A 288,358-nucleotide genomic window follows, 5' to 3' on the forward strand; every position below is an offset into this window, starting at 1 on the left:
ACATTCATATCTGGAAGCTGGTGGACAGAAACCGGTAGATATTTGTGGGTTAAAACTGGGGCACTGATGTAAATGAACGGAGAGTGAAAGATGAGTGAATATGTCCATCGGCATTCCTCACGGATGCTGGTTGGCATATGCTTGCGTGTATGAAAGGGAGGCTTCAAATGCAGGTAAGGCAAATGGTATGTGTAAATGTGGTATGTGATAGGGAACTGGTGGACATTCATGAATAGATGAAACTCAAGTTGCCAGGCTGAAATTAGTGGAAATGCATGTTTTTCTAAATGCATCTACCTGTAGTGGTCATTCTTTTTCTTCAAAGACAGTGGAAATATCTGAATTTATGGTCTCTCTCTCTCTCTCTCTCTCTCTCTCTCTCACACACACACACACACACACTGCATGAGTATATATGAAGGGGGAGCTGTAAATATTTTTAATAATAAACAAATTACTGTTGAGGTGCCTCCACAACTGTCAGGCCTAGGAAGGTTCTGCTGATGCCTCCCCAGTTGTTGCTATTAGCAGCAGACTGCCTCTGATGTCACAAATGGACATGGCAGTTGAGGGGAAAGCCAGTTATTAGTTTAACATGCTTTTATACTACTGTTTGACTTGTTTCATGTAGAATTAAAAAAAACGGATTTTGTCATTGAGAATCCCCAACCCCCATCCAAAACAAACTTCATAGGCTCCCTAGGGTTTGAAAAGTTCTGTTTTAGTTGAAATATTTCTGCTGGGTCTAGTAAGGTGTCTATGATCAGTCAATGCATATTAATAAAAATAATTTATTTTATTAATAAAAATAATTTATAAACAGCTTAATATCATTAAAATAATAATTATTAATAATAATAATAATTTATTATTTATACCCCGCCCATCTGGCTGAGTTTCCCCAGTCACTCTGGGCGGCTCCCAATCAAGTGTTAAAAACAGTACAGTGTTACATATTAAAAACTTCCCTGAACAGGGCTGCCTTAAGATGTCTTCTGAATGTCAGGTAGTTGTTTATCTCTTTGACAGCTGATGGGAGGGTGTTCCACAGGGTGGGCGCCACTACTGAGAAGGCCCTCTGTTTGGTTCCCTGTAGCCTCACTTCTCGCAATGAGGGAACAGCCAGAAGGCCCTCGGCGCTGGATCTCAGTGTCCGGGCTGAACGATGGGGGTGGAGAAGCTCCTTCAGGTATATAGGACCAAGGCCATTTAGGGCTTTAAAGGTCAGCACCAACACTTTGAATCGTGCTCAGAGACATACTGGGAGCCAATGCAGATCTCTCAGAACCGGTGTTATGTGGTCCCGGCGGCCACTTCCAGTCGCCTGTCTACCTGCCGCATTCTGGATTAGTTGCAGTTTCCAGGTCACCTTCAAAGGTAGCCCCACGTAGAGCGCGTTGCAGTAGTCCAAGCGGGAGATAACTAGAGCATGCACCACTCTGGCGAGACAGTCCGCGGGCAGGTAGGGTCTTAGCCTGCGTACCAGGTGGAGCTGGTAGACAGCTGCCCTGGACACAGAGTTAACCTGTGCCTCCATGGACAGCTGTGAGTCCAAAATGACTCCCAGGCTGCACACCTGGTTCTTCAGGGGCACAGTTACCCCATTCAGGACCAGGGAATCCCCCACACCCACACCCACACGCTCCCTGTCCCCCAGAAACAGTACTTCTGTCTTGTCAGGATTCAACCTCAATCTGTTAGCCACCATCCATCCTCCAACCACCTCCAGGCACTCACACAGGACCTTCACCGCCTTCACTGGTTCTGATTTAAAGGAGAGGTAGAGCTGGGTGTCATCTGCATACTGATGAACACCCAGTCCAAACCCCCTGATGATCTCTCCCAGCGGCTTCATATAGATATTAAAAAGCATGGGGGAGAGGACGGAACCCTGAGGCACCCCACAAGTGAGAGCCCAGGGGTCTGAACACTCATCCCCACCACCACTTTCTGGACACGGCCCAGGAGAAAGGAGTAGAACCACCATATAACAGTGCCCCCAGCTCCCAGCGCCTCTAGACAGTCCAGAAGGATGTTATGGTCGATGGTGTCAAAGGCCGCTGAGAGATCCAGCAGAACTAGGAAACAGTTCTCACCTTTCCCCTAGCCCGCCGGAGATCATCAACCAGCAACAAAAATTCAACATGAAACCAGTCAAACAGTAGTATAAAAGCATGTGAAATGAGGGCAGGATATATTGTCTTCCATCTCAGGTAGTGAAACATCTTGGACAGGCCCTGAATGCAACAAACTGGGATCAACATTTTCTGGATTCCTAGTAATAATGAGTTAATGAATGGGATCAATACCTAAGAAAAAGGCTGTTCAAAGTTTCCTTCCAGAAATAACAAAGAAAAGTTTGAAACTTCCCCAAGCACTTCATTAATTAATGCTAGCTTTGCATAATTGTGTTATGTAATCAGGAACTCTGTACAGTGGTGCCTCGCAAGACGAAATTAATTCGTTCCGCAATTCTCTTCGTCTTGCGGTTTTTTCGTCTTGCGATGCACGGTTTCCCATAGGAATGCATTGAAAATCAATTAATGCGTTCCTAGGGAAACCACCTTCAGACCAGGTCCGGGGACAGTCTGTCCCCGGACCTCTTCTGAAGGCTGGGGGGGGGGGACGACAGGCGAGCGGCATTTTAAAATCGCTCCGGACAGCGGAGGACTTCTCCGCTGTCCGGGGCGATTTAAAAGCCCCTGGGAAGGCAGGCAGGGGGGACAAAGACTTTCGCCCCCTGCCCGCCTTCAGAAGGTGTTCCCGCCCCCCGCCCCACTTCGGAACAGCTTTCCGAAGTGGGGCGGATGGGGCAGGTGTCCCGCCCCCCCCCCGCCCCACTTCGGAACAGCTTTCCGAAGTGGGGCGGCGGGGCCAGGTGTCCCCGCCCCCCGCCCCACTTCGGAACAGCTTTCCGAAGTGGGGCGGCGGGGCCAGGTGTCCCCGCCCCCCGCCCCACTTCGGAACAGCTTTCCGAAGTGGGGCGGCGGGGGCGGGTGTCCCCGCCTGCCCGCCCCACTTCGGAACAGCTTTCCGAAGTGGGGCGGCGGGGCCGGGTGTCCCCGCCACCCGCCCCACTTCGGAACAGCTTTCCGAAGTGGGGCGGCGGGGGCGGGTGTCCCCGCCTGCCCGCCCCACTTCGGAACAGCTTTCCGAAGTGGGGCGGCGGGGGCGGGTGTCCCCGCCTGCCCGCCCCACTTCGGAACAGCTTTCCGAAGTGGGGCGGCGGGGGCGGGTGTCCCCGCCTGCCCGCCCCACTTCGGAACAGCTTTCCGAAGTGGGGCGGCGGGGCCGGGTGTCCCCGCCCCCCGCCCCACTTCGGAACAGCTTTCCGAAGTGGGGCGGTGGGGCCGGGTGTCCCCGCCCCCCCCGCCCCACTTCGGAACAGCTTTCCGAAGTGGGGCGGCGGGGCCGGGTGTCCCCGCCCCCCGCCCCACTTCGGAACAGCTTTCCGAAGTGGGGCGGCGGGGGCAGGTGTTCCCCCGAGCGCTTTTAAATGCGGGCGGCTGGGAGGGAATCCCTTGGCCCCCCGCTGGACTTCCCGAAGCTCTTTTGAAGTCCGGCGGGGGTCCAAGGGATTCCTTCCCAGCCGCCCACGTTTAAAAGCACTCCGGGGAAAGCAGCGCACTTCGCTGCTTTGCCCGGAATGCTTTTAAATGCGGGCGGCTGGGAGGGAATCCCTTGGCCCCCCGCTGGACTTCCCGAAGCTCTTTTGAAGTCCGGCGGGGGTCCAAGGGATTCCTTCCCAGCGGATCTCTCTGCCAGCAGCGGCTGCTCTGCCGCTGCTGGCGGAGACTTGCCGGCATCCCGAAGCCTGTGCGCAGCGCGCCCAGGCTTCGCGGATCTCTCTGCCAGCAGCGGCAGCTCTGCCGCTGCTGGCGGAGACTTGCCGGCATCCCGAAGCCTGTGCGCAGCGCGCCCAGGCTTCGCGGATCTCTCTGCCAGCAGCGGCAGCTCTGCCGCTGCTGGCGGAGACTTGCCGGCATCCCGAAGCCTGTGTGCAGCGCGCCCAGGCTTCGCGGATCTCTCTGCCAGCAGCGGCAGCTCTGCCGCTGCTGGCGGAGACTTGCCGGCATCCCGAAGCCTGTGCGCAGCGCGCCCAGGCTTCGCGGATCTCTCTGCCAGCAGCGGCAGCTCTGCCGCTGCTGGCGGAGACTTGCCGGCATCCCGAAGCCTGTGCGCAGCGCGCCCAGGCTTCGCGGATCTCTCTGCCAGCAGCGGCAGCTCTGCCGCTGCTGGCGGAGACTTGCCGGCATCCCGAAGCCTGTGCGCAGCGCGCCCAGGCTTCGCGGATCTCTCTGCCAGCAGCGGCAGCTCTGCCGCTGCTGGCGGAGACTTGCCGGCATCCCGAAGCCTGTGCGCAGCGCGCCCAGGCTTCGCGGATCTCTCTGCCAGCAGCGGCAGCTCTGCCGCTGCTGGCGGAGACTTGCCGGCATCCCGAAGCCTGTGCGCAGCGCGCCCAGGCTTCGCGGATCTCTCTGCCAGCAGCGGCAGCTCTGCCGCTGCTGGCGGAGACCTGCCGGCATCCCGAAGCCTGTGCGCAGCGCGCCCAGGCTTCGCGGATCTCTCTGCCAGCAGCGGCAGCTCTGCCGCTGCTGGCGGAGACCTGCCGGCATCCCGAAGCCTGTGCGCAGCGCGCCCAGGCTTCGCGGATCTCTCTGCCAGCAGCGGCAGCTCTGCCGCTGCTGGCGGAGACCTGCCGGCATCCCGAAGCCTGTGCGCAGCGGATCTCTCCTGCCTTCAAAAGCCGTCCGGGATAGCAGGAAGCGCTTCCCTGCTATCCCGGACTGCTTTTAAAATGCTGGCCCTGGGGAGCAAAGCCTTTTGGTCCCCGCCAGCCTTCCTGGACCTCTTCTGAAGGCCGGAGGGGGGGGAAAGGCTTTGCTCCCCACCGCTAGCATTTAAAAGAGGTCCCCGGAGATTTCCCTATGGGCTTTCGTCTTGCGAAGCAAGCCCATAGGGGAATTCGTCTTGCGAGGCAAATCGCGGACGAAAAAACCTTTCGTCTAGCGAGTTTTTTGTCTTGCGAGGCATTCGTCTTGCGGGGCACTACTGTATATTTTCATTAATCTCTTCTCAGGGATCTTCAGTGCCCTGCTGAACTGCAGACCATTCTCACCAGGAGGAGCTGATGGTTCTGCACAAGTTTAAAACTTTATGCTTCAATTAAATACAGGGTGCACACAGCATCTGGAATCCCAGTTCCTCTGAGGAGAAGGAAACACTTTTCAAAGATTACCTGTCAGGATTTAACACTTTAAAAGACATCTGAAGGCAGCCTTGTTTAGGGAAGTTTTTTAATATTTAATGCTGTATTGTTTTTAACACTTGATTGGGAGCTGCCCGGAGTGGCTGGGGAAACTCAGCCAGATGGGCGGGGTATAAATAATTATTATTATTATTATTATTATTATTATTATTATTATTATACTGAACAAACTGACTCAGATTAAGATGTTTCTATTTTCAGGTAGGATTCAATCATATACCAGCAAATTCATCGTCTAACCTCCCCACAAAAAGATCAGTTAGAGACCCACACTTCTAGAGCTACAGTTTCCAGGATTGCCTAGTGTTATGTATTGGGTTTAACACTTTTTATGTTACAAGGCGCGTTCTAACCAATCGTATACGCACTGGTAGACAAACGTTCTAATGGCAAGTAAGCGCATGCACTTTCAACTGTCAACCGTCAACGGTCAGTTCATGTTGGGGCTTTTATTGAGTAGTCCTGTGAGTTCGGCTTTTGTTTTCCTATGAGTGGGCCACTGTCACTGACAACATTGAATAAACATAGTTGAGGAACATATACTGCCTTGGTCTTCTGACTTTTTCCGAACATTTAACGAAGAGGACATAATTATTAAAGGAGTTAATATAACTGTGGTGTAGACAAAAGCCCTTAAAAACTACCATATGCTGCTCTCACGGCCCCACCTGTGAGATATATTTAAAGCAGCATCATGACACTTTACACAGTCATAGTGAAATAGAGTTGCGTGGTGATTTCATGCTCTTTATTGCAGCTCGTGAAACAGTGAATGAATTTTCCCCCAAACCTCTGGCTTTATATACATTATTTACACAATGGGTCCCGTCTGATTGGCTGATTCTGCTTCTCTCCTGGAGCCCGATTGGGTTGCTACTGCAGGCCAATCAGTTGTTGCAATCTAGGATCCTACTGGCCTAATAGGCTGATTAACTTCCTGCTGGGGCCTGATTGGGCTGCATAACACCTGGTTTCTTCCAAAGCATCCTGGGAACTGTAGTTTGTTAAGAATGCTAAGTGCTGTTTCCCCCTCACAAAGCTACAATTTACGGAGTGGTTTAACATCCAATCCCTCTTACAGAAAACCATGGTAATTGTAGCTCTTTGAAGGGAAATAAGGTTCTCCTAACAACACTTAACAAACTATAGTTGGTTAACTCTTAATGTGACACTTAACAAACAATAGTTCCCAGGATTCCTTGAGGCATAGCTGTCAACTTTTCCCTTTTCTTGCGAGGAATTCTATTCGGAATAAGGGAATTTCCCTTAAAAAAAGGGAAACATTGACAGCTATGCCTTGAGGAAAGTGGGCTACTTTAAACGTAGAATGCAGATGGGGCCTGACTCTTTCTATCCACTTAATGAAAGGACAGTGACAGTATTGTGACGCGTTATCTAGAGCAGGCAGTTCCAAATGCAGGCACTGCCTTATACAAAATCCAGTTGGCTCCTCAACTTCAGTATTGTCTACACTTGGGAAGAGCTGTCGCTCAATGGCAGATCGCCTGCTTTTCATGCAAAAGATCCCAGATTCAGTGCCCAGTGTCTCCAGGTAGGGCTGCAAGAGATCTCAATCAATATCCCAGATACTGCCAGTCATTTTAGACAGTGCTGAACTCAATACACCAATGAAATGACTAAGTGTAAGGCAGTTTCCTATGTTCCAGTGTGCACTGACAAACAATCTTTCTCCGTCCTACCTGGTGATTCCAGGGGCTGATTCTGGGACCTTCTGTGTGCATAGGATGCTCTCCACCACAAAGCTGCGCTCCTTCCCTGTATCAGCTTGACTCTGGACTAATGTGTAGATTAATAGATATTGAAGCTGCCCGTTGATCAGAAAATGGGAGCCAGTTTTACAGCTGCAGCTTGGACAGAGTTGATCCGAAGGAGGTAAGTAGCCAATGGGACATAGTTGTATTTTAACCTGTATTTTAAATTGCCCCCCTTATGTTTTTATTGTAAATTTACTGGTGTTAGCTGCCCTGAGCCCAGCTCTGGCCCAGGAGGGCGGGGTATAAATAATAATAATAATAATAATAATAATAATAATAATAATAATAATAATAATAATTACAACTGTAGATTTGGTTATCGCTGCTTCCCTCTGTCCCTTCCTTCATTCTCTCTCTGGCTATTTTAGCCTAAGACTTCCTTCAACCACGTCTAATGATTTTCAAACCTCCTCTTTTAATCTTACATTTATTGCCCTGTTACTTTTAATAGTCAATAACTTATAATCCCTTCTCATAAGTATTTTCTGTAATATTTCATATCGTTCTCCTTACAGAACTTCTTGTAGTCCTACAAGCGTAGTAAGTTGAGTACAATTGTCTTTCAAATTAAAGGGAGATGGGAAAGGTTTCTCTTAATATTTTATTCTGTTGCTCTTAAATATTATCTACGCATAGTAAATTCCTGCACTCTGCTAGGAGGGTCAAAACAGCCCAAAAATTGCAGTTGCTTGCAAAAGCCTAAACCAGCTACTTGAAACTGCTGATGCTAGCTACAGGTCAGAAGGTCGCTTCCTGCCCAGCCAGAAACTGCTGTTAACTAGAAAAACCACTAGCAAGATGTTTCCTGTTTTACTTCTGCTTAGTAATGCAAGAAGAAAACCACTAGCAAGATGTTTCCTGCTTTACTTCTGCTTTTAAGTAATGCAAGATAGGAAGAGATACGAAGGAAATGCTTAACTAGCAAAAGAAGACACGTGTACAAGGAGGTGGGAGGGAGTGCTTGGCTTAGCAGAAAGACAGGAATGATTTAGCAAGCAATATTTTGTGTTTAGCAAGCAATATTTGCTAGTCGATTGGGGAAGTCCGGCGGGTATAAGAAAGTCTGTTGAAGTGACTTGCTTTACAGCCAGAATATTTTTAGGAATTATCCAGTTGGCTGTCTCTGAGTACAGACCTTGACTCTGTGCTCAGATCTCAATAAACTCTTTTTCTCCAAAGAAGATTTCCTGGTACTTTTGTTCCCTCCGAGGTCCAAGGGAACTGCGTGGCTAATGGATCCCTAGGTAAATAAGGCTTCATCTCTCTGGGGGCTCGTCCGGGATCAGCCCCCTTCCCAAATACGGACCGGAGGGCCAGGCTCAACCAAGGTGAACAGCTCCAATCGGCGTTCGCATTTCCAGTGCACACCCTGCCAGTTTGTAGGGGGAGATTGCCACACCGTCCTGGAGCAGAGACATCTGGTTGAGGGAGAATAAGAAGACAGAACGGCGCCGAGGGGACAGGTCCGCAGCGGAGAAAGGTAAGCCCGAAGGAAAGGGCTAGGGGCCCGAGGGAAAGGGCTAGGGGCCCGAGGGAAAGGGCCAGAGGTCTGATCAGCCTCACCTGGTAGTTGGCAGTAGGGTGCCCGGCAGTAAGAATGCCACCAGGAAAGGAATTGGTAAGGTTTGGGAAAGGGAATGGGGCAGAGGGAATTAAGTGTTTTGTTGGCATGTTGTGTGTCAGATACTCTAGTGGATGAATTGTTGAATGAGGGCTAAGGCTTAGTGTCCCCTTGGCCGAGCGATTGTAGGATTGTGCATTTTCTGACAAACTGTAGCATGTGGAGTGTGAAAGAATTTTGAAACCCAGTTAGGAGGAGAGTATCTGAAAAAATAGGATTTGGAGCAAGCCAATGTATTCCTCTGGAATGCTTTTTAAATAACTGGAAAACAGCCACGAAGAGTGATGATTTGGGGATTCAAATTGAGAAACGGAGACTCAAAACTTTATGTGAGGTGGACTTGCCAACCCAGGGAACTGTGTGGCTTTGATTTGCAATTAATCAACCCCCTGTGGCAAATCAACCCCCTGTGGCAAAATATATTAAATGTCCACCCAGACCAGATCCCCTATATCTCTACATGGAAGACCAATGTAAAAAAAAAAAAAAGAATCTACCATGGCTAAAGTCTTGCTGTGACAGCAACACACAGAACAGGATTTGTACAGTGAAGCCTCTGGTGTTAGAAGACCCAGAAGATGAGGAGAGGGGAGTGATTAAGCCACCACCTTACACTCCACCAACAGCCCCCTCCAACCCCCCCCCCAGGCCAAAATCAAAAAGCACAGGGAGGTGCTGGTGTAGGGGGAGGAGGACCTGCGAAGGAAGATAGTGAGACGGAAAAAGAGGAAGATGAGGAAGATAACGAAGAGTTTAGGAAAACACTAGATGATATGAATCAAGGAAAGAAAATGTGGACAGAAAGACAGAAAAAGAGACTAAAAGGAGTTTGTAAAGCCATTTGAGGAAAAAGTTGGATGTAAGCCCCTTGTTAGTTGAGACAGCAGAATACTGCACCCCTGAAAAGAGGAAGAGATGGCAACGTAAGTGGGGACAGGCGGCGAAGAGAGTTATGTCTCACAGACAGTATGAGAAAACCAGGAAGGATCAGGCAGCTGGAGAAATGCCCCTTCAGAGGGTTTTATGATCCACCAGCCCCTGTCCCAGCTGGACAAGCGGAGGCATGGTCCAGCATATACCCTTTTCAAGTGCAGATGTTTGTAATTGAAGAAATCAGAACCCCTCTTTTGAGGAGAATCCAGCAAAGATTGTAAAATTGTTTGAAGGGATTTTTTTAAAACCTATAATCCCACTTATGATGATGAACAATATCCCCTGGACTCACTACTAACTACAGAAGCATTGCTTGGCCCCTGCATGAGTCAACTAGGGGAATAGAGAAGGATCCTTTTATATGGGGCAGGGAACAGCAGCAGGCTTTTCAGGATCTCAAAGTGACATTACCACAAGCCCCAGTGCTTGGCATCCAAACCCCGAGAAGCTTTTTACCCTGTTCACAGATGAAGACCAGGGGGGTAGCCAAGGGAGTCTCATGCCAGAAACTGGAAAATTGGCAGCAACCTGTCGCATACTTGTCAGAGAAGCTAACCCCAACAGAACAGAGGTTGCCCCCCCCCCCGTATGAGAGTGATTGTGGCAGTGGCCACCCTACTCAAAAAGGCAGATAAATTCACGTTTGGACAGGACACCAGCTGTGTAACTCCAAGAGGAAGTGCCAGATGCTGTTATTACATTCACGCCTGAAGTTTCAGGTTGCCACAGCCCTTAACCTAGCTACCTTATTACAGGTAGGAGAAGGTGAACAAGGGAGCTGCCCACTCAGTCTTACCTGTGCCTGTAACAAAACCCACAAACCAAGTGGTTAATATAATTAGAGCCACAGGTAAATCGCAAAAGGCCCCGTTTTTGCAGTCTGTTACCTGCTGCCTAGGTGGCCAAGTAGTCCAGCACAATTTTTTTTGTATATACCAGAGTGTCCCATTCTTTATTGGGCCGAGACTTGTTAACAAAATTACAAGCCCAGATTTCCTTCCAACCAATGAGGGAAGTAATGATGACAACTGGACCAGCAGGAGAGTTTTCTTTAGAAGTGCCCCTGAGAGACCATTGATGATGGTAAAAGAAGAGGAGGGAATCCTCCCTGTTAGCCTGCTTCATGATGTTGACCCTGGACTATGGGTGGAAGATAAAAACCAATACCCATCCCACGACAGGCAGCTGAAGGGGTGTGGGTGCATTTGAAGCGATTGCTTCAACATGGAATCTTGAAACAATGCCAATCACAGTGAAACACCCCACTGTTGCCAGTGAAGAAGGAAGATGGTGGGTACTGCATATAGGCCCCAAAGTTCTGGAAAATAGGAAAGGAAGAACAGGACTTTGAAAAACCATTGACCCAAGAAACAGGGTCTAATTGGGAGTTCATGTTGCCCTTGGCTTTGCTTAGAGTTTGTAGCCTCCCATTGAAACGTATTCGCTTGTCACCCTTTTGAAATGATGTTTGGGAGACCGGTTCCTTATGTGTGCATGCTTTCACCTATCCCTGCTCAAGATGTGGAATTGAACAATTATGTACAGTCTCTCTCTCGAGATTCTCTCTCTCAACCCAGGCCCGAACTCCTTGCGTGACCAGTTTGAGCCAAGTGACGAGGTGTGGATAAGACTGGTCCCAGGCACCACTGCAACCGTGCTGGAAGGGCCCATCTGCTCTCCACACCCACAGCTGTAAAGATCGCTGGCACCACCCCTTGGGTCCACCACATTCAAGTGGAGAAAGCTGCTTCAGATTGGACTGTGTCTCAGCATCCTGAAGATCCCCTCCAGTGACGACTGCCTTGCTGATATCACTCCAGAGGCTGATATCTCTACGCACGGTGAATAATTGGATGGGAGGGGCGCCCACAGGCAGCGCCCCCAACGTAGACATTTGTTCTCCAGCCAGTTTAGAGGCACCACCAGAACTTTTGATATTGGTACCAGAACTCACTCCAGACGATGTGGAACCACGTTACACCCTTGATGAACAGCAGTGGACCAGCCAAGAAGGAACAACGCTCCAGGAAGGACCAGACAGCCGTGTTTTTGTGCCCCAACATCTGGCCAGCACAATTGTAAAGAATTACCACGAGTCCACCCATTTGGGAGGCCCAGCTGCTAAAGCACATCTTGGGAGAATATTCTACCTCAACTAACAGCTGCTATAACTAACTGCTGCTATATCCCAAAATGTGCCCTGTGCGCCAACCAAGAGACTGAGAACTATCACCCTTTGAACTTCTATATGGCAGGCCAACCCCTTTCGTCCGAGGCATCCCCGCCGGTTTGGGGCAGATGGGAGATCACATCACCCAAGAACAAGTGCAATCCCTGTGTTTGTTGTGTGTGTTTGCTTCCTTTCCAGGTATTCCCTCGAGCGTACACCTGCAGTCCCGCGGCAGTCTCGCTGAGCCGGTTCACCAGTTCCTCTGAGTGACAGTGTCTGGCGACCCCCTCATCCCCAACTGCAGTGAAAGTAGTCGAGGTGATCCCCTGGGTACATCACACGCATCTGAAGAAGGGTGTCTGGACTTGCAAGAGAAATCCTGCTGACCCTCTGAAGTTGATCATCACCTTGTGTCTGACGCTACCAGGAAAAAGCGTTAGGCCACGGGCAACGCGATCCTGCGACTAATCATCACAAGGACAGTTACAAAGACTTTCTCTTTTCTCTCTTATTTTCTTTATTGACTTGCTCTATGTCTTATTGCCCTGACCCTACCGAACCATACCGCCCTTATTGGCCTGCTGACCTCTGCTACGACTGGTTCGTCTTGCCGGTGGTAAGAGATGGCGTGCTCCTTGGCTATTGGAAACTGGGGTTTGATGAGATTACCGTATTGAGACACCCCACTGCCCCGTTGTGGCTCCTCTCCCACACCACTGACCAGCACGCGTGGACAGTGCTCTTACGGGAAGCTGCAGAGACAATCGAAATCTATCTAGTTCTGTACCGCTCTTGCTGTTGTGGGAGGGTAGTCAACTGTTATCCGGAAGGTAGAGCACTGTACCAACCTCATTTGATAGAACAGGTCCTACTCTTAACCCAGGTCATAGATGGGACGGAACCTATCTTAATGCAAGTATTGCAGGGGTGGGAGCCTTAGCCAGGTGTGCATTGAAATTACTAAACAAGTGCCAGTAAGAATTGCCACCCCAGGATTTCAGCTTCCATATGCTCTGGTCACTGGGGAGGCAGCACGAGAGTTCAATCCACCCAACAGGGTTAGTAGAAAAATTGACCCACATAGTGGGAGCATCAGCTCACCGGTGGGCTCTCATCCTTGAGGATGAGATCCTTGAGGCACAAATATCAGTGGGCTCTTCAACAATGAGCACACCCCCTGAATATTGGTGGGAGGAACCATGGAGATATTGAGTTTGGTGGGTAGGAGTGATATGTACCGCTCTTGTCATATGGATGCTCTCGTATTTCTGTTGGCATGAACGGTATCGTATTTGTGGAAAGAATAGGCCCAATAATGCTTCTATTGCTTTTCTGCTTCTGTATACCCTGCGTAATGCAATGCCTGCAACATATGATGGGAAAGATGATGTCTCGCATGATGGGACCTCGCGTGATTGCTGTAATGAGAGAATATAGACCCCTACCCCAGAACGAATCTAAGTAATAGATTGTTCAAAAGAAGAGGACGGAGTAAAGGGAGATGGGAAAGGTTTCTCTTAATATTTTATTCTGTTGCTCTTAAATATTATCTACGCATAGTAAATTCCTGCACTCTGCTAGGAGGGTCAAAACAGCCCAAAAATTGCAGTTGCTTGCAAAAGCCTAAACCAGCTACTTGAAACTGCTGATGCTAGCTACAGGTCAGAAGGTCGCTTCCTGCCCAGCCAGAAACTGCTGTTAACTAGAAAAACCACTAGCAAGATGTTTCCTGTTTTACTTCTGCTTAGTAATGCAAGAAGAAAACCACTAGCAAGATGTTTCCTGCTTTACTTCTGCTTTTAAGTAATGCAAGATAGGAAGAGATACGAAGGAAATGCTTAACTAGCAAAAGAAGACACGTGTACAAGGAGGTGGGAGGGAGTGCTTGGCTTAGCAGAAAGACAGGAATGATTTAGCAAGCAATATTTTGTGTTTAGCAAGCAATATTTGCTAGTCGATTGGGGAAGTCCGGCGGGTATAAGAAAGTCTGTTGAAGTGACTTGCTTTACAGCCAGAATATTTTTAGGAATTATCCAGTTGGCTGTCTCTGAGTACAGACCTTGACTCTGTGCTCAGATCTCAATAAACTCTTTTTCTCCAAAGAAGATTTCCTGGTACTTTTGTTCCCTCCGAGGTCCAAGGGAACTGCGTGGCTAATGGATCCCTAGGTAAATAAGGCTTCAAAATAACTCACATATTTACTCCAATCTTTCAAGAATTTCTGGCCCCGCTAGTTTCGAATTCTTCCAATCATCTTGTCCAATTCTGCATAGTCCATTAATTTCATCTGCCATTCCGCTTTCGTCACTAATTCTTCTTGCTTCCATTTCTGTGCCAATAATACTCTTGCTGCAGTTGTCGCATATAAAAACAATTTTTTATCTTGTCTATTAATATCAGTACCTACAATACCAAGTAGAAATGCTTCCCTGCTTGAAGATTTTGAATGACCAGGCTGGTGAACAGTTTCTACCAGCGATTGCTGTTCTTTGTCTTAATAGATCCAGTCAATACAAACTCTCATACAGAGAGATTGCTGCTCTGGATTAGTCACAGCATCCATTATATTCAGGGACTTTAGACTCTCGAGTGCTGGGAACTCATTTATGAGAATATAATGGCTCTTGATAGAGCAATTCATCTAATGGTTTGGGTTCATCTTCTGTGGAAATACCGAACAAGCTTCTTTTTTGTTGAAATGCTTCTGTTTGTGTGCAATATGTGATTCTGCTAAACCATAAAAAGTGTTGCTTCTTTCTAGGGTTGTTTTGGCAGCTGTGGAACAAGCTTGCTGAAGGAACAAATCCCATCATGGCCTGTTGTTCTTGCTGATCAGGGGCAGGGACTGGCTGTGCTAAGGGCATTTCCAGTCAGGAACCCCATAGCACAGCAGATCCCACCCAGGTTAGCTACCACCACCAATCAGCTGATTGGTGCTGACAGCATGCCTTGGTTCCAAATGAGCAATTGGGAGACAAGCATGCGAGGTCTGATTTGGCCCACAGGCAGATGGTTCCTAACTCCTGGTATAGGAGCAGTGCCTGCACCAATTTTGACAACCCCACTTAAAGAAGGCAAGATCATGGACTAAAAGTTAAACAATTATGAAAATAGTTAGATGAGACTCAAGAGTATACACCACCAGCCAATATACCAAGCTTATTTTTACACACAATTTTATTCCCCACTTGGGTAGTCCCACTTTGGTAGTTCCTGTGTAGAGCTTTCTTCATTAAAGAAAAAAGCATGCTGATTTAGATTCCTGCAGTGCAATGCATCAGCCTCAAATCTCTGAAGTTCCAGACCATCAACCCAGGCAGGGGAGTTATTATTATGAAGAAGAAAGTCTGCTCCAGTTGTTTTATTGAATTGGAAACATAAGAAGAGGATTCCCTTTCTGCATCTGATAAGTCTGCTCTATTGCAAAGTATTATTGGTGAACAATGGCCATTGTGGGCTGGCAGAGAAACAAAAGCTTTCCTTCATGTCTGGCTTGCTGCGGGGAGCCAATTCTTTGTCTGCCTTTTATCAGGACAAAATTTTGACTTGAAAGAAAGTTCTGTTTGTGAAGAATTGCATCTCTGCCCACCACAACCCCCCAAGAATATTCAAGCTATTAAAAGAGCAGGAATGATTGAGATGCAGGGACATGGCTTTGTGCTCTGCCGTCCCAGGGTGGCAAAAGTTTTTAAAATACGTTTTGACATGAGGACAACTTGACCTTGCTATAGTGGATTAAGAGCAGGTTTCTCAGAAATACAGTCGTACTTTGGAAGTCGAACAGAATTTGTTCCGGAAGTCTGTTTGACTTCCGAAACATTTGGAAACCGAAGGAAGCTCCTGCAGCCAATCGGAAGCCGAGGAAGCCCCATCAGACGTTTGGCTTCCAAAAATAGTTCGCAAACCAGAGCAGTCACTTCCAGGTTTGTGGCGTTCGGGAGCCAAAATGTTCAAGAACTACGCTGTTCAAAAACCAAGGTACGAGTGTATCAGAAATGTCTCTTGCCTGTGTTTCTAATCAACCTGGTCCCTCCAGATGTTTTGAACTAGAATCCCATTTCCTGGCTTTTCTTGGTTTTTTAAACCACAGTTTCCTGTGACATCCACACTGGGAGACTGTGGTTTAAGTGCTCCATACGAACCAGGGTTGCAGACCAGGATCTGGGCAGCTCCTTCAAGCGTTGCCCTCATCAGACTCAATCTTCTCTCTAGAAAAAAGAGGCATTAGGGGCTAATGTTAAAGAAAGACCACTTTCCTAGGGTGATGCTACCAGTGGTGTAGCCTACCTTCGCTTGGTGCAAAACCCAGATGTGAGTCACATACCAAAAATACTAACTTTGGGACAGGGAACCTGTGGCCCTCCATATGTTGCTGGACTACATCTCCCATCATCCCTCATCCTTGGCTATGCTGGCTGGGGCTGATGGGAGTTGGCATACTCCAGTACACTTTTAGAATGTGTGTGTTCGTTCTACTGTCATCTTTCTACTGTAGAGTCTTCTCTTCTATAGAATGTTTTTGTTTTTCTCCCCAATTGCTTATGGTGCTGCTGCCATTCTGGGAACCAGAGATAAAAATGAGGCAAGGTTAAGGCAGACAACATGGATAGGTTGCCTTAGAAACCCTTCTTTATAACAATATCCCTTCATGGAAGCAAGACACCAAGGTGACAGGCTCCTTGCGAATATTCCTCTGCTCTGTGACCAATGGATTTTCACCCAATCTCATAGCTCATTCATTTATCAAAAAACCACTGTAGATTTCCCAAAGGACTTTTTCACTAGGGCTTGGAATTGTGATCTGACGAGCCTTCTTGTGTGCCTCGATCAGAAATCTCTGCGCAAAGAACTTGGGATGAGCTCTCATCAATGTGTATGTTGCAGTGCATATGTCCTATATAAATATTTGTTAGCTTTGCAGATGTGAGTGCTGAAGCCGTTTAAAATCTACGGATAAAGCATTGTCGTCACCCTGTCCAAGCAGAGGATACCAGTGCACAAGTTGGAAATCATGAGCCTAGAGGCAGTGGGGGAGAAATTTGGATTTTATGCAGACCTCCCTCATGCACACTTCTGGTATCAATACATTGAAACGAAATGCAGATAAGCTTGACAATTTGCACTTCTCTGGATTTCAGGATGCAGTTCTCCTACCAAAGAAATACACTGGAAAATGTGTACATTAGAGGGTGAAATGTGTACAAGAAGGTAAGGTGAAAGTATATATTAGAGAAAATTGTGTGCAAAAATGCATGCGTTAGGGGAAATGGCATATAAAAATGTGTATATTCGGAGAAATGTTCACACACACAAAAAGTGTACAATTTTTTTCTTCAGACCTTTTAGGAGAAACCTGAAACTGATGCAGAAATGGAGTGAACTTCACTTAAGGGGTGGAATCACTACTGAATGTGAAGGATCCGTGGTGGATTCGTTCATTTATTTTTATTTGTTTATTTGTATCATTAATAGAGAAGCTTTTTCCCAAGGCTGACTGCAGTGCAGGAGGAACTTTTACTGTAAGAAGGTGGGTAGCTGCTTGTTTATTATTACAATTCTTTATATTCCCCTTTCAAGATACAGAGCCTTCCAAGGCAACATGCAGTTCGCACAATGTGTAGTTAGGCCCTAACCTGGGTGTTGTTGGTGTAACATGGAAACACCTAAAGAAAATCTTTCAGAAGAGGAATAGGATTGTTTCATATGGTACTGGGATGCAAGGTGTTCTTGTCGTTTAGTCGTGTCCGACTCTTCGTGACCCCATGGACCAGAGCACGCCAGGCACTCCTGTCTTCCACTGCCTCCTGCAGTTTGGTCAGACTCATGTTTGTAGCTTCGAGAACACTGTCCAACCATCTCGTCCTCTGTCGTCCCCTTCTCCTTGTGCCTCAATCTTTCCCAACATCAGGGTCTTTCCCAGGGAGTCTTCTCTTCTCATGAGGTGGGATGCAAGTTAAGTTTATATAATACAATATCTCTTTCCATCTTATATAGATGACATCCCCTTTTCCATTTTGCCTTCCTGTTCTGTTGACTTTCCTTTACATCCTTTACATTCTTAATTCATATTACATTACATTGTGCATTGACAAAATGTTACCTTTTTTATTAAAATTAAAATAAAAAATATTTAGTGATATGGAGATATGATAATGGGATGTGATGGGAGACTGGTTGTTTCAAAACCAGGGAATGTGACTCAAACCCTCTGATGGAAGCTGAAGCTTAAATTTTGCCTGTCAGAGTGTGCAAAGAGTTGAATAACTGAGGTATGGATTTAGTCCCGAAGCATCAGAATAGTGGAGGTAAGGCACAACTGCTTGAAATATCATTTTCTGTGAGTGTCTTCCAGGGGAAAGCCTGACTGTTAAAGCAGTCAGTATTTTGCAGGAGGGATTAAAATACATACTGGAACTCTGGACTTGTGCAATCAAAGTGGATGAAAATGCTCCCTTGTCCTAAGTGTAAGAAAACCACTTTAAGGGGGAAAACGATTCTTTTGCTGTTTGGAAAGTGACAGGGAAATGCAGTGAAAAGTGTGGAATGCAGCATGTCATATAACCACACTGTAAACAAATCAGAACAAATGCTAAATAAAGACTAAACAATCTAAAACATCATGTAAGCTCTGGTCACATCCACACCATATATGTTAAAGCACTCTTTGGTTTAATATCCATGGCTTTCCCCTAAAGAATATTGGGAATTGTAGTTTGTTAAGGGTGCTGCCGTCACATGATGGTTAAAATGGCAGAAGTGCTTTAAATGGTCTGGATGTAACCTGAGTTCAAGCAAACCTGTGATGGCCTGGGAATCAGATTCAGAGGCTGAACCTGAGGATTCCCAGCCTGCACAGGAGTCACCGCCTTCAGGGCCGGCTGAGCCGGGGCTGTGGCTTGAACCTGAAGGGCCCTCACCTGTACCGGATCCTCAGGAGCAGTCACTAGCTGAATCTGTTCTGGCTCCGGAGATGATCGAGGACCCATTGCCTGCAGGTGCTCCACTCTCAGCCCTGTCAGGGGAAGGTGAGGTTGCCTCTGGGTCCAGTAAACCCTCTAGCCTCTCCTGAACTGCAGAGGCTCAGGGCAGAGAGGTGGAGGGAACTAAGTTCTCGCAGGAGGAGTGCTTGCCTCCAGGCCAGGAGAGGCGAGTCACCTGTGGACCGGGGCCACCCTATGCCTCAGAGGAGATAAAAGCCAGCCAGCCCAGTCTCAGGTTGCAGGAGCAACATTGTTGGTAATCTGTTCCTGCCGGCACCCTGTCCTGCTCTTCTGCCAGAGTTCCTGACCTCACCCGACTCCTTGCCTTGGACCCCGCTTCAGCCTTGACGGACAGCCCCCATACACACCCTCGACCTCGGACTGGACTCGGACCTCGCCGCACAGTAACCCCCCGGGACCAGCACAAAATCAGGGTGAATGCCAAATCAGCAGACCACCTGGAGGAGCCACGTAATGGCCTCTCATTTCCAGTAGGGGCTCCCGCAGCACAAATTATGAGGCTACTTAGGAATAGCAGCTGTCTTGGGCAAGATCTACCTTTTACCAAGGAGGCGTTATTTTATAGCTTCTCTATACTCTGTTGCAGCTGGTATTTCTGGCCTGGAATCTCTTCAAGGCATTAACCATGGAATCTTATCCTTGTCATATCATCTCACAGCAATCAGATGTGTCAGTGGGTTGGAGAGTCTCCCATGTTCCTTTACCAGCCACTGCGGTTCATATCTTCCGCCTGAAGTCTTCTCTCCAGTCATGGAAGGCTGAAAGTACATGAACCCGCTTTTTATACTCTTGAATGAGGCAGCTGGGTGTCTCTGCCGCCCCTTCTTTGCTTATACAGCACTTACTCAAAAGCCCTTGACTAAAATTGCTACATTGCTTTCCTTTCAAGTGCTCCTCTTGCTTGAAGTTAACCTATAGCCAACCTTGAGCTGGCCTGACAAGATTTATTGATCATTCCTGTTGGTTTAAAATCTGCTCAAGTTACTCCAGCTACAAACTGGCGTACACAGAAATGCATTTATTTATTTCATCTATATCCCCCCCCCCCATGTTCCTCCAAGATTTTGGACAGAGTTGTTCCGCCTGGCCTTTGGCTTGAAGTCAATTTGATTCCCTCCCCCTCTTTCTTTTTCCTTTCTCCTCCTGTGATGAGGCTGCATTTTAATGTTTTAATGTTGTGTTTTAATCTTGCTTTTTAAGTTGCATTTCAATCAACTTGTTTTTTATTGGTTGTTAGCCGCCCTGAGCCTGGTCTTGGCTGGGGAGGGCGGGGTATAAATATTTATTATTATTATTATTATTATTATTATTATTATTATTATTATTATATCATCATCATCATTATTATCATCAATGGGAATCAGATAATCATTCCCTCTATTTCCTATGTTCAGTTTGCAGGTTCCGTTGGTTATGTAGCCAAAACAACCAAACACACACACACACACACACACACACACACGCTATAGGGAGGCCTGAGGAAAACCCCAAGCTAGAAGAAATACAAAATAACAACTTTAGCGATTCCGCGCCCCAGACTTGCAATCCCCTGAGGACTGATCATGTTCACTTGCTGTTGAGGCCCGCCCCCCCCCCCCCCGAAAACTGAAGAGGAGACTAGAATAGAGTGGTGGAATTCTGAACAAGGGAGCATACCACACTGCAACACTTTGTTGCAGGTCTGCCTTGTTGTGAGATACGACGGGATGGTTAAACCCTCCTGCTGATGGAGGCTGATGGAGGGCCTCTGCAGAGAGCAGAGAATACAGCCAATTTGGATTTTGGCTCTGCAGCCTAGGAAACCCTAGATCTCAGCCTTCCTTCAATAAGCTGCTGGCATTCTACCTGCACAATTGTTACTGTAGGTGCTTTATTGATCGCTTGAGTTTTCTTTAGGTCAAGGAAAGGAGGGGCAGGGTAGGATGCCCTGACCCTCCTTGCCCTGCTGCCAAACTTGCCTTGATGCTTGGTCCGCTGGGGCTCCTTGTAGCGAATGGAGTGGGCTCCACTCGCTAGGATGCTCCACATTTTTATGCCTGGCTAGCTACTGCAACGAGGACAGGAGGTGTGGTTCAAATCCAGCCATCCCCCTGGGAACAGGGAGTGGACAATGGGTGTTGATTAAATGGGGAGTGGACAATAGCAGCTGAGTCAAGTAGCGGTTGGTTCCTTAGGGCACGGTTTCCCAAACTCGGGTCTCCAGCTGTTCTTAGGTTACAGCTCCCACCATCCCTAGCTAGCAAGACCCAGTAGTCAGGGACAATGGGAATTGTAGTCCAAGAACAGCTGGAAGAGACCCAAGTTTGCGAAACCCTGTCTTAGCGGATAGACCTTCCAACCTTCCTTCTTTGTGGTCCAGTTCGCACACTATCAGTAATATTACTGAAAAGGACTGACTAGATCTTACTTTATTTTTGTTTTATGTACTGGCAACAACACAATTTTTAACGTTCCAGTTACCCTGCAGGTACTTTGCACTCTACCTTCCATACTAGGCTAGATTTTAGCTGGTTTTAATCTATACTGGCAGCTGGAACTTTTAGCTGAATCTTTTTTCCGGCAACGACAGCCTAACCTTTATAACTGAGGGGGAAAGAGCGTGTGGGGTGGGTGTGCTTTTAAAGAAGGCTAAACTTGCCCTCCCCTGCTAGGGTAGCACTGAACAGTAGCTTTCCTACAGACTTCCAACCCCTAGAATATAGTTTTTACATAATTTTGCTTCAAGCACACAGTGACCTTACTATGCCCTAATTTACCTGACCTTTTAAAATAATTAAATAAATAAATAAATGTGCCTTTCTTACCCTCTCCTCATACATTTGTTTTACCTCACATTTACACTTTCTCAGCTGGGGCCAAGGCACTTTGTCACCATGAAACAGAGCTCACACATTCTGACTTAAGTTCTCACTAGTATGTTATTATTTGCAATTTATATAACAACCTGACACACAAATCAGTTGAACCCCAGATCTCTTGGGACATGATTCCACCTTATTGATTTCGACGGGAGAGATTTTATTATGTATTCAAACAGTCCTATTGAAAGCTACGGTACTGAAAACGACTTAACTTTGACGGGGCTGCACCTAGATTTGTGGCTTGCGGTTTCTGTGGAACAAGACTAGTTAACATTTAACTTAAAATGCATAATATCAGAGATGTACCATTTCTAAAAGCCACCGATCTAAAAATTTACAGTGGGTAACGTGAGCAAAAGAAAACATTTTATTATTGCACATAATCCAGCAGAACAACTGATGAAAACTCCTGGACGATATTATACAAATTGCCATACACTTTTTTATTTTTTAAAAAAACTTGTGATTAAGGTGTGTTGTTGGTGATGACAACATTTTCCGTTTTTGTAAGACCTGAAAAATTAAACAACAGACACCTACTTTTGAAGGCATGCAAACTTGAGGTAAACCTGTTCTTGCTCGCACTGAGAAACGAAAAACCAAGCAGGCTTGTGCATACATTTGTTCTGATCCATCGGTTCTTTGAGGACGCCAGCACTATGCTGCACACATGCAGCTCCCCTACCAACAAGACCCTTCCACTCGCTTTAAAAGAGAGGGCAGCTTATGAATGCATGTACACAGAGTCCCTTCCAATGAAGCAAATGAAAAGTCTCCATCATTTGTGCACCTGAGCTCACACGGGGCTCTGGATTTGAGGCATGATGTTTGTGCATTTTAAAAGTTTGTCACGCTCAAGCTCATCTTTGGAACAACGAGGGCTAGGAAATTGCCATTTTAAAAACACGGAAGGCTGGGGGTCTCGGGACTCTAGAAAGATACGGCAGGGAATATGAAAGTGCTTGGGAGCTACATTATCAAACATAACCCGTTTGTGCTCTACTGAATTGCTTATCATTACTTCTTGGAGGTAGTCCTGTGGCTACCTGTATGTAAACACAGCAGTTACTACAGGTTGTAGGGACCAAGGGATAACTATGTTTGCACAAGCCCTCCGGATCTACATACAACACATATGGTTAGGATCCAAAGAACTACCCAACCAGTTCTGTACACTAAACTGCAGTCATGACGTGCTGAATGGCAAACGGCACATGAGAGTGATGAGTTTCAAAAGCAGCTTGGGATTTGGCATGGAGTTTCAGGTGTTCAAATGAATTAAAAAACAAACAACCCCCACAGTGGATACACACAAGCTTTTGGGCACGTCTAAAGAAGCCCTCTCGATCCCAGTTCATATATTTATATATGTCACGTAAAGCAAATCTACCTACTTTCCCCATCACATTGTAAGGAACAAAGCACAAGAATGAGACAGCAGAACATCATATTTGTATGAAGCGGGGTTTATGAGGTGGGGGTAGGGTTGGCAACAATCTCTGCCTTTTTCAAAAGGACCAGATTTTGTGCTTCATGATAAATAAAGGCCACTGAGGTCTCTCAAAGAAAATAACATACATAGTTATAAAGCAGTTTGCATACTGAAATTGGACATCTGGCGGCTAGGGAGCCAGGAAACAGGCTGTCACATTTCAAAAGCAAATAACAGCCTATTTGTTACAAACACCTTTAGAAGAGAAAAAGTAATCATAAAACCCAAGGCTGGCTAAATTGTTATCACCCCATGTTCTGCGGATGTTCCTCAAACATGGCTAAGCATTTTGCTGAAGCCTCTTCCAACACATGGGCTGCTGGGCAGAGATAATGTATCCCTCTTCCTCCAATTTACAATATAATTTGATTAAAGTAGAAAAAGCAAGTGGGAAAGGCACAAAATGTCATCACTCCTGCTTCCCAATTTCATTTTCAGCGACTTATGAATTCTAAGTAATCTGATCTGAAAAAAATACTACCCTGGTGTCTACCTGCTGCCTGTCTATGGCACCATATTTATAAGGCTTTCACTGCTTGGCAACTGGAGCCTTCTTTTTAAACCCAACATTTTTCAAGTTCCTTTTTCCCACTTTCTCATTTTAACCAGCTTCTGCTGCACCAAGGAGTGTCAGCAAACATACAACTTCACAGTCAGTTTTAAATAAGGCACATTTTAAAGCTTTTGAAATTGAATCAAAGTCTATGCTTTGGGAGAGGAGGAAAAACATTCAAACACATTTAGGGCTGATTCATGCATTACATTTTTTAGGGTTCTGCATATGCCAGGTCATATGTGCATCTGAATACCCAGAGAAAAACATAATGTACAAAGTGAATCTCACGGCTGATCTAACTTCTGGGGAATAGGCAACTTCCAACGACAAGAATATGCTGACAAGGCACTGACTTCATCTACCAGTACTTTGCGAACCACATTCAAAATGTAGCCCTTAGTGAGGTTTCTTAAACTCTAAAAAAGATTCACTCTATCTAATTCCTACTTGGCAGAACTGCAGAGGATCCACTTCTAGGGACTGCTTATAAGACTACATTTAAGCATCCTTACACTGAAATCCATAGATGTTTTTTTCATTTTTCCCACTGTGGATTCACTTGGATCCTAGTGTGGATCCACTATTCAAGGAAATGGCTTTTGCCTGCTCTAAAATCTGGACTTCTACACAGATTTTTTTCACAGTTATGCAGCAACGGGGAGCATAGCCTAACCTTTCCTAACGCTGGATTCATAACAATCTTGGTTTGGGTGGGAGAAGTTAAATCAACAGCTATAACAATTATTCCTGGCTGCTACATAGCTTAGAAACATGGTGTTCTTCAGCAGATTTATAACGACGAGTCTTCCAGTGAAGCCTGGAATTTTCGTGGTGGAATTTGAAGGAGAGACTGCCTTGTTTGTGTGTCCACAATTACAGATGAATCCTTGTTTCTTCAAACTGCAGTACAACAGTATCAGCACAGTTGTGAAACTTTAAGGCAATTCTCATTCACAACAAAAGGAAGAATGAGGAGGGGGATGCAACAGTCAAGGTTTCTTCCTGCTGGGCAGAAGAGATCGTCTATAGTTGGGGGCCTAGGCTAACAAGCTCTTCAGAAGCCTTCTATGGAAGTTCATGACCACAATGCCAACACTGGGTTCTAAGCTCCTCCCTCTTTAGATGGTTCTGAATGGATGGTGTTATACCTCTGGAAAGGCATAGATGTCAGCAGAAACTTCTGTAAGAATAGAAATCAGCGAGAAAGAAAACAGGGAGTAGCAATAGTAACAGAAAATATAATTATTGGTTTAAGTTAATGTTTAAGATGTCACACTCCAAAAAGCTTTTAACAAGAGGGGTCAGGATAAAGGAATTATTTAACAAGGAATTAGAGGCCTTCACCCAGCAAATGTCATGGCTGAATTATTGCAATTCATTTTATGTAGGGTTGCACTTGAAAATGAAGCCACAGCTAGAATGCAGCCACTGGCTATTGAGCAGAACAACAAAATGGGATCATGGAACACCAATCCTGAAAGTGCTTCACTGACTGCCTGTAAGCTACCTGGCCCAATTCATGGTCCTAATGCTAGTATTTAAAGTCCGAGATGGTTTGGGTCTCATGTATTTACAGGAGTTTGTGTATATGAGTGTGGTACTGTAAGGAAGCTTTTGCAGCTTCTTGTTATTTTTTTATTCAAGGTCTGAGACACGTGTGTGTGTGTGTGTGTGTGTGTGTGTGTGTGTGAGAGAGAGAGAGAGAGAGAGGGGGGGGGGACATGGAGAGAGGGTAGATAGATATCCTGTTGTGACCCTGTATGCAAATTTTCTTGGGACCAACCCCTCATTGAACTGCTTCTAAATAAACATGCACAGAACTGGATGCTCTCCTCTTCTTCACAAAACAGGAAACAATAGTTGTGCATTGATGTGTAGCCAGATAACCAAGTTGTCCTTTTACAAAAAGGTTCTAAAGTGAAGTCTTCATTTCCCAGAATGTCAAAACAATAGGGCACTCTGAGCCATTTCATTTGTCCCCCTTACCTTGTCTTAGCATCTCATCATGTCAGAAAATGGACAAATAAGATGGAGAGGCCAACGTTCAATAGGATGACCATGCAAATGATGATTGTGTTAGGTCCCTAAGGAAAAAACAACAAGAAGAGTATAATGTTATCTACTGTGATTTAGAAGACACAGATGAAAAACTTCCTCATTTGTAAAAGCAAAAATAGTTCTGTCAAGGGCTTTTATGCATTACAGCCGCCACTGTCAGAAGCAATTCGTAGAGCAGTGGTGGGAACCTGTGTCTCGCCAGACATGGTTGGATTACAACTCCCATAATCCTTGTCCACTGACCATGCTGGCTGAAGCTGATGGGAGCTTCACAGGTTAGCCACCCTTGTCCTGCAGTAAGTACTAATGAAATCAATAGGGTTAGGGTTATTTGCTTTCATTCCATCATCACCGCACCTAAACATTTGTGCAGGTCAGTCTCATGCCATCATATTTGGGGTAATGTTCATTTTGATGCCTGGAGCAAGCTGTGCTAAATCTTCATTTTGGGAGAAGCTACACATGTTGCATACCTGCCTTTCCTGCAGCTGTTAAAGGCACTGGAGCCCTGTGCACGGAAAAGATGGTAACCAAATTTGTCTTCTGCAAATATACCACCTGAGTCATTTTTCTAGACTGTAGAGTGACAGCAGGAATGTTAACCCCTTTTGTGCTGGCTCTGCTCCTGTGAATTCAGCATTAGCCTGTTTTTTTAAAAAGCAGGTGAATGCTGCACTCATATGAACTTCGGGGGAAATCACTTCTAAGTATACAGGCAGAAATTCAGGCTGGAAGATGTTTTCTCCACCATGGATATAGCCATACCTGTTCAATTTCTGCATCTCAGACACAAAAGCACGGCTAAAAGAAAAAGTGGGGAATTCTAACCCGGCACTCCAATACACCAGCTGCTCTCAACCTGATGCCTTCCAGATATTGTTGGACTCCAACTCTAAACAGCCCCAGCCAGCAAGCCCAATAGTTAGGGATGGTTGGAACTGTAACATCTGGAGGGCACCAGGCTGGGAAGTTTGCAATATAACTTTATTGGGAGCACCCAGCAGGGCTTACTTCCAAGTAACCATGCATTGGATTGGGCTGTTTGGGATAAATAGCTCTGTTCTTGAAGGTAATATTTGCTGGCTTCTCTATCAGAATGATGTATTATCACTATATGAAATGATTAATTGCACTGATGAGGTGTGATTGTGAATAGAATCATGTGCATTTTTTATTCAGAAGCAAGTTCCAAGATGCTCACTTACTCTTCTGTGGGGGTGAATAGGTTTGCTGCCTTGGAGCGCTCTGCCTACCATTCGATCTGCCTATTGCTACCCCTGAGTTCACCAATCATCAGCTACCCTCTGTACTACCAGCCCCAATGAGCACCAGCTGCCATTGATGCCAACCCTGTTCTACAATCCAGGAACACTCCCCCTAGCAGTAAGTCAACAAAGTTAACATTTTCAACAAACCACGCCATGCATTTTAACTTGGCTGTGGTACTGGAAATACAGATAGCACATAATATATTGAGTGATTTTCTCTCTGTGTGTGTGTGTGTGGGGAGAGAGAGAGAGAGAGAGAGAGAGAGAGAGAGAGAGAGAATGAATCTTCTGAACCACAGAGCAAACTTTACAGCTAGAAGATTGCTCTAGCTATTTTTTATTTTTATTGTTTGGCAGGAGGTAGAAAAGGGATAGGTGATATACACACACAAAAACACCCCAAACTGTTACACCTGAGTAAATCCTATCTGCATCTGGTAGTATTTATTGACCTGACTTAAAAATGTCAATTCATAGTACTTTACAGCCCCATCTGATGGAATGGAACACATAACAATTCACAGTACTGCAGTTTTGAAAATAAGTTTTCACATCTAGACAGTAGTCCAGATCAGGTGCACGCATGTTGTGCACTTATGTACCCACCTCGGTTTTTGTACATGAAAGCAATGTGGCACAAATGACAGCAGGGAAGCAAACAATAAATTGAAAAGGAGATTCAGATGATTATTTGCTTCTTTCCCTCCCCTATCCAGCCCCCAATGGAAAAAAAAAACACTCCCCTCTCCTTTATAAAGACCATGTAGCAGCACCTCTTCATGCTCTTCCACCTCTTTCGTTGCTGCCTCTGGCGAAGCAACTTTCTTCACCACAGCCTTGGGGTCAGTTTTGGCCACCACCTTCGTTTCAGTTTTCCGTTCAGGCTTGCCTTCAGCTGCAGCTTCGGCTTTCTCTTCTGCTTTGGGTTCTGGTGGCGGGTGTTGCTTGAGATCCTGTTTAGGTTCTGCTCTGAGTGCTTTTTTTTCTTCGTGAGCTGCTTCATGCTGAGAGACAGGTGTACCTCCCCTCTTTTGCGGCTCCAGTTTGTGCTCAATGGCCTTCACATCAGCTTTGGGCTCTGGGGAACTTGGCTTGGCAGGCAACTTGGAGTCAGGGAATGATTCTTCCTCAAAGTCCACTGGGGGAGTAACCGGGGAGGTCCTCACAGCATAGCTGTGATAGCCCTGAAATAATGCAACGTCGCCTTCCTGATGTATCCTCTGAAGGGGTTTGATCTCCATCTGGTCAGCAGCAACCCTCACATGGCTAGGGTGGCTGGGGCTCCGGGAAGCAGGCCTACTGCCACCTGCTGCCTTCTCTGCAGGTGCTAGCAAAGCTTTGGAAGGTGTGTTGGGCCTACTTCCCGTGCCGCTGCCATCCTTCCCATGATCTCCATTCCAGCTCCCAGGGCTTTTCTGAGAACCTTGCTTCGCTCGTTTGGCCTCAGGTGGTGTTCCAGCTGGTGAAGGTGTTCGAGCGGGACTTTCTTTGGGCTTGGTGGAATCTTGCTCCTCAACCTGAGGGCTCTCTGGAGGTGGTGGTGGAGGTGGCTGTTCCACAGGTGGTGGCTCTTCAGTATTCTCTACATTCTCTTCGTTCTCCATGAGCTCCTGGAGCAGTCGCCTCTTCAAGTATTCAGGACCTAGAAAAGGCAAGGAGAGGTTTTTGAACATCGCCAAGAGACAGTCAAACAGCATGAAATTCCAGTGGAATTAGGAAGCACAAGGCAGAAACAAAACCACAGGGGAAGGACCAAGGTTGCTTTATCACAGTCCCATCACCTCATGGAGGGAAGAGAAGATAATCAGTTAAGGAAAAAGAAAGGGCCAGTTCATCAGTAACCCCATAGCTGTGCTGAATAGTGGGGAAAAGGAGGCAGACCTTGCGAGCAGGAAGCTTTTAATTAACAGTGAAGTAGTACTTAAAAGCCTTAGTAATGCTTTGTTGCTGGTCAGGCAGGTGCTACATTCACATTTTATCCGAAACTAGGTCTAATAAACAATGGAGAACAACACAGAAAACACTAGAATGCAACAATTTGGCAATGACATTGATTGAAGGGGCAACTCCAGAAAAAAGGACTAGTGTGGAAGCAACCTACAATACAAGATCACATTATGAACACCAAGGCAATCTTGGGAATAGATTTTGGAACTTGCACATAAATGATATAAATTCAACCCTAACTCAGCACTAGTGGAGCTATCACAGCACTAGATACAGCACTTTGTATGCCTTAGTATATACCTTCTGACTGTTACCCATCTGGTAATAAAAGCAGATCATTTTCAGAATGTAAGTGCATTGTGATTAATATGGATTTATCATTTGATTTGACGCCTTGATTTCAAGTTGCATTCTTTTTCTTCAAAGATGAACAATGGTCTCTCTAAAACTTTAATTATTATTTGGTTTGAGGCCAAACTATTAATTACTGATGGGAGATCTGTGATTTTGATCTCCCAATGTTATATTTTTGTTAATGAAATGTAGCTGAGGGAAGGCTGCCAGGTTCCCCACAGCCATGGCGGAGAAGGGTGTGAGTTAACCCTTCCTCTCATAACAGTTCTCTGATTTAAATAGCCCCCCTTTCACAGTCTGCTACTAGATTGGGAAACTGTCACAGAGACAGAAATGGGTGAATCTGTCAATTTCTATTTTTCCCAGTTTCTCAACTTTTCTGATCTTCAGTTCTCCACAGTTCCACATTAGTTTGCACATTTATTTTATTGAAAGTCTTCATGAAAATTCATCAGCAAATTTCTCCTAATAAACACATCTTTGTATGCAATTCTGCAGCATGTACACATTTTCCAAACAATATGAGAACAGAAACAGACATCCTTCTAAATTCACATTTATCTTTTCAATGCAAGTAATATGTACAAAAATTGCATATACTAGGGTAAAGTATGCATACAAATGCATGTACTAGTGAAGGTAACATACACAAATGCATTGTATTATAAGAAACTGCTTGCTGAAATGTGTCCGTTAGTCAACACATGCATACAAACATATGTTTATTGGGGAAAATTGCACTTAAATGCTTGAGAACTTTTATGACCATTTTTTTAAAGTTGCTGCATAAAATTAAGACTGGAAAAATGAACAATGTGAGAACCAACACTGACAGATCCCTGCCTCTACTCCCAACAGCATACTGAGGAAAAGCAACGGTTCTGAAGCCCATAAAACATTTTGATTGGCCAAATCTTTGTACATCTACCTGTACAATGATATATTTCACTGAAGAGGGCTGGTTGAGAGAAGTGCAGCGGTTTGTCTTTGGTGTGAAGAGAGCTGTCAGATGTGTGCATTGCTCACTAATAAGGTCAGCCACCCATGACACTAAGATCCTACTGAACACACTTGAGCAGTTGACCCGCCTCCATTAAACAAGGTGACTTCTGGATTCACATTTCATTCTGTCCTCATCTGACTGGGTTGTGTCATCGTCTCCTAGCAGCACTGCCATCGGCTGCATTATTGTTTACATATTGGTAAGCCTTAGCTCAGTGCAGAAACTAAACAGCAAATCTCCCCCCACGCCCCCGTCTCTCAAACGAACGTGCTTATGAACCGAAACAGAGCAACCGGCCTTAATTAGGTCCCAAATACTTGCGGGCAAAACTGAGCCAGGAAGCTCCTAGTCTACATAAAGGTCAGAGCACTGTCACACACAACACTTAAACCAGTCGACAATGCCAATGTAAAATATGCAACGGCTGCAGTGCTAATTTGATTTCTTTCTCACAATCTGTCCTGTGTTGACAGTATTTACACATGGCACATCGCCTCAGAGAGGGTCAAAGGCACATTTTAGTATGTTGTGCAAAAGCTGAATTTGGGGTTATAGTGGAATATAATCTTTACACTTCATATAGTTTCCAGCTATATCCAGGACTGAGAAGTACCTCACATAATATAGAATGGAATGGAATGGAATTCTGCATCCAGGCAATTTAAATTATGCTTGAAGAAAATAAGTATTCTGTAACCCAGAAGTGGGGAACCTTTTTTGGGGGGGGGCACATTCCAGTAAGCGGAATAACCAAAGCAAAAATGGGCTGGGCTGCCCTTTTTATCTCTCTCTTTATGCTCCCCCTATCCTCGTTTTTCTGTCCTTGCCACCTGCATGAAATTAGTTCAAGGGCTACATAAATTTATGCTGACTGCTACATGAATGAATATGGGGAAGCATAATTAGCAGGAGGAATACTTTCCCCTCTAGAATTTCACTTCCATTGCAGTAGTGAAATTAACACAGGGAAAAGTTTCAAAATCAGTCGGGAAGACTTCATCACTAGTTACCTGCAAAACTTCAGTCCATATGGCAAGTTCTTCTTGACCCATCTTGAAAATGTCCTCCCCTATCTTATTTTGCTGGTTGGTTAAGAAGATAGCTATACTCATGCAATGTATGAACGGATTGCTTTTAGACACAGACTGTGCATGGACAAATATAATGATACTTGGAATACATTTAGAGAAATTGTAATGACTTGTATACTCACTGGAATAATAGTGGTACTTATTTATCTATATATCATATTGTATTGCAGTCTCAAAGTGGAATATAATCTTTACACTTCATATAGTTTCCAGCTATATCCAGGACTGAGAAGTACCTCACATAATATCCCTTTCTTCCACCCCCACCCCCAATTCTTTCTCTTTATTTGTTCACTGGAAAAAAAATCAATAAAAAGGACAGCTATATGTACATATCTGAGAGAGAAACAGTGCCATTGAACACAAGGGACTGACATTTGATTTGCATAGATTAAACACTGGTCGTTTCTGTGCACTCAGAAGTAAGTCGGCTGTGTTCAGAGGGTTTCCTGCCTCTCTAGTTAGTGGGTTTAACATTGGGGGTAACTTCCTGCATGGAGTTACCCCCAATGAATGCAGCAGGACTTACTTTCTAGCAAACATATACCATATTTTTCGCACCATAGGGCGCACCGGACCATAGGGCGCACCCAGTTTTTAGGGGGGGAAATCAAGAAAAAAAATATTCCCCCCCAGCCCCAAAGAGCAGCGTACAGGCTGCGCACAACCTCTCCCTGCCTGAGGGGTTGCGCGCGGCTATGGCACAAGCCAAGGCAGTGAGCAGGATGGATCCCGCTCGCTGTTTTGGCTTCCTCTTTAGCCCCGTGCAGCCTCTCCTTGCCGGAGGGGTTGCGCGCAGCTATGGAGGAAGCCAAGGCAGCCAGCGGGATGGATCCCGCTCGCTGTTTTGGCTTCCCCTTTAGCCCCGTGCAGCCTCTCCCTCCCGGGAGAGGCTGCGTGGGGCTAAAGAATCCATAGCTCCGTGCAGCCTCTCCTTGCCGGAGGGGTTGCGCGCAGCTATGGAGGAAGCCAAGGCAGCCAGCGGGATGGATCCCGCTCGCTGTTTTGGCTTCCCCTTTAGCCCCATGCAGCCTCTCCCTCCCGGGAGAGGCTGCGTGGGGCTAAAGAATCCATAGCTCCGTGCAGCCTCTCCTTGCCGGAGGGGTTGCGCGCAGCTATGGAGGAAGCCAAGGCAGCCAGCGGGATGGATCCCGCTCGCTGTTTTGGCTTCCCCTTTAGCCCCATGCAGCCTCTCCCTCCCGGGAGAGGCTGCGTGGGGCTAAAGAATCCATAGCTCCGTGCAGCCTCTCCTTGCTGGAGGGGTTGCGCGCAGCTATGGAGGAAGCCAAGGCAGCCAGCGGGATGGATCCCGCTCGCTGTTTTGGCTTCCCCTTTAGCCCCGTGCAGCCTTTCCTTGCTGGGAGATGCTGCGCAGGGCTTTCCTGGCTTTCCTGGGAGGTGGGGGGATTCCCTCACCTCTCCCAAAAGCCCGCAGAAGCCGCGCAACCCCTTTAAAGAGATTGCGGCTTCTCCTGGTTTTCCTGGGAAGTGGGGGAATTCCCCCACCTCCCGCAAAACCGGCAGAAGCCGCGCACACTTTAAAATGGCTGCATGGCTTCTCCTGGCTTTCCTGGGAGGTGGGGGAATTCCCTCACCTCTCGCAAAAGCCCGCAGAAGCCGCGCAACCCCTTTAAAGAGATCGCGGCTTCTCCTGGCTTTTCTTGGAGGTGGGAGAAGGGACTGATGCGGCCAGTCAGTCCCTTCTCCCTCCTGTGGAAAAGCCCGCAAGAGCGCACAGAGCTTGTGTGCGGCTCTTGGGGGCTTTTCCCGCCTGCCTCACCCCCTGCATTCGCTCCATAGGACGCACACACATTTTCCCTTGCATTTTAGGAGGGAAAAAGTGCGTCCTATGGTGCGAAAAATACGGTATAAGATTGAATTGTAATTGTATTTGATATAGTACTCTGGTGGGAACACTTAACAATTATTTGACTGGAAGCTGTGCACCCCGCCTCTCCAGCACGGAAGATCATGTGCCACACCACTGAAGGGGTTTTTACAGGAAGAACAATGACCAGGACAGCTTCCAGACCAGTTGTTCACTGGGGATTCATGTTGATATGTTTGCACAAAGACCTATGAGACGCTCTTGGAGGATAGATGGCCACAAGATTGAGCAGGTTTCAAATACCTGGGGGTAGTTTTTCACTCTACCGGCAGTAGGAAAGCCCATGGGGAACATGTTGCTGAAAACAAGTAGTGGCCACTATATACCTGCAGCACTCAAATGGGCGGGGTATAAATAAATTATTATTATTATTATTATTATTATTATTATTATTATTATTATTATTTGAAGCCAAACCAATAGCACAACTTCTCTATGGTGCCCAGGTGGGCCCCTTCTCTAATTTTGGCCCCCTAGAACTTGTACAATCCAAATTCCTAAGATCAGCCCTTCAAGTCCCAAAATGTGTCTCTAATGCCACTCTGAGACTAGAGACAGGTTTCATAAAAGTGGAGGCTAGAGTGTGGGTGACCATATTCAACTACTGGCTCAGACGATCTTTATTTCCCCTTGGGTCTTGCACCACTAACTATGAACAGTAATTTTCAATACACATGGAAACAAGACTGTGGTAACTAAAATCTCAACCTTCTACTCAGCAAGGGATACGAACAGGCCAAAGCTCTCATAAAACAATGTGTTACAGATACTGAGCTCTAGTTGGATCTAGCCAGGACCCCAACTTTTATTGCCAATAAATCTTCCAGGTACTCTGCCTCTCCTATGGCATATCTAGATAAACTTGAAGTCCCTAAGCACCCGAGGGCCTTTACCTTGGCTTGATGTCATACCCTCCCCTTGGCTGTTCTTGAAGGCTGATTGCTTATCTGGAGAGGCAATACTCCTGTGACTCTGGACAAACAGAAACAATAGAGCATGTGCTTCTCCAGTGTCTTTACTATAGAGAGATTCGTACTAGCCTCATCTAGCCATCACTGCATAAGTACCCAGGGCGCACAGGACAATTCTATACCTCCCTGCTGCTTTCAGATACCAATCCTGCTACAACATACAACATTGCCAGATTCTGCACAGCAGCATTTTTGTTCGACGGATTATAACCTGTGCCACAAATTAAATACAATGAGCACTCATATTAGAGTGCTCTGTAGACCGATTGCTATAGTCTTATATATATAGTGGTACCTCCGGTTGCGCATGGGATCCATTCTGGAGCTCCAGTCGGATCCCATGGTGTGCGTATCCAGATGTGCCGCTTCCGTGCATGCGGCGAAACCCAGAAAAATACTTCTGGGTTTGCTGCGCATGTATCCCGAAGAATACGTAACCAGAGGTGAACATAAGTAGAGGTACAACTGTACTAACCTTTCACGCTCTTTCATTCTTGTCTAATGTTCCTAACACTTCCTTTGGACTTTCTTAGCTTCTTTTGGATTCTTATAGACTTTTATGTATATATTCTGTTTTCACTCCTTTTAGTTCGTTTGTTTTTTATAAAAAGTGGGGGTCCCCGTCCCCCCCGATTTTAAATGATTGTACCCCTCCTGCCTTTGACCATAAACAAGATTTGGGGGGAGGGGAAATGTTTGCCCAAAGTTTGCCAAAAGGTTCTATGATGTCATCGTGAACACTGAACCTGACATGCTTGTATGGAGGTTATACAACATAGCTAGCTAGTGGTTGTCATCCCAGTTTTCAGTGCAATTTTCTGCTATTTTTCTTATCAGACTTTCTTAGTTTAGAAAATTGACAGGGCGACTGCGCTAGAAAGTGCAGGATAATGGTCAATTTATGTCTGGAATTGCCTGAGGACTGATGTGTGTGGCTATTACTTCTCAGGAAGGCTACATGTATCCCTATAGATTATATACCATATAATGCAGATAAATCATCCAAACAAACCATGAGCAGTAAGTAAGCAAAGAACAAACCTTGGCTGCAGCTCATGGCTTGTTTGGAGCAAGAGAAACCATGAGCTTAGAAATGTAACTCTAAGACAAACCATGGCTCGGCTCCCAGTACAGTAGCTGCAATTTCCTCCCTGTGCGTCAGCACACCTTTCTCGTTCACAGTAAGTCGTAGATTGGCTTAGCGATTGGGCCAAACCCAAGTACCATTTTATAATGAGTAGGTCAAGAAAATGGACCTATTTCACTAATTATCCAAACTGTTTACAAATCCGTGCGATTCTACTGTAGAGCAAGAAAGCGGGGTGGGGAAACCCTGCTATTTAAAACATAGCTGAACGCATACATTTAATCTCCTGTAATGATGTCAGCTGAATGATTAATGAGAACTCCAACCAAACTCATGTCATATTTGCATTTGCTTTTTATGATGGCAGCAGGAAACAGAATGACTTTCCGCCTCCATAAGCCAATTTTGAAACAGCGTCTGGGAATCTTGTTCCAGTAATGAGTTCAAATATCTGAAATTCAAGGGAGCAACTCCTGCCCGACGTGTTCGGTCAGGGATTAGATAAAGGTACATCTCCTATGCCTGTGTGAGATTGGTTTGCATTTCCAATAATGACTACGGCAAGCTGCTTTCACTGACTGATCAGCAAGGATAATTTTAACTGGTGAATGAATATGAGAAAACCCAAACTGTCCCCCAGATGTCCCAGGAATAAAAAAGAGCAGTGTCCATCAAGTACATTAGTGGCTGTGAATCTAGGCCATGTGACACCTACCCACTGCTTGTAATCCTGAAGGATTCTGCTGAAGCTGAAAGGAATATTTTCTGGCAGACAGATATATCTGGCACAGCCTGTGCTATGTGAGGAGAGGCCACTGAGGGCCAACTGGTGCAAGCAAAATCTATTAGTAAAACTTGCCCTGTGCTTTGCTGCTGTCTGTCCACAGGTAGGGATTGACATATCAGTCTGCATCCAGTCTATATCACTTTTGTATGTGCTCATTCATAAATCAGTTTTGTCCTGTTCCCACGTCAATCTTCATTTTTTAAAAAAATCAAAATTAATATTTATAGAAAACTTACGCTTGGGATGCCAGAAATGGGATGAGGCATTTCTACCCTAGATGTGGGGTGAAGAAATACTGTTTTAAAATCAAAATATAACTATCTCCCTGACACCTCTCGTCTAGTTCCACAACTTTCAGCTGGGCTCCTGTAACAGAAGAGAACTCAGATGTACCTGTGGGGTCAGACTGCAGGTAAAATAACTCAGCATTTCTCACTTCCTTGCCCCTCTTCCGCTTCAAACAGGCACCCACACAGCTCCTGCTTTATACAGGGTTGGAGCAGACCCACATTTAGACAGATCTACTGCTGTCAAATTTAGTTTATGGAGCTGGTCTAGACATTTCCTCTCCTCCTTTTGCACACCACCATAATCTGTTCTGGATGGTCCTTCAACCCCCCAGAAAATATTTTCTTCTCTTTTTTTAAAAAATAAATTTTTATTATTTTTCTCCTTAAACAATATTTTTGACAATACAATAACAAACATAAAAACTTTCTGCTCTGCCAAGCATATGACTTCTCTCCCTCTCTTCAGTAGGTTTTCCGCTTTCAAGTCCTATCGCGCACTTTAGCTCTTTAACTTCTATTGTACACATTGTAGGATTTATTTCAATCCTGCTAGTGTCTTCAAGTTTTTGCAATTATTATTCAAATATCCAATAAATTTACTCCAATCCCTTTGAAATTTTTGATCGTCCTGGTCCCAAATCCTGCAGATCAGTGGCCAAGTCTGCAAAGTCCATCATCTTCGCCTGCCACTCTGCAATCATTGGTAACTCCTGTAATTTCCACTTTGGGGCCATTAAATGTTCTTGCTGCTACTGTGGTGTACATAAATAGTCTTTGGTCTATCTTTGCAATTTCCTCTCCCATCAAACCTAGCAAGAATGCTTCCGGTTTTTTGGGAAAGGTATATCTAAACCAGTGTTTCCCAACCGGTGTTCCGCGGCACACTAGTGTGCCGTGAGACACCGGCTGGTGTGCCGTGGGAGGAAGGCGGGCGAGTCGGGCGGTGAGAGGCGGCGGCGGCGGCGAGGATCCGCGTCGAGCCGGGGGCGGCTCCGCGGTGGTGGTGCCGAGCGGCGGGGCAGCGCGCGCAAAAGGGAGGAGCGCGAGACAGCGGAGGAGGAGGAGGCCGGCATGTCCGGGCAGCAGCAGCAACAACAGCAGCAGCAACTCCCGCCGCCGCCCCCTCCTCCACCCGCTATCGCCGCCGCCGCCTCAGCTGCCCTCGCTCTGCTGCCTCCTCCCACCCCGGCAAGGGGGAGGGAAAAAACTTTCGCTTTTGTGCGTCCCTCCCGGCGTGACGCTGCGCGCTGACGTCACGGGGCGGGGCTTTAATGGTGGTGTGCCGCGAGATTTTTTTCCGGCTAACAGGTGTGCCGTTGCCCAAAAACGTTTGGGAAACACTGATCTAAACATCTTTTTTAATTCATTGTAGATCAATTCCCAGAATGTTTTTACTTTGTCACATGTCCACCACATATGGTAAAAATCTCTATCTGATTCTTTACATTTCCAGCATGTTTTATCTCTCATCCTATACATTTTCGCTAACTTTACTGGTGTCAAATACCATCTATACATCATCTTCATTACATTTACTTTTAATGCCATACAAGCTGTAAATTTCAATTTTTCATTCCACACTTTTGTCCAAGAATCAAACTCAATATTATGCCCAAAATCTATTGCCCATTTTATCATCACTTCTTTGACTTCCTCATTTTTAGTATACCATTCTAACAACAAATTGTGTATCTTTACCTCTGCTTGCCAACAGATCGACTTGAAATATTGATTTTTTATTTTCAAAGCCACCCAGAAAATATTTTCAGGCTGCATAGTGGGCTGGAGGGAACAGGAGAAAAAAAAGGAAGTTCCATTGTGTGCACAGAAATAGGTACATGTGTGGAGCAGAACTGGATACAGCACTAGGGTTTAAAAGGGAATTGGACAAATTCATGGCGGAAAGGTCTATCAATTGCTATTAGCCATGACAGTTCAATGGAACCACTATAGAGGAAGTACACTTTGCATTAGGGCAAAGAATGAGGGATATTTTTTGTCTTCATCCCCTGCTTGTCAGCTTCCTAGGAGGATCTATCTACTTGGGGAGCAGGATACTGAGCTAATGGACCTCTGGACTAATCCATCAAAGGTCTTCTTGTGTGCTTATGGTCTTAAAGCTTTGATAAAGGGACAAAAGCAGACCAAATCTCACTGGTTGTGTTTTTTTTAAAAAAATCCAGTTAACAGACTTAAGGTATAGAGTACTATACACTAATGAAGAAATGGGGAACCTGTGGCCTTCCAGATGCTGTTGGACTATAAACCCCATCATCCCAGATCATTACCCACACTGACTGGAGCTGATGGGAACTGGAGTCTAAGAATATCTGGAGGTCCATATGTTCTCCACTAATGGAAACCATGAGCACCTGCGCCTCACTATAGCATGTACAAATACAGCATTCATGTGGTTAAAACAAAGGGTTACATAAAATACGAGGGGTTCCTGTAGTATATTAGCATATAGTTGCTATTTCAGAAATGTGAGAATCATCCTTTAGGCTGGATTCCTACGCAACTGAATTCAGTGGAACCCACTCCTGAGAAATTATACATAGGATTGAGTTGCAAATCTGTTCAATCATTCTGACAAAGCAATGGTATAAATTGGATGCTAATATCTGTTCTATACCAAAGGGGCTCAAGAGGAAGAGAACTGTAAAACATTTATTTTAGCCCTCCTGCCCTGCCTGCAGGCTCCCGTCAATCATAAAAAGACCCATTCAGGGCCATTTATTTCTGGCTGCAAGGAGGCTATTTGGAAGCTATTTCACCAGTTGCTCAAGCTCCTCAAAATAGCACTCAGCAGCAGACTGACCATTCGTAGTCTCTTGACTCTCTGTTTGTGACATCTTCGTCTAAATAAATCACACAAATACCACCACACTGATACAAATACAAATCAGTGGGCTTTGGTATATTATTATACCACTAAGGCTACTTTTTATGGCCTCCACCGATTTCTATGAAATCCTCCTATTGCCTCAGAATACATATTTTTAATGAGTATTTTCCCTCTGATTAATCAACTGAAGTCTTGTTAGGTTGCAATCCTGTGCACACTTCCCTGTGAGAAAGGCCTATACACACTTATCTGAGAGTGAGCCCCACTGATCTCAATGGGACTTAGTTCTGAGGACTTAGTTCTGTATAGAACTGCATGCTAAATCAAGTAAAGATTACAATTACCGGTATATATATCTGTATGTGTGTCTGTATACACATACATACATACACACACATGCCAATGTAACATTCAGAACTAGGGGTTAACCTTAAAGTGCTAAGCGGTTAACCTTAAATTCATCTGCTAATAATGTAAGTTGAAACTTGCTTGCGCTTAGCTTGCACACATTCAGCTTTATGCACTTGGTAAAAAAAAATTAAACAAAAACAGGGGCAGACATCTAGGAAAAAAGATTTTGGCAATCCCACCTACCATTGAACTCAATGTGTTTTGACTGTACAGTGATACCTTGGTTTACAACCATAATCCGTTCCAGAGGTCCGGCTGTAAACGAAAACAGGTTGTAACCCAAGGTGCACTTTCACCAATGGGGCCTCCCCCCCAAAAAAATGGGTTGTAATCCAAAAAAAATGGGTTGTAATCCAAAAAAAGGGGCACGCACTTCCGGGTTTGATGTGGCTGTAATCCAAAATGGTTGCAAACCAAGGTACCACTGTACACAATTTTGGCTTTACACACTATCCCTGGAACATAACCACCATGTAAGATAAGAGTTGCCGGTATGTAGTTCTCTGATTAAATACTATTCTTGGCTGTGAAATCATGAGAAGTATAGAATTATGACATATGACATGGGCCAATTGAATGGTTTTCCTCACTCAATGCCTATGCCTATGCAATGTTTCAAGTCATTTGACAGCAAAGCTACTTGGTTCAGCACCCCCTCTCCAACTCATGCATGCTGTGTTTTAAATGCCCTCCACTCAAACACTTCATAGGACTTCAGCTTATGGGTTGTGCCATAGTAATGTCAACTTTGGCTTTAGGCTTTACTCTGCTTAGTACCTCACCACTGCTGAAAGTCAGCAAATCAAAGCTGGGCTGATTTCATTTCCTACCTGGCTGATAGAAATCCGGAGATAGTTCCCTGGCCATCGACCTGGCTAAAGTGGATTCATTGTTAGCTGCCACTGCTGCTTGCTCAGCTCCTTCTGACTTGGCTTTGGCATGGGCAGTCCTGTGGAGAGAACATCCATCATGGCAATTAGTATTTCCATTTGTTGGCAAGGCTGTCTTAGGCTGAGTTCCTCAGCCATTTATTCCAAGGTGGCTCTTCTGATGCGAATAGGACTCTTCCTTAATAAGTGGTTTCATAATGACAGCCTTGCATGATTGCTCAGTTCCTTAATATAGATGACCTTGCTTTGTAATTAATTGTTTTAAAACATAAAATAAAAGGAGTAAGGAAGAATGAAAAATACATATTGTCATGATACATATTTTACTAGCTTGTTGATTAGTAGATCCAGCTTTTGTATTTATATTTATGTTGCAGTGTTGTTAGCAAAGTATAGAATTCAACATTTTCTTCTGTTTTATTACACCAGTACATCATAAAATAAACTCCACTTCTCCATTAGCTGGTTAATAATTTGTCTCCCTTCCTGTACTCTACTATATTGGGCAGCTTGACCATATGGACCTCCTCCCATATCTTCATTATCCAGTCCTGCAGTGTTGGAGAATTTACTTTTCTCCTACAGTGATTAATGACCATATGGGCAGCAGTCAATAAATGTGCAATCGTTGATCTACCTTGTGGGAAAACAAAAACTTTTACATATCTCAAAAGCACAGATTTCCTGGTAAGTTATATACTGTTATACTCTCGGTTTCCACTAATACAGTTACCTTGCTTATTGTCCATAAAGCAAAAATAAGCTCCAAGTTCCTACAATTTCTTATTCGTCTTATTTTGAAATTTTGATCCCTAAAAGATTTATGACCCCTATATATAGTCTGCTTGCAGTAGCAGGTTGCTTGAAAAACCAACGAAGTCAAAAGAACATAGGGAGAACCCAGCTAGATCAGGCCCATGTAGTACAACTTCCTGTTCTCACAGTGGCCAACTAGATGCCTGTGGGAAGCATGCAAGCAAGGCCTGAGCCCAACACCACTCTCCCCTTCTGCAGTTTCCAGCAACCACTATTCAGAAGCTGTGGAGGCAAAACATAGCCATAATGCCTAATAGTCACTGATAGTCTTATCCTTCATGAATTTGCCTAATCCTCTTTTAAATCAAAAAGTTTAGGGACGCAGGTGGCGCTGTGGGTTAAGTCTAGGACTTGCCAATCAGAAGGTCGGTGGTTCAAATCCCCGCGACGGGGTGAACTCCCATTGCTCGGTCCCTGCTCCTGCCCACCTAGCAGTTCGAAAGCACATCAAAGTGCAAGTAGATAAACAGGTGCCACTCCAGCAGGAAGGTAAACGGCGTTTCCGTGCGCTGCTCTGGTTCGCCAGAAGCGGCTTAGTCATGCTGGCCACATGACCCGGAAGCTGTACGCCAGCTCCCTCGGCCAATAAAGCAAGATGAGCGCCGCAACCCCAGAGTAGGTCACAACTGGACCTAATGGTCAGGGGTCCCTTTACCTTTACCTTTTAAATCAAAACTCCCAGACTCTTTTTATTATGAAGATTACAGATTTATTCTGTTCACATTAAGCAATCATCATTGAGAAAACCAATTTTACCAGGACCAAGAAAATTGTTGTCACTGACAAAATTAAATTCAGTCCTGCCCCTGCCCCGTTACTTTGGTGATGTATGTTATCTGCTATTGCTATTGTGGATAAAGTATGACGTTTGTGCAACAGTCATGGGCATCTACTGAAGATACCGTTTCTGCACAACCAGATTTTTTGCTCAGTAATTGCAGTGTTGCAGCCTTGCAGATCTAGCACATTTCCTCTGCTCTCAAAATACTGCTGGTGGAAGAAGCACATATGATAACATATGGCCGTCAGAGTTGTGAGAAAACACGGTAGCTCCACAACAAAAGTGCTACCTTGAAAGGAGGCATTTGGGTGCAGCATACGAGTAACAACTGTGTGACTGTTGTACTGCAAAGTGTTAGTCTGAGAAGGCTTTTTAGGAAGGAAGCAGAGATGATCTTGCACAATTCTTCTCCATAAAATAAAAAAATTCCTTCCAGTAGCACCTTAGAGACCAACTAAGTTTGTTATTGGTATGAGCTTTCGTGTGCAAGGAATTTTTTTATTTTGTTTCGACTACAGCTACCTACCTATATCTGGTTCTTCCCCATGCAAGGTATGCCAAGGAAAACTAATAAAACATACTTCTTTATTTTCTTTTTGATACTTTTTATTTTAGTTTTCACAATATAAACAATAACAAAGATGCAGCAAGAAACAAAGCACAAAGTCAAGAAATGCAGCACAGAGCATGAAGACTGTTTCAATCTGCAGAATGAAGAGTGTCCAGCAGTTGGACCAGCCAGAAGATCCTATATGCTGTAAGAAGGCTCTTGTTGTCCATCTTAGCCACGCAAGCAATAAAACAATACCATTCTGCTGTAAATGTGTCTGTGTTCTTTCCCCCCTCTTGCCATCCTCAGTTTATGGGTAAGTTTCTCATTCGAGGCAATCTGCCGTATCAATTGATACAGAGTTCTGGGAGAAGACCCCTCCATGTCCTTTCAATAACAGTATCCAACATCAGGTCCCACAGTGGCCAAGCAAATAAACCTGGGAAATTGAGAAACAGGGCATGACCCTTCTCTCTGCTGTTCCCCAGCATCTGGTACTTAGAGACATGCTGCCCCTGAACCTTGAAAGAGCATGTGTGTGTGTGTGTGTGTAAAGGGACCCCTGACCATTAGGTCCAGTCGTGGCCGACTCTGGGGTTGCGGCACACATCTCGCTTTACTGGCCAAGGGAGCCGGCGTAGAGCTTCCGGGTCATGTGGCCAGCATGACTAAGCCGCTTCTGGCGAACCAGAGCAGCACACGGAAACACTGTTTACCTTCCCGCCGGAGCGGTACCTATTTATCTACTTGCACTTTGACGTGCTTTCAAACTGCTAGGTTGGCAGGAGCAGGGACCGAGCAACAGGAGCTCACCCCATTGCGAGGATTCGAACCGCCGACCTTCTGATCGGCAAGTCCTAGGCCCTGTGGTTTAACCCACAGCGCCACCCGTGTCTCTCATACACACACACACACACACACACACACACACACACCATGGCTATTAGCAATTGATAACCTTCTCCTCCATGAATTTGTCTAATCCCCTTCTAAAGCCATCTAACCAAGTGCCCTTCACCATATCTTGTGGCAGCAAATAATCCTTAAGTCGGGGTAGCCAACAAGTTGCCCTTCAGACGTTGTTGCCACTCCCATCATCCCTGACCACTAGTTATGCTGGCCGGGGCTGACCGAACTGGAGCCCAACAGTATCTTAAGGGCACCACATTGGCTACGTCTGCCATAGGTTAACTATGTGCTGTATGAAGAAGTGAATCTTTCAAAGGCACTTAAGTATCTACATCCCAATGAAACATTTCAAGAATCTCGCATGAGTCACTTAGTGTGTACACAGCACTCTCTGCCCTCCCTCCAGCAATGCTATTTAGATAACCCACAGGACATTCTGTTTCTTGATGCACAAATCCCACCACGCTTCAACCTCCTTTGTATTGAAAGCACGATTCTTCCTATTAACTCATCCAGAGAGATCCCTATCCTTTGAGGGCTGTTCTGTGGGGGAATGTTTTTTGGCACCCTGCATCCTGTTAAGCAGCTCTCTGGCTCCACGGCCATTTGGAGACATTTGGCCGAGGAGGTAGAAATCTGCAGTTTTAAGCCCTGACAGCTCACAGAAGGCCCCCAAGAAGCTGTAAACAGGCACAGCATCTCCTTTTTTGGTAGCATATAATCAGTGTGATTAATTCCACTGTAATCTGCGGGAGGCCCAATGGCATATTTATGTCTTATTGTGCCTAAAGAACTGATGTTGGAAGCAAAATGTCCAGAATATGCAGCACAAGGTAAAATCAATCTTTAACCAGATCTTTAACCACAAAAGCTCTAACTCTCCAGAGGAACTCACTGAGAAGAGGCGCAGCGTGAAAAACCCAATCAAAGCAGCTAATGGGCAAGGAGTGACTGGGAAGAGATGTAGGATTAATGTCCCTCCATTAATGCACTTGATGTGTGTCTGTTTATGGAGAATTAGGAACATAAGGAAGTTGCCTTATATCAAGTCCAAATATTGGTATGTCTAATGCAGTATTATCTAGTCCAACTGGCAGAGGCTCTCTGGGTTTCAAGACAGGAGTTTTTCCCTGGGCCAATCTAAAAATGTTGAGGATTGAACCTAGGACCTTTCGTATACAAGCATGTGCTCTACCACTGAGCTATGACCTTTCCCTCATTTCAAAGGAACGGTGCTGAAATCTGTATCCTTCAACACGAAAATATGAGCATAGAAAATTGTGGAAGTTGCCAATATATAAGTTGCTGGCTCACCCATTAACTTGTGCCTGTATATAGCCCTGGGGACAATTATTTATGTTTGCAATACAAGACACTATCCTCAGTGTAATGTAGAAAATGACTTATTGTGATTAATGGTAGCAATATAGGGATACATCAAACAATTCAATATTCTTCCTCCAGTAGTCTTCACAAGCAGCAACATTCCAATAGCACCTACTATCATCGACTCTATTCTTCAACAAAAAGATGAGGCTCTGCTATGGTGGAAAAACTTATTTTCCTTTTATTCGAAACCTCTCCTGTCACAGCTATGTAATGTGGCTACCTCAATGGAAGTTCAAATATCAGCTAACATCTTTCTCCACTGACAGCTATAAGCTCAGCCCTCCTCAGTCATTCGTGACTCCAGAAAAATGAGATCAAAGGAACAACTTGGCAATAACATCAGACAACCCCTCATCATGCTAATCTTCAGGCGTCTCCATGCACAAGGGTCTTCCCTCAAAGGCTGCTGTCTAGAACTTTAGCATGATTGCATCAGCCCATCTTAAGCAGTACCTTCCTTTTAAGCACAAAAAACACCAACAAAGCCAGGAATGAATGAAGAAGTTAACCAGAGCTGGTCCTCCTAAGATAAACACACCTGAAATACTTGTTTGTGTTCATACAAGGAATGAGTAGTGATGGGAGCAAACAGCTTTGTAATAAATTGGGTGGGTAAACTGAAACTTGAATTGGTATGAGATCAAAATGCTGTTTATCTCTTCTTATGTGATGGACCCACACTTGCCCTTGTCCTGTGCTTTCAAAGCTAAGGAAGCAGAGGCTTGACAACCATATGTCAGGAGTGCTCTGATGGTGTTTCCTGCTTGGCAGGGGGTTGGACTCGATGGCCCTTGTGGTCTCTTCCAACTCTATGATTCTATGATTCTATGAACTGAGAAGTTTTTTGTTTGCCCCACTGCTTTCCCTGGGAAACCTGCCCCTTATCGCTGAATCAGAACAAACGTCAATCCACGGAAAACCTGATGGATGTTTGCTCCAATTCAGCTGTAAAGAGTGGGTTTTCCCAGGTGAAAACAGTGGGACAAGAGAAGTGTGAATGAGACCTCTATGAATGGTTTGGGGGCAGCTGGTAGGATGGCCACATAGGCAAAATTTAGGAATAATCACTATACTTTCAACAGAAATATATTACATTTCACCGTAGTGACTACGGCACCTCCAAACTGTCACTATTTTGCAGGAGGGATTCAAGAGCATGGCAAACATTTAGGTTTGCACAGTTAAAGGTGGATTAAAGTGCTCTGCTGCCCCAGCACAACAAGTTGACATAAGAAACAACAACAGACTTATGTGGTTAGGAAAGTGACAGGGAAATCCACTGAAAAGTCTGGGATGAACAAGTGATCAATGGGAAGATATATAGACGCCTTGTGCAAGCAAGTCATGATAAACGCAAAATGAATAAAATAAAAAAGTTCCTTCCAGTAGCACCTTAAAGACCAACTAAGTTAGTTCTTGGTATGAGCTTTCGTGTGCATGCACACTTCTTCAGATACACTGAAACAGAAGTTGCCAGATCCTTCTATATAGTGAGAAGGTGGGGAGGGGTATTACTCATCTGAAGATGTGTGCATGCACACGAAAGCTCATACCAAGAACTAACTTAGTTGGTCTTTAAGGTGCTACTGGAAGGAACTTTTTTATTTTGACTATGGCAGACCAACACGGCTACCTATCTGTAACTGCAAAATGAACAGTCATTGTTGTATAATTTCCCTGTAAACCAAATCATAACAAAAGCTCAACAAAGGCAGCACAATAGTCTAGCCACTATAACAGCTTTCTGGAAGCAAATCAGAATAAATGCTGAATAACCATGTCACGTGGAGAAACCCTAGGTAGACTGGCGTGCCTGCTCAGTCTCCAGTCCCGATGCTAACTGTTGATGGGCAAACTTCAAAGTGCCTGATCTCTATTCTTACGGCTCTTAAAAGAACCTGTTTGGACTTGAACTGGACAACCTTTCAAATATAGGACTGTCTTCTGTAAAATAAGACTCATGGCCACCCTTGCAGGAAGTGAAGGACACTACATTCAGTATGACTGCAATGGGAATTCAAGCCAACAAGGCATTGGCATCTTGCAGGAATGCGAGTCATGCATTTCAATCTCCATTGCTGGTGGCCGCTTACACATTGCCAAAAAAGAAAAAGAAAATGCATCACCAAGGGAGAGACAAATGAGGATGGGCAACGTCATGGCCCCTCCTGCTCCCCCTGCTTCTTAGGGATATTTATTTTTAAACCAGGCTTGGATTGGACAGCCTTTCAGTGTCATGCCATGAAATTTACAACAGTAGGTACCATCATAGATCAAACCAGTAACAGAGAAAGGGGCAGGCAGCCTAGGAGGCAGGGGTGAGATGAAGGGTCAGGGTGGCAACCATGTGCCAGATGCACTGAGAGGAGGGAGGTGTGGGGAAAGGCATGAGGCTATGATGAGTCTCTAGATATAGGAATGACAGCCTTCACATTCCCTCACAGTCCTGCCTATTCCAGATAACTGGGTCAGGCTTCACAGGCAGAGCTCACCTTTCCCTGAATGAAAATGGAGGGCCACACTTCACAGTAAGCCAGGGGATGAACTGCATTTCTATTAAGAGAGACTTGGACAAATGGGCCCCAGGCCAATACTGAGAAAAAGTAACACTCAGTGTTCTGAGATCTGATACCTAAACACATACTTAACAAGAGCATCTATTTACCTGTTGAGTGATTCTGTCTATCCTTCCTTCATGGACCCTGGCAGTCTTTCACAGGTCACACAGATCATTTTGAATCCCCCCCCCCCCATTAGAAACCTACGGTCGCTATTTTCTTATCATTTAATAAAGAGGCAGGTTCTGAACAGTGAATCTGTTTTAAGAACGACTGCCCAAGGATCAACACCTAGGATCGCTCAGATAATTAACACATGATCAAATGCTCCAGTTTAGCTGAGGCACTGCACTTTAACATAATTAAACTAAACATAAATCAAGCCCTACAAGGACATCAATATCTTCTTGGCATGAAACCCCTACTTAGATCATTAATTGTGGAAGAGATTGAATGATTGATGTCCCTTTGGAGCGTCCTGATCTGAGATGCAGTAGGCAACATACTCCTGCACGCGGTTGAGTTGGCAAGGAAGATTACAACCTTAACTAGGTTTCTTAAGAGGCATCTGAACTCTAACCATATGCTTAAAACAATAGTGAATTATCAAAAAGAAGACAAATGAGAATGGGGGACGGTTGAATTATGGCTTTCTATGTGAATAGAAAGAAGAAAAAGAAACTCACAGACTACACATATACCTAATGAAAAAAACAATATTCTTTCACATATAGAAGGTTATATCCACAGTGCAGCAGAACCCAGGTTGCAGGCTGCAATGGGAAAATGTTGCAGGATGCAGGGGGCAGGGAGTGAAGGAGGAAGATGTGGTGAGGCCAATGAAGATAACCTTTTCCCCAAGCCACTATTTTGCCTTTGGTTCTGCCCTCAAGCCACTCTTTCTACCTGACTTCAGTTGGTGGGCCTTGGTTGTCTTGTTAAAAGCAAAGTAGACCTCATACGTCTCAATTCTGCCCACTGCTAGCTAGGGATAGGCAAATCCATCAGTTTTGTTTTCTCTCTGTTTCTCATTTCCCCACTCTTAAATTAAGATCTCTACATCTCCATATTGTTTTGCTTAAAAAAATGTCTTCATGAAAATTCAGCAGCATTTAGTACAAATTTCTCCTAACCTCTGTATGTAACTTTGTCTAATATACAAAGCAATTTCCCCTTATATAATGGGTTTCTGTATGCTATTTTTACTAATGGTAGGGCCAGATTCAACTAACAAGTCCTGCTAATAGAAGCACCACACAATGGGGCTTTCCCTTCCCCACACCTTCAAATTGGCTAGGGGTTGCGGGGAGAACATACAGAACAATGTGTGGGGCCAGTTGAGGGAGATTCTTCCATCTAGCAAGCTGAAATGCTTGTTCTGATAGAATGATTGCCATACCACTACACTGAATTCCTCCCCACCCCATCCATTTCATGCATGCTTTCCACATTACTTTTCAGGAAAACTGCAGTGCAAAAAGTGTGCATTTCCAAGGATGGCTGTGTTTTGGTTTGCACACATTGTTTCAGGAAGTGTGGATTAAAGGTAAAGGTGCCCCTGCCCGTACGGGCCAGTCTTGACAGACTCTAGGGTTGTGCGCTCATCTCACTCTATAGGCAGGGAGCCAGCGCTGTCCGCAGACACTTCTGGGTCACGTGGCCAGTGTGACAAGCTGCATCTGGTGAGCCAGTGCAGCACACGGAACGCCGTTTACCTTCCTGCTGGTAAGCGGTCCCTATTTATCTACTTGCACCCGGGGGTGCTTTCGAACTGCTAGGTTGGCAGGCGCTGGGACCGAACAACGGGAGCGCACCCCGCCGCGGGGATTCGAACCGCCGACCATGCGATCGGCAAGTCCTGCGTCCCCGAAGTGTGGATTAGGTAGATGATGATGATGATGATAACAACAACAACAACAAATTATTTATACCCCATCTGGCTGAGTTTCCCCAGCCACTCTGGGCGGCTCCCAATCAAGTATTAAAAACAATACAGCGTTAAATATTAAAAACTTCCCTGAACAGGGCTGCCTTCAGATGTCTTCTAAAAATAGGACAGCTACTTATTTCCTTCACATCTGAAGGGAGGGTGTTCCACAGGGTGGGCGGCACTACCGAGAAGGCCCTCTGTCTGGTTCCCTGTAACCTTACTTCTCACAATGAGGGAACCGCCAGAAGGCCCTCAGCGCTGGATCTCAGTGTCCGGGCTGAACAATGGGGGTGGAGATGCTCCTTCAGGTATACAGGACCAAAGCCGTTTAGGGGTTTAAAGGTCAGCACCAACACTTTGAATTGTGCTCGGAAACGTGAATTATAGATTCACCTATAAATGCAAACAATCAATTTTCTCCCACATTCCTACTGATGGCCTAGAGATAATCATGAAAAAACTGGCTGCTGGTGGCTGGCTAGTATCTGTGCTCTCTGCATCACCGCTGTGTGGAAAAGAGAGAGCCTGAATGAAGGGGAAAGAAAGATTTTATCTCCATTTTCAATCTCTGCAACTGGTCCTATTATACATGGAAGTATCAGAGCAAACACCCTGCACAGGAACCATATCTAACATGGCGGGGGATGATGATTGTCTGACACCCTACTCCATCTCCTGCATAACAAATTGAACTCTAGCTACAAAACTCAGTTGTAGTATGTATAGCAGACATGTCCAAAGTTCGTTTCGGGGGGCCTAATCCGGCCCCTGGGGATTTTCCTGGGGTAAAATCCTAAAAAAAACCTCAACAGCTTAAATCCTAAAAAAGGATCAACAACTTTGGTCGGCCCTTTGGTTGACCATCACGGCCCTTCACTTCTTCAAATCTGGCCCTCTTTGAAAAAAGTTTGGACACCCCTGATGTATGGTATAGAGTCTATATGTATGGAGGAAGATGTGTATCAGAAGCATACCCCCAAATGTCCTGATTTAATCAGGACATCCCGAATTGACAGAAGCTGCCCCAGCTTCTGATCCCAATCCGGGATCCCTGGTTTTTCAGATGCAGCATGGAGAGGGGCGACCTTCCCAGAGGCCATGCCACATCTTGTGAGGCTGCAGAGCAGGAGGCAGGAGGCAGAAGACAGCAAAGATAAGAGAGAGGGGGAAAGGAGGGGACAAGCGAGAAGGTTGCGGCAGTGCGCAGGCAGGTGAGGAAGGGGTCAACGACGGGGATGGTGGGGGTGCACTGAGTTTTTGTCACAAAAAGTTGGAGGATATGCAGAACAACATTACTAATACGTATGTAGGCTTGTCACGGGGCTAAGTTCTATCATTTGTGGCTTGAATTCAGATAATGGGTCACAATTTGTTTTAATTAGCTATCCAATGCCAGGATGTTTCTCTCATCACCTACACATCCTTTGTGAATAGATGCTGTTAAATGTAATTGTCACTGTCTGTACTGTCTGCATTTCATTGCCCTCTGACCTTTCTATTTACAAATTCTCTCCACAACACCAGCAACTCAAGGAAACACATCTGATGACTCTTATACCATACTGTATTTGTTAGAATTTAAGGGTTGCACAAGCATCATTATAGGCTTTCCTACAATAGATGAATAGGGCTTCCCTTCTGGGAAAGTCATGGAGGTGGGCTCCCTATTCGCAATGGGTACTGAGACTGGCTCTGTCTTCTCTTCCTCCCTTGACAAGAGTGGAAGCCAGTGTAGCTGTGACAACTGGCCAACAAACGTGTCCCCCTTGGATTGTTTATGGGATTTTCTGCATCCAGGTTTCATTAGACTGTAAATGAGATTTGGATTAGCAGAGTCCTGCAAATGTTACTTGGAAAACATCTAAGAGCTCTGCACAGTGAACAGATGCCAGGCTGAATCTGCAGCCCAGCCCAGCAGAATACTGAAACTCTTATCAATGTAAGATTAAAAGCTGGAATCCACAAATGTCGGTCCTGGGCAATGTTCAGTGTTCCTGTGCTTTCTGTATGGCAGAAGAGCAATGACTCAGCCCTGAGATAATGTTTGCCTTCAGAGGCACTTGGAAGCAGTATGACTACTTATGGCTAACAAGTGCCTCCAAAATCCAATACAAAGTCAGCAGTGAGCCCCTACCTCTCACTTTGTGTGTATTTGTGTGCATGTGTGTATACATGTCACAAATGCAGTTTAAGATTGCCACTGGTAGTAGGCTGGTGAACACATTTGCAGACCCTTGATTAAAAGATCATGAATGACCCTTGAAAATTTGCATTCTGGGATCCCACACCTACCAGACCCATCTGTTATATACCTTCCTTTGCTTAAAATCAGAAACACAAATTCGGTTTAGGAGTTGGCCTGAACATGCAAAGCGTAAAACAGGTGAAGGGGCATACATGCAATCCCTGGCCCCAATGTTCCTGGGCATGACAGTTGCTGTCTAAACCTCTGCATGAGTAGCACAAAGGTTTGAAGAAGTTTCTCAAAAGCATCTGGCTGTCACTGTGAGAAACAGAATCCTGGAGGTGATGTGAAAAACTTCTGCCTGAGACACCTCGTGTCCATCTTTTTGCAACCAAGGGCACATTTGCAAACCAAAGAAATGTCCATGGGGATGACAAACACTCTGCAACCAAGCACATACCATAATGTACTCTCTGCTGGCTACAACAGAATGCCTCTTTCAAGCCTAATTTCAGTAGGGGACAAACAGGCATCTTTGCAGCCACCTGACAAGGCATGGGAAAAATTCAGCGAGCTGGACAAATATTCTGACCTGATGTTACATTTGTTCATAGACTCATGAGCGTGCATGTATGCGGCTGGCATGCAGCAGATTGGGATTGTTTTCTTGCAAGCATGTAGTTTAATGCGAAACAACTCTAACAAATTTAAGATTGACAATTAAAAGTACTTTTATCAAAACTAAAATGCTGACTTTGCTAACTGCTAATCCACCCATCACTACATTTTGCATTAACATTTTAGCATATGTAGATTTTATTAAGTCAATATTAGTTTCTGCTTCACTGCCTGTCGGGGAATGTTTTGAGTAGGCAAACTAAGGCCCAGGGGCCAGATCTGGCCCAATCGCCTTCTAAATCCGGCCCGCGGACAGTCCGGAAATCAGTGTGTTTTTACATGAGTATAATGTGTCCTTTTACTTAAAATGCATCTCTGGGTTATTTGTGGGGCATAGGAATTCGTTCATTCCCCCCCCCCCCAAAAAAATAGCCCTGCCCACCACATGGTCAGAGGGACGGTGGACCGGCCCCCTGATGAAAAAGGTTTGCTGACCCCTGGTTTTGAGCATTAATTTCCAGAATGCTGGAAGTGCATCAGCTGAGACATCAATTTTAATTCCACAGCTAACACAATATAAACCAATCAACAATGACCATGCATGACTCTGTTTTGTCAGCATAGTTTGGGCTTCATCCAATTTAGACTGTAAATTCCTCACATCAGGGTCATTGTTTATGATGCCCTGGAACCAGACACACCTATCCAAGGATGTTATGACTGAGGGCACTTTCAGACCTCACTTTTACCCCAGTGATATGGCAAAGGAAAACAGCTCATCGTGTTCCTATGATGTCATCTGTTTATTCCTGGCACTTGTTTGGGCATTCTTTTGATCTGGTGCTAACATGGTCACAGCTTTAGTCCAAGGACATTTCTACACACACTTGAATTCCTGAATGCTATCCCAGAATGCACCCAGGACAGCCACAATTTATGCATTTTCTCTTTGGGGCTATTTCATGTCATACTTGGGAGGGTATGGAGAGGAGAATTCGGGACACTCAAAAGTGTCCTATATATATATCATCTTGTCTAAAAAACAGGGATCTACAAAGTATGTTCTTGGGAATCCAGGAATTCCTACGAAGCTTATTGGAGGGTCCTCAATAAGAAGATTAGCAATGGCACACAAGCTTCCGTGACAGGCAGCTTATCGCCTTTACTTATCTTCTGCTGCAACTACATGAGGGAACATTAGGCACATTCTTGGGCAAGCTCTAGGTTTGAGTGGGCAGCAAGGCCCAACTGACCTGGCTGGCACTGGGCATGACCTGAGAGCCTATCCTAGCATGGTCAGCAACATGCAGGGGCTCAATGGCAGGTCCAGAGGGGTTCCTCTGTATATAGCGACTGATATGGGAAAATTCCTTGGAAGGGAGTAAGTTTGAAATCCACAGAGCTGGGAGAAACTGTCTCCCACCCTACTGCCTCTTTCTGGCCAACCGTTTTCTCTCAGTTAGGAATGGTCGTCGGGGTTCACTGAGCTCCAACGAGGTCAGCACTGCCTTAGCCTTCATGATTACTTGGTGAATTTTTTAAATGCTGAAACATTATCCTCAGCCCTAAATAGCTCAAGGCCATTTGCATCCTTCCTTGAAGGATATCGCCCCATGGAACAATCATAGGACTGAGACAGTCTGCCACTGTCTCCATGATAATGTATCTTTACCTAAAAGTCCCACTCTAGCACACACACAAAAATTATAATAAAAAACACTTTAAGTCTGCAATCTTAAACGTGCATACTATGGAATTAGCCACATTGCACATCATGAAACTTATGCAACCACATTAGAACCCCCTCATTCCCATGACAGATCTTCACAGGTGGCGCGTTTTTGAGATGGCAAAGTACCGGTATTCAACTTCACGGTCCTCTACCTGCATTCTGAAGCTGTACATTTTCAAGAGGATCATACCCCATGCTTCTCCCAGTCATATATAGCTGCTCTTAGACTTGCAAACTGCATTTATAGTTCTGCAGTCTCCAAACGTCATGCACAACAAAGATACAAGTAGGCTGCTACGTACAACCTCTTGAGATATAAAGATATGTGAATTATTGAACATCAGTAATTTAAGAAATTTGGCTGATTCAGTTCCAAAAGCAGATCTGAACCTGACTGCAGTAGATCTAGATAATCAGCCCCAGCCAAGAACATCTGTAGTTGCTCCACTGTTGCTGTTATTTTCTTGTTTAAGAGAGACAATAAAGGTTTATTGCAGGCATAGGCAAACTCTGGCCCTCCAGATTTTTGGGACTACAATTCCCATCATCCTTAGCTAACAGGACCAGTGGTCAGGGATGATGGAAATTGTAGTCCCAAACATCTGGAGGGCCAGAGTTTGCCTATGCCTGGTTTATTGTCTAGCTTTTAAGCCTCTAATGACAGTCACAGCACTAGATCACCAGAGTGCACAGACATCAGTGATTAAGGTATTTTAAAACATCACAAATTGACACTATGTAATTTTAAAATTATCTATTACACGTGCATACTCAGAGGTATGTCCCTTTGAGTTCAATGGAATTTATAGAATCACAGAATTGTAGAGTGGGAAGGGACCTAGAGGGTTATCAAGTCCAACACCTTGCAATGCAGGAATCTCAGCTAAAGCATCCATGGCAGATGGCCACCCAACCTCTGCTTATGCACAGGTAAATTGCACAGATTTACAGCAGGTAGAGGTGTTTCAGCCCAGTATGTTGTATAATGATATACTCATTCTACCTCAACTTTCAATCCGAAAATATTCCCAATGAAGTAACAAAATAATGAAGTATTCAAATCATAAAAAATGCAATTAAAATGACCCAACTTATGCAATTTAAAGCATAAATAAAGCACAAAACCTTTGTCAGGAAGTTCCACTGAGAAGGCGCAACTACTGAAAAGGTCTTCCTGACTTTCAAAAATCTTCCGAGCATCATGGCACTTAAAAGGCCCCATCCAGTTATTTACAAACATAGGGAGCTTCATATAAGTGTTGCTCTGTTCCTGGTCAGTGGGTTCTTCCTATCTATTTCTTCCAATTATAAAGGAAAAGTCCTCCCGTTAGTAAGAAAAAGCAAGCATGAGTAAGCAAGATTAATTCACAAAGCCAATGTAATTCTATTGAAACTATCCTGTTTTTGTTTCAACATTGTCACATTTCTTAGCCTTTAAAAAGTCACACTTTAAAAAGTCAAATATATACTTTTTTCTCCTTTATTTTGTCCTTTTAAAAAAGTGCCCTTTCTTTCTTCGAGTTCCTATTTACTTCTACTAAAATAAGCTGCTGTTTAACTTCCAGGAAGACACAACTTTTCGGTGGTTCAGCCAGTACATTTCTCAGCCACAGGAGATTCTCTCTTTGCTGTCTTGCAGCTGTGAGCTTCTAAATGATCCCTACCATAAATAACCAGGTATGTATGTATCTGACAGGTGCTGAGGTTTGTAGAGCAAAAGAACTCACCGGCAGCGAACACACACCATAAAGGTAGATAGGAAGCTGGAGAGATTTCCTCTTTTAATGACATAGAATAAAAAGGCCCTGCTGAGTACAAGCAGAAGCATCACAAGATCCAAACCTTGCTATATCTTCTGGGCAAAGCAAAAGATTTTGACATCCTCCTGCACCAGCATAATTTTCAACCAAGCCAACTTTTCAACCTTCATAGTGGCTGTGAAAAATGAAAATCTGGCTCAACTGAGAATTGAACTGGTCAAGAAACATGTCGACATCTTTCCCTTAGCAAGTTTTGTCTTTTTAGATGATGACAGGTCTTGTTTAACTGACATGGGATTTCGAGGCAGGCAAATTGTTGTACCCTGCCATGGGACCTGCTGGTGAAGGGCAGATAATAAATTTAAGGATAAGAATAAGAATGAGCCTTTTGCCTTTTAATGCTTTCAATCCAAAGGCATTAGTGAATAAAGCCTGGAGAAAAAAGGGGCAAGCCCTGCTGTTACCACTTGCTAGAGAATATATTTTCAAATAAGTGGATGTATTATTGACCTGCTCCTGTTATGTACAATGCACACTTAATGACTTTCTGTTTGCAGTGCAAACCACTCCTTCCAGTTTTCATAGTGTCTGGGGAAGCACCTGGCAAAATAAAAAAAATCTACTGTAGGATGCATCCTGACTGTTATAGGTACATATTGGATAATGCCTGTGACATCACTGATGAGCTACTGATATAAGCAGTAAAATGCTTAATTAAAAACTGAAGTGGAGCTTCCTGTAAATAAACTGCAAATATGGGAAGAGCAGAGGAGGAGGAAAACAGCTGGTTTTTCCTTATGTGGGCTGCACCACCTATACTCAAGTTTGCAATTCCCCACCCCATCCCTTCTTTTATGGAAATAAAATGCACAGAGTGTCAGCACAGGTTAGCATTACACATGCCTTGAATTAGCAAATATCGATCCCTTTGTAGATTAACCTTCCAGCTCATATCAGATTGGTGAATTTTCTTAAGGAAAGAAAACTATCCCTTTACTTTTTTCTTGCATGCTCTGGACCAGGTAGGTTCTCATACCATATAGTAGAAACAATAAAGGGTTACGTTGCACTATAAAAACAAACAGGCTTATTGTGCCATAAACTACTGTAGGCTACAACCTGATGTGGCCTGGAAATCTGGTGGGTGGTATGGTGAGTTTACTATCTAATTGCTGTGAATGAGTCTGCGGTTTGGACAAAGGAGTGTTAACAATCAAACGATGGATTACTGTTCCTTAATTATTAATGGATGTCCTTATATAAGAGCTAATGGGTAGAGTGCTCATGTATTCTACTTGCAGAGGGCAGCCCTCAGTTTAAAGGTGGGCTATCCACTTTGGTTTAAAAGTAAAGAACTATCAGAAGGGATAACTTTGAGGGAGGTGTAGCCGCTGGAATCCCCTTTTCTACCCAACTACTAAAGGTGAAAGAGGTCCTTGTCCTCTTTTTCATCTGCTACAGAGTGTGTTCCCAACTCACAGCCAGAAGTGAAAATCTTACGTAGCTGCAGACAGTATTATTCCTGGTTGCATGGGCCAACAATTACACTATTTGTAATCCCCTCTTCAGCTCAAGGGAAACATTATCAGATTTGCTAATGAATTCTAACTCAGCCTGTTCACGTTCTAACCTCACTCTATGAACTCTTTTTGTTTAAGTTCAGTGACTCTAAGGTCAGCTGTAGAATCCATAATAAAATAAGTTATTTATTCCCTTCCACTTTCTTCCCTACTGCTGCCTTCATGGAAGCAGTTGGCTGCCAACCCGTGGCTCTCAGCAACACACAAACAAGCCACTATCCCCTATACTCAGACAGCCACACCCACCGCTAGACGGGAAAGGAAAGGGCTTGGATGATTTGGCAAACCATGGTGTTGTTGGCACAAGCCATCATAAGCGAATTGCTGCTGCTTAACAGGTTGCCATAGCAAAGGAATAGACACAGTGGTCAAAGCTGAGATTCTGGCTGGGAGCCACCAATTAGTAGGTTCATGCTATGGGAAGTGAGAAAATGTCATGAATCCAAGAAGCACAACTGTCCCGACTCCCAAGCGGCACCATTCCAATCACACTTTAAAAACTGGGTAGGATAGCCGTCTGTCCTTTACTTGAAGAAAGGCTCTTTTTGAAAGGCTATCCTACCCAAATCCAGATAAAGGACCCTAAGAAAGGTGAGCAGGTGCTTTGAAGTTGCCCATCAGCAGTTAGCACCTCAATAGCAGACTGAGCAGGCGCAAAGGTCACCTGATCACAGGCTTCTCCACTCTGGTGGGATGTACTGTGGCTGCGCACAGACATTTTATTCTAGAATCAATGGAGACTGAGTATTTGGGGTTTTTTCTACATAGTTCACACAAAATCTAGATTCATTCATTCATTCATTTTTGCCCCTGAAAAGCACTTCTGAGAAACTGGTTTCATTCTGAATGTAAGATCTTTGTTAAAGATTTGTTCTGCTTTACCGCTCAATGTGTCTCGTTCAAAACAGATGAAACAGATGTATGCAGTTGCAGCAATGGGAGGGGGCGTGTAGCCACACTTACTCAATGAGGTTATGGGTGGGCATATAACAAGACTGCATTCACCACTTCCTTCTTCATTCACCTGGGGCATGTGCAGGGAGGAGAAGGCATCGGTAACCAGTTTTCGAAACTCCCATTGTTCTAGGTGCATTTTGCAACAGGGAATTTCATTAGTGCAAGCAGTTTCTGAGCTCTGGGCACAGTACTGCGCCTAGGATTTCATATTAAAACTGCAGTGGAAGGAAAGGAGGATATTTTTCTGCCTCCCCACTTCCAGCTACTCTCTGAAGACTGGAAAAGAGACCCTCTTAATAATAATTACTGGGGTGGTCAGGAGAAGGACTTGTATTCTTGTTATAAAAAAAGTGTGCCTAGACATTCTGTTGTTGCAGCCATAAACCTAGGTTTAAGGTGCCATTTACAGTGGTGCCTCGCAAGACGAAATTAATTCGTTCCGCGAGTTTTGTCGTCTTGCGAAGCACGGTGTCAGGAAAGTTTTGGAAAAGCTTCAAAAATCACCAAAGTCTTTAAAAACCTCAAAAAAGGCTACCACACCGCGTTCTATGAGTTGCTCCTTGAAATCAAGTCGCAACTGTATTAACGGTGTTAAGAAAAAGGAAACAAACTTGCAAGACGTTTCCGTCTTGTGAAGCAAGCCCATAGGGGAAAGCGTCTTGCAAAGCAACTCAAAAAACCAAAAACCCTTTCGTCTAGCGAGTTTTTTGTCTTGCGAGGCATTCGTCTTGCGAGGTACCACTGTAGTTCCTAGCCTTCATATCTCAGTTCCTAACACGGTAGGTAACCTAATCAAGGGGAGGGTTTTCAAATAATGACACCCATCCTTGTGAACACCAGGATCAAGAGTCAATCTAGGCTGCAAGCAGCATGTTGACTATGTGCAGGAATAATTGGAGATTGAAAAACACAACCTTTTTGGCTATAAATAGATTGGTGTGTGTACAGCCTGTATTTTTGTTTGAATTACTGTTTATTTTTTTTTTGCAAATCACAACCCGAGATGGAAATATAATGAAGCAAACTTAAGGACTGAAAAAATGAGATACTGAGAGAAACCGAAATTGATAGATCTGCCCACCCCTGATTTCCATATACAGTGGTACCTCAGGTTAAGTACTTAATTCATTCCAGAGGTCCGTTCTTAACCTGAAACTGTTCTTAACCGGAAGCACCACTTTAGCTAATGGGGCCTCCTGCTGCCGCCGCGCCACTGGAGCATGATTTCTGTTCTCATCCTGAAGCAAAGTTCTTAACCCGAGGTACTATTTCTGGGTTAGCGGAGTCTGTAACCTGAAGCGTATGTAACCTGAAGGGTATGTAACCCAAGGTACTACTGTATGACTTACCCCTCTCATATAAAATGAGAGATTGACATACTAGGTTCTGCAGACCTGCATTTAGAGATGCACAACAAGGACCATTTGTAATGCTTGCCTCAAACACTGCAAACATGATGTCTTCAGTGTCGTAGTGTCATTTTCTGGTAGTTTGATGCATATTAAGGTCTGTAGTGGCAATTGTGAGCATTAGCACAACAAACTCCATGCTCTCTTGCAATGGTATAACTCTGCTGCATTTAAAAACCAGTTTCAAGCTCGTTTAACTGCCATATGTTCAAACTAAGAAACATTGGCACCCTCCCCAAAGCATATTTCCCATGAACTTTGGGGGAGGAAGTCAACTGTTGTCAAGCCAGTTTGAAACTGGTTTACATGCGTATTGAGGATGGACCCATACAGTTGCCTAAAGCTGCAGGAGTCCGGAAGGAGCCAAGGGAATAAGTGGCTCAGAGACAGAGTTCTAGTTGCACAGGTGGTGAAACATCATCTAGCAGGCAGCTGGAAGGAAACAAAATCCGCTCCATCTAAATCCCTCCATATGATGTTCACCCACCATGGCCAAAAGGCAACTTCTCATCTTAACCCTCTGGTATAACAAGCTACAGAAACATCCCTGTAACACGTACACATCTAACTCAAAGAATACAAGTTCAGGGTTATTGCTGCTTTACCAGATTGGGTAACTTTATTAAATAACAAAGGGGCTTCTAAGGAGCTCAAAACAGCATACATTATTCTTCCTGCACTCCATTTATCCTCATGACAACACTGTGAGGTACAGTCGGTTGCATATAGTGAACATCTTAAGTGTGTATAGTATTCTCACTTACCAAAGAGTAAGTCCAATGCTTTTTCTTCTGGGGGTATGCAGGGGTACGCATACCCCTAAACATTTTGTGAATCTTTGTACTTTTGTCCATTTACTGTATTTATTTCCCCCGATTTAAACTATAAAATGGTGACTTTCTTGAGTCAAAATGAGAGTTCCCCTAAACATATTTTTTTAGGGGGAAAAACACTGAGAAAATGGGACTTGCTTCTGATTGGGCATAGGACTGCATCCTTACAGCACACTCAATGCCCCATGAATCACCACGTTCCAGGCAAGTTAACATGACCAAACAAGACCAATAAGCAAACCTCAGATGTCATGCTGTTTAAATGAAATATGCAAATACAGCTTGATTTCTAGAAATGTGGCTTTGGAATTTTGCAATATCTAATGTCACATCTAGTTTGCCCTTAACTTCTCCTGAAACATGAGCATTGATCCCAAAGTGCAATGTAAGAACTATTTCCAGTTTTAATGATTAATTTTTACTGTATTTGCACATTTTTCTTTTTCCCTGTTTAAAGTAACAAGAGCTAAGGAGGGCAGGATAACTTGTATTTGTAAACAGTTGTATAGAAAAAGGCTCTTGTTACTGAGAAAGGGGGTGAACCCCCCCCCCACAAAAATAGCTGTACAAAGAGTTCCAGGTACACTAAAATCATGGAGAAATGGTTGTAAACTCCTTTGTAAAAATTGCTTGGAGAAACTTTCATTCTGCAGCTCATCAAAGCTGAGTGAAATGTAGTTAGCCCAACAGGATATGTATTTGATTGTTTTAAGATTTCTTGGGTGTTTTGTGAAAAAGGCATATCTACCATAACATCTTCTCCTACTCAACAATTAAAGATAAAAAGAACTCTCTCCCTGCATGTGTGTGTGTGTCTCCTTCCCACCCTTTCTGTTTAAAATGAAACTCCAAAAAGGAGACATTTCTGTGAGCCACCTTAGATCAGAGTATGGCCATATTTGGTGGGTCCTGGGGCTCACAAAATTAAGAACAATCTCCTTCTTATTGATGGTCACAGTCCCTCAGAGGTAAACTGTCAGGAGCAACATGCCAGCAGTGGATTGGGTCAGCCAATAGGGACAGAGTTTTCTGCTTGGCCATCCTTTCTCTGTGCCACCTCTCTCTTACACTTACACACACAACACAAAAGAAGAAGCCATTCCTAAGGCAGTGATCTCGAGAGCAAGAGTGGACTCATAGTGTCCAGACCCTGTCCACCACTGACTTACAGAATGTCATCCAATAAGTTACTGGTTCAAATCTCAGCTCAACTATGAACTCTATCTGGCAGGGGTTGCCAATCTGTGGCCCTCCAGATGTTGGTGGACTACAACTTCCTGGCCATTAGCCATACTGGCTGGGGTTGACGGGAGTTGGAGTCCAACAACATCTGGAAGGCCAACAGTTCCTCTCCCCTGCTCTATGGCCATAAGTAAGCCACCATCTCTCAACCTTAGTATCCTCCCCCATATATAAAGATACCAATCTTGCCTCTCTTGCAAGGGTTATTGTGATAGTGTATGTGAGGCAATCGGAACAATGAAGCACTGTAAAAAAGAAAAATATTAAGCATTATGTAAATGCTCAGATTTGTGTTGTCTTCTTATTTGACAAGAAACTATTGTTGTCAAGGATGGGTAAACAAGGGACAAACAAGAGACTCCAGGATAAGAGATGACCAGGGTAGAGACAAAGAAGAGAAAAGCAGCTGAGCTACACATTCTGGCCCAGAAGTACTGCCTCCACTGTCCCACAGCCAGCAAGGCTGACCTTAACTGAGAAAGTGACATTTACATCCATTCAGAAATACAACAGACTGGAAAAATGGGATCAAGAGGCGAGCATCTGCAAACTTCCTGCCAGGACATGTCACATGGGAAAAATAACGGCTGTTCTAATCTCATTAAGAAATCCAGTGGTCCCTGGGGAAACTATTTTTCTTACTGAGCTACTGACCACTAGTATTTCCAGGCAGAGTTGGAAAAGACTCCTGTCCAAAACCCTCAAGTAGATAATACCGAGCTACGTGGACCAGTGGTCTGACTTGGTATAAGGTACATAACTTTCTATGTTCACACACAGTCATATAATTTTGTCAACCCTTGACCTTTGTTCATTTCAGTGATTAAATTGCATGGGGCTAGAAGTCCGTGCCAGTTCCATGAAGATGCTTTATCCCTGACTTTTCCGAAAAGGAAGGGCTTCCAAAACACACTCTCTTGTCCCAAGAGACACAAAGCGTATGATAGGTAGAGATCCACAGAAACTAGCAGATGCATTTCAGGGTAGTGTGCATGTGTAAGAACTTATTTGTGTCCCCCATTCACTTTTGCTCGCATGCACCCATTCACACTACTCACATGGGATACTCATACATACTCCAGTCACATACGCCATTTGCGGAAGCTGGGCTAGGACTTGAGCTGAGCACCATCTCACATCCTGTCCCTTTTCACTGGGAGAAAGATTCAGACAGGAGCATTTTCTGGCTGGCTATTAAGCCCAGCTATGATTTTTTGACCTTTGTCTATTGCACACCACTTTAGCAAGTACAGTGTGCCTCACAATCCTTCCTCACACCTCCTGCTCTAATGTGGGTAGTGACAACAGAGAGTTTGAGAGGCTGGCATTCATAGAAAAGCTTCCATTAGAAAGAGACTTAAGGATATATGCAGAGTATGCCGCTAGCCTCAGGCACAGAAACTGAAGCACAAAAGAATGAATGGCACAGGGCTGGCACAGTTCTTGTACAGCTAGGGTATTTTTTCCTGTCTGCTGGACTTGCAGAGAGGCAATGAGGTGAGCAACCAGCTGCTAGGAGTAAGGGGATCATCAATACGGAGGAAAGGCAAATAAAAGAACAGGGAAGGCAGCATATATCTATAGGTATAATCCTGCCACTCTATGGTTTGTTGCCCTGCTCTCGAAAGTTAGGAAGGAGCTAAGCAGGGGCTGCTCATGTCACATGCAGCAACAGACAGCTCTTACACAGGCTAATTTGCCTTATTGCGCTTTGTGGCCAGCATCATGTGTGAGAATGACCAGTGTACACCTTTAAAAACTACAAAGTAAAAGGGGGGGAGACCCCGCTATGTACAGACATATTGGCAATGCAGAGAGGGAAATGTGTGCAGAATGAGCATAAAACTACAGCAAAGTGTCCAATTCCAGAATTAATTTTGGAAATGCTCCAAGTCAAACTGGAATTTAGGAATGGAATGCTACGCGGAATGGAATTCCAGCAGAATAAATGAATGGAATGATGGAGCTCTGCTTCTCCCTAGAACTCCATGGTGCACTGAGGAACAAGTCACACAGACTCTTTCTGCTCAGACTTGTGCCGTGCAGATTGCACCTGTCCCTGCCAACTAGTGGGGATCAGTGTAGGCTGAAGCATTCTGCACACGCCTGCCTACACAGAGAGCCCTATGGATGAGCCCCATGAAGACATCAAAAGTGGAGCGCACATTCCATGGGTCTCATATCACCACTGGCCCAGAATAAGAAAGCTGGTGCAGACAAAGCCTAAAAGGCATTCCTCTGGCTGCCGTATTTCTCCCCTTGCTAAAATAGTCCCTTTGAAAGCTCCATGACAAGAGTAGAACTATTGGATATGGGCGTGGTTTGTAAGAACGTGAATTGTCAAAAACCCTGGCCCTGAATCAGTTCTAGTTGAGCCCAGCTGCTCATGGCCTATAGTGGCAACAGGCACCCTTGTCTACATGAAAATCCACTCAACTGGACCTGGAAAATCCACTCAACTGGAGCATCATGACACGGATGTCAATGGACACCTGGGTCAGTAGTGTGTTTAGAAGAAAGCTTCCAAACACACATCTTCAAAACGAGTTTGGAATGGCTATTTAAAGCAGCAGTAGGAAACGTTAGGCCCATAGGCTAAATGTAGTCCCCCCCAGACTCTTCTACTTGTCCCTTGGGAGGGACTCCCTAGGCCACACACCCTCATCAGGCCACACTGCCCCTCAACAGCTCTGCATCTACCTTGAGTGTTTTTGCCTTGCTAGAATTTGTCCTGGAATTCTTATAGCGCTTTTTGTTTGCTTGGGCAGAGGACAGAAAGGAGCTTGCAAGTCTATGTGAAAACTAACCTACTGTACAAAGATTTTTAAAATCACATCCATTGCTCTAGCCACTTTTGCCTAGTTACTTTTGCCTCTGGCTCCATCCCACTGGTACTTGGCAACCCAGAAGGGAATGTGGCACTCAGATGAAGGGGGGGGGGGTTCCCCACGGCTGGTTTAAGGGATGCCTTAATCTATACCAAAAAACCAAACGTATTTCTGCTTCAGGAAAATCCAAACTGTGCAATCATAAGGCGGCCTATAAATTTGTATAGATACCATTGATTTGCATAATTTATTCAGAGTGCAATATTCAGCTTTTCTTATGAATTAGCATTTATTGGAAAGGAACAGGAGGGGAAAGGGCAGGCAAGGAAAAGCAAGAGAAGGGAAGGACAGCAGAGGCAGAACCTTTATTAAGAACTTCCATTTTTAAATTCCCAACCATTAGCCCCCAGAATTAATAAAATTCCAACTTGTTGTTTGCAACAAGCAGTAGAAATTTCCTTTTCCAGGAGAAAAAGACGAAGCAAAGACAAGCACAAATTTCTTAGGTAGCTGAATGTATTGTTATGTTATTCTAGGAGCACAGCACAGAATCTACACAAAGCCATTAGTACTTTAGTACTTTGGAAACATAGGACTAAAATCCACCTGAACAGGTTTCTGCTTAGTGGATAAGCATGTAGGCTCTTGGTTGTTGCATTCTCCTGTCGGTTAGGTAAACTACTGCAATGCATACCCTTATTTAGTCAGGGCCTTCTCTGCTGACTCCAGCACTTTCAACACGTCATTTACACCATGCTCCACCAGTGTCCCCCAAGGAGACTCTCATTCCTGCCTATGTAATGTAGATTTGAAATGCTGAGCACACTGGAGATATAAGTTAACATTGCTTAAGAGCATGATTGGTCAGGAGAGCAAAGGAAAGTGATACGAGGGAGGGCTGCAGTTCAAGTCTCAGCAGATGAGCGGCTCTGTTATTTTAAGGGCGGGTGCAGCGTGTCTCATGGAGACAGGCAACACCAACGGACGGAAAAGCTGGCTAGGATTTAAAACTTGATCCTTTTAAACAACTTGCTTCAAACAGACAAAAAGCAAGCATACAAACTGGGCAGCAGAAGTCTGGTGTCCGTAGACATGTTTTTATATTATACCTCACTTTTTTCCTGAAGGACAGAAAATGGTAGAGAGAAAGGCTGCAAGATGATTGATAACGGGCAGTGAAAGAGAGTCCGCTTTGCATGCAGAAGGTCACAGGTTCAATCCCCAGCATCTTCAAGTAAGGCTGAGAAAACCTTGGTTTGAAAACTTGAAGAGCTGCTGCCAGTCACAGGTAGATGGTAATGAGCTAGAATGCAGTGGAAGCTGGCCCAACAGGGCAAATTGCACACTGCGGGTGGCGCTGTGGTCTAAACCACAGAGCCTAGGGCTTGCCGATCAGAAGGTCGGCAGTTTGAATCCCCATCATGGGGTGAGCTCCTGTTGCTCGGTCCCTACTCCTGCCCACCTAGCAGTTCGAAAGCACGTCAAAGTGCAAGTAGATAAATAGGTACCACTCCGGCAGGAAGGTAAAAGGTGTTTCTGTGCGCTGCTCTGGTTCGCCAGAAGTGGCTTAGTCATGCTGGCCACATGACCTAGAAGCTGTCTGCGGACAAATGCCAGCTCCCTCGGCCTATATTGCAAGATGAGTGCGGCAACCCCAAACTCATCCGCGACTGGACCTAATGGTCAGGAGTACCTTTACTTTTACCACCAACCAGATGTGCCCTCAGTCAGCCCCCACCTGCCTGCTTTCTTACTTACAACCAGTAAGTTGGAGTGGCATTGACTGTCAGGTGGCAGTGTGGTCTAAACCACTGAGGCTCTTGGTTTTGCCGATTGGAAGGTCAGCAATTCGAATCCCCATGACGGAGTGAGCTCCCGTTGCTCTGTCCCAGCTCCTGCCAACCTAGCAGTTCAAAAGCACACCAGTACAAATAGATAAATAGGTACCACTGTGGTGGGAAGGTAAACGGCTTTTCTGTGTGCTCTGGTTTCCATCACGGTATTCCGTCATGCCAGAAGAGGTTCAGTCATGCTGGCCACATGACCCAGAAAGCTGTCTGTGGACAAACGCCGGCTCCCTCGGCCTGAAAGCGAGTTGAACGCCACAACCCCATAGTCACCTTTGACTGGACTTAACCGTCCAGGGGTCCTTTACCTTTACCTTTCAATAATAATATCCAGAGCAGCCCATTTGGCTACATACTACACAAACATGCTAAAGCAGGTTAGGGAACCCTGGCCCTCCAGATGTTGCTGCACTATGAGTCCCATCATCCCTAGCCATTGACCATGCTTGATGGGGTTGATGGGAGTTGCAGTTCAGCAACACATGGAAGGCCAAATATTCCTCACACCTGAGTTTAAATCATCAGGGAAAGTCTGGCTCTCTGTCCCATCCTTTGCTGATGCCAGGTTGTTGAGGATGCCAGTTAAAAGCTAGTCTATCCTGCAGAACTCTTTTCCAAATGAGGCCTGTCTGGGCTGGTCTCTATTTTTTAGGAAGCAGGAGTTGATGATGATTATTATTATTTTATTTACCGTAAATCTAGTTAGCTGCTAAGAATTTATACCAGTCTTGTAAATAAGCCCACAAAATATACTAGCCTGCATAAATGTTGCTAGCCTGCTGGAGGCTGGCAGAGAATCAAACTGCTCTGACTGTCCTGCAGCAGCCTACTGTTTTTCTATGCTGGGCACGAGGAAGAGAACTTCCATTCTCCAGCAGCCCACTTTTTTTCTCCTCTGGAAGCATTCACCTGATTCTACATGGAATTCCACGCACTCACCTTGTCACCTATGGCTTGTCACCTGTAGCTACTACTGAATTCAAGGCTGATTTACACTGCTTTTCGTTTGCTCGTCTTAACTTTGTGGTATCGCTTTTGATTGACTCCAACTAATTTATTGCGCAATGTCTTGGGGCAAGTTGTTTAGTTTGTTGTGATAATCTAAAATAAAAGCAAATAAACAGAACATTTGGCTACATTTCTCAAGGGAAATATGCCTGGTCTCAAAACTCAAGGGCTAATTCACAAGAGAGTGAGATGAGCAGGGACTGCTAGCATGGAAATTGCAAGCCTTCTTTCCAAGTGTCTCAAGCAGCTGCATTTGTGCAACACACAAGGAGGAGGAAAATGGCTCTACGTGTCTATTTCCCCTTGCTCAAAAGTTTCCTTAATAGGAAATTATGTCCAAGCAGCGCTAAGGGAGGGATGGAGTGCCCCCGCTCCACCAGGAGTGCATTCCAATCTCTGATGTAAACCACCAGAGTTCCCCCTTTGATTTGAAGTGTAAATAGTGTATAATAAAAAGATCCTTTTATAAACTGCTGAGCATTTGTGCAGCAGTTCAACAGCTCCAACACCATTATTTATAGCCTTGCAACATTTTATATGCATGACTTTTCCAGCATGCTGTGGAAGAGACCACAAGCAAAGAATCGGCAAAATCAGACAGCATCTCCTGTGCTAATATGGATGTAGATCATCATATCCCACGGCTACAGATTCTTTAAAAATTACCTAAACCATTCTTGCCCATGTTAATCAGAGCCCAGGCCTATTCCAAACATAGATGAAGCAGAGATGAGGGCTCAATTTTAAGAGTTAAAGGGTCAAAAGGATAAGGAAGCTGAATGCACACACACATTGGGGTGAGGAGTGTGCGTCTGTGTGCCAACTCAACAGTGCTTCATTTGGTTTTGGTTGCTAATGTCGATATTATTTTGTGGACTAGGAGTGCTGTACTGCTTTGTGAATCTTATAATATGATTTTTGTTGTGTTTTTGCTGTTTAGCTTATTTTTTAGTTATTTAGTTAATTGTGTTTTATAGAATGTGACTATTTTACTGATGATTTGTAATTGTTTCACTGATGATTTGTTAATTAATTATTATATAGGATTTATGTTGTCGTAGTGATGTTCCATTACATTATTGTTTATTTATTATTTCTGAGCTGCTTTGTGATTCATGTGAATGGAAAAATGGCATAGAAACATAATAAATGAAAATAGCAATTCTGTCAGTTCTGGTTTCTCTCAGTTTATTATTCTTCCAGTCTCCAGTTCTCCACATTTCCCCATCAGTTTGCAATTAGAAAAAAAATTCAGAAAACCTGCATGAAAATTCACCAGAGAATTTTTCCTACAATATACATTTTTATGCAATGTTCCTTAACATACACATTTTGGCAAAGCAATTTCCCAAATGTAATATATTTTAATGTTATTTTCACTAACCTATGCATTTCAGTACACAGTTTACCCTAGTACAGGGGTCTGCAACCTTTAAGACAAAAAGAGCCACTTGGACCCATTTCCGAAGAAAAAAAAACTGGCAGCCGCAAAACTCGTCATTATAAAAATAACTTTTTTGTCAATTTTTTATTATTTCTTTGTTTGACCCCTCAGAATTACTCCTCCTCATAGAAATAAACGTTAAATTAGCAAGTTACCTTTTTGTGTGTGTGTGTTCTTCACTCCCCTTCAAAACAGTGACCAGCGTACATGCCCCCCTTCAATGCAGTGACCAGCGTACATGCCCCTTACAATGTAGCGGGCGGGCGGGCGGGAAGGTGACGTCGGGACGGTGCGTGACTAATGCACACACCGCCCCCATGCGACGTCACAGCCAGTACAGCACCCGCCACAGTGGGGAGTGTCGGGGCGCACAATGCACCTCCTCCCCTCGCTAGTATCCGCCCCGGAGCCGCGACAAAGGTGTAAAAGAGCCACATGCGGCTCCGGAGCCGCGGGTTGCCGACCCCTGCCCTAGTATATGCTTTTTTGTACACAATACTTTGCCAGAGAACTGCCCTGCAAACTGCTGAGATGTGCAAATTTTGAAATATGGCTGTGTTTCAGTTTGCATATTATTTTGGAAATTGTGAATTAGATAGATTCGCCTTGAAGAGAATCTGAATACAATTTCTCAACCACCCCAAAGGTAAAGGTAAAGGGACCCCTGACCGTTAGGTCCAGTCACGGACGACTCTGGGGTTGCAGTGCTCATCTCGCTTTACTGGCCAAGGGAGCCGGCGTACAGTTTCCGGGTCATGTGGCCAGCATGACTAAGATACTTCTGATGAACCAGAGCAGCGCACAGAAACGCCATTTACCTTCCCGCCGGAGTGGTACCTATTTATCTACTTGTACTTTGGCATGCTTTCGAACTGCTAGGTGGGCAGAAGCTGGGACCGAACAACGGGAGCTCACCCCGTCATGGGGATTCGAACCGCCAACCTTCTGATCAGCAAGCCCTAGTCTCTCCTGTCCCTTCAACCACCCCTACCCACATTTTAACTCTCCTGTAGACCAGATACAGGCAACTCCCCACTTACATGGGGTTTAAGTTCTGAGCCCCCATGTGCATAAGTGAAATTGTGAAAGGTGGGGAGCAACCTCTAAACACTCTTTAAACACCCTCTCTTTCACTTCTGTTCAGTCCATATCAACAATACCGTATCCAAAAATATCCACAACTGGAATTGAACCTCTGAGGCTGGAGGACATGTGGGAAAACCGCAACTGCAGCTGTGCTACCCTACACATCAACTTCTAGATAGGGAGGCTGAGCAGGCTAAACAAAGTCCTGCTGCACCTCCGGTCTCTTCGGGGTTTCCTTCACCCTCACTGAAGTCCTCTTCAGGCTCCAGGAGGGGAGGGGCTCCACACAAGCCACAAGCACTCTCCAGCTCTCTTCCGCCACTTCTGGATATGAATGGAATTATTTACATATTTCCCAGCACCGCACATATGCACAGTCGCGCAAAAGTCAAATACATGGGGGGGGGCGCTTGTACATGTTTTCTTCCCCCTGGTTGGAAGGGGAAGGAGTTCAGGCTACAAAAGAGGCAAACCATAGAAAGTGTGAGGGTGTCCTGAAATTCCTGCATTGCGCAGGGTTTGACTAGATCAGTGATATTCAAAACGGTGGTCCACAGACCATGGCTACTTAACCCAGCCTAGGTTGGGTAGGATGCTTCAGAGTCCAAACATTGTACCAGTCACTGGCACATTGAGGAGGGGGAGATTTGTTGGCCCACTCCATCAGATAGTTTGGGAAGAACAGGACTAGATAACCTACAAGAGCTTCTCCAACTCCATGTTGGTTGTGAATGGTGCACTCCTATTTTTTAGGACATAGAAAAACCGCATTTTCTTTCCCATGTATTTTACTAAGAAAAGTGCAATTTAATGCACACATGTCATTCACAACAATGTAAGATATGTTTGCTTTGTACTTGCATGGGTAACTAGAGCCAAAAACAAACATCAAAGTAAGATGAAGCCCTTACCCCAGACTATAATTCCTCATTTATGCTTCATGGGAATATTAGTGCCTTTGGCAGAAAAGAACCTGCAATGACCTTTTCTGTGGCAAGATCTATTACCTTGGAGATGTGCTACCCTTCATTTAACACCTTGCCAAGATGCATAAATTTCTACTAGGCAAATCTGGTGGGTGGCCGTGATTTATTTCTATACCACCAGCAGTGTGCATAGTATTTTACATGCCAAATAACACCATAAACCTATGTATCTATTATCAGTGTTCACAGCACTTTACAGGTAACATTACTGTGTGATTCTACACATGTCTACACAAAATTAAGTCCTACTGAGTTCAATGAGTTCTTACTCTAAAGTAAGTGGGTATAGGATTTCATCCTAAAGAGCACAGTCAACCGGGAAATTATCTTGCCCAACCCCCACTGAAATCAAAGGGAGCATTGCAATAGTGTGGTAGTGCTCTCATGTAGCTCCTTAATTTTAATGGGGATTATTTCTCATTGGCCAGAAATGAGCAGTGTGTCAATGCATGCTTCCACTTTGCTGTTTTCCCAGCTATGAGCTGGAGCCACAGACCATAAACGTTGGCTTACCATGTTGCCCAGATCCAGGATTGTGGGATGTTTCTCACTAAACAAACCATGATCAGATGCTAAGAATAAACAGACTCTTGGGCTGGGGTGTTTGTGGTGTTTTGTTACGGGGGTTGCTATTGTTGTTTTTAGATCTTGTGGTTTATGTGGAAATTATCCAGTTTGGTTGAGCATTTTTAATGCTGTATTTATTGTTTATGACTACTTTCGTTATGGATGATGGAAGCCCACCAATATAAAAGAAAAGTTAAGTACTGACTCAGGGCCCAAAATACCTTGATTTCATTACTGCACATTAAAACATCAATTGTGTGTGTGTGGTGGGTGGATGCTCTAAATCTAATACCAAGGGAATGAAATATGAATCTGCTTTAGCCCACTGGTCCACTTAGGTTGTACGGCCTCCTACTCGGGCTTGCAGTAGTTATCCAGCCCATGACACCTTTAGATCCAGTGTCACGTTCCTCCTCAGTCATGTTGAATAGGAACTTTTTTCCTAAGTCTACTTTGTTGTGTGTAAGTGTATCCCAACCCCAACCCCTGCGAGAGGTGATGGCAGTTAAGATGAGACAGATTAAAACACTGAAAATTCTACTGTTAATTTTAAAAAGTCCTATTCACACAAATGGTGCCTTTCCCTGCCTTAAGACTGGAGACAAAGCAGGCATGATGTACCTTTTGCTCATGGGCCAAACTTGGCCCAGCAGGGGTCCTAATTAATCTTGCAAGGTTTTCCCAAGTCACAATAACTTGCCCCCTATGACATCAGATGTAGGGCAGGTTAAAGACACAGCTGCAAAGGAACGATCCAAGGTAGATAACCTGGCTAGATATAATGCTAGTGCCGCCTGTCCCATCAGGATGGTGCTGACACGGGAACCAAGGTCTGCCTAAAATGCACAACTTCTATTATCACATATTGGCAGATCTCACCAAATGCATCATTCCCAAAACGATTGCTCCTTGATGATACACAATTCTTGATCTATATGTAATCAACCATATCAGTCATGAGACATATCTAAAATCAATCACACCAAACAGATTGTTCTTTGTTATCCTTCTTAAGTTCCTCACCCATCAATGTGTAGTGGACATGTCAGAATATAGTAGGTTTTATCTCATGGATGTAATTGACTATGTTGCTCCATTTATCAGAATTTTAAACCTGCCCAGAAATAGAATTTTCCAGAAATTGAGGTTTGTTTTAATGTACATCTTATTTGTACACAAGTATATTTAATAGATACAAAATGGATTTATCTTTCCTCATCCATCATTGTGCAGTGGATATGTCAAATGACAGTAAGTTTCATGTCCTAGCAGTAATTAACTATGTTATTTAGTTTCTCGGAACTTTAGATTTCCTCATCTGCCCAAAACTAGACTTTGCCAGAAATGGAGATTTATTTTAATGTACATCTTATCTACAAATATTTCTTAAACAAAAGACGGGGAACCTGTGGCCTTCTAAATGTTCCTAGACTACATCTCCCACCATCCCTGATTATGGGCTATGCTGCTAGGGGTGATGGGGAATTGGAATCCAACAACATCTGGAGGGCCAAAGGTTGCCCATCCGTGTCTTAAGCATCAATTGCGAACACTTATTCAATTAAAAATGAAACTTTGGATGATTCCTTCTACTTTCACATAGTAAACGTCAAGCCTCAGGCTCTTACCTAGAAGCTGCAATCTCAGATTTCTGTCTGGCGATGGCTGCTGCCCTCTGAGCCCCTTCCAGGCTCCTGTCCACCTTCTGCCTTATCTTGGCACTTTTCAGAGGTATCACCCTCTTCTTCATGCCTTTGATCAGGACGTTCATTCGGTATTTCCCTTCTTCCTTCTTACCATCAGGCAAAGTGGTGCAACCGTATCCATGCCGTACATTATCCAGCCATTCACCCTCATACTTCAGGCCACTTGATCTCTCACTCACGCCAAACCCAGAGCGCTTGTCATTCTTCCACTCACCCATATAGGACTCTGTCGTGGTGGCATCAATATCAGCGTCAAAAGGCGGGAAGTCCTCTCCCTCAGCTCCTTCTCCTAGGCTAGCTGTGGAGGTGGCATCGCTACCAGTGGAGCTCATCCCGCTCTCACTCTTGAGAAAGCTGAGTCGGCTCCTTTGGCTGGCCAAGGAAGTCTTAGAGTCGGATTTCTTCAACTTCCCAAACAAGGAACTCCGCCTGAAGAGCCCTCCCTTCTTCAGCTTGCCCGCATCAGCATCCGCGTACAGGCTGAGAGCAAAGCCACCACGGGTGATCGTAGGTGTCATGGGAAAGTTCTCCAGGTTTGCTGACGGGGAGTCATGTTGCAACAGGGTGCCATTGCTGTGCTCACTACGGAGGGAAGTAAGGGAGGTCCTTAGAGGGTTGCGGACTACAGCTGCTATGCCATATGGGACGCTCTGCCGGACACCATAACCATGGCGCATTCCATTGGTGAACTGGCCTTGGTATGTACCTACAATCAAGAGCAATAGTGAAGTTAGTTACACCACATTTCCTGAAGAACACGGTTGAAATCATGGTTATTCAGGCAGCAATAGCCTTCCCAAAATCACCCACAAAATGGCCCCTTATGTTGGCTGAGCAGGAAATGAACTGTGTGCTCATTTCCCATTCAACAAATAAATTTTCCCTCCACCATGAGTCCAAAACTAGCATCTGTACACTGCCTCTGTGGCTGGAGATATTCTCTGGTGGCATGAGGGAACTACCCAGAGATGTTACTCACCATGGGCAGTTTTGCAAGTTTCAGGAGAGGCTGGATATGGGTGCTGCAAACCCCTGCTATTTTTTTGCCGGAATAGGGCATCTGAATAGTTGCTCTCCAATCCTGGGCTCCTCTCTTTTTAGACAACCAGAAGGATGTTGTCAGCATACGATGGAAATGAAGGTGCCAGGCGTGCTTATGTAGGGAGGGAATTTCACAGCTTAGGAGCTGCCACAGAGAATGCCCTCTCCCAGACTGCCAACCCCCAAACTTCTGTGGGTAGAAGAACTACTAAGAGGAGCACCATTGCTAAGCTGAACAATCAAGAGCAGGGGTCGGGCAAGGTTTACCTCGCCTGGGCTGGTTCACTCCTGCGGAGATTGCTCAGGGGGCCAGATTGTGTCTGCACAGACGTGATTTTTGGCTTCTGCATCTGCGCAGACGCCATTTTCGGTGCCGCGCAAGTGAGTCCCCGCTCCGTGCTGGTTTAGCCCAGCACGCGGGGACTCGCCAAGCGGCCGGCTCAGTTCAGGGGTGGCTCATGGGCCGTTTAAATGACCCCTGTGTGCCACTTGTTGTCGACCCCTGCTCAAGAGTCTGAAGGGGAAGAGGCAGTCTTTCAGATATTTGGGGGCAAAGTCATTCAGATACTTTGGGGTTAACATTTCTCTGGAAGGAATCAATAGTGTTTTACCAGATTAGGGACAATCAGAGCATACATTATTGTACAAATGAAATTAGAACTAAACTGGAATGCAATATGCAATTGTGAAGGATAAAGACTAACAGAAAGAGATGTGTGTCATTCATGAGTGTATTTGTTGTTCATGCCCAACATTTCAAGGAGGGATACCAACAAGCCAGAGGGAAAGGGTGGATGTGAAGGAGGAAAAAAGGAACCCTGAACAACTTTTTGTTGCAAGTTTGTGTATTCCTAATACCAAACTAATTGAAATACAGCAAAAGCTCCCTCGCTGGAGCCAAGTTGAACGCTTCCCCAGAAGGAAGCTAGTTTCTTCCCACCAATTGCCTCAGAACATTAATTTCCCTCACAGCAGAGTTTCTCTCTCCCTTGATTGTCGTCCTTTTGTTGATGTGGTTACCTCAGTAACTAACAACCTACCCAAAGAAACCCACTTTGGCTCAATCCATCACTCGCTATTAGGAGCCTCACCCCCCAAATTTGTAAACCACCAGCTCTGCAACCAACCACCCAAATCCCCATTCAGCTAGAGTATCCTGGGACGAAACATGCTGGAGAAATACAAATATTTATTACCAGTATAAAAGAATTAGCTCCCCCAAGGATTTGCTTTCTCACAGGCAAATGGCCATGGGGTATTTTTATAGCCACAGACTGCCAGCGATTTGTGTCATGTTAGCAAAGCACAATAATCCTTGGGGAAGCTAAGAAGCCAAAGGACAAGAAAGAGCCCAGAAAGAAAGGCACGAAAACATAAAATGGTCACCTAAGGTTAAATAGCTCTGGATGGGAAAAGACACTTGCTCAGTGGCAGAGCACACACTTTGAGAGTCCCGGCCTTAAGCCCTGCTATCTGCATTTAAAAGCATCTCTGAGGAAATCCTTTCCTTGTGAAAGCCTTTTGGTAGACAAGGCCGAGCCAAGAGGAACACGGGCCTAAGTCAGCTTCTTCGAACCTTAATTCCTGCTGGCTGTTGAACTGTGTTTCAGCTCTAAATCAATCCCTGGAAAGAATGGAGATGTGAGAGAAACCTTCCTTGTCTGTTTGTGTGCTGGCAATTTTAATGGCAGTGTGGTGTAGTGGTTAAGGTGAAGGACCTAGGAGACCCAGTTTCTAATCCTCGCTCCTAACCATGGAGCTCACTGGGGAGGTGACCTTGGGCCAGTCACAGTCTCTCAGCCTGACCTACTCGGCAACACAGCCAGATGGGCAGGGTATAAATAATAAAATTATTAGTATCAATACTATCAGAATCAGTGTTTAGGTGAAACTATTGACAAAGGAAAGGGTAGGACACTGATTCAAATGAGGAAAGTATATTCATTTTTAAACAACAATTTGTAATGATTTGTGAACAAATTCACAAGTGAACCCCTGAGAAAAGCCCAACAAGCAACTTCCGGAAGCTTCATTCCTCCAGCCTTAGGACCTAAGGAATATTGAAGAGGGTTGAATCGCAGAATGCCAAGAGTGTTAGCTGCGGGTTTTCTTCTCTTAAAAAAGGGAAATCAAGGGGGACATTTCAGTAGAGTGGGAAAGGGAAACTATATTTTTCCTTTCCTAAGCTTCTCAAACACTCCAGTGTCCCACATATCGCTAAAAGGCTGAGATTATGAGCTAGCTATCAGACTGTGACTACACAAATTTACCTTGGATTAAGCACCATTGAATTCAATGCAGCTAACTTTTGCATAGGCATGTATAGGATGGTGTTGTTAATCTGAGCCGTGTGTGTGTGTGTGTGTGTGTGTGTGTGTGTGTGTGTGTGTTTTAAAAAATGAAACCAGTGTGGTGTGGTGTAGTGATTTCAATGCCCGACAAGAACCTAGGAGATCAGGGTTCGAATCCCCACTCAGCCATGAAGCTGACTGGGTGACATTAGGCCAGTCACTCACTCTCAGCCTAGCCTACCCCCACAGGCTTGTTGTGCGGATAAAATGGGGAGGAGGAGACCTATGTATACTACCTTGAGGAGAAAAGCTGGGGTATAAATGTAACAAATAAATAAACAAATCATAAAGTTATGAAAACGTTCCCACAGGAATTCCTACACTCCCTCAGTTGTGATATGTTATAGTATCTCCTTCTCCTGTCACAAATGTAAAATTTCTCCCCGATACAGGTGTCTTTGGGGACTGATTTCTTTAGTATAAGCACTAGAATTTCTTTCTTTTTCATTCCCATGAGAACCGCTTCAAAATAGCAGCAGAGATCTCCAAGGGTGAAATATTTAACTGTCAACTTAATGAATCACTTTACCATTAGAAAATTCCCAAGTGTCCTAGAGAAGCATCCCAGAGATCACTTGAAGAAAGCTTGTGGGGAGCGTGGGGACAAGCAAAGCGAGTAAACAAGGAGTTGGAAAAACTTCCTAATTAGAAGAACGACCAAACCCTCGCACCATTATAAATTTAAGCACTGTACATCTGATGTCAGGAAATATCCCATGGAAGAGAATGAATGGGGGAAACTGGGAATCAGACATGTCAGAAGCTCCCTTATATCATCAGATTATTGGTGTATGCAGGGCCAGATTTAGGTTTGATGAGGCCCTAAGCTACTGAAGGTAATGGGGCTCTTTATATGTCCAGCTGTCCTTTGTCAACAACAAATTGTAGCTGTTTTTTGTGTTGAATATATGCTATATGGTAATTTATGGAACTAATAGGTATCTAAAGCCATTTGTACATATTGTCATGCAACCAGTCCATGCAGACTGTAGGCACCCTATATATAGAAATGAGCAAACCAGTGATATTTTAGGGAGGAGGCTAGCAGGCGGGGCCCATTACTTACATCATAGGAGCCTACACAACACAAAACACTGTTGCTGTATGTACCGTATTTTTTGCACCATAACACTCACTTTTTTCCTCCTAGAAAGTAAGGGGAAATGTCTGTGCATGTTATGGAGGGAATGCCTACGGGTGGCATGCCTACGGATTTTCCTCCTCTAAAAACTACGTGCGTGTTATGGTCGGGTGCGTGTTATAGAGCGAAAAATACGGTAGGTTTTATTTTATTTTAATCATATTTTAGAAATGTACATCGTTGTTGTTTTTCCTTTAATTTTTTGGGAGGCCCCCAAGAGAGCGGGGCCCTAAGCTATAGCTTGTTTAGCTTATACATAAATCAGGCACTGGGTGTATCTGAGGTATGGAGAGCCTTTGGCTCTCCAAGCATTACTGAACTGCAACACCCATCATCCCTAGCCATTGGTCATGCTTGGTGAAGTGGGTGGGAGTTGTAGTTTGGGAACATCCGGAGGGCAAAAGTCACCCCTAACCTGGTAAATGCTGGTTGTGTTTGCACGTAGCACTAAGCTAGCCAGAAAGCACATGAGCTAAATGCTGGCAACTGAAGCCCTCCCACTTTGCAAGCAGGGAAACCACAAAGTGGCTGGCTTGGCATGATATGCGAACCTGGGGTTGTGGTTTCCTCTGCCCTAACAAAACCACCATCACTAAACCAACCACAAACCATGGCTTCAAAGTAGCTTAACAATCATTGCTTGTTAGGGCAAAAGAAACTACGATTCCTGCTTGTGCAGAGTATAATTTAATAATCTTCTGGTGTTATGTGCCAGCCAATACAGTCAGCGGCTGATAGCATCTCTCCTGGGTTTCAGACTGGGATCTCTGCCCCCCCCCCAACCTGGGCATGCTTGGATTGAACCTGGGAATTTTTATCTTCAGCTCAGAATCAGACAGTTCTGATTTAATGGTGCTGTGGGTTAAACCACAGAGCCTAGGACTTGCTGATCAGAAGGTCAGCGGTTCAAATCCCCATGATGGGGTGAGCTCCCATTGCTCGGTCCCTGCTCCTGCCAATCTAGCAGTTTGAAAGCACGTCAAAGTGCAAGTAGATAAATAGGTACTGCTTCGGCGGGAAGGTAAACAGCATTTCCATGCGCTGCTCTGGTTCGCCAGAAGTGACTTAGTCATGCTGACCACATGACCAGGAAGCTGTACACCGGCTCCCTCGGCCAATAAAGCGAGATGAGCGCCCCAACCCCAGAGTCGGCCATGACTGGACCTAACGGTCAGGGGTCCCTTTACCTTTTAACTCTCCTCACAATACAGGTTTAGAAGCAGCTGTGTCTAAGAGATTGGTTTATGGCAGCTCTGCAGGGTAATTCACACTGAACACTGAGTGGTTTTCAGAAGTATTAGCCCCTATCGCAGCTTGGTCTGAAACCGAGAGAATGTCTTACAACAAAGTTTTTATCCTCCCTTTGCAGGCTGGGCTGAGTATAATATACAAGAACTCTAAGGTGTTGTTCACTGCCATAATCCTATTGCAGGTTTCAAGGCTGTGTTGAGAAAGAGCAGCTTATGATAGCCCTACTATGTAGTACAGTGGTACCTCGGGTTACATACGCTTCAGATTACATACGCTTCAGGTTACAGACTCCGCTAACCCAGAAATAGTGCTTCAGGCTAAGAACTTTGCTTCAGGATGAGAACAGAAATCGTGTTCCGGTGGCGCAGCGGCAGCAGGAGGCCCCATCAGCTAAAGTGGTGCTTCAGGTTAAGAACAGTTTCAGGTTAAGTACGGACCTCCGGAACAAATTAAGTACTTAACCCAAGGTACCACTGTACATTGTTAATACTGAGCTCAGGGGAGGAGCTAATTCAGACTCAAAGTTAAAAATTATTGAGACATCTCAGGCTGCAACTAAGGTAAATCTACTTAAAACTCTACCCTCAGACCTCCCCCAGACCAAATCAAGCACTCAGTTGCATGCAGAATCCTCACACTCCATTGACTTGCATGCAGACATGCAACTAGTTGACATTTTAAATGTCCAAAAACTGAAAGTAAAACAAAACAAATTTTGCACATGAAGTAAGACTCCAAGTAGAAGCAGGGACTTCTCTCTTAGGTGCCAACCACTCACACTTCCAGTTCAGGTAACACACACACCGGGAATAAGCTATAACATTTTGCAGCATTCTACTCGTTATTTTCAGGTTCTGCGCAGGGATGCTGAGGCTGAGAGATAGTGGCTTCCCTAAGGCCACGTAGTGGGTTTGCAGCCGAGATGAGATGTGAAGCAAAGATGTCCTTGTTCAGTCCCTTAGCCACTATGCAATACTTATTAATAGCACTCATTGGACGGTATACCTATCATAATACTGCTTGCTACCAAAGACACCCATTAAAGATCTTATTAGTATTTTGAGGGAGAAAATAGCCGTGCAATTAAATTCCACCGCTTCTTCCCTGGCTTCTCCTATTGAAGGAGCTGGCATGAGCCATATGAGCACCTGCAAAATCTCAATGCCAAATCTACCCCCACTGGTTTTAGTGCTGGTTGAAGCCATCAATCACCATGGAAGCTAGTTTACAAAGCAGTTCAAAAGACATCTGGAAGAAATGGTCTCCTATAAAAGAAAGATAACTCACAGAACAAAATTACAAGTGTGTGAAGACAGAAAACATTCAAAAGCCTGTAAATGGCCCACAAAAAAAAAATATTACTATTATTATTCTGCAAGCTCAATTTTATTTGGTTATTTTATGCAAGTTAAGTAATTAAACATAAAAAATAGCCACCTCCACCTACTGGACAAGAGCACAAAAATGAAGTACAGCAATCATTATGGTAGACTAGAAAAGGAAATATTCAACCACTGTAAGAAATATGCAGCCACTGCAGCTTCACCATTCAATCTCCTTGGAGTTCTGCAAATTCCAAACAGCTTTGTGGATGGACTCGCTTTCTGAAATCCCAGTAATGCAGCACATTATTATCTCAAAAACAAACATATGCACATATTGACGGTGTTTGAGCAAAGAGAACTTGCCAGACCTCAACTCCAGAACTGATTTTGAATGGCTGGAACATGAGAGTAAGGCAGCACCCTCTGGGCATGTACAAAGTGCATTTTCCCCTGCCACTAAGTAACCCTTGCTAACACACATCTCTAGGAACAGGAACAAAAGTTGTCATTCTGAAACCTACAGCTTCAGACCCATTTGTGCTGCTCCCAACAATTGACGTGGTTTGCTTGACACCCTGATGAACTGCTTATATTGCCATATAAAATTCCTCACTCTTAAATTAAAGGAAGTTCAGTTTTGGTTTGCATTTAAACTTTGAAACGGGTAGTGCTGTATATGAGGAGCATGTTTGCACCATGACAAAAGACCCAGGTAACCTCTCTATATTTTGTTTTAATCTGTTGTATCTGCACATTTTTATTGTATTGCTCTTATTTTTGTCATTCTGGCAAAAGGGGGCATATAGCAGATTTTTTAATAGATAACAGCCACACATAATTGTGTGTACAGAGCCAAACAATGTTTATCTGGGAATGGTACAAACATTATCCTCCTCCTCCCTCCAACAGAAATCTTTGCCAAACAATCCCCTTGTTGTAATTCCTTAAGTTTCTGCCTGATGTAAAATATCTGTATTCATTGCATACAGCCCTAAGATGCAAGTACAGTGGTACCTCGAGTTACATACGCTTCAGGTTACATACACTTCAGGTTACAGACTCCGCTAACCTAGTAATAGTGCTTCAGGTTAAGAACTTTGCTTCAGGATGAGAACAGAAATTGTGCTCCGGCGGCGCGGCAGCAGCAGGAGGCCCCATTACCTAAAGTGGTGCTTCAGGTTAAGAACAGTTTCAGGTTAAGAACGGACCTCTGGAACAAATTAAGTACTTAACCCGAGGTACCACTGTACTTCTGTTCCAGGAGGGGGAAGGCTGGAAGAAAATGCATATCTGTTGCTCCACCCACTTTTGCCTCTGGTCCCACCCACCACTGGAATGTGGCCCCTAGAAAGTTCACCAGGAGACAAAGTGGCCCTTGAGGGGGGAAAGTTTTGCCACCCCAGTCTAGAGACCAGGTGCTTGGGGGCCTGTAAATCCTAAACAACCGCACTAGCTCCAGCTGCCCCTGGATTCTTGATGTCTTGCCATTCAGATGCCGCACCCTGTTGGCTCCTCCTGTCTATCTATAGAGGATATGCCATCAGGAGCTAAGGAACTCTGGGACTTGTAGTTCTCGAGAGATCATATTGCATAGGGTAGGGAGGCCCACTTCTGTCTGTGAGTCCTAGAACTTTCTGTTCTGGAGGAGGGCATGGGCTTGCAGCACATTGATATTGCTTGCTATTCTAACACTGCTTCTGATTGGCTCCAGCCAATCTCACAAGGTATAGGCATCTTGTACAGGTACAGAGAAATAAAACCGCATCCTCAAACATGATTTGCAATTCAGTTGCCAGTTTTTGCTGCATGGTTATGGGCTTGGGGCCTGCAAACATAGACTGGTGAGCCCACATAAACTGTTCCTCCAGCCCCGTCTGCTCGGGCCCTGCTAGCGTGACCAAGAAACAAAACCAAGAGCAGGATAGGAACACAGCTAGGACTTGGCTTGATTCCCAGAACAGAAACATCAGCAACTGGGAACAGTCTTAGCCCTTCCCCCAATGGTACCCCTAAATGCATACTTCGGGTAAAAGTGAATGTCTTCCATTCAGTCCCATAGGAAAGTTAAGCTCTCCGCTTAGGGAGAGCAAGGCAAGGAGAGCAAAACCCAACCTCCACTTCTGACATGGCATGACCCAGTCTTTGCAAAGGACACTCATGCAGGAAGTGCAATGTTATCTCCAACCCACAGCAGCATATAAGCCCTCCATTCACATCACAATCCATCAGTACGGCAGGCATTTTGCTTGTCCACAATATAGGAGAGCTACACAGGCCCACCACAGCATATGGCATATCTAATACAATGCAACCACGTAGATTCACATACATGAAATCAAACAGGACCTAAGATTTCAGATGAACTTGCACAGGGGGGAAAAACACATTAGCAATAACAGCATCTTATCACCTGCTGCTGAACATTTTCTCCCTTTTTGTCACCAATTGCTGAGCATTTGTTCAACAAGAGTTCTCCCCCCACAGCTGCTCCCTCCCTCCCTCCCTCCCTCCCTCCATGCTTGCCCTGAAAAAATGAGGTTGCTAAACAGAAAGGACAAATTGGGCTGAACGAAGATCTTGAGTCATTACAACAGTCGATAAATCCCCATCGGATTATGTATTAAAAGTACTAATAGTTGTCTAATTAGGCCACAGTCTGCTTTAGAATGGCCAAACATATCTCCATTAGTCTCAGATTTATCTATTTCTTTTCAGGAACCACCATGTTAAGGAAGGTATTTAAGCTCTTAAGTTTGCACCAGCTTTTCCTAAAGGGAAAACTGAACTACTGTTCTAAAAAGTAATTTCTGAGCCACCTATACAATGTCTGAAAGAGGAATGTCCCTAGACCAGGGTAAACTCTGTGTCTGGTTATAAGTGCACACACATGTACTTTTGCTGCCGGCCTTTCCCTAGGCATCTGGTTGGCCACTATGAGAACAGGTTACTGGACTAGGCGGGCCACTGGCCTGGTCCAGCAGACTTTTCTCACAATCATAGACAACCATCAGGTTTGGAATCCAGTAAGTTGCCTTTCTGCAAGCAGTACTATCTCAACAGCACCTTCTACCTCCTCTGCCATGGGCAGAAGTTGCCGACCACTTCTGGATGCATTCGGTGTTGCACACTAGATGGCCAACCGAGCGGCAAGATCTGGCGCATGCTGTGGAATGACCACACATCCAGTGAACAACTGGCTGGCACACAACTCGCACTGCAGAAGAATCCAAGCAATGGTCCCATTGTGACGTCAACCTCTGAGCACTAAGGAGCGCCACTGGGAATGGGCTATTTTTGACCTGAAGCCTTTTTTCTTTAAGCACGTAGCTAGCATGGTTCATTCAGCAGCTACATTAGCAGAACGGCAAGTGCGCCCACTAATGTCTATGCACCTAGGAGCCCTTGTGCACAAACAGGCATGCTGGGCTGAGATTTTGTATAAAGTGTGCATTGCTGGAAAGATGAGGACAGGGCCTTAATCTCACCTGTCCAGCATCAGTTGAGGGATCAGAACTGAATTCTTTGCCCGCTGAAGGAGCCACAGCCATTAGCTCACTTATCACATTCCCTGGTTCCCAGGACCCTGCCCTGCCCTGCCTTCCACCCTGCAGCCCAGAGAGAAAACAACCCACTGGCTAGTGACTTCCTTCCACCCAGGCTTACCTCCATCAGCATAGGTCTCGGTGCCATAACCGTCCTGCAGCCCGTTATTCCAGGTGCCTTCGTATTTTGCCCCGCTGCTGACGTTCTGCCTGACCCCATACCTTCCTTTGAAGCCGTGTGTCCATTCGCCCTTGTAAAGCCACCGCCCTTTGGTCTCGATCCCTAAGCCATGCCTCTTGCCTTGAGACCAGTAGCCCTCGTAGGTGTTGCCGCTGGGCCAGGTGTAGACTCCCACCACTTCGAAGCCGTAGTTCCAGGAGCCCGAGTATTCGCCCTGGCCCTTGGGCCCGGTGCAGATGCCGTGCCCGTGCGCTTTGCCTCCTTCCCAGCCCCCGCAGTAGGCCCCTCCATCGTCAAAGTCAAACCTGCCACCGCTCATGCTGTCAAGCCAGGGGTCTGTGCTCTTCTCTGGCTCGTTCTCTCCTTCCTATTTGGCCAGATCACTTCTCCATTAGTGGAAGCGGCAGGTGGTGGTGCATAGCCAAGCTATGCTGGGGGGCCACCTTTGGGGTCAGGCGTGGCGTCCTCGCCCAGGAAGGTGCAACTAGGGAAGAGGCTGCTAGGAGGTGGAAAGCAAGCTGTTCCTAGGCTCAGAAAAGCTGCACCAACTTCAGGGACCCCCAACTCTCTGGCTTGGCAACTCTAGCCTGTCAGGTATGGAGGCATGGAAGGAAATATCTCCCAACCGGCCTTGGAGGTAGTAGAGGAGGCTAAACTCCTGCTCAGCTGCAAGGCGCGGGCCTCCCCATCCCGTGCGCTCTCTACAAGCGCCCTGATGGGCAAGAGGCAAGCCTTTGCAAGACCTTAGTTGCAAGGTAACCTTTCTCTGCTTACACCATCCTCGCAGCCTCTTCTAAACGCCGGCAGCATCCGGCCCCTTTATGAGCCAAGAAGGGTAAAGATCCTTGGTGAACCTTCCCCGGCCGCCGCCGCCGCCGCGACCCCCTCCCCTATGGCGCGCTTTGCGCCCTCGCCTCTTCCGCCCTCCCGGGGCTCCTGCGACCCCCGCGGCTAGTTGCGCGGGCGGTGCCAGGCTCTTCTTCAAAGCCCCATTGGACAGGCGAGCCTCTCCGGCTCTCCTCCCGCAGCCTCCTTCCTTCTACCCTCCTCCAGGAAGAAAGGTCACAGCTGCCCTAACAAGGCCATCGGATCCCTGGAGCTGCTCCGAAAATAAACCCACGTAGCCCTGCCCACTTTGCAGGACCCTTTTATGGAGGACAGAGACACCCACCGCCGCCACCCCCTTTCGGGCTGGGATGAAAACGAGAGAGAGAGAGACGGAGCAAGTGTCCTATTTAAAAATAGCACCCTGGGAAAAGGAGGGAGGCGCGGGCGAGAGCTCTGCCAGGTCGTTTGCTCCGAACTTTGCAACGGGCATGGGAGGAACTTCTGCTAGTTACGGAGCAAGGAAAAGGAAAGGGAGTGAGCGGGCGAGAATGAATGGGAGAGACCATGAATGAAGGTGCTAAAGGCACGAGGCGAGGCGAAAGGGGAGGGGACAGGATCGCGGCTTCAGGTGGGATTCTGCCTATAGATGCAGTGCATGTTAGGCCCCACCCTTTTCTGCAGCTAATTAGGGGGCGCTATTAGTGTGGTATCTATATCAGCCACCCAATAACGCAGGTTTCTCAATTTAAATTGGTAAAATATAACATTTAGACTATAACACTTTTTTTAAAAAAAAACACCCTCCTGTTTGGTAGGCTGCACACATATTCGCGGCCCTTGCCAGCCACAAATTGGCTTGCTATATCAAGTAAGCCAGACCTTGTTACAGCTTGTGAGAGCTTTCAAAATTCTCTTATTTTTTATTATTAATAATATTAATATTAACTTGCTTCTGGAGACTAATTAGTGGACCAGCATAATTACTTGCCAGACAGGCATAGGTTTCTTTAGAATCCCAGTGTTTGAGATTATTATATACAGGGTTGTCCATTAAAAGAATTGCATGTGAAATGTGTAAACCAATAGACTTTTGTCAGGTTTTGTCGCTGGAGGAAGTCTCTCCTCCCAGTGTGGCTGGCCTTCCTTCCTTGCTTGTTGACCTTCTTTGTGTTATAGAGCATGGCAAGGTATAGTTTTAAAGTGTTTATTATTAAACAGATGGTCTTGGTGTGTGTGCATGTAACATGCCCTTGCAGTTTTCTACTCCAACGTTGTGGCAGTTTTTACATTGGAGACCCAAGTTTGGGAAACACTGATCTACCACAATGTAAAGGGGTCCCCAATGTGTTCACAGGCAGCATAGCCACCGCATATATAGCCTTTGGCACCTGTCCCTCCCATTTTGTATTTCCATTGTTGTTGTGCAGGTTGCCTGCTTTTTGTCTGTTTTGGGGTGTGGGGTTTGGATCTATTTTAGGGGGCTCTGATAGCATTTCCTGTTTTTCTAGTGAAATGGTTATTTTGTGGTGCCCACAGGTTTAATTTCCAGAAGTGCCTCTAGGGCTAAAAACGTTGGGGAGCTCTGCCCTGCCGTGTTTTAGGATGGGAGTCTTTGCCAGCCTTACCTGAAGATTCCCCATTTTGAAGGCTGAGGTCTTTTGTGTGTAAAATACGGGCTTACATCTGAGCTACAAATTTACCTTATTCCAATGAAGTGCATAGTGAAATGACAAACTCTTCCTTTATTTTAACAGAACTAAACTATTGCAAACTATTTAGGCAAAGTCTTGTGTTTTATTATTCAGGAGCAAACATTAACTTGGTACTCTCAAATTACTGGTACCTGCACTGAGGCTACACTCCTAATCCCATTTACCCTGGAGCAAGTCTCACTGAATTCAATAGGACTTACCTTGGAGTATTTGTGGTTCGAGTTGCACAACTAACCAGCAAGTGCTTGTGATAAAAATTCAAGAACACAGGGAGCAGATGTTGAAAATATCATTCCTCACTTTCCTGTAGAGGACAGGCAGTGATTTCTTGACAGCAGCCCATTCTTACATCACATGAAACCATGGTTTATTCAAATAATGCTTTTTGGTTGAACAAACCATGCTCAAAGGCAAAGGACATTCTACATTCAATGTAATTATGGTTTTGTCATACTCTGCCCTCCTTATTTCCTACCCTCGTCTGTCTTTTGTGGTGCCAAATTGCTATCATTGCCTCACCTGCAAGAGAAGATGTGAAGATTCTCAGTGATCTCCATCAGCACCTGTCATGGAACAGCAGGTATCTTCATCCCTTCACCCGAGAAAGAAGCACCCATACCATTTTGCAGCTTGTAGGTGTTTAACCTTTTTATTCTATTCCCCTAGTCTGCAACCACACACACACCGACAATAGGCTGTTAGTGTGAATGTTATGCTTTACATTTAGTGAACATTATCTATGCTGGTGTCACCTGTGTCTCTGCTGGCAGGGAGTTTGAAAGGCCGTTTCAGTAATGAATGTTTTAGGAGTTTAAGGATGTTAATTGTAATGACTGTCAGGAATGGAACTTAATTTTGGAACCCTCCCACCCCTTACTCAACACCTGCTCAAATTTAAGGGAGGAACGCTCTTAAAAATCAATCATTTTTCCAGGATCCTGTTACCAGGCAGTTAGCAGCGACATCAGCTTTGGGGAAAAGATTAGAAAGAGGAGCTGAGTGCCAAGAGGAGCTTCATTTTTCATCATTCTTGTCTAATGTCACTGTTGCTTGGCTAGTAGTTTGAGAGCAAAAATTTTAACCACAGTAAATGAGGTACCCACACCAAGTCATTGTTCAGGTTAGTAAACCAATAACATGAACGAGCCATAGTTAAACAAACCATAGTTAAGGCACTGTACTGGGCTCAGATGCAATGCTAAGCCATGGCTTGTTAACTTAAGTTTTATTTAAACCATGGTTAATAGGGATGTATGAACTTCCAATTTTCACGAATTACAAAGATCTAGATTAAGAAATTTAAGTTCTTTGCCTGCGTTTATATTGGTAGTAACTTCAGTATAATGTATGTAGCTTTGGGGGTTGTTTTTTGCTTTACAATCACAGGTTGAACTTCCTTAAGTTGCCAGTGAGTGAGCTGAAATGGCTGGAGAAATAAAATATTTTTTTAAAAAATATGGTCCATTTGCTACAGAAAGCCAACAAGTTATAACTCCACATCTTTCTGGATGCATTCAGTATTTCATGGACCACATCATCATCAGGGCTTTTTTTCAGCTGGAACAAAGTTCCGGCACCTCTTTTGTGTGTTCCAGCACCTCTGTAGTGTTGCGGTGTCATTTCTTTATGTTGGAGGTGGTGTGCAGCACAGCTTTGGCTAGTTGCTCCCCCCCCCCACAAAAAAAGCTCAGGTTTGGGGGGGCCGTCTCCTGGTTGGGATCTGGGGAAACGCCTTTTTCAGTGGCTGCACCCACAGGCTCTGGAATAACCTCAAAAGGAAAGCTTGTGTTGCCCCTCATTAATGGCTTTTCACTACACACAATAATACCTTTGCTTTTAAAGAGAACTTTTGAGTCTTAAATGATTTTAAAATTCTGCTGAAAATGTTATGGTTCTAAGGGATGCTTCAGTGTTGTTTTTTTGCTTTGTATGCTTAACTTTTCTAGTTATTATATATTTTACTTATTACCCACCTTGAGGCTTTGAGGATAGATGCAATAGAAACATTTTATTTAATTCTTTTAAAAGCCAGAAACTGGCACTCACCATCAACACGCCAACTATTCATGAATATGTGCTTTGCTAATAAGCGGGAAGCTCCAAGTCTCATTTCAATTAAGTTCTATTCTATTCGACACAGGCAATTTAAGGCTGCTGCAGGAGAAAGGAAAGGGCACTCTAGTCCTGCTGCCTGCCCCATCCCCAAAGTCTCTCATCAACTCCATCTACATCCTACTCCCTTGTGCTTGTTTTCTTCCCATGTAAGAGATATTAGTACTGTGAAAACACTGCTTAATTATTACTGCTAAATAAATCCACTGGCTATAAGTAGCACTTCCATATGCACTTAAGACTAAAGAGGGAAGCACTACGGTCTCTCTCAAAACAGTCTATATTCCAAGAAAGAACTGAAGTGAATGAGAGGGGGGGGGGAGATCAAGGGCAAGCACAGCAAACTCAGTTAAGCTTTCAACTCCTTCAGCCACACCTGTCTCTTATTATGCAGAAGATCAACACTGAAAGGCAAAATGTGTGCTATTTCCTGAGCACATTACAGGGAACAGGTGCTCATTATACAGAAACAAAGACAAATACAGAGCTAATCTGTGTAACTTCTGACACATTATGCAGCCATTACAATTGTTAAGTGTCAGAAATTTCCAAATTAACTCAGTGCCCAGGTTTTGTGCCTTAATATTCACACAAGCACACACATCTTAATAAAAAAATATTTAGCACTGTGCAATAGAAATGCATACTAATTTACATACATACAAAATAGAGCATGCCCTAAACATTTTATAAATCGCCATGCTTGGAAATATAAATTGCAATAATCCACAACTCTCACAGCCTCAGTAAGGTGAACATTCATCTGGCAGGGTTATTTTAAAGACATCTCTTTTTAAGCACAAAATCTCTGGATTTTGTGTCTAGTGAATGCTCTTGATTGGTATTTCTGCAAGTTCTCAGTACAAGCTGGAGAAGGACCAAACACAATTTACAAAGCAGGAAAAGCTACAAGCTTCCTCTGACCGTAAAGGCAATGCAAAACACTGGCTAAATTTAAGGTATACAAGCAGAAGCACATCTCAGAGCAGCTTATTTCCTGGAGGTTTTTGGGTCCCTGCTTCCCTGACAGAGTAGGCTGCCTCCATAGCGCAGGGAGGTTAGTTGGCAAGGGACAAGATGTCTCAGAGCATATGCTATGAGAATATATCATGAAATCTTTGTTCATTGCCACCCAATATGCAAGAAGCTGGGTATATTGCCAACATGGCTTTTAGCTTTGCATACTTGTTTGGTTGAAAACTGCTTTCACACATTGCAAATGGCAAGAAAGCCAAACCAAAGGAACTTGCAAATAAAAATAAAATGGCAAAAGCCTTCAGTCCTAGTTCATACTGCCTGAAGGCAGTTTCCTTAGTCCAAGTCTGCCATTATTGCTTTTTTAAGAGAATCCAACTTGCATCTTATTTACATAATTACATCATTGGTCCCCTGCACCAACTCATAAGAACTCAACATTTTAGACATAGTTCTGTGAGTTGTTTTTATTAAAAAAAATATGAACACCCAGGGGCTGACCACCTTGATGCCAAGTGGGATGGTTTATGAAGTGGAGTTCCTTAGTTGACGTGCAAGTACAGCACAGGCTGCATCAAATCAAAGTTATGAAACAAGGCTGACATCTAGCGGCCAAATACAGTAGTGCCTCGCAAGACGAAATTAATCCGTTCCGCGAGTCTTTTCGTCTAGCGTTTTTTTTCGTCTTGCGAAGCAACCCTATTAGCGGATTAGCGCTATTAGCGGTTTAGCAGCTATTAAAGGATTAGCGGCTAAAAGGCTATTAGCGGCTTAGCGGCTTAGAAAAAGGCGGGGGGGGGGAAATAGGAACACTTGCAAGACGTTTTCATCTTGCAAAGCAAGCCCATAGGGAAAATCGTCTTGCAAAGCAGCTCAAAAACGGAAAACCCTTTCGTCTAGCGGGTTTTCCGTCTTGCGAGGCATTCATCTTGCGGGGCACCACTGTATAAATTACTTCATATTTGAATCTTTATCCACAGATTAATAGGTAAACTACATTTTGATTGTTCGCCCTGCTGAATTCAATTTCCTATAAAACAGGCTGGCTAAAAGCCTTCATGCTGTAATTAAAGCAATGCTCAGTAAGAAAATAAAATGCAATTCGCTTCTCTCTCTGAAACAGGAAATGTTTACCTCAAAACACCGCCAGAGTTAGCTGGTAAGTACAGTGGTGCCCCGCAAGACGAATGCCTCGCAAGACGGAAAACCCGCTAGACGAAAGGGTTTTCCATTTTTGAGCTGCTTTGCAAGACGATTTTCCCTATGGGCTTGCTTTGCAAGATGAAAACATCTTGCGAGTGTTCCGATTTTTCCCCGCTTCCCCCCTTTTTTCTAAGCCGCTAATAGCCTTTTAGCCGCTAATCCGCCATGCCTTTAATAGCCGCTAAACCGCTAATAGCGCTAATCCGCTAATAGGGTTGCTTCGCAAGACGAAAAAACCGCTAGACGAAGAGACTCGCGGAACGGATTAATTTCGTCTTGCGAGGCACCACTGTACTATGTTTCACAAATAAAGATTTCTGGGGAAGACCCAAATACTAGGAATATAGGCAGAAGAAAATAAGTTATGGTTTTCAAGTACTGTGTCCTTCCACAGCTTACAGTATCTGTGGGATGTACATAAATATTTCACCAGAAAGTACAGCAAGATGTTTTATTTCACCCCAAATGTAGATTATACTGGTTTCCCCATGGAGTGATTTTGCTACTCTTGATTCTGAATGTTCTTTGCCAGTTAATCCAAACTACCCCATTAACTGATCTTATGCCCTGTACAAGACAGTAGAATTCCCTGGTCTTGCCATTCACCTTTGTAGTCTTGATTTGGAATTATGGTTACCATTAAATTAGCTGAGGCCAGCACCCCACCTTCCCCAGTGCTTAGTGAAGACCTTTTTATTTCAGCTGACATTTTAAGTTTTCTTATTTTGTTTTATTAGTTTTAACTTATTTTTATTGTATCTTTTTATTCTTACTGTACAATGCTGAGATATGAAGGTGTTTAGCAGTATATCAATTGCTGAAATAAATAAACAGTAGTAATAAATTAATGAGTATGAAAAATAAAAGATTGGCTGTGATGCAAAGTGTCTTTATTACAAGCAGAGAGCAACTGCTTCTGAGATGGAGTGTGACCAAGGGCAGATACCAAAACCCTTTATTCAGTAGAGCCCACTGTTGTCAGGTGTACATCATTTCTGCCATGTGGGACATTTTCTTAGGGATATACAGGAAATACTCCATGTACCCTGAAAGATCTTCAATAGTCACATCATCCACATGAGCCCTGGCTTGCTCAGAGCAAGACCTGAGAGAGCTGGAGGGAGTTCTTGATGGCAAAGGTTGGGAACTGTCCTGCACATGTGGTGGTCTTTTAGGTGCAGACTGGGGAGAATTTTGTGGGCCAGAAAACATGTACACTTTCATGTCCTGCCATCGCTTACACTGGCAGGCCCTGTCTACACACGCACAGAGTTTCCCTTTATTTTGCTCAGACACAGATTGGAAATCAGAAAGATCTGTGGCCCTTAGAATGGCTGAAGTAGGAAAAACACCACTTTCAAGTTTGTTCTTAGGCATTTCAACCATGGATGCCACAGAATGCTGAGCACCCTTTTGTTTCTCGCCAACATCATTGAGGGGGTGACTGGCCTGTTCATTCTTAGAGAACTCCTTTGGGGTTGACACATCCGGGTCACTGCTGCTTTCAGAAGTGTCAGCTGGGTTCTTGTGCACTGGCTGGTTACAAGGCAGCATTTTCGTGGTATAATGGATAAACTTAGGAGGATGGAGTACTGGAGACTTTGACCGCCGCCGACGCTGTGTTCTCACTGTTCCTCTCAAAGGTTTCCTCAAACACCTAGAAGGTGAAAATGCAAAAGTTAATACAGCATAAATGGTCATCCAGTTCTCTCTAATCACTCTGTGCTGCAATTTACGAAGAAGTGAGAGTTGAACAACTTTTCAACTTTCCTATGTGGATCACATGGAATGTGCCTACGTTATACATCCAGACCCACGTGCAAATAATGTCCTCAAACACCTAAACGGCAGAATAAGGGAGTCATCATGCCACAGCATACGTATAGTTTTAATACCTACCTAGAACTATTCTAAGACAGGTAAGAAAACTCAGCTGCATGTTAGTCCTAGTACAGTATAGTTTACACAGCTCAGAGCTGTGGGCCTAAGAAGAGCCCCTATCATCACACTTAATGCCTTCAAGAGTGGGATCCAACGTAGTGCCAAGGCATTCGTTCATCAGTGCAAGGATTTCTACTTGCACAATGGAGAGTTGCTCTTTTTTCTTTTGAAGAGTTGGTGGGAGGCATACATTTTACACATAAATATATATCCTTCTAGAATCTGAATGCAACACGGGATGTTTCTGCAGCTCCCCTTCCAATCCCCTTGAGGCAATAATGTGTTGTGTAAGTAGCAGTGCCCTGATTTGGAAGAAGACACCACCCTGATAACAGCAACTTTTCTGCCCTTTTTGCCAATGGACATGTAAAAACCAGTTATCTGTTTTCCAATTACGTGAAGGGCTGGAGATTATCTGAACAATAAGACACGTGGCAGTTTGCCCTGCCCTCCTCCTGGGGAACAGGAACATGCCTCAGCTGCAGTGGTCAAGTGTGCTACTACTTGATGAAACCTCTTTCACATCTCTTCTTTGCTCCCAAGTCGTCATCTTCAAGCTCCAGCCTCTCGATATTTATAAACAGCTCCAGGAGGCCATGTTCAGCAGAACACTTTAGCATTTCCACATTTGACATAGTTCCATTAATCAGAACTAATTCATCTTACCAATGCCAGCTCTCTTTAGATGCACACACAGACTTCACCTTGGTTTCATCTGTAGTTTTTACAAGTGCTCTTGGAGGCACCCCCTCATTTACAGGAAGAGAAGCAGTGGATCTAAAACCAGGAAAAATACAGGCTGTCATAAATTTGTAAGACTTCTATTTCCCTCAATAGAGCTTAATTTCTGTTAAAGTTCTAACCTTGTCTTCCATTGCTCCTTGGCTAACGTATGAGGGCATTTCAATATCCACACAAAATCGTTAATATATTACCCACACTTGGCTCCTTTTTGTATTTTGGCCAGCATGCTAGTTTGGACAAGAACAACCTGACCAACAGTGTAAATCCAGGATGCAAGGGGAAGCAGTCCCGTAATAAAAGGTGCCCTATAGATGTTCAATCACAACTCCCATCGTCCCTGACCATCAGCCTTGCTGGCTGGGGCTGATGGAATTCCAACAGCATCTGGAAGACACCACATTGCCTACCCCTGCCCTAACACATGAGTAAATTCCCCCAATTATGTGTGGTCCAGAAGGGGTCATACTCTGAATACGCAGAAGGAGCAGTCAAGTGTGACTAGATAGCCAAACCCCGAGAAAGCATGGTGCCAACTTGCATACCCCATTACACTGCTGGCTTAACCAAGTACAGTGGTGCCTCGCAAGACGAAATTAATTCGTTCCGCGAGTTTTTCGTCTTGCGAAGCACGGTTTCCCATAGGAATGCATTGAAAATCAATCAATGCGTTCCTATGGAGACCGTCCGGGGACAGAGGGGAAGCGCTGCTCTGTCCCCTCTTTTGAAGCAAGGGGCGGAGAAGATCGCTTCTCCCCGTTGCCGCCCCTTGGTTCAAAAGCGGTCCGGGGAGAGAGGGGAAGGTGCACTGCGCTTCCCTGCTATCCCCGGAGCTTGCGGGGCAAGCTTCGTTTTGCGAAGCAAGCCCATAGGGAAATGTGTCTTGCGAAGCGGCTAAGAAAACGAAAAACTCCTTCGTCTAGCGGGTTTTTCGTCTTCCGAGGCGTTCGTCTTGCGGGGCACCACTGTAAACCTTTCTAAGCTTTCCAGGGATTTACCCAATCACAGTACTCAAAGGAAGCAAAAGAGATCATGGAGCAGATGGGTAATTACTTAACCAATGAAAAGTTTTTGGTGGTATTAAAAAACTGCAGTTCTAAGCTCTATCATAAAATCCATCAAGACTCTATGTCTCATTCACAAAAACTCTTCAGTACTCCCTATTTCACTATGCTTTGTCATGCTTCTTCAGTAATTTCATGGTTCACCCCAACTGGCCTCATTATATTCCATTTCTACAAATCATCCAAATACCATGGAAAAGCTAGGGATGGACAATACTTTTATCACATAGTTGTAAAACCTAAACCAGGTCAATTAAGATGAAACTGTCTCATGAAGGCCACTAATCTCCAATGAGGAGTGTATTACAAACTAAAAATTGGTGATATTACTACCAATGAGTACTGCTTACAGTTGATGTGTATCCAGTAAATGGGACTGCCCTGTATGCTCCCTTTGTCACTTGTGATTGTAAGTCACTTTGAGTCATGGTTTGTTTTAACCATTGTTTGTTCAACAAACCACAAATCAACTCTCAGAAGAACAAACAGGCTACAGTTTGTTACTTGAGAGCTTGGCTTGTTGTCCAGCAGCTCTTTGTCCTGTGCTCTGTAGCTTGATGAGAGTCTGGGGCAGGATGGGCAAACCATGGTTAAACAAGGCTATTGGGCTTGGACATAAGCTAGACTACAGTTAAAAACAAGATTACGCTTTAGCTCAACAAACCATGGCTTGGTGTTATGTGCTAATTAGACTAGACCAATATCAAACTTCACTCAAAAACCCTTGCAGCAAGAATTTTTTCAAAACAAACTTCAGTCACAAAGCCATTTCATTTCCCACATTGTGCAGCCATGTTTTGCTCTTAATAGTAAAAATTATATTAACTTACCCTTCTGAGTCTACTCTTAGCTTTTTGAAAGCTGCCTGGAGATTCTCTTCTATCTCCAACATTGTTAGAGAACAACCCACTGCTTCCTCTCTGCAAGCTAAAGAAAAGAAGAAAAATAAGCATGTGAGAATAAAATGGAGGCAACTAATGTTGTACAGAAATTCATACTAGATTTGACTAGTGGCAGCGATCCCGGCTCCAAGGTATTATCAGGAAATGAAACAAGACTTATAAATAGTAATTTAATAGTGTCTTCACACAAGGCACTCAAATCCTGTTGGAGAAGTCAAAGTTGTCAGAAGGCTTATACACCAATCTGACCAACAATTTTAAGTTCTGACTGCTGTGCAAGAGCAGACCAAACTTCTCCAGGGAAAAAAATGACACCTCAAAGGATCACTTCATACATTACTTGTAGGGCTGCTTCATCATTCCTACAGGAAAGGCAATTATGTGTAGGAATTAACATGTTATGTTAGGCTATATGATACAATAATCCTACAAATGTTTAACTTGCTAATTCCTATCCAGGTATTGTCCCATTCTGGAATTTTGCAGTGTAAGAAGTTAATGCATAGAATGTTCAGTTGTGTGGACACTTCTGTAGCTGGGGGAGGGGGGGAAGAGATAACACAGAAAAGAGCCTTGAGACTCCAGTCCAGGCATAGGCAAACTTGGCCCTCCAGATGTTTTGGGACTACAACTCCCATCATCCCTAGCTAACAGAACCAGTGGTCAGGGATGATGCGAGTTGTAGTCCCAAAACATGTGGAGGGCTCTAGTCCTACGTACATTTATTAAGGAGTCCCACCGAATTCAGAGCTTTCCCGGCAAGCCTGTGGAGGTGGAGATGCTTTGCAGTCAGTTTGGCTTGTGATCTCCATCTAACTGAAGCCCAAAGTAAGAGGCTGTTCTCCATTTTGTGGGAATCTTGAGCACACATATGACTACACTGTTGGTATTCTTTGAATGCTTCCTGACAGAAAAGGCCATCATTGTCCTTATCAGTTTCCCCAAGTACCATTTTGAGGAGCAGGGTGTTTTTTTAAAGGATAATGTAGTTCAGAAAAACAAAGCTATAAAAATACCATATTATGAAGTAAAAATATTCATTTGGTGATCCTTTATCGAGATCTGAACATCTGTCACAGGTCCTGTGTGGTAACATTCATCCCCTTCTTTAAACAAAAATATAAACTAGAAGTATGTTTCTTTCTTGCAGTGTTGATTACCATAAATATTCCAATCTTCTGCTGAGCTTAGTGCTTATTTCTGAAGTTTTGCAGACTACATATGGTCAGATCTCCTAGTAGCCTAATTCAAAACCTCTCCTAGTGGCCCAATTCAAACCTAACAGTATAAGCCTATTTAAAAACTACACAAATCTCAGGCTTAAATGTTTACCTCTCTTCATTCAATGCATGCCAGGAAAAGGCAGGAAGCACATGCTTCCTGGTTTAAAACTACCTGCGGTTTGCAATTTTATTAAAACAAGGAACTTCCATTAATCAAACTATTGATTTATTGGAACAAGGTAGAATTAGCAACTAGAATGATCTTGGCTTACTTCAATAAGCCATAGTTTAAACCAGCCACAGATTGTCCTTATCAGAGATAAGATAATAGCCTTATCAAACCACAGCTGGTTTTTTAAACTCAGAAGTGGAAGCTTCACATCTGTTTCTCACAGCTGCACCAGAGGGATCGGGTGTCAGGTCACAAGGAAGGGAAGCACCCAAACCTGAGACCTGCCTCACCCCTTCACAGTGCTGAACTATATTACGTTGCTATATCTAAATCAAACCTTTTATTAGGTTAGAAGCAGCCATAGAGAGGGATTTGGATTGGACTTCAATGCTAGGGATGGGATTTTTAAAAAACACACCAAACTAACTAACATTTCTTCCTCTATCATTTCTCCCCAACTTAAATCACCCACCCAACTCAACTCAACTCAACCAGTTGCTATTAGCACCAAAAGGGAATAGACAGTCCAAGGCTGTCCCTAAAGCTGTTTCTAGCACCACAGACAAGACACTGGGATGCAGGACATCATATCTTGTATCGATCTGGCATTATCACCTCTTGCAACAACCCAGCTCTGTGTATGTTTACTGTGAAGCAAATCTCACTAAATTTGATGAGGTTTACTTCAAAATAAGCATGCATAAATCTGCAGCCAGCATTGCTGGAAATTGTTGCAATTCCTTTACCTTGTAGTGATTGCACTGCTACATTCATATTTCCTTCTAGTTTGTCAATATTTTCCAAACAACTGGTGAATATTGATACTACTTTAGAAATACTATATACAGGTAGTAAAGACAATCCTGTTTAAAGGAGAGATGAAGACCTTCTTAAACCAGTGACTTTGATTATTACCATAACTCTAAATCTCACTGATGTGGTAAAACTTCTTAGACAGTAGGCTGAGACACACATGATGAAATGCTAACTCATACAGTCCAGTTGGTATGGAAAACTAGATCTCAGAGAGTGGGTTCCTTAAGCCTACCAGTGGCAAACATTAGTCATTTGAGCCCTCATTTGCAGTGTACAGATCCAGAATATGGTTAGTCTCTCAGTGAAAACAAAACTTTAATTTCAAGTAAAAAAATTAACCACAATATGACTAACTTAGAAAGAAGGAAGCAAATGTCACTGAAACTCAGTGTCTTATATTGAGACCCTATGCATGATACCTTTTATATTAATAGCCAGGCATAGGGCATGATCCAATGCAGCATGTGCAACAGGGCTTCTCTTCTCCTTGCTCTCCTTTTCCCTGCAGCCCTCCAAACCTGCTCCAGAGTTGGGGAACCTCTGGAGATTTTGGCAGCACACAAGGAGAGAAGAAAGCTAGTTTGTTGTGCAAGTAGATTTCCATTGCATTAGGTAGACAACATTGGATGTCTCCCATAGAAACTAAAAACAAGGTGGCATAAATATAATCTACGGAACTGACCATAGATATCAGCTCTAATTTTTCCATGCAGAAGGCACACAAAAACTATTTTAAAAATTACTAAAATGAATATTAGGTTGACACACCTAAGCTACCTACATATGCTCTAAAAAGAAAATGCTGGGGTGTTCAAATTTTGCAGCCCTCACATTTGTTGAAAAACTAAGATAAAGGCAATAAAATGAAAGTGACAGAAAAATGCTCACTTGGACAGAACTCCCTCCCTGCTCCACTCAGCTGATGTTTGTTTGCTCTGAAATGATTTCATTCAGACATGTGCCTTAGCTACTTGCTTGACAGATGTCATTGTGACACATCTAGAAGGATGGAAGTGTGTCATAATGTATTTGATGTACGTATTAAGTGTTGACTCAGGCAACAAGGAAGACACAAAAGGAAGTGATGAACTGCAAGACTGCTTTCTGAATTCCTATCTGCCATACAGATGGATTACAAAGGTACATAAAACAGCTTGTCTTTCGCAGAAAACTTAATTGAATACTGGACCCTCTGAAAGCCTGAGGCAAGCTCTCACTTTTTATTATTCACAATGAAGATATAAAAACAGAAGTGTATATACTTTGTGCAAATCATGGTTAGTAGCAGTAATAATACTTTATGAAGCGTCTCAAAAATTAGGTACTGTACTGTTAAAATGAGAACAAATCCTATGTGTGGGGTTACAATAAAAATAATTATAGATGAAGGAAAAGGAGAGACAGAAGTTAAAAGTTAAAAATATATCAACTTCCAGATAATTTAAACTAAACCCTCATACAATGGGCTGATGTGGCACCATGAGCAAGCTCTGGACTTACACCCTAAGCTGAACTGTGATTTAGTGACAGCTATGGTTTGTTTCACCAGCAGTGTTAGAAACTGAGATATAAACACTAGGAGCCAAATGGCTCCTGAAACCTGGGTAACAGAATGGCTAGTCACCATTTTTACTCAATGCAGCACTTTCCATTTATTTTTTCCAAAACAGTTCCTAATTGGACACCACAAACTAAATGGTGCTCAGCCTCAGCAATAGTGGCCAACTATAAGTATTTATAAATTCTGTTATGTTTGCATGTATGCATGTGTATGTGTGTGTATCTCTTAGTCCAAAATGTTATGCTGCAGCTTCAGCAAGTACTGCAGTCAGTTAAATATGTCTGTTATATAAAAATTCTTGGAAAAACAGGCCTAACAGCCCAATCCTAACCATTTCTACACAGAAATGGATACTACTGAATTCAAAAGGGCTAACACCCAGGCCAATGGGATTGGGATTGAAACCTACCCGGTAATTCATTATTTTTAAGCAGCACCTCTTCATTTGCAAGATAATATTTTTTGCTGGACTCCCTGTAGAGCTGTTAGGGCTGGGCGATATAAACTTTTCAACATCGCAATGTATCACCAGCTAAATACCACAATATATTGTGATACATCATTAAATTGAAAAGGAAGGAGCACATTCAACCCCAATCGTTACTAACAACTGTTAGGCGTGTTTTGACAGTGGTTAGGAGAAGATCCCGCGTAAAAAGCCATTGTCAGGTTTTTGCATCAAGGTTGCACTAAAAAGTCTCAGATGTAAGAAAAGCATACAGCATCAGGCCAACAACCCATATAGTTCAGCATCCTGTTCACATAGTGACCAACCAGATACCTGTGGAAAACCCACAAACAGGACCTAAGCACAACTGTACAGCGACTATAATTTTTACCATTCCATCTGTGAGGACAGATGGGATCTGAATCTGATAGTTGTTTGAGGGATATTGTCTCCAAAACCATGTGAAAACAAAATTATTCATTTTGTATTTGATAGATCTGACTTTTATCCAGACCCATAAAGTGTGGAAAATGTATATGGCTATAGCTGGACACACAGATTTTAAAAATGGGGGGGGGGGAGATGTAGTTTCTAGCAAGTTAACATGTGGTCTGATACTTAAGAGAACCATGATATAACTGCATATGATTTTTGCTGCAGAAAGGTTTATTTCCTAATCAAAGAAATGTTTGGTGTTTTTTTTAAAAATAGATACTTTACTTTCCACATTGCAACAAAAACTTTGCTTATTCTAATTGCTTTTCTCTGCATTACCACTACCTGATACATTCAGCTATCTTTTCCCTAATGTTTTCAAAAACAGAAAGCCAAACAATCACACTCAGACCCAACAGACACAAGTTATCAGGGTTCTGGCTCACAGGCCAAACTGGGCCCAACAGGACCCCGCAAATGGCCAGGGTCATTTCAGCCTAGCCATGCCCACCTGACCTAACAGGCAAGGGCAAGTAAAACCTGGCTCAGCCTAAAAAGGTTTGCAGGCACCACCAGCCAGCTGACTGATGGCGCCCAAAAAGCCCTATGCAAAGCATTCCAAAGATAGCCCTTTTGAAGGGTGTCAGCAATACTCCAAGAAGCCCTTATCAAGTTAGTGCTTTAAAGTAACAGGTAGGTAGCCGTGTTGGTCTGCCGTAGTCGAAACAAAATAAAAAAAAATAATCCGTCCAGTAGGACCTTAGAGACCAACTAAGTTTGTTATTGGTATGAGCTTTCGTGTGCATGCACACTTCTTCAGATACGAAAGCTCATACCAATAACAAACTTAGTTGGTCTCTGCTACTGGACGGAATTTTTTTTTATTTTGCTTTAAAGTAGGCTTTTAAAAGTCACCTGCTATCAACTGACTGATAGGTGGGGGGCTCGACCTACCTGTCAAACTTGGCCCACAGCAGGTGGAGATAACCATCTGGCAAGTTGGGCCAATTTCTGTAATAACAGAATGAAGACCAAGTGAAGCCCGAACTTTAATTGAGACAAACCACTAAGAATATCCTAGACCAGGAATGTCCAACGCATTGATCAAGATCGATCAGGGCGCTGCAGGAAGAATGTGGTTGATCACGGGGCTGTTTTGGCACCACGCGTGCCCAGTCGGGAAAGCAGCCGGCAAGCTCCTCTCACAAGAGGAAATGTTTAACTGCTGCATGTGCCTGCCCTGTTGGGGAACCAGGCATCGGAAAAGCAGCTGGCAAGCCCCTCTCACAAGAGGGGACGTTTTGCCACTGTGCGTACCTGCCCCCTCAGGGGAAGCAGCCAGCGCCCACCCGCCCACCCATCCCTGCCACCATCCCTGGGTGATAGATCACTGCCAGTTTTTATATTGGATTGTAGATCAAAGCCGACTTTAAGTTGAACATGCCTGTCCTAAACAAAGAAGGTTAACACCTCCTAATCTTAGTTTCACAACTGCTCTGAATGCTTATACTGCACAAGAACAAGGAGTAACTGTCCTAGCCTGTTGCAGCCCCCAAACATCGAAGGCCCTTGTGGCTCCTTAAGGAGGCATGAGTTTTGGCCATAAAAGGCTATTTGTCAGATTAGATATGTGGCAAACATTTTAAAAAATGCCACAGTGAGAATGTCAGTCATTATTAGCCAACAAAATTTTAAAGCGGGAAGCTAGTCCCACAGAAGATCTCATTCCACTCAATCTGCCTGTCCCCATTCGCTGGTAGACCAACATAGCTAATGGAAGTACTCATGGAACCTCAAAGCTGTTTAGAAAAAAGATAAAACATTTTAAAAAAGACAAGCATAATTTTGAAACGTCGAATTCTTCTTACAGATCCGGGTGCGGCTATCATGTGGCACGTGTAAACGTGCCAATACTTCCGTGTCTCTGGAGCACCTCAGTGTGCGCTGGAAGCTCAACAGTCTAAGCCTTTTAAGGTTCTGTGTTTTAAGGTTTCTGCGATGACGGTTCTTACTCTTAACGCACTACAGTGGTACTTCGGGTTACATACGCTTCAGGTTACATACGCTTCAGGTTACAGACTCCGCTAACCCAGAAATAGTGCTTCAGATTAAGAACTTTGCTTCAGGATGAAACAGAAATCGTGCTCAGGCAGCGCGGCAGCAGCAGGAGGCCCCATTAGCTAAAGTGGTGTTTCAGGTTAAGAACAGTTTCAGGTTAAGAACGGACCTCCGGAACGAATTAAGTACTTAACCCGAGGTACCACTGGACTGATGAGCGATAAATGGCACATTAACATTCCCGAAACCGCAAGGGAAAGCTTTGCCAGTGGAGCTTCTGCCTGCTCTTATCTGTAAAGAGCGTCGGCGAAGCTCGACTAGCGAGGCAAGGCGGTCGAGGAGCCCCGTCGAGGCCTCCGGGGCCACGGAAAATTCGTCGCCGAGCACCTGGCGCAGTGACTCAGCAGAAAAGAGCCGCCCTCGGCAGACAGGACCCGGCGCCGCGGAGCTTCGCTTCCCCTGAGGAGAGACGGGAGGGAGGGGAAGGCGGCCGGAAAGGACCATACTTACTCGGCAGACGAGGAAACGCGGAGGCCCCACCGCTCCCCGCAACAGAACTTCGGACGTTTCGTTTCCCGCGCGGCGAGCGCCGCTGCTTTTCCTGAGGGAGCGACGCGCGAGTGAACCCGGATGCAGACGCGCCTTCCTTTAGGAACCGGTGGGGGCGCTAGAAAGCAAACTCGGACTTGGTGGCAGCGTTGCGCATGCGCCACGTCGCCGAGCGCGTCCTCGGTTACACAAGCGAAGGCGCCAGGACGGCTGCAAACGCGCGGGAAAGTCCCGCGGTTGCTGAGCGCATGCGCCCGCAGTGTCATCACTTCCTGTTGATTTTTTGTTCACTTCCGGCAGTGGCTCCCTTGGCTGAGCGGGTGAGTGGGTACCTGTAAGCGGGGAAGGGGCGCGATGAGGGAAACAGGTTCGCGTCGCTTCAGGCGTTTCTGGGAGCCTGAGGGGGGAAGAGGCTGTTGGGCGGGAGGGCTTCTTCCTCGACGGGATCTACTCCGGCGGGTCTCAATCGTCCCTTGTCGGACTCCTGCGCCTTTCGCCTCAGCGGAGCCGCCTTCAGGGGAGCCGAACGGGGGACGGGCGGAGGGCAGGACCCCGACCGACCTCCACTACTGTCCATTGTGCCTGTTCTCTTTTCCGCTCAGTAGCCCTTCACATCCACAGAATTCCTACTTAAAGCCTAGATCTGCTCTTTTAGCTGCTCATCTGGTTTAAAACAAGTAAAGGGGCGTTGTGGGGATGGAGGTGGGGGAACATATTGACGATTGCTTGCCTCATCTGTTTGCTACATCTAAAGTACTTGCCGATTTATCCTGACGTTTCGAAAAGCTCTCTTATTTTAAGCACCTGTATATCCCCCCTCCATTTTTTTTAGGTATACCCGAATTGGTTTACAAAGTTCTATAAAATAGTATCCTCCCAGTAAAGAAGAATGCAGTGCAGCAGAAGTGGTTTGAGAGGGTTCTGGGCAAATTTCCCTGGAGAGTGTACTGTAAAAGCAGGGCGCCCGAAGAGAAAAAGGTCCTGTCCTGGGTTACCACCACCCTTCACTTCAGAAGTCTTGTAGGGCTTGGCCTACAGCTTAATTTCATTTTTATGCTTCTCTTCGGTTGAGGGTCATTATAAGTTGTTGGTTTCCCCCCCCCCCCCAACCCATGCTCAACTAATTTAGTTCACTGTTGAGTTAAGTTGGACTGAGAAAGAGTAACTGGCTCATGGCAGAGTGTGGATTTGAACCTGGCTATTCCATATCTTAGTCTGGTACTCCTAACTACTACCCTGTGTTGGTAAGAATTCGGTGGTACTTATTTCTGAGTATGCGTGCAAAGATCACGTTGCTAGGCTTCCAGTTAATCCTAAGTCTGAATTCCTAAGTTGTGATGACTTTAGGGGAAAAACATGTTTTTATAGCATGTGAATTTTATAGTATGTGGATCCGCAGTACTTAGATAATTGGGAACCACAGCTCTAGCAAACATTGCAAGGCACCAGGTTAAAAACAGCCTTTAAGGTGGCTCACATTGTCACAAAGACCCTGAAACCTTTGTTACGGCATGTTACGTGCTAGCTTTCCATAGCCTGATGCCCTCTTGGTATTGTTGTTGTTTTTACCATATCCCTCAGCATCCCTGACAAGTGGCCAAACTGGTGGGTTGAAGAGGGTTGTAGTTCAAAGTACCTGGAGGGCATCAGGTTATGAGGAGTTGGCACATAACATGCCGTAACAAAGGTATAAGACGGTTGTTTTTGCTGAAACAGATTTACCCTGTTCCACTCAAAAATAAAGTTTAAAAATTAAAAGTTTGTAATCTAAGTTTATGCCCTATTTCAAGAGTTTTGTCTTCCCCTTCTTCTTTGTAAGAGATTGATAAACGAAATCCATGAAGATCAAAATATTTGTAACAGTTTTATGAAAAAGGATTTGGAGGTAGGGGAGCAGAAACGATGGCTGCATCCCTGCAAGCAAGGAGCAGTGCTTTTTTCTGGTGGTACATGCCAGTACACCATATGGCACCTCTTTCCAAGACATCTGCAATGTTTGGCATTCTAAGCACTTGAAAGTTAGAGTAGTTTGACCAATGCATTATTATTTTTTAATCATTTTTTCAATACAAACAGCAACCAACAAAAACCACAATAACACAATTTAACAATTCAGATTTGAGTACTGATATACCTATAACTACACCTTTTTAACAGTATTTCCCCACCTCACTTCCCCCTACTTTCCTCCTTATCTCTTAAGTAATCCTTCCAGATTTCTTCATATTTATCCATTTGATATGCAGTTCGTTCGTATGTAACTAGTCTGTTCATATTGTCAATCCATGTGCTCAATGGGATCTTTTTGCAGCTCTTCCAATTCATCAGAAGAAGTTTTTTTTGCTTCTAATGGCACGGTACATCCATATTTTTTTTTACCCCTTGTAATCTCCCACATTTCTGGTATATAATTTAGAATTTAATTCATGCATCAAATGGCCCACTTTGTCCATCAGCACGAAGCAGAGTGGAGTCTGGCATACACTGTCACTGCAGGCTGACAATGAGAAGCAGCAGAACTCATCCCCACAAGTTCATAAACAACTACTATAAACTTAGAAAGAAGTAATAAACCACCAATAAAAGTAGTGCATTAAATTAGTCTTTCCCAACCTAGGGTCCCTAGATGTTGTTGGGACGACAAATCCTGTCATCCCTAGCCTTCAGTACCAGTGGTCAGAGATTATGGGAGTTGCTCCTGTTTGCATCCATCTGTCTTGGGAGGCACTGGAGGAGTGCCCCTTTGGGGATGAAGTCAAAGTTTTGGAAGGTTGCAGCACTTGCTGTAGTAGTTGAGAACAATACGGGAGAGACATGTTTTGTTACAGCTGGGGCAGATGAAGGTGCCCGGTTGTGCTGCTGTAGATGTGCCATAGTGTTTCTTCTCTCTGCTCTCCTCCCAGCGGTCATTTCTCCTTTGGTCCCTGTTACGAATGCACAACCTGACTGCCTGTTTCCAGGCACTGCAGTCACAGGCAAGGGATTCCCCCACAGCAGCATTGATGTTGCCAGTCTTCATGTCACGTTTGTAGACATCTTTGTTTGCAGACATCTTTGTAATGCATAATCGGTCTGCTAAAGCGCCTAGTGCCTAAAACCAGCGGCCCATAGAGCACATCTTTGAGGATTCTGCTATATTTCATTCTGTGGACATGACCAAGCCAGCATAGACATTGCTTTCCAACAGTACAGTAGTGCCCCGCAAGACGAATGCCTCGCAAGAAAAAAAACTCGCTAGACGAAAGGTTTTTTCGTCCGCGATTTGCCTCGCAAGACGAATTCCCCTATGGGCTTGCATCGCAAGACGAAAGCCCATAGGGAAATCTCCGGGGACCTCTTTTAAATGCTAGAGGTGGGGAGCAAAGCCTTTCCCCCCCCTCCGGCCTTCAGAAGAGGTCCAGGAAGGCTGGCGGGGGCCAAAAGGCTTTGCTCCCCAGGGCCAGCATTTTAAAAGCAGTCCGGGATAGCAGGGAAGCGCTTCCTGCTATCCCGGACGGCTTTTGAAGGCAGGAGAGATCCGCGAAGCCTGGGCGCGCTGCGCGCAGGCTTCGGCATGCCGGCAAGTCTCCGCCAGCAGCGGCAGAGCTGCCGCTGCTGGCAGAGAGATCCGCGAAGCCTGGGCGCGCTGCGCGCAGGCTTCGGGATGCCGGCAAGTCTCCGCCAGCAGCGGCAGAGCTGCCGCTGCTGGCAGAGAGATCCGCGAAGCCTGGGCGCGCTGCGCGCAGGCTTCGGGATGCCAGCAAGTCTCCGCCAGCAGCGGCAGAGCTGCCGCTGCTGGCAGAGAGATCCGCGAAGCCTGGGCGCGCTGCGCGCAGGCTTCGGGATGCCGGCAAGTCTCCGCCAGCAGCGGCAGAGCTGCCGCTGCTGGCAGAGAGATCCGCGAAGCCTGGGCGCGCTGCGCGCAGGCTTCGGGATGCCGGCAAGTCTCCGCCAGCAGCGGCAGAGCTGCCGCTGCTGGCAGAGAGATCCGTGAAGCCTGGGCGCGCTGCGCGCAGGCTTCGGGATGCCGGCAAGTCTCCGCCAGCAGCGGCAGAGCTGCCGCTGCTGGCAGAGAGATCCGCGAAGCCTGGGCGCGCTGCGCGCAGGCTTCGGAATGCCGGCAAGTCTCCGCCAGCAGCGGCAGAGCTGCCGCTGCTGGCAGAGAGATCCGCGAAGCCTGGGCGCACTGCGCACAGGCTTCGGGATGCCGGCAAGTCTCCGCCAGCAGCGGCAGAGCTGCCGCTGCTGGCAGAGAGATCCGCTGGGAAGGAATCCCTTGGACCCCCGCCGGACTTCAAAAGAGCTTCGGGAAGTCCAGCGGGGGGCCAAGGGATTCCCTCCCAGCCGCCCGCCTTTAGAAGCGCTCGGGGGAACACCTGGCCCCGCCGCCCCACTTCGGAAAGCTGTTCCGAAGTGGGGCGGGCAGGCGGGGACACCCGCCCCCGCCGCCCCACTTCGGAAAGCTGTTCCGAAGTGGGGCGGGGGGCGGGGACACCCGGCCCCGCCGCCCCACTTCGGAAAGCTGTTCCGAAGTGGGGCGGGCAGGCGGGGACACCCGCCCCCGCCGCCCCACTTCGGAAAGCTGTTCCGAAGTGGGGCGGGCAGGCGGGGACACCCGCCCCCGCCGCCCCACTTCGGAAAGCTGTTCCGAAGTGGGGCGGGGGGCGGGGACACCCGGCCCCGCCGCCCCACTTCGGAAAGCTGTTCCGAAGTGGGGCGGGCAGGCGGGGACACCCGGCCCCGCCGCCCCACTTCGGAAAGCTGTTCCGAAGTGGGGCGGGCAGGCGGGGACACCCGCCTCCGCCGCCCCACTTCGGAAAGCTGTTCCGAAGTGGGGCGGGGGGCGGGGACACCTGGCCCCGCCGCCCCACTTCGGAAAACTGTTCCGAAGTGGGGCGGGGGGGGCGGGACACCTGCCCCATCCGCCCCACTTCGGAAAGCTGTTCCGAAGTGGGGCGGGGGGCGGGAACACCTTCTGAAGGCGGGCAGGGGGCGAAAGTCTTTGTCCCCCCTGCCTGCCTTCCCAGGGGCTTTTAAATCGCCCCGGACAGCGGAGAAGTCCTCCGCTGTCCGGAGCGATTTTAAAATGCCGCTCGCCAGCATTTTAAGATAGCCCCGCACAGCGGAGAAGTCCTCCGCTGTCCCAGGGTTTTTTAAAATGCTGGGGGTGGGAAGAAAAGCCCTTGCCCCCCCCCCCAGCCTTCAGAAGAGGTCCGGGGACAGACTGTCCCCGGACCTGGTCTGAAGGTGGTTTCCCTAGGAACGCATTAATTGATTTTCAATGCATTCCTATGGGAAACCGTGCATCGCAAGACGAAAAAACCGCAAGACGAAGAGAATTGCGGAACGAATTAATTTCGTCTTGCGAGGCACCACTGTATCTGGGAACCCAATAAATGCTCCGCTAAACTAAAAATATTCACAGGAGGAAACATTTAATGGAAACTACTAGGAGTTCTTCATGTATGGGTTGCTAGAAATTTCTCAAGACTCTTACACTATTGGTTTCTTGATGGGTTTTGGGAACTCTTCTAATATAAATGAATCACTATATTTTCATTCTGAAAGATAATCACTAAAGTTTGCAAAACTTCTTAGTTGACAGCCTGTCTTACTGGTCCTTTAAAGATTTACACAAGTATTAAATGTTATTTCTGTACTTGTTTGCTTACAGAAATATAATTTCAGCTTGGGTGTCCTCAGCTGCAAAATTCAAATAACTTCCCTCTACAGCAAATCATTGTTTCTTTGAGCTGCTATATATACTCTATGACCATAAAATAAACCCATAAAGTGCATTTCAAACCCTGTGTGTTGGCTCAAAGTGCATTATGTGTCCCATGTGTTAGCTGTAAAGAGTCAGTATTCATATGCTTTGCAGTTTCTTGAAAAATAGAGGGTGCTTGCTTCAAGAAGTGTGTGAATTTTGTACCCCTGACTTCACAACAGACTTGTTAATCATGTACGACTATGTTTAGTAAGACTAGCTATTTGCTTAGAATACAGCATGCAAATGGGGCATAATCCTTGCCCAAAGGGCTTAGAACCGAAAGAAGGCAGGTAGGACAAAGGTCAAATAAGATGACAGGGCTTAATACTTTGTCATTAATTAATCTTCAGCAATTTCATTCAGCTTATAAAATGCAGCATGCTTTTGTAGGTTAAAGTGCTCCTTAAGTTAGCAATTGTGTTGTATGCAATAATCAGTCCTTCAAAAAGCACCAACACCCTGATCCTGAATTGTGTGTTCATCGCTGTGAGAAGCAACTGCAAAAGCACTGTGTGGATGTCATTTTGCATGGGTATAAATCACTGTACTTTATCGGAGCCTCCAATCAAGTAAGATTTGTTCGTTCCTACTTCTGTGCCTCTGAATCCCGTGATGCCTTCCGTTCTGCCCTACATGACAGTCACGTGCAGCCATTCCAAATTATAATAACATGAATAATATGTCCTGTGTGTTTATTTCATGCTTAGCTAGGATGGCATCTAAACAGTCAGAATGGGGAAATGCTCATGGAAATTGTCTCCTTGTACTGAGCAATATAGGGTCCTCTGTCGTCGTCCCGTTCCCCCCCCCCCCCATATATGTGAGTAGTGCCCATCTGACCTGTGAAAAATCTTTCTGCTTAGTAGCTTCCATCTTTCCAGTTTTTGAAGCATCTATTTTTTCAGCCCCGGTTCTAATCATAAATAGATTGCCTTGAATGTTGGCTTGTATGATAAATATTTTATTAATCTATTAAATAGATCCTCTCTCCAGTGCAATTAATTTGTGGCTAAAGATTGGTTGGGGAAAAATTGTCTGTTGATTCTAGCCTGTCCTTAGTGCTGTGTAGAAAAACTGAGTTGCAGCTAATGTTGGTCCTACTCAAGGTAGATTCATTTAAATTAATGGACATGGGTCTACTCTGAGTAGGATTTGGTTTGCTACAATCTAGCTTTACACGAAGGGAGAAATCCTTTAGGCTGCAATCCTAATTCAAATCCCACTTATTTGGGAGTAGGCCCTATTGTTGTTAATTCACTTTAATTGTCCCTTTACATCAGGCAACTCTTTACTTAATATTTGCATAGTGCATTCCACTATTCTCTGCTGGAAATCAACCCATGTGACAAAAGGTTTCAAAGTAAAGCAGAAAATGTGTGCCTTGATTGTCTTCAGTTTCCAGTAGAAATTGCCCATGGAATCCTTTTATCAAATAACTAGGAGCATTTTACATGAACTATTGATGTGAGTCAAAATGTGGTCTGAGTGCTGGATGATAGTGAATGAAGCAATATATTTAATTTCAGTTGTGTAGAGTTTTACTACAGTGGTGCCTTGCAAGACGAAATTAATCCATTCTGCGAGTCTCTTTGTCTTGCGGTTTTTTCGTCTTGCGAAGCACGGCTATTAGCGGCTTAGCGGCTATTAGCGGCTATTAACGGCTTAGCGGCTATTAACGGCTTAGCGGCTATTAACAGCTTAGCGGCTTTAAGAAAAAGGAAACGAACTCGCAAGCGAAGCAAGCCCATAGGGAAATTCGTCTTGCGGAACAACTCAAAAAACGGAAAACTCTTTCATCTTGCGCGTTTTTCGTCTTGCGAGGTACCACTGTATAGGCTTACTACACTTGGTGTTCTCCACATCAACACAAATTTAATTGATTTATTTTTTGTTAGTATTCATTATATGGCAGGCCCAATAACATTCTAACATTCTGCAAATGGACTCAGAAACTAAAGAAGGAGAGGAAGAGAGCCTGCAAACAGCTTTCAAAAAGTTGAGAGTGGATCCAACTGGGTAGGTAGCAGCAGTCCTATTTACTCTTCCTGTGTATCTGGCAATTTTAGCGTTGTATTAGTGTATTTCCATTTTTATAGAATTGACTCTGAAGAAAGGCATCAGCATTACATTACTTCTATGCATCTATGAACAATATGGGTCTGATATTCTTATTGGTGTTTGGGCTGTTGTACCTGTAGAATAGCTAGTATTATGGCTACTTCTTTGTTTGCAAGGAGAATGGCATGCCGGGCAGTGTTAGAAATTCCCCAGGCACATTTTGTGACTGGCTCAGGTGCAGTTGCGGCTGTGTGGAGGCTGTGACTGGCCCAAGGTCACCCAGTGAGCTTTATGACTGAATGGGGATTTGAACCCTGACAGTGAAGCTACCCACTTGTCAGTCACATAACATCACAGTGATGTCACATGCAAGGTGCTGCCAAAAGGGAATCTCTCTTCCTTCACTTTAGCAGCAGTTCCCTGCTACAACACAGTAAAAAACACCCATCAGTTTTAGCAGAAGAGTCTGATCCTGACTTAGGGAGGTCTATGTGTATTGGGATTCTTCACTTGAAAGGGATGGATTTTTCCTCATCATCTTAGCAGCGGATCCAGGTTTGCATGGAATCCCCTGCCAAAATGATGGTCTAGCAGGAGATTTTAGCAGAGAACAGATGCACAGAGCCAAACTGAGCAGGATTTAACCCCCACTTATCAGCTGTTGAGTGGAGGTTAAATCCTGCTGGGATCAGGTACCCACAGCAATGCAGAACTGAACCCCAGCCTCCTATCAGCTGATTGAAAGGTGGGTGTGGCTTGGAGAAAATGGCCTTGTGAACCAAATTTGTGGACCAGTATTGGCCTGCAGGCCAGATTCCCCACTCGGTCTACACTGACTGACAGCAGCTATCCTGACTTTAGGGCAGGGATCTTTTCCAGCCCTACTTAGAGATGTCAGGAGTTTAACCCGGGCCCTTTTGCATAGAATACCACTGAGCGGCAGCCTTTTCCTTTATCTATTTGTCTGTAGATAAGCAAGAAAATTGTGGGGAGATTCCATTTTGTTTGCTAATGTAGGTGAATAATCCTAAGGGGGACACCGTATGGGAATCAGCCTGTAGATACTTTGTGTTAGAATCATACTTTAATATGTCATTTGCCCCTTAAATCAGAACTTCCACATCTGTGAGTGACAGCATGGGATTGAGAGCTCCAGTCAGAGCTGCTGTTGATGGAGGCAGGCATCAAACCGTCTGTTCGAGAGAGAACTGGCATGGGTAAGACACTTCACTAGTAACTATGTTCAACACCTTTGAGTTAAACCCTTCTTTTATCTCCCAGTATTTGGCTATAATGAATGTTTAGCCAATAGGGTATAGCCTACTGTACTCCATTTCTCTTGTCTTCTGTGGCTGCCTTCATCTAATGTTTAGTTTGATGATAAGTTTAGCTTATACATGACAGGAAGAAATGCCAAGGTTTGCAGTTAAGGCTGATAAAGATAATGCAGTTTCTGATTAGTTTACAGTTGCATCAGATTCTTCTTCTGGATTTGATATATATCAGGAGGAAATTATCAGGAGAAACCATGAGATGCAGCTCACAGAACTGCAGCAAATAATTTTAACAGACAACACTACCTTATTTTGGAGTGCATTTTGTTCCAGAGTCAGTTTCTGCTAACATTGTTGCTCTCTACTCCAGGTGTGCAAGGAAACCCTTGAGAGGGGCGTCAAGGCCGCAGCGCCGCAGGCGTTCTAAATCTCCTGTCCTGCATCCTCCCAAGTTTACATATTGCAGCATGAAGGCATCTTCCGCAAGTAACCAACTGAAGCACAAAAGCCAGATGGATTCTTCAAAGCACAAAATCGGTCCAGACCCCAGTGTTACAGAAGAGCCATACTTGGGAGGAAAGAGATGTCCCCTTTTCGATAGCAGCAACTGCAGGAGGGCCAGAGCAGAGCAGCGGAGCACTTTCTCAAGGGAGCAGCCTTCAGAGAATTTGCGAAAGAGCTGTCCTGCTTTCTCTTTGACCTTTGAAACCAGCCTGGATCCTAGCCAACCCTCAGATTTCCAGTCACTCTCCAAGCTGAGTTACGAGAAGCAATGCCCTTGCGTGGACAAAGAATGTCAGTGCAAACCATGGCAAGCAATAGAAGCATACTCCTTTTCTGGTTTGCGGAGTGTCCTTTCGGAATGTGAAAAGGCAGTCCTGGAAGCACATTCGCAATCTTTGCCAAACCGATCGCATTCTGGGATGGGTTCATCAAGCTCTGCCCGGTCTTGTTCTGAGCAAGCTCGAGTCTTTGTGGATGATGTGACTATTGAAGATCTTTCAGGGTACATGGAGTATTACTTATATATTCCCAAGAAAATGTCCCACATGGCAGAGATGATGTACACTTGACATAAGAATCATGAGTTGGAAATTCAGTGGTGGTAGTGAGATGGTCCCTCAGTGCCATAGTTGGAAATGTGTCCGTTGTCATTGCTGCGTGTTTGATCAAATGTTTATTTGCGCCATACAGTGTAGTTTTTTAAATAAAGTGAAAAAGAAATAATATCTTCTGGCTGAAAGGTGCATAAGATTATCTTCAAAGTTTCAAGAATGTTCTTGGGCAGAGTTTTATCTTTATTAATTCTTTTGTTTTCAAAGTAGCCATCTTTTAAATATTGCTCTCTTTAAAATAACATTTACTGTGACTTGGATTATGTTTTAGCCAACCCATTTCAAAGGATTGAAATGCTGAACTTCATCCTTGCTGTTAAAAATAAAAATAGGTAGAGCATACTGCTACACCATCTTGAACAGGAATACCTAAGAAATGGTTTGGCGCAAGTCAGGGATGGGTAACACTCCTCTAAGCATTTTTTGCTAGTTTGAAACTCTTCTAGATTTCCTTAAATTCTTAGATGTTTGTCCTGTGGAGGATCCCGTAAATCAGTTTTTGGTTTTGCTTTGGTCACCATTTCAGTGGCAAGTGTAGGCATAAAATTCTCACACTTCCCCAATCTGCCACCCATTTCTGTTTAGCAGTCCACACCTGAAGTTTCTTGCAATAATTTTGAAATAATACAAATTTTCCTTGCACAGGTCTGGAAAGTGTTTATGCACTAATCCTTCAAGCCATTGTCCCACTGTAACTTTACTTGTCAGAGCATTTGTACTCCTTTAAAATTATTCATATACTTAATTTGTGAGGGCCAAAAGTGAAAATACAAACAAGTTACTAATAGGGAACTCTAAGAAGACATTTTGAGTAAGCAAACACTGGCTTTCTCCTAGTAGCCTTCTAATGGTCGTGCATGAAGACAGATGCTTTTAAAATGACTGAGAACAGATGAAAAAATCAATTGCACACATATGCTTAATTGGTTGGCTCTTGAAAGCTATTTACAATTTGAGGGATCTGCTATGCTTTTCTATTAGCAGCTTTAAAAGGAAATACAAATTATAAGTTGCAAATTATTAAGTCGGGATAGCTGACTAAAGTCAATATCCCTTGTATTTTCCCTCAGTTACCTCCCACCCCACATTTTAGTGAATACATAATGCTTTTTGCACGCTTGTCATGAATTTTTACTATTTGTTTCTCAACCAGTGCCATTTTGTTCAGCGGTTGGGAACCATGGGGCCTCCATATGCTAATGTATGTGAGAGAAAGAGGATTGAATTAACTTCTTTGATTTCTTTCTGATTAGCAAATTTCCGCTGTATTTGAGCATCTGCTACACTGTAGGGGAAATATACGCTAAGATGGAAAGCAGAACCCTTGCTTTGAGAGGAAACTTGACTTTGTAGCCATAGTAATCAAGCCTGCTTTACACCTAGCCAAAGTGGAAATAAAATCAAACCACTGCCAAAAGCACTGACCAGATAGACCTTCCATTCCCATTTTTCTCGAGAGGAAGTCTGCCTTGCTATTGTATGATTAAAAGATAACCAGTGCTACTTGAAAGGAGTCTCAAGCACATAATCTGCTTTAGATTTATTGTCTCTTTCCCATTTTAGGACAGAAGGAGGGCAAGAAAAAACAGTTCTGGAGCCAAGGATACAATGCAGTACAGCTAAGTTCCCCTGGTTTGGTTAAGCAAATGCTTCTCTGTAGCCCTAACTAAATATCAGAAAGCGTGGAGACAAGAATACCTACAGAATTCTAGAGGACCAATGAAGCAGTCATTCAGAATTCAACTTCCTACACTACTGTGTCTAATAAATAGCCACTAGATGGAGCTTTCAGAACAGTGCTTAAGAAATTTTTTTTTCTAGTCCCAACAACAGAACTTACTCAGAATTGTAGCTCTTTGGGTTTTTTCCAGATGACCTAAATCTAAAGCTGCACCATTTAATTAGTAGTGTTTGCATAAGAAGCTTCAAAAGAACATTGTCCGGACACACTGTTGCAGGCAATGAAAACCTATCCTAACGTTATTGCGTGGGGGAAGAGAATGTCAAATATGAGGCAAAAAGGAGAATTGCCTGTCCCTTATTTTGCAGGCATTGTTGGTCAAAGGAGAAGGACGAAGTCTCCTTGAGTTTTGAAAATAGCTAGTAAAAACAATCAAAAAATGTCAGTGCTACAGTATCCATTTCCTAGTTAAATGCAAAAATTGGGTTTTGAAAACACAAAGCCTGGAGCAAGATCTGAGAAAGTGGTGTCAATAGTTAAAACTTTGGCATTGAAATCCCAAGTTTTCAAAACTGATTTGTCAAAGCTATATTTCAAGGAAATTCTATAAAAGATTTCTGTGTTTATGGAGTCAAACCACAAGCCTGAATTCAATAGAATGCTAAGCCAAACCATGGCTTGGCCTTGGGTAGAGCTGCAGAAGCAGAGGAGGAGGACAATAGCCGCAATCTTCATTCCAGGAACCTGCATGTTTGCACTAAGCTATGGTTGGGCTTAGTGTTATGTACAAACTGGGCCAAAGATTGGTTCAAGGTCACCCGATGAGCATCCTCACTAACAAAAATGTGAACCTAGATCTTTCTGAATCCAGCGTATCTACCACGCCAGTGTAAAGTACAGTGGTGCCCTGCAAGACGAATGCTTTGCAAGATGAAAACCCCGCTAGACGAAAGGGTTTTCCGTTTTTCGATGCGCTTCGCAAGACGAATTTCCCTATGGGCTTGCTTCGCAAAACGAAAAAGTCTTGCGAGTCTTGCGATTTTTTCCGCTCCCCCCCCCTTTTTCTAAGCCGCTAAGCCGCTAATAGCCTTTTAGCCGCTAAGCCTTTAATAGCCGCTAAACCGCTAATAGCGCTAAGCCGCTAATAGGGTTGCTTCGCAAGACGAAAAAACCGCTAGACGAAGAGACTCGCGGAACGGATTAATTTCGTCTTGCGAGGCACCACTGTATGTGTAAAGTCTCTATTCGTTCATGCTGTCTTGAGCTCCTCACCTTTCAGGATACAAATTCATTGGGCTTACACGTATATATATATATCAAGTCATCGGGATCCTTCCCACAGGGCACAGCTGATGGTAGATGGTCCTGTGGGTGGAGGGGGCAGTCCAGCTGGAGCAGGATCTAGTTTCTGATGTTTTCTTTGCCAGTCTGGTTCTCTTTTTGCCATCCTTTCCACAGAGTTGTTGGCCATGGGGAGGGAGGGAGCACAGTCCTCCCACAGCAAACTGCTCTACCCTTCTCACCACCTTTCCCACGAAGTAGTTTAGCAGGCCATATGAAGATTTTGGTCTTGGGAAAACATCCTCTCCCCTTACCCCCATTGGCACAATACACTGTTGCATGCCCGTGTGTTATTGGTAAAATCTGGGGTGTATGGGGTATTAGGAGAGGGATGGGACGCGGGTGGCGCTGTGGGTTAAACCACAGAGCCTAGGACTTGCCGATCAGAAGGTCGGCACTTCGAATCCCCACGACAGGGTGAGCTCCCGTTGCTCTGTCCCTGCTCCTGCCAACCTAGCAATTCGAAAGCACGCCAGTGCAATTAGATAAATAGGTACCGCTCCAGCAGGAAGGTAAATGGCATTTCCGTGTGCTGCTCTGGTTCGCCAGAAGCGGCTTAGTCATGCTGGCCACATGACCCAAAAGCTGTATGCCAGCTACCTTGGCCAATAAAGTGAGATGAGCACCGCAACCCCAGAGTCGGCCACAACTGGACCTAATGGTCAGGGGTCCCTTTACCTTTACCTACTGTTCAGGAAGCATTCAGGAGGCAAGCTGGATTTTCAGTAAGGCTTTATTCAGTTGCAGTCTTGCAGCATTGTAAAGCAGTCTTTCTACATTCAGGATACACAGCCTACAGGTGGAATTACATTCAAAGGAGAAGTCGTCACCTCTTCCCACCCCTACCAACTGAAGTGGGAAGCCAACCATGCCTCTTTATACTAGCTGGCAATGGAACAATTAGGCAACGCCCCATGTCTCCTGATGCTTAGTCATCACATGCTGCTGAGTCAGCACTCCCAATTAATTTGATTCCTTGATACCCACAACACTCCAACAGGTACTACCTTTGGTGGAGGGGGGGGCATGTCATGCTGCTACTGGGGTAGTTTGTCTGTCTTTGATCCCTACCCTGTACTCAGCTCTCACCTGTGGCTCCTGGAAGCTGTCAGCATGCAACAGTGGCCACACCCTAGGAAACGGCTTCGACTGGCTGGCTAAACCAGGTGAGGGCAGACAGTGGGTCTCAAACCCTCAGTGAGTTAGGGACTTCCCCTGTATGTGAAGACAGGCTCTGGAAGATTGAGCAGACAAGACCAATAGTGGGTCCAATGGTCAAGAGGCAGTTTCCATATGTGCTGTACAGGGAAGCACATGACGCTCATCAACCTGGAAGGTAGGCCATCTAAGAAAAAGTAAAACTCTGGTCCTAAACCTGCCTTGTAGGGTATCTTTGGGAGAAGAAAAGGCTAAGGGGTAAACAAATCTGGATCAGAGTCCCTAAGATGATGTTGCCTTATACACCTCTTTCTGGCAACTCCTGCAACCAAGCATCTCCTTTCCTTTGGACCACATCAGTGAGGCTGAAAGGGGGTCTTGTCATCTGGGCAGCCCAGGAGCTCCATACACACTGCCCAGGCTTGCCCCCCGGGGAGGTCACTTTGGTGCTCTGGACTTCACCCCCGGAGACACACTCCATTGTCTCTTGAGACGGACGGATGCCAACAATCCAGGACCACTTTGCAAATAATGCTTAAAGGCAAAACGGAAGAAAACAAAGTTTCCCACACAAACTACAGCTCTGTTGTTAAGAGTAAAGAAGATGAGCTAGCAAAGAATAAGAAGTTTGTGGTTTTAAGTGGCATGAGAACATTGGCCACAGCATTTTGCTGGTCTCAGCTGCTTCATGGATGTAGGAGACTATAAAGAGGTGTTAGGAACCTAGGAAACTGCCATATAATGAGTCAAACAATTGGTCCATCTAGCTCAGTATTGTATACACAGACTGGCTGTGGCTCTCCAGGTTTTCAGGCCTGGTTCTCTCCAGGTCCTGCCTGGGAATTCTAGGTTCAAACCTGGGACTTTCTGCATGCCAAGCAAATGCTCTTCCACTGACACTTGGGCCTTTCATGCGACCATTGGGGGCTGAGCTGCTACAAAGGGCAATGCAGAATGAGATGTGTGAGGTTAGACTGTGGAGACACAGCCATAAATAAAGCTTGGGATGAAAGTACTCCAGATTCTATCATGTTCTTTAAAAAAAACAAAACCTGGAAAATATTGCATAAAAACTAGCAGATTAAAAAAAATGTTCAAAAGGGCTGCCTGAATAATGCAGTTTTAAAAAGAAAGACATTTAAAATACTTCTATTGGCAAGGAGTTCCACAGGGCAGGTTCTACAACAGTATAGGCTCAGTTCCTGGTAAAGGCCAAGTGAACTTCAGGGGCATGGGGGATTAGCAAAAGTGCCCCATCAGAAGATGCCAGAGATTGAGGTGCAGCATAAGGACTCAGGTGAATCGAATTTGCTTAGGGCTTTGTAAACTTCCACTAGCTCCTGCTAGCATAGCCAGAAAAGGGAGTAAATATCCACAAAGATTTCTCCAAAGCAAGGGCAATACAGTCGTACCTTGGATCCCAAACGCCCTGGAACTTGGATGTTTTGGCTCCCAAATGCCTCAAACCTGGAAGTGATTGTTCCGGTTTGTGAACGTTTGGAACCCGAACATCCGACAGGGCTTCTGAGGCTTCTGATTGTCTGTAGGAGCTTCCTGCAGCCAATCAGAAGCCGCAAATTGGTTTTGGAAGTCGAACGGACTTCCAGAATGGATTTCATTCGACTTCCAAGGTACAACTGTACTTTCTGATCAGAAACAAGACACTACAGGATATGCCTACACCATATGCTTCAAATGCATTACATCACCATATTATTAATATTCTGTTGGGAGCCACCAAGAGTGGCTGGGGAAACCCAGCTAGGTGGGCGGGGTATAATTTATTATCATCATCACCATCACCATCATTCTCTATCTGAACTAGCCAATTCCTTCCTGTAAAGATACTGTGGAGTCCAATATACCCAGAACATCAATTTTTGTTCAATCTCAATTTTAAATCTAAAGAAACGCTAAATATAGATGCTAAAGCAACTTTCCATTGACTTAGTTGAATGGAACACTCCAACTCTATTCCACTTAAGATTCCGAACCTCCAGTTTTCAACTTTCCAATTCTGTACTCATTTCTAAACAACTATTTTGGATTTCGCTTTCTGTGAAGATCCATATACTTCCTCCAGCAATGTAGAAGGCAAAAAGTGGAAGCTTGGTCCTCTCTGGGTATTGGTTTCTATGCATTTTATAAGAGCAACCACTTTAAAAAAAAACCAAAAAACCACAAATTTGTATTGACCCTAATGGACTCTTTACATGAACTTCCACCCAAGTATAAGGCTATAAGTATAGGATTATATATTGGGATGCGGCGCTGTGGGTTAAACCACAAAGCCTAGGACTTGCCAATCAGAAGGTTGGCAGTTCAAATCCCCGCGAAGGGGTGAGCTCCTGTTTCTCGGTCCCTGTCCTGCCAACCTAGCAGTTCGAAAGCACCTCAAAGTGCAAGTAGATAAATAGGTACCACTCCTGCGGGAAGCTAAATGGTGTTTCCGTGCGCTGCTCTGGTTCACCAGAAGCGGCTTAGTCATGCTGGCCACATGACCCGGAAGCTGTACGCCGGCTCCCTCGGCCAGTAAAGCGAGACGAGCACCGCAACCCCAGAGTCGGCCACGACTGGATCTAACAGTCAGGGGTCCCTTTACCTTGCCTATAGGATTATATGTGCTCAGGACTGAAAGACCTCTTCAGGATCAGAAAAGAGAGATCCCAAATCAGGCCATTTGTTAGGAGTGCGAGGTCCAGAATTTGATAGACCCTTGAGCAAAATGTTTCCAATGAGGTTTTCTCCCTCCTTCAGCTGTGCCCCAGTCCTCCATAGTGCTGCTGGGGGCTTGCTTTGCAGGGAGAAGAATGATGGCTCTGGCTAGCCACAGTTAGAAACTGCCTTTTTTCACCAGATCTTGAAGCTGGAAGCCGAAACGTTTTAAGTTCAAAAGTTAGCAAGCCATCATCAATGCATTCATCTTCAGCACAAAGTCTCGGCAATTTGCCTAACCTGCCTGTGAGGTTGAGGGAGAGGGGAAATGAGATCAGATTTCTAGGATCTGACACTTCATATAAGCAAAACCATGCTTCCCTAAGAGTTCATTGTCAGTCCTATTTATCTGGATTTATCCGGGCACCCTCCAGAAACCTTCCCGTTAAAGGAGGCTGCACTCTATTGCTAATAAGATGCAGGGTCTCCCGTTGCATGTGGAGTCTCAGGTTCGCCGTCAGGTGGCATCGACGCTCTGTTGTGTCTGTAATTTAGAACAATGCATGAGCAGTGCAGCAATGTGCCTCACTCGCAAGCTTGCCATGGATGTAAAGGGGCTGTGATTTAGCGCGCGCGCGCACGCACACACACACACAGAGAGAGAAAAAGAGCTATACTCCTTCTCTTCCTCAAGCTAGATGCGGCTTCTGATCCAGCTGCTCTGGGCTCGCCATGCAAATCTGGGGTGAGTAATGAAACCGAACCCCCTTGGCTCCGGGAGTGATGCTGTTTCCATGAGCCCATGTGATGCTCCGATAGTACAGCGGCTGCAGCTCTCTCCTTCTCCGGCTCTTCCATAAGCACAGGCTGTCATGGCGACTCCCAACAATGTTACTCCCACCAACTGCAGCTGGTGGCCCATCTCAGCCCTGGAGAACGATGCAGGCAAATCCATGGAGGACGAGACGAACCAGGACCCGGCACACCCTGCCTTCAGATCCAAGGACAGGCTGGTTTTGTACCATTGGACCCAGTCATTCAGCTCACAGAAGGTAAACGCTACGCTGGGCTCGGAAGGGAGGGATTGTGTGACAGCCAGTATTATGGCAAGGCAAATTCCTGGATGTTGCCCTCCTGACAATCATGCGGGCAGCGGGGATGGGGGAGACCAGGTCGCTTTTCCCTGAGGATGCACGAGGGAGCGGTGTGCTCCGGCGGAGGTGTGCTTTGTGTCTGCATTTCTGCATTTTCCAACAGCATTTCCCTAAAGCAGGGGGAGGGGAGCCCTGGCTGCCTCTGTCTGGTTTGGGGGTCAGATTTGCATGTTGTGTTTGGAGAGGCTTCTTGGTTTCTGTGGGCCAAGGATGGGATGAATGGAGGGAGGGAGAAGCATAGGGAGGGGGGAAACGAATCCTGGTCATCTGTCTCCTGTAAGGATGGAGAGAAGGCATGGAGACATAAATGGATCTGGGTCCTTGTGTATGCACTGTAGGGCTGGACTGGGCATATCGTCTCTGAAGAACCTGTACCAAACAATCCATTGACTTCTGACACTGCAGCACTAGGATTGAAATCCTGGTTCCTGGATTCTTGGAGTCGGTGCACAGATGGAGTCAGCTTTTGTCTTTCAAACTGAGAGCAAGTCGCAGCACCCCCACCCCACCCTCAGAGTCTGCATGCTCCCTGGGCAGCTCAGGGCAGTAGTGAACAAAGGATGAAACACATCTGACCTTTATCTTTCTTAGGTACACATCCACACACAGCCATTTCCTTCAGCATTCATTATACATGGGGGTTGAATTATGCATGGGGAAGATGATGAATGGGCAGGTTTCCTCAAGGCGCGAGGGCCTCTCTTTTCTCCAGGAGCAGAAAGCTAGGTGGAGCAAGGGCCCAGTACACATGTAATCTCAAAGCAACCCCACACCAATCAACAGGGAATCTGGAACGTTTCGGAAAGGAAGAAATCTATTTCAGCCATCTAAAAAAAAACACCAGGGAAGAATGGAGGCAAATGCTCTCTTTCTTTTTGGATAGGTGAGTCATACATAAGGTTAGTTGCTCTCCCTGAGAAACAAGCTAACACAGCTCTTCCCCTTTTATTTTATCTCCTGGTAACACCCCCATTCAGGGACTTACTTTGTGCCTTTGTCTCTCTGCTTGGGCAAGGAAACAGTTAAACAGCTACACATACATGCTTTTCTACAACTAATCCAGTGCTAGCCCCACCTCTGCCATAATTGATGGGACTCCACGGGGCAGCAGAATGAACCCTTAAAGTGACAGCACACAAATGTGCCATTCCTATCTAAGTCCCCCCACCTTGGTGTTGTGGTTGTTTAGTTGATTGCAGAGAAGGAAGGGTTCCCACTACTCCCAGGTATGTGCCTGCTTCCTGGTGAAATCTGGAGTTGCAAGGGCATAAACAGAGCATATGAGGAAGGCTCAGTGTGGCAAAGGGTAGAAGGAAAAATAATTCAAGGTGTGTTTAAGAGCAGAACACCCTCATTCTAATAGTTTTATTCCTCCAGCACAAGGTTGGGGAACTCATGCCTGCTTCATGATGATGTTGGACACCAACTCCCATCAACCCCAGCCAGCAAAGTCAATGGTCAAGGATGATGGGAGTTGTAGTCCAGCAACATCTGACCACAGGTTCCTCATCCCTGCTGTAGAAGCAATTAGAATTCAGCCTCCATGCATGTACAAAAAAGCTCCACCCCCTTTATTACTGTATATCAGAAAAGGGATCAAAACTCAAATCCTCATGAATTCAGAACATTTTAGGATTTAATTCCCCTTTCCCTTTGTTACCCAAAGGGGCTGGTGCCTGCGAAAGCAGTGCATGTACAGGGCTGAGATGCCACAGTGGATCAGAGTGTCACTAAGGGAGTGACTTGTAGCTTTTCTTCCTTTTCTTTCAGTACCATGGCCAGAGCATACAACGAATATGCCAATTTTCTCTCAACAAATAGAGGAGAGAAAAAACACTGCAAACTAAGGAGTCAATTCCACTTCTTGTATAAACCAAAAACACCAGAGATAAATGGTCTTACAGGCTCTAAAACAAAGCTCTGGACCTTTTTTCTTATACTCCATAAATTATATACAGGACACCTGGAATTCTGCCCTAAATTCTGCAACCATAAAGTACAACTTCTGTGAGAGGAATAAAATATTCAAATGAAAATTTGCTTCCATAACATTAATCATAGTCTTTTTTGCTATCTCTGTAAATGCAATATCCATTTAAAAAAAATATTATTTTCCTACCTGGCATAAAACATGTCTAGGAAAGATAGAATGCTACAACTTATAAACCATATCTGGGGGGGGGAAGAGCTAGAAGACAAAAGAAACGACTGAAAGCTGTGACAGCTAAAGAGGGCCAAAACTGAGGGCCCAACTGAGCAGAAATGAGCAACACAGTTTTGGGTTTCTCAAGAGAACTAGAACTTTTTTTTAAAAAAACGGAAGTGTGTGATACTCAGGGTTATAAATTTCACATTAATGACATGTTTCACATTCCCTAGTCAATTCATTAACAGTGATGTGAATTTTTTTAAGTCTGAAATTTAGGCTTTTTGCAAAATCTTGCCCATTCCTGATTTTCATTTCCTAATTTTCTTTAAGAAATTTCAGCTAGGTTGAACAAATAAGTATGAAGATGTAGTCCCAGGGGAAGTTGTTTTGGCTGAAAATGTTTGGCATTCTGATTCACAGAAAAATGCACACGGGCCAAAATTGGAGGCCACGTTCAATAAATAAAACTTCCTCCACCATTTATTTCCCTACCTTCAAACAAAACTTTCTCCATTCAGTAATTACAACACCAAAGTATATGTAGAAATCTATTTACTCCTGAAAGGATTGTGAAGGAAATGCTCCATTGTGTGTGTGCATACCCACCTTAATTTGGGCAGGTTAGTGCTCGGCCCTCAGCTTCTGGGATGCTAGCTCTACTTTCAAGTCACAACCGCTTCTCTCTCTTGAGTTTCAGACCAGAAGAGTTTTGGTCCTCCTTAGGTGTCTTCTCTGGTGATACCTTCCCTTTCATTGGAAGCTAATAGGTAATAAAGAGAGGTTGGCTGTTACCAGTCATTCCGCGAGTCTGTGGCAGTGTTACTGTGATGTTACCTGAGCATAAAGGACGGTTCCAGAGTCCTGGGAAGAAGGAGGATTGAAACTGGGAGTGGGGAAAAGATGGAATCAGGGCCTACATGTCATGATAGATGTGAGGACAAATGTAGCCCTGTATGTATGGGAAGGAAGCCAGAGGGAAGGACACTTGCTCATTTGGCCCATGGGCTGGACGGTCCCCACTCTTGCAGATGCTTCCGAGAAGTCTGCAAGCAGGAAATGAAGGCCATAGTTTGCCTCCATTGTACGGCACCTAGCAACTGGTATGCAGAGAAGTCCATTTAAGACAGGCTTCACTCACTTAGTGTAGGGTCGCCATATTTCAAAAAGTGAAAATCTGGTTTTGTCCAACATTGTTGCAAAACTAATAATAATAATAATAATAATAATAATAATAATAATAATAAATGAAGTTTTTAAGGAAATTCACCAAAATCTACACTTCCGATATGTGCTGCCTAACATCCGGATCTTCCCAGACATTTAAGCAATTTCCGTCCAGACACAGTTTCCAGTGGCTGAATCCCGGTTATGTCCAGGAAATTCCAGACATATGGCAGCCCTACCTAGTGCCCTCCAACTACTTTGCACTACAACTCCCACCAACCTTGGCCAGCACAGCCATGTAGTCCAAAATAACTGAAGACCATCAAGCTGGCAACAGCTAATTTAAGCTGTTGTGGCTAATAACCTTCTTTGTGAATTTGTTTGCTCCCCTTTCAAAATCTTCTAAAGCTAGCAGCTATCACCACACCTTGCATCACCCCACAGAAGTTTTTTTTTGGGGGGGTGTCCTGGAGAGGTCATTCTCTGTGGCAACCCCTAAATTGTGGAATTCCCTCATTACAGAGGTGTGTCTGATTTGTTCACTATACTGCTTTCAGTGAATACTGAATACACCCCTCTTTACCCTGGCCTTTGACAACTGAGATGTGTGTTTTCAGGGCCCACCCTATTCCTGATTTAACTTAATTCTAAATTTTAAATTGTTGTAACCCACCCTGGGACCTGTTGGTGAAGGGCTGGTGGTGGTGGTTGTTGCTGTTGTTGTCATTATTCCATAATTTAATGTTATACTGTGTGAAGAATCCCTTTCTTTTGACTGTCCTAAATCTACTGCCAGTATTGTTAAAAGGAATGACCAGGCCTTTGATTGGGAAGCACCTCAGCTGATGGTGGGATCAGCATAAACCTTTTCATGAGTTCTGTTGACTTCCATTTGTGGCTGTGAAGTTCACAGCTCATTGACTGGATGTGGATAAAACAAGCATGCATATTGGATATAAGTATCACTTTTGGGGGGCAATTGCCACCTCTTTGTTTAATTAGTTTGTTTGCCTTGTTTACATTTCATTATAATCTAAATTGACAGCCCCATGTATAAATTAAATGCTAATCTCATATGGCTAATTTTGTTTTAGGGGTTCTCTTGTAAACATATTTATTATTTCGTTTTAGCAGGCTGGAATTTTAAGAACATAATGTGATATTAAGAGTTGCTTGTTAGCCTCCTGCCCAATGCGTGCTGTTTTTAACTCTTTAGATGGAGCCCCTGAATCTATGTTCAGAAGCTTAGAAACAATGCCTCTCACAGAGTTGCAGTCACTGGAATTTCATTCCGTCTCAGGAGACTGTTTCACATGTTTGAAGTGTAATTTCTATTTTGGCCTGTATTTATTACAACTATTTCTATCCTGCTTTCCAGGATAGACGGCGGCGGCACGTCCCATTTCACCGCTTGAGGCGAAACGAGAAGTGCTGTCCTGTCTGCCACAGCTACCTGCCCTACCACCTCTGCCACACCAGCGTCAGTGCCAATTTTGGGCAAGATCGCACCCATTTCAGGCGAGATCTCATACACTCTGCAAGTTCTTGTGCGAGTTCAGCAAGATCTTGTTGGAAATCAGTGCTGAGGTGGTCAGAGGTGGTGGGTGGCGTAGGTGACAACAGCAATGACAGGGCAAGCGCTTCCCATTTCACCTCAAGTGGTGCCACCTCAGGGTCTTCTGACACCTGAGGTGGTGGCCTCACCCTGCCTAATGACCGCGTAGGCCCTGAGGATAGGACTAGTTCTAAGGTGGAGAAGTAACATTGACTTACATCTTTTTAAAATATGCACGGATCCTTCTCACAGGGGTGCAGTGGATCCTGGTCAATAAGGGCAATTGGGGCACAGACTTCAGTCAGTCCCCACCTGCCTGCTTTCTTTATTTCCAGGAGGTGGCACTGCCTTTCATTGGCTCTGCCTCCACTTACTGTTGGTCTCCTTGCCTTCTACCTTACCAGTCCCAATGGACACCAACAGCCATTGCAGGAGTGGGAGAGAAGACTGGCCTGAGGAGGCCTTGAAGTGGTTTTTGCTTGCCTGCCTCCTATTCCAAGAATGCTTCCCACAGGACAGTTGAGTGGAAGATTACGAGTCATGGCGGTAGGAAGAGTGTGTGCATGAATTGAACAGTGGTTAGTCTTTTTTATTTGTTTTTTATTTGGTTGCAATTTTGTTAATGTTAAGATTGTTTTCTACATCATTACTGTTGTAGTACTTAGTGAATCCTTATGACTTTTGTTGCAATTGTGCAGTTATTTTTGCAGTTGTTTTCTTAACAGTGTTTTATAGATTGTAATGATTTTACTGATGGCTTGGTAATTATTCTATCTGGTTTATGTTGTATTTGCGATGCTCTGTTATTGTTATTCATTGTTTGTAAGCCACTTTGCGGTTCATGTGGATGAAATGCGGCATAGAAATATTAGCAATCAATCATTCGCATGAGGAGGAGCAGGAAATGGAAAATCCAACTGGAGCTGGCCCTGATGTGGTCATCATCACCTGTCTCCTACTTTCTCCTCTTAGGCCTCCTCATGCAGTACTGTTGTGGTGTTTTCATAGCAGCTGTGAAAAAGGAAAATTTCATGCTGGGGATCATTAGGAAAGGAACTGAAAATAAAACTGCTGATGACATAATGTCTTCCACAGCCTAGCATATGTCCTGGGATGGACTCAGCTGCGACTAACCCAGGGCACAGTGAAATGCTGGCTTGAATCAAAGAATATGTCTGTCACATGCATTGCAACATTCTCTTCATTTTCTCCATCATGCAAGTTTAGGGGACGGTGGCAGAAGCTGGAGAGGCCTTCCTGCCTCTTTATCTTCTCCGGTGGGGGGGGGGGGGCAGCTTATAAGAATATTAGGGAGGTGAGGCATCCAGACCTCTTCATGTCCCCTGTTACTTCAGGGACATGACAAGACCTGGATTATGATATGAGCCTGATCTTAAAGTAATCTAATTCAAGACCAAGGCCAGATTAGCCTTTATTAGGTTGGCCTATTCTAGATAGAGCCCAGGGAGCCTTGCTTATCACTACTCCAGAGTCAGTTGCCTCCTCACCTACATTCAGTTATTCTCTTTTATTTTGATTCTCACTTTGGTCACATCCAAACCATACATTTAAAGCGCATGAGAATCCTGGGAAACTTTGTTCATTAAGGGTGCTGGTAATTGCACCTCTGTATCCTGTCCCTTCAAAACTACAGCTCTCAGGATTCTTAGAGAGAAGCCACATGCTTTAAATGTGTGGTGTGCAGATGTGACCTTTATTTGTTCTCATCCAGTCCATCACTAGACACTGGTTTAGCATTTCATCCAATTCAGATGAAAAGGAGAAGCAGAGCTGGGTGTCATAATATGCCACTTGAAATCCTGTGACTACATTGAAGTAGGTGTTTTGAACAGCACAAAGGGCAAGATAGAACCCATCATGAGGAGGAGTAGAGGGCCTCAAGTTTCCAGCACCTTCTGTGCACTGCCTACCTGGTAGGAACAGAATCACCACAAATGCAGTGCCTCTAGCTGACAGACAGATTTATGTTGCAGCTGTTGACAGTTGGAGTGCATTGTGATTTATGTACCATTCTTGTGCTCTGTAATATCCGAGTTGTAACTTAATACCATGGTAGATCCCTGGGACTGAAGAAGCCTGAGGGGAGGTCATGCTCTGATCTCTGCTGCCAGCCAAGAGGCCTAGGGCTGCACTCTTTGCCTCTCAGCAACAACATCCTGGCAAGAGGGAGACCAACATCACCCTTTCTGTTTCAGTAAAAGAGCAGCTGCTACAATGCTTGCTTTCTGCTTTCCTTTTGTATTAGATTGTAAGCTTGTGGGTTAACCTTATAATAGATACACAGAACTTAGAAAATTTGTGGTGTTCAATAACAACAACAATAACAGTAGTAGAAGTAGTAGTGAGGGCCGGCCCACCAATGAGGAAAGATAAGGTGATCGCCTCAGGTGGCAGGACCCACAGGGGTGGCAAACCCAGCCTCCAAGGGATGCAACACCCACTGCTGCCACCACAGTGTCAGCAGCAGCTACAGCATAGTCCTTGGAGGCCGGATCTGCAGCCTCCTCGACAGCCTACCATCTAAACCTGCCACCACGGCAGTCTCTCAGTGAATAGACGCATTGCTGGTGTCCTCCCCCCACCCCCACCCCGTTCCAGATGTTGATCTTTATTTCCCCACTCCATTCCTGATGCAGAACGTCACTGTCCTCTTCTTCCCTGGCAGGATACACATTTAGTGGTTCTCCTCAGGTGCCAAAATGCCTTGGGCCAGCCCTGGTAATAGCAGTACTGATGCTATTTGTATTTGTGCTGTAGGATTTTATTTTATTTTTTTAATGTTAGTAGTGTGTCTCTTGATTTCCTGTGTCTTAAAAGGCACCCAATATAGACAGATGAGAACTACAGTGGTACCTCGAGTTAAGTACTTAATTTGTTCCGGAGGTCCGTTCTTAACCTGAAACTGTTCTTAACCTGAAGCACCACTTTAGCTAATGGGGCCTCCTACTGCTGCCGCGCCACCGGAGCCCAATTTCTGTTCTTATCCTGAAGCAAAGTTCTTAACCTGAGGTACTATTTCTGGGTTAGTGGAGTGTGTAACCTGAAGCATATGTAACCTGAAGCGTATGTAACCCGAGGTACCACTGTACTGATACAAAATGGGGGAAGTTATACAGAATAAATGCCCCTACCCAATAGAAGGTCTCATTGGAGCCCGATGGTGTAAGGGGTGTGTGTTCACACTCCCCAACTGACCGCTTTATGAAGTCCAGTTCCAATGTATGCCTTTTCCATATCTGTAGGGCTTTTGAGCCTTCATACTCAGAAGAAGTAGATCTCTTTCCCTCCCCATCCATTTGACTGGCTCCCCGCCCCCCAGGGCTATCAATAACATATTAACCGGCAAATTGTGTCGTGAAGCTGTGAGGTGACTCCACAGTTAGTTTCAGCCTTATAATATATGAGTGATAGCTTTTGTGGCTCACGCATCCTCCAGCTGTGCTTCTGCAGCACAGTTGAAGTGCCAGAGCGTGAGACACGTGTGTTTTCCCCAGGGAGATACAAATTGCCCACAGGAGGAGGAAAATCTCCCCATGATAATTACCTACTTTTTTCAGCGTATCAAATGAGATGCGTACATGAAATGAGAATAACATTTCTGCTTCCTATCTGAACTGGCCCTTCCTTACATATCTCGGAGGGTTTAAGTCCTTTCTCAGGCCTGAAAGGGGCTTCCTCTTGACTGGCGTTAACACATCAGCATTTTCAAAGTGTAGAGTGAGCAAGAGGAAACATGATAGAGGTAGATAAAATTTTGCACAGTGTGGAGAAAGTGGATAGAAGGAAGATTTTCTCCATTTCTTGTAGCACTAGAACTCATCCAGTGAAGCTAAATGTTTGAAGATTCAGAAAAGACAAAATATAGTCAGCCTGTGTTTTGATGAGCTTTCCCTCCAGAATAAATGGGAAAGCCAATACAGTGGTACCTCAGGTTAAGTACTTAATTCATTCCGGAGGTCCGTTTTTAACCTGAAACTGTTCTTAACCTGAAGCACCACTTTAGCTAATGGGGCCTCCTGCTGCCGCTGTGCCACCGCTGCACGATTTCTGTTCTCATCCTGAAGCAAAGTTCTTAACCCGAGGCACTATTTCTGGGTTAGCGGAGTCTGTAACCTGAAGCGTATGTAACCTGAAGCGTATGTAACCCGAGGTACCACTGTATTATGCTGTTATGTCCAAACATGCCTGTGGCCAATGCAGGTCTGAAACCAGTGGTGTCGCCGGGTTGTGTGGAAAGTGCTCTGCCCACACGGTGCTTGCAGGCTCGTCTCTTTCGGTTCATTACCTTTCGTTCAACTCCCCATAATTGGCTTTTTGTTCTGTGTGCCTCGAGAGCTGTGAGAAACCAACAGCACCAAAATAATGCAGCTTTTGCTGCAGCGCTTGATGTGAGGGGGTGGGAAGGAATGAGCTGTAGTACATTTTAAACAGCAAACACCACTTATTCCATTGGTTGGCAATCAGTTGTGTTGAGGGATTGTCGGGTCTTCACCCCAGCAGAGATTTTAAATCAGGACGTGCATATCTTTCCATGGGTATTGCCAAGTTGGGGACGGACAAAAATTACTAAATCAGATCCACAAAAATTCTGAAAAGCATTGAAAATACTCAATTAACTGAGGTTCTGCCCACTCCCCCCCAGAGAAACCTGCCCCAGCAACCAAAGCCTGCTGTAATGTCCTCTTTTGAGAGGATCAACCAAAAAAAAGCTCACTAACTTTGAGCTTCCTCCTGAGTTGCTGGCCACTCCCTTCTGATGGAGATCAGTGCACAGGCTATCATTGCATACCCTTAACTAGCCTGCTGCCCTCAGGTGTGGTGTAAGATGCTGTCCTGTTGCCAGGTACAATTGCCAATCTAATGAACTTCTGTGCGAAGAATGGAGACGACCACTGTGTCCTTTTGCTTTGGGCAGCGAAATGTTTTGGGCCAACACTGTGAAATTGGACAGCATCCTCAAGTCAGAAAGCCTGAGTTGCAGTGGCGTAGCGTGGGTTGTCAGCACCCGGGGCAAGGCAAGTAATTTGCGCCCCCTAACCTGTGGATTTGCGCCCCCTAACCCGTGGATTTGCACACCCTAACCCTAACCCCCAGATGTTGCGCCCAGAGCAGCCGGCCCCCCCTGCACCCCCCACACTACGCCACTGCTGAGTTGTGCTTGCTCTTGCTAGTGCAGGGGTCAGCAAACTTTCTCCACTGTCCCTCAGACCTTGTGGGGGGACGGACTATATTTTGAAGGGGGGAAAGAACAAATTCCTATGCCCTACAAATAATCTAGAGATGCAATTTACAGTGGTGCCCCACAAGACGAATGCCTCGCAAGACGAAAAACTCGCTAGACGAAAGGGTTTTTCGGTTTTTGCGTTGCTTCGCTAGACGAATTTCCCTATGGGCTTGCTTTGCAAGACGAAAATGTCTTGCGAGTTTGTTCGCTTTTTTCTTAAAGCCGCTTGAAGAGGCGCAGTTGCGACGGACCGTGCTTCGCAAGACGAAAAACATCGCAAGACGAAAAGACTCGCGGAACGAATTAATTTTGTCTTGCGAGGCACCACTGTAAATTAAAGCACACATTTGATTCATGTAAAAACACACTGATTCCCAGACCGTCCACAGGCTGGATTTAGAAGGCGATTGGGCCTTAGTTTGCCTACCCATGTGCTAGTGACTCTCTGACTCTTATATACGCAAGTGGAGGGAGGGGGAGGAGGGGTCTTGCTGAGGCAGCCAAGTTGTGCTTCCTATCCCTCCCTCTGAGCAGCGTGGGCGATGAAGGACTGCATGCTATATCTTCCTTCGCTCAGCAGATCCCGGCACCTGCTGGAGGGATTCACCATCCGGCTAAGCCAAAGTAACTGCCTCTCTCACTGTCCTGCAGCTAGATAATCTGGCATTGAGGCCGTCAATCCAATCAGATGGAAGCTTAAGGGTCTTAAGCACATTTCTGGCTTTTGTCAGCTAAAGGCAGCAAACCAGCCATGGTTGGAATAAAAACAGCTCAGGAAACGGAAAGAGCCAATCCCTTTGGTGTGATGAAGGCATTAAACAGAGTGAATTTGGCTCTCAGCAAGGTACTTGCTCTTAAGGCAGCCCTGTTCAGGGAAGTTTTTAATATGTAACGCTGTACTGTTTTTAACACTTGATTGGGAGCTGCCCAGAGTGGCTGGGGAAACTCAGCCAGATGGGCGGGGTATAAATAATTATTATTATTATTATTATTATTATTATTATTATTATTATTATTATTATTATATAATGCAATTCCTGGCACATCTCATCTACAAACCCTTCTCCTCTCCACACTTTTCTTACTGAGAGCCATCTATGCATTTAGAATATCTCGACCTGGTGCCTTCACCTTGGTGCACTAATTATCCACTGTAGGAATTTTGGTCTTGGGGGAGCATTCTCTTTTAGAATCACCCATCCAGAACCAGCCCAAGACATTTTGGCACCTGAGGCAATCCACAAAATGGCACCTCCCTCTCTGCCGGATCTTGGTGCCAATATAGAAATTACGACGGCAATTTAAATGGAAATAAAATACCTCTTGCCATAGTGGGGAAGGCTGTGGGGCTGTGGCTGGGTGACCTGTGTGCTTCCTCAGTCTGGTACCCAGGTACTAATGGGTGATTCCAGTGCCCTTGCTATTATGGTTCTTTATCTCTAAACTGGATGTGGACCAACCAGACAGCCCTTCAAAGGAAAGGACCGTCCTCTGATAGCCCTTATAAATAAAGGATTGTCCTCTGCATGGGGCCACCAATAGCAGCTCGTGGAGTGGGATGGCATTTTAGGCTTCCCAGCACAGAGGTCACTTGCTGGTAACGGAGAGGAAGAGGAGGAAAGTGATGGAGAGGTTGGGGCAGTGTGGGCACAGTGGCAGAGCTAATTTGACACTCCTTCCACTGCACTGCCCTCCCTACTGACCCCCCACTCTGTCTCTGTGATGCCATCATGCCCAGCTCTGCCCTGTTGGCTGCCACGGATGACCACCCTAGAAGAGAGCTTTCTCAAAGCATTTTCAAAACCTTTGATCCCCATTCACCTAAATCATTACAATAGTAGAAGTCATTGCAAGGATTCCCGCTAATGTAATTCTCTTCTCTCCTCCCCACATACATGACCTGTGCCATCTTCAGATCTGCTCTGAAGGGTTGGGAGAACCCCTGGAACAGATTTAGGGGGTGCATGGGGTGAGGAGAGTGAGAGATGGTTCTATCACACAAGGAAAATCCCTGCACTAATGGAACCTTAACGTTAGTGCTATGCTGAATATAACCCTTTGTCTGTAGGCTAGCTTATTCCTCTCCTATCTGCAGAAAAATCTGAATAATACTAGCTTCATAACAAGCTTAATTTTCTCTATAGCGGCTGAGTTGAAATGACTTTTTTCTCCTTTTGCTAAAAATTGCATCATTGTTTGTGTTGATTATGTATTAATTTTTGTGTGTGTTTCATTATAATTTTATGGCACCTATATATATTTACTCCATTTTTATTCCTTTGAAATGCTTTGGGCGTCTCATGACTTGCAACCAAACACAGCGGAGTTTTTAGGACACTCCATTCCATTCCCTCTTCTACCAGTTTTTCTGTTCAGTCTCCACTGGCTGTTTTTGGGTCAACCTTCCCCCCCCCCCTCCTTAGGCTTTTTTCCTAATGATTTTTCATTAGGAACTGAGAGAACTGAGATCATGGTTAGTGCATGATGTACAACTATGAACAATTTAAAGAATACTACTGTAGTTGCATCAACTTCACATGAAATGACTGAGGGTACAAAGGACTTAAAGGTTTTTAAATAATTATTATTGTTGTTGTTGTTATTTACTCATTCTTTACCCTAAAATCCCAACAAACAAACATGCCTAATGGGATCTTTATAAAGACCACATGGTCTAAACCAGTGTTCCCCAATGGATAAGGGAGCCTCCAGACCGTCTGTTGGAATTTTGTGGGAGAAATTCTAATGCAAACCAGAACTTTCAGGCTTGTTTTCAATGCAGCGTTACATAAGCATCCCATCAGCACAAGGCTTTCTGCTTCAGCCACAGGACTTCCCACCGATGCCCCCACATGCCATACCCAAATCTGTTCCAGAGGGACAAAACAGATTTAGGGACTGCACTGGGAGAAGAGAGGGAGGAGTCCCATTGCAGAAGCGGGAATCCTTGTGCCGATGGGATGCTTATATAGTGCCACATTGCATACAAGCCTAGGTTTGCACAGCTAAAAGTATTAAAGGGGCTCTGTGGTCCTAGCACAATAAATTCACTTTGGTTAAGAACTGGACCTTTTGCCTTTTGGAAAGTGATGGGACAATGCATTTTAAAAAGTGTGCAATGAACAAATGATTAATTAACAGGACAGTGTATAAGCACCCCTCAAGCAAATCAGAATAAATGTAGGGTAAAAGTTAATCATTGTTGTATAATCGCCATGCAAACAAATCAGAACAAATGCACGAGTAAGACAAGATACATTGCTGGAGAAAATAATTTCATAAAACTGTATTCTGATTATTCCTTTTTTGTTTTTTGTTTTTTTTTTTGTTTTTTTTTTTAATATATATATTATTCAGGATTTTCTTGTTTTACAGAAGTGTAGTTCCTTGTATTTTTTTTTCATGTAACATTTTTACAAATCTGTTTCATTTGTTGAGGCATTAGGGGGAGAAGAAAAGAAAAAAGAAAGGGGGGTGGAGAGAGGGAAGATGGATAGGGGTGGGGTCGGGTGGCGGTGTTTCTATTATGTTTAATATATGTAGAGTTTGGTGTCAGCGTTGCTTGTGTTGTTCACTTGTGTTCCTTTGGTGGGGAGAGAGGTTGGGGTTGGCCTAGGGTGTGATTGTTTGCTTGTGATTGGCTGTGGTGATCTTTGTTTTCATGTGTGGGTGAGGTGGGTGTGTGTTTTGGATCAGGTTAGCCATATTGATTTGTATGCTGTTGGTGGATTATTGTCACTGTCCTGTTGGGCTGTGTATGTGATAAAGGGGAGCCATACCGGGGTGAAGGCGTCTTCTTCTGTTTGTCCCCATGTATTCCGTTTTCTTTTGAGTCTGTGGCCTAGCTGAACTAAAAGGACCTGTACCTGCCTTTTATAGTACAGAATTAGCTGCTTTTAGGTACTGTACATAGTGAATGTCTGTTCCAGAATACTGAAAAGAATAAACCGTTTGGCTCTAAGGTGGTCATTGTAGGCATGAAAAGAGAATCAGCTGAGCATGGCGATTGTGATTGGTCTTGAATTGTTTTGTAGACAGATGAAAGAGGACATTGGAAGACTTTTAATGAACAGGAAAATTAGTCAAAGACTTAATAAAGGAAGGTACTAAAAAAATGGTTATATGTAATCACATGATGTTATGATGAGGGCTGATCTAAAGAGCTAAATAATTTTGATTGGATCAAGATAAGGACATTGGGTTGGAACTATGAAGATTATTGTGATGCTTTGATTGGTGGAATGAACTGATGTATGTGTGATCTGGAAGTGTATCAATAACATTGCTTTGGATGTGGTTCTTTGCAGCCTCCTCCTTATTTTTGAGGTTGTCCCTATGTGCATTTATAATTCAATAAGTGCCCATCTTTTCACTTGGAGCCTACATCCTTTTCATTTGGGTTTCTGCAAGGGTAACCTCCAGTCTAGGAATCCCTTTTTAAATTTATCCAACAATATAATCCAACCTCCATGTAAGTGTTGTGCAAGCAATGCTCAAGATACAGGTCATGTGGAGCAGCCCTAAGTCTTCGTTGCATATGCTACAGGAGGTTGGGAGGCAGCCCTGCGTCATCTCTCCGCTTATTTCTTGCTCTAGGTCCGCCTGGTCATCGCAGAAAAGGGGTTACCCTGCGAAGAGCGGGATGTGAGCATGCCACTGACTGAGCACAAAGAGCCATGGTTTATGCGCCTCAATCTTGGGGAAGAGGTCCCTGTGATCATCCACGGAGACAACATCATCAGTGACTATAATCAGATCATCGATTACATGGAGAAGAACTTCACAGGAGGTAACATTCTAGAAACCTTTTCCGGCTAGAATTCCCTTTTGATAATTATAATACCAACAAACCACAAGGTTTGCTACTGATTTATAGACATTGTTTTGCTTTTCCTATCTCTTGCAAGCCCAGTACACTTCCTTAAGCACAGTTTCTTTGGCCACCTCACCTTAAATGCTCACTGATCCACAAAGGCATGAGGCAAGAGCAGCTGGGAAACCAACCAACTTTGGAGAAACAAGCCATAGTTTGTTTAATCATCTGTGAGACAACTCGTGATTAGTTAAAACAACCCATGGCTTAAGCAACCCATGGATGCTTACAGACAGCCACCCAATCTTAAACAACTCCTCACCCACAATAATACAACAACCAGACTTAACATGGACACTGGTACCAGAGCCTGCAATAAACCCAGATGCCAACTTTGCTGCCACATACACCTGGACAACACCACTACTGGCCCTAACAACATCAAACATACCATCTCAGGACTATTTAACTGCTCATCTTCTAACATTGTGTATGCCATCAAATGCCAACAGTGCCCTTCAGCTCTCTATATTGGACAAACAGGACAAACCCTACGCTAAAGGATAAATGGACATAAATCTGACATTAGGAATCACAAGACAGAGAAACCAGTAGGAGAATACTTCAATCTCCTTAGAAATTTTGGACAGGTAGTGGGTATCTATATAGAACCCACTCAGGAATCAACTCAGGAGTGTACTCTGACAGATCAGATGAGGGAGGAGGTTGTTGCTGGACCTCGGGTGGCAGAGATGGAGGGAGCTGTGGCCCAGCAGGAACATGAGTTGTTGGATCTGACAAATGAACTTGGAAAAAGCCAGATTTGGAGAGAGAGAGAATCTCCCAGGACATTCTATACGAGATCTCAAAGTAGCTGTCTTATTACAAAAGAATTTCAGAAATAGACTGGAAAGAGAAGTTGCTGAATTGCAACTTATTACCAAACTTAAAACCATAGAGAGACCTAGTCTGAATAGAGACAATGGATTCTTATCTCATTATACACGATTAAGCTATTTTTAGCCATCTCACCCCTTGCTTTTTCCTGCAAGTCCAATTGCAGTCGTTAACAGTCATCAACAGGTTTACCACACCTATCAGCCAATCACCTGTTCCCACCACCCTTCTGAGTAATACCCCTCCCCACCCTCTCACTATATATATAAAGGTCTGGTAACTTCTGTTTCAGTGTATCTGAAGAAGTGTGCATGCACACCAAAGCTCATACCAATAACAAACTTAGTTAGTCTCTAAGGTGCTACTGGAAGGATTTTTTTTTATTTTGTTTCGACCATGGATTTGTGTTATCTGTGAATCCGGTCACAGTGTAAGGAAGGTGACAACCACAGTCTCATTTTTAATTTTGGCAGAAGAACTCAGACCCTCCACGTGCCCCTATTTTCCAGGGACAGTCTCTAATTTACAGAAGCTGCCCTGGTTTCTGATTTGATCCTGGCATGCCCCACTTTTCCTTAGGACATCCTTATTTCCATCAAAGAAATATTAGAGGGTATGGGGTTCTGCAACCCCCGAGTCAAGGAGATTACCTTTAGAAGACATCTGAAGGCAGCCCAGCAAAAGGGACATTTTTTAATGTTTAGTGTTTTATTATGGTTTTTATATATGTTAGAAGCCACCCAGAGTGGCTGGGGCAAGTCAAATGGATGGGGTATAAATCATCATCATCATCATCATCATCATTATGGAATAGGACATCTATTTTCATCAGAGAAATGTTGGAGGGCGTGAGAGTTGATTTTACAAGGGAGCTATATCTACTTCTCTGTGTTAATGTCATCACTATGGCCTCGGTTCCCAGTTTTTATTTCTGTTTCCAAAGAATTGTCAGGCTTCAAAGGCTTAAGAGGGACATTTCAATGGGGTCTTACAGCTGATATCACAGATCCTGTCAGCCATGCAAGCAGAAGCTTTAAGAATGGCCTTAAAATAGATCCGTGAAAAAGGAGCCTTGGCAGCTTCTGTGTTCAAGTACTTTGCATCCAAATGAACTTCCCCCGCCCTTCCTTGCATTCAGCAAATTTTAGCAGGGGTAGGAAACACTGCCCATGATATATGAGATCTTGGATTATTAGAATGAGTTGCTTTTTGCTGAGTCCCCCTAAAAATACAACTGAGGCTCCAATTCTACATATACTTACCTGTACATAAACATGGAGACAGACACATTTTTTAAAAAAACTGTGGGACCAGTTTGGAAATGGCTTTTGGGATTCAGTCAGAACATGCTTTTCCCTTCCACGAAACAAAACAGTTCTTCAGAGGTTGGGTGCTCCTTGTTATTGTTGTGGCAACCTTAGAGTGAAGGGTGGGTGGTGGTAATAATATATTTTTAAAAAATATGATAATTTTATATACTGCTTAATGCTAAGGTAACTCTCAAGCAACTTACGAATCTGGAGTTGTCATATATCCAGAATTTCCTGGACACAGCCAGAATATGGTAGTCGTAAACAGTGTCCAGGCGGAATTCGCTGAAATGTCTGGGGAGATCTGGACATATGGCAATCCATGTCTATATTTTGGCAAATTTTCTTTAAAATAGCTCCCAAACTTCAACTTTTGTGTCTGGATTTTCACTTTTGGAAATATGGCAACCCTAACAAAACATCAAAACCAGTCGCACAACCTTGATAAAAATTTCTCCCCCACCTCCGAGTAAACATGTTTAGATTACTTATGTGCTTTCTCTGCAGCAAGGGTGCCAACACTGATCTACCCGGGGAGCGCAAAATCTCTACCGCAGAAAAAGCGTGAGGCGCAACTCGCTTGTGCTTCCTGTTTCAGTTGTTTGTTGGGATGTGTAAAATGCATCTTAAGCCGAAAGAAGGTCCCTTGCCAATGCAGAGGGTGGAACAGCAAAGTTTCTCACCGCCAAGATCATGCTCTGCCGGCTACATTGACCAATCACACCACACTCCACAATTTAAGGACAGTGTTGTATTTTATGTCTTTATATAAATCAGTAAATCAGTACCAGTGATTGTTCCCTTTGCTTTTGTGAAGCAAGTGTTGCGGTCCGGAACCCAGTCTGATCCTTTTGTCAAAGTTCCCTGTGGGTCACCATGTCAAATGGTCACTAGATCAGAGTCCCATGTCCAAGAGGGCAAAGTCTATTGGCCTGCTGGGGGCCAGAGACATAGTCTAAACCTTAGGCTCTAAAGCAGTGATGACTGACCTGTGACCCTCCACTAGGTGTCCTTGGGCTCCAACTTCCATTGGCCCCATTCAGTGAGCTCCAAGTCAGGGAGGATGGGAATGGTAGTCTAGCAACATCTAGAGGTCCCACACTAAACTCTAAAGCCTGCTCTGCACATTGTAGCAGAATGCCATGATATGGCCCTAAGGTGTTAAGAATGGACTGTTTCCTACCACTTCAAAGTCAGTGTACACCTTATTGGCCTCACACACCTAAGTGGTTTTTATTGTTTTTCTCAATTTGGAACAAACCTGGGGGACACACACACACATCAAAATGCAATATTCACAAGAAATAACAAGATAGATATATGGATTGGGGTTAACATAATGTGTACGCCTCTTCCCAAACCTGTGGTGTAGAGCTCACTGGATGTAGAGTAAATGAGAGCGTGTACACAGCCATTTTTCAAATGCCTCCCTTCTCCTATTGGCAAAGAGATGCCCTTATTTAACTCCTTATTTTGGTAAATTGAGCACTCTCTTTTAATGAGAAAAGGGGAAAGATTCGAAAGAAAAAGCTTTTGTTATATTGGTATTATTTACAACTGAGACACTTTATTTGCTATCAGCAGTCTTATAAACAATCCATTAAAGGGTTTTGGCGCTGAATAAACCTTATATGGGCCAATTCAATCAAGAGCTTAGGGTGAGGAATTACAATATTCTATTAGGATTAGAGCCAGGAGATCTCTAAACTAGAAAGGTATAATAAGAGAAAATAAACAGGGGCTTTCCGCCCAATTAAATGCTCAGTAGTTGTTTATCTGTTAAGGTTTGCATTGATATTCTGCATGTGTTAACCTGAAAGAAATATTTAAGGGAGGAAATATCTCAAAGAAAAAAACCTTCCCACGCCTTGTGCGTGGAGCCAAACGCAGCAAGTCTGGGTGCACGAGAGACCTCCCTAAAGCTGCTCTACTTCTCTATCTTCAGAAGACGCATGACAAGCAGAAATCCAGAAGGGAAGGCTTTCCCATGCAGACTCACAGAAGCATCTTCAGCCAAATTTGTGTTTGGCACCTGTTATGTACTGAAGTTCTCACCCTGGGCCAGCAGGGGGATACTGTAGATCAGGTCCACATATGCAAATAAGGGATCGAAAGTGACGTTCAGTGATTGGATAGTTACAGGAAGTTGTTACAGTTACATTGTATTGGAGCTCTATATAAGCAGGCTGGCTGAACCCTTCAGTTCTGTTCTGACCTGTGAAGAAACAAGAGCTGTTTGCAGAATCGCTGTGTCGTTTGATATGTTCAGCCACAACTTAACAGCACCCAGTTGTCAAAAGCCATGTGAGCCCAGAGGCGAGGCTGCCCCTTGATCACATGACAGAGCTCTCTCCACATGTAGAACACATCAAGAGGGCTGTTGGCTCCAGCAAAGCTCACAAAGTCTGGACACCCCCCAAAAAAATGCAGGAAAACATATCTGCATAAACATACCAAAAAGCATGCTGTATGATTAAGCCGCATTCTCTTGCTCGTAGTAATGAGCTTACAGCCCAGGTCAGAAGCCACTGACCTTCAGGTCTAGAAAAAACAACAACACCCCCTTTCTTCCCTGCGCCTCCAACCTGCTCCCTCCACACTTGGGCCCTGGCAAACAACAGCAAGACGTAACCACCCCTATCCAAAAAATACTGCACCACTGAATCATGCCAGTAAATTTACTCACTGTCCATTAAGTACTATCTCTTGAGCCGATAAAAATGAATGCCTCTGTAAAACATGGCCCAGATATTCTGAAGAGAAATACCATCTTCCTTCTTCCAGCATTGTCCCCGCTGCGATTTTAGAAGTAACTGTAATTGAAAGACGGATGCCTGCTGTCGTGGAATGACTTGGGAGAAATAAGGCCAGCAACTGTAGGGACACTTGACATCCAAACAAGGGATGAATGGATGAGACACAGAGACAATGCATGTACAAACCTGACAGAGAAGATCTTGCAAGTGACGAGTTGATGTAGGAACTCTCAAGGTCTTGGATGCGAGGCAGCAAAAGATAAATTTGAGCAGTGGAGACCTGGACTCAAATTCATGTTGAATCGTTAGAAGTCTTTCATTGCCAAATCAAATGCGCAATCCCAAATCATGTACTTAACACTTAAAAGTACTGAATTATGGGGCTTATGCTCAGGAAACTCTTAGTTAGTTACAATATTTGAATCCCTTCTCCCCCCAAAAAATGTTAGATTTCTTTTTCAAGCTTTGTAGTCTTAAAAATCAGACTCATTGCAGCCGAAACCCAGGCATAAAAAAAAATTTCAGGACCATTCTGCAGTGAACATACACACAAATGCAGATAGTGTATCGCCTTTCTAACTTGTATTAATTTTTTTTCAGCCCTAGTTGAAATCCTTGTAATGCTATAGCGTCCCTGGCTGGGCTCAAGCACATCATCATCATCACCATCATCATTATTTATTTATTAAATTTCAAATTTAGGTACCACCATTATTGAAGGTTATGATTTCAGGCTGTTGGTGCAGGATTTAGAGGTTTAGAATTGTAGAGTTGGAAGGAACCGCAAGTGGAATGCAGGAATCATTTTGCCCAACATGGGACTCGAACCCACAACCCTGAGATTAAGCGTCTTCTGCTCTACCAACTAAGCTATCCCACATATGACTACTGTCTCTGTGCTGCCTGCTTCTTCTATGTTACCTTCTTAGTCGTTGCCAAAAGTCCCAGTTCCTTGACATTTTAAATATTGGATGCAAAACAACTCGTAAGAACTAAGCAAATGCAACAAATGTACCTTGGATCCCGAACGCCTTGTGAGTTGTACATTTTGGCTCCCAAACGCCAAGCGAGTGTTCTGGTTTGTGAACGTTCTTTGGAAGCCGAATGTCCGATGCAGCTTCTGTGGCTTCTGATTGGCTGCAGAAGTTTGCTGCAGCCAATCGGAAGCCGGTCCTTGGTTTCTGAATGTTTGGAAGTCAAACAGACTTCTGGAACGGATTCTGTTTGACTTCCGATGTACGACTGTACTCAAATTGTGCCCTCTCTTTTTTAAGAATAGAAAATCTGAAGCAAAAGAGAAAACCCTCATATAAGCGCTGCGTGTAACTAAAGAATGCATTTATTTTAGCTTTTCTTGCTACATTTCAGAGCACGTTACCCAGCTAATTCCGGAGGCAGGGAGCCTCCTTCATTCCAGAGTGATGCAATACAGAGAGATCCTGGATTCCCTGCCCATGGATGCCTATACACACGGATGCATTCTCCACCCAGAGCTCACCATGGACTCTATGATTCCAAAGTATGCTACAGCCGAGATCCGAAGTAAGTGGCCTTTGAACAAGATAAGTGTGCTGACGTGTTGCATCTGATGATTCATTTGAAATTTTGCAAGATCCCCCTTAGCACCCAACAGCTTGCAAAATTATAAGTGGGCATATTAAATGGAGGAGATGGAGTAGAGCAGTGTGGCGTAATGGTTAGAGCATTGGACTAGGACCTGGGAGAGCAGGGTTCAAATCCCCACTCAGCCATGAAGCTCTCTGTGTGACCTCTTAGCCTAACCTACCTTGTTCTAAGGACGAAATGGGAAGGGGGAGAACGACATGCACCAACTTGAGATCCTTAGAAGATAAAGGTGGTATATAAATGCTATGTACTGAAGTTCTCACCCTGGGCCAGCAGGGGGATACTGTAGATAGTTCAGGTCCACATATGCAAATAAGGGATTGAAAGTGACGTTCAGTGATTGGATAGTTACAGAAAATGGTTACTGTTGCGTTCTAGTGGAGCTCTATACAGTGGTACCTCCGTTCCGGAGCCCCGTTCGTATCTAGAAGTAAATGTAACTAGCGACAGCATGTCTGCACACACGCGCGTCGCTTTTCGCCGCTTCTGCGCATGCACGTGATGTCATTTTGAGTGCCTGCACATGCGCAAGTGGCGAAACCCAGAAGTAACGCGCTCCGTTACTTCCGGGTTGCCGAGGAGCACAACTCGAACGTGCTCAACTCGAAGCATCTTCAACCCGAGGTATGACTGTATAAGCAGGCTGGCTGAACCCTTCAGTTCAATTCTGTTCCAGCTTACAAATAAAGAGCTGCTTTGGAGAAATCGCTGTGTCGTCTGCTATGTCTACCCACTATTTAACAATAAATATAATAAATAATAATAAATAGAGCAGGGGTGGGGAAATGTTTTCAGCCTAGGACCACATTTCCTCTTGAGCAACTGTCCAGTGGCGGCATGTGAGCAGTGAACATTGCCAGCAGTGAGCATCACCATCATGGAAAGCGCATATACACACAGGGAATGCAATTGTTGCATAAAGTAATCAGCATGTATACATCTGTCATTTCCAACAAAGCACATGTGCAGTTTTCTGCATGCAAGCACTGTGGGTAGTAGGAAATATTAGGCTCTGTACACATTCCCATTTATTCCGGCTCCAGCATGCTCCCACCACTGGTGGTTTTAACATATACATTGCATTAGCCACAACCCATATGTGTCCCATGGTTTCTTAAGAAATACTGCTGTTTGAGGTGTTTTCCCTCAAACCAGCTTCCGTCAAATTTGAAAACGTGAGCCAAGGTTAAGCTGAGGTTCGCGCATTTGAGACAGCCATTGCACATCGGGTGGCAGCGCATGTGCAGATGACAGCTTCACTGAATAAGAATTTGGCACGGGGAAGCAAACCAGATAATGCACATTGGGTGAAGACATCCCTGCTCCCTCTCTGGCGTGCACAACAGCATAAAAATGCGACTTAAAACACAGCGGGTGCAAATGACCTCACTGCGTTTTAAGCTACTAATGTGTTCATAGCCATTGTCTTGTGAAAACTCAACTCAAAGCCTTGAATGGCTTGTAGTATTATTATTACATCATTTTACCTACATCCTAGGCATTCAGCCATTAAAGATGTTTGTTTATGCATGCCGGTAGCTCTTATAATTAATTAAAGACAATTACAGTTTGAAGAATCCAGATTGCGAATGGCCAAAGCAGTAACAGGATAAAATAAATAAATAAATGGAAGGGAGACAAAAGAGCTGAACTGCAAGTTCGCAGGGAGAGTTAAGAATAATAGACCGTCACAGTATGACAGAGAGAACAAAAACCTCCATACACTCAGGAGTAGCACATTTGTGGGTTGCTTTTTGCTAATGGCTTGGAAGTTATTTGATAGTTATTCTGACCTGGAAGAGCTAGGAATCTCTGAAAAGTCTCCTCAGAACCCCTTAATTTCCACCAGCTTCTCTGGAAGCAGCAGGTTAGTAAAGCTGGTCTGTTTTTGTGTGTGCAGAGATATGCCCTTTGCTTTCAATTACAGGACATATTTGCAAAAGTTTTATCCGTGGGGAAAGAGACTTTGAAAGACACCTCTTTTGTCATCATATAGAAGGCATTATGATTTAATGCTGCTGGGATTGTTATTGGTAAATTGTTGGCGCTTCTAAAAAGTAATTTCTAACCCAGTGGATGTTACCGTAGAAAAAGCGTTCAGCTGAGCTTGCATGGTAGATGCATGTATGTATATTTGGCTCCATCTGCACTATATATTTATAGCAGTATCATACCATTTTAAGCAGTCCTGGCTTCTCCAAAATAAATATGGAAACTGTAGTTTGTTAAGGGTGCTGAGAGCTGTTAAAAGGTAAAGGACTCCTGACAGTTATGTCCAGTTGTGAACGACTCTGGGGTTGCGGCGCTCATCTCGCTTTATTGGCCGAGGGAGCCGACGTTTGTCCGCAGACAGTTTTTCCATGTCATGTGGGCAGCATGACTAAGCCGCTTCTGGCAAAACCGGAGCAGCACATGGAAATGCCATTTACCTTCCTGCCAGAGTGGTACCTATTTATCTACTTGCACTTTGACGTGCTTTCGAACTGCTAGGTTGGCAGGAGCTGGGACCGAGCAATGGGAGCTCATCCCATCGCGGGATTTGAACCACCGACCTCCTGATTGGCAAGCCCAAGGCTCAGTGGTTTAGACCACAGCGCCACCCGCATCTTGAGTTGTTAGAATACCCCTATCCCCCCCCCATAGAACAGCAATCCCAAGGGAAGACTCTGGGAACCATAGTTCTTTGAGGTGAATAGAAATCTACAAATATCTGTACAGTGCAGGTGGTTTGCAATGTGATGTTTGTATGTTGCTTTGGTTTTAATATGTCTCACAAGTCTTGTTTACTGGGGGAAATGGGGGACTAAGTAAAATGCATCTAGTTGTGGTTGAGATCGTTCCCACCAATCTTCGTAACTGTTGCCAAGGGAATAGGACTGTGTGGAAATGGTAATTGGGGCAGTTAGCTCAGTTGGGGCAGTTAGCCTGGTGGCAGAGGAAGAGGGGTAGTTGGTATGGCGGCAGTAGAAGCAGGGTCGAGTAGCTCTCCCCATTTCACCAAGCACTGGAAAACGATGTGCTGCCCCTGGGTGGAAGCCTCTATTTTATTATAAATGATGGAGGGAGTAACCTTTTCCCAGTATGCAATACTCGTACAAGACTGTACAGTCATACCTCGGGTTACAGACACTTCAGGTTGCGTTTTTTCGGGTTACGGACCCACTGAAACCCAAGAGTACCGAAATGGGTTACTTCCGGGTTTTGGCAGTTGTGCATGCGCAGAAGCGTTAAATCATGCTTTGCACATGTGCAGAAGTGCTGAATCGTAACCCGCGCGTGCGCAGACACCTCCCGCACGGATCACGTTCGCAACCCGAGCGTCCACTGTATTCTTTCTTGTACAATAAACCACTACTGCGGTTCTTTTCTGGAATTAAGTCTCTTATGACACCATCAGTGTTCCTGTGAGGAAATGCTCTTGCACTGCTCCTTGGTATTGCAGGGGGCCAGATCCCCCCCCACCTTGCAGCTGTTCTGCCCCCCACATCCAATTATAGATAGTTCAGTTGGTAGAGCATGACATTCTTAATCTCAGGGCTGTGGGTCTGAGCCCCACGTTGAGCAAAAGATTCCTGTTTGGTCCCTTCCAACTCAACAACTCTATGATTTTATCTCTGTAAAATCAATTGGACTTGGAAGATACTTAACTTTTTGATAGATTATGTCGTATACGAGAGCTGGGCTGAGGGTCTTTGACTGGATTTTGGCCTCTCAGTCATGAAAATTTATGCAGATTAGGTTTCAGAGACAGGACGAATTGGCACCAGACTCTGTACTTGACCTACAAGCATTCATGAAACATTGACAATGCCTAATATAACTCCTCCACCAGGACGTCTCTTTAAATATGCACTTCTGCTCTGGACAGTGACTTTGTCACAATGTCACCGCAGGGTCTTGCACTTTAGCGGCTCCAGATAACTCTGGATCCAACTGCTCAATTTACAGCTGCGTTTTTTAAAAATGTCCCTAAAGTTGGCTTGAGATTTGAAAATGAAACTAGGCTTGCCTTATACTGTACCTAAACCAGATTTCCACGGGAATGCCTTTTGTTACCACTTAGTCACCTGTTCTGGGCCTGGGTACAATTTCCTGTCCCCCACAATAACAGATAGTGCCTCCTGAAGCCCACAAGATTGTGGGCACAAATGTACCACGATATATTTAGAAGCTGAGGATTCTCAAAACAGACTCCCTCAGCCAAACCTACCTCCCAGGATTAAGTTCTGTTAGATGCTAAGTACAGTGGTACCTCAGGTTACATACGCTTCAGGTTGCATACACTTCAGGTTACAGACTCCGCTAACCCAGAAATATTACCTCGGGTTAAGAACTTTGCTTCAGGATGAGAACATAAATCGTGCAGCAGCGGCAGCAGGAGGCCCCATTAGCTAAAGTGGTGCTTCAGGTTAAGAACAGTTTCAGGTTAAGAACAGACCTCCAGAACGAATTAAGTTCTTAACCCGAGGTATCACTGTAATTGTGCCAGTACTTTATCGCTTACGTGTCCACAGAACCTTTGAAAGGGAGAAGGAGAGCGGAAGGAGAGCGGAGACAGAAAACCAGGAAAAAATTGGCTCTGCCTCAGGATTCCTTTGTCCCACTTACGGAAACCCTCTTGGCCAAACCATCAAGTCCAGTGGTCATCACCTGCTACTGATAAACAGAGGTGTATCTAGGGTCCCTTGCGCCCTTGGCAAGGAGCTGTATCGGTGACACCATCCCACCCCCTGAAAAAAGGCACTTTACTACAATAGCCACATTAGAAATTACTGAAATTTTAGAATTTTAGAAATTTTACAATAGCCACATTAGAAATTTTACATGACCCAGGTATTTGAAGCATCCAGAGTGAAGGCAAGGCGATGAGGAAGGGCAAAATAAATAAATAAATAAATAAATAAATAAATAAATAAATAAATAAAGCACGCCTTTGTGCCGTGGTGCAAGAAGCACAGGAGGCTTCTTCCACATTTAATCTTGCTGCAACAGTGGGGCTGCATGGCCACACACATATACATTATACACAATATAGTCTGATTTTGTGCCAGTGTACTGAAAGAAGCAAAGATCCCCAGTGTTGAAGCAATGATTCTTCAACATCAACTTCGTTGGACTGGTCATGTTGTGTGGATGCCTGATTATCGTCTTCCAAAGCAACTACTCTATTCTGAACTTAGAAATGGAAAGTGCAATGCTGGTGGTCAACAGAAGAGGTTCAAAGACTTTCTCAAGGCAAATCTAAAGAAATGTAGTATAAACACTGACAACTAGGAAACATTGACCTGCGAGCGCTCCAGTTGGAGAGCAGCCTTTATCAAAGGTGCCATGGGCTTTGAAGACGCTCAAACTCAGGACAAAAGGGAGAAATGTGCAAAGAGGAAGGCACGCTTGGCAAACCCTCACCGTGATCAACTCCTGCCCGGAAACCTATGTCCCCACTGTGGAAAGATATGTGGATCCAGAATTGGCCTCCACGGTCACTTATGGACTCACTGTTAAAACCGTGTTCATGGAAGACAATCTTACTCAGCTACAAATGATCGTATTATTATTATTATTATTATTATTATTATTATTATTATTATTATTATTTATTACCTATACCTCGTCCATCTGACTGGGTTTCTCCAGCCACTCTGGGCAGCTTCCAACAAAATATTAAAAATACAATAAAACATCAAACATTAAAAACTTCCCAAAACAGGGCTGCCTTCAAGTGTCTTCTAAAAGTCAGATAGTTGTTTATTTCCTTGACATCTGATGGGAGGGCATTCCACATGGCAGGCGCCACTACCAAGAAGGCCCCTACCCACCAAAGTTGTACCCAGCCCTTATATGCAAATTAGCATCATGGGCCTGTGTGCCAAGTATTTTAATTACTAGCAATACCTCTGCTGGTGTCATGTGATCTTAGCTGCCCTTTCCTCCAGGAAACAGGCAGCTGTAATTTGCATTTGCTTTCATTTTCAGAGGAGCCTTCAAGGGTAGCCCCATGTACAGTGCAATTGCAGTAGTCAACAAGTGTACAGCAATGTCTAGTTCTAGACAAAGGAAAATGCCCAGTGGGCAGTGAGTGAATGTATTAGCAAGCATCTTCTCTCCAGGCTAAAGAGCAGATAAATTAGGCCAGTAATGACCAGTGTTTATCCTTCTCCTGTCCTGACATTGCACCTCCCTTAAGTAATCAGTTTTAATTATCACAGCATCATTGGCTCAGCAAAACCAAGGAATGGGCTGTAAATCAGCCTCCTAGTTGCCCTTTATTTCTCAACATTGCCAAAGTAATTAAGGACTACAGCAGCCCTGTTACTCTCTCTTTCTCTCCATGGTGAATTTGATTGAATCAGGCCAGAGAACACAGCTTTTCCAATTTAGCTTTGCAGTTTTCACAGATGAGGTCAATGGGCTTTTATAAAAGAGAGAGAGAGAGAGAGAAAGAGAGAGAGAGAGAGAGAGAGAGAGAGAGAGAATGAATGAGAATGATAGTGGCATGTGTAGAAATTTGGTGTAGCTTTGGTGTCAGGAAAAGCTCGAGGCTATAGGGATAAAGCCACTTCTGAGCTTAGGAGGAGGTGGAGTTGTGGGCCCACCCCCTCCCACACCCACGGGGGCTGGCCTTTAGCCCCGCGAGATCGAGGGAATCCCCGGGCGTGCCTGTGACCCTGCCCGCCAATTGGCAGGCGGGGGAGGCGTGGCCTAGCCCATTTTAAAGCCAGGTACGCCCAGAGATCGCCCTCTTTGCCCCGTTCCAGCTGCCCAGTTTTCCCATCCCACCCACCCTTTAGGCTTAGCTAGCTCTGGCCTTGCTATGGACTCCGGTTGGTTGCCGCAAGGGGCCTGGTAGGAATTTTTCCAACTTGGCGCACTTCCAGCCATTTGGTTTTTTCGCCTACCTCGTAGCAAACGTCACAACTAGATTTGCATTAGGTAGATTTGCATTAAAATGCACACCAAACAAACTTTCTCCTACATTGCTACTCCCAAGTAACATTTAGTGAGTTCCTACACTGCATAATGGGGTCCAGCGCCTTGCATAACCATAACCAACTACATGGGGAATTAGACAATAAGATTCCTTCATGTCCTTGTTCAAGTAGCCAGCCAAACAGAATGGAGAGGTGCTTAAGTGAGACACTTGGTAGCTGGAGTGGAGAAAGAAGATTAATAAGGAACATAGGGAAAGATAAAGAGAAGGCCAGAGTAATGTGCTGGGAAATGAACATAAATTTCTGGATTCTTAGCTGAACCAACTGAGCATGAAGCATCTGTCTCTCCCTCCTGTTCTGACTTGGAATGGCATCTAGCCAGGGTGGGTATCATTAAGCCAAGGCCGCAAGGTGCCATAGTTTCATTTAGCTGCTGCAAATGACAGTTTAAAATGGTGCCCTATGCTGGCACAAACACATTGGCTAACCTGCAGCCCGCAAATGCTTTGCTGAGTCTGGGATAAGGTTACAGTAAGCAGAGACATCACCTTGCCGACAAAGGTCCGTATAGTTCAAGCTATGATTTTCCCAGTACAGTGGTGCCTCGCAAGACGAAATTAATCCGTTCCGCGAGTCTCTTCGTCTAGCGGTTTTTTCGTCTTGCGAAGCAACCCTATTAGCGGCTTAGTGGATTAGCGCTATTAGCGGTTTAGCGGCTATTAAAGGCTTAGCGGCTATTAAAGGCTTAGCGGCTATTAAAGGCTTAGCGGATTAGTGGCTAAAAGGCTATTAGTGGCTTAGCGGCTTAGAAAAAGGGGGAGGGAAGCGGGAAAAAATCGGAACACTCGCAAGACGTTTTCGTCTTGCAAAGCAAGCCCATAGGGAAAATCGTCTTGCGAAGCAGCTCAAAAACGGAAAACCCTTTCGTCTGGCGGGTTTTCCATCTTGCGAGGCATTCGTCTTGCGGGGCACCACTGTAGTGAGGTATGGAAGTGAGAGCTGGACCATAAAGAAGGCTGATCGCCAAAGAATTGATGCTTTTGAATTATGCTGCTGGAGGAGACTCTTGAGAGTCCCATGGACTACAAGAAGATCAAACTTATCCATTCTGAAGGAAATCAGCCCTGAGTGCTCACTGGAAGGACAGATCGTGAAGCTGAGGATCCAATACTTTGGCCACCTCATGAGAAGAGATGACTTCCTGGAAAAGAGCCTGATGTTGGGAAAGATGGAGGGCACGAGGAGAAGGGGACAACAGAGGACGAGATGGTTGGACAGTGTTCTTGAAGCTACAAACATGAGTCTGACCAAACTGCGGGAGGCAGTGGAAGACAGGAGTGCCTGGCGTGCTCTGGTCCAGGGGGTCACGAAGAGTCGGACGCGACTAAATGACTAAACAACAACAACAAAAAAGCAATGAGGGCTTCTGTAAAACAGTAGCAGCTATTAATATATTCATTCACAATGGAAAAATAAAGACTTTGGAAAGAAGAGGGTAGGTCTCAATATTTTTTTTTTTAAAAAAATCATATGCAAAGGACTTTTCTAAGGTGATGAGTAAATCTTCCAACCATAGCCTAGTCATAGTGCGATAGCCCTCCCAGTCCTGAATGTGAGACCCAGTCACAAGGATTTAGGCTGAGGCAAGGCGCTATACTGGTGTTTGCTGCTTATACAGTGGTACCTTGGGTTACATACACTTCAGGTTACATACTCTTCAGGTTACAGACTCCGCTAACCCAGAAATAGTACCTTGGGTTAAGAACTTTGCTTCAGGATGAGAACAGAAATCGTGCTCCGGCGGCGCGGCAGCAGCAGGAGGCCCCATTAGCTAAAGTGGTGCTTCAGGTTAAGAACAGTTTCAGGTTAAGTACAGACCTCTGGAACGAATTAAGTACTTAACCCGAGGTACCACTGTAAATATCAAACAAACAAAAATCAGGGCACATCTGTGCTTTTACACATTATTAGAGGTAGAGCTACCAGGTCCCAACCTGGAGATTCTTTCTGTAACTTTTAAGTTTTTCATCTGAATGGTATTGTGGAATAAATTTGATTCTGTCTGCATTTAAAGGCAAATCTACCAGATTTGCACTTTCCAAAACAATACACGAACCCTGCTCTTCAAGGCTGACCAAGTTACTTTGGGAACCTGCTGGGGCAGAAAATCCCACAAGCACTTCTCCCATCCCTTGACAGTGAAAATACTGCAAGAAATCAAATATATTTATATCCCATCTTGTTCCCATCCAGGAACCCCCTGCCCAGATCCAGATCTGCTTAGCTTTAGAAAGGTAGTAGCCCCATGTGCCTTCAGACCGTATTGTGGTCTGGAGACCATAATTAAAGTCAGAAAGGCAGATTCTTAGAAGGGTGAGACATTATTAGACACTTAACGTTTTTGTTAAAGATAGCCATGTGTCTAGAGCAGAGGTTCCCAAACTGTGGTCTGCAGACTACATGAGTTTCACGCAGGTGGGCGGCAGTGTGAAGAATGCTTACAATATGAATTCTGTAGAAATCAAATTGTAACACAATAAAATGCATGCAATTCCATATAAGAAATAAAAGAAGCAAAAAAGACACAATTTGAAGATTATTTGGCACGGCATATTACAATTGCTGCAACAGGCAGAAACAAAATCATTAAGTGGTCTACCGAGACCCTCAGCAATTTTCATGCGGTCCGTGGGGAAGGGGAATTTTGGAAATCATGGGTCTAGGGAAGATTGGTCACGAATTAGCCACCCTGAGCCCGGTCTTGGCTGGGGAGAGCGGGGTATAAATAAAATTTTTTATTGTTATTATTATTATTATTATTATTATTATTATTATTATCATCATCATCATCATCATCATCATCATCATTAATTAACCCCAATCCGTTCTCTCCTACTTCCACAGGACATTTAGTTAATGCCAGCTCAGACCTGATGAAATTAGACCATGAAGAGGAGCCACAGCTATCAGAGCCATACCTTTCCAAACAGAAGAAGCTCATGGTGAGATGCTCATAGCAGCACACACACAACATTTAATCTGTTTCAATCTGTTTTTAGTTTATCATTGTTTTTATTTTATTTTTTTTAGTGTTTTAAATAACTGTTTTTAATGATACTTTTATTGTTTTCATAAACTTCTATGAGGCGTGTTGGGGTTTTTTAACAATAAAGTGGCATGCGGATTTGGATGGCTATTGGTACTGAAGACGACAGACGTTCAACTGAATCCAGTTGTGCTGGAGTTGAGTGTTTTCTAGCAAACTAAAGTTTCGCAAATGGGGTTGTCAGTTCAGATCCGTTACCAGTGCTGCTGCTTGCCATTTTGCCTGACATCGCTGCCCTAACAGGGTGACCAGATTCAAAAGAGGACAAGGCTCCTGCACTTTAACAGAAGGGGGGATTTCTGATGTACGTAAGAAGGAATTTTAGAGTTGGAAGGAAGGGAACTTGGAGGTCTGGTCCAGCTACCTTCTCAATGCAGGATCTGCAACACAGGATGCAACTAGACAGGTGCAACTAGACACCTGACAGGTGGTTGACCAGCTTTTACTTAAATACTTCCAGTGAAGGAGAGCCCACCACCCAAGGCAGTTTGCTCCACTGTTGAACAGTTTTTACCATTAGGAAGTTCCTTCTAAGGTTGGGCTGAAATCTGTTTCCCTGCAATTCCCACCCACTGGTTCTAGTTCTGCTTTCTGGAGCAACAGCAAACAAGTCTGCTCCATCTTTGGCAGCCCTTCAGAGATTTGAAGACAGCTCTCCTGCCCTAATACTCCCAGCTCATACAACCATTCCTCATAGGACTTCCATTTCCAGACCCTTCACCATCCCAGGTGTCTTCCTCTGGACATGCTCCAGCTTGCCAATATCCTCTTTAACATGTGGCACCCATAACTGGGCCCAGTACTCTTGATAGCACTTGACCAGCACATAATAAAGAGGAGTTATTGCTTCTCATGACCTAGACACAATGCCTCTGTTAGTGCAGTCCTGGCACAGGTTGTAAGGTGCTTTTATGAACACATCCCTGAATATTTGGACTTCCGAGCACCTCTTCTCACAGCAGATTTGTCAGATGGTGGTGTGGTTGCTCGAGAGCAAACAAGCAAGACCTGTCTTTTCCAGGCTTTATTCTTAGTGCAAAACTATTTACAGTGAAGAGCGTTGCAAGTTCATGTCTGGCTCAGTCGCTAGCAGAATCTGGGAGTGGTCGGTCCTTGTACCTTCCCCAGCATAACAGTCGCTTGACCCCCAACCTTCTCCTCCCCTCCCTGCGCCGAAACCTAATGCGCAGAGTGGGCGCTGGCAAAGGGGTACTTCCCTCCTCTCCGGCTTGCTCAGGGTCGGTGTTGAGGCTCTCCCTAGCATCCCCTGGTCCCACCACCTCCTCCCCACTGGAGGTGGGGCTTTCTTCCTTGCCAGAGGAGGAACTGCTTCGCAGGACTTTCGGAGGTTCCCTGTAACACAACTGCCCTTCCACCTCTCACGTCTGAGCTGATGGCAGTTCCCTGACAAGATTGATCAAAACAACGATGAGACCTTTCAAAGTCATTTTGTTTGTAAAATATCCACTACGTTCAAATTGTGTGAAAACACATTCTTCTTGTTCAATTTTGATGTAAACATTTACTGTTTATATCTAGGCCAAGATCCTGGAACATGACAATGTGAACTACTTGAAGAAAATCCTGGGTGATCTGGGAATGGTGCTAGATCAGATTGAAGCTGAGCTGGAGAAAAGAAAAATTGAATACCAAGGTAGGCATCATGCTGTTGCGGACATTATTTTCTAAGTCTGCTGCGAGAGACTGCTGGAGAGCAAACCTTATTTGGCAGGTAAAGCTAGAGCAGATTTTGTTAGATGAGATATAATCCATTATCAGAAGGATGTTATATTTTGCTGTCAACTATTAATGATTATTAGTAGCAGTAGTATCATTATCTGCTGTGATGTTATCATCACTAAGTCCAGCTGGCCATAGCAGACGACTGGACAAAAGGACTCACAGAACAAAGAAACAGGAAGTTCAGTGACTGCATCTAAAGAAAGACTGAAGGTAGCGGCTGGGAACCTCAGACCCTGTGGCTAAATGCCACACTTGGAGTTCTCCAAGCGGCACCCTCTCTCCCTAGGTCATTCCCCTCACCACCTTGCTTTGTGCCCTCCTTTAGTACTTTTGCCTGGTTGGAAAATATAATTGAACCATGGCTTTTGCTTGCCTGGATGGAGGTGTGTGTGTGTGTGGTGCCCTGTGCGAGGCCAAAATTCGGCTCTCCCCCCCCCCCCCCCCCGCCTCTCACCTTCCATTCAGTTCAATTCAATTCACTACATCATAGTTCAATACCTTGCAGCACCCCCTAGGCTCGGCACCCCATATGGGGGAACCAGTCATGTTGCCCTAAATCCCACTCTGACATAGACATCTCAAGGACAATATAGTTGCATTAAGTTAGCGCTGCTTCCCTCCGCCCCCATCAAAACCATTTGAAGCCTCTTCCTCAGTTCAGGTCCACATTTCCTTCGATCAAGACCAGCAGGCATTCATTTTGTTTGCGTCCAGCTGTGAGTCAGGTTTGATTGTGTATTCGTGCCAAGAAAAATACATTAGGAACAAGAGAGAGAGAGAGAGAGAGAGAGAGAGAGAGAGCGCAATGAGTATGCTTTGAAAATCTCCTGTTGAGAATAGCTCAGAAGGGTTCCATGTTCTGTCAGGGGTCCTCCTGCTTTTCCCAGATGAACCTTGACTGTTGCACTGACTGCAGCAACTCTTTAACACATTGACATATCATACTTCAAAGAGGGCACCTATAATACTTAGTTAGGGCTGCCGGACGTCCGGATTTTCCCGGACATTACTGGGATTTGAAAGGCGGCATTGATGTCCGGGGGGGATTTCCAAAGAGCAGCGTTTTTGGGGTGTCTTGGTTTTTACTTTTTGAAATATGGCAGCCCTAACATAGTGAACCAGCTAAAGACTCAAGCCCAGAGATGGAAGGCACACCGTGAGAGTTTCCTGTAGAAATGTACACTTCTGTTAATGTGCTAAGTAAGTACAGGGATAAGTTTGATTCAATTCACATTTAAATGCAAAACTACCTTATTTGCACTTTACTAAAGCATATGTGAACTGAAACACAACTGCCCTTCAGAATTTTCGCAGTTCACCAAATATTGCGCTGTAGTTCCCCACCCATGTAACGTGTACAAAAAGGCATATACTAGGGTAAAAGGTGGATAAAAATGCCTATGTTGGTGAAAACTACAAAAATGCATCATATTGTTTTTATTCATTTTATTTCATAAAATTCATGAAATTGATTGTAAAAAAAACCAAAACTTAAAGTCATATTAGGCAAAATCGCTTTGCGAAAAAAGTGCATATTTCCCAAAAATTCTTTGCAAAAATTGTATATTAGGATAAATTTGCTGAAGAATTTTCGTGAAGCCTTAAGAAAAATACTTTGCAAACTGATATGGAAATATGGAGAACTGTACTTAACACTTACTGTACTTAACAAAAAATGAGAAGCCAGAATTGACAGTGTTAAAAAACATATATATATATACCGTATTTTTCGCCCTATAAGACACACTTTTTCCCCTCCAAAAATGAAGGGGAAATCTGGGTGCGTCCTATGGGGCGAATGCAGGCTTTCGCTGAAGCCTGGAGAGCGAGAGGGGTCCGTGCGCACCGACCCCTCTCGCTCTCCAGGCTTCAGGAAGCTATCTCAAGTCTTGCAAGCCCGGCAGGATGTCCTGCGGGCTCGCAAGGCTTGCGGGCAGCAGCCTGCACCCAAAAGCTGGGGACAGCGGGGAGGCGCAGCGCCGCCACCCCGCTATTCCCCGACCTGATCTGGAGGCTGGCGGGGGGGAGAAGCAAGCTTGCTTCCCCCCCGCCAGCCCCACAAGCTCGGGGGATAGGGGGATGGCGGAGCGCCGCCACCCCGCTATTCCCCAACCTGAACTGGACGCTGGCGGGGGGGAGAAGCAAGCTTGCTTCTCCCCCCCGCCAGCCCCACAAGCTCGGGGGATAGGGGGATGGCGAAGCGCCGCCACCCCGCTATTCCCCGACCTGAACTGGAGGCTGGGGGCGGGAGAAGCAAGCCTGCTTCTCCCCCCCCCCCCGCCAGCCCCACAAGCTCGGGGGATAGGGGGATGGCGAAGCGCCGCCACCCCGCTATTCCCCGACCTGATCTGGAGGCTGGGGGTGGGAGAAGCAAGCCTGCTTCTCCCCCCGCCAGCCCCACAACCTCCAGATCAGGTTGGGGAATAGCGGGATGGCGGCGCTCCGCCATCCCCCTATTCCCCGACCTGATCTGGAGGCTGGCGGGGGGAGAAGCAAGCCTGCTTCTCCCCCCGCCAGCCCCACAAGCTCGCGGGATAGCGGGCCAAGCTGTCCCTGAAGGCAGAAGAGGGAGACGGAGCACTCCATCTCCCTCTTTTAGCTTGGGATGGTTGCGCAAAGCCTCTGCAGGGCAGCGCCGTCCGCTGCTCCACAGAGGCTTGGGAGGCTGTCCCTGAAGGCAGAAGAGGGAGACGAAGTGCTCCGTCTCCCTCTTCTAGCTTGGGGATGGCTGCGCAAACCTGGGGGGAAATAAAAAAATTTTCCTTGATTTCCCCCCCCCCCCAAAAAAATAGGTGCGTCCTATAGGGCGAAAAATACGGTATGTAAAAGTATGTTCAATTACTGTTGAAAATGATATGTTAAAAACTAATAAAAAATAAAAATTTTATATATATAAAAGAGAAGCCAGAATTGACAGATCTACCCATCCCAAGTGCTAAGCTAATGCCAGCTGTGCCTGCCATACTGCTGAATCCACACCCAGTTAGTCATACTTTAGTTGCAACAAAATCAGTTTGAAATGCTAGTTGTGACTACCTTGTTCTGTTGATTTGATCTGGATAAAAAAAACATTGATCTGGATAAAAAAACAGTGATATATACTCAGGCAGGAGTTTATACTATGTTTTGCAACATGAACGCTCTATGGGTGGTTATTTCCTTAGTGGTTCTTCTAATTTAATCATAATGTTAGGGAGCCTGCACGTATCATTTCCAAAATTCATAGTACTAGAGGGACAGGAAGAACCTCATGAAACAGATACTTCTTGTTGAAGGGTTGTTGTTGTTTTTTAATCAATCAATCAATCTAACTTTCTGCTTTCTGCCTATTGCCACTGTTCACTTCAGGTCCAAAGCTTGCAGGGTTCCATATGACATCAAAGCACTGGTGGCTGTGATCCTTCAGTATGTCATGTCACCTGAGCCAATTGAAGCCAAAGATGTGCTGACACCATAGTGCAGCATTGATTAAGGTTTCCATATTCTGGGGAGCAAGAGCCAGACACCCCACCCTACCATCAGGGCACTTCCTTCACCATCCCGCATCTCCATCGCTCACCCCCTCCCTGCTGCTAACCCCTTCCTCGCCCGCCTGTTCCCCCCTTCTTCCCTTCCCTCTTACCTTTGCTGTCTTCAGCCTCCTTCTCACGATGGGAGGCTGAGTGGCCCTGGGAAGGTCATGCAAGGCCAGGCGACCGCCAGGAACAACACCAGGCCTAGCACGACCCCCAGCAAGCCGCTCCAGGCCACCCGATGTCTGCTTCCTGTTCTGGGGCCCCACAAAAAAACCCACAACAACACGAAAACAGAAACAGAAAACCCCCAAACCTGGACACTTAATGCAAAAATCTGCCCAGATGAGGGTGCTGGCCCCCCAAAACTGGATGTGTCTGGGAAATTCCAGATGTATGACAACCCTGGCATTGATTCTCTGATGTCATAGACAGCTGTGTAAATTTAGGGCCTGACAACTGACTCACTTGCAATAGGAAACAGAGGCATATTTGGAGACTCAAAGGCATCAAAAGAGGCAGAACAAACAGAAAAGAGGAAAGAAGAGGAAGAACAAAGCACTGGGTTCAAGAGGACTATTGGGGCAGGGATTCATATGAATACGGCAAGTGACTTCAGATTGAGAAAAAACAGCACCCAAAGCCAAGTGGAAACAAAAGTTCTGAAATAAAAATTATCTCTGCCAGCTCCCTTCACACTCCTAGAATCTTACAGTTTATGGCGTGTTTGTTGTTTCCTAACACAGTGCACCCACTGAGCTTGCAGTTTGAGGTTGAAAATCAGCACAATTTTTCTGTTGAAAACCCCACCCACCCCCTGCTGCTTTTGCTCCCGCTGGGGAAAAGATGTGGGTAGTTTTGACCTGAAGAGAGTTTGTGAATACATATCTGCCCAAGAAATAGCAGCATGGAACTTTTCACACAGGAGAGACATTTTTAACAGCCTTTCCGGTGGAAAGAATGGCTATTAAAAACAAGTCCTTCTCTGCAGAAGACTGACATTTCTAATAACTGCACCTGCCAATGTATCCCAGGGCTGGCCTGCAGAGGGGTTTTCTCTTTGGCTTTGAAAGTCAGCCAGGTTCTAATCTCTCAAGCCGCTTCTTCTTCTCTCAGAGGCTGTGCTTGGAAAGAAAAAATATATCCTAGCAGGCTTGGTCGAGCCACACGCAAAAGTGCCAAGGTGACAGACATGACAGTGTGAGGCACCCAGTAATTATGAGTGCAATATGCTGCAAAGTAGGAGGCAGAGAAAGAGCTATTTTTGGGTACCACAACTTATGCATAAAAATGTGCCATTGTTATAATAACGAGAGCTGCTCATGTTTTCATTCTTCAGTGTCCAGCTTCTTCCTTATTGTCTCTAGAAGTTAAATTCCAGAGTGGGTGGTGGATAAATGTTGCGTCCAGTGGGCATCCGTGTTAATGCATGGACTTTACAGAAGAAGCAGTGAGACATGCAGACAAGAGTAAACTGGAAAAGAATGTGCAGCTATTTCAATTACCTGCATATGCATTGTGTTAATGTGGGGCATTAGACCTAGAGGGTTGCTTGAAAGGTTCTTTAGAAAAAGGTGACAGAGAGCTAGGGATGCCACCTGTGCCACCTGGCTATTTATCATTGTTGTGGCTTGCCACCCAATCTCCAAGTGGTGCAAAATTCCAGACAAACACTCAGGGTTCATGTTTCCTTTTGGAAAGAGGCACAGCAGAGACTGTGGTGTCTTTATGATATATGGTTTATTTACACATATATACAACCTGAGCCCACGATGGAGGGGTTCACAGCATAATCACCCAAAGAGGGCCCCATAGCTTGCAACCTTGGATTCAATAAGAAATCAAGCATCGCTCTGTCTCTCTGGCTTCTCAGCCTGCTACTTCCTTGCTTCTAGCTCACATCACTCCACTCTCAACTCTGGCCTTTGTCTTTCTAGATACCAGCCAGTTGAGGAAGGGGGCTCCAACCATTTTTCTCCTGGCACTGAGCCACTCCCTTTGTTTCCTTAATGGCCCATTACCCAAGCTACCACCTCCATTAGGAAGCTAGTCCGGCTATTCCAGGAATTTGAATCTTTGCTTAAATTTTCACAGTTGCTGGATCCAGGAATTAGAAGGGTCTAGGCATACAGCTTTCTCCACACACCAAACTCATAACATCATTAGTATCATCATCATCATCATCATCATCAAGTATTTATACAGTGGTACCTCAGGTTAAGTACTTAATTCGTTCCGGAGGTCCATTCTTAACCTGAAACTGTTCTTAACCTGAAGCACCACTTTAGCTAATGGGGCCACCGGAGCACGATTTCTTTTCTCATCCTGAAGCAAAGTTCTTAACCTGAAGCACTATTTCTGGGTTAGCGGAGTCTGTAACCTGAAGCATATGTAACCTGAAGCGTATGTAACCCGAGGTACCACTGTATCTCCTCTCTAGAGACATTGGTGTAAATTGCAAAATATTAATAAACTTAAACAGAAGGAAAGTGCAGCTTGTTAAGGATGCTAAGGTTTATTTGGAGGAAGCCACTTGCTTTAAAGTACAGTACAGAGACACCCTTAATCTCAGGAAGTGGGGTGTCTGTGTATCACATGGCGAATTTTCTCCCTTTGGGAATGAAAGCTGACAACAAGGCTTCACTGTGCAGCCAGTAGGCTAGTATTCACTTTTGCAGGAGGTGGGGAGCTAATTGGCAACCGATAGAGAGCTTGGATTCCAGCTGCCAAGGTTGGGCTGGGAGAAAAGAGCCCAACAAACTCGTCAGCACAGTGGGGTTAATTGCTCCATTCCAAAGAGAGGAAACGTTATTGAGTCCTCATATGACTCACCCTGAAGGCTCCCCTCTCCACTGCCTCACTGCAGGTTTTTCTTTGGGCTGAAGATTAGCTTGGAGAACTGAAACAAACAAGCAAGGTGTTGCAATTGTTTGAAATTACATCCCACCTTTTGGGGGGATTAAGAAGGCCCATAACCTTTAGAGTTGCCACTGGATGCCACAAAGATTTTGATGATGAATGACTTCACAGTTTCAAAGCCTGCTGCAAATGCTGTTCATTCACGGTAGATTCATCAAATTCTGCTAAGATCAGCAGGGGAAGAGACAACACAGCAGGAAAGGGAAGCCTTGCCCTGTCTTTCTTCTTGTTCTAGTACCGGTTAAAGGAGTTTTGACACCAGACAAATGACCTCTGATTCAATTTAAATTTTAATTGCAAATTAAAATCCCTCTGTCTCTGCCCCTGCATTTTTCAACTGGCCCAAAACTGACGAGCTGCCCACCATGTAAGCTGCAAGGAACGGCTGGTATTCTCTTTCTCTGTACCAAATTTGGTGAAAATCTAGAGTGGCCAGTTAGGCTTCGCCAAAAAGAAGACAAAAGTGGGTGCCAATTTACATAAAATCTCTGTGTTAATTGATATGCATATATGCAAATGTAGTAATTCAGATAGCAATTGAGGACATCTAACCATAACTGGGTGCCCTATGAGCTGGCTCAGTTGATTTGGCCTCTGCTCTGCCTACTTTATAGCAGATGGACCTTGGAATGGAGAACTGCCCTTTGGCACCCTTACAGAGGACTGTCCTCTGTAAAGCAGGACACAAGGCTATATCCAGTGGAAAACAAGTGTAGAGTTGACAAAATGGATACAACTAAACAACAACAAAACTGGAGGGTATGCATTGCATCAGCCAAAAATGGAAGTCAATAAGCTCCAGGATTGGACTTTGTCTCCATTCCTAAGTGTTTAGGTGTGACGAAACTTTTCTAATCTATTGCTTCTGTGTTGTCTTCGCTCTCCAGGGCAGAAGTGTGAACTCTGGCTTTGTGGGTGTGTCTTCACCTTGGCTGACATCTTGCTGGGAGCCACGCTGCATCGCCTCAAGTTTCTAGGACTCTCTAAGAAATACTGGGAAGATGGCAGTAGACCCAACCTACAGAACTTCTTTGAAAGGATACAAAGACGCTTTGCCTTCAGGAAAGTTTTGGGAGACATACACACCACCCTCCTCTCGGCAGTGGTACCCAATGCCTTTAGGCTGGTCAAGCGGAAACCACCATCCTTTTTCGGAGCCTCCTTCCTCATGGGATCTCTAGGGGGGATGGGGTATTTTGCGTATTGGTATCTAAAGAAAAAATACATCTAATGCAGGCTGTTACGGTGTTTAGTTTGGTGTCTCTGTGCTGTGTGAAACCATGATGAATCTTCAGTAACTGTAATGAAATTTGAAACCAATATGAATAACTATACTGTTAATGTAACATTCCATAGTCTAGAAGTAGAAAAAAAACCTATACTGCAAGGAAAGCCAATCAACGACGACAACAAAAATTCAACTTGTACAATGCCTTTTTTTTAAGGTTTAAGTATTATACAACTGTAAACAGTGGTTGTGTTAATGCTTACACAACCGCTGTGGAGCAAAACTGCCCTCTAGCACAGGAAAGCGCCATTAGAAGAGAAGCAACAACACCCCCCAGCAACACAAAATGGAAAGACGGGGTTATCTTCTGCACCTTTACATTTTTTCCAATGTTTGTTGGCCACATAGCACATTTTTTCCCACAGGTGCGAATTGCGGGGACTTTTCTCTCCTAAGAACTGTTGTGGTGTTGTGATGATGACATAGGCTTATTTTTTAACAAAACACAGAGATGCACACAACAGAAATAGAATGAACACAGTCAGACCACAGTAGTTTGTGAAGTTCTAGCTTAAGGTGGAAATGAATTATTTGTGTCTCTTTCTCTCTTTGTATACCATCATTTCCATTCAATCAAGCATTTTTAATCGACTTGCGCTTAGAATGTATCCACTTTCTACTTCTATATTTTTTTAATTTGCTTTTTTAATTGTTGACAGCCAGTGGGTTTCTTCTGATTGTATCCTTGATTTCACAGATGAATCTCTGTCTTACTGAGGTGTTTGCCTCGAGTTCCTTTCATGAATTTGCCAAGCATCATTCACCAAAGGAGCCTTGCCGGACTCTAACAACAGGACTGTTTTCATAAGTTTCAAACCATTTCCAAAGGATGTGTTTTCATTTCTTTCCTTTCCCCCGCCATTCTTTCCTTGAGGAGCATTTTTTTTAAGTGACTTTTTTGCTGTGTATTTTCTTAGAAACACTTTGCACAGAAAATCACCTTTCTCACTTTCTTGTGCCTTTTGCATGTTGGAAAGAGTAATGAGCATCACTGCTACTCATGCTTAAAAACCCTCTGAGAACCTAAATAAACCATATGGGAGGAGTAATGGCTTTACATTTCTAAATGTGTTTAGCATCAATTGACTCATTTCCCTGAGTAAATGTGTCTGCACACACTGTGCCTTTTTCTACTTTAATGTAGTCAGGGGTTGGCTTAGCCTCAGAATTTGCCATGATTTACTCCATGAATAGGAATTAGAGTCGTATCTTGGTTTTCGAACAGCTTAGTTCTCGAACGTTTTGGCTCCAAAAGCCGCAAACCCAGAAGTGACTGTTCCGGCCTGCAAACTATTTTTGGAAGTTGAACATCTGACGGGGCTTCCGCAGCTTCCGATTGGCTGCTGGAGCTTCCTGCAGCCAATCAGAAGCCATGCTTTGGTTGCCGAACATTTTGGAAGTCAAACGGACTTCTGGAATGGATTCTGTTCGACTTCCAAGGTACGACTGTATTAACAAAGAGATGCATGTTTTTTCCTCGACTTCAGTGCTCTTCCAGGCAATTATTAAGCATTCTTGTTGGTTTGCTTGCAGAAACCTTACACAGGGGTGTGATTGCATGGGGAATGCTCTCTACTGAGCATTCATTCTGTTCTGTTTGCAGGGCAGTTTATATGACCATGAGCATTCACCCTGCATTCATCCCTAGTTGCTTGCAGAGTGCTTATACATGTTTCCCTTAATCATTCGTCCTTCCCCACTTTTCCATGCATTTCCATGGGTGACATCCGTACCATACACTGAAAGCACATTTATACCACTTTAACAGCCATGGCTTCCCCCCACCCCTGCCCAAATCCTGGGAACCATAGTTTTCCCTTCACAGGGCGACAGTTCCCAGTACTCTTAACCAACTATGGTTTCTGAGATTCTTTGGTGGAAGCTAAGTGCTTTTAACATATGGTGTGGATGTGACCGTGTCAGCTCCCTCACTGCAAAAAGTCAGTTGCTGTTGTTTTGTAGTGCCTTTGAGAACAGATGAACCACCAACCAGGGGCGTAGGATAGGGGGGTGGGGGCGGAGCGCCCCAGGTGCCCTCACTGAGGGGGGTGACATTTGGTGCGCTGCACACCTGCGACTCCCAAGCCTACCCCGAGCCATCAGGCATATGCTCCACCGCTGCCACCAAGATGCCAATCTTAGCATCTGAGAGGGTTTGTAGGGAAGGAAGTTGTCTTTTCCCCAGCTGGTGCCTCCCACCATTCCTCTACATCCAGCCAGTCCATAACAGCATGACAAGCTAGTTGACAAGCCAGCCATTGCATTGTTCCTCATTTCGCTAAAGATCTCTAGTCTTAGATTTCACACCTGCTGTTTCCCTCCAGGATATATTTACGAGAACATGTTGACACAGGCCTGAAAGGCAGATTTTCCAGAGTCATTTTGAATGCATTGTGAATTGTGAAGAAAAAAGTAGGCCATTTTTTGCTAACGGTTTGTGTGGGTTGTGTCTCTCTCCTCCCACCAGCGATTGATAGAGATATTAACTGCATTTAAAACTTGCAAACCCTCCTACTGCTCTCCCCACAACCCCCTCTCCCAAATACAAACCTTTGCATGTGGAGGTCCCCAGGCCACCCCTCAAAATAATTCACAAATCACACATAATTTTTGTTTAAGGTTTTTGGCATAATTTCGCCACAACTTTATTAAAATACATAATCTGTGAGTGGTTGCTTAGGCATTGGTTATGACTATCTGTCCCCCCGCCTGGGACAGAACTGACTTTCTGAACTTCCTCGGAAGCCAGTGAAGGGAAAACAATATTGGGGATCAGTTGAGCTGAGTGACAGTCCCTCACCGCTCACCCAACCTGCTGCCCAAGGCTTGCCGGCCCTGGTCCCATTTCAGGGATTGGACGAAATCGTGGCAAGCCCCAGGATTCCTTTAATGGAATTCCCTTCCACACCACCATTGGAGGGGCAGGCCCAGCCTATCCTGACCCCTCCTCCACCAATTTTTATAACCAATGCCTAACTGCAACCTTACAAGTTGTGACGAATTGCTAAGTAGTAGGCAAAAACCAAATGGCACCAGCCAATCAGCCAAATGGACAAAATTCCTCCTAGGCCCCTGCCCCAACGGCAGATGACCCCATGACAGGCATAGCAAGGTCAACTGGAACTCAGGGTGGGCGGGCGGGTGATCCGATATACTCAGCGAAAGAGAAAGCAAAAGCAGAGTGCTCCAATATTTAAAGCCTTTGGACCCACCCACCCAATTTGCAACATGCAATTTGCCCCAGCAACCCAGTCATCCAATCGTTGCTTCAGGCAATCACCATTTAACCTGCCTGGCAACAGAGGGTTGGCCTGGCAGACCCCACCGCAACACGTGCTCTCATTTCAGGGAGAACACACTTTGCAAAATTTATTGAAGTTCTTTTAATTAGCTGGGAGAAGAACGGTTGCTCAACCGTTACAGCACATGCATTGAATGCAAAAAGTCCCAGGTTCATTCTCTGCCATCTCTGGGTAGGGTTGGGAAAGACCTGCCAGAAATGCTGGAAGCCCACTGCAAGTTAGTGTAGACAAAACTCAGCCAGATGGTCTGATTCAGCTTTGTATAAATTATAGGCGCTTTCTCCATTGCAACCTCCCCACCCACCCATATCTGGTATAGTTTTCTGTTCTTCACTCCAGGATTCAGGCAAACTGCTGCAGCAGATCCCTGAATCATCCTTAGCCTCATCTGAACTTGCGCTCCTCCCTGCTTTGCCTTCCAGCTTCAGTGCCAGCTTCCATTTGCAATGTTATTGCCATATTCTGACCCTCGCAGACAACCTCACTTCCAGGAGCAGGTGCTTAATTTGATCTTCTTTGCACTTCCTGTCCCATCTGGAGGGTTACCCAACTGAGTACCAGGGCTCTGAATACCAATTACCGTAATTTTCACTCCATAACACGCAGTTTTTTGCTCCTAGAAAGTAAGGGAAAATGCCTGTGCGTGTTACGGAGCGAATGCACTCGACCGGAGCCATGGCTGCCGTCAGTCAAGCAAAGCGGAGCCGCTTGCAGGGCTTTGCACGGCTCTAGCTTTGCTTGCTTTACAGCCAGGAGGAGGGGGAGGAGCTGAGGAGGAGGGAGGGAAGGAGAGCCATGCCAGCAAAGCGGGCAGCAGCCGCTTACACGCGAGGAGGGACAGACGGGAGCCATAGCAAGCCGGAGAAGGCAGGCAGTTCAAAGCCAGCAGGCGCTTTTAAAGTAGCCGGTAACAGCTGCTGCAGCCTCAGCTAGCAAAGGTCCCAGCGCTCTCTAAATGGAACAATGAGGCTGCAGAGGGACAGGAGGGCTTGGATCAGGAAGGATAAAGTTTAAGCAACCAGCAGCAAAAAAACACGAAACCAACCTGGAGCTCTGAGCCACGAGCGCAGTGAAAACCAGGAAGTAAAAGAAAAGGCTATCCCCCCGCTTCTCAGCTGTTTTCAGGCAGGATAGATTTGAGCATTGTCTGGGTCCTAGTGCCCCTACTGCTTTTTGTGCTCCATTCTATTGCTGCTGATGGCTGCTTATCACTCAAACTGAACCTGATACCAGTAGCCACCTGTACAAACAAAGTAGAAGGCTGCAAGGAGGAGAGCTTTTACACAGCTAATGGCAAATCCCCTGCAATCCAAGTCCTCCTCACTTGCTCAAATCTATTCTGCCTCAAAACAAGGAGCAGAAGAAAAAGGCTGCAAACTGTTAAATGGAAAAAACCCCAGGCACAGGGCAAATACCTTAAGTATACCTTTAAAGCAACAGTGCTCTTTCCCTCCCTGCTCAGCTTGCAGAAAAGCTGCTTCTCCACCCACCCCACGCGTGCTCCTTATCCCTTGAGTGCTTTTCCTTCCCTCCCCACTTAAAACGTGGTTACAAAGCACGGATCCACATGGATCCTCAGGATTTTTGCACTGGGTCACCCCAAACTCACCATCAGATCACATGTCTGTGGCCACAGCATGAACCACAAAAATCATACATCTACTGTTTCAGTTAGAATATTTTTTTCTTGTTTTCCTCCTCTAAAAACTACGTGCGTGTTATGGTCAGGTGCGTGTTATAGAGCGAAAAATACGGTAGCTCCTGGTTTTTCTTTGGCCCTCCTGAATGCTAGGCCAGCTTCAGCCTGCCTTTGCTCTTCAGTTAGCTGCAGTTGCTGGAGCCCTTGTGTGATTGGTGAGATGTGCAAGAAAGCTACTTAAGGCAATGTCTTCATCTCAGATTAGCAGCACTGCCAGCTGAATGCCCACTGTCATGGCATTTCTGGCATATATACTGCGACACACATTTTTTAAAGCAGTGAAACCCTAAGAGAATTTTTGATTTTCCCTCTCCCAGGCTCCCAAGCCCAAGCAAGACTGGTTGTTCTCCCCTAACCATTATGCCATACAAGATATGGCCCCATGGCCACCTTAATTGGGACTAGAGGTTAACATGACATTCTTGCTAAGAATAGCATTCTTTTAAAATATGATCTTGGTGGCCATTAATAGTGGGATCTGATACATGCATGTTCAGACATGAATCCCACTGAGTTCAAATAGGCTAACTTTATGGGTATATGTAGAGGCAATGACTGATTTACATGCGTTTAGTATGTGCACCATCGCACATGATGACCTGGAACGCAACCCCTGCACAAATCGGAGGTTACCTGTACAGTACTCTTGTTTAGGAGTTAAATCCTATTAAATTGAGTGGGATTGAGTAAACATGCATAGACTCCAACTGTTACTCCCACTACTTTTAATGGATAAAAACTTGTTTAACTGGTTTGTTCATCTAACTGTGAAGAGCTCTTAAGTACCATACCCAAAGGCACATGCTATCAAAAGGCTCCGCTGGGAATAACAGCCAAATCTCTCATAACACACTTACACACACACTTCAAGAATCTGTCCCCAAACAGTCCTCTTCTACATTTCAAACTTTCTAAAAGTTCACTCAAAACTGATGGAGCCGTGCATGCAAATCTATTACATTATTGTCCCACACTGATGTTTCTTTATTTAAACTAATGGGCAGGCTAAAACCACAGTAATGCACTACAATGGTGGTTGAAAGGAAGGAGAATTAACAGAGCTCCTAGAACTACAAATAACCTTTAAACAATTCTGAACAGCAAAAAACAACAGGTGTTTCTTTTGAGTAATGCAGAAATAGAAAACAGCTCCCCATCCCTAGATGAGCAAGCATCACATATAATTTAACCATTGTTACAGAGAACTAAAGTTAGATTGAGAAGGGCAAACAGCTTACTAAGGTGAAGGCTGCATGCACACCATATATTTAAATTACACACCCACTCCCAAATCCTGGGAACTCTATTTTAAGGGTGCTGGAATTATAGCTTTGAGGGGGAAACTATACTTCCTCCTGTTTTCAGGGTAGAGGGCTGTAAATACCATATTTTTCGTCCCATAGGACGCACCTAGTGTTGTTTTTGGGGGGGGAATAAAGGGGGGGAAATTTCTTTATTTCCCCCCCAATACCAGGTCGGGGAAACCGAACCAGGTCGAGGAACAGCGGGATGGCGGCGCTGCGCCTCCTTGCTGTGCCCCGAGCTTGTGGGGCTGGCCGATGTCTGTCCGGCATGCGGGGCGCTCTGCTTCAGGGCGCCCCTCGCGCCAGGCGGCAGGCTGCTATCTGCAGCGTAGGGAGCCCTGCGGGACCTCCCGCAGGGCTGCCTAGGCTGCGGATGTGTTCCCGAAGCGCCAGGCGCTCTGCTTTCAGGGCGCCTGACGCTCTGGGAAGCAGGCTGCTATCCGCAGCATAGACAGCCCTGTGAGACCTCCCGCAGGGCTGCCTAGGCTGCGGATGTGTTCCTGAAGCCTGGAGAGTGAGAGGGGTCGGTGCGCACCAACCCCTCTCGCTCTCCAAGCTTCAGCTCAGCGAAAGCCTGCATTCACCCCATAGGATGCACCCAGATTTCCCCTTCATTTTTGGAGGGGGAAAAGTGCGTCCTATAGGGCGAAAAATACGGTATATGGTGTGTATACGCAGCCTCAGTTTAAGACAGGCTTCCTCAAACTCGGCCCTCCAGATGTTTTGGGACTACAACTCCCATGATCCCTAGCTAGCAGGACCAGTGGTCAGGGATGATGGGAATCTGGAGGGCCGAATTTGAGAAAGCCTGGTTTAAGAGATTTAGAACTACTGTTTGTGGCAAGGTTTGAGAAATGGTAAAAAAGTTTCATAGATTTAGATGTGCAGAACCAAGCTTTTTTTATCTATACAGTGTGGAGCTCCATGCAGACTGGATCACACGCTGATACCTTGAGATGCAGTAAGAAGACCAGAGGCATTTATTCCCCTCTTCAAGATATAAGACACCATGTGAACAGAAATAAACACATTTTTTTTGCGCATGCTAATCCACCACCAGCTGCATCTCTATTTTTAGGGTGGCTGGAACTAAGCAGATGTGTTTGTACACACACATGTCCATGTGTGATGACAGTTTTCTACATCATAGTCTATTAACCAATGATGTTTAGATCAAGTATTTAGCTGTTTCAGCCACACCGGTACTGCAACAACCCAGTACCATAAATGTAACTTGGTGGGGTGAGGGGACCCAGTTTGCAATTCTGTAGATGGCTGAGAAACATGCTTCCTGCAAACAAATGCTGATCCAGTCAAAGATCTTAAAATCCATCTTAGTTACCGTATTTTTTGCTCTATAAGACTCACTTTTTCCCTTCCAAAAAGTAAGGGGAAATGTGTGTGCGTCTTATGGAGCGAATGCAGGCTGCGCAGCTATCCCAGAATCCAGAACAGCAAGAGGGATTGCTGCTTTCGCTGCGCAGCGAACCCTCTTGTTGTTCTGGCTTCTGAGATTCAGAATATTTTTTTTCTTGTTGTCCTCCAAAAACTAGGTGCGTCTTGTGATATGGTGCGTCTTATAGAGCGAAAAATACAGTACTCCTTTGCATTTTTGGTTACATCCTATTAGCTGACCATAGGTTATCCAAACTTAGAGGAACTTGCTCGATGCCACTCTAAACATTATAGAAATGTAGAGTTGGAAGGAATCCCGAGGGTCATCTAGTCCAACCCCCTACAATGCAGGGATCTCCAAGCCAATGTGAACTTAAGGAAGTTAATGGAAGATTTCTTCCACCCTCTCCCCCAGCAGTCAGTCATTTTGAGCCTCACACCCCACCCACATTGTTCAGGAGGGGCTCCCACCTTCCAGAGAGAGACTTTTCAGGGGCCTGATTTATTAACAAATCTTCCATTAAATCACCATTCTAATCATCTTAACGTTTTAGGTATTTTCCACCCCTCAAGCCTTTATGTGGAATTCAGTTGAACTGCATTCTGGTTATCCAAGATTCTCATCCATTTTAGCAACCTGATCACCAGAGAATCTGTAGAGTCATGCAATACCCCTCCTGACTCCCTTAACAGCACACTACATTCCAGGAAGGACAAAAACTGTGTGTTTGCTTAAGCATCTTCTGTTTAGAAAGCCGCTCCAACCACCATACATTCCGAACGTGCCCTGTTCTAGTTTTCTGGCAGCCTCCTGCTTTTCTAGGGAACAATTCAATGTTCTACTGCCAGCTTGAGCGATGTTAAGCTTTTATTCCTACAGGATGCAATACAAAGGCAGATAATACACAATCCAAAAAGGCCAGGCCACCAATCAGCACTCAATCAAGCAACATACCCCAAAGAGAAAAGAAGCAGACTTCTGTCCCTAGAAAATTTGGCTGTGCATCTAGGGACACCCATCTGCTTCGTATGACATTCATACATCCAATAAACTGGGACAAAAGGGAGTGAAATCAGTGAAAATCCAAACAAGATTCAACTGCCTACTCAATGACTAGAAGGATATTTTGTCTATCAACCTTACCTACCGAATTAACTAAAGCCAATCAAAATATGCAACCTGCTAAACATGTGCATGTAAGACTAATTCAACAGGGTTTCCTTAATTGCTTTTGGGCTTGCAGGCATTGAAATGTTACTGTGTTACACCTTTAATATATAGTGTCATGTTTACAAAATAAACTACATTTGAAGCAAAATAGTGGGACTTCCAACAAAATGTTGCTGTGTTCAGGTCCCAAACCCAGTCAGTCGAAATTCCATATCCATTCAACACGCTTAGTCCAGAGTTGGGTTTTTCTTCCGCTTAGCCCCCCCCCCCCCCGATGGTTTGCACTTCTACAAAAACATGTCTCTTATAAGTGAATGTGCTATTTTGGCTGCGTAAAGATCAAGAGAATGTGCTTGCTATTAGAATATGGGATATATTTTGCAATCTCAAAACTTTTTTTACATTTCATAATTTCTGCACAAATGAAAATGACAGGAGTTACATTGAACTAACTTTATTGAGACAAGACAATGTTGTTTTGGCCCAGTATTGTCACGATTACACTTGCTCTGTTTCCATCATTCCATTCTAAATACATCAGTTCTTTTAAAAGGAAAAAAACCCAGGTATCGGCAACAAGGTCTTTAACAAAAATCCATTTCAAATCCAGCCTTTTGCTTTGCCAAATATGTCAAATCCTTCCGATCCTGGGGTGAATTTATTTATACTTCAGTGGTTAGAATTATATTGTATTAAGTATCCCTCCTCCTACAAAGAAACAGACCATTGGGCAGAAGGTTCAGTGCCCTTGAATTCCAGAGATTGTTATTAGCATAATGCAAATATAAGCCAGCTGGAATCTGACTCAAATGCAAGCAAAGACACAAGAGAACAATCATCCAGCATTTCACCAGTCCACTGAATACTGTAGCTCCATATACCAAGACTAGGTGTGTTCACAAATCAGGCGGCTGTCTGCAAACCAAGAAAAAAGTGCACACATCCTTCCTCATGCCAGGTCTTCTGCAATAATGTATAAATGGAACAACTTCTTCCTGAAGAATACCAGCTCTCCCCCCCCCCCCCAATTTATATTATATAGAGCTGCCTGCCATGCTGTCCTATTGTTTTGAGATAGGAAACTGAAGACTACTTCCAGTATAATGGTTACAATGCATGGATGGCTCTGGAAGCAACTCCCAGGCTCACGTACAAATGAAGATGTTTTGTTCATCTGAACTATCCAGGCAGAGTTATCTGCAGAGGGTACAACAATCGTTACAATTCACAGGAGTGTTTTTTGGGATGCTGCATTTTGTCCAAATGAGCAATTTTCACATGAATGCGCCCAGATGAATCAGCATCATGCGGCTGTTCAAATGTTCACTAAAACTAGACCAAAGCTGGGCACTCTCAAAAAATGCCTGGATAATTTAAATCCATACATTTTGCTCAAAGAAGCAGTTAATCTCAACGTAATTCATTCTAACTTCCCCATGGCTTTTTATTTTTAAAAACTATTTGAACCTCCGTGATCCTCTCCAAATACTAACCACGTGACCTGCCTACCTCATGGCATGGCTCTTTTAATGATGCAATCTTGAATGTGTACATTTGCAAGTAAATCCCAGTTACATCACTGGGGCCTAGTCCCAAATTGTGGTTAGAATCAGAAGTAATTACTACTCATGACTACATACAAGCAAGCATGACCTTTCCAAAACCCATTTTTTTTCTTTTAAAGGTTTGCAATAGGCACTTACTTAATACATTGTCAATAAGGTATCTATATATTATATATAGTGTTATTTTTTAAGTACCATTTTCTATTTAGAATATTTTGTGCATGTTGTTAAAAGCTAAAAAAGCAATATGATCTACATCAGGCATAAGGAACTGGTGACCTCCAGATGTGGCTGGACTACAACTCCCATCATCCCTGACCATCGGCCATGCTAGCTGAGGCTGACAGAACTGGTAGTCCAACATGTGGAAGGTCCCAAGTTCCCCATCCCTTACTTACATTTTAGGCATACAATGGCTGCATTTGGCCAATCGTTATTTTGGCTTAATACGCTGACATGTGAATGGGGATTGTAAATGTGTGCGTAGCCCCTTTGTTCTTCCTTTCAAGGGAGGAAACAAGCCACAAAATCTTCAGTTAACAATAAATTTCTTATGTAATTCTAACAGTGAAACGATGGTTAACCACTTTGGAACAAAGCAGGATATGATGCCATGGTTTGAAGGCTGGTTCATATTTCAGCTGATTAAACCAGGTAAGATTCCCAAACCTGCAAATATTTGTCAATGTGAGCCATGCAAAATTAGGATGCAGCCCACTCCTGAGGAATTCAATGGAAAAACCTCTAAATTGTTCATAGATCAGAACTATATAACAGCAGTTGTCAATAGGCTTTAAAAGCCAAACAAGCTGCATGCAGCCTCAACTCATGTCATATTCAGAAAAGGCAGCTTAAAGGTGCTTTGGCACAACAACTCAGAATGCAAGTACCGTATGTTTGTTTACTTCCAAGTCATGAATCTGCACCAAAGAACCTAAATTATGAGATACCCAGAGCTTTATAGAGAGCCAATGTCAACAGGGCCACAAACCTGCTCTCCACTGAAGACAGTAAAAAGACAAGAAGCAGCTGTTTGTGGCACAAGCTGCTGGTTGAAATGCAGCAAAATATTTAGCTCCAGTGCTTCTGATCCTTTACACGGAATGAAATCCTCCTATATAAACATTTTTTAATGTATGATGAAGACGCTGCTTTAATGAAGAGGTGGCTAACCTGTAGCCCTTCGCTGTTGGACTCCAACTTCCATCAGCCTCAGCCAGCAAAGCCAATTATCAGAGATGATGGGAGTAGGGTTTTTGCTGACTACCAACACTGATGCTGTGTGTAATGAAACTCAGCCATGCAACCGACAATGTTTAGCACATACAGTCAGAAGAAAGTATGCACATAAATAAAATGCATGCAGATAAATAATAGCAATGAAATATATCAGTGCATGCTGTATTTTTAAAAAAATAATACAAATGCAAAACACTAAAACATTAATATTACATAAAAAATAAATGTACCGAATCTTACAGCTTATAGAACTTTTACAAGATGCCAACAAAAGAAACAAATAATACTTGGGATCTGTTCTCACTTAGCACTTTTCTACCACCCGCAAGCTGCCTTGAACCATCCTCAGGAGACTAATTTCCTTGAGTGGAAAGTCAGCATGAACTTGGCTGCTAAACTGGTTATAGCAATAATGGTTGCCATGATTACACTGGCAGGGAAAAAGGGCTCCCACAGGCATGGAAATTGCCCTTCATGTGTGCGTAAAGTCACATTTATTAATATCTGAATTATACTCTGATGTTTGATCCAAAAGGATCCACAGGACAACTTAAAAATACAATCAAGTGAGGCTGCTTCCATGTCCTCTAAATGACACATGCCATCAGATAGCCATCTCCCAATTCTCTTTTGGGAAATTGTAGTCATTTTATCTTAGTTCAGTCCAACTGCTGACTGTTAATTGTTTGCTACAGTTATTCATTAAAGTTATTCTTGACGGATATTCAAACAGCTGAGGAAGGCACCAAACTGTTTTTATACGTGAGAATACTGTGGTATGTATCAACCCCAATCTGCCATTTGGAAGTCATTTAAATTTGACATATTTGCAAAAGTCATCTCAACCCCACAGGAGTCAATGAGATGAACATTTGCATTCTACATGTTCTTTCATGCAAGACATGTTTTAACTTGGGAAGAATTTTTTTAAAGCATCCTGGAGTTTCATGCACAGAAACTGCTAAAGGGATTTTGGATCTAAAAATGCAAATAAGCACCACTGGATTATTTCTGGAGTAACTTCCATCTAATTATTCTTGCGGGTACTGTGAAAAAAGAAGGTACTTACAAAGCAAGTAAATTTGTTTAGGCTTGAGCTGTTAGTGTTAAGTATACCACCTTAAGTAGCTTAAACATCATATAATTAATATGAAGATTCAAACCACTTCTTGAAAATTCCATTGCAGGACTGCAGACTTTGGTCCAGAAGGATAGTAGACCCCTGGGTATTAACGTACAAAGCAGTACCATTTGCTAAGATGCAAGTTTGTTTGTTTGTTTAAAAACAGAATTAAAAATAATTGCATTTCTTCTTCAAAGCAGACAGCCAAGTCACAGAGCTGAAGCAAGCAATGTAGTAAAACTATGTAAAAGTAGATTGTGTTTTAAAGTTAGTGTCATTGATGGGTGGGGGACAGATAAAGCATCTACAAAATTTCATTTGAAACAAGATCATTTATAAATTTTCCCCAATGCCAAGAAACGGCTGATGGAATCAATATAAAAAGAACATTAGTCCACATAAAAGAACAAACTGCCTTTCTGCTGCAGACTGTGGACATCTTACAGCATTAAACAGATTAAGGCAAGAGGGAAGAATGTGAGTGCAGCAATTTTGCAGCCAACACCCTGCTTTACTAATATAAAGTGTGTTGCAATAATCAAGGATATTACATTGCTACTGTAGTAAACGTCAAGATACTCAAAGGCTTTTAATTACATGGAAAAAATAAATACCAACACAAAGGTTGGATTATGCAAGCTGTTTTGTCTAAAGAAAATGATCTGGAAATGCATTTTGTGGTAGTCTGAAAGGATGGGTTGGCAGAACTGGAGACTAAAAGCATCTAACAGCTGGAATAGATGCTTATTCACAGAATTAAGAGTTGTTTTATAGCCACGTTTCTGTATTGTTAATCCACAAGTGGCTCAAACTATCACTGACTCAGTAGAGAGCCCTCCCTTACCCTAACATATTGGTTCAGGGAGCTACTAACAGAAAGCTTTGTCTGCATCAAGCTATCCTTGACTTAGGGGCATAACAGCAATGATAAAAAATAAAATTGTGGTGTGCCATGACCAGGACAGGTCCAGGGAGCTCCATTAGCCAGTAATCTGCCCAAACCAACAATGGTTTCTCCCTTGCTGTTTGTTAATATTTTTCTAACAAGTTCTATTTTTTTGTGTAGTTTAAGATGTTAGCTTCTTCCATAGCCAACGAACCAACCTTGAGAATGCATTCCCCTGCCCCACCAGTTAAAGGAATTTAGACTTCATTGCCAACACAATCACTAATGCTGTCATTGAATTAGTGAAAAATGTTAACTGTCATATGATTAGTAGGACTCCAACAGCAGCCTTCTTTTATGAGGAAATAAATTCAAACCTCTACACAGAATCAAAAAATATTTTGTCTTCAACTCCTCCCTTTAAATATACTGAAAATAATTATTTTAAAAATTAGTTATCAAGCAAAAAACAAAATCTGACTCATAGGCACTCTTTTTTTTATAGGCTACGGTTGGACTTTCGGGAACTCCAACTAGTTCTTTCCGGAGGAAGTCCAGGAGACAAAGGAGTTAGGTACCAGTACCTGTATGTTCCATACCAAGCCAAGAGACCCGCCAACGTGCCAAATAACTTTTGGGAGAAGTCATGGAAATACACAGCCGTGGTAAAAAACATCCACAACCAAATCATGGTCAAGAAACTCAGGGCCAGGAAAAAGCCATTTACCACAGTGTGCATTCTGGAGTTCTGGGAGATGTTCACAATGTGCAACACGGCCATCTCCTCTATCGTAATCAGGGCACAGTATGAGAGAAGGAAGGAGTGTCCCGAGATGTCAAAGCCATTCCAGAAGCCACCAGCTTTTAGGCACTGTAGTTTGTTGGGATGTTCCTTCAGCGGTACATCAAGGGCCACAGATTTGTAGCAGCTGCCTGTGAGGTCCTCAATGTACAGGAACACCCCAGTGCATGAATACCAAATGGCAGTGCCAACCAGCAAAGCACTGAGACGTCGAACCACCACCGCAACGCTCCGGGTGACGTGGTAGGTAGTGATGCCGATAAAAGGCAGCAGCAGACAAAGGGTCCAGGCCCAGGCAACTTTAACAAAATACCTGCCAGGGAGAAATTGAAAAGAAATATTCTAAGCTCCAGGGAGGTAAGAGAGATGTGCTCAGAGAAGTTACAAAATTATACCATCTGCATATTGCCAAATCCATCCTAGTTAATTCTCATAATCTTCTGGACAAGGCTTGTACCAAACACTTATGGATCCTTCCACACAAGAGGCACTAAAGTAGTGTCCAGGATCTGGTACAAGCCTTAAAAAACTCTTGAGTGGCCACAAAACTACCACATTTGATATAGGTACAAGTTGTAAACTGCCTCGAAAATCGAAGTGCCCTGTTTAATTTGAAAACTGACCATAGCTTTACTGCATATGTAGCCAATGTTGGGTTGTTGTTGTTTTCCTTTCCTTTCTTTGGATGCTGCCATGGCCTTTGGCTAGCACAATAAAACCCAATAAAATTTATTTATCAAAATCTGAAAATTCAAAATGAACTATTTCTCAGAAATTAAATTAGTTCAAAGGAAGCTAAAGGTATCTAGGAGGAGCAAGCTGGGAAACAGATCAAGAATGACCTGCAGCAAGAGGGACATATGCAAGAGCATCCCAGCTAATACTTCTAAATTTGGGCTGGAGTTTAGTGGCAGAGCACATGCATGCAGAAGTTCCTAAATTCAATCTGCACCATCTCCAGGTGGGGCTGGAAAAGACCCTTGTCCGAAACCTGGAAAGCTACTGAAAAGGAAACCCCTGGTCCCTCCAGATGTTGCTGGGCTACAACATCTGGAGGGCCAAAGTCCCCCCAGCCATGGATGAACTAGATGGACTCAGCTTCCTAAATGCACGTGGCCAGGAGAGAATCCACTACCATCACGAAAATTACTGGCTCCTGCCACACCTAACAAGATAATCCGTTTAGTCAAGAAAGCACGCTTTCTCCACATCTGGGATTAGGCAAGCGGTTACTGCATTTATTGGTTTTTGCTTCATTGCTGGCTACATTGCTACTCGCCCTAATAAAATCAAACCCCGGTAAACAAAAGCCGCTTTTTCTGACAGGGTCTCACCCTTATTTGCAGAAGGGCAACAACCTCCTCATGCAACAGCTTCTGGTAAGATACGCCCCCTGCCCTGCCCTCCCTTCAGATTCCCCCCCCCCCCAGGTTAAAGTGCCCCCCGTGTCAAGCTGCCCCATCCTCTCAGCCCCCTCCCCTCCCTGTCAATCAACGCCAGGCCCCTCCTCCTTCTCCTCACATCCCCTCACATGTTAAGCAGGTTGCGCTTGTTGCTCATGTAGGTCTCCGGCAGCGGCGCCCACTCCTTGATGACGCAGCCGCCCAGCATGAGGCCCAGCAGCCCCAAAGGCATCGTCCTCCGCGCCGCGTCGCGCACCAGGTAAGGGCGCAAGAAGCGCGCCGAGCGGTCCATGTACTCCATCGCCAAGGCTCCGAGGAGGACTCGACGCCGCTGCAGAGGGCGGCCAGCCGGTGACCGCCGGCCAAGAGGACGCCCGGCCGACGTGCTGCGTCACAGCCTCGCGTCGCTCGGGCCCCGCCCCGCCGCAAGTCGGCCTGTCCTTTTCTCTCCGCAACTGCGCAGGCGCCTTCTCGGGCTGCGCGTGCAGCGAAGTCCTAACCGTCACTTTAGGCGCCTCCCGTCTGCGCCTGCGCAGGGCGTTGAATACCCCTGGCCTGATTTCGTCACGCTTAGGTGTTCACTGCTGTTAAGATTTAGGTGGAGGTTATCGTTGAGTAGGCATGTATAGGAGGAGCAGGATTCTCTAATAAATAAATGAATTTTTAAAAGGAAGAGTAGGAGAGGTTGCACTCTTAACATGCACAATTGCCTGTGGCGCTGTGTGCACAAAAGTGTTCGCTTTGCGCAGTTGCCTCACCCCAGTTGCCCACTCTTGCTTAATGTTAGGGCCGGCCCTGAGTGAGCGAAGTCATGTGTCGAAATGATTGGCGGCAATCATTGTGTAGAAGGAGGGGCTTTTGTTAGGTGCGGGTTTATTCTGCCTGGCCCCAGATGTTGTTAGCCAAGTTGCAAAGTCCCAAAAGCTTCACTTTCTGAAATCCCCTTTTCCATGCTACTCTTGACAGCTGTTCTCCTTTGCATCAACCTAATCTCCACATTGATGGAGATGTTCAATGCACAATTAATTGTGTGACAGGCTACACCAGTTGAATTTTCCTCTTCCTGTCTTTGGCATCTGGCTACTCAACTGGACATTAACCACAGAGCATGAAGTCCTCATGGATTGCTTCCTCAAAATGTTTGTTCAATGCGCTATGGCTATGCAGAAGCAGATGCAACGTGAGGAAAATGTATTAGGAATAAGATAGGTATGTCCCTGCCAATATCAGTGGTGCATCCAGACTTCAATGCATTCCACAAAATTATAAATACCAAGCTAGAAAGAGCAGAGAGCAGAATTGACAAAAGTTGGAAAGGACACACAATAATGTATGCATGCACACCAATTTTCCACAGAGGGGCAGCACATGATTGGGAGAAAAATCAGACCTTTTCTGTATAAAATGAAACTGTGTACTGCAGGCATGAGTGTAATAGTAATTATCCTTATTCCAGGTGCAGCTTAGGGGAATGATGTTTTAAATCAATAATAACAACTATTCTTTTTGTAAACTGCTTTTTACAATCAAGTGGTATATATATTAGTGTGTGGACAAGTGTGCAGTAGCTTCCTTTGTATTCTCCTGAAAAGTAATTAATAGATGGAGGGGGGTCTTTAAAAGGTCATAGAGACAAAGACGAATGATATACAACTTGGTGAGGCTCCGTAGTCATCATAACCCTACTTTCCTGGGAGTAAGCCCCACTGAATTCAATGGTACTTACTTCTGACTAGACGTGGGTAAGATGGCAATGTAATGGTCATTTTTCTCCCCATGGAGATGTAGGGAAGAGTAATCTGCCTAATAAATAACTCTCAGTTTACAAAATAAAAAAATTCCTTCCAGTAGCACCTTAAAGACCAACTAAGTTAGTTCTTGGTATGAGCTTTCGTGTGCATGCACACTTCTTCAGATACACACTTCTCAGTTTACACAGCAGGTGGTCTGTCCACAGCTATACAATGCTATTATATGCAGCATTGCATCAAGTTGAGTTCAGTTTGAGGAACTCAGGCAGTGTTTATTCAGCTGCAACAACTGATTTATTTAGCAAAACAGGTTCCGCCTTAGAATTTCCAGCAGAAAGACAAATCTTTGCAGGGGGTCTGTCATTCAGTGCTATTAACAATGTGAACAGAGTCTCTCCAGCCTGGTGGTAAATTATATATTTCACACTGAGATGTGACAACTGAGGCTGTGTACACACTAACCCGTTTGTAGCACAAAAAATGTAGTTTTTCCTCACTCCAGATCATTCATGTTCGTCCTCTAGATTGATTCTAGATCCTGTTGTCCACAAAGGTTGGTGGGGTTACTTGATACCCATTTGAAAACACTCCCGTTGGTTAGCTTAACCACAACTTTTCCGTCCTGCATATGCCCCAGGTGAATGAAGAAGGAAGTGGTGATTGTGGTCTTCATATATGCCCATCCGCAATGTCATTGGACAGGTGTGGACACCCCTCTGATGGCTGGAACTGCCTTCATCAGTTTTCAAATGGACACACTGCAGAGGAATGCAGAATCAATTTACAGTGAAGTATAATTTGTACAGGGACGCGGGTGGCGCTGTGGGTAAAACCTCAGTGCCTAGGACTTGCTGATCGTAAGGTCGGCGGTTCGAATCCCCGCGGCAGGGTGAGCTCCCGTCGTTCGGTCCCAGCTCCTGCCCACCTAGCAGTTCGAAAGCACCCTTAAGTGCAAGTAGATAAATAGGTACCGCTTTATAGCAGGAAGGTAAACGGCGTTTCTGTGTGCTGCGCTGGTGCTGGCTCGCCAGATGCAGCTTAGTCACGCTGGCCATGTGACCCGGAAGTGTCTTCGGACAGCGCTGGCTCCCGGCCTCTTGAGCGAGATGAGCGCGCAACCCTAGAGTCGGACACGACTGGCCCGTATGGGCAGGGGTACCTTTACCTATAATTTTACACAGCCATATCTCAAAGGAACAGTTATATGCAAGGCTTTTTTTCTGGGGGGATGCAGGGGTATGCATACCCCTAAACATTTTGTGAATCTAAGTTTGGCGTCATTGAGCGGCAGTATTTCAATATGAGTAGGAAAATGAGAGTACCCCTAAACATTTTTTTTAAAGCACTGGTTATATGCAAGGCTTTACTAATGTTAACAACAGCCTGAAATTGGGGTTTGGGCAGTACATCTTTTTCCTTCCACAACCCATAATCAGTCCGATTGCATGCATGTTTATGCATAAGTATATCCCACTAAGTCCCATGTGACTGCACAGGATTTCAGCCTTGGACACCATGGAAGCTGTTGCTGTGTTCTCTATGGAATGAGAAAGACAAAGAAGCTGCCACCCTGTCCCTCTCCTCTATCCATCAATCTGGGCAGCCCTCAGTTACCATACATACATTTACAAAGGATCAGTTTGTCCCTTGCTTCAGCATCCGTCTTCTAGAGAGAAACTACTGCCAGAGGAAATGACAAATATATTCTTCACAAAAGTAACACCAACCTTGGCAGACTCAATTGATTGATTGTGGCAGCAACAACTTCATTTTCTTTTCCTTCCTGTGAGAGTAGAAGAAGAAGAGTTTGGATTTGATATCCCGCCTTTCACTCCCTTTAAGGAGTCTCAAAGCGGCTAACATTCTCCTTTCCCTTCCTCCCCCACAACAAACACTCTGTGAGGTGAGTGGGGCTGAGAGACTTCAAAGAAGTGTGACTGGCCCAAGGTCACCCAGCAGCTGCATGTGGAGGAGCGGAGACACGAACCCGGTTCACCAGATTACGTGACTACCGCTCTTAACCACTACACCACAAGGGTACAAGGGGAGAGTGTCATAATCCTGTGCACAGCTATGTGGGTGTAATCCCCACTCAACTCAATGGTACTTTTGTTTGCATCCGTAGAGACAATGACTGCTAAACCATAAAGTCTGGGTTCTGTAATCCAGACTGGGCAGAAGCTCTGTGTGTGTGGAGCTAATTGTTGCCACTTGACTTCTCCCATTGCAAACCTAGACAGGCAAAGCTCAGTTCCTAGTGTCATGGTTGTTCCATCTTTACAAAACCATAGTCGCTGAGCCAACAGTGCTTTAAGACTAGTTTCAGCAACATGTAATAAAGAGCAGTGAGAAATGTGATGTTACACACACCCTGTTTTAGCACCTTCCTTGTGCAATGCACCGTAATTGAATAGGGTTAAGAAATGATAGGTCACTCACCTCTGTTTTCTTCTTCTGTATCTTCACAGTTACATGAGGAAACAGAAGGTGGTGCTATTCTACAAGTACCGTATGTTAGTTTTTGAGCTTGACAGAAATTGCCACCCTCAAACCATCCAAAATTTGAAACAAATTGGGAGGGAACCTTGCTCATGGCAAAACATCTAAATTCTGGGAGAAGTCCAAAGTGATTTAATAGGACTAGCAGATTTTTTTTAATGGAGTGCATGACTGCACTTGTTTTGATTTTATAGAAATTGCTTAAACTTGAGGCCCCTAGTGAACTCCCGTGAACATCTGAAACAAAAAGAGACACAGTGTATATACACAGGGTGCACCTTGCTTGCTTGCTGTCTTTGAATGAACTTTTTCAGATTTTGCACGAGAGTTCCATTCAGCAGGTTAGTCCAGTGCAATCTACAACCCATTCACACCCGGACAACACATACTTTATGTCAGTGATGGGATGTTCAGAAGAAGTAGATGGTATATCTTATGCTTATTCTGTTATATTTTTTCAAAGCTCCTTAAAAGAACATGGGATGTCCTATTTTGACTATGAGCCTATGGGGCAAAGAAGTTCAGTGGCAGGGGTCAAGCCCAGCAAAAGCCAGGCAATCAAGCCAAGCTGGAGTTGCAGAACCTCAGAGAGCTTCAAGCAGGCAACTTACTCAAAGGTGGGATATGTTCACATTACCACTTAGCCTGCACCCAATGCATTCACGCAACATTAGCCACAATCCATATAGATCTTATTGTTCCTCAACAAATATTGTTGCTGGATGCATTTTCCCCCTCTTCTATGAAGACATAAAAAAGGGCCCAAAGCGTGAGATCCAGAAGGTGATGCAGTTCATAGGGAAGCAACTGGATGAGGCGACCGTGGAAAAGATTGTCCGCCACACTTCCTTCAAAGCCATGAAAGACAACCCCATGGCCAACCGGGCTGGCGTGCCCCTCTCGGTCATGGACCTGTCCATTTCCCCATTCATGAGGAAAGGGACAGTTGGGGACTGGAAGAATCACTTCACGGTGGCTCAGAATGAGCGGTTTAATGAAGACTACCAAAGAAAGATGGCTGATACTATCCTGACATTCACCATGGAGCTCTGAGAGCCAAAATTCCAATGTCAGAATCCCTTAAGAGGATTCCCTGAAAAGCAAAGGCTCACCTCAGCCAATGTCCTCAGGGGGTTTGCCTTTTCCAGCAGCACTAATAAAGAAAAGGTGTTTTATAATTTCAAAACAACAACAACAAAAAACCACCTTCAGTCCAATTAGGAAACAGGATGCAGTGTAAATGGCAATGTGAACGTACCCTAACAGTCACTGCACAGGTGAAGATGAGTGTGCAAGCAGAGACGATATCTTAAAGAATAGGAGTTCCAGGAGGGTTGCAGAGGCGAAACAAAAAAAAAAGTCATGTGTATCAGATGAAGACATCCCTGCAAATGTAGCTTGAAATGCTGCTGGGGGAAATGACCTTGCTGTGCTTCAAGCAGCTAAAGTGAATGCACCTGTGGTCTGGAGCCAAGCTGAGCCCTTATGTATCCCCAAGTAAAGCTTCCAGGTTCTGTCTCTTTGCTGCGAAGTGGAATTCTTTAAAGAGGCAGCGCTCCGGCCAGCACTCTATTGGCCTTTCACACTGGTTCAGGGCATGTTTCCGGCACTGACAAGTGGGCTCTCTGTCTGCAGTGTGAGGCCCATGGGGTGAGGATATGCACCGAGACTCCTCAGTAAAATCGGGCTCAGTAGCTGCAGTCTTTGGAGGTCCTGGCCTCAAGGTGACCCTGGGTTTGAGGGTGCAGGCTTGGTGCTAGAGCCCTGGCCTGAAAGTCTACAACCCCTTGCTTTCCTGGCCCAATTTGTCCCCTGCCTTCTGTGTCAGTGGCTAGGTGGCTTGCTTGGACTTGGGGTCATAACATGGAGGAGGATGTCTTTCTGTCTGCTGCTAAATTCATGGCTCCCTAGGAAAGCATCACCACATGCACAAAGATGGTTGAATGGAATTCAGTAGGTTTTTAGCAGCAAGCAAGTTCTGGTGACATTAATAGGGGTGTATTGACTAATTGAAGTAATCATACACCCTCCCTCTGAACCTTTCCCCCTCCCCAAACACCCCCCCCCATAGGTTAGCTTTGCAAATTTAATTTGGTCATTTAATTTCCTATTTCCCCAACACTTTTCAGCCTCCAAAGTTATAAATATGCAATTTACTGGGGTTGTGTTTCCATCACTGAAATAAAGTCTCTGCTGGTGGTTCAGCAGAATTTGTGGAGAGTGATTTTTCTCATTTAAACAGGTTGCGATATATTAGATGTCTGGCTTGGAAAGTTGTTTGGATATTGTAATAAATACAGGTACCTTACTGAGAGTAATGCAGAAACGCTTTCCCAGATGATGTATTTGAGGACACCGCCTTTCCCCTCATGTTTGCATTCTTAAAAATATTTTTGCATCCTTCAGAAAAGAAACCTGCAATATTTAAGAGGGAGACACGCAGGCTTCCCATACCCACTTGACAGGCAGTTGCCATCCCTTACCCACAGTTCTGGCATCACCACTCTGCCTAGATTTAAAAAATAACTAAATGTTGGCTTCCAACATTTTGTGTCCACTGTTTTGTGAAAAATATAGCAACTACCAGTCAGAATTACCACCACTAGTTCTGTCACAAAAACTAAAATTCATGGTTTCCAGGACTTTGAATTTTTCTTTAAAATGTTTCATTTGTGTCAGGAGTTGCATGCAGAACTTCTGCTTGATGATTTTCAGGGCGTGGACAGGATATAGAGAGTCCAGAAACTTGGCAGATACAGATTGTGAGCACAACCCAGCCAAAGTAAAGCATATTTACATCCCATTGATTTCATTGGGGGGGGGGGTTAAGCACATGCTTAATTCTCTCTTTGAACTCAATGGGACTTAATATGTGCTTTATAAAGTTATGCATGTTTGTTCTGAAGTAACTTCCATGCATGGAGCTTTCTCTGAAAGAAGTATGCATATGATTGAATGCTGAACAGCACTGAATTATCCCCCTTTAAATTATGAAACTAATGAACTGTTACTATCACACAGTGAGTCAACACAAACACACACCCCCCCCGTTGCTTTCCCCCTTATGGCAACACCACTTAATCACCCTCCTTGCTCCCAGGTAACCGTTGGAACAAATTGCAGGCAGGTCTCCTGGTTTTAAATGGAGAGCCAAGCTCACTTCTCATCTGTGGTGGCCACCTGCCAATTTAATTTACCCCAAATGCAATGTCCTGGCCCATATAGATTTCATAGACATCTATATGAAATCTATCTATATTTTCATAGATCTATGGGGCGAGGCAATGTATTTTGATCAAATTTAAATGCGTAGTGGGCAGCTACTTTGGATGGGAGCTGAGCTTAACTCCCACCCGGAAGAAGCAATGCTAAAACAACTGCCCAGGGCCCAGCAAGGAAGATGGTAAGGGAGCACAGTTGGAGCAGCCGGGTGAGGAGCCCTTCTGAGCCACTGGAGCTGTTGGCCAGAGCCTGGCCTGGCCACCCACTGGCAGTGAGGCTGGTCATAAGAGCTAATGGTCAGAGATGTTGTTTGGAAGCAGTAACCGCAACATGGACAACAAAAAAATCCATTTTAGCAGATCCAAAACTTACATGTTAATTTGTCACAAAAGCTGACAAGAGCATGTAAGCTTGAAATCTTGGGCAGATTTCAGGATACTATAACACCACAAATTATTGTATAAATTAGAATTGCCATATTTCACCCTGTGGACACCTCAAAAGTTGTTGAGCCTTTTTTTTTTTTTAGAAAAACCAGAAAGTTATTAAGCTTCTTTTAGACAACCCCCAAAGATGTTGTTATTATTATTTTTACAAAAACGCCACAAACCACGATTTTTCAATTGACTTGCCTAAGATCCAGGACAAAGCGTTGCCTTTCGGAAATCCCCCTGGATGTCAATTTCACCTTTGAAATCCCGGTAGAATTACTGAATACTGACAGCCCCAGAACAAGAATTTGGAAAATATCCTCTACAGATGTAAGTTTTTCTGCGGAAACGTGGCCTTAGATATCTAGTGGTTTGCAGTGCCCAGTTCAACAGACATACGACATATGCACTGTAGAGAAAGCCCTGAGAGGTTTGTAAGATGCCTGCCTCATATTTGTTTCAGACAGTATTTTTCTTTTGAAAAACATGTATGTCTAGTGAGGTAAGCAAGGTGTGTCACGGAAGGTAAAAGCACAGGACAGCCGCTGATTGTATTAAAAGGGAACAGTGTGAACACATTTCAATATTGTTGTAGATATGAACAAACATTATTATTGTTATATTTGTGGAGCAGAACTGAAGACAGTGGTGGCACAGTCAATATCTGGAAAATAACTGATTGTGCCTCACCTCCTTTGATACAAGGTTATAATCTAGCTTCCAATAATAGTAGCTGGATAAATTCCAATGTTTGCATTGCCTGGTATTTAATGGCTCAAGTTAAGGAATGATGAATGGGCTGCTCGATGGTCAGTTTTTATGAACCACAAATTAATATCTCATGAGTATTTCCTTGTATGGACCTGTTCTAAGAACAAACAGTTTCTTAGCTCACATACTTCTACAAGCTTAAGCTCCAGGTAGACCTACAGTTTACACAAATCATGGACCTTACACCAAAAGCAACACTCCCATGTTGTGTTTCTCCATCTTGGCATATAGGATCATTAAACCCATGTTTGATGCATCATCAAATGGGGCTCCTTCCTGCCCCCAGCAGCAGCAGCAGCAAATGATGTGAATCAGTGATGGGAGTCACAAAGAAATGATGTCATCATCCCACAGACTAAGCCATCCTACGTCAGCCTTCACCAACCTGGTTGTTGTTGTTGTTTAGTCATTTAGTCGTGTCCGACTCTTCGTGACCCCATGGACCAGAGCACGCCAGGCACTCCTGTCTTCCACTGCCTCCCGCAGTTTGGTCAAACTCATGCTGGTAGCTTCGAGAACACTATCCAACCATCTCGTCCTCTGTCGTCCCCTTCTCCTTGTGCCGTCCATCTTTCCCAACACCAGGGTCTTTTCCAGGGAGTCTTCTCTTCTCACAACCTGGTACCCCTCCCAAAATGTGTTGAACTGGTACCCCCTCCCAAAATGTGTTGAACTATAGTTCCCATCAGCCCAAGGCATCATGTTCTGGTCGGGGCTGAAATCTGGCATAATCTAGTGCATGCTTGTGCACAATAGTTTTCTGTTCTGTTTCTACATCAGCTGCTTGCCATTCATAAATCCGTTCACCCCTCTTGGTGTGGCGCCGTTGTGGGACGGAAGAGGCTTCACTGGGGCCCTGATGAGGGAGCTGGAACTTCAGTGCCCTTCCTGATAGGCCCCACTGCCTATCTGGAACCAGATCCTAGCCTGCACCCTGCTTTGGCAAATGGGGATGCAGGCTGGGACTTGGGCTGTGCCAGGGGGTGGAGCTGACGGAGCAGGTAAGCTTCCCTCAGATCTGCCCCTGGCCCATTTAAGTAGCCTACACCTGGGGCACTGCTTGTTGGTTCCTCCATCAGGTTTCCCCGTCCACCCACCCTCGGTTTAAGCTGATAGTCAATGACTTTGCTGTGGCTACGGTGGTCGCCATTCTTTATGGGGCCAGGTAGGAATTTGCCCACTGGGCTTATTGGCTCTGGCCCAGTGGTTTTTGCCTACCTCATAGCAATCATCACAACAGGTTGGGCACTGGGGCAATCCTTTGTAGGCTGCAGTCTCCGCCTGCCCCTCCAAACGCTGGGGTATCCCATTAAAAGGATCCGGCGGGAGTGGCCATGTCGAAGCAGCCAGGTGGGGCCAGGGCCAACGGCACTCCCCCAGATGGCGGTCACTGCTGGGGTCACCCTATTTGATGTAGGTCTTAGAAATCCCGCCTGGATTGACCACGCGTCACTCCCAGCCGGTGGGCCAGAAGTATTTTGATTACCCCATGTGGAAGCCAGACCTCTTTCATCTGCATTTAATAAAGCTGTGGCCTGTTTTGAACCAAAACCAGTCTCTTTGGTCTCTTATTCATATGGGTTTGGGTATGGGAAGCCCGATGCCTGGTCCTGCAAGACCACAGATTCAACTGCCAGCAACTCCCGGTAGGGTTAGGAAAGACTCACTGTCTGAAACCCAGGAGAGAGTCTGCCTGTCAGTGTAGGCAGTACTGAATTAGATGGTGCTGTGGGGCTGGCTCAGGATATGGGTGGCACTGTGGGTTAAAACACAGAGCCTAGGACTTGCCGATCAGAAGGTCAGCAGGTTCGAATCCCCGCAACGGGGTGAGCTCCCATTTCTCAGTCCCTGCTCCTGCCAACCTAGCAGTTCGAAAACACGTCAAAGTGCAAGTAGATAAATAGGTACCACTCCGGCGGGAAGGTAAACTGCATTTCCATGCGCTGCTCTGGTTCGCCAGAAGCTGCTTAGTCCTGCTGGCCACATGACCCGGAAGCTGTACGCCGGCTCCCTCGGCTAATAAAGCGAGATGACCCCAGAGTCATCCGCGACTGGACCTAATGGTCAGGGGTCCCTTTACCTTTACCTTTAAGGGCTGGCTCAGTTTAAAGCACCTTTCTGTGTTTTTACCAAATACAGGTTCCAGAAGACAGAGACTGGTAAATAGGGAATATATGAATGTGTTGTGCTCCTCTGTGGCTTATTTTTCAGGTTCTAAACAACTGGAAGATTGAGAGAGCTTTTTTTCTGTTTTTACCTCAGCCAGGAGTGCCAGAAAATGCTCCAAGGCTTCCAGCCAAATCCCCAGGTTTGCAGGATGGCTCTGTTCCCTGTGTAGCAACATATTTGCATGCTTGTGAGAGCCAGTTGCTTTTCCAGAGATCTCAGAGGTGCTGGGGCTTTGAACTCTACTTCAAAGCTGGGGGCTCAAATTAGATTTTTATTTAAACTGAGAGGAATATGTAAATGTTTACAAGAGCTGGCCAACCCTTTCTGTCATTTCAAGATGGGTGAACAGAATTATTCATTGGGTTTTATAAACCAACCCTGCTGGGCCATCAACTTTCTTGAAGTTTTTTGCACACCTTAAAAGATATGACAGATTAGCACCCAAAGTGGAATTTTCCTTTCTCAAATTGACCATATCAGTCTATAAGGAGAAATAAGCATATCACTTTGCTTGCTCTAGCCTGACATCTTTCAAAGTTGAAAAATACTCCTTTTTTCCCAGAGGAGGAATTAATAGTAAAAAGAGAAGAACTAAGCATCATTGCTGACATTAGCATGAACCCAGTTGCTCCATAAACTTTAAAGAGTTATTTTTTGTTTTCTGAAAGGCAGTTAAATTGAGACCACAGCATATCCAATTTTAGACTGCAATTTGGTGAATAACAGTGATATTTCCATATTTGGCTATCAGATCCATCTTCCATTGTTTGAAAAACAGCCCAGCTCCATTGTCCCTCTTTTACTTCTTCTTCTTCTTCTTCTTCTTCTTATTATTATTATTATTAGAGTGCCATAAATGATGAGAACTGTTACACAGGGTCTGCTAGTTGCATAAATAGCAGAGTTGTAGGTGCACAAAATAAGGGGATATGTTTGCAGGCCCATCCAGTCTAGTGTCCTGTTGCCTTAGTGGCTCAAAGCACCCTTTACCAACTGGAATGATAACTACAACCATTTCTGGACTGGGAGAGACTTCTGGGGAAGCCTCAAATCCAAACTCAAAGCTGCTGCAGATCTTTGGATTGTGCTCTTACAAAACTTGTGACAATGACATCATCTCTCTGCAAGCTTCTTCACCTTCACTTCATTGACTACAGGGAGAGGGACATTTGCAAAGCAACATACTGCATTTTGAAGACCTTATAGGGTGAGGAGAAAGGTGGAGATTGGGGGCTACTGCTTTTGACAGTCAGGAGCACACATCATCTGTGACCCAGAAGTAGTTCCCTAAGCAGAAGTTAGTTGAGTAAAACTCATATCATTTCCCCGATAACACAGTAATCATAATTTCAACATTTGGGTTTTTTCCAATACAGCTCTCCAGATAATTTAGTAACACCTTCAAGGGGTTATCTTTGTTTTTAGCAGTGTTATTTTTCTAGAAAAAGAGGTGCCGGAATTCACCATGAACACCTCCCTTGTTCTCTTATAATGGCAATGGTGCCCACCTAAGAGATACCAGAACTGAATTCTGGCAAGTTCCAGCTGGGGAAAAAAGGCCTGGTTTTTAGGTGTTTGATTCTATACAATTTTATACTTCTTAAACTGATTAGAGCATGAAATGAGACGGGCTATGAGTACATATATAAAGTGCATTTGTTTTATGGGTTTATTTGGATGAATACTATTTTGCTTTTTACAAACATAGGCTTACGGTACTTAAGATTCGTTTAAGGTCATGTCAGGCATGCATGTGTTTTGCTTCATGACTTGTTGACTTCTATCTGTTTGCTCTTAGGGTTGTGTAATTTCTCCCATACATCATGTGCTCATGCTCCAGTATTGACATATTTACTGATAGGAACAAACAGTGAAATCCCAATAGAACATCTTGGTAGCATGTTTGAAGATTTGTTCGAGAGTAGTTAAACAACACTCATCCAAACTGTGTTTTAAAACAGTATCATTGCGCAATTGGCGTTCTTTGGAAATTACATTTAATTGCAAAAGATGTATTGCAAATGTGTAAGTAATAATAATACTTGGTGTGAGTCATAAAACACAGGTATAGAGCTTTCAGATGCCCAAAGCACTTTATGTGTATTATCTAGCTGTCATGCTTGCAACAACCCGCTAAAGTGCTATTATCTCCCATATTGCAGATGGGGAGAGAGAGAGAGATTGTGATTTGCATTGGCTGCCAACAGATGAGCAATTAGGTCATGATGAATTATGAAGAAATATAATAGCAACAACTACAACAATAATAATTTTATTATTTATACACAACTCATATGGCTGGGTTTCCCCAGCCACTCTGGGCATCTAATTTTGGATCATGAGTAGTATATAATTGGTTAAAAAAATTAAAAGGTAGATTCATTGATTAATCAATTTCATAGAATCATAGAGTTGGAATAGACCACAAGGGCCATCAAGTCCAACCCCCTGCCAAGCAGGAAACACCATCAGAGCACTCCTGACATATGGTTGTCAAGCCTCTGCTTAAAGACCTCCAAAGGAGGAGACTCCACCACACTCCTTGGCAGCAAATTCCACTGTCGAACAGCTCTTACTGTCAGGAAGTTCTTCCTAATGTTTAGGTGGAATCTTCTTTCTTGTAGTTTGGATCCATTGCTCCGTGTCCGCTTCTCTGGAGCAGCAGAAAACAACCTTTTCCCCTCCTCTATGTGACACCCTTTTATATATTTGAACATGGCTATCATATCACCCCTTAACCTCCTCTTCTCCAGGCTAAACATGCCCAGCTCCCTTAGCCGTTCCTCATAAGGCATTGTTTCCAGGCCTTTGACCATTTTGGTTGCCCTCCTCTGGACACGTTCCAGTTTGTCAGTGTCCTTCTTGAACTGTGGTGCCCAGAACTGGACACAGTACTCCAGGTGAGGTCTGACCAGAGCAGAATACAGTGGCACTATTACTTCCCTTGGTCTAGATGCTATACTCCTATTGATGCAGCCCAGAATTGCATTGGCTTTTTTAGCTGCCGCGTCACACTGTTGGCTCATGTCAAGTTTGTGGTCAACCAAGACTCCTAGATCCTTTTCACATGTACTGCTCTCAAGCCAGGTGTCCCCCATCTTGTATTTGTGCCTCTCATTTTTTTTGCCCAAGTGCAATACTTTACATTTCTCCCTGTTAATTACATTTCTCCATTGCAATTTAAACTTACAATGTATTTACAACATTTTTTTAAGTAGGTTGACAGCTCTGGGTTTATTTATTTTGTACATCACGAGAAAATCACCCTGACACAAAATATACTGGTTCCATAGCTTCCAGATATCCTAAAAAGCATTTTTTTTTCAGTATTCCGGATATCCTAAACAGCATTTTTTCCCCCAGCTGTGTACAAAGGCTGAAAGCAGAGGACGTCGATCCAATGGCAATGCTGACATAGAAAGGGTGATGTCATGTCTGCAAAAGTACCAGACACCAGAAGCACTTTGGGGTTTGCCAGAAAAGGATGCTGGATCATTGACTGCAATCCTATGCATAATTTCTTGGAAGTCACACTGAATAAAATAGGACTTATTTGCTTCAAGTAAACATTCACAGGATTGGGCTGTTTGCCACATTTCAAGGGCTACAGGGCAGAAGCTTAAGTCATGGAAACAAAACGTTTCCTCGAGCAAGAACTGCAATGAGAGGCAAGGGCCAGTTCATACATGAAAGGCACACTTTCTTTTCAATCATATGTGTGAGCATATGACCAAACGGAGAAAAATTAGAGTTGACTGGATGCTACAGATCAAGAGAAGTTTATTTCCATGACTGCATTGGTTTGAAAAACTTGCATTAAAATCACTGAAATGCAGCTGTCTCTGTGTACTTCTGTATCACACTTTCTCTATGTGCATCCATTTATTTACCAAAGTGTCTTCCTGACTGTTTTCCCCAGCCACTCTGGGCAGCTTCCAGCAGAATATTAAAATACAATGATTCATCCAGTATTAAAAGCTTCCCTAAACAGGGCTGCCTTCAGATATCTTCTAAAAGTCTGGTTTTATTTCTTTGGCATCTGATGGGAGGGCGTTCCACAGGGCGGGCACCACTACTGAGAAGACCCTCTGCCTGGTTCCCTGTAACTTCGCTTCTTGCAGGGAGGGAACCGCCAGAAGGCCCTCGGCGCTGGATCTCAGTGTCCGGGCTGAACGATGGAGGTGGAGACACTGGTTGTCTAGGGCAAAGGAACTTTAGAAATACAGAGAAACCTGCATGGTTGCTGATGGGAGCCATAAGAGAAACAATTATAACAAGAACACCTGCCCCCTCCCCCTGAAAAAAAACCAACCACCCCTGCTTCTGAACTGGTGCCTGCGGGTCACTTTCTGTCTTAATTTTGGGTTTGGAAAGAAATTGAGCAAATTAATTATACAGCGGTCACAGCGCAAGCTGAGGCACACTTCCTTTCAGGCATGAAAATTGCAGGTTAAAGGCTGCCAGGGTGTCCTGATTTCACTTTGTTGAGTCTGTGCTGGGACACCAAACCAGCCTTTGATCAGGAAGGTACGAAGCCAGCAGCTAATGCTGCAGAGGATTCTAGGCATGATTTCTCAAATGCTTTGCTGAGCTTTATTACTAAGCCACTGCCTATAAGAGTCATGGTTTGGATGCAGTCAATGAAATAATCTATGAATATTTTTGTCTGTGTACTATAACACTATGTAAAGGGAGAGAAATACAGGGGAAGTTTTGAGGTCAGCTGACGGCCACCTTTAGATAGTTTTGTGTAAAAAAGTTGGGCTCAGGGATTTTTTTAAAAAAATATATGTTTGGAATGATTCACGATCTGGTGGTTTCTTATTTTGAACTTGTTAGATTTTTCTCTTATTGACAGAATGAATAAACTCCAAACTTGGTAGACTCAAAAAATAAACAGCAAACAGTAAAGGATGATTTTTATGGCATGTGGTAACTATCTCCCTTTAATGTCACACACAAAATTTATTGATGCTAACAAAATAAAACAAAATTGAAAGAAAACTTAAAAAAGAAGTATCTAACTGCCTTCAAGTATTTATTTCTTCAGACTGTATGGGCGTGGGATCTCACCTTTAAAGTATATTTTGGCATCCTGGTTGCTATAAGACTTCCACAGATATCTTTATACATTGTAGGGCTCGGTGATAACTGGTTTTCAATATCGCGATATATCACCAGCTAAACAGCACATACAGACAATTAAGGTAAGTTGTCAGTATATGAAAAGTATGCACCCAAAGAAGTGAAAATGCATTGTTTCAAAATTCAATACAGTAGTACTGCAAAAAAACCCCACAACAGTCAATTTCTCTTGTCCTTCCTTTTAGGTGTACATACGGTAGGTATTAAATAGTATCAAAAATCAGTTAGTATGTCCATTGGTGAGCATATACTGATAGCAGAAATCAACCATGTTATACTGCATTAGCAAAGTTAATAAATGGAAACCAACTTGATTCAAAAGTGCCCTCTTTTCTGCCCATCAGCAACCCTCAACTTTTGCATTATTATTATTTTTTCCAAAATTGCAACCTGCCACGCTCCCTGATACCATAGATCTAATATCACCTCATGAAAATCCTTCCAATTGTGAGCTATGGTGGTCCTTGCTGTTGCCAGTACACAAAAGCAAGAACACTGTATACTAAGTGAAAATATAATTTTTAAAAGAGAGGGGGGACTTTCAGCAGTAGATGCCTTTGCTGTGTGCCAGGACACCTGGAGGTAAGGGCTGTAACTGTGAAGTAATACTTGACAGCAAGGTCAAAAATGTGCCCTAAGTGAGCATGATTTACTGACTCGAGTCCACAGGCATCAGGTGATACCAATGGATTTGGGGAGAGCGACTAGTATCATCAGGACAGAATTCAACTAGTGCATATATAAGGAATAATCCAGCCAAAGCTGAGCATTTTAGCATTGCCCTGAAATTTCAGTGGAACAAATCTAACCAACCCACTGAACCAGGTCTTTTGAAAAGACCTCTCCTGGCTAGACCATAATTAAAATAAAGTGGAAATAAATAGAAAAGAGAAAATAGCTGAGTAGGGGAAGAAAAGCTAAATATAAATGGTTCACAGAAATATAGCAAGAGGGCAGTAGAAATTAGGCAGATCTAGGTAAGATAGAAGTTCCTGCAGACCGAGTTTCCAGACAAGTAGCCAGAAGACTTATTAGCTGTCTAACCCACTGTCCACACAACACTCCTGCCTCTCCTTTTTCAGGTAAATTCAAGTTGTAGCAAATGCCAGGAAAGGATATACAGTCATACCTCATGTTACGGACACTTCAGGTTATGTGTTTTCAGGTTGCAGACCACGGGAAACCCGTAAGTACTGGAATGGGTTACTTCCGGGTTTCGCCGCTCGCACAGAAGCACTAAATAGCACTTTGCACATGCACAGAAGTGCCAAATCATGCCAGCACCTGCACAGACACGGTGCTTCAGGATGTGAACGCTGCAGGTTGCGGACGTGCCTCCATCACGGCTTACGTCCGCAACCCGAGGTTCCACTCTAAAGATAGACGTAAGAGTAGCAACAGTTTGGCAATGGAATAAACTGTGAACTCTTTTTCCTTGCAAGATTATAGATAATTATTATTGTTTTATGTATTAAATCTGTATACCACCCTTCATCCGAAGATCAAATACAAAATGAGAACACAAAATAGACAATAAAAACAAACAAACCAATAACCCCACTCCCACAAATAAATTGAAAAGTTCATAGACTGTTAATCAGCCAAAGGCCTGGTTGAAGAGAAACGTTTTTGCTGATGCCTAAAAGATAGGTACTGAAGGTGCCAGGTGAGTTTTCCTGGGGGGAGCATTCCACAAATGGGGAGCCGCTGCAGAAAAGTCCAGTTCTCATTGAAGGAGCATATTACAATATAATTGTTCTATTACTGAAGGACATGCTTAAATGTTACATTGCAAATGGGCCTCTCGGAATGTCTAGCTTGTGCAGATAGAGATAAGGAACAAGGATTTCTTGTAATACCAGGATGAGGGAGGTTGCAGGAAGGAGGGAGAGAAGACCAAGACCTTATATAGTAATAGGAACTTATTGTAGGTTTCGATTTCCCAGAAATCAGGTGACTTACAAGAATTCAGGTGACTTACAAGAGATCAGGTGGTATTCTATTTTGCAAATCTATATAAAGGGGCGCACCCTGACTACTGTGTACAGGTTGCGTACTGATCGCCCTGTATCTTTGTTTTGCATATGCACACCAAAAAAAAATCCTGTTAATAACCTGCAAGAGCGTTTTGCCGCTTTGTGTGAATCTGTGCTTCAGGGACCCAAATAGCAGATATGTGTGGTCCTTCATCATGTTGCCCATCCTCTGAACCTCTTGTGGCGAAGGCACCGGGCCTCAGATGGTGATCACAGGGCCCAGGTCAGTTCGTATGGGGAGAGGTGGTCCTTGAGGTATTGCAGTCCTGAGCCATTAAATCTTTATAGGTCAAAAGCAGCACTTTGAATTGGGCCTGGAAGCTAATTGGCAGCCAGTGCAGTTGGGCCAGGATTGGCGTTATATGCTCAAACTGTCTTGCCCTGGTGAGCAGCCGAATTCTGAACCAGCTGAAGTTTCCAAACCATCTTCAGAGGGAGCCCTATGTATACCGTGTTGCAGTAATCGAACCTACAGGTTAGTAGAGCATAGACAACAGTAGTTTGGCTCTTCCTGCCCAGAAAACATTGCAGCTGGGCCACCAGCCAAATCTTATGGAAGGCACTCCACACCACTGAGGCCACCTGAGTCTCAAGTGACAGCAAAGGGCCCAAAAGTACTCCCAAGTTATGAACCCGCTTTTTCAGAGGAGTGTAACCACCCAGTAATAGTACCTCAGTCTTAGCTGAATTGAGCTTCAGTTTGTTGGCTCTCATCCAGTCCATATTGGGGACAAGACTATGGTCCAGCACATCCACTGCCACACCTGCAAATGTAAAGGAGAAGTAGAGCTGTGTGTCATCAGCATCTTGGTGACAACATAGTCCAGAACTCCGGATAACCCAACTCAGTGGTTTCATGTAGATGTTAAACAGCCTAGGGGATAGACTTGAACCCTACAGAACCACAAATTGAAGGTTCCACAGGGCAGAAGAACACTCCCCATGCATCACCCTCTGGAAATGACCATCCAAATAGGACCGGAAACACCACAAAGCGGTGCCACCCACCCCTAAGTCGGACAGCCACTCCAGAAACATTCCATGGTCGGCGGAATCAAAAGCTGCTGTGAGGTCAATGAGGATTAGCAATGATGCATTTTCCCTGTCTCTCTCCCAACAGAGGTCATCGTACAGGTGACCAAAGCAGTTGCTGTGCTAAAATGGCCTAAACAAGTGAAAAGGATCTAGAAAATCAGTTTCTAGATTGAAGAGAAGATTGAATGAGTATATCTACCAAAGGGGAGTTTCACCTCGGAGCTTGTCACCTCCAGAGTTTACAGTGTGTTTGCACTTGTTTGTGTTCCCATTTGATTTGTGAAGTCCACATCATGCTACCTTGAAACAACACTAATCTCAATGCTCCCCCATGTGAATTTGGGCTTATCCAATAAAGTTAATCCAATAAATTGAGGAAAATCAGGCACCAGACCACTTAGGGTCACAGACAAATCATGTCTGATAGGTCATTAGGTATAGAGTGGCATTCCCTAAATCTGGGAAATGGTGGTGCCTTAGATTTGGGATTTTTTGACTCCTTTGCTGAGCCCCACTCACCTTCGCCTGCCCCATTTCTGACATTCTTCACTCTTTGTTTAAGCCACAGAAGAGGTGAAATGTTCACATTTGCAGCCTCTGCTTCCATACCTGATACACCACATGACAGGATGCCAGTTGGCATGGAGTAACAGAAACACTGGCCAGGAGACATCATGTTTCTGTCTTGGTGGTTTAGAAAACACTGACCACTAACAAGATTTAAGGTTCAACGTGGGGCGGAGGGCCAGCAAAGAAATCACGTGAAATCAATAAACAAATGTAGATAACTGAAATAAACATTATAGTGGAATGTAAGAAAAAGGATATACTGTAAAACAAAACTGTGCAATACCATGACAACAGAAAAAGTATAACGAGAAATTTTTTTGCAAAAAATATTTTTATTTTGATAGATATAATGTATAAATCTTTGGTCTTTTTTTTCCTTTTATCATTTTCTTGTCTCTGCTTCAAACTTCTCTTTTTTAAATATCTTTTCGTTTTTTTTTCTTTTTGTATTTAGCTCAGTAATACTTACCTTCATTGTATGTTTGTATTTTAAACCAATAAATAATAAATAAATAAATAAATAAATCTAAAACAATCCTGTGAGATCCAGCAAATACCCTCGGGACATCTTGGTTCAACTTCACTGTAGAGGCCTAGTGTCACAATTTTCAGCATAGTCCCTGATTCTTACAGGGAGCATCAACTTTAATCCCATGAGGGCTTCAACTGTAGTTTCACGGTTTGACACCTGAGTGGGCTGAGTTCCAACGACATCTCCTCCCTGGAAACATTTGTTTGTATGTGCAAACACTGCAAAGTTTCAAGTTTGCTCAAAGTGGATCCATTAAAGAAGGGAATGTGCATTACAAAGATGCCTGCAAATGTGACATGAAGATTGGCAACACTGACCCCACTGTGTGGGAATCCCATGCTGATGACTCCAGTGCCTGGAGACAGTCAGGTTGCGCACCTGTAGCAGTGGCCAGAGAAGGAATGATCGCTGGGAGGGGGAAAGAGAGAAGAAACGCCATGCTGCATCTGCAGTAGCACAACCAGACACCTTCATCTGCCCCAGCTGCAACAAAACATGTCTCTCCTGCATCGGTCTCGACAGCCAGAGCAGGCACTGTGGCTTCCAATGGTTTGTCTTCACACCCAAAGGCACACTTCTCCATTATCTCCCATGACAGACGGATGTCAACCAATGGGGGGGGGGGATAAAAAAAATGGTCTCATTATGTACTAGCATCATCAGCAGGCAGATAAGTGCTTTAAAACTGAACTTTAGGGACATAATTAGGGTACCAGATGCTGGGGACAAATAACAGGGAAGAGTTATTGTCAGGGTCGGATTTAGGTTTGATGAGGCCATAAGCTACTGAAAGTAATGGGGCCCTTTATATGTCCAGCTGTCCTTTGTCAACAACAAATTGTAGCTGTTTTTTGTGTTGAATATATGCTATATGGTAATTTATGGACCTAATAGTATCTAAAGTCATTTGCACATGCAGAATGTAGGCACCCTATATATAGAAATGAGCAAACCAGTGATTTTCGGGAGCAGACTAGCAGGCGGGGCCCATTACTTACATCATAGGAGCCTACACAACACAAACCACTGTTGCTGGATGTAGGTTTTATTTTATTTTATCTTATATTTTGGAAGTGTACATCCAGGGTGTTTTTTTCCTTTAAATTTTTTTGGGGGGCCCCCAAGAGAGTGGGGCCCTGAGGTATAGCTTGTTTAACTTATACATTAATCTGGCACTGGTTATTGTTTTTCTGCTTTCTTGTGAGCTTCCCAGAAACTGCTGGCTGGCTGCTGTTGGACGCAAATGCCTGGACTAGACGGACTTTTGGTTTGACACTGCAGGGCAGGACGTACCATCTTGCCAGGTCTGCAGACAGCCTGGTATATTAGAAGCCAATTGTTTCTGCCTGTGTGTCAACCACTGAGCGCTCGTGGTGTGGTGACTGGCCAATGTGAAACGAGCATGGTTAGCCAGTTTGAAGATTTATCTCCTCTTCCTTTCTTTCTCTCTTTCTCCGGTCATTAAAAAAGAAAATTGGTTGGGGACGGCTGCTGACTTCAGTCAAACTGTGTGTGCTTTTTGGCTCATCACAAAGCGCTCTCTGCAGATACCGTGTGCTTTGGCAAACAGGACAGTCTGGGCTGTAGGATATTACACTGGCAGGGATACAAAACCTACCAGTTCCTGGAATGTAGATTGTCTGGCAGGGTGCTGATTAAGCAGGCCTTTCAATCTGCGCCCAAGACAAAGCCCCATAATAAGATGTTTTCAAGTTAGCTTGCTTTATGGCAGTGGCTGACATCCACAGCTGGGCCCCAGTGGATCCAGACCACTCAGGCTGTCAAACAGAAACCAAAAGTCTCTTCTCAAACGTAATGTGTTTGGAAGGTTAAATGGACATAACACTGTGATACTGCAGGCTTCAGTGGCGACATGTGCTGGGCTTCATTTTGTCTCCTTCCAGGAGAGACTATAAATCATTAAATACAGTTAGAGAGCCCAGTCCCTTCAGGAAGTTTGGAGGTTATTTAAAAGAACTAAAACAGAGGTTCACAAAATGTATAAAATGCAGGAGAGAGGGCTAGCAGACAAGTCCAAAACGATGCCTGTCCAAGAGAGTTATAAAAATCAGAGGCGGTGTCCAAGAAGGCTGTGAAAATCAAAGAATTTTTTGAAGTATTTTTTATTTTATTTTATCCATATAACCCAAATAACAAAATAGAATTCCATGAGACAAACACATAAAAACTGAACTGAACCAAACTGAGGCTGGCATGGGATGTTACATTCACAAGAAGAAATTATATATTTGCTTATCCAGATATTTGCAATAAGATACAGGCAGGTGGGTGGAGGGTACCATCATAAGAAACGAGAAAGAGGTGTGGGGCACATGACTTGCAAGATATACAGATACATAGACCTATAACCGAAACCATCAGAGGCACAAGGAGTACGAAGAATAAAAGGCCCTACGTTACGACAAGATTTTTTTCCAACTGATTAGATGTTACTTATACCAAATTTATTGAGAGTCTTGTGGAAGAGACAAAGGCAAATTTTCTGCTTTTAAATGTATCCAATAAAATCCCACCAAAATGAAACAAAAGATGTCGCCTTTGTTTCCCTCCCTCCTTTCTTTCTTTCTTTCTTTCTTTCTTTCTTTCTTTCTTTCTTTCTTTCTTTCTTTCTTTCTTTCCAAGCAGAAACTGTACTGAAAGCAAGACCAACATGACCACCCTGCAAGCACCCTGAGCACAGATTGTCATAGCGCAATGAAAAGGATGTATCTGCAGGAGTCCTGGCTGTTAAGTTGTGGGCGAACATATCAGACGACACAGCGATTCTTCAAACAGCTCTTCTTTATTCAGATGTCAGAACAGAACTGAGCTGAAGGGCTCAGTCAGCCTGCTTATATAGAGTTCCAGTACAACAGTTACTGTAGCAACTTTCTAAAACTATCCAATCACTGAATGCCATTTTCGATCCTTCATTTGCATACAAACTATCCAATCAGTGAACGTCACTTTCGATCCTTCATTTGCATAACTATCTACAGTATCCCCCTGCTGGCCCAGGGTGAGAACTTCCATACATAACACTGGCAATGTGCATGGTGGCAACAGCAGCATTTGAAGGAAGGGTAAGATCAGCATCAGTGCCTTTCCCCATCCCAGGAAATGCAATACCTCTACTGCTGGGATGACCAAGTGCAGATCTAGGGGAAAGCAATTAGTTCAGTCGCGGAGCTTCTAGAGTGCTGCAACAGGTGCCTCAACTGTGAAGTCCAATGGAAGGTGGAGGGGCGCCAGATTTTGGCGCCGCACATGGCACCTCTGAAATTTGAGACACCAGGTGTCCTGTGTCACCTGCCACTGCTGGAGACATGCATGTTCTCCTGCATTAGGTCTGACAACAACCCTAGGGACACAGGGAGCTGCCTTATAACGAGTCATACTATTGGTCCATTTAGCTCAGTATTTTCAGCAGTGAATGGCAGTGCCGTTACAAGCAGGGTTCTCTCCCAGCTGTACCTGAAGATGCTTGAGACTGGACCCAGGACCTTTTGCTCGCAGACTGTGTCACCGAATGAGCCTTGTCACTTCCCCAAAGTGCAGAAATTCTCCTAAATTAAATGCATGTTGCCCCTGGAGAAAAACTGATCTCAACTTTCAGGGCATAGGCTTCCATTTACTTGCTCTTCACAGCTTCCCCTACCTCGAAGCTCACAACAAGCAGAGACACTCGGTAGAGACGGAGCCATGTGTACACAGGGGAAAGGCCATAAATTGCTCAGCTGGACCCTTTTCAAACTTGAGGATGTTCCCGAAGGGAAGAGATCAGATGCGGATTTCTGCGTCAGATTGCCATCAAAGACTCTTTGGGCTTGGTTGTGTTAAATCTCTCTGCCACATGTCCCTGAGAGCAGGTTGCTTGCAAAGGTCAGTCTCTGAGTTTACTGCTGCAGCGGCAACTAAGAATTCTCAGCTGTTCTTGGCGCAGCCTTCAAGGTATGTAGTCTGGGAAATGTCATCTCAGCTTCTTTAAGGACTACAGTATCTTAGAAGCCTTTTCTAGGACTAAAAAAAGAGAATAAAAAGTCTTTGCTATTTTTATTTTTGTCCTCTTTCTGAACAGAAATGAAGCAAATGGGAAAAAATCCTTTAGCCTTTTGATTTCCTTAATCAACTTTTATTTTAATGTATTACTGGTTTCTTCTTGCTTATTGCAATAACTTTGCCTGATGGACTGAATCTCTGCAAAAACTCTGGGAAGTTGGTGAAGCTACCATAAGAAAATGGTACTAATTAGCACCCCTCTGACAGGTCCCTGCAATGTTTGGAATGGGATTTTTTTCCTGCAAAGATGGGGGGGGACAGGACTTTTCTTTTCTAGAACACCAGCAATAAATAAAATACCTCTGGAGATTTCACAGCTGGTCTTAGAAATTTAGCTCTGTATAAATGCAGCCTAGCTAAACTCGTTCACTCCTGCTCTGAGTAAAGTTTTCTCTGGGTGTCTTTCCAATCGCCTTTTCCATCTCTGATGACATTCCTCCCCACCCCCACCCCCAAGGAAAGGCAACAAATAAAACCGAGTCTCTTCCTTTTCTTTATATACACACAGAAGCCGGAAGGAAAAATATTTGCCATATTGATTGCCCTTCGAAATCAAAACTAGAGACTCAGAAGGAAAAAGTGTGCAAATCCTAAAATGACTCTCTTGCATGTGCACTTATATTTTACTGGTTCGGTCTTCTGGATGATGCAGAAATCCAGCTCCTCCATGCTGCCCAATACTACTGAGGTCCTTTACCCAACCAGTAGCACTGAGGCAGGCCATACATCTGGCCTGGGTGTACCAAGGACTCGCAGGAAACGTTATATTTCCCCCCGGGATATGAGCGCGCTTTTGGACTACCACAACCAAGTGCGGGCACAAGTGTCTCCACCAGCGTCTAACATGGAATATATGGTGAGTTTCCTTTGTGCTTGCTTCTGATGGTGGGTGGGAAGGAACAATGACCACTGAGATGTTATGCAAAGTAAATATGGCACCTGTTTAGTTCCTTTGATGCTTATACATCCACCAGCACCTCAATGCTCCAGGAACATACAAAGCTGCTATATACTCAGTCAAACAGTTAGTCCATCTACCTCAGTATTGTCTACCCCAACTGGCAATGGATCTCCAGTGTTTCAGACCTTCTGCATTCATATCAGATGCTCTACCAATGAACTAAGGCCTTTCCCTTGTCATTCATATTTCTGAAAATCTACTACATATACTTTGAAGGAGGAGGAAAGGAGCAACAGTGTCAGAGAAGCAGTGTGGTTGGGCTGCCTTGCAGCTAAGCATTTGCGAAGAACTTACCTCAAGCAGAGCAATTTTTCCACAGGGATTTGTTTAAAGCGGCACACTAGATTATTGATTGTGTTTTGTTTGGTGTTCTGCTGAGCGGCGAATGTAGGATGAGGTTATGTCTTTTTGAGGTTCAAGCACCTAAAGACAACGATAGAGAAAGCAAAAGGTTTCTTTGCAGAGATTACAGCTCGCTGAGAGATGAGAGCAAGGAACACGCACTCAGAAAAAAAGCTGTTGTTGTTTTTACAGAGCACAGTAAAGCATCCTCCTGCGTTTCAATAATGCAGCCCACAAATGGCATTCTTTTATAAAGTTACAGGGTGGAGACTTATGAACACGGAGAAATGAAATGAAAAGCCCACAGTTTCAAAATATCAAGGTCCTTACTGAAGTAAGAGCAAGTTACCTTTCAATGAAGCCCGTTTCAAGCTCTTCTCTGGAAAAAGGAGGGGCAGGGAAGGAGCCAGCAGAGAGCAGAGTCTTCAGATAGCCCAGAGAGTGTCCTTGGCAATGCCCTTAGCAACAGTTCCGGCCCAAAATTGCAATACTGCCTGAGGGAAAAATCTTCAGTGTTTTAGATAATTCCGCATTAAAAAAAGATAAAGGGACTCCTGACCATTAGGCCCAGTCGTGGCTGACTTTGGGGTTGTGGCGCTCATCTCGCTTTATTGGCCGAGGGAGCCGGCATACAGCTTCCGGGTCATGTGGCCAGCATGACTAAGCTGCTTCTGGCGAACCAGAGCAGCACATGGAAACACCGTTTACCTTCCTGCCGGAGCGGTACCTATTTATCTACTTGCACTTTGACGTGCTTTCGAACTGCTGGGTGGGCAGGAGCTGGGACCGAGCAACGGGAGCTCGCCCCGTCAACGGGGATTTGAACCGCCGACTTTCTGATCAGCAAGTCCTAGGCTCTGTGGTTTAACCCACAGCACCACCCACATCCCTCTAATTCCGCATTAGGCTCATTCTTTAGCTACTTGCATATCACCACTTTTTGGGAGCCTGGTTCACAGTGCAGGGTCCCAGTGTGGCATAACGGTTAGAATGTTTGACTAGGAGCTGGGAGAGCGGGGTTCGAATCCCCACTCAGCCATGAAGCTCACTGGGTGACCTTGGGCCAGTCACCATCTCGTAGCCTAACCTACCTCACAGGGTTGTTGTGAGGAGGAGAGCCATGTGCAACACCTTGGGATCCTTGGAATAGAATAGAATAGAATAGATATTTATTACGGCCATAGGCCCATACAGATAAAAACAAGACATAAATAACAGCTTATGCACGTGGGAAAAAACAGCCGCTAAAACATCACTATAACAATAAAATACTGTAAGATGGAATGACATACTGCGCCTTAATTAGCTTGTAGTGCTCCTTGGCAGCGCTTTTGGGTAAGGACAGCGACCAGAAACTTAGCCACTTTCAGGGTCGTATGGATATCCTTATCCTGCAGGATTTGGGCAAGGTGGAATTTTGGTGGGGTACCCTCTAGCTTCTGTATGATTGATCCCAACAAATTTGCCCGTGGCACATTGAACAAGGGGCAAGTGAACATAATGTGCTGAAGCGACTCCGGCGTCTCCCTATCACATTCGCACATGGCGGAGGCTTGTCCCTTTGAGAATCTATGTCTCAGGACATTAGAGGGAAAAACGTTAAACCTCGCTTTGGTGAAGGCCAGCCTATGGGCAACAGACGAAAGGGAGGAGAGGTATGATGAAACGCAGTAAGTTAAAGTGATACCAATGTTCTGGGGCGAACAAACACCTCCCCCCAGCGTATAGTTTCGCTGTAAATCAATGTCATCCAGTCTTTGGCAGATCAGTCTTTGAGCAGTGATTTGATCTAGATTAAGGGAATCTAAGGGAGAGATTCCGTAACTCAGGAGTTTGGCATGAATTCTACTAGTCCAAAGGCTGGAGAATTCATCTCGCCATAAGCATTGGACAAGGTAATGGTCTGGTAATCTGTGCCACAATGATAACCAATAATTGAAGACTTGCTTCCACAGGCAAGTTTCTAAGGATGCAATCTTCAATTCTAGTCGCGTGGGTGCGTTGCTTACGCACAGGGGGAGCATTAGGAGCCGACGTAGGAATTGGTTTTGCAGAGTCTCAAGAGGAGCAAGGTCTGTCATCACGGCCCAGAGCAGGGCAGCATAAGCAAGCACGGGAACCACTTTTGCCTTGAACACCTTTAGGGCCGAGGGAACATGCAAAGCTCCATCCGAAAAGAAAAATCGGATCCTTGGAAGACAAAGGTGTTATATAAATGCAATAAAATAAATAAAAATAAACTCCATGTAACTCTAGCATGCTTGAATCTAATTGGTGCATGAGAAGGGGCATAGGACGCTGATATAGGGGCAGAGGCATCTCTAGGGTGCCTTGGCAAGGAGCTGTGCCAGCAATAGCCACATTAGAAATTACTACCTTTTATGCATCCCAAGTAATTGAAGTGTCTGGAGTGAGGGAAAGGAGAGAAGGAAGGGCAGAGAAAATGCACCCCTTTGTCCTGCAGTACAAGAAGGACGGGAAACTTCTCCCACATTTGATCTTGCTGTGGCAGCGGTGACACGTCATCACAGACATATACGTCACAACTCCATGGTCTCTAGCGATCTACCTTCACACCGCCTTGCTATTTCTCCTGTCTCTCATCCCCTTTCACTTTGTCTAAGCTCATTGCTTTACACAGATAACTGGAGACAGATTGCTGGAGCCAGTTTCACTAACTCCTAGGTATGCCTCTGCTTAGGAACCCTGCTGGAACCCTCCTTCCCCCAAAGTAATGGGTCTACAATTTCCTGCAACCCCATGATTTCTAAACCCCTGGTGTCCAGGATATCTCTGTGCATAGCCTCTCTTTCTCAGTATTGCTGCCACAGGCATGCATGGCCAGGGGGTGTAGCTTGTAGTCATGACCCCTTTCCCCTGTCCTCATTGGGCTGATTTAAACAGACCACCTGACAACTCAAGCAGCGCTTAAGAACTGACATGTGCACAAATAGCATTGTACGACTTCAGACAGTTCGCCTAGGGTGTTTATTTGTATTCTTTTAAACCCTATTTTGACTCGTTTTCATTGTCTGGTTGCAAATTACCTTGAACGTCTATGAAAGTGCATAAATTAAAACAACAACAATGCCGACAGGCTAAGCATGTTTGAATGCTCCCTCATGTGAGAAGACCATCTGAGCATGGAAAGTAAGCATATCAGGCAGAATGTTGGGCATGTCAGACTGACATGCTAGATTTCCAAGTGCTGGAAGATTTTCAGATGAAGTACCATTAGGCAGGTACTTTCCTAGTCTGAAGTGAAGCTGTGCTGTTTGACTTGCTATTTCTGAATCTACTAGCCTATGACACTATATCTTCCAAGGAACAACATTTATGCTTATGATATTTCTCTTGCCTGTATGGCATATATCTTGTTAAGTGTTTGAGAGATTGACTGAGCACTTTGTTTTACCTTGAGCAGCAGTAACTCACTGTCTGTTGTGTGTTCTTTCTCCCTCCCACCCCCCTGCCTCATATCGACTAGGTGTGGGATGAGAGGCTTGCCAGATCTGCAGAAGCCTGGGCAAAACAGTGTATATGGGACCATGGACCTCCACAACTGATGAAATTCATTGGTCAAAACCTTGCCATTCACTCGGGCAGGTAAGCAGTGTCTTCTGGGAATGCTAGGTCTATAGATGTTGCATGAAAGATGTTGCACTGATTGTACAAATGAACACCACTGCAAGTATACCTCTAAACAGCTGAGAGAGTCTTTTGTCCTGCCCTTCTTTTCATGGATCAAGTGGGCTATATTTGTTTTAAGGGATTTCTAAACAGTGCACAATGGACGCGAGTGGCGCTGTGGGTTAAACCACAAAGCCTAGGACTTGCCGATCAGAAGGTTGGCGATTTGAATGCCCGCGACGGGGTGAGCTCCTGTTGCTTGGTCCCTGCTCCTGCCAACCTAGCAGTTCGAAAGCACGTCAAAATGCAAGTAGATAAATAGGTAAACGGTGTTTCCGTGTGCTGCTCTGGTTCGCCAGAAGCGGCTTAGTCATGCTGGCCACATGACCTGAAAGCTGTACACCGGCTCCCTTGGCCAATAAAGCGAGACGAGCGCCGCAACCCCAGAGTCGGCCACGACTGGACCTAATGGTCAGGGGTCCCTTTACCTTTACCTTAAACAGTGCACAATGTAAAAAATTGGCATGTGTGCTGCAAAGGAAGCAAGCATGCTATCAACCTCAGTGTTGCCTCCACCTCACTCAAATATTATGGGTGGAATTCAGTGTAGCACTAAGGAGGTTGCTGCATCTGTGAAATAATTTCTACTTGCCTGACAGAGTGATCTCCCCTCTCCTCTTGCCAGAGTGGATTTAAGGGAGGCATGGGGAGTGTGTAAAGGAAGGCAAGTTTTAGGAAACCCTTTTTGCACTAGTTTCCCTTAACACTGATAATAATAATAATAATAATAATAATAATAATAATAATAATAATAATAATAATAATAATATCTTTATAGTCATTGCCCCCTTCGGGGACAACGAAATTACTTGCCTGCTCCATAAAAACACTAATTAAACAATACAGTATAATACAGCAAGGGAGATTAGATGACTTTCAAAGCTTCCCATTCAGGGCCGAGATCGCTCTGGAGAAGAAGCTGTTCTTAAGACGTCTCGTTCTTGTCTTCATTGTCCTGTTTCTCCGTCCCGACGGCAAGAGCTCGAAGAGACAGTGACCAGGATTCGATGGATCTTTTACTATGTCCAGTGCCTTCCTATTGAAGTGCTGTTTTCTGACAGCAATGGTAAAAAAAAAAGGCATTTAGGTCCAAGGTACATGTTACCAGAGATGACTTGACACACCAGTGTGTTGTGTGTCCCCCTGTGTTTTTGATAAATACATGTCATATAACATCAATGCCTAGGTTTCGTCTGCCCTTTCCCCCCACTTCAGTGGCTGTCTCTTGCAATGAGGGGGGGGGGGGGACACTAACACAAATACATCGTTCTAGATTCAGGTAGGTAGTTGTGCTGGTCTGACGCAGTCTATCCATCTATCTATCTATCTATCTATCTATCTAAATGTCCAGTAGCTCCTTAGAGACCAACTAAGTTTGTTCTTGGTATTAGCTTTTGTGTGCATGCACACTTCTTCAGAAGGCATCGTGTTTGACATGTGCATTGCAGGGGGTTAGACTAGATGACACTTGGGGTCCCTTCCAACTCTACACGTCTTTGATTCTGTCATTCATCATTCATTCATCATCATTTTATTTGTATGACGCCTTTCCATAGTTAAAACAATGTTCAAGGCGGTTTACAACATGACAAGATTTACATGATTACCAACATAACAAAAGTCATAAACAATAAATAAAACACATCAAAAAAGTACACAACCAAATGGAAAACAATTTCCACATAAATCATAAAATCTAAAACTAAGAACACAGTATTAATCAACCACAATTTAAAAGGACATATAGAAAAAATACTGTGGTACCTCAGGTTAAGTATGTAATTCGTTCTAGAGGTCTGTTCTTAACCTGAAGCACCACTTTAACTAATGGGGCCTCCTGCTGCTGCCGCGCCGCAGGAGCACAATTTCTGTTCTCATCCTGAAGCAAAGTTCTTAACCCGAGGTACTATTTCTGGGTTAGCGGAGTCTGTAACCTGAAGCGTATGTAACCTGAAGCATATGTAACCTGAAGCATATGTAACCCGAGGTACCACTGTAAAAGCAATTTAAAAACAAAAATGGAGCCCTCTCTGCCCAGCAGCAGTAGAAGCACTCCTTTATGGAGCCTGTCAGGCCCTGCCCCAAACCAGGAGGGGAGAAGCAAGGCAGGGCCCTTCAGGCTCCCAGCAGGTCAGTCATGCATCCTTTTCAACTCTGTGCTTACCAGGAAGAGGTGGGAAGCTTTGATGGTTGGAGGCATCTCCTCACCTTCCTGCATCACATAGTTTGGGCCTGGGGCATCTGTGCTTGGATAGGCAGGTTTCTTCACATTTGCATTGTGTGTGACCCTCTATAGGTACCGTTCAGCTTTGGACCTTGTGAAATCTTGGTATTATGAGAAGCACCATTACTCCTTCCCTTCCAAATGCAGTGGCCCTGTCTGCAGCCATTATACCCAGGTACAGTATATTCCTGTAAGAGACAAAGAAACAGTGGTTGTGGCTCAGGTAACAAATCATATTTGTTTTTAATAGCACTTTCCTTAGATGCTTCACATCCCTTGTTTCAACAAACCTAAATGAGGCCAACAATCTCCACCTCCCCCAATGCTGAAGGTTTGGGAGCTGAGAACGAAGGATAACGTTTTGCCTAAGGCAGACCAAGAGAGTTGGTGGGAGAGATTTGATGTGGACCGCGGACAATAGTCCCTGCTTTTAACTGTGATGCTGCACCAACATAATGGTTCATATCTCAGCAAGAGGGATGGGGCAGAAGTTCAGGAACAAGGAAGCTTCCCAAGAGATCATCTTCAGCCATGCTCTAGGGCAGGTGTGGTGAACCTTTGGCCCTCCAGATGGTGTTAAACCACAACTCCCACAATCCCTAGACACTTCGTGGGGCTGGTGGGAGTTGAAGCTGAGTCGCAGGTTTGCCAACCCTGTTCTGGTTCATACTAAAGAGAAGTATTTCTACCTCCATCGTTGCCAACCCTGGTCCTTTATATTGCCACTCACCACTGTCTGCCAACAATCCAAATGTACGGTCTAAACCTCGGCTTCTTCTCTGAAAGCATTGCCTGTTTTTTTTCCATTGTCCCATCCAGAACAGGAAAGGTTTTCAGTTCCAGCTCAGCTAGATGGCTGGAAGAAGAAAAAGAAATCGTCCACACAGGGACATGGAATGTTTTAAGTCACTATGATGAGGATCTGTTACTTAGACAAACAGCTTCTCTTCATGACCCAGGAGCACCCTTCTTAACATCTCATGGCCTCTGTCATTCCCTAACAAACCACAAGTATCTGTGAGGTTTTTTTTGTTTTTTAAAAAAACAACAACAAAAATGACAATGAATATATTTGCACCATATAGGGCTTTCTTGGGGTTTTATTGAGCATTTATCCTGGTTTACTTGCACAAAGTTTATGCGGAGGTTAGACTATGTCTGGTCCTGACTGAGAATTCATCCCAGGTTGCATATAGTCTATTGATCATTTTTTCACCTCACACTTTCCAGTGCTTTTCCCTGGATCTGTTCCACTGAGGCTACAGTGCAAATTAATCCTCTTCAATTGTGCAAACCTAAATTTCTGGCCTGTGCCTGAATCCTTTCCGCAAAGGGCAAAATATAGTCTGGGCAAACTGTAACCAAACAGATTTGTTATAGCATAAGTTTTCATGGTCTGGAATTTACTTCATCAGATGCCTGGACTTCCATCCTAAGTTTGCAGGTATATAAACATGAAAATGTTAGCAGTGAGAGAAACGTAATGCAAGAATTCAGACTGTGGCGATTGTGTTAAAGTTTAAATGGATATAAAGTAATTACAGTGACCATTCACAAACCAGTGCCGATGATGTCACAAACATCCTGGCCTCTTAAAAGTTAATTAACATACAGTAACATAAAAACTTGTTAACTTGAGGCAGGTTGCAAGTGATAGAACTGAACTGCTTGATAGTTCAGCGGTTCCATGCTGGAGATTTCCATCCCATAACTTGAAAACTATAAGGCATAGGAAGTTTTTATTCACACCACTGACTTTGACATGTGAAATAACCCAGTACAGCAATTTTATTCAAAATCTGAAATGTATATATATATATATATATGCAGGTTTTGGTGTCTTCGGGTGTCTTCCCGTGTAAGAGTTGGGGTGTCTAGGCGACGTTTCGACGAGGTCTCACTCGTCATCTTCAGGCTGGTGCTTTCGGCTTCTTGTTACTGGAACAGAGCAGGATCTCAGTGTTTGAGTTCCTATAAATACTGTTGAGGGGGTGTGGTGTATAGCCTCCAACGTTCTGGGCAGAGAGGAAGTTCCCAGGTTAGTGTGCCTTTTCTTCTTTTGTTCCTTAATTACTTGAGGGATATCTTGAGTGATTTCTTGAGTGATATTCTGAGTACCACTTAGGTGGGTCATTAAGTGTGGATTAGTTGCTAAAGCTTTCGTGTCTTGACCTCTTGAGCTTGTGAAGAGTTTTTCTGAGAAGATGGCTGTACTGCACTTAGTTGTGCTCTGGCTTGGCTTCGTGTATAGGGGCGAGCTGTGGTTTTGTGCCCTGTGCCAGCCAGATCTGTGTAGGGATTGCAGGGGGGTGCAGCATCCGGAGGTGCCACTATGGTTTGGCTACAGATTGATTACAGACACCATCCAGTAGCCAAACCATAGTGGCACCTCCGGATGCTGCACCCCCCTGCAATCCCTACACAGATCTGGCTGGCACAGGGCACAAAACCACAGCTCGCCCCTATACACGAAGCCAAGCCAGAGCACAACTAAGTGCAGTACAGCCATCTTCTCAGAAAAACTCTTCACAAGCTCAAGAGGTCAAGACACGAAAGCTTTAGCAACTAATCCACACTTAATGACCCACCTAAGTGGTACTCAGAATATCACTCAAGAAATCACTCAAGATATCCCTCAAGTAATTAAGGAACAAAAGAAGAAAAGGCACACTAACCTGGGAACTTCCTCTCTGCCCAGAACGTTGGAGGCTATACACCACACCCCCTCAACAGTATTTATAGGAACTCAAACACTGAGATCCTGCTCTGTTCCAGTAACAAGAAGCCGAAAGCACCAGCCTGAAGATGACGAGTGAGACCTCGTCGAAACGTCGCCTAGACACCCCAACTCTTACACGGGAAGACACCCGAAGACACCAAAACCTGCATTCCTGTACCCGTGAAAATCTACGAAAGCAAATATATATATATATATATATATTTAAAATTGTGACAATCTGTCACAACTGAACCACCCCAATGAAGAAGATAACAGTGGTTACCTAGACCTTTTGCTGGTTGCAGAGGAGACACCCAACTGTATGTCTGCCCGTGTATGTGAGTGCTCCTCCAGATCATAGTAATGTGATAACATTGGAAAAAATGCTACAGAACTACTGCTAAAGCAGAATGATCTGTAGACAGTCCAGTATATGTAAATCCACCACTAAATGTACTTTTTATTGCATCAATGACATGTTGCAGAATACACCCAGGAAGGAAAACTTCCTTCAGTCTGGAGGGGCCCTTGATATTAGTTGGCCCTGGGTGATGGAGAGAATGGTCCACCTGGGGCTCTGAGATCTCCTTTGCCTGCCTGCCTGATTCTCCTGATCCTTCTCACAGAGTAGCTGATGTTGAACAAACAGCACCTCAAGGAAAGGGAAAGCCCTTTCCTGCCTCCTTCGCAGTGAGTCATCTCTGTGGTGACAAGATGTTTCTGAAACATCTGGCACCTCGGTGAATACATCCCCTTCATTTGCTCATCCCCAAGTATGAGTGGCCAGCCAAGGTGGGAAACCGTCTTCTCCCACGTGGTCTGCGGCAAAGCATTTCCAACCCATAATGAACAGTGTTCCTCACATCTCCAGAATGTTCTGCTCTTGTCTCTGGAAATACCCAGCCCCACATATTTGTCTGGGTGTCTGTCTGGTTCCTAGACACCTTTTTCTCCATTTTCCTGAAGGTTCATCTGTCTCATTTCCAGTGTGTTGTGTCTGGAGAAATGGCAGTGAAGAGACAGGAAGCAGACTAGAAAGAAGAGGAAGAAGGAAAAAATGAACACCTGCTTCTTAAAAAAATTAGAATTATATTCAGCTGCTTGGGGGTTGCACATCTGCTTTGGGGCTGGGAAGGATTCCCTGTCTGAAACCCTAGAGATCTGCTGTCAGTGTGGACAATACTTAGGTGGATGGACGGATGTTTTGATTCAGTATAAGACAGCTTTATATCTACATTCATGCAATTAGCAATTTTGTGGGTGGCTTTCAAAAAGAAACCTCAAGATGCAGGAGACCCTTGGGACCCTGGTTTGGGGTGGTCTTTAACTCTTTCTCTCTTAATGCTGTCTGCTACAGACTGTCCAGCTACAGAAGCCTTTGCATCCTCCAGATGTTTTGCATGGAGCTTATGGGAGCTGTAGTCTAAAACATATGGAAGGCACCAGGCTGGGGAAGCCTGAGCGACACACATGCAGTTCTGACACTTAAATTTTTTAGCCATTGATAGACCATGCCTTCATATAAAGGTAAAGGGACCCCTGACGATTAGGTCCAGTCGTGGCCGACTCTGCGGTTGCGGCGCTCATCTCGCTTTACTGGCCGAGGGAGTTTCCGGGTCATGTGGCCAGCATGACTAAGCCACTTCTGGCGAACCAGAGCAGCGCACGGAAATGCCGTTTACCTTCCCGCCAGAGGGGTACCTATTTATCTACTTGCACTTTGACGTGCTTTCGAACTGCTAGGTTGGCAGGAGCAGGGACCGAGCAACGGGAGCTCACCCCGTCGCGGGGATTTGAACCACCGACCTTCTGATCGGCAAGTCCTAGGCTCTCTGGTTTAACCCACAGCACCACCCGCATCCCATGCCTTCATATACTTAAGGCAAAATACCATAGTCATGGATGTGCCCTAACAAGGACAAATATTCTGGTTTCAGGTTTGCCATTTTCTTATAATAACTGGTTTATTGTGTCTCAAACAGATGGTGTGGGCTTCTAGCAACCGAATTGGCTGTGCCCTCCATACGTGCACCAACATCAATGTGTGGGGCAGCACGTGGCGCCGAGCAATCTACTTAGTGTGCAATTATGCCATCAAGTAAGTAAACTGGGGCAGGGGGTTCATCCTGGAAAACACAGCAACTTTGGGGCAGAGTAGAGGCAGAAAGCTGGAAAGCTACCTAGTACAGAAAGTCCACTGGTGGACTGCGGGACATTTTCTGATGAACGGTCTAGTGCAGGGCTGGCAAATGCGTTGCTCTCCAGGTGCTGTTGGACTCCAACTCTCAACAGCTCCAGCCCTCATGGTCATTGGTCACAGATGATGGGAGTTGTAGTCCAGCAACAACTGGAGGGCTACAATCTCCCCATCTCTGGTATAGAGAAACTGAAACTTCACATGAGAGTTCCAATGGTGGGGTAGGAGGTATGTGTAGAAGCAATTCGTGAGGTGCAATATTCGATAGGAAGACCTGGCCAGAGGAGAAAGGGTGAACCGCCGCTCCCCTTGCCACTCCTCTTTGAAAAAATATGTCCTCCCAAAGGACATTGAGGCATTCTTTCAATACAAGGAGGGATACATAGTATGTTCTTTGGTATAGCTGGGTAGATGACCGTGCACATTAATTTACCCTAAAGCCCAAATTTCCAAATTGTGCACCAGATACAGGAAATTAGATAATGCTGCCTTCCCCAGAGTTGGCTGATCTCAGTATCTCTGCCTGATTTATTGTTATGCTATCTTCAAGTCAATCTCTCTTGCGCATGGGTAAATGCTGCTGTGTGTCTGCACCGTTCCTGATACAGACATGCAGCAGGTTCATCTTGGTCGGGGGTAAGCAACCTAAGGCCCATGGGCCACAAGCGGCCCACGGGGGTTGTTTAACTGGCCCCCGAGCATCCCCCGAACTGAGCCGCCCACTCGACGAGTCCCTGCACGCTGCGTTAAACCAGTGCAGCACGGCATGGGGACTCACTTCTGCGGTGCTGGAAATCACATCTGTGCATGCTCAGATGCCGGAAATTATGTCTGTGCAAGCTGAGGTGCCATAAATTGTGGCCGTGCACACTCACGATCCAGCCCACAGAGGGATCTCAGCTGGAGTGAACCGGCCCAGGCGAGGTAAACCTTACCAACCCCTGATCTTGGTCATCTGCATGCTATCCCTTGCTTTTTCCTGTAGGACTAATTGTGGTTGTTAACAGTCATCAACAGGTTTACCATACCCATTGAGTCCATCACCCATCTCCTACTACCCTTCTGAGAAAAACCTCACCCTCCCACTATATATAAGGGTCTGGTGACTTCTGGTACAGTGGACGCTCGGGTTGTGAACATGATCCGTGCGGGAGGCATGTTCACAACCCGCAGCGTTCACAACCCGCAGCGCCATGTCTGAGCATGCACGGGTTGTGATTCGGTGCTTCTGCGCAAGTTGCTGAGACCCAGAAGTAACCCTTTCCAGTACTTCCTGGTTTGGCAAGGTGCACAACCCAAAAACGTGCAACACAAGGTATGACTGTATCTGAAGAAGTGTGTGTGCACACGAAAGCTTATACTCAGAACAAACTTAGTTGGTCTCTAAGGTGCTTCTGGACAAGTTATTTATTTATTTATTTATTTATTTCGGCTGCGTCAGGCCAACACGGCTACCTACCTGAATGCAGCAGGTTCAGTTACCCCCAGACATGACCTCTGTTGCTTCAGTCATTAGTCTAGGCTTGCTCTTCTAGGCATGCGCAGATCAGTGATTCATGCAGAAACATAATTCGTTTATGGAACTTACCGTATTAACTGTGTTAGAGGGCTTTAAAAGGAGATAGGACAAATTAATGTTGAGTGAGGTCTATCAGTGGTGGCTACTAGTTATGATGGCTCTATGCTACCTCCAAAATCAGAGACAGTTTACCTCTTTGAATGTGGGCATCAACAAAGGAAGAGGGCTAGAGCCTCAACACTTTGGTGCTTGGGTCCCTAGAGGCATCTGGGTGGCCACTGTAGGAACAGAATGCTGGACGAGGAGAACTTTTGGTCTGATCTATTAGGGCTCTTCTTATGAGCTGCAGGTGGACTCCTCAGAGATCAGGTAACTCTTATTCAACTGAATAATGAAACAAGCATAAGAACATAATAGATAGCCGGGTGTATGGTGGGTAGGCAGCCCTTTGGGAGGGTGTGCTAAGAGTGACGTGTGACATCCAAGTGTCCAGCAATGAAACAAACATGTCTCATGCCTCTTTTTCTCTTTCCAGGGGAAACTGGGTGGGAGAAGCACCTTACAAAATGGGGAGACCTTGCTCAGCCTGCCCACCTAGTTACGGAGGAACCTGCAGCAACAACATGTGTTACTCAGGACTCAAATCCAATAAAGTGAGCTGGTTCTGAACCAGGCATATGGGCTCTGAGCGCCAGCACAGATCCTCTGGAAATGACAGAACCGCAGAAGCGTGGCACCGTGTACAGCAAATTGTAAAATAAGTTGATTATTTATGCACATGAAGTCTTTGGCTGCTGCTCTTTCCCTTTCATTTGGAACCTCTCCCATAGAAGTTTCAAGTATATTTCTTCTCATGACTATATACAGGTATATCTATATATATAAAGGGCCTGCATTTGACATTCCCTATTGTTTTCTATAGGGAAGAGGTTCTTAAACTTTGCTGTAGTTGTGTGTTCTTACAATATTTGTTTTACATTGTACCCACCACATGGAAGCCCATTTCAAGGGCTTCTCAGTTTTTGTTATGTCAAAACAACTAATTGTTCTGGTGCTGCTTCTCTCAGTGTTCCTTGCAGCTAGAAAACAAATCAGCACATTTTCAAGGTAAGAGCAGTGTTGGAAACTCCCACTGTTCTAGGCACATTTTGCGAGAGGGAATTTCATTAGTACAGCGCCTAAGATTTCAGATTGAAACTGCAGAGTGGAATGAAAGGAGGATCTTTTTCTGCCTCCCCACTTCCAGCCACTCTCAGAAGACTGGAAGTATGGCTTCTTTCTTTCTTTATTTTCTGTTTGCAGTCTTCAGATGAGGACTAGACCATGTGAAAAATGGACATAATATTTTAGCTGCAGTTCATTCATTTTCAGCTTTGTATTCTCGTTATAAAAAAGCGCGCCTAGACATTCCCTTGTTGCACCCATAACCTAGGTTTAAAGTGCCCTTTAGCTCCTAGCTTTCATATCTCAGTTTCTAACACTGGGTAAAATAGGTGGGTTTTGACCCCAACTCACCACTATCTAGGTCCTGTAGCACACACACAACCCTCCGTGTTATCAAACTCCCATCAGCCCCGGCCAAAATGGCCAATGGTCAGGAATGCTAGTCCAACATCAGGAGGGCCACAGGTCCTCCACCCTGATTTAGGCACCACATGAACTATTTTAACAGCGTCCCTCATCCAGTTTCCTGACTAGTTCTAAAGCAAGTGTAATGCTCTCATAATTTATTCCTCCTCCTGTGAGCATATTTTCATACCTGATTAAATCTTCCCTGTCTATGTAACCATCATAATTGTTAAATTTGATAATTGCCTTCTCCCAAAGCATTTACTATAGTCAAAGTTTCTTTAGCAAATGTTGACTAAAGCCTTTTGCTTTGGTTACTCTCTTAAACAACTCATAAAGCGATCAGTGGGATGGCATTACTATAAAAGCTATGGGGCTGGCATAACTCTGGGCCCACTTTGTGGGGATGGTTAAGGAAACAGGGAGCTCAAATCTCTCTGTATGTTCAAATCTCTACTGTAAACATCCCATTCATCCTTCCATAAGTAGTCGTCTTCTTCTTCTTCTTCTTCTTCTTCTTCTTCTTCTTCTTCTTCTTCTTCTTCACAAGACTGCAATAAATTCTTTGGTTCCCAAACCACTTGCGTATTTCTTCTTTATTTGAAAATGTAGCTCAATAATCCTATACACTAGCTGAAAGCAGGTACCTTCATTCATAAGACGTATGATCACAAGCTGAACATGAGTCAGCAGCGCAATGAGGCTGCAAGGAAAAGGCTAATGGATTGCAGGCTTTGCTAATGGAATCATGGTTTCCAAGTCAGGAGAAATAATAGTTCCAATTCAGTCTGCACTGGTGAGACTTCTTCTGGAGTACTCTCATTCAGTTCTGGGCAATGTATTTCAAAAATGATATTGACAAAATGGAAAGCGTTTAGAGGATGGCAACGATGATAGTCAGGGGTATTTAAAAAGTAAGTCCTATGTGGAGTGGTGGACTTAATTGCATTCTTTAAATCCCCAAAGAACTGTTGCATAGACAAGATCCAACACAAAAAATGGGACTAAACCTAATGGGCTTTAGTTACAGGAGGTTAGATTTGGGTTCAACATTAGGAGAAACTTATTGATGTTGAGAGCAGTTTGACCGTGGAACCAATTGGTGTGTGTGTGTGTGAACACTTTTTGGCTCTACAAACCAGATCTGTATTAGATTATATTAAATACATAAATAAAAGTTCACATTGATCCTGAAGCGAACACCTTACAAGACCCAGCGGGCTTCTTTCAACTAAAATATAACTTTTAAAACCCATGGGGTCCTAAGTTATTTATTTGGCTTAGGTGACAAAAATTAGGGTTTGTTTGATTTTTGTAGGTGTGACAGGCAAGGGATGCAGGTGGCACTGTGGGTTAAACCACAGAGCCTAGGACTTGCTGATCAGAAGGTCGGCGGTTCGAATCCCCGCGATGGGGTGAGCTCCTGTTGCTTGGTCCCTGCTCCTGCCAACCTAGCAGTTCGAAAGCACATCAAAGGGCAAGTAGATAAATAGGTACCGCTCCAGCGGGAAGGTAAATAGCATTTCTGTGCGCTGCTCTGGTTTGACAGAAGCGGCTTAGTCATGCTGGCCACATGACCTGGAAGCTGTACGCCGGCTCCCTCGGCCAGTAAAGCGAGATGAGCGCCGCAACCCCAGAGTTGGTCACGACTGGACCTAATGGTCAGGGGTCCCTTTACCTTTACCTTAGGTGTGACAGGCACAGGAGTCCAGAGAGAGCAAAAAGTTGGCAACTCAAGTAGACAGGAAGGAGCCAACCCTGATTCCCCTTCTACTTGGGGCTCTTGCCATCCTCCCTGCTTTTCCTAATAACTGCCTTTCTCCTCAACTGCCATGTCCTTTTGTGACATCAGTGGCAGTCTGTTGCTAATGGCAACAGCTAGGGAGGCATCAGCGCAGCCTCCCTAGGCCTGACAATTGTGGGGGCACCTCAGCCGTTAGTTTATTGTTAACAATATTTACAGCCCATGCTTCATGTGTACTAATGGGGAGAGGGGGGTCACGCCATAAACTCATATATTTGACCTTCCATTATCTGTTCTTGAAGAATGGACAGTACAGGTCTGTACTTAGAAGAAGGAAAGCCTCTCTCACTTCAGAGAGCCCTGTGGTTCTCTTCATTGTTTTTAAGTGTGGTCTTGAGAAAGCTTCACTGCCTTCAGACATCTCCAAACACAAAATGAGGGGTATCTGACAGCATCACCCAGTTACCTCCACCAGCTTCTTCCTGGCAACTTCAGCCACTAACTTCAGCCTGCCAACTTCCACAGGTGTCATCTATTCAAAAATATCCACCGGTTTCCTTTCACACATCACATTCACATAGGGGGAAGTGGGGCAGATTGATGCAGAAAAATTCAACCTCATATTTTATGTAACAAAAATGAGTCAAATAATAAAATTTTTGGCTTGATGCATGGCATAACTAATCAATATTATAATAGCAATCCAAAGAACCATTAAAGTTAGAAGATAATGAGAATATAATGAACTTCAGTAAAAAAAATGGGTTTTGCATCATTCTGCCCCACCTACGGGGCACTTTGATACAAAGCGTAAATTGTATGAGAATGGTAATTATTTGCAAAAATTTAACGAAAAAGCAATTTTTATTGTGAGAGATCATAATCAGCCTTACAATTTGTTGTTTAAAATCTAAATTACATATCAAAACTAACAGTGCTTCACACGTATCATATACTTTATGGCAGGTTTTCTTAACAAAACATCAAAACTTATGCTAATCTTTCCTCAAACACCTATCCATTTTTAAAAAAAACTTTGGAAAAACTTAAAAAGTATAAGAACTCACATTAGGTAGTCAAAAAATAGTAATTTAAACAAAATGCTTATAAAAAAATAAGATAATTACTTAACCTTTAGTTTCTGTTGCACATTATTATATCCACTTAAGTCAATAGAAAAAGTATAAAGAGATGTTCGAGATTTGCCCTTTGGGAAATTTGGTTTTGGCAACGGCAAAACAACATCCTTGAAATCAATGTTTGCCTTATCTTCTACAATGGGGAAAACAAACATACAAAATCCTGTTTTTTTCCTGAGATATGACATTTGATAATCGGTCATATTATATTTAGAAATGACTTTGGCCACGTAGTAAACAACAGTTTTTTTTCTTTTCAAATTAAATGGGTTTAGAGATTTCATGCAAACTTGTATATTGGGGCACTAGTGTATACTAGCGGGGCACTTTTATATGTATCAATGTGCCTCGTGTCTTAGTGTATCAAAGTGCCCCAATGGACATTTTCAAAAAAACTAACAATTATTAATAAAACCACTGCATTTATTTAAAAATCACATGTAATCCTGACTACAGAGTGGAATAACTTACCTTTGGTATTTTTAAATCTTAACTAAACAACGTAAAACAGCTTTGGAACACTTTTACATTTCACGTAATTTTTTAGTTGGCCGTGCTAAAAACACACCTACTCTTGTCAAACCCCAACGTCTAACTGGCGGGCGTTGCGGTCGCAACTGTTGTACTCACACATGTATAGACACGTTTTAGGGATGTCGCGACACAAATAACATTTTTTTAAAAAAAAACAACACATTATTTAAGGTAGAAAAGGACAAGATGAAATTATACAATTGAATATAAATATAGATGGGAGACGGCTATGTATAGTGAATACTTATCTACTTTAAAAAAATTTCACCTATGATCTTTTTCTTTTACTTCTTTATTTTTTCTTTGTTCTTTTTTCCTTTTTTCTGATATCTTTCATTTCACTCCTTTGTTGTGAATAGCATTTTATAGAAGTATAAATAACTGTAAATATGAAGAGAGACAAAGTATTCTCTAATTTTTTTTCCTTGGTTATATGTATTTTCCTTTTCTTTTGTATTTTCTTTTGTTGTAAATATGTATGTTTTCTAATTTGTACTTAATAAAAATTATTTTAAAAATTTCCTCAATATTGAAATATTGTTAGTGTATCAATGTGCCCCGTATATCAATGTGCCCCACTTCCCCCCTACATTCACCTGAACCACGTTTGAAACTTCCCATTCATACACACAAGCAGACATCTGCCAACATCCATGAAGAATGCCAATGGACATATTCACTCATCTTTCACTCTCCATTCACATATACTCCCCACAGATATCCACCGGCTTCTGTCAACCAGCTTCAAAAGATGAATGTCAACCAGCTTACATCCACAAACATCAGCCTGCTTCAGCCTTGTGGCACCCGCTGGTTCACTAATGTGAACTCCACCGGTTTCTACCTACCAACATTTGCCAGCTTCTGCTAGGTCCATTACTAGACACCAGCCAGCTTCCAATTGTGGGTATCAGCCATCTTCAAGCTACGATCCTGCTCAGCACGTAAGCTTGCCTTACTGTCACTCCATAGCATTCCACTGCCTCTGTCCTTCTGCCACTTCTTGTTCTTCAAGTGGAAGAAGACCAGGCAGTGCTGAAGGTCACAGCTGTTGTCTGCTGTGTTCTGCTAGGGTAGAGGAACAGGCCCACCTTTATATCCACTCAGGCTTTTGTGATGTCACAGGTAGTCCATAACCAACAGCAACAACTGAGGAGGTATCATCATAATCTCCTCAGGCCTCACTATTGTGTTTCTATCTCAGCAGTAATTGATATATGTGCTTGTTTATTATTAAAAATATTTAAAGACCACCCATAATCTGTACTGATACCAGGGAGGGCACACCATGAAAAATGTCATAGGGGGACCATTTTCAGCAAAAGGGCTACATTCCCTTGTAGGGAACCCAACAGGAACTGGGTGCAAGTGGAGGGTCAGAGGCAGAGGAGAGAGATACAGCACATGTGTTACAGACTTCCCAACTTTCACAAGATATATTGCACTTATATTTGATTTGTAGTAATTATATCCAAATTCTTATCTACTGTATACTTTGGTAATTGGTCTGCTTGTTGGCTTGTCTGTTCTCGCAGTTTTGTCACCTCACAAGATATCGCCGCCAAACTCGGCATGAGTTGTGGGTGGCACTCATTGTTGACATTTGGATGTCGGGTACCATTTTGAATCAAGATGGCAAACTGAAACATGACTTTGGTGTAGGTTCGGCTGCCTCCAGAGATATTGTTGTCAAACTCAGCAGAAGGGTTCCTGAGGTGGGGATAGCTGTCTCCATTGATGTTTGGATGCCAGGCACCATTTTGAATCAAGATGGTGAACCGAAACATGACTTCAGCATGACTTTGCCCAATGCTTGGCGTGATGGGTTCAAACTCATAAATTGCCCTATCCATTTAAAAAATCACATTTTTTTTTGTTTATAGTCGTTCTTAGGCAGTGCCAGGCACTCCCCACTATTATAAACACATTGTATAGAGCAGCATATACAAATTTTATGCAAATCTTTGTCATTTGTGTGTGTGTGTGTGTGATGCATTTCCTCTCTTTTGGTGACACACTAAATGGCCACCTTAACCCAAACTTGTTTGCCCTGTAGGAAAGAACAAATTGTCATCTATGCCGTATTTTTCATGCACACACCCCCCCCCCCAGTATACTGAAATTGAATCTTAATGCATATAACTGTCAGTGCAAAAGCACCCCCAGGTCATAGCTAATCCACAGTTGTGACTGCCCTAACTATTTGGCAATCCTTTGGGATTTAACTTTTGTAGGAGTTTTTAATTTTGTTTTATTGCTATCCTTTTGGCACCACGCAAATACATTTTTATTCTCACGTTTAAATTATTTCCCCTGCTGCTACAGTTTACTGAAGGGGATATTATTATTATTATTATTATTATTATTATTATTATTATTATTATTATTATTTGGCCCATGTGTGTAATTTGCATTTTTTATCCTCTTTTGATGTAATCTCCTTTGGGAGCCTGAGTAAAGGTCACTATATACTTTAAAATAAATATATATCGAATGTACATACACCTACACATAAGCCCCGGTCCTTAGAAATGCCTATCCTCAACCACAGACAGTTACTACACACCCAGATCTATCTATTTACACTGTACATGTACGCTGCCATGAATTAATACACAACCCTCTATGCTTTTACATATAATCAAATGTACACCTGGGTATGTACGCACAGCACATCAACAATGATGGCGTGCAGGGCCTCAAGCGCGTGCACGCACAGACACAAAGCCTTTGTTCTCTGTGTTTGCTTGGCGAGGGCAATAAATGTCTCTGCAGCTGTGAAACTGACCTAGTTCACAGCTCCCAAAGGAGAGTTCTCTGCCTTGCCAGGCTCTGCCTTGCCAGGGGCTACTTCCCTTTAGCCTCTTGTCTTGGAGGAATAAGAAGGAAAGTAATCGCCCGGCAATGGGGTCACCCAAGGCCTGAAACTAGGTGTCGGTAGGAGTCCCAAAAGTGTGCCATAAAGTCATGTTTGAGTTTCAAGCTTGGAAAGCAGTTACTATAGCTACCGTGGCAGACGGCACCTTGCAGGTTGGTTTCCATATGAGCTTGGTTACTATTTAACATCTCCACCCACATTAGGCCTGATTAAGCGAATCAATAAGATAACAGAGGAGGCAGGTTTGCTCACCCTTCCGCCCGCCTCCTTCACCCAGCTTTTCTTGTAATTTTACACTTTCTCCGTTTTCTCCAGAATTATACTGATGAGAAATGGTCAATGTAATCGCACAGCTAAGTGCTAAGATGGAGGCGCCATATGGTGAGTACGCAGGTTACTATCTTCTTTCCTTGTTGCTGATGAGAGAGAGCCTTAAGAGAAGCGGAGAGATTATGGGCAGCGTTGTGTATGGTGAGGGCATGCCAGTCACACATTGTCGATCTGGGGAGCCTTATTCCCCCCCTCCCCTAAATGCTTTAACCACGCGGTGTGTTTCATTGTAACGTGCTTCCCCTCAGGTTATTGTGTCATCTTCAGTCAGAAGTTAGCCTTCCTAAAAAAAAAAAAAGAAAACAACCTCTCTCTCTCTCTTCAATTATGTGTGTGAGCAAAAGTTTTCAGGCTGAAATGTCCTCATTCAAACGGCTGGCCTGGGAGAGCCTTTAACGTGCAAATCGGAAAAGGAGGCTCTTTCCTCGTTCTTTGTGCAGTCTGATGCGCGAGAGAGAAATGAGGTTTCCAAGGGAAGAGTGGAAATTGATACTAAACAGAAGGACTTGACCCAGACCCATCACTCACAAAGCTTTGCAAAGTGGCTGAACATAGTAACGCCAAGAGATATTTTAGTTGACGCAAGTTTAGTCCATGAATGGGAGGCAGCTGGGTTTTTGTAGGGATCTAGTGAAATAGCTCTAAGACTCCTTTGTAAGTTCTGTCAGCATAAAGGTAGAAACCTTTCAGTAGATATCTTCAGTTAGGGATACTTTCTGGAGGGGCATGAAGTGTTCTCAGGGCCTTGGGCCAAAGTCCCCACCCTCCCAAATTGCATTTTGCAGAACCGAGTTGGCGATCCCCATATTTGTATGCATGGAAAATATGTTTAGTGGTGGTAAAATATAAACACCCATCTATGGATCAGTCATATATCCATGAGCTAGATGGGTTTGTTTCAAATACAACACATGCATAATAGTCTCTCAGCATATTTTCCTATGCCTGCAGACACCATCCTGTGTTTGCAGCTCATACCAGACCATAATCTAGGTGAAGATCCCTTTTATCAGATGGATTGAAACTGGTCTTAAAAATACGGTTTGGGGTGTGAGGAATTCAAATCTGATATTATTTTTGTAGCTGGACAGCATTTAGCTTGGAAAGTCTAGGTTTGATGAAGAAGCGCATAAACTACTTTCAGAAAACAAAGAATTTTAGTTTTACCTTCTGAAAATATCAGGTACTGCTAAAGAACTAAGGAAATAAAATCTAATACAACTGTGAGTACTTCACAATACTTTTTAATGGTTTCTATGCAATTTTAGTTAAATTTTAATATAACTAAACTACATTAATTTAACCAAATTATCTTTTAAATTCCCAAGTCATGCTACAACTTTTTAGCACCCCTCATTTGGGGAATTTGAAAGTTGAAAAATTCAACACACCCAAATGAGCAGTTGGTTCATTGGGTCCTGAAACTTGAGGGCCTGAGAAACTAAGCCTCTGACGCCTGGCCAGGCTACCCCTAACATAGAATATCTCTTAAGGGAAAGTGCAGAAAAAAACTCTAGGTATTTCAGAATTGACTCCTGCATGTTTTCCCCACAGATGCACACTTTTCTTTATTTCCAGGCTTGAGTATAGAAACGCTTCAACTACAGAGCACCCAAAGTAGTGACCTTAACATATGATCAATGAAAACAAAATAGTTGCTGCTTACAAGTTTTACAATCTAAAAGACACCACACAAAAGGAAAAAGGATGAGGAGGGAAGAGGAAACAAGCAAACCCAGGCACTTATTTTTAAGTTACACACTAGTTCTTATAATGACAAGCTGGTGATGATCTTTCCTTCCAGGAGGTCAAGGTAGTATGCATGATTCTTTTCCCTCTCCTTTTTAATTTCCACAGCAACTTTATGAAGTAAAGCTACAGTGATAGGATTAATGTCACCCAGCTTTGTGGGTATGGATTTGATCCTGGGTCACCCCAATTCCGGTCCAGCACTCTCCAGGACACCATACTGGCTCCCAAAGTTTTAAAGATCATTTTCTGAGGATTTAAGGGTGATTGTTGTGATGAGCTAAAAGAAATATACACAAGATTCAACATGGATGGAGTGTTATTTTGAATTCACCATAACAGTAGAGTAAGCAGACCACAGTTAAAGAATCCAGACTTCCAGCTGCAGGCTGAGTTCTGTGCAATGCAAAAAAACCCCGCCTTACTTCAATAGGCATTGCCTGATCCATATTAATTTGATCGTGCTTTCCTGCAACAGCTGTGGTTTTTTTTGTTTTGTTTTGTTAGCCAGCCCTCGCTTTCACTCATGCTGCCATAGGTTAAGCTGGTCATCATACGCATGCTTATTGCATGCTTAAGAGCACAGATTCAGTTTTGACACCACATTGCAACCACTTGGAAAAGCTACGGCTGCAACCCAGCACCCAAATCTGACTTCCACCAAATTCAGAGGATGGTATCAGCAATGACATGTACACAACCAACTCAGTCTGGCGCAACGCAGGTGGAAGTTAGCATAGGCAGATTAAAAAGTCACACCTCCCGTGGGTTCAAAAGGTCATGTCTGCTGTAGATTGTCTGCTGTAGATCTCAACAGGTTTGTTACAGAGGTGTAGGGACTCAAAGACGTTAAAGGTTCTGGCAAACCTGCAGGCAAAGTCATTCCCAGCATTTTGTGAATGCATATACAGTCATACCTCGGGTTAAAGTAGCTTCAGGTTGAGCGTTTTCAGGTTGCGTTCTGCAGCGACCCAGAAGTAATGGAACGGGTTACTTCCAGGTTTTGCAGCTCGCGCATACATTCAAAATGATGTCACGCGCATGCGCAGAAGCGGCAAATCGCAACCCGCGCACGCGTGCAGACGCAGGTTGCGTTCTGCTCAGGATGCGAACGGGGCTCCAGAATGGATCCCATTCGCATCCAGAGGTACCACTGTACTATACAGAGAGACTTCCTGATATTTAGTGCTATAAACCCCATGTTCTGTTAATGCATAAGCATTTTATTTTCAGTTATACTTAGCTATGACGAAAGTTTGCATTGAGCACTCAGCATAGGTTTGAATTATGAATTTTTTATTTGCAATACTGCTTTATTCAGCCTGTTAAGATGCCTATAAGGAGTCGGTCTTATTTTAAACCACTCGGCTGATCACCAGATGAATTTCATTTAGGTGAGTTGAGTGGTTGGTTGGAAGAGCGATGGAATATTCTGTCCATCCTCTGCTACTCCACTGCTCTTTTATGCTGGTTGGGAGAGAAATTAGGTTTGGTTCACATTTCTATGGAAATCTACCTAATTTGCACGTCCCCAAACAATATGTGAACAGGAATGCATCTTTCCTTCAAAATTCACACCTTTTTGAATTTTTCAATGCAGTTCTCCAACCATATGTTTACAAAAATGCACGGATTAAAGGAAACTGCATAAAAGCACATATAACAACAATGAAAAATAACATTAAAAATGTAGTATATTAGAGGGAAATGCTGGCAAAAATATGTGCATTAGGAACCATTTCATTAAAAAAGTGAATATTGAAAGAAGCGTGCACTAAAAAGCTGATTAATTTTCAGGATAATTGTTTAAAAATTGCATCATGATGTGGAAATGTGAAGAACTGAATAGTGGAAAAATGAAAAATTTGGAGAAACCAAAACTGACAGATTTATCCATCCCTAGTGAGGGAAGGAGAAACTCCTTCTTCCCTGCCCAGCACAGAAACCAAATCTCCATCTAAATTCTACTCACAGTTGAACCATCAAAATTAATGGGCTTAAGTTAAGCTAGAGCAATGTTCACTAAATTAGCAAAACCAATAAATGTATGAGACGCTACCAATATAACAAAGCAGCAACAACTGAATGTCAGCTGTATGCTACTGTTGATTCCCTCAAATTAGGATGTGAAGACAAAAAGGGGTTAACAGACCAGACTCCAATACAGGAGCGGTTAATTGCATCTAGGTGACCAGGTAGAGAAATTTTACATCAAGTAGCAGGAAGTCTCTGTCAATTGAACGTGTCAGGGCCTGTGGACTTTAACATTGCATGCATTTTATATGAGTGGAACGGATCCTCAGTTATAGACACATTCTGACAGTGAGCACCAGCCTTGTTTTTAAGTCCATTGGGCAGTGGCTGCTGCAAACACCTGAATGATCTGTGAAATAATAAATGGTCAGGTCACCATGTCCACTTCTGTTTGAATTAAAGGAAGCAGCTGTCCGCCAGCTTCCAACATAAAAATGATTTGCTGGGGCTGAAGCACCATTAATTAAGTGGTATCATCACTGGTTTCCGAACTGGCTCTAAACCAGGATTGCAGGAGAGAAAAGGGGTGGCCCACGGAGCAAAGAGCTGGCTCAATGTCGGGCTGAGTTACTGTAGCTTTAGGGGGTGCGTGGAAGGGAAAGGTTTTGCACATGTGGATTTTTCACTTAGTGCACTGCATGGGAGAGGAAATTGCACCTGCTGTAGTCGTGCATTCTGCACATCTCTTTAAGTCATACCCTCCAAAATTCCTCAGATGAAAATAGGAACATTTCTCATTCCCCCCACCCAACTGATGCTCCTCGACCCCGCCCCCATTTTTTGTCCCCTTCCCCTGAGCATTTCCACCACCACTTCACCAAAGGGACACACCACATATGCCTTCCACTGTCCTGAGAAAATCCCTCAGTCGCAATTTTATTTAATTTTATTCTTTGGTAAGTTTACGAAAAGAAAAACACACACCAAAAAACAAATTTTAGAAAGGGACAAGGTTAGATCCGGATGCACATAGCATAAAAAAGATTCCTTGAGCTCCACTCTGCTCCCACTTTCTTCCCGACCTCCATCTGCCCCTCAGGACTGGGCAATGGCTGTGGCAGCCTCTTCTCCTCCTCACCTGCGCTCTAGCAGCTGCTACAATCTGCCCAAGGGAGGAGGCCGGAAGCAGCAGCAGCAGCCATGGAGAGGCAATGGGATGCTCCTCACTGCTGCCGCCATTCAGAACAAACACATCTTCCTCCATGAGTTTGGCGGTGGCAGCACTGGCAGGGGAAATAGGGACATTCCAGGGTAAAATGAGAAGCCAGCATGGCTTTCGTAATTCTGGGACTGTCCCTGGAAAATCAGAACACTTGGAGGGTATGTTTAAGGTGCATGTTCTGAATCCAGCTGCCACCCCAGATGGAAACACGCTCTCTTCAGAAAGCAGCTGTCATTTCTATCTGCTGGATTGGGGAAGAACGACTGCTTTGCGCGCCACCAGCCAGCCACGTCTTCCCCATCTGTTTTAAGTGATTAAACAAAGGGTGTGCTCTCCTCCCCAGACTTTTCTTGTTTAAATGTTGGCCACGAGAAAAAGCCTGCCAAGTCTAGCAGAGTCTAAAGATTTAGAGGGAGGAAACAACAAAGAGGAAATGGGAGCAAATGCAGAAGAGCAACCGACTGTTGGCAGAGGGAAGGGCAGTCTTTCTAAATAGCTAGGTTACAAAGTTATCCAAACAGAAGACGAAGGAAAACAGAGGATGGATTCAGGGACTCCATAAGTCCTAAAGCCAAACGGAATTTGGAAAAGGATTAAGGAACCTCTCTGTTCTGCATGAGCTAATGTCAGGCTGAACTCTTCAGAGTGCTATTGAGGAGCCAATTTCTGAGCAGCTGCAAGACAGACATTGCTAATTGCCCCAAGATGCAAAGCAGCAGCAGCAACAGACCATAAAACCCATGTTAACACCAAAAACCCATATGAAGAGCAATAACTCAGTGGCAGAGCACGTGTTTTTCTTCAAGAAGGTCCCAAGTTCAATCCTCAGCAAATCCAGCTGAAAGAATCTCAGATGAACCCAAAGAATCACTGCAAGTCAGAGGAGATGGCAATACCAAGCTTGATGGACAAGGAGGGTATAATTTAGACTACGTGTTGCTGGGGAGAAACAGTGGAAGAGGGCAAGTGAGCTTCTCACAGGCATCTAATCGGCTGCTATGAGAAAACAGATGTTGGTCTAGATACATCCTTGGTTTGATTCAGCTCTTCTCATATTCTGAAGGCAGAAGCATATGTTTATCACTTTTGCCTTTCTCACTCTCTATCCCCAGCTAATTCACACAACTATGTTGGTATTCTGGGGACATGGACTGACTGGATCCATTATGAAAGGGGTCAAATGATGCCTTTGCCATGTATCTAGCTCACAACTCAAACCACATTTATTGCTCAACACGCTTTGCTGCAGAGTAACAAGTGTGAGTTGACTTTCAAATGGATGTGTGGGGAAGCAATGGTGTAATCAAATGACTGCCCTACCCAAGAGAGATGCTGGTTTGTTTATGGCAAAAGAGTTGCCTGGCTTGTTTGCCAGGAGCAAATCCTAAAGTAAAATGTTCTTGGCCTAGTAACTTTTTTTGTTGTGGGGTGTGTGTGCATGGCGGTGGCATTGTGGATTTTGCAAGGCTATCACAAGATTTGCAAGCTATTCAAATGCTTTGGGTGGAGGGGGACATAAACAATGAGGACAAATCCCACCATGTTGTGTTCAGCGTCTCTCACATGGTGTGGTTTTCAGCAGTAATCTGCATGCTTCAGGGAAAGAGAGCAAGCAACACAAGGAGATGGGGATTAGACATGTCCTTCCCACTTGCCACAACCCAAGCGCTGGGTAAACGCTGTTAATCCCACAGCGATTGTCAATAAAGTCCTTATACAGTGCCTGCTGCAGGTTAATCCACAGGTACATACACAAATGGCACAGGAAGGATAGCTCCTTTATAGTACTCAGTAATTTTGGGAACTTCAAAACAAATGGTGACCCTGTTAGGAAGGGTCCTTTTGAAAACCAATGATACAATTGATCCTTAATTGCAGATGTTTATCAGTGCAGCAACAATGCATCTGCCAAGCACAGAGAGCTTGGTGTAGCGATAAAGTGTGCAAGATCAGTATCTTGAAGAAATTATAAGAGCTGCTGCAGTTTTAAGATACTAAGTTTAGTGAGAGAGGCATATATCAGAAAACTTGTATTTACTGTGTAGTTAATTCTCTTTGCAGTGCCCCCCTCCCATTTATTATTTCACTTCTATTTCTGCTCATTCAAATATGTGGTGGTGCACATGGTACAATCCTTTCACAGGACTGTACCACATCAGAATCCACATGGGGTGTGGTTTGTTTTGAAACACTTCCCTCATGTCAAAATCTCCCTGTTTGATGTAGTGTTGGTGGGACATAGGATGATGTTGTGGCCATTGCTGTGGATGTCATTCTCTCAGATGAGACAAATTCAAGGAGGATATGCCCATCAAAGTCGTGAGCACTACAACTGAGCCTCTCATCTTCAGAAATAGTATCATGATTTAGGTTAATAGCAAACTCATCTCCATATACAGATCCTTAGGTAGCCCAAACAGCACCATCCAAGCACAAGAGAGAGGTATCAGCAGGCTTCGGGGGAACCTTAAAGGATGGGCTGGCCCCTAAAAGGTCAATGAGGACTAAGCATGCCCAGTGGCCAACAAATGCTTACTCACTAGTGTTGAAAAACTAGAAGGGAGAGTGGAAAGAACGGAGTATCCTGAAGATGGCATGGCTGATGGGTTGGCACAATGAACAAAGAACTGAACACCACAGCAAATTGTCGCAGGTCCAATTTGTTTCTCGGAGTGTGAGATGCTGGCGACAGTAATGGGAGATGGCTATATCTGTCCTGTCCTGCTTGCAAACTTGTCTGGCACTGGGTTTTCATGGACCTCCAGCCAAATCCAATATACCAATTCTTTTGTGCAACTAATTGGGTGCACGGTGATGAAGCTGGCATAGAAAGGTCCCCTTTATCAACAGCTGAAAGAGCTCATCTGTATAATTGCAAAAAACACTAAGGGCTGTCAAATAGACTGGAGCATGGGTAGCAAATTAAGGCCCGGTGGCTGAATCCTGCCCAATTGCCTTCTAAATCCGGCCCGCAGACAGTCCAGGAATCAGCGTGTTTTTTACATGAGTAGAATGTGTCCTTTTATTTAAAATGCATCTCTGGGTTATTTGTGGGGCATAGGAATTTCTTCTTCTTCTTTCCTTCAAAATATAGCCCACCCCCACCCCCAAGGTCTGAGGAACAGTAGACCAGCCCCCTGCTGAAAAGGTTTGCTGACCCCTGGAAGAACTGGACATGGAGGAAAGGGTCAGTTTCCTTCATGAGCACAAATGGCCCCATGTATGAGAGGAGCCAACAGGTGCATGTGAGCCAAGCCAGTTGCTATGGGGCAACAGCCAGTGTCTTCTATATAAGTGATGAAGGCACTTCAGCTCATTAGTGTGCTGGGTTCTTTGTCTATGTGTTAGGGTCAATCAATGAGTTGGAGTATGTGTTGCATCTTGAATCACTGGAGCAAGAGAGTCCCTTCCAACTGACTTACTAGCAGTACATGTGAAAAGAATCTAGGGGTCTTGGTAGACCACAAGCTTAACATGAGTCAACAGTGTGATGCAGCAGCAAAAAAAGCTAATGCTGTTTTGGCTGCATCAACAGAAGTATAGTGTCCAGGATCAAGGGAAGTAATAGAGTAATAGTACCACTCTATTCTAGGGACGCGGGTGGGGCTGTGGGTTAAACCACAGAGCCTAGGACTTGCCGGTCAGAAGGTCAGCGGTTCGAATCCCCGTGACGGGGTGAGCTCCTGTTGCTCGGTCCCTGCTCCTGCCAACCTAGCAGTTCGAAAGCACGTCAAAGTGCAAGTAGATAAATAGGTACCGCTCCGGCGGGAAGGTAAATGGCGTTTCCGTGCGCTGCTCTGGTTCGCCAGAAGCGGCTTAGTCATGCTGGCCACATGACCCGGAAGCTGTACGCCGGCTCCCTTGGCCAGTAAAGCGAGATGTGTGCCGCAACCCCAGAGTCGGCCACGACTGGACCTAATCGTCAGGGGTCCTTTTACCTTACCACTCTATTCTGCCATAGTCACACCACACTTGGAATACTGTAATACTGTGTCCAGTTCTGGGCACCACAATTTAAGATGGATGTTGACAAGCTGGAACGTGTGGAGAGGAGGGCAACCCAGATGATCAAGGGTCTGGAAACCAAGCCTTATGAGGAACACTTGAAGGAGCTGGGTATGTTTAGCCTGGAAAACAGTAAACTGAGAAGAGATATGATAGCCATCATCAAATATCTGTCACATGGCAGAGGGAACAAGCTTGTTTTCTCCTGCTCTGGAGGGTAGGACTCAAAACAATGGCTTCAAGTTGCAAGAAAGGAGATTCCGACTAAGCATTCGGAAAAACTTTCTGACAGTAAGAGATGTTTGGCAGTGGAAAAGACTCCCACAAGAGGTGGTGGACTCTCCTTCCTTGGAGGTTTTTAAACAGAGGTTGAATGGCCACCTGTCGCGGGTGCTTTAGCTGAGATTCCTGCATTGCAGGGGTTGGACTAGATCAGGGGTTTATCTTGCCTGGGCTGGATTGGTCCCACGGAGATCCCTCCAAGGGCCGGGTCGTGCGCCCGCCTGTGATTTTCTGTGTCTGAGCATGCACAGATGCAACTTTCGGCTCCTGCGCCTGCACCGACGCAATTTTCGGCACCATGGAAGCGAGTCCCCATGCTGCACCAGTTTAGCGCAGCGTGAGAGCGGGCAGCTTGATTCGGGGGTGGCTCGTGGGCCGGTCAAATGACCTCTGCTGGCTGCTTCTGGCCCATGGGCCCTAGGTTGCTGACCCCTGGACTAGATAACCCTTGGTGTTCCTTCCAACTCTAAGATTCTATGAAATGTTTTGTACTTGTATATACATATATCTGTATCTCCAAAGCCTACAAGCTGTTTGTATATATCAACATCCAGGACTGGAATACTGAAGCCTGTTCTTCTGCAGCAGTAAACTATTTGGGAACTTAAGCTGCCTCTGTGTGGTGACTGGAACTGGGGGCAACTTCCACTATATCGGTATCTCACCTAAGATTCCCAGCAAAACAGCCATTCTGTTATAGTTTGAATCACTTTAATGTGAAACTGGAGGAAGGCCAGGGAAGAAGTCACTCTGTGCAGTGCCCCTCCGCCAAGTTCTGTAGGGTAGCTAGTCAGACCAGTAAAAGAAGCCTCTTGTGCAGTATCAGCAGACCATAGCAGGTCATCTTGCAAGGTCTAGCATCAAGAAAAAGTGTTCACATCAGGGTTGTTGTCTCTGAGTAATGAGAAGATGCTTTTGCTGATCCTGGTCCTGATCAGCACCTGTTTTCTCTTTACTCAGTCTCTGCTAGGGCTGTACTGTATGTTCACATGTGAAAATGTGGGTTCTCAGGGGTTCCAAAATATGCCTTGACGGCACCTTCTCATCCCCTCCCTTTTTCCTTTTTCGCCTCTCTTCACTCTTTGTCTCTTTGTTTACCAATCAGTGCAGTTCTTTTGCTGTAGCGACATCGCGTAACCAAACGGATTTGATTAAAACAATTCTTTTAGAAGATAGTTAAAAAGACTCTTCAGCATGCACACGAAAGCTCATACCTAAAACTACTCAGTTGGTCTCTAAGGTGCTACATTATAATTTTAAAACTCTTTTGGAAGGCTTCTTTTAAAGACTTTCTTAGATCATATAACTTTTTTGAAGACTTGATTCTTTTTAGGGAGTTTTGAGTTTTTTAGGAAGAGTCTTTAACTAGAATCAATTTAATTTATTTCGACTACGGCAGACCAACACGGCTACCTACTTGAACCAAACAGATTTGACTTTATGACACCACGAAGCTAGTTCAGAGTGAGGGCAATGCCCTCTGCCATCTTTCCAAATGGGCGAATATTTTACCCTGCTCATAGACGTTCAAATCCCGAGAAACTACTAAAAAGTAGTCATGCTATTCACAGGTCTCAAAAATCTGTGAGAAAATGCTCCCCTCCCTAGTCTCTGCTTTGCTTTGCTTCTCTCCTTCCTTCTTTTGGCTCACTGCTGCTGCTGACCTTGCTTCTCTTCCGGGATTCTGCCATCCTGATGTTCCATGACCCGGGTCTAATAAAGCCTTTGTTTCTTCCATTGATCAGTTCTCATTGATTGAATGCCTAGAATGAGTAACCATTTCATACTCTGAAGGAAAATGTACCTTTCACCCACCTTCCGCCCAGAAAACCTGAGGTTGGGGATTGGGTGTGTCACACAGTAGGTAACCTCCAAGGAATTGGGAGGATGGAGAAGCAGAGGCAGAGCACAAGGCAGCCAAACATTTGGCTTCCTGGAGTGGCGTGGATACACACCACTTAGCTCAGCCAATGTCAACAAGAGACCTGAGGGAATAAGGCAAAACCAAACAGATTGACACTCCTCAGAACAAGAGTCATAAAACCTGTGCAAACCTGAACAAGTGGCACAACAGCCTTTTTATACTGTCCAAATCAATAACTAGACCTCGCTAAGAGTGTTTGCCGACACATAAATGACACCCGCCACAGATTGGTTCACCGGGTTTATGGCTCAAAGCCCTAAGCTCCTAATGGAGACTGTCGGCTGGGGCCTACCGGCCTCCTTCCTCCCAAGACTGACTCCATGTGCAGTTGCTAATCAGTCACCAACTTCTGCTTACAGTCTTTGGAAAATTATAGCTCCACGACAAGAGATTTGTAAGCACGTGTCATGTCTGAGTGCCTTGCACATCTCGTTGGGTGTAGCTGCAATCTCTTCCCGCAGCAAATATACCCATGGCATTGGCTGTCATTTGGAGTGGACTTTGAAAATGCAGGGCTGATTAAAGAGGAGGAATGAAGTCACACAGAATCGTGGAATTGCAGAGTTGGAAGGGAGCACGAGGGTCATCTAGTCCCGCCCTGCAACGCAGGAATTTTTTGCACATCGTGGAGCTCGAACCCATGACCCTGGGGTGAATAGTCTCATGGTCCGTAAATCCCCTTTCTTCCTTGGTCTGTTTTCAAAACTGCTTTCCTGAATTGGGATGCAGAGGATGTAAGAGAAAATGGCAGTTTGGAGCTATTCAGTGATGTGTGGAGAGGGAAAACCAAAATTCTTTACCAAGAAAAGCCCATCTCTGTGATCTAAATGAGGTTTCAGTTTATTTGCGGGTTGTTGTTTTTGTGTGTGTGTTTGCATAATTGATTTTACTTCTGCTTGCTGGGGGAAGAAATCTTTTCAGAGCAGTAAACCTCCAATAGGGACGCGGGTGGTGCTGTGGGTTAAACCACAGAGCCTAGGACTTGCCGATCAGAAGTTCGGCGGTTCGAATCCCCACGGCGGGGTGAGCTCCCGTTGCTCGGTCCCTGCTCCTGCCAACCTAGCAGTTTGAAAGCACGTCAAAGTGGAAGTAGATAAATAGGTACTGCTCCAGCATTTCCGTGCGCTGCTCTGGTTCGTCAGAAGCTGCTTAGTCATGCTGGCCACATGACCTGGAAACTGTACGCTGGCTCCCTCGGCCAATAAAGTGAGATGAGCGCCACAACCCCAGAGTCGGTCATGACTGGATCTATTGGTCAGGGGTCCCTTTACCTTTTAAACCTCCAATATCCATTGGGACTCCAGACTAATGGACAGGTTTTTATTATGAATGTTTCGTAATGTGTTGATCACTGCCCTGAGATCTTTAGACAAAGGCCATAATAATAATAATAATAATAATAATAATAATAATAATAATAATAATAATAATAATGGTAGTCTCACCAGGTTAAGTTCAGGTCAAACCTGAACTTCTCCTTTCTTGGTGAACAGGGGGCAGTGTGTCCTCTTCTGCCAACATGGGAACATGCAGCCCTTCTGCAGTCTTCCTTACCTGGGTTGTGCAGTGGTGCCTGTGCAGAGCAGCACCAACGATGGAGCCATCCAGCGCTATCTTCCACTTCTCTGCTGGCAGCAAAGTTGGCAGGGCAGGTGGGGCTCCCGCAGGAGCACTCTCCTTTCAGCTTCCACCTCATGAGGAGGCTACCTCATCCTGCCTCATAGGTGGGGCTGGCTTTGTTGGTGACGGCATTGATTCTCTTGAGCGTTTGAGAGTCATAACAGCAGACAGTACTCCAAGAGAGAGAGAGACATCACAGCTGTAAAAAAAAATATACAGGAAAAAGCAGTCACCTGTGTAAGAAAAGACATTATTCCCAGTGTGTTTTGAGAGAGTTATATCTGCTCACCTTTTCAATTTTGGAGATCATTTAAGATTAAGGCAAGTAGATCTGCTCTAACCTATTTCAAAATCCACGTGTCACTATCAAGCAGAGTTGACAGTATTTGGCCCGGTTTACGTGTAACGTGAATCCAAACCATAGCTTAATGTGAATGAGCAAACATGTGGGTTCCCAGAGAGGAAATAATGGTTGTTTTGCTCCTCTCTGGTGGCTCTGCTGCTGTGCTGCACTCAGTGAAGCCATGGTTTGGCATCTGAACCCGGGTTTGTGGTTTAACTCTCGCCAGACAAACCGCAAGCCATAAACAAGGCGTGTCTTATCGCTTATAGCAGGGGTCGGCAAGGTTTACCTTGCCTGGACCAGTTCACTCCAGTGGAGATCCCTCAGTGGGCGAGATTATGCGCACCCGCAATTTCCAGCGTCTGCGGAAGCGAGTCCCCGTGCCACGCTGCGCCAGTTTAGTGCAGCGTGTGGGGGACTTGCTGAGTGGGTGGCTTGGTTTGGGGTGGCTTGTGGGCCAGTTAAACGACCCCTGTGGGCTGCTTGTGGCCCATGGGCTTTAGGTTGCCCACCCCTGGCTTATAGTTTGTGGTTTGTCTGAGAGAGCCAAATTCAGACAACACGCTAAGCCAAAGCATGGCTGAGTTCAGTGCAGAAGCAGAATGACCAGAGGAGGAGTAAAGCAGTCACAATCTCCTCCGTGGGAGCCTAGACATTCACTGAGCCATGCTTTGGCTTAGCGTTAGATGTGAAGAAAGGGCACTGGCAGCTTCCTGTGCTCACAGAAAAAAACCTAAACTTAATTAACAGCAGTACTGAATATGTTGTACCAGTCTGTAGCCAAAGAATTGGCTGGCCAGTTAAAATTTATATGTAAAATTCAGCACCACTCAATGACTTTTTAGATTCCTTACTGTCTGGGGGCTCTTTGCTATCCTCCCCATGGCCCACAAATAATCTCTCCAAGCAAAACTGGCATTCCCTTTCCTTCCTCAAAATGGACAATGACTATTCCAACAGATTGTTTCCTGAGCACTTTAAATACTTGTGAACATTCCATGACATCACAGCAGCTCAAGACGTGTGTAAGAGGCTTAACGGTTGCAAATTCATGACTACTTTATAACACTAATAAGTAGGACTTGACAGCAGCTTGTTTATGCTTTTTGTGCATGGGCATCCAGTGGAAAAAACCACACACTTATAACACGCATGCTATTAAGGATTTACTTTTAAAAAACCTGCTATGTTCACCATAAAAATGTGAGCAACAAGCAGGAAAGACTCAGGACTATATTGAGTCTCACATGCTTGCAGACCATCTTTGCACCTGGCATATCTGTGCATATTTTGTACATCCCTGAGTTTATCATAAGAGGCAACTGTGGGGTGGCTCTGTATTGTACCTGCAGTTTGAAGTCGCCTTTCATGGAAAAGGGAAAGTTACTTGGATTCAATGACTTGTCACTAGGGGGCGATGAGAAGTCAACAAAAGGAAGCTGAGAGAGGAACCCTAGCAGCTACTTTTTAGTAGCATTTAACTTAAAACATATTCCTGCCAATAGGCACGTTAAATGAATATTTGTGTACATTTGGCAAGGAACATGCCTACTAATATCCATGGATTTCTGCACTCCTTATTTATTAAAATGTCTATCCCATCTTTCTGCAACAGTAAAACATAAAATCACAATACAATAAAGCACACTCATGGGTAACTGCAAAATAGTAACTCTAATATTAAAAATGTAATTGCATTTGCATAGTTACATAGCTCATACTGGAATAAGAAGAGTTTTCTGTCTGCAATTCTAAATGTGTTTACTCAGAAGGAAGCCACGTTGTGTTCAGCGGGATTTATCTCTTTGTACATGAGTTGAGTATGTTTAATAGGGCTTACTCCTGGATGCAGGTGACGCTATGGGTTAAACCACAGAGCCTAGGATTTGCCGATCAGAAGGTCGGCAGTTCGAATCCCCGCGACGGGGTGAGCTCCCGTTGCTCAGTCCCTGCTCCTGCCAACCTAACATTCGAAAGCACGTCAAAGTGCAAGTAGATAAATAGGTACCACTCCGACGGGGAGGTAAACGGCGTTTCTGTGCACTGCTCTGGTTTGCCAGAAGCTGTATGCTGCTCCCTCGGCCAATAAAGCAAGATGAGTGCCGCAACCCCAGAGTCGGTCACGACTGGACCTAATGGTCAGGGGGCCCTTTACCTTTACTCCTGCGTAAGTGTGCAAAGCATTGCAGCCTTACAGTAAAATCCTATGCATGCCTACTGGGAAGTAAGTCCCATTTAGTGCAATGTGGCTTCATGGAATGTGCATATATCTACCTGGGAGCAGCCCCACTGAATTCAGTGAGACTTACTGTTGAATAGGGGTTTAAAGAACTGTGGTGTTGGGCTGCTGTCATAGACCCATATACCTGCTGGGAGCATGCCCCATTGAACTCAATTGGATTGACTTTTGACTAGGTGCGCATAAGTTTGCATTGTTGGTGTCTTCAGTCAAATAATTCCTTTTTCACACCTTCTGGAGTATCAATTCATCCCCTTGCACAGAAGCCACATTTTATTCATTTCCAAATCATTATACTCCAACAGCGTTCAATTCCCCTTTCTGCAGACTGCAGCTTGCTTGTGCAAAAAGAGGGTTCATAGGATCATGAAATTGCAGCGTTGGAAGGGACCCCATAGGTCATCTAGTCCAACCCCCTGCGATGCAGGAATAGCAACTAAACTAAAGCATCCATGGCTGATGGCTGAGGTTTTGCTCAAAAACCTCCATGGCACCCCACCTGCATGTACACCTGCAAGGAAGTGTTTGGTTTGGGTGGCATATCTCCATCTCCATGCCAGCAGAAAGCTTACCAGTAAGCGAGAAAGGAACTGCCTTATCTGCTCTCGGTATTGTTGTATATCATCAAAAACTGGAAGTGCTGATGCCCGAGAGACGCAAGTCAAATTCTTCCCCTTGTCAAAAAGCATTTGGGATGGGAAACTAGGAACAATAATATACAGTGTGGTTGCAGTGGGCCCTGGGAAACCTTATGGATGTGGATTTGACATCATCCCAACCCTTAAAAGACACACCAGTTAAGCCATTTTCACAACAGAGCATCCTTTTGCATCGGTGCAATTCAGCTGCACAGTCTAGCTCCCTCACCTGCGGCTCATTCTGCCAGCATGTGAGAAGCCTTTATGTGCAAACAACAGAGTGGCTTTGCACACCTACTGAACATGCAAACAGCAGTATCAGACATTCCATGTGTCTCTATTTTCCAGTCCCAGATATACAGAAGCCATCCTGGTTTCTGATTTGATCCCAGAACATCCCACTTTTCCTTAGGATGTCCCTATTGTCATTGGAGAAAGGTTGGAGGGTATGGAGTTATGCAACCCTCGAGCCAAGCAGATAAGTAACTATACAACCTTTAGAAGACATCTGAAGGCAGCCCTGTATAAGGAAGTTTTTTTTAAAAAATGTTTAATGTTTTTATATATATTGGAATGCCCAGAGCAACCCAGCCAGATGGGTGGGGTATAAATAATAAACTTCTTGTTTTTGTTGAATAGGACATCCCTATTTTCATCAGAGAAATGTTGGAAGGTATATAACTGGCCACATCCACTCCAGACATTTAAATCACATTTAAATCACATGCCTCCCCCTGCAAGAATCTCAGGAACTGAAGTTTACCTCTCACAGAGCTAACCTTCCCAGCACCCTTAACAGACCCAAGATTCTTTGGGAGAAACCCTGTGCTTTAAATGTTTGGTGTGGATGTTCTTTGAGATAAAGTGCTGCAGACATGCTACATATTTATTACATTTAAACTCTTTGACTCCAGGCGAATCACATGCAGACGCGAGTGCATATTCAGCAGCAGCCACTTTGGAAACGTGGTCTGTTCAGCACAGGATGGTCATGGGACATGGCCACAGTAGCACAGCTCTTGGGGCTACCTTACGAAACCTGTTCCAGCACTCAGCAGCACTCCTTAAACTCCACAGCATGAACTCCTGCCTCCAATCAAATCTCATTGTGACTGGCATTAAGGGGATTATCTTAGCCCTGCAGCCCACACTCCAGCTGGCTTCTCTTTTGCTTAGTCAGACAGAACATGGCTCCCTGGACAGAAGTCCCTCTCGGGGTGTGAGGCTCCTCTAGCGCTCTCTCTCGCTCTCTCTCTCTCTCTCTCTCTCTCTCTCTCTCTCTGGAGAACCATCAGGTCCATCTGGAACATGAATGGCTATGATTTCCTTCAGGAAACACCAGGTACTGGGTCCTACTAGGACTTTAATTTTGACCATCAGCCTGCTTGGGGAGGAAAAAGTATTACTGGGTGTTTTTCCCTCCCTCAAGTGTTGCCAGAGTTTAACCAAGCAAACTGCGCAAATGGTTGCCTTTAGTTGTACATCTAACTTCCGTGCGTGTCACTGAAAAGCTCCCAGAATCTGAAATGTGAAAGTAAAATCTTGATTGGTTAGAATGTACCTTTCAGTTTTAAAATTCATTCTCCATCCACATTAGCAACATTCACACATGCACCCAAATATTTAGTGCATGGGAATGAATGTTTTGAATGTTAATGCTACTTGTGGAAACACCCAGAGGGGTTCCCTCTCAAAGCCCCCTCCCCATAGGAGAAAACAGCACCCAGATTCATTGTTTATGCAAACATGTTAACAGCTTTAAACTTATCAAAGAAGAGTCAAGCCTGGTGCTTTTTTTGTGAGGATTAGTACTCTTGAGTTTTCAAACCTGATTAGCAGGAAGTTTTCTTTGCTCCTTTATTGTCCGGTAATTTCTGGGCAAACATTCTCTGAAGCCAACATATCACAATAACCCGTTTGGCCTTCAGATTCTTCTAGATGTTTGAGGTTCCTGGAACTGTGGAGAAGCTACTCACCCATTTCGTCTCTATCTCCCAGAACCCCCTTCGAACCGCTCACTGAAACAAGCATCTTCTCTTTGCCCTAGAGTTATTAAGCTACCATTGCTTGTATAATGGATGTGGCTGAATTCTCAGCTTTTAGAAAGTTTCAATTGAGGGGGACGAGAACCCAAACCACATGGGAGTAGATCTAAATTTACCTCTTCTGTAAGAGGTATTCCCGTGGCAGCAGCTTTTGTGCAAGGCTGCTGAGAGGCTTCATGAGTGAGTCCTCAGGGCAAACGTGTTATCCACTCATGCACCCCAAATATTGCAAATTTAGAACCAGAGCCTTCATTTAAATAACAAAAAACCCTATGTTGCTGTCTCTTTAAATGGATTCCCTTTCCATGGCCCTATTCCATGACATATCTCTGGTTGATGCCTTCCTGCTCTTTAGTGTTTTTGGCATAGTGTACAACCCAAAAATACAGGGCACGTCCCTAGAAAGATCAGGTAATCCTTTGCTCTTAAGACTCAGGATCCAAATTCTGTGGCCTACATCAGCTGCGCATCCCATACCGATCCGGTAATAATTACCTTTTGTACCTGCAGAGTGTGAGGATTTCATTCTAGCACATCATCCTCAGAATGAATCATGTGCTGGCATGCCCTAAGGGAAGAGAAACACATTTAGAATATTCATATGGTATAGTTGCTTCAGACTACACATTTAAATAATCTCTTATGTTTCATTCCTGCAGTTTGAAAACAGAGACCCCAGGGGGAAGAAGTCTAGCTGAACCTAAACCTCTGCCTGTTGTACTAGTGTTCCAAGTAGAATAATAGAATTGCAGAGTTGTAAGGGACCCTGAGGATCATTTAGTCCAACCCCCTGCAATGCAGGAATATACAGCTGTCCCATATGGGGACTGAACCTACAACCCTGGCATTATCAGCACCATTGAATCAGCTCTAATTGAATTTGAGATGCTCTGCTACTGAGCAACAGCAATTCCCTGAGGGTAGAGGGAGCCACTACGATGGCATGACTGCTTCCCACACTGCTTAGAAGCTCTGGACCACCATGTTGGTGTTTTCCTATGGGAATGGTGCTCCAGTTTTTGGAGTTGCACTTCCCACGTGGTCCAGAGGTTTTGATGGCACCCTAGTTGTACAGGAAGGAACTGTGCTGATGTTGTAGCTTCCGCACTGCCGAGTAATGTCAGGGAAGGCTGTGTAAGAGATGCCGAGTAATAGCCACTATTCTCATGCAAGAAGAAGGAAAAACACTGGAGATCTCTGGACAGTTCACACTAGGCTTTCCCCCCCTGCCAGACAGTGGCTTAGCATGGGTTGTCAGCACCCGGGGCAAGGCAAGTAATTTGCGCCCCCTAACCCGTGGATTTGCGCCCCCTAACCCTAACCCCCAGATGCTGCGCCCGGTGCGGCCGGGCCCCCCTGCACCCCCCACGCTACGCCACTGCTGCCAGATCACGTCAAACGCATGCTAGGTTTATGCCCCGCCAACGTTCCCCCTCCCGCAATTAACTTACCCAATATCATCCGCCCTCAGCATGTTTTCAATAAACCAACTTTGGGGACACCAGTTCTGGGAGTTAATCATTGCTGTGTTTATCAGTTGATGATTGATTTATAAAGGTTCATGGCTTCAGCTTGCCACCATATTCCAATTTGTTGAAATGCTTGGTTGACTTAAATTATGCACTTTATGGTTGTAATATAATTTAATTATTTTATGGCAGAACGGGGCATTAGCTAAGGATGGTTTCTGGGAGAAACAAGTGGTGAATGATCAAAATACTATGCTACTAACATGATCTTTCATTCAAGATGGCTCAGCAGATTTGGTTACATGGGCTTTTTTTTCCTTGCAAGTTGTTTGGGTAGCTCATTCACACCTGCATGATTAATTAGAAGAGGTAGAAGATTTTAATCTACCATCCTGGCCTCCATGCAACCCTGGAAAGAAAACTGGAAAAATAAGTAGATTAAACAACTTCACAGCATATGCCAATGCTTCAGAGGAAGGGGCTGTCTTCAGTGAAATAAACATATACCGTATTTTTCGCTCCACAACACGCACCTGACCATAACACGCACATAGTTTTTAGAGGAGGAAAATCCGTAGGCATGCCACCCGTAGGCATTTCCTCCATAACACACACAGACATTTCCCCTTACTTTCTAGGAGGAAAAAAGTGAGTGTTATGGTGCAAAAAATACAGTAATTATTTCCTATTCTTCCTCATTGGAGGTTAATGACGGTTTAAGTCCTGCAGGCTTACTTCGGCCCAGGGCTAACAATTTCATAGAGTTCCAAAATGATTTGTAATCACACTGGCCCTTTCACAGATACATTGCAGTTAGTGAGGGGTGGCTCCTGCCCACGGCCCACAACTTGGCTCCTGTCAGATTTGGATTGGAAGTAAGCCACGGCCATTTCCCCCAAAACCGGGAAGCATCGTTTTGTTCTTGTTTATACAGAAATTTTCTATTGACAAAGGGTTCTGTTGAAATGCATTGGGAATTGTATCAGTCTGTGGAGCTGCCTTTTTTGCGGGGTATATTGGGTGGTTTTTTTGGGTGCCTGTACTTGATCCTTTGTTTTTCTGTGGCCTAACCTACACTGTATCTGTCCACACTCCACGACCCCTCAAATCCCCTTCCTTTTTTCCCCATCCCCAACTTTATTGGGTGAATAGGCTAAGAGAGGAATGAATTGCTTGGATGAAATATCTGAACACAGGGATTTCAACATTGGCCTTCTGTCCCTGGAAACGAAGGTTTGGGTGACATTAACTGCAATCAGCCTGGCAATTTCACTTTTTCAGTGGGAGGGGGGGAACCAGGAGTATTATATTTACGTGCCACCAGAGAATATTTAAATAGTCTTGTAACTGAGCAAGAAGGTAACCATATCAAAGATACTTCTGTAATCGTTATTACAAAATTCTGTAAGGTAAAGGGACCACTGACCATTAGGTCCCATCGTGGCCGACTCTGGGGTTGTGGAGCTCATCTCGCTTTATTGGCCGAGGGAGCCGGCGTTTGTTCGCTGACAGCTTCCGCGTCATGTGGCCAGCATGACTAAGCCGCTTCTGGCAAACCAGAGCAGTGCACGGAAACGCCGTTTACCTTCCCGCCGGAGCGGTACCTATTTATCTTCTTGCACTTTGATGTGCTTTCGAACTGCTAGGTTGGCAGGAGCAGGGACCGAGCAACGGGAGCTCACCCCGTGGCGGGGATTCGAACCGCCGACCTTCTGATCAGCAAGTCCTAGGTTCTGTGGTTTAACCCACAGCGCCACCCGCGTCCCAAAATTCTGTAATGGAGCATTAATAAGCTGTTTGGAAGGCAGTGTTGAAAAGGTGTATCCATTGTAAAAGATGGTTTGCTGCTCAGCTTGTTCACAGTGACCACCTTATCTCATGGTAAACCAGGGATAGCCAATGTGGACCACAACTTCCATCAGCCCCAGGTAGCATGGCCAAGGATTTGAGATTCATCTTATTAGATCTCTATCCTGCCCTTCTTCCCAGGAGTCCTGGGCAGTACAAAGGAGACCAGGCAACATCCCAGGACGGGATGATGGAGGTTCCAAAATATGTGGAAGGCACCATGTTGGCTACCCCAGTGCAAGAGCTGCTTCCCCAGTGGGGTGAATCTGCAGCAGTAACCTCCCAGCAGCAGCATTGCTGCTGATTACTGGAAGAAGGGGCACCAAGGAGGCAGTGATGTTGGGGGCTCTTCAATGCTCCGGTGGAGCCAATTTGGAACTCCTGCCAGTGGAGCCCCAACTTTGCTGCTGCCTCACTCCTGCTGAGAAATGACAGCAATGCTACTGCTGCCGCCAGGAGGCTATTGCTGTAAGCTCAGCCCCACTAGGTGAGCTTCTCCTGCCCTCCAGTAAACCATAGTTGATGGTTTCCCATAGAACCAAGGATGGCTCCCACTTTGTTCATCTACCTCTAAGCAGCATGAACAATACCCCACCCCCGAATAGCGTTATGACTGAACCACGGGTTGTGGTTTGTTTTGCTGCAAGCAAACCATGATGCAAAGCCAACATTTCATCTTGGCTTCCTGATCATGGTTTGTCTGAGTAAAGCAAATCACAATCTCTGGTTCAGACAAAATGCTAAGTCATCAGTTGCGGTTTGTTGCTCCTGCTGGCTAAAGGCGAGGAGATCAGAAGCCATCTGCATTTCCAGGGCTTTTTTTCAGCTGGAAATCAGTGGAACTCAGTTCCAGCAGCTCTCAGGTGGGGCCATTGCCATTATAAGAGAACAAGGGAGGTGTTCATGGTGAGTTCTGGCACCTCTTTTTCTAGAAAACAGTACTGTGCATTTCCATGATAAACCATTAAGAATTAACAATGGCTTACAGTGATGTGTGAATGGGGCCTATATTTTTCAAGGTTGACACTTCCCGTTCTTTCTCCTTTCTCAGGTAGTGTTTGTTTATTACTGGGCCTTTGATTACATCTAGCACTTTGAGGATGTTTTAGTTCCCTTTCGTAGGTTGATTCTGATAATGTCATGAACAGCCAAAAAGGGCATCTTTTGTGTGTTTATATGAACTTCCAAACAGAACAGTTCAAGAAAGAAAGGATTCAGATGAGATTTATAAAAGGCCTATAAATCAAATTTTATGGGGAAGGCTGTGTATTTGGTGGCAGAATTCAGGTTCTCCACACATGGCTTTCAGCTAAAATCTAAAATTACTATTGGTCTTTCTGTGCATGCTTTTTTTTTAGTTATAACTAATGGCAGCTGAGCATTATGGTCTCTAAGGAAAAAACCAGACTGTCATCAAAATGAGAGAACTATTTACAGAAACCCAGACCCTGCAGACATTATTACTGTTATTAATATTTCAATTTGCATTGTGCTCTGAAGGAGCCCAGAGAAGTCATTATCAGTATTTTAGAAAACAAGGATGAAATCACAAGTTGGCAACCCTACTTTCAGCAAACAGTGATGGTCAAAAAGGCATAAAACTGGTTTAAGTTTGCAATGCCGTTGTAACCTCTGCAAGAAACAGTGCTAAGGTCATTCTGGTAGCACTGACACTTCCTTGGTCACCTGTTTATAAGAGATGCAAACACCACATCTCTTCAGGTAAACAGGAATCTCCTAGAAAGAATTGGTCTAGACAGCCAAGGCTAGATCAGCAGATAATGCACAGGAACTCAACACTGGAACAAACAACTATGTCAGAGGATAGTGATCAGTCATATGACCTGAAGGGTAGGGGTGGGGGGAAATCACTATCACACAAGGAGTCAGTGCTCCATTCCTGAATACACTGCCCAGGCCAATTACCAAACTGATTAATTGGTTCAGTGTGATCTCTCCTTACCACAACACCATTTTCACGTATTTGAAGAAAATGGGTGATGTTTAATTTAATTTACCCAAGGATTTTCATTTATTCAAGCCTTAATACAACTGAGGCGAGAGGTGACGTCTAATGTAATGGCTAAGAGGCTGAGCTACAAATTGGAAAGTGTCAGGTTCAAATCTCTCGTTTGCCATGAACTCACTATGCCATGCCCTCCAAATTTATAAAAGCCACCCTAGCAGCTTCTAATTCCAATCCAGGGATGTCCTGTTTCGGCTCCTGTCCTCTGGCCACGCCAGAACGCAGGGCCAAAAGACAGGTGGCTTTTGGTTCCACACTGTGGCTCGTGTCAGTTAGTTAACACTGAAAAAAGCGGGCGGGGGGGGGGGCGGGAATAAACTTGCCCCTTCTACTTTTCTTCCTCCTTCTTTTGCGGCACTTTTGGAAGCTGGTGCCAGCAGCAGAGGCGGTGGCTGTGTCTTCCCCTAGGCTGTGCGGACCAGCACAGCATCTTCTGAGGCGGCAACGCTGAAGGCCAGAGGACAATGATTGGAGGGAGGAGGGAGGGGAGGAAGTGGGTGAGTGACAGTGTTGGTGTGTTGCTCCAATTTTCCCTCTTGAAATGTTGGGGGGGGGGGCGGATATGCTATGCAGCCTTCATCAAGCCGGTCTCTCTCACCTCCATCTAAAATACAGGATAATAATAGAATGATGCACCTTCCACTTGGTGCTGGCAAAACAGCCATCTGCATTGGGCTGCCATACGCCCAGATTTTTCTGGACGTTACTGGGATTTCAAAGGTGGAATTGGTGGTGCTTTGTCCTGGAACTTAGGCAAGTCAACTTTTGGGGTGTCTTGGTTTTTACTTTTTGAAATACAGCAACCCTGCACCTGCAGAAGCAGGGTGGAAGTCTTCATTCATCAGCTGACAAGCCAAGAGTTTGATCCTGTTGGAGCTGCTCTCCCAGCATGTTCCCTGTGTGGAACAAACTGGCAAACCAGGTCCCTCCCACCACCCCGTGGGTCTACTTTGACAGGTGAGCCTACCTATCAATCGCCTGACGTCATCAGTGTGGACGGCGAGATAAAGCTCTGGTCCACCAAGCCAAACAGGCTCCTCACTCCTGCCTTATAAGGGTTGCTGTAGTTACTGTAGTTAGATGATGCATGTGGCCGTGCCTTAAACTTCCAAAATATTCGTCTTCCTCAAGTAGAGAGTTCTTTTGGATGAAATGAGCATCGTAGATTTACCATGTCTTTTGTAATGTTTATCACCATAAAAACAGAGCAGGTAGAGTGCAAACAGACATCTAAAGAACAAATAGAGCAAATGCTAATTTTGCATCAGAATCCCAGCTAGAAACAGCATGGAAGCCCCCATAGCCGCCACACTCTGTGGCAGATGCTCACTTGACATCCTGACAGTTGAGTCGCCGCTTAGTGGGAGGTCAGCATAGTGAAAACACACCAGCAGGAACACTGCATTTGCGCCACACTGAACTCTCCACTCTCTCTCCTGCTAAGCAGCAGCAACACAACTGTCGGGGCTGACTGTGAATAGTGATTTCATCCTTCCCATAGAAAATGGCCGTATGAGTAAAGTATGATTTTGCTGTTTGTGTACGTAGTCAAATGGCTATGCAAATCCAATTCCACGTCAGGATAATTGACTGTGGATTCCCCACAAGTTTCCAGCAACCAACTAATGTCCCATGTATCAGAAATGCATTTACACTTAAAGATTTCCTTACTTTTCCGAGTTGACCTTGCATTGAAATGGAGTGTAGAAGGGGAGGGGAATTCCATCTCATGGCTGCCAGCTGTTTTCTTTTTTTTATCTAGCAGGGCTGCTCTTCAACAACTGCATGACAAGCACAACATTTACTTGATGAAGCTTTTTTCTAACAGGGTTCCTCCACATGACCTATTTAGTGAGCATTCAATCCTGATTTGCTTGCACAAAGCTTATGCGGAGGTTAGATTATGTCCGGTCTTTCTTGAGCATTCATTCTGATTTGTTTGTTTGCAGGGAGGTTATTTGACAATGAACATGCATCCTGACTTATTAATCATTGATTCCCCCCCTCCCAATTTTTTCAGTGCATATCCCCATCATTTCTCATCATTTATTTCTAAGGGGATTTGTTGCACTAGGGCGATAGATTGAATCTACTTGAATTGTGCAAACCTACATTGCCAGTATTCATTTCACTCCCTCCTGCAAAATGCTGACAGTCTGGAGGCAACCCTGCAGTGAAAGGGAAAGCTTTGCTTGCTGAATTCCTGCTTGTCATGCAGTTGTTTTAGTCACAGGAGCCCTGCTAGATAAAAAGTTGGCAGCCTTGCTTGTTTCTGACAGAGGAAGGTCTATGCAGGAAATGCATTGGTGGGGTGGGGTGGGGTGTGTGCAGGGGTGCCAACTTTAATAAAACTGGGGGAGGGCAGGTAAGCCCCGCCCCACATAATCGATCGCATAACGTGGCACGCACACACCATTTGAATGGCAATGCCCATGAAATTTGGGGGGCCCCACATCCCTCAAATATTTGGGTGTGTGTGCAAAGGGACCTCCTGTGTGTGCTCTCTGATTTTAGGCACATCAATAAAACAGATTCCCGAGTTCTTGGTTCAGCTTTGGGAGTGCTAACCCAGAACATCACCAGGAAACGTGGATCTGTATTTTCTACATGCATTTTCACTAGCATTTGGAAGCCAGGCATAAAAATTGTAGAGGGGTCTACACTGGCCTTGCAGTGGCTCCTATCTATAAGACAAGCCAAAGCTATTTTGCTGCCGGGAACAAAACGGGAAGTGTCATAGTCACGGTGCATGTTACCCAAGGTTAATCAAGTTGTTTTAGCACCCCGGGAGTAAAAACGCAATAAAATGAATTCAACAACTAACATTTGCTGCCCTTTCATAACACTGAAGAGCAGCTGCCTGAGGTGAGTGAACTTGTTCTGCTGGGCTGGCGCTGCTTGTCTGTCATGTGACAAACCAGTGCAGTTGAAGCCTCTGTTTGCCTGAACTGTTTACCTGGGTTCTGCACCAGTTGCATACCTGACCCCTTTCTGAGCTGCAGCATGGATGTACCCCCCCTGATACCTATATCTGCTGCTTTTTCCTTTTCTTCCAGTTGGCTAGTAATCCATAAATGTGCTTCATCCTTCTGATTCAGCCGAATTCCACAGGGGTGGTTATTAACACGTGGGGGAAGGGGGGGAACTGCTCTGTAATCATTTAAGACATGAATTCAGGCAAAAGGCAAACGGGATTTGATGGTGTGGAAAGAAGATCCCTGTTTACTAATGTCTGACAAAATACAAGCCTTTGCAGGCTTTATCTGCTTCATTTGGAAACAGCCGGAGAGCAAATATATACTCAGGTCATGGAAAAGGGGCAGGAACAAAATATTGACTTTAGAGGGGTGGGAATAATCATTCTTTTTAAAAACTTTTGAAAACTTGGGTGCCTAGATCCAAAGCAAGATCTTGCACAAGGGCTCCAGAATTCAGCCTGGCAGCTTTGTGTGCCATTTCTTGCAGTTGTTAGCAAGTCATGCAGTAAACTATTCTCTGTTAATTTTTTAATGCAAGATAAACAGGCCGAGAAATGATTAGCACAAAAGTAAGTTTGAACTAATCTGGGGAGAATCAGAAGGGATGAGAGCGAGAAAGCTGTTCTGGAGAGTTATCTGTTAACTACATCAAATGTCTCCAACTGGAGTTCCTTCCTTCCTATCTCTTTGGCTTTCAGTAGCCAAACCCTTCTACATTGTTTTCGTTTTTTAATCTTAACCAGTGGCCCAAAATGAATACTTCAAGCACAATAGACGCTTTCGGCTCTTTCAATTAGAGGCTTTTTGGAACTACAGGCGACAAGGATCTTCCTACCTGGTTGGTTACTGGTGATCAGAAGGTTATCCTCTTCCATAGCCACAAAAAATGGGCCCCCAGATCCACTCTTCAAAGGTGCACAGCTGCTCAGGCATGAAAAGCTGGTTCGCAAACCTTTCCTGCAGCTCCAAGCACTGAATGTCAGAGCCTGGGGAGAAGCATAACTAGGTAGTTGCTTGGAATGGAGTTTGGTCAGTGGTCGGAGATCTATATTCTCAGATAGATAGGACTTTGTCCACAAACTGGAATTTGAAATTTCAAAGGGGGTGTGTGTGTGTGAAAAAGCAGAAGGGACGGTTTGAGATGATTGTGCTGGCGTGATTCTTGTAACTCAGGTACTCCTGCCCAAACTGGCTTACCACATGGGCTAGTAAACAGAAGACTGAATAGCCTCAAATAGGCAGCCTTTGCGCATGTACACTTAAACATTCATCTCTACAGAAGCAAGAGAAAATCCAAATGATTTTAAATACAAGGAAGGCCTCTTTATGGAACATCAGGAAAGACACGAACTTTTCCCAAACTCCTCTGAAGCAGACTCCATCACCCACCTTAGTGAAAAGGGTCAGTTCTCCTCCCACTTCCACATTACCCATGTAGTTTGCATGGCAAGACTTCCATTAGAAATGGGTTAGCCAACGTGGCACCCTCGAGAAGTTGTTGAACTCCAGTCAGTCCTAGCCAGTATAGCTAATGGTCAGGGAGGATGGAAGGTGTAGTCTAACAACATCTAGAGGGCACCAAGTTGGCTACACCTGCATTAGAACATTAAAAGATCCCTACTGGGTCAAACCAAAGGTCTATGTAATGCAATATTCCTGCTTTCCATAATGGTGAACCAGGTGCCTTGAAGAAGCCTACAAAGCAGAAGTACAAAGAACCCATCCAGTGCTGATGTTGCTCCACAACAGCTGGATATTCAGTGGCAGCATACAGAAGTTCTGTATAGACATTGCCATGGCTCGTAGTCATTGGTAGAAACTTTCCCCCATGAATTTGTCTTGCCCCTTTTAAAGCGTTGGAGGTAGACAGCTTTAAATAATGCATTTTAAAAGCAAGTGAGATGCTTCTTTCTTCTCCCAAGGATGCTTTCTGCCCCCCCCCCCCCAGTTGGGCTGTCATCTTGCCATTTCCTATCAGTTAAAAACTGTGTCTAGAAACTGCATACACTGGTACCTCGGGTTACATACGCTTCAGGTTACAGACTCCGCTAACCCAGAAATAGTGCTTCAGGTTAAGAACTTTGCTTCAGGATGAGAACATAAATCGTGCTCCGGCGGCACGGCGGCAGCAGGAGGCCCCATTAGCTAAAGTGGTGCTTCAGGTTAAGAACAGTTTCAGGTTAAGAACGGACCTCCGGAACAAATTAAGTACTTAACCTGAGGTACTGTATATGGGAGTTAAAATTTCAAAAGCTTGAGGAGAGGGCAGGGCCTCTGGAAACAGCTTTGCTCACTGTCTTGCTACTGAACTGTGAACTTATTCCGAGGTCATATTCACACCATACAGTTAAAGCACACGACTTCCCCTAAAGAACCTTGGGAACTGTAGTTTACCACCACCAGAACCACAGCACTCTTAACAAGCTGCAGTTCCCAAAATTCTTTCTGGGAGGTGACCTAAGCCATGTTCCTGTCCTGTCTCTATTTGGTACCAGAACTTGTAATGTCACTGCACACACCACAACTAAACACAGGCAAGGCTATAGATCACCAGCCATTTACCCGCTCTGTAGAAATGCATTGTACACATTTCCATCTAGATTAGAGACAGTGCATGTCTCCCCTGTTGTTATTTTGAGTGGAGAACAAAGGTACAGCTATGTGCTCCCTTCCATAGTTTAGGAGCAGATGATCATGTTCCTGCATCAAACTGCCTCATAGTGCTGAGAAAAGTTAACTGGCTGGTGCTCCCCTGCACCTGGTAGTGTGGAAGGCAGGGAGATCAACAGTAGGAGGTGTCAGAGCCAACCAGTTCTAGTTTTGTCTCCCTCCCTGCTGAGTTCTATAAGAGCAACAACTAAGGAAGGGGAAGCTGGCAGGCTTTGCCCCCCAATGGACTGGTTCTAAGTAAGAAGGTGGATGGGGAGGGGGGTCACTGAGGACAAACTGAGGTTGGTGGTCACTGTGCCCCCTTCCCACTAATCCAGCAGCCTCCACTTCTGGAAAGTTGCCTGTTCCCTGGAAGCTAGGCTGAAAACACTAGCAATAATACATCTGAGTCATCAGCACTAAAGGAGAAAGGCTAAATATGGCCCTTTGGCAATTTCCAGGTATTTAATCGTTCTGTTCCCCTTAAGAAACTCCCCACCCCGATACCCTTGTGCATACACTTCTTTCGTTTGCTATTTCTAGCATCCTTAATCCTTCCGGAGCTGGTTCCCGCAGACCTTGTAGGGGCGAAGAAGCTATTTTTGCCTTCCTTCGTAAGGAGTTTATTTGAGCAAAAGGCTTGTTTTGCTGAACGGAGCAAAATAGGCCGGAGGTTTACGATATTGTACTAGACACTACGGCAAATCCTGCACATATTTAACTTGATGTCTGTACACGTTTATCTAATCATAGGGATCACTCTATCCGAGCCCAGATTGAGGTGGAAGATCCCTCAATGGGGCTGCTAAAGCTCTTTCTCCACTTCCCTAACCATCTCGTACTCCATTGTTCCTTTCTACCAAGCAAATGAATTATTGGCTTAGCAGGCTCCTAGCTGAAGGGGAAATAACCTGGCCGTGTTATTTCAAGGAGCAACCTTTATATCTTTGATAGTCACACACCAGATGCCATCACCAACAGAGAGGCAGATGTCATGATTTGTGCAACCATGGTGCGCTGCAATTGCACCAACCACAGTGGTCAGGTGGTCATGTCAGAGAGCCTTCTAGCAGTTCTCTCACTGAGTGAAGTGAGGTTACAGGGAACCAGGCAGAGGGCCTTCTCGGTATTGGCGCCTCCCTGTGGAACGCCCTCCTACCAGATGTCAAGGAGATAAACAACTACACAACCTTTAGAATACATCTGAAGGCAGTCCTGTATAGGGAAGTTTTTAATGTTCGATGTTTTGTGGTGTTTTTATATTTTTCTGGAAGCCCCCCAGAGTGGCTGGGGCAACCCAGTCAATCAGATGGGTGGCATATAAATAATAAAGTTGTTGTTGTTGTTGTTGTTAAGAACTTCTAGAGACAGTATATGCCCCTGAATACAGTGGTACCTCGGGTTACATACACTTCAGGTTAAATACGCTTCAGGTTACACACTCTGCTAACCCATAAATAGTGCTTCAGGTTAAGAACTTTGCTTCAGGATAAGAACAGAAATCGGGCTCCGGCAGCGTGGCGGCAGCAGGAGGCCCCATTAGCTAAAGTGGTGCTTCAGGTTAAGAACAGTTTCAGGTTAAGAACAGACCTCCGGAACGAATTAAGTACTTAACCCAAGGTACCACTGTATCAGCTCCTGGAGAGAAGCAGTAGGAAGGAGCCCTAGCCTTTCATCCCAATGTCCTACCTGTGGGCTTCCTACAGGTATTTGGTTTCCTCTACAGGAAGCAGGATGCTAGACTATGTGACTCCTTAGTCTGATCCAGCAAGGCTCTTATCTTCTCAGTGAGGTCACATGGATGGGTGGAACACACGAACGCAGGAACTTCCTAACTGTGCGATAGTCTTGCATACTCATTAAGTGCACTCATAGAGTGCGTGGTATTAAAATGATCCGTGTAAACAGCCATCGGAAAGCATTGGTTTGTTCCAAATGACCTGCGTTCTCAGGGGTCATGCAGTGCTATTCTGTTTAATATCCCCCCACAAGGAAGATGGTAATTCTGAACCAGGCCTCTCAGTATTGCTGCTTTTAGTTTAGGAACTACATGCAAGAAATATGTGACCGTGGTAAGAGTGTGGCTTATGTTTGTGTGTGGTTCCCATGGGCAGTCTGTGCTCCATTGTTTGCTTGTTTCCTTTGCTGGCGTATTCTGCAACATGCCATTGTCACAATAGTGGTACATTCGTGGTGGATTTATACTAGACCGTCAACACATCATTCTGCTTTATTAGTGGTTTTGTGATGCTCCCCCAATGATCAAGGTAGTGCAGTGACTCCCTTATGAAGAAAGGTTGCAGCGTTTGGGACATTTTTGTTTGGAGAAAAGGCAGGGTGACATGACAGAAGTTTATCAAAGTTTGCGTGGCATGGAGAAACTGGACATGGGGAAGTTTTTCCTCCCTCTCTCATAACACTAGAACTCATGGTCATCCAACAGAGATGAATGTTGGAAGATTCAGGACAGGGAAAAGAAAGCACTTTTCCAGGTAGTGCATATACAGTGGTGCCTCGCAAGACGAAAAGAATCCGTTCTGTGATTCTCTTCGTCTAGCGGTTTTTTCGTCTTGCGAAGCAAGCCCATTGACGGATTAGTGGATTAGCGCTATTAGCGGCTTATCGGCTCAGCTGATAAGCGGCTTAGCGGCTTAGAAAAAGGGGGGGAAGGAAAAAAAACCCGCAGCAATTCGCAATACATTTTCATCTTGCGAAGCAAGCCCATAGGAGATTCGTTTTGCGAAGCACCTCCAAAACGGAAAACTCTTTCGTCTAGCGAGTTTTCCGTCTTGCGAGGCATTCGTCTTGCGGGGCACCACTGTACAATGGAACTCAGTTCCCCAGGACACAGTGATGATGACCTCGTCCTGGATAGCTTTAAAAGAAGATGAGACACATTCATGGAGGAGAGTGCTGTGCTCTGCCTCATCCACAGCTGGGGGAAGCAATGCTTTCGAAAACCACCTGCCGAAAACCACAGGTCTTGTGCTTGAATCTTGCTCACTGGTTCCCCACAGGCACCTGGTTGGCCACTGTGAGAATAGGATGCTGGACTAGATGGGACATTGGTCTGACCCAGCAGGCTCTTCTTATGTTCTTAATGTTACTGCATGGTTGCTGTCTGGAGGGGCACTCTTGCACTATGGCCAAACGAAAAAGTGGGGGGTGGATAACAACAGAACATTGGTGTTGTAAAAAGTTGCAGGTTTTCAGCAGGAAGTTATGGGACATGCACTGGTTGGAAACCAAGCTGCTTATCCCTTGTGGTACTTTTGTGCATAAACAGTGTTGAAAGTAGGTTTGCCTAGAACAGGAGTAGTCAGCCCTTTTATACCTACTGCCCACTAATGCATCTTTCTTGATGGTAAAATTTCCTTACCACCTACCAGTGCTCGATGGAAGGAGGATTCAGCTTGTGCCCTACCACCCACCTACAATCCTGAAACGCCCACTAGTGGGTGGTAGAGACCAGGTTGACAACCCCTGGCCTAGAACCTTCCAAATGGCATCATGAGCAGAAGTATTCATGAATGCCCAATAAAAAGGATGTCTGGGGGTGGGAGGACCCTCACTTTGAATCATAGGTTTCCTGTTTTCATTGAGAACCATGAGCTACTTCATCCAGCCCATGGTTTGGATCCAGATTACGTTAGTTGCCCATAGTTCTCACGGAAATCAATAGGACGTAAGTCTTGATTAACCTGTCCCATCGATCTCAGGTGTGGCTAACTGAAAGCAACTCACTTAGTTTGGATGTGTCCAATATATCACTACACTCAAGTGCTATGCAAACACATTTTCTCCAAATGGTGAGACGTTTTCAGGGTTCGAGGGCTACCTAGGCTTGGTTTCCTTTGAATGCAAGTACTGGAGAGAGCCACTGGCAATGTGTGTTACCTTACTGGCCCGAATATAAGCCACACTCCCCCCCCCCATTCAGACCCTGAAAAATTAAAGTGTGGGTTATATTTGAGACCTTACACCACCAGAAAAGCGGCGCGACTCCTCCCCAGGAAGCAGCCCAGGTGCGGCTTATATTCGGGCCAATACGGTCTATGGTTTACTTACACATAGAGGTTGAGAATAGGTAGAGGTTTGCAGCATAATGTTTCAGATCTGACCCCACCAGATTTCTAGGGCTTTGTTCCCTAAATATGTGTCACGGTCCAAGACCAACCAAATTGTATTTGAAACAGATGTAGGTGGTAGCTTCTCTCCATTTAGTACATGGCTGCTTTTTTTCAGATTCTTTCACTGCCCCCTCCCCAATCTCATGGCCACTGCCACTTGTCCTGCCATGTTCTTCTTTTGAGTCTGTGTTGGTAACTGGGGGGCTGGTAGATTGGAGAATACCCCTTGGGAAACCAGATTTATCCAAGGATTTAAATCAGTGGCTGGTTTACCTAGCAAAGAGTTGCTGAAAACTAGTTCAGGGTCATTAATTTATTCCATGGAAACTAAATCATAAAAATGGTTGCTAAAAAATAAACAAAACTGCCATAATCATTAATTATTACTGGCTTTTCAGTGCAATTCAGCTGATGCTGTTAAACAATAAATTGATTTATAGTTATTAATCTGTGGTGGTTACACAACAGAATTTCCAGTGGGTCATAAAACTCCTCCCCAGTTGAGGCCACTGAAAACCAACTCACTGCATATAATGATATCTCTCCAAGCTTGAGATGAAAACAAGTAGCAGAGAAAGGGCAATTAATTTTGGGGTTCCCTCCATACTTGCTAATCAGAAACTTGTGCACAAGGCCAGTCAGCTGTGTGAAGAAACTGTGAATGCCTTTAATGGGACTTTGGATACCTCTAACTAAAATATATGTACTGTACTTTTCCATCTATAAGACACCCCCATGTATAAGATGCTTCATATTTTGGGGGACTGAAATTTTGGAAAATAGGGGGAGATGGAAAACAGTAAGTTGAGCTTTTTTTGTGGAGGATTGCTCAGAGTTGTTGAGCTTTTTTTGGGGGGGGGGTATTACCGAGGGTTGCTGAGCTTTTTTTAGGGTGGGGAATGCCGAAAATCGCTCACCCGCACACATTGCAAAATCTGCATCCCATCTGTCCCCTCGTCGGCAGAGGCTGCCAATCGCCCGACCAATTGCCGCAGCGTCGGCCAATCAACACCACCCATTGACGCCGCAACCAATAACACGCACAATAGTTGCTGACAGCCGCAGCAGCAACCAGTCAAACGTCCACCCTATGCACTACCCGTGTATAAGACGGCCTCCACTTTTTTGCATGGTTTTTAAGGAAACAAACCTTGACTAATACATGGGAATGTACGGTAGATTGATTTGAGTGGTGCAGACTCCGAGAGAAGATTTTATTTATTTAAAATCATTTATATACCACTTAATTATTATTTTGGGGTGGGGAGGACAACATCTCTACATTGTGTACTGTCTAAAAAACAAACAATATGATAGGAATTTAACGTAGTGCAAAGGAGTTTGCTCTGTCAGTGCAAGAGGAATCCTGTTGCACTAGTGGAGGTCCTAGTGGCATCAGTTAGTTAAATCCAGCCCATAATAATTAAAATATTTAAAAAGCACAACCTAAAACAGAAAAACAGTATAAAAACACATAAAAGCAAATAAAGCATAAATGTAGAAGAAACATGTAAAACAGGGTCTCATCTTATGAGTCTGAGAAAGAACATGTACAAATCTAGTAGTTATTGATTCTGCCCCAAATGCAGGAATAAGCACTTGAATGTCAAATCAATGATGCATAGGCAGCATAATATCCACAAACATTAAATGGGGCATAAAGGCATACCCTCCAACATTTCTCCAATGAAAATAGGGACGTCCCATTCCATAAGGATAATATTACTATTTATACCCCACACATCTTACTGGGTTGTCCCAGCCACTCTGGGCGGCTTCCAACATATATAAAAACATAATAAAACATTAAACATTAAAAAAACACACCTTCCCTATACAGGTTTGCCTTCAGACGGCTGGGGGGTGGGATAACATTATACCCTCCAACATTTCTTCAGTGAAAATGGGGACATCCTAAGGAAACGCGGGACATTCCAGAATCAAATCAGAAACCAGGACGACTTCTCTAAAACAGGGACACTTGGAGGGTCTGTAAAGGCTACTTTTGGTACAATTGTAGAAGAGGTTCGTGGTTTGATAGTGATCTAGCCAAATACAGTGGTGCCCCGCAAGACGAACGCCTCGCGAGACGAAAAACTCGCAAGACGAAAGGTTTTTTCGTTTTCAAGTTGCTTCGCAAGACGAATTTCCCTATGGGCTTGCTTCGCAAAACGAAGCTTGCCCCCGCACCTCTTTTGAAGCAAGGGGCAGCGGGGAGAAGATCGCTTCTCCCCGTTGCCAGCCTCGCAATCTCCGGGGACAGAGGGGAAGGCGCGCGCACGCCTTCCCCTCTGTCCCCGGACCCCTTTTGAACCAAGGGGCGGCAACGGGGAGAAGCGATCTTCTCCCCTCCACCCCTTGCTTCAAAAGAGGGGATAGAGGGGAAGGCGCGCACGCGACTTCCCCTCTCTCCCTGGACCCCTTTTGAACCAAGGGGCGGCAACGGGGAGAAGCGATTCTCCCCGCTGCCCCTTCCCTTGCTTTAAAACAGGTCCCCTCTGTCCCCGGACGGTCTCCATAGGAACGCTTTGATTGATTTTCAGTGCATTCCTATGGGAAACCGTGCTTCGCAAGACGAAAAACTCGCAAGAAGAAAAAACTTGCGGAACGAATTAATTTCGTCTTGCGAGGCACCACTGTAGCCAAAGGTCTTATTCATTTGCTTTTCACAATCAATGCAGTGATTATGCTTCCAAAGTGAGCAATGGTGCAGCTAGGAAATATTACAGAACAATTAGTTGCGCCCAGATCATCCTAGTCCAATACCACATTGCATGGGCTTTCTCGTTTCTTTGGGCAGAACCTGCCCCCCACCCCAATATTCAAAACCTGTGTTTCCCTGCATGATAGAAAACACATGCTCGTATGCAGACAACTCAACTTCTGTGCATATTTATTGGAATCTGAATCAGCTGTTAATTGGTTGGAGTAAAAGTGCAGGTGTCTGCACTGTACCTGCCAAGGCTATTAGCAGTGAGGTTGAGGAGGGTGGATAGAATTTCAATCAGGAAAATGGCACAGGGGGAAGGGCTACGCAGAGCCCCCTCCCCAGCACTGCTGCTCCAGGCCTCTCACAGGAGCTTCCAAGCTTCTAAAAAAGATATTGGACAATCCGATCATAGATTTTGAGTGTCACATGCCATTTGGCCCAAATGCTAAATGATACCTGTGGGAGGGGACCACAAGGAAGATTTTACTTGTCCAAGCGAAGTATCATCGCATGATGGAATATGGCGAAGGCCCACTTTGACATTTCAGGGCTCGCCTGGCCCTGAAAGATGTGTGGTGGAAAAATGCCATGAGGTGGGAGTTGTTTACAGTGAAGTCGCAGCCTGTAAAACATCGTTTTATAGGGAAGTAAAACGAAAGGCCTGTGTATGACAGAGCAGGAATTACAATTCTGCCGACCTTCACCAAACAGAGAGACAACAGGGCGTGAGAGGAGAAAGAGTTAGATTGGTGAAATGGCGGCAAGCTAGGAATAGAAAAATCAGTGCTTTTTTTTTTATATTCCAGATCCGTTCATCCAATTCTTTGGCACTTTAACTACAAGTAAGGTAATCCCAGGACTTTTTTTCCAGCCGGAACTCAGTTCTGGCACCTCTCAGGTAGAGGTGCCATTATAAAAGAACAAGGGAGGTGTTCATGGCGAGTTCTGGCACCTCTTTTTCTAGAAAAAATAGCACTGGGTAATCCTAACAGCTGGGCATGAGGTATAGAAGACCCTGAGAAAGTTTGGCATAGATCACTTGCATACCTATTACACCTGTCTCAAACCTGAAGTCCTCGGCATTGTGCCGTTGACTAATAAGAAATAATAAACAAAATTGAAGTGAGAGAGGAAGACAGAAGGAGCTGAGCAGAGCAGTCCGCACCAGTGAGATGATTAAAGATTAACCCCCCTTGCCTCCTGCCTCCACCCCTCTGGGTTGTATAGGCCTTGAAGCTCAGCAGATCCTTTCAGAGAAATATTTGAAATAAAGGCCAACAGATAGGGGACGCCGGCAAAATCAGTTGGAGAGGTTGAGGGGCCAATAACCTCTGGCTGCGGAATCACTGCAATCTGGCCTGTGTTTGCTGATGATAATGCGCCTTTCCAAAGCCCTGATAGACATGGAGATGGCAGATTATAGTGCGGCTTTAGACCCGGCATACACGACTCTGGAGTTTGAGAACATGCAAGTCTTGGCAATAGGCAACGGTAAGTCCGACTCGGAACTTTGCTCTTCTCTGTTAAATTTTGGGTGAGGGACAGCTGACCTTCAGAGGCGCATTTGCAAACAGGCAGCGGCGGCCAGATGGTGTGGAGGCTTCATTGCGTGTCTGTTTCCTTGTTGCCCCAAGGAAAACCTTCCCTGTCGGCGGAGGCTCTTCTCCAGGCTCCAACCTCCTTGCCTGTTTATGGCAAGATTTTGTTTGACCAGTGCTCTGCTTAGCTCGAACCGGGTGACTTTTCCAGGGATGGGTGCGGCGTAGAAATCTTGCAGAGTATTACGGGTTTTCTCCCACATGACATATCTGTCAGAGGAAGGCATAGAAAGAACCCCAGAAGCTTGCAATGGATGGTGATCATATAGTGGGAAGGGAACAAAGTAGAGAGCTAGGTCATTGCTCCGGAGTGTAGGACCCAAACCAAGAGGTTTAAATTCTAAGAAAAAATACAATTTAGAATCGGAAAGAACTTGGCAGCGGGGCTGTAGTTGATCTCCTGTATCGGCATCCCTTCCAACTCGTGTCTGTGATTGTCTCCTGAAGGGATTGGCTTCGAAGGGATGTGATTAGATAATACAGTATAGTTTTCCCTGCCTAGAGGCACTTCTGCGGTACAAGGGCTAATTAGGAACAGAATTTGTCTTTATGCCAAATACATTTCTTCATGTTGCCAGTGCAGGGGGGCAATTTGAATGGGGAGGGGGGAAATTTGAGAATGAGTTATTAATAGGTAATGGCCTTTTAGGCTTCCTCCACGTGAATAGGAGTTCACTTTTTGAATAAAATGTCACCGGGGGGGGGGGGCACCAGGATTTTAGAGATGCTTAGGTGGGGCATGGCCAAAAAAAGGTTGGGAACCACTGACTTAGAGGGATACTGGTTCAGAATTCAGGAAGGATTGGAAACGATCTGCTACTTTGATCCTATGCAGACAAACAAACAGGAGAGTAAGCCCCACAGAACACGTTAGAACTTAATTGCAAGTAAATTTATACAGAATTGTGCTATAGAGATGGGCCACTGTGTGCTTATTTCACATAATAATATTTGCTGTTTATATCCAGCGCTTTTTGAGAGGCCAAAGAGCTCATCCTTAGAGCAGCGCTGCACCGTTGGCCCAGATTATTATTCCCATATTGCAGGTAGCAGGGCTGAAGCTAATAAACATTGTCTGGCTGAAGTGCACCTAATGATTTTGTGGCCGAGGCCAAATTTGATCCAGATACTTCCTTCCTCATGGATCAAATGCATAAGATACCTCACAAATTCCTGGATTACCTTGTCAAGTGTGTATGTAGCCTTTTGGGGCGTTTTGCCAGTCACATTTCGTGGTGGAAAATGACATCCTGCCTTATGCCAGTGTGTGCATAGACTGTGAAGCCAAAATAATAGCCTTGCAGCTTTTCAAACTGCAAACAGCTTCAGCATGTTTTATAGCAAGGAATGAAGAAGTACTGCGGGCTGACATTTCTGCTTCCTTTAGCTGCTTTAGCCCATAGGCGTCATTAGCTTATTCCACTCCTAAAACGTTTGGGGATTTGTTTTTGTTCACAAGATCCAAGATTTGTGTTTTTGGCAAGTTTACCCCCGGATTCTCTGAACAACAGGCTAATGGCTAATCTTAGTGTAATTCAGAAGCATGCCTTACATTAATTCTGAAATTCAGAAAGATATCTTCTCTACTCAGACTTTCTTAATACGGACACCTATTAGGTCTTTACTGAGTGATTTTACAAGGAGAAAGGGTTTCATACTTTGCACTTGTCATTATTTAATAAGCACAACACCAATTCTCTGAATATGGGTACAGGTCACCTCTATAGTGCATGCATTGAATATTTGCCTGGTTGTCTGGTTTTTTTAATACTTTATTTTTGATTGCCTTAACACTGGGAAGGTGGAAATATCATTGATTTTTTATTTTATTTTTTATTTTCACTTCTGATGGTGGAATATAAATACTTGAAATGTACAATCATATATCATAGCCTTGGAATATAATCCAACCCTGTTTGGGACAGCATCATTATACCGGGGCATCTTCCCCCCAGTTGTTGTGTGAAATTTAATTGCCATGAGCCAATTCAAACCTGTACATAATACTGTGGGATATTGTAGAATGGGATGAGCTACTTGTGCCCCTCCAGAGCTTGCTGGACTCCAACTCCCGTCAGCCCCAGCCAGCATGACGAATGGCCTGGGATGATGGGAGTTGTAGTTCAGCAGCGCCTGAAGGGTCACTGATTCTTTACACCTGTGTTAAACCAATGGCTGAAGGAGAAGAAAGCTGGGAGTGGAGGGAGGGAGAGAAAAAGAGAGGGGGGAGAAGGAGCGTTGTTGTTAGTGGGGGAGAAGAGGAGGAAGTGGGTGAGGCCAGTGCCGGATTTATGTATAAGCTAAACAAGCTATAGCTTAGGGCCCCACTCTCTTGGGGGCCCCCAAAAAATGTAAAGGGGGAAAAACTGGGTGTACAGTTCCAGAATATACGATAAAAAACAAATAAAATAAAACCTACATACAGCAACAGTGTTTTGTGTTGTGTAGGCTCCTATTTGTTATGTGCAAATGGCTTTAGGTCCATAAATTACCATATAGCATATATTCAACATAAAAACAGTGACAATTTGTTGCTGACAAAGGACAGCTAGACATATAAAGGGTGCCATTACCTTCAGTAGCTTAGGGCCTCATCAAACCTAAATTCAGCCCTGGGTGGGTGGCAGTGGCATAACAAGCAGCGCAGACTCCCTGTGCCAGCCCTGCCTACCCCCTTACTGGGATCTTGATCCTCACACTTCCTATTTGTTCCCCACCCCTGTTGCAGGATCAGAGTTGAAAGGCACCACAGAGCTCATTAAGGCAAACCCCCATTCAGTACAAGAACTACAATGCAGGATGCAACTATGGTGTCCCTGACAGCTGTCCGTCTAGCCTCTGATTAAACAGAGAGCACACCACTACCTGAGGCTGTTTCACTGCCAACCACGTCTGCCGATTAGGAAGTTTCTCATAATACTTACTTACTTAGACAATATCATATATATCACTTATATTTTAGGTGGTGGGAGAACCTCCAAGCAGTTTACAATGCATTTTAAAGGCATCATATACAAACAGCATATTTTTATGTTTCACAGAAAATTACTGTCCTGCAGTTTCCACTCAGCGATAACCAACAGGGTTTTCTTAGTTTGAGTGTCTTAGCCATTTCTAAATGCTCCCTCTAAAACCCAGCAGAGAAAGCTGCTGTATGATAAATCATGCAATCCTAGCAAAATTCCAATGTAGGCAAACACATGCCATCCATCCTTTAAAAGAACAACAACAGAGCTTTGCACTCTCTTTTAAATTAAATACTAAATTTTCTCTTCTTGTCCTATGCTCCTAATTTTCAACATTCTAATATTTCCCAAAATTCTGTATTCCTAACCCTTGCCCTTATTGTCATATTACAAGCTAATTGTGTACAACCAGTAAGGATGGGGGAGAAACTTGGTTTTGTGCAAACCTACCTAATTTGCACACAAACCAAAAGACATCCTGTGAAATTCACACTTTTTTGTATTTTGAGATGCAGTCCTCTGTGTGTACAGAATTGCATATATAAGGGGAAAACATATATTAGTTAAAATAACATACTAAAATGCATTACATTGTGGAAACATTATTGCAAAGATGGGTGCATTTGGAGAAATATTTACAGGAGTTTTTTGGGGGGGAAACAATTTGCAAAAAGTGAGAGAAACTGAACTTGACAGACTTGTCCATCTGTAGAGATGAGTAAGGAAAAAACTGTGTTTTAAGGACTGTGTGCAGACTAGCTTTTCAGACAAATAAAAGCAGTCATACAGTGAGCTTCTATTACGTATGTTCATTTCCCACCCCCAGGAAGCATGAAGCACAAGAGCATGGTCTCTGGTTAAACTTTTGCAGGTTTCTCCAGAATATATTTTGACATTTGGAGTGACTGTCAGAGGCCGCTTTTGCAAGGTAGCTACGGTAAGGAAATCAGTCCTCTCCTCACCCACAGACCTCCACCCACCATGGAGCTAGTTGTTGTTGTTGTTGTTGTTGTTGTTGTTGTTGTTACAGCTGCTGCTGTGCTTCCAAGATTCCTGCACTGACCAGCTGGATTAGGTGGCATCCAAGGTCCCTTCCCAATTCCAAAATTCTATGAAATTGTGCTTTTAAGAATAGGAAAGCAGTGCAGCACAAACCTTCTCTTTCTCGCAGTAATGCACCAACAGCCAGGGAGCTTGCTTGTTTGTTTCTGAACTTTCTTTCAGAAGTGAACTCGATTCTAGTTATTTTCGACCTCCTCACCCCACCCCTCTGCCCTCCCTCTCAGTTATGTGGATTCCCCACCCCCAGGAAACTGATGTAATTAGAAGCAACAAAGTACCTTGTGACATCGACAAGCAGATTTACTGTGACATAAACTTTTGAGGACTGTGAGATCCACTTCGTTAGAAGCACAAAGAGAAGTATGCATGTGTATTTGAGTATGTTGGAGCTCTAAAACAAGATTAATACGGTTTCCAGTCACAACAGCAACGGCCGCAAGCGCTGTTCAGATTCATTGCAGGCTGGAATTAAGAATTAGGATGAAAATGAATCGGCCTCCTTTTCTTCCTGACACATGCAGATGCTGCTCCCTCTCCATTGTTTTGGGGACCACCTGCTCTCATATCATAGAATAAACGAATCATAGAATTGTCGAGTTGGAAGAGATCCTGAGGGTCATCTAGTCCAACCCCTGAAGTGAAGAAATATGAATCTCCTTTCACTCTTAAATCTTCTGGGGATGTTCTGCCTGCTTCATGTGGCACTACAACAAGCCATGTTTCACTAGACTTTGTAAGGAAGACTCTAGTAACATCTTAGAAATATAAATAATAAAACAGCTCTGATCAAGCTAGCAAGGCTGGATCAAGACCCAAGCCTTGAGGAAAGTGGCTCCCAACATGCTTCAGAAATGATTTTCCAAGAACAGCCTAAGTCAGGGTGGGCAGAAGATATACTGGGATCTACAAGTAGATCTCCAGGTAGTTTGCAGCAGGCTGGCAGGAATTTCTGTCAGTCAGTCCCAATTGTAACAACAACAAAATGATGTGCACACTCTAAATTAGGCTGCTGGGATGAACAAAGCTTGGGGTAACTAGGAATGGGTTTTTGTGTGAGGTCAGCTTAGTTCCAGTACTTGCAACAAATCCTTTGCTCAGGGACTACTCTGGGGCTCTAAGTCCCACTAGACTGAAGTCTGTCTTTTCCTGGCTTAACTTATCCGGCAGAAGCCTGAAAACTTCCCATCAGCAAATAGCTCATATCTTAACCTCTTTCAGGCTAGAAAACTAAGCCTCGTTGTAAATTCTTTGAGAGAAGGGTGTTTTTTGGAGGTGGGGGTGGTGGAATTGCCACAGTACCAAGTATCTCAACTAATTCATACAACGCATCACAACGGGCAAATGATATTGTTATGGCAGCAAGCTCTCAAGTTGTACAAAGCTGCTGTTCAGGCGAGAAGTTAGTTTTGTGGCCCTCGCAAGCTTGCTTCCCTATCAGAAATGTTGGTCCAGTAACAGAAATCATTTGAACCATTCCAGAGCCTCCTTTGACCCCTGCAATGTTTGTCGGATAAAAATAAGGACCCTGTTTGTTATGCATTACATGAAGACATAACTTTCCCCGTAGATTGCCATCGAGTGGCGAGATTGTAAAAAACTTTAATTTCAAAATGCTCATTTATTTATTTATTTAACATTTAGATATCATATTTTTAAATATTATGTTTCATACAAATAACTACAACATGCATTATATGCTAGCAAAACAATAAAATGGCACAAAGCTGTGTGTGTTTGTTTTGTGGGGTACTGTTTTGGAAATAGAGGAAATGTTATGATTTGTTATACAAACCCCTTTATCTATCTGTATTTTCCTGGTAAAAAGGAAAAGGTACCGGTACTGTATTATTAGATTACTTGGTGCAATCAGTTGCTTAATTTCTAGATTAAAGAGTTCAGATGTAATGGAGTTGGCTATCAGGATTTCAGTTTTGCCAGCTAAACCCTCCCTAACTTCCTCTGTTGCCTTCTGTCTTCAATTGCATCTTCACCATTCTGATGCTTATTGGGAAACAGGTATAAAATTGCATGAGCTGTTGTGGGTGGGGAGACAGGCAAATATCCCCCCCCCCAAGCAGCAAGAGCCGCCTCCCCTTTCCATGCCACAGGGATGGCATCACAACCTATTGATACTAGATCAGCAGGAGCTCAAGTACAGTAGTCAAGGGAAAATGAATAGGTTTTGAATCTTCTGGAAGAGCCCAATATGCCATAACAAATCTGTACAGAAAGGAGTGAGTGTTGGGTTAGCCATCATAATGGAACTGCCAACTCAAAGCTAGTGAGAAGTATTGGTCCCAGAAGGAGTGAATTATCGGGAGTATTGGCATTCATGTGTATCTAGCACCACCAGTGTACGTGGTGTTTTTCAGTGTTGAGTAAAAATAAAAGGGTCCTGCCCCAAGGACCTTACAGTCATAGGTTTTGACAGTGAGAGAGACAATTAGGGGAAGGGAAGAAGGACAGAGGCTAGGATAAGAGGATTAATATGAAATGTCCATATTGCAGGGATTCAGTTGATCTGATTCCTTGATTTGTTCCCATAGATCAGTGGTTCTCAAAGGGTGTGGTGTGCCACACTGGTGTGGCAAGAGAGATGGCATGTGCGGCAGGAATAGTCAAGACTATCAATATTACATTTTGAGAATGGTTCATGTTCTTAGGTAGCTGCATTGTTTTGTACTTTCTGGATGTCCCACGATCATATTATAAAGTAGTTGCATTCTATGTTACAGATCAAGCGCTGCTAGGAGTTGATTCTTTTTGTTTTCCAATGCATTTCTCATCAATTAAAAATTCGGTGCGGCACGAGCAAATTTTTATTCTGAATGTGTGGCCCAGAGAAAATAAAGTTTGAGAACCACTGCCATAGATACTGAATTGAAATTTTATTTATGCGTTGATACAGCATTGCTTTTCATTTGGTTTGCTGCCTGATATTATCGTATTGATTTTTGGTATTGTTGCATTTATTTTGGTATGCTATGGGCTTCCCTTTGGAAGGAAAAGCGGGCTGCAAAGATTGAACTTGGATTAAGATGTCACCTCTGCCGGAGCTCATCAAGCAGCCCAAGGCAAGTTGCCCTGTCAGCCTGAACCGCCTGCCCTGTTGGGATAATATTGCTTTGTAGGGCCTGCCCTTGTAATTTCCTGCTTCGATCTGAACCCATTCCTAATTGTTTCACAGTTGCCCTCCCTGTCTCCCCTTTGAACAGACACCTCCCCTTCTGAAGCAGCAAACCTCAATGCGTCCAACAGCATCGGGGCCAGTGCGTTGTGTGCCATTTGCGGAGATCGTGCAACGGGGAAACACTATGGGGCCTCCAGCTGTGACGGCTGCAAAGGGTTTTTCAGGAGAAGCGTCAGAAAGAATCACATGTATTCCTGCAGGTAAAGGGGGGAAGGTGGGGGCAGCGGGATGTTACCGGATAGATCCTTAAAAGATGTGATACAGCCCAGCTTGGGTTGAAGGTTATAACCTAGGGAATGAGAACTTATCTATAAGTGCTACAAGGAGCTGGAAGGCAAGAGACAGAGCAATCCCACATGTTCCCTGGAAAAAAGGGCTCATCCAGACTTCTTTTTGTGCTGTATTTCTAGGCACCGTGTCGTAGTGTTCTTGTTTTTTGCCATTGCGCTTTCCCTGTGAAAACACACTCTCTACTGCTGAACTGGAGCAGACAGAAATCTACAGAAACTCGAATTGCCATTTGTTCCGATTAAGTGTTAAAGAGCAGGTTTTCACGGGTAAAGTGTCAGGGCAAAAAAAGCGACCAGACAGTAAAGCAGAGACCTGTCAGTATGTGTGGATGCAGCACTGCAGCCTTAATTACTGGTGTTCATGCCCAGTTCCCCCCTCTGTCCTTTATTCCCACTTCTCTCTTCTTTGCAGTAGAAGGTAGTGGAGTCCTGCTCATTAGGGCAGGAGAAAAAAGAGGAAGGTGGCTGAAAGGACTGGTGAAGAATAGAGGCAGCTGGGTCTACATTACCTCTCATTATATCCATACATTTAAATGGACAGGCTCATTCCTTAGGTTGCAACCTGTCCTACTGGACCTTACTGTTTTTCCTCCCTGTCTGTCCCCTATCATTCCAGTTACCCTTTCATGTTGCATTAATATGCTGCTTTTTGTACATGTGTTGAGCACTCCACAAAATTGCAGCGGAGGAATCGTTTCAGAGTCAGGGCTTGCCTACACTTGTCCTGTGCTTGTCCTGTGCTTTCTAGGGCTGGGTCCAAGCAGTTTTGCCTTCGCCCTGCCGTTTTCTCCCGGAAAACCCTCTTTTTAGCGCTAAATCAGAGCAAGTGTCAATCAGGAGAAAACCCAGTTACTCTGGTTCATTGGTAAACAGCAGGTTTCCCCAGGGGGAAAGCAGACATGTGTTTGATTCTTAATCCTGGTAACTCTTGGTCTAGTAAGTTTCATGCTTTGGAACAGGGATTATCTCGGTTTTTTTGCACATGTGATAAGATCCGATTCAGCGCATAATGGCCGCTTATTGTACCTCCTTGGTGACCAGTGCTTATGGCCCAGTTGCTCAGATGCCGAAGCGCCATTCTGAGTGCAGCACATCTCCCTCGGCCGCCATTGGAGGCTCACGGGTTCCTGCCAAACCCACTGTTTCAAATGAGCCAAACTGCGGTGGCCTTAGGGGGCACGTGGCTTGGTGAACGGACCTGAGGGAGGCAGGTTTCACTCAGGTCTGCTCGGCAACTATAATTCCTGGCCGACCCTGCCCTCCTCATCCAGTCGGCCAGGAGCGTCACCCACCCTTCTCCCTCCCTTCATTCCAGTTGTTTGGTGCTTTAACCAATTCCTTTTCAGCTAGGAGGGCTTTACTGTGGTCTTTTGACAGTCTTCATATTCGGGGTCAGGAAGGAATTTTCCCTGCACTTCCCTTTTTTCCCTGTGGTGACGATAACGGGGTACCCCGTTAGAGGGGTCTGGAGGGAAGTCTCTGTCCAAAAAGCCAGTTGCATAAGGCTAGTGGGCCATAGAGCTTCCCTCAGCATTTGGGGCCCATCTACTTAAACTTGCGTTTTGCGATGGATCCACCCCCAAATAGACCCTGTCATGTCTCAGACCCAGCAGCCAGGGGCGGGGGGCTGAGAGGGATACATGCCCACTGCCTATGCCAAGACTCCCTACATCTGAAATCAATAAGGTTATGGCCATTTTAAATCCCAGACAGTTGTCTTGTCCATTTATTTTATCCCTTCCTTTTTGCTGTAAGTGTGGCGGGCAGGCCCTCTACGGCTGGGCACACAATATCTGATTTTAGCAAGGCACAGCCACGGAACAATGAGAAAAGTTCTCAGCTCCAGGAGAATTAATCAGTACAGAGTATGACGCAGGTGGCGCTGTGGGTTAAACCACAGAGCCTAGGACTTGCCGATCAGAAGGTCGACGGTTCGAATCCCCGCGACGGGGTGAGCTCCTGTTGCTCAGTCCTTGCTCCTGCCAACCTAGCAGTTCGAAAGCACGTCAAAGTAGATAAATAGGAACTGCTCCGACAGGAAGGTAAACGGTGTTTTCGTGCGCTGCTCTGGTTTGCCAGAAACGGCTTAGTCATGCTGGCCACATGACCCGGAAGCTGTACACCAGCTCCCTTGGCCAATAAAGCGAGATGAGTGCTGCAACCCCAGAGTCGGCCACAACTGGACCTAATGGTCAGGGGTCCCTTTACCTTTACCTTTACGACCAAACTTCAGTTCAAGCCAAAGTGTAGATGAGCCCAGAGTTACTATCGTTTTCCTGCTTATTTATTCCTTGGGGTGCTGATCAGTACTCGGGTGATTATAGCTCCTAATTCAACTCACCCTCTTAAGTCTCTGAATGGTGTTTCCCTTTTAAACTCATGATTCTTTCTCCTTCCTCTCTCCACCCCACCCCTGCTAGGTTTAACAGGCAGTGTGTTGTAGACAAGGACAAAAGAAACCAATGTCGATACTGCAGGCTAAAGAAATGTTTTCGAGCAGGAATGAAGAAAGAAGGTGAGGTCTCTTTGTGTGTCACTGGCTGCAGCTTCCATTTTATTGTGTGCCCAAACTGTAGGCAGCGAAGTCTGTAAACCAGCCATGTAGGCCACTGGGTTATGAAACAAATGCCTTCGCCTTTCCCTACACGTCTTTGCAGCCCCACACCTGCTTAACTTCTGCAGTGCTGCAGCACAAGGTGTTCTCAGACCATTTGCTGTGCCAGCTGCTGCTCAGTTTTCAACAAAACCTGAAGGCACGAGAGCAGTTTTTCTCCCTGATGCTACACTAGCATTTGTCCTATTCAACAACTATTGATCAGCAAATAAGTAGTTTTCTTCAGGATTGGGGAAACCTATTTCCCTGCTCACAACCATCATCCAGCATATTACAAACTGAGCCTCCAAACCAACTGAGACAATAACATCCATGCCAGTTCGCACCTGAAGGGATTGTTATGCAATTCCAATAGAAGCTTCCCAAATCACTGTTTCAACCTTTGTCAACTTCTGAGGATGCGGGGTGGGGAGCATGCAATATTTTGGGATATATATCAACTCGATTCTCGAGAGGAAGTGGACTATTGTGAGAATTGCTAATATGGTGCAGACGAAGTGGTTTGAACATTTGATATCTACTATATAAAAAGTTCCAAATATAATTTTTCATTAGTTATTAAATTTTTAATACTGCCCTTCATTTAAAGATCACAGCACGGTTCACAACGTATTCAGGATTAGGAATGGAAGAAAGAAACTACTTCTTCACACAGTGCATAGTTCAGATGTAGAATTAGCTCCCATGAAATGCAATGAAGTCCATCTTAGATGTTTTAAAAGGACGGCTCTATGCTTCTTCCTGGGGATGCGGGTGGCGCTGTGGGTTAAACCACAGAGCCTAGGACTTGCCGATCAGAAGGTCGGCGGTTTGAATCCCCGCGACAGGGTGAGCTCCCGTTGCTCGGTCCCTGCTCCTGCCAACCTAGCAGTTCGAAAACACGTCAAAGTGCAAGTAGATAAATAGGTACCACTCCGGCGGGAAGGTAAACTGCATTTCCATGCGCTGCTCTGGTTCGCAGATGCGGCTTAGTCATTCTGGCCACATGACCCGGAAGCTGTATGCCGGCTCCCTCAGCCAATAAAATGAGATAAGCGCTGCAACCCCAGAGTCGGCCACAACTGGACCTAATGGTCAGGGGTCCCTTTACCTTTATGCTTCTTCCTACCAACCATTGGGAAGCAATAGTAGGAGACTGCTGTTCCTCACATGTCCTCCTTGTGGCCTCACCAAAGACATTTGGTTGCCCGCTACAAGAAACAGGATGCTGAGCTAGTTAGTCTTCGGTCTGCCCCAACAGGGCTCTTTTTATTTTGTTATGATTCTGGCCCAAACACACCTGATAAAGGGGGCTCTGTCTTGCAAAAGCTTATGCCGTAATAAATACGTTAGTTCTTTCATAAGCCACAAGGTGCTCTTTTTTGGCATGGTTTTTGTGCTTTAGATTGGGCCCCAGTCCATAAAATGGTTAGGCTGGAATAAATCTGTCTTGTCTTAAAGGTGCCAGGAGGCTCTCTTGTCACTTTTGCTGCAACAGACTAATGTCATTAACCCCAAACCCTGAGATTCATCTTCCTTCCACAACATTAGTTATTATAGTTGCATCAGTGGGTTCGAGCATTACTGTGGTTTGTGCAAAGGACAGGGGAATTTTCACTTTTCTCTCTGGAGTGCCTACTCAACTTGTATTTGCCTGTTAATATTCAATAGAAGTTACATTAGGTCCGTGACCAGCTAAATACTGAGTAAACATTCAGAATACATCATGCCGTGACAGAGCTGCGTGGATCCCGATAACGCATGGCGTAACCTTGAGCGCCTCTGTTAACAGCCGCTGACTGCAGGGTTTTAATTTCAGCACAGCCTCATTATAGCCGTATTATCAAGCAGAATGATATGACTAGGAAATAAATCTGGAGAGGCACAGGTGTAACCGTAACAATCAGATATTGTTTGATATCTCCATTAATTGTGGAGTTATCATAGAGGATAGTTGAGGCAACTCCATGACTCGGCAAACTTGGCTAACCTCCCAGGAAGTCGCAAGTGGACTACGTGTCTTACAGGATCCTAGAACACAGTTCCCTGGTGTGCTTAAAATGATCAAAACATTTTGGAACACTTACAAAGGAAGTGGTGCTTGGAGTTTATTGATTTAGGAAAGAAAGCCGACTATGGTCACATCCACATTTAAAGAACATGGCTTTCCCCAAAGAATCCTGGGAACTGCAGTTTCTTAAGGGTGATGTAGCTCTGTGAGGGGTAAACTATGGCTCCCATGATTCTTTGGTGCATTAAATGCATGGCATGAAAGTGACCGTAGCGTGGAGATGGCAGAAGTTTATAACATAGCGTGCAGCATGGAGAGAGCTCTTTTAAACGAAGAACTCAAATATCTGAAGACAATTCCCATTGAGTTGACTTCCGTAGAATAAGGGCATGCATTTATCTGGATGTTTCATACATACATATATTCCATTCTTTCTTGTACTTTTACCCACTTTAAATCGTTGGGATAGGGCAGATGATGGCATCACCACATCACCTCCTGCTTTCCTTTGCACTTTTGCAAACTACAGTGTGGTGTAGTGGTTAAGAGCAGTGGACTCGTAATCTGGGGAACTGGGTTCGTGTCTCCGCTCCTCCACATGTAGCTGCTGGGTGACCTTGGGCCAGTCACACTTCTCTGAAGTCTCTCAGCCCCACTCACCTCACAGAGTGTTTGTTGTGGGGGAGGAAGGGAAAGGAGAATGTTAACCGCTTTGAGACTCCTTCGGGTAGTGATAAAGCGGGATATCAAATCCAAACCCTTCTTCTTCTTCTTCTACAGAAATTAAAATCTAGAATCGTAGAATGGTAGAGTTGGAAGGGACCACGAGAATCATCTAGTCCAGCCCCCTGCAATGCAGGAATCTTAATGTGGGACTCAACCCTGAGATGAAGAGTCTTATGCTCTACCAATTGAGCTATCCCATGTTATGTTATTATGTTGTATTAAAATGTTATTATGTTGTATAAAAGCAATGACAGAAGTGTATGAGGTGATGATAGCTTCTTGCTTTGTCTTGTGCTTCTGATAGTAATTCGAAGAGTTTTGCATTTTCATTTTTGGGATCGTTTTTTGTTGCTTTTTTTGGGTTTTGCAGCTGTACAGAACGAACGCGACCGAATCAGTACTCGGAGATCCAGCTACGAAGACAGCAGCTTGCCGTCCATTAACGTTTTACTGCAAGCAGAAGTTCTCTCACAACAGGTACGTCTTTTATTCTAGAATGTAGCAAAATAAGAATCATTTTAGTCTTCTTTCCAGCTCGGGGGTGCCTCCAGACCACCAGTATTTTGTGGGATGGATTCAAACACATAGCCAGATGTTAGTTTCGCACAGTTAAAGTGGATTAAAGGGCTCTGTTGCCCCAGCAGAACAAACCTGCTTTCAAAAATGGGGACTTTTCTTGGTTGGGAAAGTGGAGTGGAAATACATGGGAAACTGTGGAATGGATGAATGATTAATGGGAAGATGTAAAAACACCCTGCAAACAAATCAGGATGAGTGCTCATTGTTACATAACCTCCCCGTAAAACCAATTGGAATGAGTGCTCTCTGTCTAAAGGCCAGATGTAGTCTAGTCACCATGTAAGCCAGGCTTCCTCAAACTCGACCCTCCAGATGTTTTGGGCCTACAACTCCCAGGATCCCTAGCTACCAGGACCAGTGGTCAGGGATGATGGGAATTGTAGTCCCAAAACATCTGGAGGGCCAAGTTTGCCTATGCCTGCAGTTGAGTTTACTTCTTAATAAACAAGCATTGAGTTGCATGGTTTAGTCTCTGGTCAGACAGCTCCAAGTTTGATGGATTGCAGATGACAGAGGGAATACCCAACAGATCAACACTCATACAACCATGTTCCCCATCTCTGTCATAGCATCGCATATGCTGTCAGCAGCTTCCTAGGTGCAAAATGCTGCCCTGAGAAGTCTGAGAAAATGTAGCAGAAGTGCCGCCTCAAGGGAAGGAAGGCGCTTAGCTCATGTGAAACAAATAACAACTGTGCATTGACTGCACCGAAAATATGAATTCTGGGAAAGGCCCCCAAACTGAGCAGATACTGATGAGGGACTTCTTCCCCATTGGCCCGGGGTCATCCAGGATCAGTATTATTGTATTAAATCTTTCAGGTTCACTATACTAAACAGCCTGGTTTTTGTTTGTTGTAAAGACTGTAAGAGAGAATAATTGGGTGCACTCTTCCCACCTTGGATCAAATCTATGCTTCCAGGTGCCATAAGAAAGCTGCAGAGATAGTGCAGGACAGTGCGCACCCCAGAAATGATCTCTTTCATCTTGTGCCTTCTGGAAGAAAGTACAGGGTTATAAAAACTAGGACTAGCCTCCTGAGAAACAGTTTCTATTCAAATGTGATTTTGGTTTTAAACGCAGTGTAAGGTAGTCTCTATGGGAGTATATTGTATTAATTATGGGGTATCAGAGTTTTGAGGGGGCTAACCAGGCTGGGATAGCAGGCTTCTTGGTTTTTGAATGTCTGATGCAGATTTTTCAATGTCATTGTTCTGTATGGGACAATGACAATAAAGATTATCATATCGTATCGCATCGTAAAGCATTGCTTATTTGATGACATTTCTAGAGTTGCCAAGATTGCAGCAGATAAAACTGCTTGGGAAAGATTAAGGTGGTGCTAGGGATTGTTTTCTAGGTCGTTTCAGAGCCACATTTCTTTCCCAAACGGAACTGGGATCTTTGCATTAACATGGGAGAAGGAATAGCACAAATATGGTCCTGGGAGAGCAAAGAAGGAGGAGAGAATACGCAAATGAAATAGCTGACAGGAAGAGAACAGTTGACTGGGGAGGATGGCTTGGATTTCAGTGTGTTTTGCAGGGGTTGCAAACCATGCATGCAGGTGGACTTCTTTGTTGCAAACAGACACACTGAAAAAGGGCATTCTTCTTCGCTCCCCAGATGGCCACTTTGCACAGTGCTTTCTCTGCCACTCAGCTCCCTTCTTTCTCTCATCGGCTGATGGATCTCAGAGCTCCAGGGAAAACCAAAGCAGATTGTGCAATCCTGAATTCTACCCACCCCTACTCTAAATACTGAACTATATTGGCTCGTATCTGGGTATTTGCTGCTCAGGACTAGCCAGGATTGGAAGGCACCCAAGAGGGAGGAAGCATAGCCCAAGGCATCCGTCTAGAACTTGAATTGCACTTCTGGTTCCCATCATAAAAGCAGATCTGTACATCAAGTGCATGACTTTATAGCTCATCACTGTAGCAGTTATGGCTCAACTGGTTCCCTGCTGAATGTGAACTGCCTCTGCTGGGAAGCATTGTGTTTCAGTGATGCAAACAAATGTTATGCAGGCTCTGTCTGCAATCTTCAGCAGCCATTTCACAAACACAATACACATCATCACTGGATGCCGTGCTGTGCTCATCAACTGAGAAACATTCCTGTGTGAACTTCCCTTTAGGACCATCTAGAAGTGCTCCAAGAACATTTGGCTTTAAGATGTTGCAACTGGAGCCAAATCCCAAACAGATTAATGCAGCGGCATTTCAGTTTAAATGGGTTTAGCATTAGAGCAGGGATGTGACCTTCCAGATATGGCTAGACTTCAACTTCAACCACCTGTCATCATTGGTCATGCAGGCCACAGCTTCCTCATCCCACCTTTCCATCTCTTATTTGCTGGCCACAAGGCTAGCTAGCAGAGTACTTTGAAGAAATAGGGAGATGGGGGAGAGGAAATCTAAAACCTAGCTTGTTTGTGGATCATGGTATTTGATGGAGAATGGATTTGACCTTGGTTAGAGGGCAAGAGCCTTTGCAATTCTGCAGCAAAAGCATAGCAAATTCTACAGCAAAAAAGAAAGGTGTTACAGTTTCTCACAGAAATCTGCCGCATGGATTTTGATGATGATGATGTTGTCGTCGTTTTTGCAGCTTCCTTACAGCTTACCTCTCCCTCTCCCTCTGAGCAATGTTAGGTAAAACCTCTTTCTCCCCCCTGCAGATATCATCGTCACCAATTTCAGTGATCAATGGTGATATCAGAGGGAAGAAGATCGCGAATATTGCAGACGTCTGCGAGTCCATGAAGCAGCAGTTGCTAGTGCTAGTGGAGTGGGCCAAATACATCCCGGCCTTCTGTGAGCTTCCTCTGGATGATCAGGTGAGTCCTATTTATCCTAGCTGAAACTAAACGTTGGTTTTCCTGATCCATTTCTAATAATTCAGTGCAAGGCCCATTGTGAATGACTGTGGTGGAGTTATCCGTGTCCAGGAAAGGGTGCAGCTATTGTACAACCTAAGTTGATAAAATACTTATGAACTATGACTCACGGGGGCTGCATGCACATCGAAGCTGAACTAATGCAGAATCAGCCCTTGAAAGTGACTGAAGCAAACAAGCTGTGAGGCAAGCAGACATTGTCGAGTATTTGGCCTGCAAGGATTACTTCCTTACTGCCAGCAGTGCCTGCATTTACAGTTGCACAGCAGAGCAAAGTGGGTTGATAGGGGCTCCCATTTTGTTTTGAAAGCTGTGTGCCTTTAACATTAGGGTACCTTTAAACCAGAACTCTGTTTGGACAGATTTCCTTTCCTTAAGTTCGTTCCCTCCCTGTGGTGAGATCTAAACCTCCAGAAAATAGCGCTCTCTCCTCTCTCCTTCAGCTCTTTCATCGCAAGATATTTCTTCATGTTTGTTCAGTGTATACAGATGGGCCCATCCCTATAAAGACACCCTTTCCCAAATCCTTTGGTTAATGTTTAGTGGTTGTTTGCTGCACAGCTGAAGTCCCGGTTGGACATTAAGAAGCATCCATGCCATACTGCGTCTTAGTATTAACCTTAGTTTCCACAGATTTCTTCTTTTAAAAAACAGAAGTGGGACAGGAGATACAGAACATTCTTGAGGATCACTGAAGGGCATAAAGTGACAGAATGCAATCATTAACAACAGAGCAAGAGTAGAGGGTTTAAGAGAAAAACAACAACCACGGGTTGCTCATCACAGCAAGATGTCCACAGTCAGCAGAGAAATTAATTACAATGCTAGACTTGGGGAAAGTAGTCCAACATGTGGCCATTTGAGCGACCTTATGGCTCCCTTAGAGAGCCCTAATGTCGCTGGATCCCAACCTCTGGATTGGAGGGCCAGCATTATTTTACTTGTTTATGAACTAGGCGCAATCCACCTTCACCTTTGCACATGTGTGCCCTCAGCGTAGGATCAGCGTAGGGCTCAACAGAGCATTCTTTCCCCCTCTGCAATAGGCTCAGGCTCCCTGGACCCTGGGAACAAGCTTGCAAAGGGGGTGGTTGAGCACCTCTCACTTACGCATCTGCCTGCTGCTCTGTTCCGGGGGCCTTTGTTCCAACCAGTATGGCTGCTCTGAGAACTCTGGTCCCCAAACATCCTAGCACTGAGTGAGGAAGGTGGCTATATATCATTGTTATGTTAGTCTTCAACCTCCACTGCCTTGCGGGATATCTCCGGCAGAAGAAAAGGCTAAGGAGTAAGCCCTACACAAATCCGAAGTAGAGTCCGTAAGACGGTTGGATGGCGCCTTGTGCGCCTCCTTCTGGCAACTCCAGCAGCCAAGCTGGTGCCAAACGTATTGCTCTGCTTTCCTTTGGACCATATCAGTGAGGTGGGGTGTGGGTGTCTTGTCATCTGGGCAGCCTAGGATCTCCATAGACACTGCCCAGGCTTACGCCCAGGGGAGGGCACATAAGTGCTGCTAATGCAGCGGATTGACTTCACCCCTGGAGGTGCACTCCATTGCCTGACACAGACGGGTGCCAACAACAACTAGTCCCCAGAAGCTGATGAAAGATCAGGCCACGTTACCAAGCAATTTAGAGGTTCCCCCCCCCCCATATCCTGTTGAACATGAGACATACTGTGCCAGTTCCTGAAAAACAGAAGGGTGAGTACTTCCCATATGGGAATTTATAGGAAGTGCTCACCAGCCTACTGTTGTAAGTGATGCCTGGGATGCTTGTGTAGGCAAACATCAGAAGAGAAAGGGGAAGGAGCTAAGAAGACTTCATTGATCCCCTTCTCTGGGGAGAGCTGTGCATGTGCAAGTTCCACAGGAATTGCTATTCCTCCGTGTCGTGTTCCCGCCGATAGAAAACAAATTCCCTTATGGGTCATGACGTTAGATGCCTGGCTTATATTGTGATCCTTTCAATCATGTGGTCTTCAAAGGAGTAGTTCAGCAAGCTGCAATTTCTGCGCTCTTCTTCTGTAGGTGATCATCTCTCTGTCTCCCTCTGCCCTGCCATCTGTCCTCCTCTTGCATCACCCCTCTAATAATAGGCCTTTGTTCCTCCAGGTGGCTTTGCTACGGGCCCATGCAGGGGAGCACCTGCTACTGGGAGCCGCCAAGAGGTCAATGGTGTACAAAGACATCTTACTCCTAGGTAAAAGTGCATCGTATAACAACATGCCTCCCATATCCTCCTGTTAAAAATACTGTATTGTATTGCTTTTTTTCAGCGTGGGGGTTTGGAAGGAAGCAGGCAATGTACTGTATTTTTCCATGGATAACATGCCCCCGTGTATAAGACGGGTTTTGAGTTTTGGGACTCAAAATTAAGAAAATGCACTGTCTGTGTATAAGACGACTCCTTACTTTAAACTTCAAAAATTTAGGGGGGAAATATAGTCTTATACATGGAAAAATACGGTAATCTGCCAGGTTTCTTTGTCACCTACCGCAGGGGTGGGAAACCTCAGTTTCAGGGGGCAAATGCTCTCTCTGTTTGGCCCCTGGGATTCTTCCCCAGGCCACAAACCCTCCTGAGTCACACCCCGCACCAGCCCTGTTTTGTACCGCCCCCTTGGGTGTTTTTGCCAGGCAGGAATGTGTCATTGAACTCTGATAATGCTTCTTGCTTGCTTGGATGTGTGTGTGGAAACTAGCCTACTGTACACAAAGGTGCAAGGGGTTTTAATTAAAACAAACAATTCTCCTGCAGGAAATGACCACATAATCCCCCGTAATTGTCCGGAGTTGCTGGAGATCAGCCGTGTGGCTGTACGCATCCTGGATGAGCTAGTGCTCACCTTCCAAGAGCTGCAGATTGACGAAAACGAATACGCATGTTTGAAAGCCATCATCTTCTTTGATCCAGGTAGGTGCTGATTTTTCAGCAACTTGGAAGGGGCATCTGAGGCTGCTTCCATGCCCCAACCCCTTTAACATGGCTGAGGAATTGCTTTTCTACAATGTGTGGGGAACAAAATTTAAATTAAGGTTCCGCGAGCTCCCGTTGCTCGGTCCCTGCTCCTGCCAACCTAGCAGTTCGAAAGCACATCAAAGTGCAAGTAGATAAATAGGTACCCTCATAGGTTTCCATGCTCTGCTTCCGGCTCACTATACGCCGGCTCCCTCGGCCAGTAAAGCGAGATGAGCGCCACAACCCCAGAGTCGGTCACGACTGGACCTAATGGTCAGGGGCCCCTTTTTCTTTACCTTTCCGCAGAATATAGGACTGTATTGTCTAGCAATGCCCTTCCTCGTGGCCAAGTTCCTCCTATAATGTTTATTCACGAAAAAGAACCATTCAGTAAGGTTCCCAACAACATGAGTGCAGGTGAGGGAAGTAGAGAAAGCGAATAGAGAGGTGTGTTTTTTCTCCTAGAACATCTGGCGAAGCTGAATGGGAGAAATTCAGGACAGGCAAAAGGAAATAATTCTTCACACAACATATAGTTAAAATCTGGACTATGTAGTGATGGCTGCCATCTTGGATGGCTCTAAAATGGGACTAGGTAAGGATGATAGACAACTAGTTGAGGCACAGGTGTCCTGTGTCCTGTGTTGCATTTGTTCACCCTGTTTCATAAGCCGGAGTTGTCACAGCGTCCCTCTATTTGCTCTTACACAATCGGAACTCATGCAAAGTCTGTGTTAGTGCAGGATGAGGAGAATGAAACTGCCACACCTTCCCCAGTGCCTAACAAAGGAGTTTGAGCAAAGTAAGGAACCAAGTGCTTCAGGAGACCACCCAGACTGGCCCACTTGAAACCGCATCTTTCTTGAGAAATGCCATAGTCTGTAATTTCCTACGGTTTCCCCCAGATGCTAAAGGGCTGAGCGACCCCATCAAGATCAAGCGAATGCGGTACCAAGTTCAAGTTAGCCTGGAGGACTACATCAATGACCGGCAGTATGATTCACGGGGACGCTTTGGGGAACTCCTCCTCCTCCTGCCCACCCTCCAGAGCATCACTTGGCAGATGATTGAGCAGATCCAGTTTGTCAAGCTCTTTGGCATGGCCAAGATCGACAACCTTCTGCAGGAGATGCTGCTAGGAGGTGAGTGTTGACCCTACAGGAAGTGGAGTTTTTTACCTACTGAATTTCGGGGGCTCCTCCAGACGACCATCTTATTCAGCCTCTATCCTGATTAGCATACACAAAACTTACATGGTGGTTATACGTCCGGTTTTTATAGAGCACTGGTCGCGATCGATTTATGAGGCCGTTATATGACAACAAGCATTCATCCTGATATGCTTACTGGACCTCTCCTTAACAGGCTTCAGGTTCTTTGGAAAATCCAAGCATTTTGTGTTGCCCAATTCCATTTAGGACAGGGATCCTGTGCATTTAACTCAGTTAGGAAGAAGCTGGATGTACTGTAGGGAACTGGGTCTGCCAAACAGCTGAAGGTGGACATGATTCAAAACAAAGTCAGCGAGAAGTTGCAGGGGAATAGCAGTAGAGGGGATAGACAGGTTAAGCAACCCTCATCTGCTGAGTCTCCATTTCAGAGGTCACAATCTCCCACCAAATCAAAGCTCTCCCACGAGCCTCACAGACCTGTCTGTGGAGAACCTGTACAGACTGCCAGTGTTTTCACAACATGTAAAGTGACATTTGCCTGGTGCCTGCTTCATATAATATACAGTGGTACCTTGGGTTACAGATGCTTCAGGTTACAGATGCTTCAGGTTACAGACTCTGCTAACCGAGAAAAAGTACTTTGCTTCAGGATGAGAACAGAAATCACATAGTGGCGGCGCGGTGGCAGCGGGAGGCCCCATTAGCTAAAGTGGTGTCTCAGGTTAAGAACAGTTTCAGGTTAACAACAGACCTCCAGAACGAATTAAGTTCTTAACCTGAGGTACCACTGTAGTCAGGTGGTTAAAAAAAACCCTATATTATTTTCTCAGGTTTTTAATCAATTAAACTGGCTGGGTTGTTGGTTTTTTGGGCCGCTTTGGAACTGGTATCGTTACACTATGTATAGCTTTGCGCTGCATTCTCTGTTTCATCCAATTTTGCATGTAACCATTTTACTGCATTTTTATTTATTTATTTTTTAAAAAAGAACTATATCCATTTATTATGCAATACTTAGAATAATATATATATAATTTAGGGTCATCGAGTGACACACCTCACGCTCATCACCATGCTCTTCACCCACACCTGATCCAGGAGAACCTGGGGACGAACGTGATTGTGGCCAACACAATGCCTGCTCAGATGCACAACGGGCAGCTGTGTGAGTATTCCTGCACAAGAGAACCAGCTCTCTAGGCGTGCCGTTTGTGTTCTGGGTCATGGTAAACCGAGTAAGTGGAGCTAGGATGCAGATTTGTCAGTTTGCTAGAGTACTGGGAGCAACATCTCCCATAATGCTCTGCTCTCCCCAACACCAGTAAGAAAGGAAGAGGAAGGAGCCTCAGTCAGACTTTTAAGAAAACACAATAAAACCCCATAGGATGGTGTACATGATTACATGAGTATGTGAAGAGGGAGAACACACATCCTTTGAATAAGAAGAAATATTTAAAAGAAAAGCCTTCTAATATTGATGGGACAAGAGCAGAAGGGAGTAATGTTTTATTTTCCCACTTTTAAAGAGGTTGCCTGAGTGCACAAGTACATAACAACATTTGGCATGTACATCTAATCAAAAGTAAAGAAAAGACTTTTGAAAAGGCTATTGAACCCGGTAGGATTTACCTCTAAGTAAACATGCATTGGGTTGCACTGTTAACCTTCTTTTGATGTGATTCTTTATACTCTATATGATCCTGTACAATGCCTTTTATATATAATATAAAACATCAATTTTTTTCTTTCAACAGCCACTCCTGAAACTCCCCAGCCTTCCCCACCCGCTGGCTCAGGAGCTGAACAATACAAACTGCTTCCTGGGGCCATTGCAACTGTGGCCAAGCAGCCTAGTTCAATCCCTCAACCCGCCATCACAAAGCAAGAGGTCATCTAGCATCCAACCCAATGAATGTATCAGATGCCACAAAGACCATGATGAGGGAGACAAACCCTTTCTCATTCCTGTTTTGATCACTCTGGAGGCTGAATATTCACAGAGGCATCCCAGGGCACAAACGCATCAAATTGTTATTTGGAAATTGGATGGGGAGAAAGCCATCTTCCCAAAGCTGACTCTTCATGTGGCTGTGGAGAACATCTGCACCCGAGCATTGCAGAATGAATGAACTAGCCTTGGTGGAAGTCTTTATCCTATAGAGCCAGATCCCAAATTTCAGATACGTAGCTGACTATTGCACTGACATGCTTGTTTCATCACTGCCACTGAGTTACACAATGTTATTGTGTTTATTTCACTTCAAATCTTAACTTTTTTTATTTAAAAAATGGCATCCGAATGAAAGGGAGGGGTGAACACTTTCACTGCAAGATCTCTAAATAGCTGCAAGCCCTCTCGTGACAATCCCAAGCAGGCATGGTGGCCCACACTACGGAAGAGGCAGAAAGTTTGACCCGGATGTTGCAGAAGTACAGCCTCTTCATTGCCTTCTCCACAGTTCCACTGCCTGGGGCAGTAGCAGAAGCAGAAGCCAGGACTAGATGCTTCCAGTGATCTTCAGAAATAAACAAAATTCAGTGGCCAAAGTAGTTGGTGGTGCTTTTTCCACCTGGTGACTGGTGATTTCTATGAGGAAGTAGCAGCTTGTTTGAACAAAGCATTGGCTTGCTGGATCAGACCAAGATCCATCCAGTCCAGCATTCTCTCCTTCAAACAGCAGTCAGCCAGATGCCTCTTGGACTCACAAGTGACGCATGAAAGTGGATGGTCTTCTCTTGGCTATGCTCTTCTTTTCCTCACTTGCTACTCATGCGCATTGTCTCTGCACATGGAGGTCCCATGTCTGATAAAGTAGTCCTCCTTGAATTTGTCTAGTCCTTGTTGAGACTGTGAGATTTGCCTTCTTGCTGCAACAGTGCCAAGGGTCCCTTTATTTGAGGGGATGCCTGTATGTGGAAGTGCTACACAAATGTCGATTTCAATGTCATCCTTCATTCAAGAGATAATTCAGTTGCATTAATGATGCCAGATTCCTCTGCTTCAGTGAATCTCCTAATCAAGCGACCCACTACCGGTCTCGTCCATTTCTCGTCCCTATTCATAATGATTCCAGGTGCTACGTTGTTGGGAATTATGGAGAACAAATGAGGGGAAGATCTGAAGGTGACGCAGGTTCAGGGCTTGCACTAGCAAACCTTTCTCCTAGGCCTAGGCGCTGCCAAGGAGGTTGATAAGCCAGGGCTGCATGGGCCAAGTGCACTTTTTGCCAGAATTCACGCAGACTGCACTGTGATGCAAACCATCTCCTCTAGATGCAAAGTTTCTACCTGATCTTAAGCCCTTGCTGCTGTGCCCCTTGGGTAGTATTCCCAGTTGTGAGTGGCAGCCATCTTGATGCACCCCCTGTGTGTGGCAGCTCATAGGAACGCAACATAGACTGCCGTATACAGAGTCAGACCATCGGCCTCTCCAGCCTAGTATTATGCTGCAAGCCTGATGCAGACATCCTTCCCAATCCCACAGCTAGAGACCCTTTTAATTAGAGATGTTGGGAATTGGACCTGAGACCCTCTGAATGCAAGGCATGTGCTCTGCCACTGAGTCATCGATCCTCCCCTCAACAGAAGGATTGGGGACCTCATTCCAATGAATATGCAGCAGACAATCTTTTAAAAATGCCGTAGATCCGATGAGATGTCAAAAGGAAATTAACTTACTTTCCCATTTTAAAATTTTACCTCAGCAAGCATGAGGGCTTAGACTCGTTCTGTGTGAGGATAATTTTTTAATTCAATCTAAGCAGTTAGGCCAAAGTCACGCCAACATCACATGTGATATACAGTGGTACCTCGGGTTACAGACGCTTCAGGTTACAGGTGCTTCAGGTTACAGACTCTGCTAACCCAGAAATAGTACCTTGGGTTAAGAACTTTGCTTCAGGATGAGAACAGAAATTGCATGGCAGCAGGAGGCCCCATTAGCTAAAGTGGTACCTGAGGTTAAGAACAGTTTCAGGTTAAGAACAGACCTCTAGAACGAATTAAGTTCTTAACCTGAGGTACCACTGTATGTTGACTACTGTGGAATTTCCTTGGCATTTAAAACACAGCTGAGAAATGTCATTATCTGCACACTGAACCACACCCCAGGGGCATGTTTACACCATCAGTTATTCTCAGTTAAGAAGCCCTGATTTTTGCTCAGACTGATTCATTTAGCACATTCAAGGAGCAAGTAAGAAACTGAAGTTAAAGAGAATCAAAGGCTACTGAAAAGATCAGGGGCTCGTGATTTGCCTCTTTTATCTCAGGATAAGCATAACAATAGTTGAATTCTTCTCTGATGAGTAAAATTACCTGTTTCTTGGAGAAGGCAGGCCTCACCCATAGGACAATTTCAGAGATGCAAGAATCCCTATGAGGTGACTTCCCCTGCCCAGTGTTTATGTGGTAAACTATAGGGTGAGATTACAAATTTGTTAAAGGAAACTTAAGAGTTGCCAGCCTTTTGGTGCCAGTGAGCACACTGGGAATTTTGAGAAAGCGCTGTGGGTGCTGATTGCAAAATTCACAAGGGTGTGAAATGTCACACAAAGTGGCACCCACAGCTAAAAGAACAGAAAAAGAGGCAGAGCCACAAAGTAATGTGATGTTGTCCCTGCCCCATCAATGGAAAAATTGCACCTCCATCTGCCATTGCCACACTCTGACACAGAGGGAAGTCCTTTGCAGTCTCTTAATTTTAAACAAGTGGGAGGGTGGGTGACTAGTCCCGGCATCCAATGAAATGTGGCCATGTTTAATGGTGTGTGTTCGATGTAGGAGAGGCAGGAAGAGCAAACGGTCCTTTGTGTCCTGGATTTTTGAGGGGATATTCACTGAGGCCTTCCAAAAACACCATAGGAAGTTCTGGTGGACACACTAGTGCATGCAGATACTACACTGGTGGCTTGTGGTGGTTGTTCCATCTCAGAAACACTCATGTGAAATGGCCCAGGGTGGCTGCTGAAAATATTTATTTTATAGAACTATTTCTTCATGGTATTTCACTCCAGAGAGTACCAAAGCAATTGACAACCACAAAAGATAACGTAGTAATAAAATATATCAGTCAAATAATATCATAGAACTGTAGAGTTGGAAGGGACCCCAAGGGTCATCTAGTCCAACCCCCTGCAATGCAGGAATCTCACCTGAAGCATCCATGACACATGGCCATCCAACCTCTGCTTGAAAACCTCCAAGGATGGAGAGTCCACAACTTTCCAGGGGAGACCGTTCCACTGCTGAACAGCTCTTACTGCCAGAAAGTTCTTCCTGGTGTTTAGCTGGAATATCCTTTCTTGTAACTTGAAGCCATTGGTTCGAGTCGTACCTCCCAGAGCAGGAGAAAACAAGCTTGTTCCCTCTTCCATGTGACAGCTCTTAAGATATTTGAAGTTGGCTATCATATCTCCTCTCAGTCTCCTCTTAACCTAAACATACCCAGCTCCTTCAAGCGCTCCTCATAAGGCTTGGTTTCCAGACCCTTGATCATCTTAGTTGCCCTCCTCTGCACATGTTCCAGCTTGTCAACATCCTTCTTAAATTGTGCCCAGAATTGGACACAGTATTCCAGGTGTGGTCTGACTAAGGCAGACTATTACTTCCCTTGATCTGAACACTATACTTCTGTTGATGGAGCCTAGAATAGCATTAGCTTTTTTTGCTGCTGCATCCCACTGTTGACTCATGTTAAGCTTGTGGTCCACCAAGACCCCTAGATCCTTTTCACACGTACTGCTAGTAAGCCAGGTGTCCCCCATCCTATATCTGGTTCTTCCTGCCTAAGTGCAGAACCTTGCATTGATCCCTATTGGAATTCATTTTGTTAGCTTGAGCCCAGTTCTCCAATCTGTTAAGGTTATTTTGAATTATGATTATGTCTTCTGCAGCATTAGCTACCCCTCTCAGTTTGGTGTCATCTCTGAATTTGATGAACAAGGTGCTAAAATCTAAAAACTGGCAATAATAGTCTGGAAATGCCTGAGCAAATCAATGACTTTTAAAAGCATGCTGGAAGCATCTGACACTTGGTACCTGCCTAATCTCCAAGGTGAGGAAGGTGCCACCACAGAGAAGGCTCTTTGCCTTACCATTGTACGTGGTATGGAGTTCACCAGTTGAACTTCTGCCTGCCAGGCAGATAAGCCTCCTCTATTGAATGCCTTATTCTCAACATCCACGATTAAGTTTCTTCCTTCAGCTGTTTTTCTAACTTCTGTTCTGTGTGGCTGCATATCAGTGCCAGAGCCTCCATTTTCTCTCCATCTCTCATGGTGCACCAGGGAATAGACTGCACTCCGTGTCCTTGTCTGTCCTGAGTCCTCAGCTGGAAACTGTTCCAGCCAGAGAAAGTTAATGGAAACAGAATAATTAAAGTCTCGTTCTGCAGCACCAGATATGATGCCGCTCAAGGTTAGGAGCCAAGGCAGCTAGCAA

The 288,358-nt window shown here is 44.6% G+C and overlaps 7 protein-coding genes and 3 long non-coding RNA genes across 23 annotated transcripts in view; 4 read left to right on the forward strand and 6 right to left on the reverse strand.

Annotated features, from left to right (window-relative positions):
* Positions 1–21,974: 21,974 nt before the first annotated feature.
* JPH2 (junctophilin 2) lies at positions 21,975–85,310 on the reverse strand. 6 transcript variants are annotated; one of them, XR_014527287.1, is made up of 6 exons: positions 84,065–85,306; positions 73,215–73,998; positions 40,512–40,630; positions 26,870–28,646; positions 25,665–26,595; positions 21,975–24,858 (listed from the first exon to the last, which is right to left on the reverse strand). XR_014527287.1 is itself a non-coding variant. In XM_083508056.1 (6 exons), exons 1-5 carry the CDS (start codon positions 84,441–84,443, stop codon positions 25,682–25,684), a joined length of 2,262 nt encoding a protein of 753 aa, XP_083364182.1. In that variant the 5' UTR covers positions 84,444–85,302; the 3' UTR covers positions 21,975–24,858; positions 25,665–25,681. The 6 variants fall into 6 exon arrangements, 3 of the variants coding, with proteins under 3 accessions (XP_083364182.1, XP_083364183.1, XP_083364184.1); XM_083508056.1 differs by having other exon boundaries at positions 25,665–25,760; positions 27,746–28,646; positions 84,065–85,302; XM_083508057.1 differs by having other exon boundaries at positions 25,665–25,762; positions 27,778–28,646; positions 84,065–85,299.
* Positions 85,311–91,827: 6,517 nt separating this feature from the next.
* OSER1 (oxidative stress responsive serine rich 1) lies at positions 91,828–102,952 on the reverse strand. 5 transcript variants are annotated; one of them, XM_083508248.1, is made up of 5 exons: positions 98,702–98,767; positions 96,619–96,708; positions 95,531–95,627; positions 93,562–93,672; positions 91,828–92,611 (listed from the first exon to the last, which is right to left on the reverse strand). In XM_083508248.1, the coding sequence occupies exons 3-5, from the start codon at positions 95,590–95,592 to the stop codon at positions 91,933–91,935; spliced, it is 852 nt and encodes a 283-aa protein (XP_083364374.1). In that variant the 5' UTR covers positions 95,593–95,627; positions 96,619–96,708; positions 98,702–98,767; the 3' UTR covers positions 91,828–91,932. The 5 variants fall into 5 exon arrangements, with proteins under 5 accessions (XP_083364374.1, XP_083364375.1, XP_083364373.1 ...); XM_083508249.1 differs by having other exon boundaries at positions 96,619–96,705; positions 98,702–98,729; XM_083508247.1 differs by lacking the exons at positions 96,619–96,708; positions 98,702–98,767 and adding an exon at positions 102,826–102,952.
* On the forward strand, positions 98,848–114,854 carry LOC310709082 (oxidative stress-responsive serine-rich protein 1-like). 4 transcript variants are annotated; one of them, XM_083508262.1, is made up of 5 exons: positions 98,848–98,953; positions 110,509–110,629; positions 111,784–111,888; positions 112,316–112,951; positions 114,624–114,854. In XM_083508262.1, exons 2-5 carry the CDS (start codon positions 110,553–110,555, stop codon positions 114,700–114,702), a joined length of 897 nt encoding a protein of 298 aa, XP_083364388.1. In that variant the 5' UTR covers positions 98,848–98,953; positions 110,509–110,552; the 3' UTR covers positions 114,703–114,854. The 4 variants fall into 4 exon arrangements, with proteins under 4 accessions (XP_083364388.1, XP_083364389.1, XP_083364387.1 ...); XM_083508263.1 differs by having other exon boundaries at positions 98,878–99,018; XM_083508261.1 differs by lacking the exon at positions 98,848–98,953 and adding an exon at positions 103,064–103,184.
* Positions 114,855–120,446: 5,592 nt separating this feature from the next.
* LOC310709065 (ganglioside-induced differentiation-associated protein 1-like 1) lies at positions 120,447–163,132 on the forward strand. The gene is made up of 6 exons (XM_083508222.1): positions 120,447–120,947; positions 135,759–135,951; positions 142,307–142,480; positions 152,398–152,495; positions 154,139–154,253; positions 161,661–163,132. Exons 1-6 carry the CDS (start codon positions 120,768–120,770, stop codon positions 162,002–162,004), a joined length of 1,104 nt encoding a protein of 367 aa, XP_083364348.1. The 5' UTR covers positions 120,447–120,767; the 3' UTR covers positions 162,005–163,132.
* LOC310709161 lies at positions 126,622–129,619 on the reverse strand. The gene is made up of 3 exons (XR_014527372.1): positions 129,483–129,619; positions 127,947–128,094; positions 126,622–126,928 (listed from the first exon to the last, which is right to left on the reverse strand). It is a non-coding gene; the product is annotated as an uncharacterized lncRNA (long non-coding RNA).
* An 8,238-nt stretch (positions 163,133–171,370) lies between the features above and the next one.
* Positions 171,371–178,410, reverse strand: LOC310709088 (acyl-coenzyme A diphosphatase FITM2-like). Its single transcript, XM_083508276.1, has 2 exons — positions 178,079–178,410; positions 171,371–176,860 (listed from the first exon to the last, which is right to left on the reverse strand). Exons 1-2 carry the CDS (start codon positions 178,249–178,251, stop codon positions 176,245–176,247), a joined length of 789 nt encoding a protein of 262 aa, XP_083364402.1. The 5' UTR covers positions 178,252–178,410; the 3' UTR covers positions 171,371–176,244.
* Positions 178,411–196,048: 17,638 nt separating this feature from the next.
* LOC310709131 lies at positions 196,049–214,092 on the reverse strand. The gene is made up of 7 exons (XR_014527337.1): positions 213,974–214,092; positions 212,970–213,621; positions 210,118–210,243; positions 209,328–209,575; positions 203,426–203,554; positions 196,647–196,738; positions 196,049–196,443 (listed from the first exon to the last, which is right to left on the reverse strand). It is a non-coding gene; the product is annotated as an uncharacterized lncRNA (long non-coding RNA).
* On the forward strand, positions 201,159–218,627 carry LOC310709092 (peptidase inhibitor R3HDML-like). The gene is made up of 6 exons (XM_083508280.1): positions 201,159–202,062; positions 202,679–203,026; positions 206,961–207,079; positions 209,460–209,562; positions 214,089–214,204; positions 216,358–218,627. Exons 2-6 carry the CDS (start codon positions 202,766–202,768, stop codon positions 216,488–216,490), a joined length of 732 nt encoding a protein of 243 aa, XP_083364406.1. The 5' UTR covers positions 201,159–202,062; positions 202,679–202,765; the 3' UTR covers positions 216,491–218,627.
* A 5,309-nt stretch (positions 218,628–223,936) lies between these two features.
* LOC310709040 (hepatocyte nuclear factor 4-alpha) overlaps positions 223,937–288,358 on the forward strand; it is a 65,848-nt gene continuing 1,426 nt past the window's right edge. Inside the window, exons 1-10 of one of the 2 annotated variants that reach the window (XM_083508154.1) lie at positions 223,937–224,067; positions 268,709–268,883; positions 271,394–271,488; positions 274,674–274,780; positions 277,567–277,725; positions 279,899–279,986; positions 280,545–280,700; positions 281,651–281,887; positions 282,957–283,082; positions 283,672–288,358. The exon at positions 283,672–288,358 is cut by the window's right edge and continues 1,426 nt beyond it. In XM_083508154.1, the coding sequence (XP_083364280.1) occupies positions 224,019–224,067; positions 268,709–268,883; positions 271,394–271,488; positions 274,674–274,780; positions 277,567–277,725; positions 279,899–279,986; positions 280,545–280,700; positions 281,651–281,887; positions 282,957–283,082; positions 283,672–283,814 (1,335 nt within the window). In that variant the 5' untranslated portion in view covers positions 223,937–224,018 and the 3' untranslated portion in view covers positions 283,815–288,358. Of the gene's footprint in view, positions 224,068–261,124; positions 261,359–268,708; positions 268,884–271,393; positions 271,489–274,673; positions 274,781–277,566; positions 277,726–279,898; positions 279,987–280,544; positions 280,701–281,650; positions 281,888–282,956; positions 283,083–283,671 lie in introns of those variants that run through there. The other variant, XM_083508153.1, reaches the window with a different exon arrangement.
* On the reverse strand, positions 235,769–251,387 carry LOC310709127. Its single transcript, XR_014527327.1, has 4 exons — positions 251,214–251,387; positions 242,553–242,625; positions 236,727–236,931; positions 235,769–235,885 (listed from the first exon to the last, which is right to left on the reverse strand). It is a non-coding gene; the product is annotated as an uncharacterized lncRNA (long non-coding RNA).

Source organism: Podarcis liolepis (assembly GCF_965112155.1).
Source record: "Podarcis liolepis genome assembly, chromosome: 6".
NCBI lineage: Eukaryota > Metazoa > Chordata > Lepidosauria > Squamata > Lacertidae > Podarcis > Podarcis liolepis.

Excerpts from the sequence above, each read along its gene's own strand:
- JPH2 (XM_083508056.1), bottom strand. The coding sequence starts at position 84,443 with ATGAGCGGTGGCAGGTTTGACTTTGACGATGGAGGGGCCTACTGCGGG. Across the intron at positions 40,631-73,214 it reads TCTGAGATTGCAGCTTCTAG|GACTGCCCATGCCAAAGCCA; the intron begins GTAAGAGCCTGA and ends TTCTCTCCACAG. Across the intron at positions 25,761-27,745 it reads GGTCTTTATAAAGGAGAGGG|ACCTAACACAATCATCATTT; the intron begins GAGTGTTTTTTT and ends TTTTCCTTAGGG.
- OSER1 (XM_083508245.1), bottom strand. The coding sequence starts at position 100,283 with ATGGTTTTGGAGACAATATCCCTCAAACAACTATCAGATTCAGATCCC. Across the intron at positions 95,628-100,213 it reads CTGTCCTCACAGATGGAATG|CTTGCAGAGAGGAAGCAGTG; the intron begins GTAAAAATTATA and ends TCTTTTCTTTAG. Across the intron at positions 93,673-95,530 it reads CTAAGAGTAGACTCAGAAGG|ATCCACTGCTTCTCTTCCTG; the intron begins GTAAGTTAATAT and ends TCCTGGTTTTAG.
- LOC310709082 (XM_083508262.1), top strand. The coding sequence starts at position 110,553 with ATGGACTCAGAAACTAAAGAAGGAGAGGAAGAGAGCCTGCAAACAGCT. Across the intron at positions 110,630-111,783 it reads TTGAGAGTGGATCCAACTGG|AACTTCCACATCTGTGAGTG; the intron begins GTAGGTAGCAGC and ends CCCTTAAATCAG. Across the intron at positions 112,952-114,623 it reads ACTATTGAAGATCTTTCAGG|GACAGAAGGAGGGCAAGAAA; the intron begins GTACATGGAGTA and ends TTCCCATTTTAG.
- LOC310709065 (XM_083508222.1), top strand. The coding sequence starts at position 120,768 with ATGGCGACTCCCAACAATGTTACTCCCACCAACTGCAGCTGGTGGCCC. Across the intron at positions 120,948-135,758 it reads AGTCATTCAGCTCACAGAAG|GTCCGCCTGGTCATCGCAGA; the intron begins GTAAACGCTACG and ends TTCTTGCTCTAG. Across the intron at positions 142,481-152,397 it reads TGCTACAGCCGAGATCCGAA|GACATTTAGTTAATGCCAGC; the intron begins GTAAGTGGCCTT and ends CTACTTCCACAG.
- LOC310709088 (XM_083508276.1), bottom strand. The coding sequence starts at position 178,251 with ATGGAGTACATGGACCGCTCGGCGCGCTTCTTGCGCCCTTACCTGGTG. Across the intron at positions 176,861-178,078 it reads AAGCGCAACCTGCTTAACAT|GTATTTTGTTAAAGTTGCCT; the intron begins GTGAGGGGATGT and ends TCTCCCTGGCAG.
- LOC310709092 (XM_083508280.1), top strand. The coding sequence starts at position 202,766 with ATGACTCTCTTGCATGTGCACTTATATTTTACTGGTTCGGTCTTCTGG. Across the intron at positions 207,080-209,459 it reads CTTGCCATTCACTCGGGCAG|GTACCGTTCAGCTTTGGACC; the intron begins GTAAGCAGTGTC and ends GACCCTCTATAG. Across the intron at positions 214,205-216,357 it reads GTGTGCAATTATGCCATCAA|GGGAAACTGGGTGGGAGAAG; the intron begins GTAAGTAAACTG and ends TTCTCTTTCCAG.